At 49.9% G+C, this 234,102-nt stretch overlaps 8 protein-coding genes, 3 long non-coding RNA genes and 1 pseudogene across 19 annotated transcripts; 8 read left to right on the top strand and 4 right to left on the bottom strand.

The window, feature by feature from the left end:
• Window positions 1-10,493: 10,493 nt before the first annotated feature.
• RBM44 (RNA binding motif protein 44) lies at window positions 10,494-34,019 on the top strand (the record flags this gene model as incomplete). Its single annotated transcript, XM_084893109.1, has 15 exons — window positions 10,494-10,566; window positions 15,002-16,575; window positions 16,842-16,900; window positions 18,710-18,886; window positions 19,377-19,560; window positions 19,654-19,676; window positions 19,794-19,878; window positions 21,684-21,798; window positions 23,173-23,301; window positions 27,154-27,233; window positions 27,342-27,412; window positions 28,247-28,532; window positions 30,650-30,795; window positions 30,935-31,076; window positions 33,942-34,019. 14 exons carry the CDS (start codon window positions 10,494-10,496, stop codon window positions 31,056-31,058), a joined length of 3,126 nt encoding a protein of 1,041 aa, XP_084749235.1. The 3' UTR covers window positions 31,059-31,076; window positions 33,942-34,019.
• A 3,304-nt stretch (window positions 34,020-37,323) lies between these two features.
• RAMP1 (receptor activity modifying protein 1) lies at window positions 37,324-67,911 on the top strand. Its single transcript, XM_084892782.1, has 3 exons — window positions 37,324-37,603; window positions 48,767-48,905; window positions 67,311-67,911. The coding sequence occupies exons 1-3, from the start codon at window positions 37,552-37,554 to the stop codon at window positions 67,564-67,566; spliced, it is 447 nt and encodes a 148-aa protein (XP_084748908.1). The 5' UTR covers window positions 37,324-37,551; the 3' UTR covers window positions 67,567-67,911.
• A 14,470-nt stretch (window positions 67,912-82,381) lies between these two features.
• LOC311626846 lies at window positions 82,382-83,915 on the bottom strand. The gene is made up of 3 exons (XR_014795780.1): window positions 83,778-83,915; window positions 82,705-82,786; window positions 82,382-82,582 (listed from the first exon to the last, which is right to left on the bottom strand). It is a non-coding gene; the product is annotated as an uncharacterized lncRNA (long non-coding RNA).
• A 175-nt stretch (window positions 83,916-84,090) lies between these two features.
• UBE2F (ubiquitin conjugating enzyme E2 F (putative)) lies at window positions 84,091-114,218 on the top strand. Its single transcript, XM_084892776.1, has 10 exons — window positions 84,091-84,343; window positions 89,002-89,134; window positions 96,042-96,071; window positions 96,952-97,017; window positions 101,749-101,816; window positions 104,079-104,149; window positions 105,523-105,580; window positions 108,172-108,204; window positions 110,513-110,575; window positions 113,015-114,218. Exons 2-10 carry the CDS (start codon window positions 89,017-89,019, stop codon window positions 113,063-113,065), a joined length of 558 nt encoding a protein of 185 aa, XP_084748902.1. The 5' UTR covers window positions 84,091-84,343; window positions 89,002-89,016; the 3' UTR covers window positions 113,066-114,218.
• A 1,972-nt stretch (window positions 114,219-116,190) lies between these two features.
• Window positions 116,191-137,827, top strand: SCLY (selenocysteine lyase). 2 transcript variants are annotated; one of them, XM_084892772.1, is made up of 12 exons: window positions 116,191-116,404; window positions 120,462-120,574; window positions 123,461-123,561; window positions 125,202-125,382; window positions 129,182-129,309; window positions 129,752-129,916; window positions 130,729-130,835; window positions 131,707-131,743; window positions 133,323-133,406; window positions 133,825-133,927; window positions 135,159-135,234; window positions 136,508-137,827. In XM_084892772.1, exons 1-12 carry the CDS (start codon window positions 116,316-116,318, stop codon window positions 136,659-136,661), a joined length of 1,338 nt encoding a protein of 445 aa, XP_084748898.1. In that variant the 5' UTR covers window positions 116,191-116,315; the 3' UTR covers window positions 136,662-137,827. The 2 variants fall into 2 exon arrangements, with proteins under 2 accessions (XP_084748898.1, XP_084748899.1); XM_084892773.1 differs by lacking the exon at window positions 116,191-116,404 and adding an exon at window positions 116,705-116,839.
• A 1,223-nt stretch (window positions 137,828-139,050) lies between these two features.
• On the top strand, window positions 139,051-159,359 carry ESPNL (espin like). Its single transcript, XM_084892759.1, has 9 exons — window positions 139,051-139,359; window positions 140,497-140,687; window positions 141,726-141,912; window positions 144,309-144,491; window positions 147,908-148,039; window positions 153,979-154,090; window positions 154,981-155,093; window positions 155,865-156,059; window positions 157,508-159,359. Exons 1-9 carry the CDS (start codon window positions 139,066-139,068, stop codon window positions 159,116-159,118), a joined length of 3,018 nt encoding a protein of 1,005 aa, XP_084748885.1. The 5' UTR covers window positions 139,051-139,065; the 3' UTR covers window positions 159,119-159,359.
• Window positions 145,711-149,509, bottom strand: LOC311626847. Its single transcript, XR_014795781.1, has 3 exons — window positions 148,832-149,509; window positions 147,600-147,842; window positions 145,711-147,416 (listed from the first exon to the last, which is right to left on the bottom strand). It is a non-coding gene; the product is annotated as an uncharacterized lncRNA (long non-coding RNA).
• Window positions 159,360-161,553: 2,194 nt separating the features above from the next.
• Window positions 161,554-164,154, bottom strand: LOC311627006. Its single transcript, XR_014795807.1, has 3 exons — window positions 164,003-164,154; window positions 162,519-162,661; window positions 161,554-162,212 (listed from the first exon to the last, which is right to left on the bottom strand). It is a non-coding gene; the product is annotated as an uncharacterized lncRNA (long non-coding RNA).
• Window positions 164,155-164,243: 89 nt separating this feature from the next.
• KLHL30 (kelch like family member 30) lies at window positions 164,244-175,420 on the top strand. 2 transcript variants are annotated; one of them, XM_084893082.1, is made up of 8 exons: window positions 164,244-164,299; window positions 165,884-166,697; window positions 167,732-167,867; window positions 169,604-169,690; window positions 170,343-170,498; window positions 170,991-171,179; window positions 172,148-172,293; window positions 173,759-175,420. In XM_084893082.1, exons 2-8 carry the CDS (start codon window positions 165,924-165,926, stop codon window positions 174,008-174,010), a joined length of 1,740 nt encoding a protein of 579 aa, XP_084749208.1. In that variant the 5' UTR covers window positions 164,244-164,299; window positions 165,884-165,923; the 3' UTR covers window positions 174,011-175,420. The 2 variants fall into 2 exon arrangements, with proteins under 2 accessions (XP_084749208.1, XP_084749207.1); XM_084893081.1 differs by having other exon boundaries at window positions 170,972-171,179.
• Window positions 175,421-184,427: 9,007 nt separating this feature from the next.
• Window positions 184,428-185,905, top strand: LOC311627019 (sororin-like; annotated as a pseudogene). The gene is made up of 2 exons: window positions 184,428-184,451; window positions 184,738-185,905. The product of its transcript is annotated as a sororin-like (transcript).
• Window positions 185,906-192,191: 6,286 nt separating this feature from the next.
• On the top strand, window positions 192,192-204,038 carry ERFE (erythroferrone). Of its 2 annotated transcripts, XM_084892775.1 has the most exons (8): window positions 192,201-194,396; window positions 196,556-196,660; window positions 197,192-197,279; window positions 198,628-198,833; window positions 198,909-199,017; window positions 199,125-199,215; window positions 199,893-199,971; window positions 201,121-204,038. In XM_084892775.1, the coding sequence occupies exons 1-8, from the start codon at window positions 194,217-194,219 to the stop codon at window positions 201,217-201,219; spliced, it is 957 nt and encodes a 318-aa protein (XP_084748901.1). In that variant the 5' UTR covers window positions 192,201-194,216; the 3' UTR covers window positions 201,220-204,038. The 2 variants fall into 2 exon arrangements, with proteins under 2 accessions (XP_084748900.1, XP_084748901.1); XM_084892774.1 differs by having other exon boundaries at window positions 192,192-194,396; window positions 198,628-199,017.
• A 120-nt stretch (window positions 204,039-204,158) lies between these two features.
• Window positions 204,159-233,556, bottom strand: ILKAP (ILK associated serine/threonine phosphatase). 5 transcript variants are annotated; one of them, XM_084892769.1, is made up of 13 exons: window positions 233,328-233,475; window positions 224,152-224,217; window positions 224,008-224,054; window positions 223,646-223,702; window positions 219,313-219,432; window positions 217,899-218,025; window positions 216,833-216,939; window positions 215,685-215,778; window positions 215,306-215,393; window positions 213,815-213,936; window positions 206,603-206,722; window positions 204,637-204,718; window positions 204,159-204,420 (listed from the first exon to the last, which is right to left on the bottom strand). In XM_084892769.1, exons 3-13 carry the CDS (start codon window positions 224,015-224,017, stop codon window positions 204,280-204,282), a joined length of 1,068 nt encoding a protein of 355 aa, XP_084748895.1. In that variant the 5' UTR covers window positions 224,018-224,054; window positions 224,152-224,217; window positions 233,328-233,475; the 3' UTR covers window positions 204,159-204,279. The 5 variants fall into 5 exon arrangements, with proteins under 5 accessions (XP_084748895.1, XP_084748893.1, XP_084748896.1 ...); XM_084892767.1 differs by lacking the exon at window positions 224,008-224,054 and having other exon boundaries at window positions 233,328-233,556; XM_084892770.1 differs by lacking the exon at window positions 224,008-224,054 and having other exon boundaries at window positions 224,129-224,217; window positions 233,328-233,472.
• Between the last annotated feature and the right edge of the window lie 546 nt (window positions 233,557-234,102).

The following is a 234,102-nucleotide window of genomic DNA, read 5'->3' as shown; positions in this document are numbered from 1 at the left end:
TTTTTAAATAAAAATTTTTAAAAAAGAATAGTGTACCTATAACAATCAGTGTTCTTAGGATAAAAAGTAAACAGAAGAAGTCATAGACCAGAGTGGAGATAAGTATAATATCTTCAAGGATGAAAGTAGAGAAAGTGTGGCTACTTGTTGATTTTTAGTGACTCTTCATATATGTTGTTTTTCAAACAAAACTGGTTAAGTAGGACAGCTTGTCAGAATATTAACAAGTACAAACCAAGAAGTACATACCATCCAACTGTATCTAGTGTTGGCGCTTGGAGAACCCTGGGTAGGGGACATGAACTGGATGTACAAAGTTGAGAATACGCTCACGATGTAGTGCTAGAGAACACCTGGGTGCATCCCCAGCACCCATTATGTGAATCCGTGATACAGGCTCCTTGCAGCTAGGTGGGAGAGAAGTTGTGTCTCCTTATGCCAAAGACACTTGTCAGTTCAGATCTCCTTCTTCTTGGTATTCTATAGGTAAAATCACCCAATCACTAATACACATCAGTACCCACAGACCCCCTATAGCTACTACATAGTCAAAACCAATGCTTTTACACAGAAATTTACTCTTCACTGCTCCCATGGAAACCGCAATTCTCCACAACAGTGTGGTTTTATATTTACCTGTGATTTGTCAGAGCAGATCTTACAATGATTGGCTTCAAAAGATTTCCAAGTTTGGCCCTAGCCAATTTGGTTCAGTGATTAGAGTATCTGCCCTCAGATGAAGGGTCACAGATAGGATTCCAATCAAGGGCACGTACCTCCATTGCAGGTTCAAAGCAACCAATCTTCAATGTCTTTCACATCAATGTTTCTGTGTGTGTGTGTGTCTCCCCCACCCTTCCACTCTCTAAAAAAAAAATCAATGGAGAAGAATATCCTCTGGTGAGGATTAACAACGACAAAAAAAGATTTCTAAATCTGAAATTCTACACAATGAACATTATGCATTCCAAGTTCTTTCAAGAATACATTGGATTTAGTTAGGATTCTGCCCCAAAACAGAAACCTCCTCATAATTTGAACAGGGGATGTAACATAAAGAATGACTGACCTCTAATAGGGGGTTAACTAAGAATGAAAAGGGGAGAAGATCCAAGGAAGGGACAAACTATGATTGAGATCTGATTGGAGGCGCTGCCCAATGGGGGTGCCAGGGGCTGACGCCAGCAGGCAGGAGCCCTGCGCCAGGATGGGAGCAAATGTGGCTGGAAGTGGGCACCACCACACTGCACACCACAGGTGCCAAGTGAACAAGGAAGAAGGAACCAGTAAGGGGGCCCTGCTCCCTGCGGTCCCTGCAGCGCCCCCTCTGACCACATTGGGTCAGCATGTAAAGTAACCCACTCAAAAGGAGAGGGAGATGTCTACTTCACTGTCTTATCCTTACAGGTCCTTCCACAATATCTTCATATAAACAAGTTGAACCAGGAAAACATCCACATAGCTCACAGAGAATACTGTTAACAGCAAACACTTTTATAGCACTTGCCATGCCTGGCAGCTAGACTCTTATGTTTTCACTCACTTGATTTCCATGAACATGGTAAGAGGTAAATGCTGCTTTCAAATCCATGCAGCAGGTGAGGAACCAGAGCGGGGAAGTGAACTGCCCCAAGTCCCACAGCTGCAGAATCACCACTTATGCTTGTCTCACCAGCCTGGGAAGGCAGCCTTTCTTTCCCAAGCTGGTGGCTCTGAAGAAGTCAAACCTCCAGTCTCTACCTCATACCAGTCCTTACAGAAACAGCGAATCCGTTACACACCCAACTTTTCCATTTATTTTGCAATAAAACTTTCCCTACAGATGTAGCTATTGGAAACTTGTTGCTGGCTTTTTTATCCCTGAAACCCAGCTTTTCTCAACCTCATGCTACTAACCTCCTGGGCCAGGTCATTCTTGGTTGCTGGGCGGCTGTCCTGTGCCTCTCGGGGTGTTGAGTGGCATCCCTGGTCTCTACCCACCAAATGCCAGTGGCTGCCACCCCATGTTATGACAAAAGTGTCTCCAAACATTGCCAGATGTCCACGTGGAGATGGGGCTGGGGTGTGGAAGCACCCCCAGTGTGAACCACTGCTCAATCCTGAATTAGAAGAATGAGAAGAAAAGTGGTTGGAACCCAGACCAGGGTAACTGTTACCTGTTCCCGATTGTGTGTGTGTGTGTGTGTGTGTGTGTGTGTGTGTGTGTATAGATAGATAGATAGATAGATAGATATAGATATATAGATATATAGATATATATATTATTGATTTTTCACAGAGAGGAAGAGAGAGGGATAGAGAGTAAGAAACAACGATGAGAGAGACACATCGATCAGCTGTCTCCTGCACACCCGCCACTGGGGATGTGCCCGCAACCAAGGTACATGCCCTTGATCGGAATCGAACCCGGGACTCCTCAGTCCGCAGGCCGACGCTCTATCCACTGAGCTAAACCAGTTCTGGCAATTGTTTTTATTTTTAGAAACAAATAGCATTTAGAACATAAAACAACCCACTCAAAAGGCATCACAAATGGATGCTAAGAATTGCAATGAGATGATATTTTCCATTGTGTTTTAGATTTCCTATTTTAATAGTCCAAAATATAAACTAAAAAAAGTCAAAGCTACTGTTGACATTATTAAATGTATAGGTTATTCGTTGGTGTCAATAGCTTTCTGCTCTGGCAGCGCTGAGCTCTCAGGGAATACCAGCTGAATGCCTGCTCTGGGGGCTGTGGTTCTGTGGACCAGAACGGCCACACACAGGCAGTGAGGCGTGGGGGTGGGGAAGCACCAGCTATCAGCCAGGTGGAGCCAGCCAGTTTTAAATTTTCAAACTGGGTGCAAGCATCTGTTTCTCCAGAGGGCCCAGGTGGGATGTGGCACATGTGTACATGTGCCTGTCTGGGTATTTGAAGGTGACAGAGCTGCTATTTATCTGCTGGCTCCTTGCACCTGCAGCCACGGGCAAGGAACACTTGATCCCCACCCTGGCATGGGAGATACTTGGGGATTTAGAGGACCCCACCCAGCTCAGTGGTCGGGTGTTCTGCCCTGCTCCCAGAATTCCAGGATTAGATTTCCACCCAGCTCCCAATCTTTCAGGGATCCCACAGTTAGCTCCAAACCCCAGGCCCACTCTTGTCACTTGGATGACACTGCCTGTCCTCTGGTTGGTGTGTACCTCTGTATGGCTGGTCCCCGACTCCCCCTGCTTGCTCATCTCCCCTCTCTGCCAGAGGAGCCCCATCATCACTTGCCAGGGGCTCCTACCTGGACCCCAAGGGCATTAAATGCTAAGCAGGCCCCACTCATCCTGAGTGGAATTCCACTGACCATGGTTGGGTTTGTCTCCCTTTACAATTGCCCGTCCCCATGGATGGCATGGGAATAAGAATGCAAAGAGTCTTCAACTAGAAATATTTGAATTTTACATTAATACTCCCTAAATACCAAGAGGTTCCAATCCCATATTTAGGATAATGAGGAAAGAGGGGGTCTTTAGGTCTGTGTTCATCCCTCACTGCTGGCCTTCTGGGTCCACCGCCACCCCTGGCACTCACTGAGTCCCACCAGCCCTGCCTTCCCAGGACAGCGCCCATGTACGGCTCTCTGCGGCTTGAATAAGTCGTATTCCCATTCCCAAATCAGGTATGCTGATTTCCTACTGCAGGAGCTTTTTCCTTGTAATTAAACAACCACATGGCAGTGGTCGGCAAACTCATTAGTCAACAGAGCCAAATATCAACAGTACAACGATAGAAATTTCTTTGGAGAGCCAAATTTTTTTAACTTAAACTATATAGGTAGGTACATTGTTGTTAACTTAATTAGGGTACTCCTAAGCTGGCCTTTGCTAAAAACTCAAGGGGCCAAATTGCCACATGTGGCTGGTGAGCCGCAGTTTGCTGACCACTGGCCCAGGGCAAGGTCACCTTTGCTCCCTGCGTGGATTTCCTTCACCTGCCTCAGACAGCATGGCATTTTGTGGATACTTAAGAACAGTTGTTCTTCACCCACCACGATTTTGCTAAATGTGGTTAAGATAGTGTGGCTTAATATTTCCATTATCAAAAGCGTTTAATCCACTCTCTTAACAACCTACCCTGTTTCCCCGAAAATAAGACAGTGTCTTATATTAATTTTTGTTCCCAAAGATGTGCTAGGTCTTATTTTCAGGGGATGTCTTATTTTTCCATGAAGAAGAATACGGTACACATTTATTGTTAAATGAAAATAAAGGAAATTTATTACCTGTATATGGTACGGTAGTATGGTAGTTGTCAACACAAACCAGACAAACTGAGAATCCTACAGTATCAAGAATTTACTCATTTATTCAATGACAATCATGTCGTCATCTTCTGGAACATCATCATAACAATTCAATTCCTGAATATCCTGGTGAATTTCTTGTGACTCCATTTCTTTCAGAATCAGTGGCGACCTTGCCCTGGGCCAGTGGACCAAATCTCTCATGTTTAGCCTGGGGGGGGGGGGGGGCTTATATGGGGGGGATGCCTTATATTTCACTCAGAAGGAAACCTGTAAGTAGGTCTTATTTTCTGAGGATGTCTTATTTTCGGGAAACACTGTAGGTCTAATTTGATTCAGATGCTGTAAAAGAATAAGACAATTGCTGCTTCCTCCTCTGGTGGACAGTGTGGGCCATCTAGGAGAGTGAAAAGAGGTGTCTGGCTTCTGTATAAATAAGAGATCACAGCCAGAAAAAAAAAATTGCCTGAAAATCAAGATGTAGCACAGTGAAACTGTGTATTTACACTTGCCTTCTCCCGAGTTTCACTTAGAGATTTAACAAAGTGAAACTCGGGAGAAGACAAGTGTAAATACATTAACATCACAGCAGTAAGAGCAAGTGTAAAGACAAAATTTGAGGGGAAAGCTGACTTAGTCCTGCTACATCTCATCTCAGAAAAGGGAGCTGCTGTGGCAGCAACAGCTCCAATGCTGAGGCAAGAAAACATGTAATTGCCCAAGCAGGCTTCTCATACCTGGAAGCCTCTTCCGTGTTAGAAGCAGATGCCTGCTTCTTTTATTAATTTCAAATTCAAATTTAAAAAGTACATTTAATACTGTTTTTACCCTGAGCATCTAGTGTGTGTGTATGCTTGTGTGTTTCCATAATTTTATCAAGAACTACTTTGCGAGCTTTCTGGAAGATGACCTCTCTGCAGTTTATAATTCACTGAACATCGATCCAGGACTTACTCAAGCACTGGGGATGCATCGGTCCTATTCCAATGAAGAATGGAGACAATAAACCTGTAAATAACATTCCAGACCATAACAATGATGAAACCAAGTAATGGAAGAGAGTGAGTGTGAGTATGGTCAGGTGTGTATAAGTGTGGGAGATTGCTGCTTGAGCCGGGTGGTCAGAGAAGGCTTCATGGAAGAGGTGACATTTAAACTGAAACCTGAAGAATGAAAACGTCCTGACCATTTGACTATCGAGAGTATCACTGTCCAATAGAAACATAATATGAGCCACATACATAACTTAAATTTTTTGCCTTCTATTTTGAAGAGTTTCAAGCACTCACCAGGGATTCATCACCTTTACTAGTACATCTGTGTAGGTGTAGGGAACGGTTATAAGGGTTAAGCCTCAGACTGACCTGCTGGCAAAAATCGCAAACAAGTCCTAGTTTAGAGGGCACAGTCCTCTTAGCATAATTGAGCTTGAGCTTGTGACTACTCCCTATGTCTTTCCTGGATAGCTAATGGGCTGTGGGGAAGGCAGCAAGTGCTGCCAAAACAAGTGAAACTTACAAGAACATTGTAAGTTACCTTGTTTGCCCCTGACTATAAATATAGCATCAGCTTTGCAGTCTGGATCTGTTCTGTGGCCTGAGCAAGGCACGGAAGATCCACCTTAGACCCAGCTTATTCTCTTGTCTTTTTCTTCATCCTTCACCGCCCTCCCTCAGGCTCGCCAACCTTGGCTGTGCTGGCATGGTTCATGTAGGAATGATTTTAACAATGATTTTTTCCTTGTTGTGATTACTACTATAACATCAGGCCATGACTGTGCCACACTCTGGCACATCTCAGCTTGTTCCACATCTTAGCCTCTGGTGACTTCTGTCGGATGCAGCAGTTCTGGACTTTCTTGGATAAGAACTGCCTTAAGTTTTGTGCTCCATGGCCTGCCTGGTACACAGCAGGTCCTCAGCAGCTGTTGTTTGTCCGGAGCTCCTGAATAGAGAGGTCAATAAGCGAAAGGCAGCAAAATCCACGTGGGAGAAGATCCCAATGGTATCTCTCCATTCAGCTTCCCTCAAACACACAAAGCGAGGCTCTGTGCCAAGTAGCATAGAGGGGAGTTCTGTTTCCTCCTTTACATTTTTCTGTATTTTCTATATTAAACACGTTACTTCAATAATGTTAAAATATGTTATTTTTAAACAAAATGACCATCTGAGCAAAAATCAATGCAACAAAATTTTTGCAATAAAAAAACATACACGTTTATATTATATTGATTTCATAGAGGAAGGGAGAGGGAGAAATAGAAATATCAACGATGAGAGATCATTGATTAGCTACCTCCTGCACGCCCCACACTGGGGATGGAGCCTGCAACCTGCAACCCAGCATGTGCACTGACCTGGGATCGTCAAACAGTGACATACCGATTCATAAGTAGATGCTCAATAACTGTGCCACTAGGGGCAGGGGACCATACACATTTCAAGACAGGATAACAGTGCCTTGTGGAGCCTGGGACAAAGGGAAAATTAGGAGTACTGACTTGGACATTTTGTTCATCTTGGACTTTCATTGCTTTTGGTTTTTTAAACGACTGCATTAAGATATTATTTATCTTGATAAGTTAGTGTTGTTGGGTTGTTGTTGTTGTTGTTTTTTGTTCTCCTTAAATTTTGCACTGAGGCAAATAAGTGCATCGCTGTCTCACCCTAGCCCTGGCCCAAATAGCAATATTTTAAAGGAGGGTGGACACAAAGAAGGGACACATAGCGGAAATCAGGGTGCAGCCAGGCCACTGAGAGGCCACTGTGTGCAGCCAGACTCCAGAGGGCGCCGGGCCCAATCTAGGGGCAGCACCACCCAGCTCTCTCACCCGGTGGCTTTGCAGGGAAGGCAGAAAGGGTTTCCTTCCAGGGCCGCTCAGCCCACAGAGGCCATCTTGCGGAACGGTGTTCCCGCTGCAGGTCGCACTGGCGCAATCGCAGTGCATGATCGCAATTACATTGGTGCCTGCACGCCCGGCCAATTACGCTGCGGCCCTATTTGCGTCAGCCAATGGGAGCGCGCCGAACGTCAGAAAGTGGGCGGGCCTCCAGCGGCTGTTACCCATAGGGCTGCGCGGCTGCACGCGGAGTGGCCGAGGAAGTGATCGAAAGCCTCGCGCGGAGCCGGAGCGGGTGGGCCAGCGGCGAAGGCGACGGCGCGGCTCTGAGGCTCTCTGAGGTGCAACGGGCGGGGCGGACCTTGGTTGGGCGAGGGTGAGGGGGACGGTGCAGTGAGCGCGGTCGCAGCGGTCCGGGTGGTCAGGGCCGCAGTGGGCGGTGATGGGAAGGAGGCTTTCGAGGCCTTCTCCGTGGTCCCGGACAGGGAGGCAGGCCAGGTTGGGGGTGGGGTGGCCCCCAGGGTTTGCGCCTTCGCCAGGTGGCCTGGGCGGTCCAGAACCCCCACGTAGGTGCCTTTATATTCGGTGCCAAGTGGATCTCCCATTCTGGCTGCAGAGGCACCAGGCAGACTAGCACCCCACAAAAGTCCTTTAGAGCGGTTTGGGGGCCTGTCCCCTACTAAAGGTGGAGTTCCACTCGTGAGTCTATAGTAAGGTAACCAGACGTCCCGCTTTTGGCGGGACACGTCGTCCCAATTTTTAACAATTTGTCCCGCATCCCGCGGCTTTTTTAAAAAGTCCCGATTTTTGGAAAGATTCTTAGCTAATTACCTAAATGTGTCCTGAATGCACAGGTGTGGGGGGGCGTTCAGTGGACAGGAAGGTTTTCTTAGGAAAGGGGAATTGGGGTGAGATCTGAGGTTGAGCAGAAATTACAAGTGGTTAGGGGCAGGGCGTGGGCAAGAGGACACAGCTGGCCAAAGTTACCACGGAGCTCAGGCCTTCGGAGCGCTTTGTAGGCTGTGCTGTGATTTTAATCTTGATCCAAAGGATAGACTCATTGTTGCTGAGTTTTAAGCAATGGCGTGCAGTGATGAGGTTTGCATTTTGGAAAGATGACTCTGGCCAGGTGGGAGGTTATTGCTCTGATCCGTGTGTGAGTCAGGGCTAAGATGGACAAGAGGTGCTGAGGGTGAGGGAGGGAGTGTCCCATGGGCTGGTTCTGGGATTGACAGCACAGCAGGGAATCATTTGGTAAACAAGAACCGGGAGAACACAATGAAAGTGGGTGCATACCTGGGAGTGGAATTGCAGGGTCCTTTGATCAGCCCCTGTCTAACCGTTAGACTGTTTTTCCAAAGTGGAAACAGCATTTTTTACCTTCCCCAGCAATGTGTGAGGGTTCCAGTGTCTCCACATAGAGCCAACCTTTATTTTCCATGTTTGTTTATGTTTTTATAACCATCCTAGTGGTGTAAAGGTTATCTCATTGTGTTTTGCATTTCACTGAAGAATAACGTGATCTTGTGTGTATCTTCTTTGGAGAATTGTTTATTCAATTTTCCAAAGAATTGAATAAACAATTCACAGCTGGCTCTGGGCACATAGTGGAAGAAGGTAGATTTCCTTCCTCCTCATCCCCCCTCTACTGTGAGCACAGATGTTTCTTTCTTTATGACGGTACTAGAGGCCCAGTGCATGGAATTTGTGACTGTGGGGTGGAGGGTTTCCCTCAGCCCAGCCTGCACCTTTCCAATCTGGGACCCCTTGGGGCAGCGTTTTTCACCCGCTGTTCCGCGGCACACTAGTGTGCCGTAGGTGCAGACAAGACAAGAATTTTATAATTTTTCACTATTTTGTTTACTTAATATTTCATAATAAAGTAATTATAAAATACTTTCTTTGTGTTTATTTGATTCCTATTCAAGAGAATTACTTTATATATAGTCAATATAGGCACAGAGTTAAATTTTTTAACATTTTCTAATGGTGGTGTGCCTCGTGATTTTTTTCATGAAACAAGTGTGCCTTTGCCCAAAAAAGGTTGAAAAACACTGCCTTGGGGGATGTCCGACTGCCGGTTTAGGCCAGACCCTCTCACAATCCAGGACTGCTGGTTTCTAACAACTTGCCTGCCTGATTGACACCTAACTGCTCCCCTGCCAGCCCTATTGCCCCCAAATACCCTCCTCTGCCGGCACGATGGCCCCCGACTGCCCTCCCCTGCCAGCCATCTTGTGACAACATGGGGCAGCCATCTTTTGAGGGCATGAGGGTCAATTTGCATATTACCTCTTTATTATATAGGATAGGATCACCCGCTCCCCCACATCCTCTGTCCAGTTGCCCTAGTCTTGGATCTGCTTCCTCAGAGCAGCCATGGCTGAACTCCTGGGACCGGAAGCGGGGCCTGACAGGCCTATGCCTCACAGCTCTCACCAAGACGCCCACTGACAGAAGGGCCAGGATGGTGCTTCGGGGTCGGGGTGATGCCTACAGACACTTCACCAGGAGCAGCATGTTCCCACAGGCTCTGCCCAGGTGCCCTCTAGGGTGGGACCAGGAAGGTCTTTGAGTGATGGAGGGAAAGGGTTTTTTAAACACTTGCACTCTTGATGCCTCCCTGTCCCAGCCTAGGCCTCTGTCCACCACCTGAGCAGGGCGTCACTGGCCTTGCTCAGCAGCACTGGCCCCCAGGGGAGGCTGCTGAGAGCACCAGGCCCAGCTCAAGTGGCTAGCTTAGGCTTTCTCGTATGGCAGCTGGATTCAAGGAGCTACTGTCCATAATTTTTTTAAACACCTGTAGGAAGTATAGTTTATTTCAAATGTACAAGTCAGTGATTTTAATGATGCAACCATCAAATTTTTTGGAACGTTTTTTATTCTTCAAGATCCCTTATGCTCATTTACAGCTAACTCTCTTCCTATACCCTACCTTAAAGGACAGACACTAATCTGCTTTCTGTCTATAAATTTGCTTTTTCTGAACATTCATTTATATGGAATCATAAAGTATGTGATCTCCTGTCTTATTTCTTTCTGTTTTAGAGATTAATCTACAGGGTTTCATGGGTCAGTAGTTTGTTACTTTTAATTGCTGAAAGATTATATGAATATACCATGCCATTGGTTTTTAATAAGTCTACAATTGGTTTTGGAAACATTTTTTTGTTGGCCTAGTACATTGTTTTTTAGTGTTCCTTAGAAATTTTGAAAGAATGTCTTGGGTATTTAGTTTATTACCCCTATTACATTAGAATCTTTGACTATAATTGTCACTTTGTCAAATTCTTGTTTTTCTAAACTATTTTAAATGTAATTCAGAATATAATAATAGTTCAATATTTATACCCTTCTAGTATATACATCCTTGAGATATGCAGGCCACTGCAGTGGTAAAGACAGCTGCTAACAAGAAGTGCCACAATAATGGAGGAAACATCCAGAAAGGTAAGGGTCAGACCAGTTGGCTTTATTCTGGGTAGAGAGAGATGCTAAATATAATTGGGCTAGATTGTTCCCACTCCAGTGTTGCTACTTTTTAAACTTTCCTCCCAGTGATGTAAAATTCAGCAAGTTTTACCTTGGTAACCTCACTCCAGTGATTTTTAGAGAATATGGGCAGCCCCCTGTCAGGGAAATGGAAGATTTAGGGAACAGAGGTGAACCAGAAGACAGCCTTTCCATCCAGCCAGGCCTTTGGGAACTGCTGATAGGTTCACTTGTCTTAAGTGGAAAGTGGCGAGGCTGATCTGTGCTACCCAAGTTGAATGTGATTTGACTTCACACAAATCTAAAATTTCTTTTTCTCTGGTAATGGTAAGAGAGAAAATAAGCAATGGCAAGAGCATAAAAAGCAAGATAACTAAACTTTATGTGCTTAGGATTGTACGTGGTTTTAACTATTAAAAAGGACTGCAGAAAAAAAATTTAATGCTATTTTAAGTCTGAATAAAAGTAATGAATTATTCAGCAAAGGAATTAACATAATAATCCACTTTGGAAACAAATTAGATTCCTACCTTATGCTAGAGAGAAAAAAATCTACATAGTGTAGAAGGACTGTGTTGTACACATGTAGAATAAATTATAAAAGAATGTTATTTTCTTTTTAGAAGAATACTTTTATAATCATGCGGTAGGAAAGGCCACAGAGACAAAACCCAGAAGTCAGAGAAGAAAGGACTGATCCATTTAATTAAATAACCTTAATAACCATAGTATGACATTATTTATACTAATAGAGTAATATGCTAATTAGGGCAGACATCTTTCGGACGTCCATTGGTATTTCCACCAGACAAAGCCACAGCAGCTGCGAGGCCCGGGGCTCAAGGCAGCCGTGGGCTCACAGCAGCCGTGGGCTCACAGCAGCCGTGGGCTCACAGCAGCCGTGGGCTCACAGCAGCCATGGGCTCAGGCTCCTGTGAGCACCGGCAGCTGCGAGGCTCCAGGCTCAGGCCTCGCACCCATGGTGGCCAGCAGTGGCAGCAGCAGAGGGGTGATGGAGGCAGCGCCTTCCCCTGATTAGCCTGGTCATCTTCTGCAGAGGGAGGCCAGAGGCGGCAGCAGAATGGGGTAATGAGGGTGGCAGGTAAGCTGTCAGTAGGACATCCCCTGAGGGCTCCCGGACTTGAGAGGGGGCAGACCAGGCTGAGGGACCCCACTCCAGTGCACAAATTTTTGTGCATCGGGCCTCTAGTAAAAAGATAAGCAATAAACTAGGGAAAAGTCCCTTAGACATAAGAAAAAAGAAAGAATTATTATCCAGAATATATAATGAACATATATACAAATCTCTTAAGAAAAATGCAATCAATCTATCTATATATATATATAAAAAAAAAAAAAAAAAAAAAACAGTGACCATAACAGCCATAACGATCTTAATGACCAGTTGCTATGACACCCACTGTGGCCAGCTAACTGGCCTGATTGAACTCTTCCACCCCAACCCCTAGTCAAGAGCGGGGCAGCAGGCCAAATGCCCCTTCCCTTCCCCCCTGCCAGCCCTGCCCCCATCAACCCACCCCACCATGATAGGCCAGCCTGCCCCTGATTGCACCCCTCACCCAATAGGGGGCGAGGTTGGCTGGCCAACCTCCTGCAACCCCTCCCCCCTGGCCACACCCCTGATGAGCCCACAGCCTCTTCCCCTGGCCAGACCTGCCCATGATTCCCCCCACCCCAATAGGGGCAGGGCCGGCCAGCCAATATCCTGCAACCCCTCCTTCCGCCCAACCCCACATCAGTCCCCCCACCCTAATCAGCAGCAGGGCTGGCTGGCCAACGACCCATGGCCCCCCCCCAGGCCACTGGCCCTAGACTGGCACCCACCCACAGCCCATCCCTATGGCTGCCCCTAACCCCGATTAGGGGTAGGGCCCTTAAGCCAGTTGCTGTTGCCCCTTCTCCCAGCCAGCCCAACCCTGATCAGGTGGGCCGGCAGGCCAACCTCCCACCATCTCCTACTCCCAATAGGCCCAGCCCTGATCTGCTCCAATTGAGGCCGGACTAGCCAGACCCCACCTGTGCATGAATTCATGCACTGGATCTCTAGAGAGTTTAAAAGTAAAGCTAACACCACTTTATTTAGCTCCAACCCTGTATTTGTAACAGCCTATTAAACCAGCAATTTTCAACCTTTTTCACATAAGTTACCGTATTTTTCGGACCATAAGACGCACCAGTTTTTAGAGAAGGGAAATGAAGAAAAAAAGATTCTGAAACAAATAGTGTCCTAAAATATTTTATGTGCATTAAAACCCAACATCACAGTCATAAACACATGTAATCAAAGTAAACAGCAGCATTTAGAACCATTTTAGAGCCGGGCAAGCACACAGAACCACACAGAGCCGGGCAAGTAAAAAACTTTTTTTTTACAGTATATGTGTAGGCTATATTTGGACCATAAGACACAGGGACTTTTCCCCCCCACTTCTGGGGGGAAAAAAGTGCGTCTTATGGTCCGAAAAATACGGTAATATTTTTTGCCAATCTGACAAAAAAATAGATAATTTTGATTGACCTACTTAAAAAATAATAATAGTTATTACCTACCCTTTTTGCTCCATAGTGAGTTTTATTAAAAATCAAGTGCCTATACTTGCATATAAGGATTTCTGGTACCAAGAATTAACCAGTCAGTCACCATCTTGTGTGATGTGACCAGTAAGATGCAACTCTATTATATGACCTATATTTTTATGGTTCGAGACAGGGCATTCACACTGGATGGCTATTATTGTGTTGGCTGTTGTTACTTTTTTATTTGCCAATCTAAGTGTAAAGAGGTCAGTATCCCTGACTAAATAATTAAGTATTATATGTTTTAAAAATTCTTGCAACTCACTGGTTGCAAATTGCCATCTTAGACATTTGAATCTGAGTGTTTTATTGCTGACCTCAAACTCCAAAGGCCTGGAAATGAACTCATTATATTCTCCTCCTCCTTCCCCCCAACTTTGCTTTTCTTCTTCATCTTCTAAATCAGCTATTCTCTAGCTCCAAAAATTCCCATTCAACTGCAATACCAAGTCTTAAACCTTATTATTTTAGAGCAATATTTAAGCAGGTGGTGGCCAATTAGTGAGTCATGAAATCAGCTTAGTTGATTGAAGTCAGCTTTTTAAAAAATAAAACAAAATAGATCAGAAAATACATTAGACATAGTTACTGTTTTGTAAAATGTTTGTTTTACTTATTCACATATGTATTGTCTACTGGATCTTGATATAAATGTGTTTCTGATTGTGTTCTTGGGCAGTAAATATATATTTGAAAGCCACTAATCTCTCTCTACCTCATGTACCATTCCTAATCAAACACCAAGTCTTGTCAATTGTGGAACTTTTATATCAGCCCCACATCTGCATTCTTGGTCTATCTGGCTCCAGTCTGGCCCTTCAAGTCTTCTTTCTTATTGTTACTTAAGGTGTCTAAACTCAATTTCATTCACATGACTACCCTTTTCAGAAGCTTTCAGTTGTCCTATGTAGCCTTAGAATAAGAGCCAATCTCCTTAGAACATATAAAAGGCTTTTTTTCTGTTGACAGCTCAAATCATTCCAGTAGAGCTATTTCACTCCAAAGTGGCTTAATCTTTCCTGAAAATGCCATAATATTTTACATTGCTTTATAGGTGCTGTTCAATTTGCCTAAGGTAACTAATGTGTTTCAAAAAATACTTTTTAAATATAAAGTTTTCTCTGAAATTGGCTTCACTTTTCTTCTTTAGAATTTACCTGCTCATCATCACAGCTCTGTCACCACTTATTATATCTGTATTTCATTTATGTGTGCTTTTCTTATTTGTGACCCTATGAAAGCCATAAGTATTTGGATACATGTCTTTTTTGTTACCACCAGGATCTTGACCACTATCTTAGCTGGGACTACCATAACAAAATACCATAGACTGGGTGGTTTAACCAACGAAGATACTTATTTTCACAGTTCTGGAGGCTGAAAGTTCAAATCAGGATACCAGTATGGTCAGGTTTTGGTAAGGGCTCTCTTTCTGGTTTGTTAATAGCTGCCTTCTTGCAGTGTCCTCCACACATGGTGGAGAGAAAGAGCAAGCTCTCTGGCACTCATCAAATCTTAAGGAACCCATCCTCATGACCTCATCTAGTCCCGATTACCTCCTAAGGCCCCATTTCCAGTTACTGTCACAATGGGAATTCAGGCTTTAATGTACAAATTTTGAGGGAGACACAATTTAGTCCATAGTGACAACCACGGGGGATACTTGTCATAGATAATGTAAAAGTATTCCTACATTGGGAAGAACTTGGATCACATCTGAGTTACTTTCTACTGTTAAGTTTCTGTTATGTCCCTGTTATTAACATTTTATCCTTTTTTTTTTTTTTTTAATCAGATGAGCCTTCTAATCCTAAGAGAGAAAATTTGTCATCTTCCAGTGGTTGTAATGAAGCCAAAGTGACTTTTAGTGATGATGACTGGGATTCCTTGGCACTAGAACAAAGAGCTAATGACAAAGAAATCGGCAATATTGACAAAGTAGATTTACTGGAATCATCTTTTATTTCAAGTTCAGATACTAACAGAGAGAGTACTCGCTGTCAGTCAAGGGAATTTGAAGACAGTATTGACTATGTTTTCTTAAATGAAACATACTCTATACTTTATTCAGAGTCAAAACTAAAGAATGAAAGTCTTACTCTTTTAAATTCAGAATTAGGTTCTAAAATACAGAAAAGAGAGGAGGTGTTTTTTGATATTTTAGAACACAAACTTAATAAGATTATTGACTTAGAAAGAATCAAGATTTCAGATGATGATTATGAAGAAACTCCTGAAGATGTTCAGAAGTACGATACAGATGAAGACTCACAGCAGGAATATCATAGTGCAGAAGAACAAGAATATCTGAGTAACCATTTATCTCTTGATCAAACAAAAACTTTAAATATATCTAATTTGGAAGTTGTTGGATTAAGAAATTCAGGTTATGAAGTTGAACATGCTGGCAATCTAGAAGTTAATCACATTAAGTTGGAAAGTTCTAGCATCTCTTTAGATTCAATTGATGATTATGGACAAGGAGATTCACCTCATGTGTCCAAATATCAGAATTCTGTTATGTTAGGAGAATATCATAAACCAAAGCATGAAAAGTGTAAGGATCAAGAGACTAGTTTATTGTATCACACAGTATTTGATGAAATTATACTAGGGAATAGTCCTGAAAGCCAGGAATCTCAGTCTAAGAGTGTTTTTTTTAACCTTCAACAAGCATTGAAAACCAACATTTATACAGGCAAAATTAAATCTCAAGTAACTGAAAGGAAAGATTTTTGTGGAAATGCAACTGTTGAGAACAAAATGTTACACTTTGAAAATCCTAGCACGTTACTACAACCCTTTAACGATTGTCAAACTTCCTGCACCTCTATTTGTGGTGATTCGGTAATTTCTGCTTGTGGACATTCACATTATAAAAGCCTGCCGAGCATTCCCAACTCAGTCCTAGATATTTCTCTTACTCCATCAAGGATTGGAGCCAAAGATAAGCAGGCAGTAAAAGAAGATAGCTCCCTAAAAGTTACTAATGGCAGTGCCATTAATAAAACATTCTTTCATAGTATAGAAGAAACTTGTCCCAAATTTACGACAGAGGCAGGTAAGTGCACTGTCACGGTTAATCAGACAGTGGATGTTAGCACTGATTTCAGGGCTTGTTTCACAAACAGCAGAGGAACAAGTGCAAGACCTTCCATAGTATCTACATCCAGCAACACAGACATAACGATGATGAATAAAAAACGGCCTGGTGAATGGCAAAGGGGAAAACAAAGAAGTGTGGGTTGTAATACAGATTGGTCATACAGTCAAGACAATGAAGATACTCCAATGGCTATGACAAAAGGATCGCTGGGAAAATCCCTCTCAGTCAACAGTTTAAAACCTAATGGAAATTTCTTAAATAAGGTAAAACCAATATAATAATAGAATTTTATTTGACTTTATAAAGAGGCAGTGTGTGCTAATGTAAATTGAAGTTTAATAGAAAATACTGATGCTTTTGTAAAAAAAAAAATAAATAAATAAGGGAACAAGTAGATAGAATGCCACCAAGCCTTTTCTGTTGGCTGCTATTGCCACAGAGTAATTGGGTTTTACATTTTACCAGTTTGGAGCCTCAGAAGGTATTGTTTGGCAGATAGTTCTAATAAGATTTAAAATCATGTTTGTAGGATTCCCTGGAGTCAAGAAAAACAACTGATATTGCAAACTTAAAGGAACATCCTGAGAGGTAAGTTAGATATATAAACTTGCAGATACACATGGGGGGAAATCAAAATAGTAATTTGCTTTTTGTAAGGTACTCAACTATCTATCTGTATATATAAAAGCCTAAGTGACTGTTCAGCTAGCCAACCAGTAGCTATGATGCACACTGACCACCAGGGGACAGGAGCTTCCCAATTGTGGTTCTCGGGTGCCACACCTGGAACCAGAAAGGAAAGGACCCAATTCCAGGTGCATCACCTGAGAACTGTCCTCTCCAGTCTTGCAATCTAGGACTCCTTGGGGGATGTCAGAGAGCTGGTTTCGGTCTGATCCCCACAGGCCAGGGCGAGGGACACCCACCAGTGCACAAATCTGTGCACTGGGCCTTTAGTATAGAATAATAGCTTAAAGGAACTTGAGATCATCTGCTTCAGCCATTTGCCTTCATACAAAAAACTCTTCTATAATAAAAGGGTAATATGCTAATTAGACCAAGACAGCCAAACGATCTCTGGACCTCATTCTGGACATCCTTTCGAAAAAAGCTGCCACAGCGGGGACCGAGACAGAGGCCGTTAGGGGTGATCAGGAAGGTAGGCAAGCAGTTAGTTGTAATCAGGCAAATATGTAGAGTGGTTAGGGTTGATCAGACAGGCAGGCAGGCAGGCAGGCGAGCAGTTAGGAATTAGCCGTCCTGGATTGCGAGAGGAATGTCTGACTGCTGGTTTAGCGGGATCAGGCCTAAACCAGCAGTCAGACATCCCCCAGGGGGTCCCAGATTGTGAGAGGTTGCAGGCTAGGCTGAGTGACCCACCCATCCTATGCATGAATTTTGTGCACTAGCCCTCTAGTACTAGGATAATATACTAGAATGTGAAAGTTTTTTTCACTTACTGAGATTTCAGTCTCAATAATTTCTTTAGAAAATCATGGCATCTTTATTCAACCTAAATCCATACTGATTTAGTTACTCAATTTTCTTTCATTTGATTTCCTGTAGACCAAAACAAAATAGTGCCTTTGGAAAATGTCATATATAAGAAAAAAGAAATAGCTATGTTTACTTGGATGCTTTAATCTTGATTTTAATTCATTGTATAATTAACTTTGCACTTATTAGATACCCTTATCATTCAGAACACTGGTGAACTAGGAAGTGGGAATAGAGGAAAGGAAAGTCTCTGAGAAGCCAAATTAGTTTTCATGCTCTGAATGAAGTCATTTACTTTTTACTTCATTCTTCTGAGTTTAATTCGGTAATCAGTCCTATAAAATTAAATAACAGAGTTGGTTTCCTGACACAGGAGTGTTGAGAAAAGCTAGAAATGGCAACTAGTAGCAAGAACTGTTATCATTCAGAAAATGTAGTACTTTGGGGCTTTTTTATAAAATAACACAAAATATTTGCTTATAATAATGACAATTATTAAGAAAAATGTCTGCTATGTCTGTTTTCTATTAAAAAAGGTAACACATTTAAGAACAGTTTCCATCCAGAATGCTTATAACTTTAAAATGTTGGCCAAAGCTTGATTTAAGTTGAAAAACCTATTGATTCTGGATAAAGTCAGTACTTTACTGTGGAATTCTTTTTCATAAAAGGAAGTATGAATGTGAGAATTATTTCCTTGAGTTCTAGAAAGAATATATTTAGCTTTGACTTTTGATATTTCTCCTTTTAGTGGTTGTAATGTATTCCTGTAGCCTTTCCATGTCTGGTAGAAATTGCTTTAAACTTGATAGGGAAATGTAAGGACTTAAAAACTGTATCTAGTGGCACATAACAGAAAAATATTGGAGATCGTACCTAACCTAGTCTTTTATTTTAAAGGGAACCTCAACTTTGGAAAGAGATGGAGAAGAATTTGCCATCAAAATGCTGTCAGAAAACAATGCAGAGAGCCATCAAAGCAGAGTTGCACCTTTTAAATATTCACTATCAGTTGTGTCATCGCCATTGTAGTGATATCTACAAACTTGTAATGGAAAATAAGGATGGATTAAATAGGTGATTGTTAAATTTAAATCTGTGTCATCTTAGAAATTTATCACTAGCTTTAAATTCTAGAAAATTTCTTTAATTTCATTTTTGAAGGGCAAAAGCAGGAGTAGATTTTAAAACATAGTACATTTGAACTTCATAAAGAGACAACAGTACATGTTGGGATGAGGAATACAGTAAAAGGAACTTGAGAGATCATCTGCTTCAATAAATTATTTTTGTTGCTTAGATTTTAGGTTTTTTATGAAGTCCAAGTACGGACGAAGTAAGTTGCAGGGTTTCACATTACATTCCATCACATTCTCTCTGGCTTACATAATGGGGATTGCTGGTACTGCTTCTATTTTATATTCTGTGGTTCATTTTGCTTTATTAAACATTTAAAAGAAAATATTTTAAAGATCTGATAGAATTAGAACTAAGTATATAATACAATATTAGTGTTAAATGGATGACTTCAGCCTAAATCAGTTTTGTGAACTTACCTTTTGAACAGGAATTTATCCACTAATTCTACTAAAAAGGAACTAGGATCAGCACTACTGTCTATTTTGGGAGACTTAAAAGTTAAATATGTAAACTTGAAAGAAAAAGTAAACAAGGGCATACCACTGGAAGAGCTGCCCCCTCTGTCAGTAGAATCAAAGTTATTATCTACCTTCTCTACTTTTGCTTCCAGGGTATGTATTTATGTCTTAGGAATACAATTTTTACTTTATTTAGACAAAAGATTTTAAACTAAAAGATTTTTCTTTCCTTTTATGTCTTTCCAGCTGATGAAAAAAGAATCACATGTGTAAGTTAAGGTTTGATTTTATCTTAAAAATTGCTTAATTTCGTTAATTTTAAGTTTTCTATTTTGGTCCTTAATTAGGACATTGATAAATCTTTAATGAAATGTTGATCTGTTTAGCTTTTCAGGAGCAGATTCTGAACTAGATAATCAAAGTACACATGATGTTGATGTTTCTTCAGGCCTAAAAAAGACACTTGCACAAGTGAGGGTTTTTGTTTTTTGTTTTTTGTTTGTTTGTATTTTAGTTCATCAGTGTAAATCTGTGATTTTATGGCTTAAGTGAAGTAAACTATAATTGGCAGAAGTTCTCACATTCTTCTTTTCATTTAACTGGCTTACTTGCTGTGTACTGCTATTTGAAGGATATCACTGATTAGAAGGAACATATGTCCTAATCAAACAGATGTCAATAGTATATGTTGAGAGGATGACCATATAATTTATCATTATACCAGGAGATTTGAGGATGAAACATAATGATGTTCATATGTCAAGATACAAACCTAGACTGTCTCGGGCAAACCATCATGTTGACCCAGTGTGATAAAAACTAATATCTTAGAGAATTTGTTTATTGAGGTAGAGTAAAATAATATGTCATTCATTTTACACAGGGCAAAGTTTTCATTCCTTTATTGGAATGGATATAATTTTTAATATGCTCCTCATAGGTTTTCTTGACCTCGTTTGGTCCCAAGGAAATGTTGTGAAGTGCTATAGAATCATAAATTAGATTCCATTATTAAGTGAGTCACCGTGGTAGGGTAGCTGACTTTTTTACTTTCTGACTTTGGTTTTAACCCTGAGATTATATTCTATGGGTAGTCTTATATAATAAGATGCATTCTAAAGCCAAAAGTGAATACTTAATTGATTTATATTCCTTTCTATTAACATAAGTGATTAAAAGTAAATTACTTTAGCAATTTATTCCACCGTTGTAGTACTCAAACCCATTATACCAAAGAACAGATCTAAAAACAGATTTTGATATTCTCATATTTCTTATGTATTGTAGTTTACTCAACTTGCTTATTTCATGATATAAAATGTTCTGGAGAGATTTTGTTTCATCATTTGTAATGGTAGCAGTGGTATAACCTCATTTGGGGAAGAACAATAAATTATTTTTAAAACTATAAGATGTAGATAGACATATTTTTTTATAATCTAAGCTTTGGCTCAAAGAGTATCTTTAAAAAATGTTTTTATTTTTTATTTTATAGAGGGATAGAGAGAGAGAAGTATCAGTCAGCTGCCTCCTGCATGCCTCCTACTGGGGGTTGAACCAGAAAACGGGGTATGCGCCCTGGCTGGGAATCACGCCTGTAAACTCCAACCTGTGAACTCTTGGTCATGGGTCGATGCTCAACCACTGAGCCACACCAACCGGGCAATAAAACAATATTTTAAGTTGTGATCATATTTTAATATCTGTCTCATTAAATTGACAGGTTATGTCTGAAAGCCAGTGTAGTTTAATGTGTCTAAATTTTAGTTACTTATATACCATCTTCACAATTCTCCATTGCTGTATATTGCCTGTAATATTACTTGCTTTGTGTTCTTCTTTAAACAGTTCTCCTTTTTAGATAAAATATGTAAAGAGTAACTGATTTACTATTATTTTTGGGAAAGAAACATTACTTCCCATAGATATAAGCCACATTAAATACATAATTTAAGTGTTAATATGGAAAATATTTATATGTATACCTTCAAAAATCATCTGAATTACATTGAGAATGCATATGCCACACTTTGCTAAATAATGGTAGTGTTAGCATATAGTTTCTACACACAGACTGCGGTCATTCAAGTCCTAATTCTCATTAACTGTATGACGTTCAGTTTGCTCAGCTGCAAATGTAAGTGGAGAATGATTTTGCTTTCAGAGCCTTCATTGTTGTGAGGGCTAAGGCCAGTAAAGAGTACCACCACATAGTAAGAGCACCATAACTATTAGTTCTTACTTATTTTCATTGTTTTTATTATTTTAATCCTCAGGTGTCTTTATTATCTGACAATAGTCATCCTAAACAAGGTACATCACCCAAGGAAGATGGTTTAAAAAATGGTGATATAGATGGATACTTTAGTCAACTGAAACTTGATGATAAAAGTCAGTATAAAAATGTATTGTCTTGTGTCATTGCTGGAAAAAAAATAAGGTTTAAAATGTCCTTAGTGCCCATTCATTAAATCAAAATAAATATTCTTAATTGAATGGTATCATCCTGATTACGAATGGTAAGTCTATTCTTTTTGCATATACTTGGCATCTTTATGGTTACTTAATACCATCTATAATAATAAAAGTGTAATATGCTAATTAGACTGAATGTCATTCCGGATGACCTTCCAGATAAAGCCATGGTGGTGGAGGCTGAGGCTGAGGCAGAGGCAGCTGCTGTGGTGGCGACCAAGCAAGCCCCTTGCACAAATTTCGAGCATTGGGCCTCTAGTATCTGATAATGCCAAATAATGATATTGACTTTTATTCTTCTGGTTCATGTCTTACAATCTAAATATTTTTCTGTCCAATTTCTATTCCTGCAAATTGTGTAATATTTTTTATTTTGTTTTCTATGAAAAAAATATGATCATTCCAAAAAGAACACTAATTTGATTTTAAAGAAATAAAGAGCTGCAGTACTGTTTAATATCTTTTTAAAGACATTTATTGTTAGTCTGTGGAGAGAGATGATACAAATATCTTTAATAAAGAATAATTTAAAAATCTGAAAAACAAGACTAGAGATTGGTATTAATGAAAGGAAAACTGGGAAGCAAATCACTCAGACTGAAAGTACTTTTTATTTAGGGACTACTGAAAATCCTTCTCAGAGAATGCCCCCCACCTCCATCCTCATCTGAGAATATGCTTCCATTGATTCTAGAGCGGGGGAGAGAGAAACATCAATCTGTGGCCCCCTACACACCTCAACTGGGGATTGAACTGGAAACCTGCTTATGTGCCCTGAGAATCAAACTCACAACCTTTTGGTGTATAGAACAATGCTCCAACCACTTGAGCCACCCAGCCAGGCCCTTCTCAGAGAATCTTTATGCTTGGTTCTCCTGTGTTGTTGTTGTTTTTCATATATATATATATATATATATATATATATATATATATATATATATATATATATATAATATTGATTTTTCACAGAGAGGAAGAGAGGTATAGAGAGCTAGAAACATCGATGAGAGAGAAACATCAATCAGCTGCCTCATGCACACCCCCTGCTGGGAATGTGCCTGCAACCAAGGTACATGCCCTTGACCAGAATCGAAACTGGGACCCTTTGGTTCACAGGTCAGTGTTCTATCCACTGAGCCAAACCGGTTTCGGCTGTTCTCCTATTTTTATAATATTTATTTTTATACTTTAATAATAGTTGTCATGCTGGTTTATTCTGAGAAGCTTTTAGGTAACTTCTCAGAAGACAAAACCTACATCATTCATAGCTATTTGTGTTCAATTTCTCAGATTCCAAACATTATCAAGAAACAAGTGAAGACTGGTTTGATGCTAAAGAGAGCCTGACAGGAGGCAATTGCCCAGGAATACAAGATAATCAAATAGAACAAGACAAATGGGATCCAAAGTTTACATCTGGTTGGTTCTTAACAGTTTACTAAGAAATCCTAACCTAGCTCATTTTTATTTACTTAATCTTTATTGTTAAAGTATTATATATGTCCCTTTTTTCCCCCCATTGACCCTCTCCAACACCCCCATCCCCCAGGCCTTCACCACCCCATTATCTGTGTCCATGGGCCATGCATATATCCGTACAAGTTAACCTAGCTCATTTTTAAAATGGTACTTACTGTCTTCTGTTATTGGGGGGGACTAAGCTGTTTTAAAATTTTAATCCACTTTGTGAATTTTCTTAATAAATATAAAAAGAAAATTAGCCATTTGGAGGTCATTACCCTTTCAGAATACTGTCTGCTGAAAGCTTACATCATCCCTGGACAGTGTTTCTCAGTGGTTGGAGCGTCAGCTCATGAACTGATGTGTTGAGGGTTTGATTTCTGGTCAAGGGCATATACCTCAGTTGCAGATTCAGTTCCCAGCCCCTGTTGGGACATGTGTGGGAGGCAACCAGTTGATATGTGTCTCACATCAATGTTTCTCTCTCCCTCCTTCCCTGACTCCAGCTCTTCTTCTCCCACTTCCCTTCTCCTTCCATCCCTTCCACTCTCTCTAAAAAAAAAAAAAAAAGCAATGGAAAAAATACCTTCTAGTGAAGATTAAAAAAAAAAATTTAAGTAATATATCAATAAGTGAACAACAAACCAATCTTTCTCTCAAAAAAATAAGTAAACATTTTTTTAAGTATGAGAAAATTTAAATTACTTGAAGTATCTCTAACCTACAATAATCACTATTAATATTCTTTACCATTCGTTTATGTATTTTATGCATATATTTAATACACATATATAGTTTTAAATAAAATGGCATTATATAATCTAGATTTATTATAATTACTTTTTTTCTTGCATTTTTCTCCATATCACTTACCACATACTATATTCTTCTTACTTAATATATTGACTACCTTCCCACACTCACACATGAAGCCAAGAATTGTTTATGCTTTGTTCACTGCCTAACCTGAGTGCCCATGGGGTATCTAGTAGATATATTGTATTACTCGTACAAGGGGAGGTGATGGGTATGATGTACGTCTCCTGATTCCTATTCACTTACCTTTTCTATTGTGCTCCCTTCTCACCCTAATGTAAAAGTCTATAATAATAATAGTCTAGGTCAGTGGTCGGCAAACTCATTAGTCAACAGAGCCAAATATCAACAGTACAATGATTGAAATTTCTTTTGAGAGCCAGATTTTTTAAACTTAAACTTCTAACACCAATTCTTCAAAATAGACTCGCCCAGGCCGTGGTATTTTGTAGAAGAGCCACATTGAAGGGGCCAAAGAGCCACATATGGCTCGTTTGCCGACCACGGGCCTAGGTGGTTGTCACACCCTCATGCATCACGCCTTAACGTTGTCATAAGATGGCTGTCACAAGATGGCCACATGCACAGCAGAGGCGGGGCCTGGTGGTGGCGGCAGGGGAGGGCAGTTGGGGGGCAATCAGGCCAGCAAGGGAGCGGTTAGGGGGTGATCAGGCTGGCAGGCAAAAGCAGTTAGGGGCAATTAAGGAGGCAGGCAGGCGTTTAGGAGCCAGCGGTGTCCCAGATTGTGAGGGATATCTGACCAGTAGTCAGACATCCCCCAAGGGGTCTCATGTTGGAGAGGGTACAGGTCGGGCTGAGGGACCCCCCCACCCCGGTCCTCTTCCTGCTTCCTTTCCCCCTTCCCCCCCCCCCCCGCACGAATTTCATGCACCAAGCCTCCAGTATAAATTATAAAGGTAAATAATTAGTTTCACTATTTTCTCTATACAGCAGATTATAAACCAAAGAAATTATCAAGTTAAGTTAATGAAGAAGAGTAGGTATTATTGCCAGAGAGGAAGGATTCTACCTGAATTCTAGCACCACCACTGGCTAGATTTGTGACCTAAACTTCAAAAACTTCAGTAACCTCATCTAGAAAATGGAAATAACAGTTGTACCTCTCAAGGTGGTTGGAGCATTACATGAAATGATACATAGAAAATACTTGGCATAGTACCTGAATATGAGAAACACTTGATAAGGGTTAGACTTATTATATAATGAAGAAAATAAAAATTGTAATTATCCCATTATAAAAAATTATAATACATGAATAAAAACTACTTTAAGAATTCATTCAACAGACAGGGCCAGTTTGGCTCAGTGGTAGAGCGTCGGTCTGCGGACTGAAAGGTCCCAGGTTCGATTCCGGTCAAGGACATGTACCTTGGTTGCAGGCACATCCCTGGTGGGGGGTGTGCAAGAGGCATCTGGTCGATGTTTCTCTCTCATCAACGTTTCTGGCTCTCTATCTCTCTCCCTTTCTCTCTGTTAAAAATCAATAAAATGTATTAAAAAAAAAAAAAAGAATTCAACAAATATTGTGTACCTCTCTATGTTCCAAGTATACGTTTTGGTAGTAGCTTGAAAGAATCTCAATTTAGTGAATTCTTTTTTATTTCAGACCAGGTTCTCTAAAAATACAAACTGAAAATGCAATCTAAGACTTTTGAATAATCTATAATCCTAGTATTTATGGTTTCTAAAATAGTGCTATCTAAAGCAAGTTCTTTGACACACACATACACCCCATTCTTATGTGCTATTACTATTACCTCAGCTATATACCAGCTGTTGGTATTGTCTGACTTAAAGGTTTTCTTGGTGTGTTTTCCCCAGCAAAGTCATGTGAGTCAGGAAAGCCCTGGCCAGCATTAGGGTGGGCTAGGATCCTGTGTGCATTCCACCTCTTAGCACTTCTCTGAGCAGAGACAAGTGAAGACACTGTGTTCATTCTGGTGTAATTAATTACTGTTAACTTATTGATCCATTTTTGAGCTACAAGAGACTTAATGAATCTAGTCTCTTTATTTTTAAGATGATAGGATTAATGCCCAGAAATGTTAAAACTTTTCTCCAGGCTCTTGGTCTTCAGTCTAGTGCTGATATTTGCTAATTATGACTTTACTAGAGGCCCAGTACATGAAATTTGTCCCTTACCCTGGCCTGCACCCTTTCCAATTTGGGATCTCTCGGGGGATGTCCGACTGCCAGGATCAGGCCTAAACTGGCAGTTTGACATCCCTCTCGCAATTCGGGACTGCTGGCTCCTAATTGCTCACCTGCCTGCCTGATTGCCCTTAACTCCTCTGCCTGCCTGCCTGATTGCCCCCCTTAGCTTGCCCTCCTGCTGGCCTGATCCCCCTAACTTGCTCCCCTACCAGCCTGATCACCCCTAACCACCTCTGCTCAGCCCCCAGCCTAAGCAGCAGTCTGGCCTCCCTCTGTGGAAGGCAATCTGGTGGATCAGGAAAAGGCGCCTCCCTCATTGCTCCTGCCACTGCCAGCCTGAGCCTGGGCCCTTCACAGCTGCACCTCAGCCTTTCGCAGCTGCCCGAGTTTCAGCCCTCACAGCGGCTGCAGCTGTCCAGAAAATGTCCGTCCTAATTAGCATATTACCCTTTTATTAGTGTAGATAATAAGTGTTATGATAATCTATATATATAAAAGCCTAGGTGACTGGCCTACCAGTAGTTATGACTACCAGGGGGCAAGCGCTCAACGCAGGAACTGCGATTCTCAGGTGATGCACCCGGTACCAGAGAGGAGGGAGCCAATTCAGGGTGTGTCACCTGAGAACTGCCCTCACAATCCAGGGGCCCATGGGGGATGTCAGAAAACCAGTTCCGGCCAGGGTGAGGGACCCCATCAGTGCATGAATTTGTGTACCGGGCCTCTAGTTAAAAAAAATATTTAAAAACAATTTTCACTTAAAAATATCAACATAATAATGTTTATCTTCTGTTTTGCGTTATGTTTTTCTATAAGCAGAAATTAAGAATGCTGAACCCTTACAAAGAGATAAAGGTTATTTGATACATGTTGGCGGTCTCTGCCCTTCAGTATCTGAGGTATGCTAGGATTTATTTTTTGAGCTTTATTTTCAAATTTATTAGGTGTTCATATTTTGATTATTGTTGTTTTCTACCTTTCACAAACTTTTATTTTTCTTCTTTTAGGCTGATTTAAGGTCTCATTTTCAGAAATATCAAGTTTCTGAAATTTCAATTTATGATTCTTCTAATTACAGGTATATTTTCTAAATTCAGTAAGTGTGCATTTGCTAAGTGTCTGCTGTGTGCCAGAGGCTCTGTACTAGACATTAACCAAGTGGTGATAGTCAGGGCCATCCCGGTAGAGCTTCCCCAACTCCAGTAACGGGACCCACATGGACAAGCAGGTGCAGTCATTAACTGGTGCTGCTCTTCATCAGGTCTTTTTCATGGTACTTTTCACCTTGTTTTAACACAAAGCAGTTACTGGATGTGTGCACTTGATCTTATTTCACAGTGGCAGTGGAGTGCTTTAGTCAAGAGAGAGGGCTCCACAGCTCTGTGGCTGGGTTCAGTTCCCAGCTCCATCAATACTTCCTGCATAAATTTGGACAAATTATTTAATATTCCTGTACCCCAGGCTCCTTATAAAGTAAGAATAATAACTCCAGTACCTTCATTGCTCTGAAACTGTTTTTAGTTAAATAAATAAAATAGTAAGAATAAAGCATGGCATGTAGCAGGTGCTCAGAAAACTGTACCTTTATTATTTTTATTATAATCCTTAGTATTTTTATATTTTTATGTAGGTAACTATACCATGTGCATATAACCACATATATGTATGTTGCCACTTTCTGTTTTGTGACATTGCCAGAACAAAGTATCAAATACTAATGCTGAGAGTCAATAGAAATACCTTTACTGTCTTATCACTAAACATGATAGCTCTTCATTTAAGACATTAAAACTTTATCAATTAAGAAAGGATCCTATTTGTAGTCGAGGTTGAAATTTATTAAATATAGGTGTTTAATTTTGTCTAAATGGAGTCACTTAAGACATGCTTCTTTCCTGCTTTTATATTTTAGATATGCATCTCTTGCTTTAAAAACAAACAATAATGCAAAGTCTGCTGCGAAAGAAATGAATGGGATAGAAATAAATGGGAAACCAGTTAAGGTGCGACTTGTTAAAAGTCCTGGAGAATGTACATTGCCACTGTCCTCCAAAAGTGGAAGGAGAATTAGTTTGAATAATTTGGAGAAAAGCACCAACAAAGAAATCAACTCAGCTTCCTCTGCTCCCAGATTGCCCAGAACTAGGCCAAGGCAGCTGGGATCTGAGCAAGACAGTGAATTTTTCCATTTTGACCAAGAGGTTAGTTTTAATGGTCTTTGTGTGTACCACATTGAAGTGGCTGTATAGAACAAATGACCTTAAAAGTGTCCATCTTAAAGTGGGAATCAGAAAGTCAGTCTGAATGATTTTTAACTGTGGATCCACCCTAACCTGCTTTTATACAATTCCAGTTCCCCTGAGGGAAAATGTAGATCTTTGTTGACCTAACTAGGTTCATTGACAGTGCTTTTCAGTCTTTTATCTCTTTATTTGTGGACCATACGACATCATTCTTTTTAACACAGCTAACCTTATCTCATATTTCTTAGAACCATATAATGCAATCATTTAATTATATATGCCCTCACACTATGTAATCATATCATTATATATGCCCTCATCTTTAAACATTACATGGGAAGTGATCAAGTTGCCTCAGTCATTCTTCTTTCTCCCAAACAAGTAGTTTATATACAATGTCTTGATTTCTTTGTTTCTCTTCATCTGACTTTAGCAAAATGCCTGGCATCACTTAGGCATTCCATTGTTTTTTGTTTGTTTTGTTTTTTATTTTACATACAGTAAAATCAATTTTATTTGGTATCTGTGTGTTTGCACAATTGCATATAGACATGGTGATTTCATGTCTATTGTATTTGTGCAAACACACAGACATCAAACAAGATATTCAAGATATAGAATAGTCCATTCCAAAACACTCTCTTGTGCTTCTTTCTATTTCCTCTTGCTATGTTTTTGCCTTTTCCAGAATGCCATACCAATGGAATACTATGTAGCCTTATTAGTTTGGCTTCTTCCACTTACCTTAGTGCATTTTTGAGATAGATGTATGTTATGTATCAGCAGTTCATTCCTGCTCATATTTTGACCATTTTTATTGGATTGTTTATTATTATTAAGTTCTGATTTTTTTTTAATATTCTGAATATAAATTTTTTATCAGCTGGATATGTGACTTGCAAATACTTCATCTGTACTTTGTCTTTTCATTTGTTTAATAGTAATCTTTCTTTATCAGAACAAGAGTTTTTAATTTTGATGAAGTACCATTTATCTGGTTTTTTCTTTATTCATTTGTGCTTTTTGTATTGGATTTAAGAAACCCATCTCAGAAAGAATTTGAGTGAATTTTTATTTAATGTGTAAGATGAATTGAGGTCATTTTTTCTTTGTTTTTGTTTTACATATGGAAGTGTTCTAGCATCATTGTTGAAAAAGGCTATCCTATTTCCATTGAATTATCTTTACACTTTTGTTAAAAATCAGTTGATCATACCTGTATGGGTCTATTTTTAGACTGACTGTTCTCTTCCATGGATCTGTTTTTCTGTCTTCACCAATACTTCACTATCTTGATGATTATAGCTTTATTGTAAGCCTTGATATCAAGTAGAATGCGTCTTCTAGCTTTGTTCGTTTTCAAAATTGTTTTGCCTATTCTAGTCTCTGAACTTCTGTATAAATTTCATAATTCAACTTGTCAGTATCCACCAAAAACTTCTTTTATTTTTACTAAGATTATATGGAGTCTATAGATCAGAGCAGAACCCTTTCTAGTAAGTGGATGAAATACTTGTTGGATAAGACAAAGGCATCTCTTCTAACTGTGACCTTTATTCCATCCTTTCCATAACCCATTCTTGGAGTTATCCCAATTCTTTCCTGTAGTACTATTAGTGATTCCATCTCCTCTTGCAGACTTTTCTTGCTACTTAAGAGTCATCCAGAATGCTTCCTTTCCTGGCAAAATTTTCACTTGACTTTTTATTCTTTTGAAGTTACCCTTCCTATTTGTCCTTTGTTTTTACTACCAAACTGGGATGAGGAATCCCAGTTGAGAAAGACTGGTTAGACATAGCTTCAGATACTTGATCACTGCTATAAGAAGGGCTTGCCATTTTTTTAATACTATGGCCCTGAGCACAGCTCAAGAAAATCTACTTAGTATAAATAATCCCAAATCAAAGTAAGTCTCTTAAAATTTTTTATTTTTATAATTCAAAATTATTATCATTACTGTTTTAATTTTACTATTTTAATTATAATTTTAAATTTTGTTTTAATTAAGTAATCTGGATTATCTCTATGTAATGGTTACTGGTTGTAAGAAAATGTTTAAAATGCTTATTTAGGGTGTCAAGAAGAATTGTAAACAGATTGAATCTACTAAATTATTACCTGATACACCTATTCAATTCATACCTCCAAATACATTGAACCTGCGTAGCTTTACCAAGATCATGAAGAGACTTGCTGAACTACATCCAGACGTTAGCAGGTAATGACTACAATTATATTTTGACTGGCTGTAAAACTTGAATGTAAAAATGTAGTTTATTTCAATAACTTAGCTGTATTTGGAATGCACAAATGCTCTGGAAATGACAAATGCTCGTGTATATTTTCCTTTTACACAGAGACCATATTATAGATGCTCTTCAGGAAGTACGAATAAATCATAAAGGTTTCCTGAATGGCTTATCTATTAATACTATTGTGGATATGACTTCGTCTGTTTTGAAAAATTCTGCTTCCAGTTAGAAATAAAAGAAGCAAAAGGTAAGTCAATCATATCTTTTATATTTTAAAGTAATATTATTAAATAAAAATATACTATATTAGCATTATATATTTTTTTCATGTATTAGCATTCTTTTTTCTTTTTTTTTTTAATATATTTTATTGATTTTTTACAGAGCAGAAGAGAGAGGGATAGAGAGTTAGAAACATCGATGAGAGAGGATCATCGATCAGCTGCCTCTTGCACACCTCCCACCAGGGATGTGCCTGCAACCCAGGTACATGCCCTCGACCAGAATTGAACCTGGACCTTTCAGTCCGCAGGCCAACGCTCTATCCACTGAGCCAAACCGGTCTCGGCGTATTAGCATTATTAATGCAAAACCAGTTACCCCAAAGTTCAGTGACTTAATGTTTATCATCTCATTATTTGCAAATCAGGATTCAGAAGTGGCGTGGCTGGGTGGTTTTAGCGTAGGGACACTCCTGAGTTGCAGTCATGATGCTGGTCTGGACTCAATCATCTGGAGGCTTGACAGACACTGTAGGATCTGCTCACTTGCATAGCTGTTGAGGAATCCCCTATACCACCCGCTAGGCTCGGTGATTCACTAGTAGGATAACTCACATTATTCAGTACATACTTATAGTCAAGGCTGTGATTTATGACAGTGAAAGATACAAAGCTAAATACATGAAGGGGGAAGAGCTGATAGGGAAATGTCTGGAGGAAACCAGGCACAAGCTTCCAAGAATTCTTTCCCAGTGGAGTCACACAGATGTGCTTGTTTCCTCCAGTGGGAGTTAGGACAGCACACACGCAGTGTCCACCAGGAAAGCTCACTGAAGACTCAGTGCTCAGTCTTGTTATTGGGGGCTCGTCACATAGGTACCCACTGCTTGGCATGTACCAGAGCTCTAGACTGAGAAGGAAAGTATAAACCACGTTGCTTATACAGTGCTGGCATGGTGGGCCACTCCCTTCCGGGATCAATGGGAGCCCTCTTCAAATCCAAGTTCCTAGACACCAGCCAGTGGCCAACCTTGCAAGCAGGTCTTTCTGAGGGACAGCAGTCTCAGGCCCACTGTGTTACCTCTCTTTCACGTATGTACCAGTTGTTAAGTACAAAGGCATGTAATCTTTGGGATAATTAATTTAAAAGAACAATTTTAAAAAGCATAAAAAATTACGTTGAGCCTCCCACTCCAAGCTCTTCCCAGGTTTCACTGTGAGTTCTCTGTCCCTTTGACTTTCCTATCTATTTATACATAAAGTTCACCCACAAAATGTCATTTTTTCAATAGAATCATGAATTACCCCAGCAATTAAACCCAGTTAGCGTTTGTGGGGCCGTTGAGAGCTAGGAGCTATTAGTCAGTGTGAAAATGCGCAGGCGCCCCAGAAAGAGAGCCCCTCCTTCCCCATCCCAGCATGCACAGTGGAAACAGGAAGCAGCACTTGCGAGGCAGGGGGCCCCAACCAATGCTGGCCTCGCTCATGAAGCTCATTTGAGCTGCTGTCCCAGCAGCCTTGGGTGAGAAGCCTGCTGGTAGCACTGGCTGGAAGGTATATCCCAGCTCCCTGCTCACCTGGGGGGCAGGGCCAGCCCCCAAAGTGCCCATTCAGGCCTCCAGTCCCTATTCAGGGAAGAGCGTGTCTGCAGAGTTTTCATTAGCCTCTGCTGCCTCTGGCCTGGGCTTAAGTCACCCAGAGTGGCAAGGGCGGGCAGGGCTGGGACAGGGCAAAGAAAAAAAGGATGTTGGGTCTTCACATACAAAACTTAACTCAAAATGGGTCAAGACCTAAATATAAAGAGCTAAAACTATAAAAGTCTTAGAAGAAAACAGAGCAAAAACAACCCAGTTAAAAATGGTCAAAGAATTTAAATAGATATTTCTCCAAAGAATATATGCAAATGGCCAATAAGTACAAGAAAATGTACTTGTCACTAATCATTAGGAAAATGCAATCAAAACTGCAATGGTAACATTTCACACTCTTTAGTTATTATTTTTTTAAAAAAGTATTGGTCAGGATCTGGAGAAATTGAAAACTGCATTGCCAGTTGGAATATAAAATAGTGTAGCCACTGGGGAAAATGAAATGGCCATTTGTCACATTAAACAGAATTACTATATGATTTAGCATTTCCACTTCTGAGTACATACCCAGAAGAACTGAGGATGCAGAGATTCAGATGTTTGTATACCTAAGTAGCTAAAAAAAAAAGTAGTTGTAGATAATTATTCCACTTATATGAGGTATCTAGAGTAGTCAAATTAATAGAGATAGAAAGTAGAATGGTGGATGCCAGGAGTTGGGGGGAGGGTGAGAATGGAGTATTTTTTTAATGGGTATTTTTATAAATTATCTATCTGATAAAGGTTAATATCCAGAATTACACAAATAATTTCACTGTAGGAAAGTGAAAAAGTTTTGGAAATGGTGATGATGATTGTACAACTTAAGTGATTTTCTGTGGAAGACATTGCTACATTTTTGCCACACTGGCAATCCAGAGTCTGAATAGTTCTCTTTAGATATATCTGATGCCCTATTTCTGTTATTGATCTAGTAAAGAGAATTTAGTGATATAGAATCAAAGTATAGAATTTAATGGTAAATGAGTATGTGTGTGTGTGTGTGTGTACCTATATATGTGTGTGTATGTATACAATATATATGTATACATACATAAACACAAACACATATATGATAAATTTAATGACACTTTGGTTTAGTAATAGAGTGTACTAATAACTGTACACTCTCTGCCTAAAAAACTAAAAAAGAAATAAAAATTAAAAAAAAAAAGAAAAGAATAACTATACACTTGTCTGGATGTTGGATTTGGCATCATCAACACATTTTATGGTTGATTTTTCTTTTTTCTTGACCTATAGAATTTCCTTGGAAAGCATGAGTTCCCTCCTACAGAAAATGTTCTACAGCACTTAAGAAAAAATTGTGATAATATTAAGAAGATTTGATTAAATAGGCTTGATAAGTGGACTTTGGAATATGTGTATTTTTAAGCTTCCAAAATAATTACTGATGATACATGTAGTACATTTTTATGACTTCATTGTAAAACATTTAGATTTATTTTCCCTGTTTTCACCAGGAAGAGTGAACCTATGCATGCTTTGGTAATAAGTTCTTCCCTGTTAGGTTAGAGTGTAAATTAAAACCATTTTCAAAGTCCAGTTGTCTTGTTTTATAATAGAAACTTCTTAAATTTCTTTTTTAAAGTAGCATACTGTTCAAAGTTGCAGTTTTACTAATAATAAGATGGACATTTAAATATGTGTTTTCTTCAAATGTTTAAAATATTTAGAGCATTTGGTATCATTTGATTAAAGTTACCCATTTAACATTTATGTTTGATGTATGTACATTTAATAAAAGCTAAGTTTACAGTACCACTGCACCTGTAATAATTCCTGCAAGTTTGATGGCATTTTCCAAGTATACTAGTAAATAACCTACCAGTGTTTATGTGGAACATACATGGATGGTATTTCAAAATTTTCCTTTCTACCGGGATTTTTGTTGTTTTGTTTCATATATTAATTTGTCTTTAGTTATTACCAGATCCATCCTAAATTTCTATCAAGAATTGAGTTCTATAATGTAAAAAAATAATTTTAGCCCTGGCCGATGTGGCTCAGTTGGCATCAAAAGGTCACCAGTTTGATTCCTGGTCAGGGCACATGCCCAGCTTGCAGGCTCAATGGGAGGCAACCAATTGATGTATCTCTCTCACATCAACATTTCTCTCTCCCCCTCTCTCTTCTCTCTAAAACCAATAAAAACATATTTTAGGGGGGGGGGGGTTAAAACTATTAAATGAAACTTGAGTCTCATTGATTTCAACCATACATCAAATTAATAGAATCCTAGAATTCTAGGCATTTTCCAAGTATATTTAACATGTAGGAGATTCCTACATGTAGGATATTAAAAGGCTACATTCAGAGTTAGCATTGAATAAAGTTGAAACATGGACTAAGACATTATTTTCTACATGGACTAGTGAAGTTCCAGGTAATTTTAACATTATTGCCACAGTGTGTGTACCCCCATTTTGGCATTCCCAAGAGAGTTTTGAACTTCTCTCAGACTGTATTATTGGAACATCAAAGAGCACTTTAGCTATATCAACTGGAATATACACATAATTATGTTTAGAAATAACTAGAGACCTAGAACTAAGACTATCACACACACACAAAAAGTGAAACTAAAAATTTCCATTTTGCCTGATGCCAGTGTTAATTCTGGTCAAAGGAGATAATATGTGTAACCGAGATGCTCAGTACAACAGGTTAGTTTCTTAAATAGTTCTACAGCCAGTGTTCCACTATTAGGAAAGAAAGCACCATAGTGTGTGTATAAGAGAGTTGTGAACTTCAAAAGCACATGAACTTGAGAAACACCCTTTATCTTGTTTGTGTAAGAGAAACAGGAGAAATGGCAAAGGCTTCCCATACCAACCTTGCCTCTTTGTGGTTGAGCTTCAAAGAGAAAATGTTGCAAATGGCTCCTGCTGAGAGTCCAGCAGCCCCCAGGTGCCATGGGTGATGAGGATAGACCCACCTCTGAGGAGATGAGAGGCCCACAGCCATGTGGGTGGAGGAAGAGTCTGAGCAAAGAGAAGCATGCTCTTATAGTCTAGGAATCCTAGTACAGGATACACAGTGGAACTGGCCCAGGGTTGGGCCCCACTCACCTTCCCTAACCACCATGCCCTTCTCACATGGCATGGTCCCTGCACTGCCCCTTTGCTCTGGCCTGCAGTCCTCTTACACCTTCTTCCCAGCTCTCAAGACTTACACCATAGCCCGGCTGGCATGCCCAGTGGTTGTCAACCTGTGAGCCAGGATGTCACAGTTCAATTCCCAGTTATGGCACATGCCCAGGTTGTGGGTTTGACCCCTGGTGTGAAGCTTGCAGGAGGCAGCCAACCAATGATTCTGGAATCATTGATGTTTCTATCTCCCTTTCTCTCTCAAATCATTAAAAACATTTTTTTAAGACACTACAGCTGAGTCAGGTGTGTGTGTGTGTGGTCCCTGTATCAGGACATGCATGTTATCACTTGAGATTTGGAGAGGTTGTGCCACTAGCTTCACCAACTGAAAGGCGGGACCTGCATTGTCTGCTGACCACATAGTAAGGATTCAAGTGTCTGTTGAATACAGCGGGAGGCCAGGCCACACAATGGTGGCAAGAGGGACTAATCAAGTCAAGAGAGCATGTGCCACCCCCCACCATCTGATGCAGACCCTCCCTCAGTACAGTTGGGGTCGCTAGGCCATAGACGTGCTGGCTTGCCCCAGTGCCCTAGCTCTTGTGTGGAGCAGATGGATGATCAGCTGCCTCCTGTTCTCTAAACTGACAGCAGGTGGCTCTGTTCCCTTTCATTTAGCACAAGAAAATGCTCTTTCACTCCACACCACTGTGCTTCAGGCTCCATCCTTTTCAGCCAGAAAAGTAACCACCGCACCAAGGGCAGTGGTTGGTTGGTTGATTAGCGCAAGCATAAATTTACTCACTTGCTCAAAGGTCTTGGAATAGGCTGTTACAAGAACCATTGTGAGGGGAGACCCAGCCACCTGAGACTCGGCTGCCCAGGCCTAAGTTTAGGTGTCCCTGTCCAACCTGCATCAGGAAACCTCCTCCCCCAGGCTTCCCCTGGGATGTGTGTCACCCCAGGGAGCCCTTCTCTGCTCACTCTGCTTGCAAGGCAAATATAATGCTGTCATCTTTCTCATAAGTTCAGAATCAGAACTTGACCTGAGGCCCTAGCAGTCTCCAGGCCTCTCACCACCCATCCTTACTAGCAAGTCCATCGCGGGCCACCTTTCAGCCCAGGCAAAGAGCCATTCCTCTGGCCCCAGGACCTTTGTGCGAGCCTGCTGCCTCCTCCTCCCTGGGCCATGCTGTTCCTCATCCCATACTAGGTCCCAGTATTCACTCCAGTTCCTCATTGATCCTGTGTCCTTTTTTGATTCCTGTGAATCTCCCCAAGCGCCAAGCTTGTCCCCACGAGATACTCAGGTACTGCACCTTGGGGGCGGGGTGGGAAGACTGGTACTGTCGCCCTACTTTTTCGTTTGTGTATTCGTTCTGGTTCTGGGAACATTTCAGGAGCCCGCTGCATCGCTGCATCGGTTGCAGGGCCCGGCCTCCCCCGGAGGCCTAGAGTGCATCTCCCCGCGCGGGTCTGGCAGACGCCTCGCGACACGCCCCTGGGGCGTAGCCCTCCCCTGGCCGGGCCCGCACTCCCTCACCCCGGTCCCTCGCTGCTGCAGTCGCCTCCGAACGCCCCGGCTGCAGGTGTTGGCCGCCCGGCTCCCCTCTCGGTGGCGCTCACCGCCGTCCCGCCCGCCGGGCTTCCGCCCCCCGGGACCTCCCACGGATCCGATCCCGATCCCGCCCCTGGAGCTGCGACGACTCAAGACCTCGGCGGGTCTCGCGGCTGGCGGACTCGGCTCCGTAGCACGCGTCATGGCCCCGGCCCTGCGCAGCCTCCAGCGGCGCAGCCTCTGGCTGCTCCTGGGTGAGTAGGGCTGGGTCCCGGCTGCCCCAACACCCCGGCAGGCAACCCCCATCCCCCCTGCCGTGCCCAACTCGCCCGCCCCGCGCCCTCGAAGGGAGGCGAGTGCCGAGAGCTCACTGGTTGCAACTGGCTGGCTGTCTGGGAGCCGAGGTCCCCGGGCTTGGACTGGGGTCCGAGCAGGGCTATGACACCCTCTGGGGGCCGGGACAGCTTGGGGCGTTGCAGAGGGAGGCGGGGGGGGGGGGGGCCGCAGGGAGTTCTGAAAGGCACAGGGCAATTCTCCCGCACCCTGGGACCCACTGATTTTCAGGAGTAAAACTGCAATGTGTGGCCCCCTGCCCCCACCTCTGTGCCCGCTGGGCTTCCTTAGGCAGCCGTGTGGGGGAGCAGACACCGGGCAGTATTTAGAAATCAGAACCACAGCCCTTCATCTAGAAATTAGTGAAAACTGAAAGCCTGACTAACACACAGCAGTTGCTGACTTGCAGGGATGTCTTTGCAGAAGCGGGCCAGCTGACTTGGGGGTTTCCACAGCTCCTTTTCGCTGGGTACTTCAGGCTAATCCAAATTCCAAGAGGGACTCTGGGGGAGCTGGCAGAGGGCGCTGGCTCCCTCTCCAGGGGGGTATTCTAAGCTGAAACCCAGGGAGGACAGGCACCAGACTTGGAAAATGTAGCAAGAAATTGTCGTCTTCACTTCCCTGTCCACAGTTTCATCAAATAGAAACTTTTTAAAAACAGCTTTAGCTATTTGACTCAATTTGTGTTTAGGTACCATTTATTTATTTATTCCTCTCCCGAGGGTATGTTTGTATTGATTTTTAGAGAGAGGAAAAGGGAGAGTGTGGGGAGGGGGGGGGCATCAATGTGACCCATGTAGATCCATTGGCTCTCTTACTAGTATATGCTGGACTGGGGATAGAACCCGCAATCTCTCCATGCACAGGACAATGCTCCAACCAACTGAGCCTCAGGGCTATTTAGGTACCTTTCAATAAAACTAATTAAGTAGATCATTTAAGTGGAAGAATCCAGTGGCCCCCAGAAGGGCCCCTCCTCCCGGCAGCCATTACTGTGGGGGGGGGGGGTTGTTTGTTTTTTTGCCTTTTCCAGAAAGGGCAGTGTGATCAGATGGTGCTATTTTTGCAGCTGGGGGAGCAATGTGGCTTACCCTGAGATGGCCCAAGCACTGGGGGAGATGGGCTGCAGACTCCCCAGGCGCTGTGCCATCCCACCTCGCTATTCATAAACCTTACAAGGAGGGTCAGATCCGCAGGAAACCCATAGCATCAATAGAATATCATCTGAAAACCGATCTTGCCACGTCAGTATTTTGGCTGATGTTATGTAAAAAGCAAACTCTTAAAATAATATTATCCTCTTCTCTTGTGTTCGGATTCATTTGGCTTGACATGGAACTTACTGTTTTGGTTTCCTGAGAAATGCACATTTCTCTTTAGCAGGGTTGTGTTCTTTTTAAGAAAAATCATAAATAAACGTTCTCTGCTGATGTGCCAGAGCTGCCCCCTCTAAAGCGTGTGTAAATAAAACACCGCGTGATCCCATACGAAGGCCTATCCTTGTTTACCAAGAAGGTGATAAAGTGTTCTGGTGAAAATCCATAGTCCTGTAATCTTAAATTATTCTTCCAGGGCTGGCTAATATTGTATCTTAAAAAGCAAACAAACACAACTTTCTGAGGTTATTAGTAAATGCATGTCACTGGAGCCCGGCAGCAGTTAGAATATGGAGCACAGAGTGTTTTCTTCCCATATAAAATAATTAATATTATTTTAATGTGGCTTTAGCCAGATCTCCTTGGAGATGAAAACTTTACTACCCAGAATGGCATTGTGGATTTTTTTTTTTCCCCAAGGATGCTCGTTGTTAGGTTCTAGAACTCATCTGCAACAGTTTTACAATCAAGCTACTTTTCTTATTCAATCCCCTTGCTTTCTACACATGATACTTGACATCTCACTATTCTGGTTGGACCACATGCATTTCAGAAGTTTGTATGTAGCCACTGGAAAGCTTTTCATCCATCAGAAAAGAGGGCATTTCCAGACAACCATTCTGTGTGCGGTATAAGCTCCTGATGGAGAGCGGGCCCACTCGGACTTGTGGGAACTCCTCTGACATCTGTCCTGGGAAACATGTACCTGGGGTCATGCTGGGGGCTGCGGGGTTCTCTCTGCAAGGCTGCTATGCTCATTGAGATATCTGACTTTGTACATGCACAAGTGTAGCCGTAGCTTTCAGGACCATCCCAGTAAGTATAACCCATGAGGCTGCTTCAGATGAAATCCGAAGGCACTTTAGTCCTAGAGCCCAGACCTGAAGGATCTTACTTGCTAATCAGCTCGGTGTGTCTGTTCACGCTCCCTGCAGGGAGAAGCTTCTGGATTCTGTCTCTGTTCCACAGGCACACGTGGTCAGTTCCAGGCCAAGCCTGTTGAGAAATGGTCCTGTCCACACAGATGTGGTAATCAGCAACACATCAAGGAAATGTTGAGTTAGAATCCTTTCTTCAGGCAAATAGCTCATTGAGAAAATTTCCTCCTCCTTATTTTTCCCCAGAATGAACCAATTTCACAGCTTCTACCCCATTCATACCTCATCCAGTGTAACACGGGGGCCTGTGTGGATAGATTCCAGCCCTTGAGAGTGGAGCCTGGTGGGCAGGCTGCCAGCATCCCCTCCTTCAGGAGCAGAGCGTCTTTCCTGAGGCCCACCTGGCTCACCTGGCGTGGTGCGTTCCCCTCAGTGGGCCCGGGCTGCCCCGTTTGTCTCAGGAGGGGATAGGACCCAGGCTGCACAGCTTGTTTCCTGCTGGAACTCATTCCTCTGGGTGGGGGCCACGGAGGGGTGGGGACACCTGTCCATCCTGTGAACCAAGGAGGGGTTTGGGCACCTGCCTGTGACCTGAGAGAGCTCTCCTGACACATTTCCAGCCCCTAGGTTAAGGCCATGGGGTAGGCTTTTCAGCCCTGTTACCCTATCCCGTGTGAGCTGGGTGTGCCCTTGCAGGACAGTGCCTGGTGGTGGCAGGTGCTCGGAGGGGTCTGAGAAAGGCACGCCATCCTGCCCATGAGCCTCTTGTTCACTGGGGACTCCGGGAGTGCCTCCTGAAGGAGGAGGTGCTTTAGCAGAAAAGGGTAAGCAGGAGCTGGGATGGGGGACAAGAGAAGGTGGCCAGGGTGGCTGCTGTGGCTTTAGCGTCCATGCTAGGCCTGAGCCACCTAACTCTGCCCTGCAGCTGCTTCCTGGCGAGTGAAGAGATGCCCATGATGCTGACAGGACTCTGCCCTGTCCACAGCGCCACATCAGGGCTGCCTTTGAGCCCTCACTTCCTCCCAAACCCCCCAGAGAGATGTCCTGGTCACCAGCCCTCCCTCCCTCCAGGGCAGGACTGGGTAAGGTTTCTGGAGAACTCATCTGTTCTCTGCGAGGAGGGTTATGTCAACACAGCAGGACAGGAGGGCTCCAACCTAAACAGGCACTCAATTCATTTTAACATAATGAAGTTATTGTCCATTGAAAGCTTTTCTTTCCTAAGACTGTCTTATTTTACTGTTGTTTTTGACAGCAAAAGACATCACTCCCATCACCGTTTACGGCGCAGATCGTAAGCGGCTCTGTTGGAGCAGGGCCCACGGAGACACACTAACAAAGACTCCGCCGTGGACCTGGAGCCTGGGCCTGAGCCTCCCAGCCAGGCTTCTTTATTCTTATGAGGCCTCACAGGGTCTCCTTTGTTTAACTCCCTGATGGCTCCCTCCCTCTCTCCCTTGTGGGTTCCCACAGTGGATTCTGTGGAACCAGAGGCCAGAACCCCAGCCATCCTCATCTCCCACCTGGCCCACATACCCTCTGCTCACAGGCCCTGCCAGGCCACACCCCCTCCACCCCTCCCAGGTGACCACCCACACCAGGAAGCCTCCTCTGGCCACCCCATGCACCACCCTGGGGTGGTGACCCTCTCCTGTGCCCCTGCAGGCCCCCTCAAAGCCTCCATCACACCACAGTGGCAGTGCCCCCACATGTGCCAGGCTTGAACCCCAGATCAGCCCACCTCTGGGACCCTCCTGTCGGCAGCTTCTGAGTGAGCACAGAGTTTGCAGATAACCAAGGGGCAGGAAGCAGTGACCCACCCACGGCCTAGGCAGTGCCCACCCTGCTCCTCAGGGCTCTGCACCGCACGCCCTCGAGGCTCACCAGGAACAGCACACTTGAGAAGGCAAAAGGCAGCGAATGACAAGCAAATAATTGAATGCTAACGCCTGCCACTGGTCTCATGTCAACGGGAATAAAAGCAGTTTGCGCATCACATCACGGGGAAGGGGTCTAGAAAGCATAGTCACTTAAACAGGAAGGCAGTGATGTTAACACCGGGTTGGCTCGCTCCCTGTGTGCCTTTACTGCCTCTGGAAGGTTCCATGGGTCTGTTTGTAAGACGAAAGGGCTGCCGGCTGGGTGGATGGCCAGGTAAAGGGCTCCGGGGAAGCACTAAGCCATTTCTCCTAGAAACCTCTCTCTGTCCCACACAAGTGGTCACAATGTCATCTCCAGGAGGGAGTTCTGGAAAGTAGAATCCCGGGCAGTGCCCATAGGAAGAATGGCCCCGCGGGGTCCGAGAAGCCCCGCTCCATGTAAACAGGTACATAATGGTGCTGCTTATGCAGAAGGAAGAAGCCTAGGGCAGAGAGCTGGAGGTGGGGGCTGATCAGAGCCCCGGGGAGCTTGGGAAGCCTCCAGACCCAGGGCTGTTATGCAAAGGCCCTGATTCGGACAAGCATTTGACCCGAGGCTGGGCTGGAGGACTCATCCTCTGGGCCAAGGTAGACGGCTCAGATTTCATTCCAAGGGCAAAGAGGGAACCTGCAGGATATTAAAGGGGGTGATGAGAGTTGGTTTAAAAGCCTTGGGCTAGCTGAAACCGGTTTGGCTCAGTGGTAGAGCATCGGTCTGCGGACTGAAGGGTCCCAGGTTCAATTCTGGTCAAGGGCATGTGCGTTGGTTGTGGGCACATCCCCGGTGGGGGGTGTGCAAGAGGCTGCTGGCCGATGTTTCTCTCTCATCGACGTTTCTGGCACTCTATCTCTCTCCCTTCCTCTCTGTAAAAAATCAATAAAATATATATTTTTTAAAAAGCCTTGGACTACTTCGCAGTGTGGGCTCGGGTGGGAGTGCAGGCCCAGGGACCATGGAGGGAGGCTGGGTGGGGTGAGGACAGAGGATTGAGATGGAACGAGTGGAGATTCCAGAGGTGAAACTGATGATCGGGCCATGGGCTTGGGCCTGGGCAGTGAGGAAGAGAGTGGGGGTGGGGGTCAGCCAGGCTCCTGGCCCAAGTGGAGGGTGGGAGCTAAGACTTCAGGGTTAGACCCAGGGTCCCAGTCAAATTCAGATTGCAGATCAATGACAAATTGTTCCAGTTTACATATGTCTCACGCAACTGGAGAATACTTGTACTAAAAATATCATTGTTTATCTGACATTCAAATTTAACTGGGCGTCTTGTATTTTTGCTCACTAAAGCTGGCAGCCCCATCCACAGCGGCCACATCCCCTTAGACACTCAGGGACCATGGCAGGTAGGCAGGTGTACCAGACACAGAAGAGGGGTGTGCTCGGAGAGTCTGCAGTTAGAGCCCCGGATGGGAGTGATGGTCCCAATGTTAAATAATTTTTCCTCGCGTTGTAAACACATTTGATGCATCTGGGATGCCCCTGGTTTTTTTTTTTTTTTTTAGCTAAATGTCTCTTGGGATTTGGACGGTTATTGCACTGACCTATTAATTGATGGGGAGGATGAATATCAAGACCGCTCCGCTGCCTTTATGGACCTACAGATTACTGGTTCAATGTCTAGGAATCTTGTGCGGTTTTGGCTGCTACTGAGAGTGGGATCTTTTCCCAGTCTATTTTCTAACTTGCTGTTGCCAGAAGAGAAGAAAGCTCCTTTTTTGTACATTTGTTCTCTGGTTGGCCTTCTCCCTGTACTCAGTTTCCCACAGAGCTTGCTTCTTACTTTCTTTTTCTTCTTCCCCACTCTTGGCTTTTCCCCACTCAGGCCTTCCTTACAGGTGACCTGTCTCCCCAGCCCCTCCCAATTTTAACTCTGTCTGTCTTCTGACTCTGCTGAGTTCCTGCGTGCTCTGTGCGGGAATCCACACATGTGATCCCTGCCGGCATGTTCCCATAGTGAGCTGTTATAGTGGACTCAGTGCTTTTTAAAATTGTCATAAAATACACATAACATAAAATTTACCATCTTAACCATTTTAAGTAAACAGTTCAGTGGCATTAAGTACCTTCGCATTGTTGTCTCACCATCACCATCTTCCCAAACTAAAGCTCTGTCCCCTTTAAACACCCACTCCACATCCCCTCCCCCACCCTTCTACTTCCTGTCTCTGACTCTGGCTACTGTAGGGACCTCATGTAAGTGGGACCATACAGAATTTGTTCTTTCGGGACTGGCTTATTTCACTCAGCAACAATGTCCTCAAGGTTCGTTCATGTGACAGGATTTTCTCCTTTTTTAAAAAAAAACAAAACATGTTTTTTATTGATTTTTAGAGAAAAAGGAAGGGAGTGGTAGAGAGAGATAGAAACATCAATGAGAAACATCATTGATAAGCTGCCTCCTGCACTCCTCGCCAATCACTGGGGACCAAGACAGCAACCTGGGTCTGTGCCCTGACCAGGATTCAAACCCAAGACCTGGGTCAACTTGGTTCCTGGGTCAACACTCAACTGCTGAGCCACACCAACCGAACAGGATTTTCTCCTTTTTAAAGCTGAATAATATTCCATTGTATGTATGGACTATACTTTATTCTTCTGTTGCTGGTCACCTGGATTGCTCCTATCTTTTGACTATTGTGAATGATTCTGCTATGAACATGTGTGTGTGAATATCTATTTTAGGCCCTGCTTGCAGTTCTTTGGAGATATATATCCACAAGTGGAATTGCTAGGTCATATGATAACTCCGTGTTTAACTTGTTCACAGCAGACTCTTCTCACAGCAAATGCACCGTTTCCATTCCCACCAGCAGTGCACAGGGGTCCACTTTCTCCGTGTCCTCTCTCTTTGTTCTGGTAGCTTCCTGGTGGGCACGAGGCTGCCCTCGGGGTTCGTCGAGTGGGAATTAACCTTGTCAGGGACAGTAGTGTGGTTTATCGGTTTCAGGCTGACATCATCTGACTCCACTGCTCACCTGTTGGATGCCAATTCTTTTTTTTTAAACCTGACTTAGCATCCCATTTTCTTGTGGATTCAGGGGACATATTAACAGGTCCCCCACATCCAGCACAGAGCAGGAACCTCAAGGAGGGGAAGGGAGGGATACAGCATCTCTAGGCCAGAGCCAGGGACCGTGGCTGAAACGGACCAGGAGGACCAAAAACAGGTGATGGCCGGGAAACTTGGCTCGGGCCTACGTGGGCTAAGGAAGGTTTGCAACATGCGTGACGCTGACCGCCAGAGAGCGGGGCGGAGGAAATGGGGGTTGACCAGGCCTTGACCGTTAAGTAAGAGTTTTTACCGCATGTGGTGTTTTTTGTTTTTTTCAGTTTGTCATTATCTTGGTTTTGGTTTTCCTTTTTCAGAGCAGGCGGAGGAAGATTGAGGGCAACATGTTCAAACAGAGTTCTGTTTACATCACTCTCTGGGGCCCTCAGTAACAGGCAGGCATGTGGCTTCCTGGGGATTTGGCTGCTTGGGGGGGTGGCAGGAACCAGGGGGTGTTAGAAGTGGTGGATCTCACCCTGAGGACCTGGCAGGGTGAGCGGAAAATGATTCTCAGCTGAGCCAGAACTTCCGAGCAAGGCTTTCTCCGAAGGGTTAGGGGAATTGTGCACAGAATACAGAGTAGTTTATACAGTGTATGTTTTTTAACTTGTGGACAATGTTGGGGAACAAAAGGCAGGAGATAAAGATCACCCATATGACACCACTCAGAGATAGCCCACTCTTGGTATTTCCTTCACGATCATTGTTAAACAGCTTCATTGAGGTATTTGACATGGAAAAACTGAATATATTAGCGTGTACAATCTGGGGGGGGTCTGACACACGGGTACACATGTGTGGATTCAAGACGGCGCGAATCTATATCCGCCACCTTTGAAAGTGTCCTGCGAACTTTGTCACCTTCCCTTCCTCCCCTGTCCCCAGCACCCTCCCCCTTGTCCCTGCTGGACCCCAGGGGCCCGAATGTTCTGTGAGTTGCTGAGGGTGGCTCACACTGAAACCTCACAGGGATGGGCCGCTCATTTTTAGGCAGGATCCCTAAACTAAATCCTCTGGAAAGCAGCCCTGTAAGTTCACGGGCGGGGGCCAGGGGTGGGGTGTGAAGAGAAGTGGGGGCAGCTGTCTCACTTCTCCCAATAAAGAAACTGTGACCAAGCGGGGAACAGGCCTGCAGGAGCCTGTGTGGCCTCCTCTGCAGCCTGGAAGGTCAGGGGTGTGTGGGTCCCTGCAGGCACCTGGGCTGCTCCCCATCCCAGTTCACGTACCAAAGGGGAGGCCCTATTTTTAGCCCCCAGACTGGTCACTCTGACCAGCGGGCCTCCCAGTGGAGAGCCCTTCTCCCAGCTCCTCCCGCACTGTCCCCAGGCTCCCCCAGTCTAGGAGAAGGACCATGGGAGTTCTATGCTTCTCTCTGCAAACGTGGAGTCAGCCTCAGCGGGACAGCCCTCCTGCCACCTGTGCGGACAGATGGGGTGGCTTAAAGGGAGGCCCACTCGGTTCGCACTGCTGGCCAGTGACAGGACCATTGCCCTGGTCCCCATGGTCCCCATGTTTCTCCTTAGAAACCCCGATGTGCAAGGTCTCCATGCAGCTGTCCTTCGGCCTGGGGCCCCGTGGACCTGGGGGAGCAGGCAGTCCTTCCTGTCACTGTGCCAAGGGATCCCCCTGCCTTCCTCCGCCCGTGTCCTCATCTCAGGGGCGGTTTCCTGCTGAGGACAGAGGGGCCTGTCTCTGAATTCCCGATGGTGCATGTGCCCGACAGCTCCTGTCCTGACTCCCGGAATGAGTGCGTCTGCTCACGGCCTTCGAAGCCATGATGAAGGAAGCAATGTGCAGTCTCACAGGAATGGAATCCAAACAGTTGGCTTTAAAACTCTGGGCAATTTTATTCACCTTTAACCTGCAGTACTGTCCCTCTTTCTGGAGGAAGAAGCTGCATCAGGCTGGTTAAGGGAAGTGAGCTGCTCTCCTGCACCTAAACCACTATGGTTTCAGGCTCCCCAGCCGCCAGCCAGCCTCACCCACAGCAAGGCCATTCTGGCTCGCCCAAGGCAGGGAGGGAAGTGGGGTCTCCATCCCCAGAGAGCAGGGCCCACCCTGGAGAGGCAGAGGTGAGAGATGCAGCATTCAGGGGGACCAGCTCAGAACCCTGCCAGGATCAAGGCCAGGGACTGGGGAGGGGCGGGTCCTGCTCTAGGGTGAGCACTGAGGCTGCCAGACAGGGCAGGCCCGTGGGGTAGGGGCAGGGCTGTGCTCTGTGGCCCAGAGGTCGCAGGGAGAAATTGACCAGAATGCACTGGGAGGGACTGGGGACAGGTGGAAGGGACAGGAGCACTCCTGGCCCTCAACACCAGCACTCCCTGATGGTGACCAGTAGAGGTGCCCCGCCCTGCCCTGGCGGCTGGCTCTGCCCTTCTAGGAACTTGGGAGCCACAAGCATCCTTGTGACGGGTCTGTCCAATGTCGTGTCCGCCGAATGGTTGTTCCGTGCTGCACAGAGCCCTAGCTGAGATGTGTGGTCGCCTTCATTCTCCCTAAAACCAGCCCTTCCAGACAGGGGGGCCTCTGAGCTCCGGGCCTCTGTGGGTCAGTCGCAGGCGCTGCCTCACGCCCACACAGAATGAGTTGGGTGTTGCCATCTTGTTCTTTTGACACATATTAACATGCAGAGCTGCTGGGAGGACATATGTATATCAGAAATGAGTGGGAGGTGACAGGGTAGCACAAAAGGGCCTCAGAAAATAAGGAAATGTTCTACCACCCAAATGAGGCACTGAGGAAGTGGGCTGGGCTGGGAGACCTGGGAGGGGGAGGGAGAGGAGATGGAGGAGGAGGAAGGAGGGGGGAGGAGGGGCAGGGAAGGGGGATCTTTGGGTCTGGGGTTTGCAGGGAAAAGCGACCTGGTAGGGAGACAGGGCGGGTCCTGGGGCAGTGAGGGGGTAGGACCATCAGAGAGGCTGTCCTCAGATGAGGCTTCCTGAATTCGGTGTCTGAGCCTCTGAGCTGCCCAGGAGGCCTGTGGGCTTCCTTAGGGAGAGGACCAGCACAGCCTGGGGGCAGCACTAAGGCTGCATCAGGCTGGTTAAGGGAAGTGTCCTGCTGGGCCAATCCCTTAGCACAGAGGAATCTGGGAAGGACACCGCCTGCCTGCCCCACAGAGAGGGGACAAACAGCCCTTGGGCCTGAGGAGGAAGAGGAGGCCTAGGGTGGGCCCCGGGGTCCCTGGCGGGCCTGCCCTGCCTCCACCTAAGCAGCCTCCAGTGGATTCAGTCAGCAGTGCGCTGTCTGACCAACAGTTCCCATTTCTGATCACATGTCCATCAAGGCAGGAGGGTAGGGCACGTCATGCCACAGTTGTCAGCTTATTTATAACGGGTAAAAATCAGACACGGGGCCTGAGCCCGGGCTCCAGGGGTGGCGAGCCAGTCTGGGCTGGCGGTGCAGCCAGGTCCCCACCCGCCCTGGGACAGCACCCTGTCCTGCTGTGCCCCCACCACCACCACCACCACAGGCAATTCCCCCTCCTCCTCACTCAGTGGACAGGCCTGGTGGCATCGTGGCATCATGGGTGAGCAGCCTGGGTCCAGCCCCAGGAATCATTCTCGCTGCCTCAGTTTCCACATCTGTGAAGTGGAGGCACTGGGAACACGTCAGGAGCTGAGTGAGGATGAAAGGGTGCATGCGTGCCAGACCCTGTGCCCCGTACCCCTGCACTTCGCACTCTCAGGACAAGTGAGACCCCATGGCAGCTCCCCAGGTGCCTCTGGGAAGGGAGCCCTAGATAGCCGTGTATGTGTCAGACGGAAGAGCCCGGGCCTGCAGGGAAGGCGGGTGGAAGTGCAGGGGAGGGCGGCGGGGACGAGGCCGGAGGGTGACAGTCCCCTCACTCTGTCCTTGCAGTGCATCACCTCTTCGTGGCCACCGCCTGCCGGGACGTTGACCACGATGCCATCCTGCAGGAGGCCTGCCTCGCCCCGTTCCAGGTGGACATGGAGGCCATCGGTAGGACGCTGTGGTGTGACTGGGGCAAGACCATCGAGTGAGTCAAGTGTGTGTACTGGCGGGAGGGGCATGGCTGGGGGGCCTTGGGACCACAGGGCTTGGTGAGGGTTCTTCACCACAGTCCAGGGTGATGAACAGGCTGTGGTTATGGATGAGGGACAGATGCAGGGGGAGAAGGGGCCAGTGACAGGTAAGTGCAGACAACGAGGGCCAGGAGGTCCGTGGTGAGCTGGGATCCTGCACAGGCGTCCTCCAGGCAGCAGGAGACGGAGCCGTGTCCAGCCGCAGATTCCCGTAGCCCATCCAGGTGTAGGTGTCTGGGGACCATGGAGAGCTCGGCCCCGTGCCCAGGGGCCTCGTGACCGAGTTTGGCAGGCGCCAGGTTGCAGGGATGTCCCTACTGGTTCCCCTGGTCCCCATGGTCAGGCCAAGGCTGTCCTTCCGCCAGTTCATGGCTAGGAGCCCCGTAGGGAGGGGCTAGGAGTCACAGGGAGGCTGTCCTTGGAGGGGTGGCCCTGGCACCCACAGAGGACAGCAGGCACCGAGCCTTCCCTTTCGTGGCTCAGTCCTTCTACCCAAACGCCCCTCTTCCCACCTCGTGGGGTGCATCCACTGCCCCCCTCTCCCCTCAAAGAGGTCGGGGCTTCTCTGCTCCTGGGCCAGAGTCTCTGGAGCCTGAGCAGGACTTGGCGTGAAGAGGCAGGAGCCCTGGGGACGGTGGGGTTCCCTCATTCTTGTCCTTCTAGGCCTCATTTTCTAAACTGAAAAGTTAACCACCGGTGAGAAATTGGGGGCAGGGCAGAGTGTGAAAAATCAGAACCACTGTTCTTTAGGCAGATGGGCCTGTGCCTGGGCTGAGTGACTTGTTTAGTTTAAGTCAAAGGTTGTCTAACGCTGTGATCCACAGAGAGGCGGTCCAAGTTGCGGTCCAACATGTTGCTGCAGGAAGGCTGTACCAGCAGCCGGGGGCGGGGGGGTGGGCGGCTGGTTCCCACAGCCTCACTGAGACTGGGCTCCCATACCTCTGAACTGTCACCGTCTGATGAAGGAGAAATGGCCTCTCAGTGGTGCGTTCATTTGCTTCTCTCTGATTTATGAGTGGGTCTGAACAGCTTCCATACGCTAAGGGCCACACATATGTTTTTGAGACTTGATTGTGCCTGTCTTTCTCATTTCCATCCGTTTTCTGGCCCTTTTTAAAGAGTTCATGTTGGAGGCTTCTGGCCTTTGGCCGCAGCATGTGTTACATATTTTCTCCCCGTTAGTCAGTTGTTTTTCAACTCTTAGGTATTTCCGTTGCCACATTATTTTGTTCACCCGTCCTGTGCCTCAATCTCCCGTCACCTCTGGATTGGAGTCATAGTTGAAAGGCCTTTCTCTACACCCAGGTCCAAGAGGAAGCCACCCACATTTTCTTCTCGAGCTTGTGCGGTTTCGGTGTCCCAGCGAGTCCTGGGCCTGCCGGGAGCTTATTCTGCGGTGCAGTGGGAACTCTGAGGCAGTCGGTCTTTCCCCAGAGGCCGCGCCCACTTGTCCTGTTTATTCAAAAGCCCATCATGCCCCGTTTTTTGTTTCCGAGTCCATCTTTGTTCTGCACTGCACTTCCCTGAGCGCCTTTACACACAGTCCCTTTCAGACTTCCTCATGTTCCCTGCTTCTGCAACGTGGCTTTCTCCTCTGGAACCTGCATTGGGTCTGCACCGCCTACTCGGTTTACTTAGTTACCGCTCACCTCATTCCATGACAGTCATTTTGCAAAGCTGGCATTTACTGAGCACGTACCATGTGCAGGGCATAAGCTCTGGACATACGTTACCTCCTTTAAGTACGAGGCAGCCTCAGGAGGAGTCAGAACTATCGTCACCCCCACTTCATCTGCCCAGGGCCACAGCGGGTTAGGGATTTTTGAATCCGAAGTCCCAGCTCTGACACTCCCCAAAGGTGAGAGGTGGTTCCCCTGACTCTCCGGAGGCGTGGGGATGCCCTGTCTTTAATCAGTGTGGCTCTCTGCGAAGCGGATGCTGCCTGAGCCCCTGCCAAGGACCACCAGCTGGTGAGGTCCACTTGCCTTGGGATACAAAGCCTGCCTGGCACTGGAGCCCTGGGCTAACTGGGGGGAGGAGGGATAGGATGGTCCAAATGACTGGAAGGAAGAAGAAGAGGCCCGAAAGGAGGCCCAGTGGGGGGTGGAAGAGCCGTGTGAATGAGCAGGAGGGCGTGGCCATGTTAGGAGCACAGTGTCCAACAGGGGAGCAGGGCCCCTAAGTGGGGGACGGACAGGCAGAGAGCCAGACAGTGGGGCTGGAGGACTGTGAGGCAGGCAGATACCGGACAAAGGGCGCAGGTGCTGGGAAAGACCCTGCCGGAGCCAAGTGGAGGTAAGGCTGTTGGGGGTGGAAGGCCGCAGCCCAGCGAGCAAACTTGGACAGCTGTTAAGACCTGGGGTTCAGGACAGGCTGAGGGTGAGGGCAGGACCTCCAAAACCAGGGCCACCCAGTGCCTGCTGCCTGAGGTCGTAGCTGTCCCAGGGCTGGGCTGGGCTGCAGTGGCCCGGGAAATGCCAGGGGGAAGCTTCTGGTTTGACAACAGCTGCCCGTCAGAGGAGACACCTTCCACTAAGTGGCACGGATGAATGTGAGCCAGGTGGCTTCTGCAGGGGCATGGGGAGGGAGAAGCTCCCCTGTGGGGCATGGAGGGGCTGCTGGGGCCGCCCGCTCTGTGCACCAGGCAAGTCATCATGTCCGGGTGAGCTCATTCACTGCAGCCCGGGTTCGCTGGTGGAAATTTAATGTAATTGAAGGTATTAACTGGGCATACAATCTAATTTGGGGAGCTGTGGAGGTTAAGGAACAATGTGTCATCCAGACTCTCATTTCCAGAAGCCTCCCTGTGGGCGTCAGGAGGAGAGAAAGAGCAGAACAAGGAAAGAGAAGAATAAAAAAAAACACACACACAAAAAAACAGGGAACTCAGCTGGAAGATGGTTGGTTTTAAAGGGACCACATACCGGGTTTTCTCCCCAAGACAGGAAATGTGGGTGGTTTAGAGATGGGAGGCCCAGCGGCTCCTCCTCTTCCTGCCCAGCTGCGGGCTCCAAGGCGCCACCTCGGGCAGGAACCCTGTCAGAGGCAGCCCAGCCATCAGAGCTCAGTGAGCCCCAGAGAACCCACCTCTACCCTCGCGCCTTCCCGGTGCCCCTCTTCTCTCGGCCCTGAAGCTCCCGGGCTTGTCAATGCTGCGGCATGGCCTCGGCTCCCGAAGCTTTGGTCACACTGCAGGGTGCCCGGGCCCAGGTCTCCACGGCCTGCTCCCTGGGCATGGCCTCCTCCCTGCTCACCCCAAGCTGGGCCATGCAGAGCCCTCCCACCTGGCCTGAGCAACGACCAGTTATGAGGCGGTGTGTCTGTACAGGGAGCTTATGGAAGGACCCAGAACCAAAGTGCAGCGTGCTGGCTCCAGAGCAGCTACCTCTGCCATGGGCCCCAAGCCTGCGCCGTTTCCAGCCGCCTGTTCACTGGAGCGGGGTCTCGGTGTTCTTTGTGTCCCTGTCAGGAGTCAAGCCCGAAAACTGGCCGGAACTCGGCAGCATCTTTGCATCAGCTGCTTTTGTTCGAATTCCGACAGGAACTGAGGGAGATGCATCTTCTTCAGCCACGGTGGTCTCCCTGGGGCAGTGGCTGTCACACACAAACACACACACACACACACACACACACACACACACACACACACCAGGTCTCAGCATGGGCTAGGACCAGTGCTCAGCAGTGTCAGAATGTAAAAGGTCAGAAGCCAGTGACACTAAGCAGATGCTGGCACGAGTAGAAGGAAGAGCAGGCAGGTGGACCGCATCCTGGTGACGAGGGGGACGGTTTGGGGGAGGCTCTGCACAGCGCCTTCTGCTCCCAGCTGCCTCGTGGACACACTGCTTCCATCCTGCCCCCAGCAGCATGGAAACCCCAGAGCTGTCCAGGCGACGCACACGGGACTTCCCTGTCCAGGGAGGCAGGTCAGGCGTGCTCACTTGTCGAAGTTTGCCCTCCTGGGACTATCCCAGGGAAAGGGCAGGGCAGCGGGTGGTGGCACAGAAGGCAGTGGTGATGAAGGTGTGCTCTGGTGTGTTGTGGTTTGTGTGCGGTGGGGTCAGCCAGGTAGGGGACGAGAGCAGATGCCCCTCCTAAGGCTGACCTTCGGCCCAGCACTCCTTCTGCCCAATGAGGCCGTTACCGCATCTCCCAGGACCCTTCCTTCCATTGGTGACCCTCTCCCAAGCACACGGGCCCAGGGGCACTCTCGTCCTCTGTGAGGGAGCCTTCCCCATGCAAACTGCGGGCACTTTCCCCCCAGGGTCTTAGGAGACTTAAGCCTGGGCACTGTGCACAGCTCCTGGACCAGGTGTGTCTTAGGTCTGAGCTCCCTCTTCTCCAGGCTTCTTGTCTCAGTGAAAACATGGAGAACACACACCTTACAAATACACTCCTATGGGTAGCAAGGCAGGGTGAGTTTGCCTTCACAGCTGGGGCCAGGAGAGGACAGCCAGCTCTCCAGCAGGAAGGCCATGGAAGGGGTCCTGATTTCTCAGTCCTACTCACGTTCAGCCCCTCCCAGGTTTTGCCATTGCAAATGAACTGCAGTGCATGTAGCTGACTGCTGTTTTGGACTCTTTATTGAAGAATTCTTGCCAAGGGACCTACATAGCACAGGCCATGACCATCCCAGGGTTCTTAGAGGTTTTGCCCAGTTGCCCTTTCGAAGAATTTTACTAAGTTTAATGACCAGAAACCCATGAAAATGAGTCATTCGTTCGTGGGTCCATGAGCACTGAGTTTGTCGAGATGGTGTTCTTGCAGGCTGCAATGAGAGTTCCTGTTTTGTCCTCATCTGCCCGCCTTTGGCTGTTAGGAAGGTCGAACTGCTTTCTCCTGCAGCTGTTGGAACTTGTTTTTTCTGAATGGCAGATCACCTGCTCATAACCTTTGCTCTCTGTCTCCTGAGTCATTTGGGGGCATTTTTCATCTTCTTTTACAAACTCTTAAATATTGTAGAGATGAGTCATTTGTCATGTGGTTCCGTCTTCTCTTTGTGTCTGTTTTGGTGGTGCTTGTTTTTCGTGTTTTAGCTCCTTAGTGATTCGGTTTTGGCGCGCTGCCTCCTCACTCTTCAGGTCTGTGATTTGGTCACAGGGCTGTCTGCTCCACAGATTCAGTAGCTGCAGTTGTGAGAGTCATATGGCCACAATATTATGTTCTGTTCCTACTCTGTTGCCCTGTGTTTTAGAATAATGCTTATCTCCTTAACACTGTGCGTAGTTACATTAAGACAAGAATTAGAATTTATTTCCTCCCTACTTCAATTACCCTAACATATGTTAAATGATATTTCCTACGTTCATTGTCATGTTATGCTTAGTTTAACACTTAATGCATTACAGTCTATTTCTATTTATTTTTAATTTCCACCGAAACAACATGCATTCCACTGTGTGTTACTCAGCTCATTTTTGTGTTCCCAGGTTTTTGTGTACTCAATAATGGGCTATTAGATTCTCTAATTCTAATTATATTCTTACTAGTGGACCAATGCACGAATTTGTGCACATTGAAAGGAAATTAATTAGAATAAATATTTTAATATCGATATTCGCCCTTTCTCTTTAATAGAAGTGTCAGAGATGAAAGAAAATTAGTAAAGTGTACGTGAAAATAATATGTAAATTGATTAATAAATAAACAATAACAACATGATATAGTAACAAATGTTTTCCATGAAATTTTTACTGTCAGGATCTTCGTTTATCATTAATTTTTTAAATATGCCAGGTATTCTGGAAAATGTATACCATTTGGACAAACTTTGCCTTTGTTACAACATCGAGTAAATTTTCCATCAGATGGTTTTTCATCAGAGAAATTTAGGGATAGGCAAAATTGACATGTAATAGTCATTCCACCACAAAAACTGCGACCTCATTTACCTCATTTTTGCTGTGAAGGCAGTTCCTACCAGTATTGGTAGTACTTGTCAATGACTATTCTTCAGACATATTCTGTCGACATCACTTTTTTTCTGCTTCAGAGGTATGTTGCAATAGTTGGTCTTCAGGCATATTCTGTTGACAATTTTGGCTTCGAATGTCAACAAAAACATGATGTCATTACCCAGCATCCACAGCTACTGTTTCCAGGCTGGGCTGGGCTGGGCTGTGGGCCACATTTTGCACCATGGCGTCTTGGCAGTGTTGGCTACGATTTTGTGGGGTGTTGCTCTGGGGTGGTGGTGGGGCCTGTTCCCACTTGGGGGAAGCCAAGTGTTGATTTTGGGCACCAGGTTTAGCTCCTATGTTGAGCATCAGCCCCCTGGTGGTCAGTGCACATTATAGCAACTGGTTGGATGATCGGACACTTAGCATATTAGTCTTTTATATATAATTTCTAGTATCTTTTTCCAACAGGTTGTTACGTATATGTATTTTGCTGTTTTTATAGCATTTAGATTCCATGTTATGCTGCCGCTATCAACTATGAAATATCATTAAATGTCTCCTTAATCACGTTTAATATTTTTGTTTTGTTTTTCTTTACTTCATATTAATATTGCAATCCCAAGTATATACTTGAAGTTAACCCTTAATTCTTTTGAATCTTCCCAGGTAATTCTGTGTTAATTATCTCTCTCAGAAACCACTTACGTTGTTTTATTGTTTCATCTGGAGAGTGTTGCGCCTTGTAACAAAGGAAATTATATTGTATTTGTTCTTTATTTTCCATCTTCAGGCCTTCCGTTTGGGAGCTTGATTTTTATCGTTCCACCCAATTTCCCCCCTCTTTTCTCCCTCCTGTTAAAACATGATGTGTTTGCCTTTATCTTTTAAATGAGGTTAACATAGTGGCTCACTCTTTTCACTCACTCACCCTGAAATGTGAAACACGGGTGTTCTGACTCCTGTGTTGGTTTTCTTACACCGTGAAACCACAAGCTTGGCCCTCGATGAAAGAGCAGGACTGTCTCTCTCACCCCCCGTCCCCACCCCATCTCCTCACTGATTGTAGTTCAAGTTCTAAACCCTGCTCTTCCTTCTGTCGCCTATTTTGGTTTATTTCTTACACCAAGCTGTCCTGGTTTGTATCAGTAACAACCCTTGGGCCCTTAGGGCTCAGTCACTTATCTTCGCAAATAGGCTGTTAACTCAAGTTCCTCTTATTATTGTTACCATCATCTTTCCCTTTGACATGTAGCTTTTAAATTCATGCAACTATTCTGAAGTAGAACCTAGAAATAAGCCAGGCAATTAATGCCTTCCCAGAATTCAGACATTTTTACAGAGCTTTTCACTGCCTTTGTAGCTGAGTGACAGCTCAGCAGGATGCTAAGTACATTGAGTGGCCAGATTATTATGCTCTGTGTGTGTGTGTGTGTGTGTGTGTGTGTGTGTGTGTATTAGAGGCCCAGTGCATGAATTCGTGCATGAGTGGGGCCCTGCCAGCCTGGCCAGCGGGAGAGAACATGGGTGGTTGGCTGGCATGCCTGCTGGTTGAACTCCTGGTGAGAGGACAATTTGCATATTAGCCTTTTATTATATAGGATATACACTGAGTGGCCAGATTATTATGCATTTAGAGATCATAATAATCTGGCCACTCAGTGTATATGCTGAACAACCTCGATTTCTGGAGTTTGTGTGGCTGTTGTTCAATTATCTGAGTTTTTATTATGCTATCAGGGACCAGAGGAGACTTACTTATTTTGTAAATATGACCTCCTCCTTACTGGTGTGGTTGATTGCAGGTTGCTAGAGCCAGGGGACTGGAAAGGGACTGGGAGATGAAGGTGTGGGGCAGGCAGGACCTGGCCGTGACTGTGACTGGGGTGGGGGCAGAGGGTGTTTCCTGTGGGCAACTCTCAAGACACATGTCCTCAGACCCTGGGCAGCCAAGACCTTCTGGTACTGACTGTTGCCTCACACCCCCTCCAGTTTGTCCCAGCAGGGGGCGTCCTGGAAGCCAGTTTTATCTGAGGCTCGGCAGGGTCCCTGTGACACTTAATTTCTCTGTGTCTTCACCATCCTGATGCACTGGGGCTGCTCCCCGATCCAGGCTTGAGTCCCAGGATGGTTTTGAATCACAGAGAAACCCCCACGGATGTCAGGAAGGTTCTCCCTTACTTCATGGACAGGTGTTCACAGGAAGGGCATGGGTGTGGGGGAGGGTGGCCTGCTCCTGCCACTATCTTGGCCGTGGTCCTTCTCCCTTGGAAAGTTTAGTGAGGGCACCTTGGCACCTCGAAGGAGTTCAGAACCAGATTTAACTTTGGCTCAGCAGCTGCTGCCTGAGGATTTAATTGGTGCCGGGCCAGTGGTGTGACTGCTGAGGAGCCCCTCGTGTTCCTGGGGGTGAGTCCCAACAGTGGGTGAGGATCGGCTCCCAGCTCCAGCCCTCCACCTGCTGTCAGGGCTGCCCCTCAGGAACCGGGTGAGAGACTGCCGATTGGCTGGCATGACCTTCTGCTCAGGGGAAGCTGTTGGGCACAGCAAAGCCAGCCACTGTCCCCTCTCCAGGTAACATAGTGAAATGCCCTGGGAAAGTGCCACTCTGCCCAGAGGTCACCTTCATGGGTTTCAGGCTGCCCACTGTGCCAGCGTGGCCAGCAACCTCACAGCCTCCACTGCCTCAGGAGGGCCCCAGGGGCCCCTGGGGAATCCAATGGGATTGGGAAGGCAGGGTGCCGGGCAGGGCGGCGGAGAGCAGTGGCCTGATGGTGGGACTGAGGGTGCTCTGCAGAAAAAAGCCCTCCTTCCAGCCCCCAGGGTGGCTTGTTGGGGTAGTGTCCCCAGGGTGTTAGTGTCCAAATATAGTGCCCTGGCTGTCATGCCCAATGACACTTGTACACATGTGCACACACATGTCCAGGTGAGGGTGGGGGCCCTGGGCCCAGGGGGAGCCCTAGGGGGAGCCCAGGGGGATGTTTTCACAGGGCTTTGTGGCCAGGCCAGCCCACAGTGGGCGCAGCTGGGTGATCAGCCATGGTTCTCTGTCATCTCAGAACCCAGGGCTACACAGACCCCCACCTGCCAGGCACTCGGAGGACAACCCGTGTCCGTTTTCTGTCGTCCAAAAGTGGCAGTGTTTTGTCCAAGAGTGGTCTCCCCAGTCGAGAGCTCCGTGAGAAGCTGCTCTCTCCTCCCCAGCAGTGACACACCAGCCCTGTCACTGGCCTTCCTCCTCTCACCTCTGACCTCTCTGCTTTAGCCTGTTCTTCCTTTTCAGAGAGAGAGAGAGAGAGAGAGAGAGAGAGACAGAGACAGAGAGGGACCACCTTGCTCAGCCAGAGCCCCCTGGTCCAATACAGTGGAGGCAGGGAGCTGGTTGCAAAGCCCTGGGTGGAATGTGCCCGCGCCACCCAGCTGGTGTACCTGAGGCCCGCTGTGTTGTTGGGCATTTATTGGTGCACATGGCATGCTGGGATCCCACAGATAGAGTGGAGCCCGCAGTCCCCCTGTGCTTTTTATTTTCTTGCAAAGATGTCAGAAGTTCCTGTTCTTTCACTTAAGGAGATGAGCTGCAGAGGGAACGTTGGAGAAACCTTAAAGTACGCATTTCTGGGCACGCACTCCAATGGCAGAGATGCAAACGGCTCCTTCCTCGGTCTCACCAGATCTCCAGCTTGATCAGATCTCCCGGTCCTGCGGTTTAGGGAGGGCTTGATTGCACAATATCCACCCCCCACGCACACACTCCCGCTGCAAGTCCAGGGATGAGGAATGAGTCCCAGGTGCACAGCGGCTGGTATCCTCTCCCAGGCCTGGGGCAATGTCCCAGACTGAGTGTTTTTAATCGGTTAGCAAGACTTCCTTTTACATTCCCTGAGGTGTCAACAACAAAAGCTGCCCTGTCCGGCGGCAGCTCACACAGGCGAGCTGAGTGGGAAATGGCAACCACTCGCAGGGCTGGCTGCTCAGAGGCCCCCCGGGGAGGTTGGGTGGCCTGGCACACTCACTCTTAGTCCCATGCAGGCCAGGCCACCACGTGGCCTTCTGTCACCAGAGGAAGTGGCCGGGTGAGCAGACTGCCCCGCCCTGCTTTGGAAAAGCTCCTCTGTGACTATTTTGGGAGGCCTGCTTGGGAGGCCTGACACCAAAGTCAGAAATCAGGTGATAGGGCCCAAGGGGGAGGGGGGCTGGGGGGGGGGGGATGAGCTCGTTGTTTGTTTACACGATGTGTGCGGAAAAGGAGACCAATAAAGTTTATTCTGGAAACAAACCAAAGAAAAGAAAAGAAAAGAAAAGAAAAGAGAAGAGAAGAGAAGAGAAGAGAAGAGAAGAGAAGAGAAAGAAAAGAAAAGAAAAGAAAAGAAAAGAAAAGAAAAGAAAAGAAAAGAAAAGAAAAGAAAAGAAAAGAAAAGAAATCAGGTGGTAGAAGACAGACCTGGACACCTGGACATTAACTGAGCAGATCCCTGGCTGTAATGAAGATGCCCCTAGGGCTCCAGGAATAAAGTTGGTGTTTGCAATTGGTTTGAGGGATTTTTGTCACATTAAGAACTTCTTCCTGATTTACAAAGTTGTTTCTTTTCTTAAAATATATTTTATTGATTTTTTTACAGAGAGGAAGGGAGAGGGACAGAGAGTTAGAAACATCAATGGGAGAGAAACATCGATCAGCTGCCTCCTGCATACCTCCCACTGGAGATGTGCCAGCAACCAAGGTACATGCCCTTGACCGGAATCGAACCTGGGACCTTTTAGTCTGCAGGCCGACGCTCTATCCACTGAGCCAAACCAGTTAGGGCAAGGTTGTTTCTTTTTTATCAGAGATGTTGAATTTTATCAAATGGCTTCTCAACCTGTATTGAAATGATTGTGTGTTTTTTGCTTTGACACGATGAAATGGGCTTTGACAGTCACAGGCTTAGGGCATTCCTGAAATAAACCTACTTTTAAAGTGTTCTGCACGGAGAGCTGGAGTTTGCTAACAATTTTCATAGGACATTTGTGTCTATTTTAAGTGTCCATTTTTAAATACATCTGTTACTCTGAGGCACGTGGGCATGCTGTCTTCAGAGGTGTGGAATCTGGTTTTGCTTAACTTTTGTAAAAATTGATGAGAGAGAGAGAGAGAGAGAGAGAGAGAGAAATATCAATTTGTTGTTGAACTTATTTATGCATTCATTGATAGATTCTTGTATGTGCCCTGACTGGGGATTGAACCCACAACCTTGATGTATCGGGACAACACGCTAATCACCTGAGCTACCTGGCCAGGGCTTGGTTAACTTTTTAAAAAAACTGGGAAACTCATTTCCCCCCCTATAATCCTAAGAATTGGAAAGAACTGCCTGGATCTGCTGCCTTTTGAGATTGTAATTTTTAAATAGCATTTCCCTTTTTTTCTTCTTCAGATTTTCTGCTTTTTAAGTCAATACTTAATAGTTTATATTGATAGTTTCCCCAAAAGTATCCCAATTCAAACATTTTCCAATTTTTAACATAAAATTTTTGTATATTAACCTCTCATACTTGCTCTCATTTCCTATCTGTGGTTTTGTATATTGATGTTTTCTGTGTTTTTTCTAGATTAAACTCTCCAGAAATGTGTCCATTTCAGCATACCTATTTTTCTAAAGAATCTGCTATTGAATTTACTTATTCTCCTGTTTTTTTAAAATAAAATCAATAAATATTAGTTTTTAATCCTTTTAAAATAATTATTGTTGAAAGTATAATATATGTCCCCCTTTGCCCCCCAATAACTCCCTTTTAATCATTATTAATGCATTTAGATTAGTTGCCTTTTGGAGAGATTTATCTTTTTTTTAAGTCTTGGTTTGGATATTTATTTTTTTTCTTCTTGTGTTTGTATAGTAATAAGATAATTTAATTTTGCACTGTTCAGCTCTAATCCATTAATTTTTACATACAGTATCACCATTATTGTTTTCTTATTAACCTGTAACTGAATTTTTAAATTCTTTTAATTCCCAAATTTAATTATTTAAGTCTCACAATTCCCAAAATTATGAGTTATCTTTCATTTCTACAAATTCAATATTTTAAAATATGTCTTTTTCTCACTATTTTCTAGTTTTTGGTGTGTTTTTTTTAATATATTTTTATTGATTTTTTACAGAGGAAGCAAGAGGGATAGAGAGTTAGAAACACTGATGAGAGAGAATCATCGATCAGCTGCCTCTTGCACACCTCCCACTGGGGATGTGCACTCAACCAAGGCACATGCCCTTGACCAGAATCGAACCTGGGACCCTTCAGTCCTCAGGCCAACACTTTATCCACTGAGCCAAACCAGTTTCGGCTAATTTCTAGTTTTTAATACTGCAGCCAAAGAATATTGACTTACAGTTTCCACTTTGGGAATTTATTGAGTCTTGTTTGCTGCCTAAATAATAGGATACTGGGATTGCTAAAAAGATGGTTGATTTTCTGTAAAACAGAAACACTGCAGATAGTCCCTGAATCCAGTTTACTAACTTTATTTTTCACACGCCTTCATTCTAGTTTGTATCTACTGAGCCTTGAGAGGTGGAGGTGTAACTGGTCAGATGTTAGAGGTGGGGCTGCCTGTGTCCTGTAGGCTGTGGTGACACTTTTCTCGGTGTGGAATGGCCCTCTTGCCCCATGTATTGCACTTGGCATGGGATTGAGCCCCTGGCCCACACACACTCGGTGCAGGAAGTGGAAACTGGTGATAGAAAAATGCCTTGTGATAGCCCACCGCCAGGAGTCACTTCTGCCTGCTCCTGGGCACAGGGACAGGGCCACATAAGGGAAGGGACACCCTGGAAGGGACAGGCCCAAGGAGATGGGAATGGGATGGGGCAACCTGTGTGTGTGTTGACAGCCCAATGTAGGCAGGACCAAGCTTCAGATAGGGGCAGGTGTGTCATCGGTATCAGGGGTATCAGATGTCCCAGTTGCTGGCTGAGGAGGGAAGGAGCCTGCAGAGTGCGGATGCCCCTCCCGGAGAGGGAAGGGTGTGGGGAGCCTCCGTGAGGAGATGGACAGGCTGCTGATGGAGGGGGAAGGTTCCTGGACACACAAGGGGGTTCCTGGTGGGGGATCAACTACCAGGGGAAAGTTGGGAGAGAGGAAGGGAATCCCTGGGGATGGATGGACCTAGGAGAGGGGGCCCCTGGAGAGGGGCGCCATCTGGTGTCCGGGCCCTTTCTGCAAGGAGGCGGTGGAGTAGGGAGGAGGAATCCTGGAGGGTGTGGTGGGTGTGAAGAGAAACTTGGGCGCCTGGGACTGGGTACAAGGGGGAGGGGGGGGGCGGGGGATCCTGTCCTCGGGGCCCAGCCCCACCCTCCTTGCTCCTGGTCCTGAATCCCCTTGGGGACTGGCCGTCTGCCCGCAGCATCCCAACAGACCACAGTGTCGCCCATCCACTTCTGCAGAGGAGACATGAGAGGTTAAGTCCCTGTCCCAGCTGGCTTCGGGGTGAATGAGAGTAATGGAGGAAGCCAACCGCCTGCTCTGGCCCTGGGAGGCTGCCAGCCAAGTGCCCCCAGGTCCAGGGAGGGAGTCCATGGTGGCCAGGGGAGAGCCTGCTCTGCTGGGGGAAGCAGAGGGCAGGGAGGGGGTGTCCTGCTCCTGGGACAGGGTTTACCTGGCCCAGCTAGGGGCAGAGATAAGCCGGGTGAAGGAAGGTGAAACAAGGAATGCAGCCTGCTGGCTGGGCTCAAAGAGGCATGGGGTCTGCAGGCTCCCTGGGGAGGCAGGGCCCCAGCAGGCCCCTGAGCCCCAGGCTTGCCAACAAGGGGAGGCCTGCCAGGCAGCAAGGGCTGTTAGCCCCCACAAGCCTCTCTCTTCCTGTCTGGCATTCAGCACCCACCTGCGGGGATGGTCCAGAATAGCCCATGGGGTCCCTTGGAGGGAAGGTCTCCTACTGTCACAGAAATGAGGAAGTGAGCCCTCCGTGGCTGCAAATGCAGGGACATCAGTGTCCCGTTGGCCACAGGCCTCTTTGCAGATAGGATTTTTTATATGTGATTGTAAAATAGTGTATGCTCACTGTAGAAAACTCACGAAGTCCCCAGAAGGGGTAGAGATGGGAGAACAAAAGTCCCTCATATCACAGCCCTGGGGTGGCCCTCCCAGCATTCTGGAATGGTCCCCTCCTCTGGGGGCATTTTATGCTGAAACCACAATATTTACACACCAGGTCTCATATGCTTTCTTCTGCCCAACACTGTAACATAAATATTTCCCCACCTCTTACACAGTTCTTCATACTTAGCAGTTTTGTGTTATTAATCCTCACCTGAGGAGCTTTGCTTTTCATTGATTTTTAGAGAGTGGAAGGCAGGGGGAGAGTCACACAGAGAAATGTCGACGTGAGAGAGACACATCATGCTCTCTGACTGGGGCTGGGGATAGAACCTGTAATCAAGGTAGTCGACCTTGACTGGAATCGAACCCTAGACCCTTCATCTGAGACTTAGGCTCTAACCACTGAGAAAACCAGCGAGGGCTCTATATATCATTTTAATAGCTATATTCAAATAGCTTATCAGTAATTTTTTTCATTGCTATCTTATAGTTTACAGTTTTTCATAATTATAGGTTTGCAGTGACCCTCCCCACCCCCCACCCCCCCTTCTTACCTTACTTTTGTCTGCATTTCATGTTATTAACTTACGGCAATTCTTAGAAACAGAATTACTGGGTCAAAGGGTATCCATGATTTTGAGTTTATTGATATATATTGCCAAGTTGCTTTTCAGAAAAATTTTACTAGTTTACCTTGTATTAGTAGTGATAGGAGTGCCTGCCTCATTTTACTACACTTACCAGCGTTGAGTAGAATCCAACTTGTATTTCCAGAACTACTTAGCCAAAGGCACCATGGGTATTTCTGTGCTTGCACCCACCTCACCCCTCTCTGTCTATCTGACAACTCACTCCCCATGTCAGTCTGGCACTTTGACAGACTCTGCAGGCCAGCCTCAATGGGTCACTTCTACCTTCGCCTGTCCCACGGCCAGGACACCAGGTAGCGCCACCTGCCCCACCCCAGCAGCTAGCTAAAGCTGCTGGAAGCCACAGCTTGTGAGTTCTCCCAGGTAAACAGCCAGGAGTGATCAGATAAAGGGAATCAGAATCCTAGAGTGGTTTGTCCTCAAGTTTTTGAGGGCTTAGATACACATTGGTGGATTTATAGAATGAGAAATGTATCCTAGCCCAGCTGGCGTGGCTCAGTGGTTGAGTGTCGACCTATGAACCAGGAGGTCACTGTTCCATTCCCAGTCATCGCACATGCCCGGGTTTCGGGCTTGTTCCCCAGTAGGGTGTGTGCAGGAGGCAGCCAATCAATGATTATCTCTCATCATTGATGTTTCTCTCTCTCTGTCTCCCTCTCCTTTCCTCCCTATCTATAATAAAAAGAAGGAAGGAAGGAAGGAAGGAAGGAAGGAAGGAAGGAAGGAAGGAAGGAAGGAAGGAAGGAAGGAAGGAAGGAATCCTGTTTCAGGCTCACAGCAGTTGTCAGGAAGAGACAGTGAGAAATGTCCACCTATTGGGCATCCGCTGTATTTTCGGCCATTTGATCCCCTTTAGCTAGATGTGCCCAGTAACCCCGTTAGGTGGGCACCTGGGCCTTCATTTGGATATAAGGAGACCAAGACTGAAATAGGTGAGATGAGGCTCTCAGCATCACTTGGATAAGAGGTGGGCCTGGGATTTGAACCAGGTGGGTGGGGTGGCAGGTCCCAATCTCATATTCCACAGCAAGACCATTCAGAGCTATTTTGAGGACAACAGCAACCATGAGGGTCCCCAGAGCTTGTGGGCATCAGTGGACACTTTTTTGTCAAAACCGAGCAACCATGAGTTGTGGTGCTGGAGTCGTGACGGGGGCCCTGGACAGACTGGAAACACCCACCATCACCGTCATTTTCAGGAACATTACCAGCAAAGTTTTCCTGGGGGCCCAGAATAGAGAGTTCTGGCCTAAAAAGGGTAACTATGCAGAGCGGGCTAAATGAAAATGTTTTCCAGAGTTATTTCGGGCCCTTAGTCAGTACTACGTTCTTTTGACAGAAGACTGCTCTGAAGGGGTTCTTTTATCACAGTCTTGCTGACAGAGTTCACAATATTTATTGAACGTTTCAGCTGTCACTTCTGTATAAATAAACAGGATGAAGAGGCCCGGCTGTATGTGGAGCTATTTTTAGGAGGGGGTGGCTTTGTAGACTGGAAGGATAGTATTTCAGGGAGAGAGTCCTTATCCTAGAATATCCCCCACAGCACAGGTCAGCCTCCAGTGGCCTCAGCCGGGGGGGGGGGGGCGGGGGTAATGGTCTGAGGGTCACAGCATCCTGGGTCAGGGGCTCCTTCCCATGCAGAGATGGCCACACATCCTTCTAAGGACATCCCAGCTCCACCCTTCAAGCACAGAGGATGGGAGGACAACATTTATGGTCAACTGTCACTGGGTCCGCAGAAAAACTCAGCACTACCTGCTGGTTTGGTGGGGAGAAGACAGTCATTCACGCCAGTATTTGTAACACGTAGCCATGTGGTTGATCAACAGCCACGCAAAGGGCTGGACATGGTTTTCAACAATCCCGGACACATTTAGCACGTACATGTGCCAGGCACTGACCTGTTCTAACTCATTCTCTTTTCACAATGAGATCCAACCTGTCAGGGGTTCCATGGCTTCTTCCACTTGTGTTTTATACTCGAAATATGAGTCCTTGTTCACATGAGAGAACCACATACCCAGTGGGCACAGGTCCTGCGCAGCCTCTGTGGTCTCTGCCCACCCTTCTCCTCCCAGACTCCTGCACTTTGCCCACTCACATGGTCTGGGGGAGGCTCCCTGCGCCCTAGCACTTCAGGTAAAGTCCCAGAGAGCAGCCAGGCAGACAAAATAGTGACCAAGCAACTTGGAGACCATAAGATTACAGCTGGAGGCAGGGGCCTATGAAAGCCTCCCTCCGTCTCCCCAAATTGCTGGATGGCTTCCGCTCCATTTAATCACGTTCTGGATGAAAAACAAGGAAGTGTCTTTTAAATGTCTTCATTTTGCCTGGCCGGCATGACTCAGTGGTTGAGCAATTACCTATGAACCAGGAAGTCAGGGATCGATTCCAGGTCAGGGCACATGCCCAGGTTGCAGGCTCGGTCCCCAGTAAAGGGTGTGCAGGAGGCAGCCGATCGATGATTCTTTCTCATCACTGATGTTTCTATCTCTCCCTCACCCTTCCTCTCTGAAATCAATAAAAACATATATTTTTAAAAAAATAAAAGTAAATAAATATCTTCATTTTACCAGTTAAGAAGCTCTTCATTTCTTTGTGTGGGTTCAAAATTCTGTTCTCTTCTTTTTACTGGAGGGTTTTAACATTTCTTGTAGCACAATGAATTCTCCCAGCTCTTTTTTCCTCTGAAAAGGTCTTTATTTCAACATCATATTTGAAAAATATTTATATATTTTTTTAATATATTTTATTGATATTTCACAGAGAGGAGGAAAGGAGAGAGATAGAGAGCTAGAAACGTCGATGAGAGAGAAACATCAACCAGCTGCCTCTTGCACACTCCCTACCGGGGATGTGCCCGCAACCAATATACATGCCCTTGACCGGAATCGAACCTGGGACCTTTCAGTCCACAGACCAACGCTCTACCACTGAGCCAAACGGCTTCAGCTGAAAAATATTTTTAACTAGGTGTACGATTCTGGGCAGACAGTTCCCCCGTGTCTACCACCAGTAATTTAAAGATACCCCCATCATCTTTGGGCTTGCATAGTCTCTGGTGGGAAGTCAGCTGTGACTCATATCATTGTTCCCTGGAGGTGTCTTTTCTCTGACTCCAAGATTTATTTTTTTCTCTCTTTATCTTGGTTTTCAGAGTTTGGCTTTGACACGTCTGTGTAGCTATTTGTTGTTGCTTTGGTTTTTCTGTCCTGTTTGGGGTAATTTAACCTTCTTGGGTTTGTGAATTGATGTCTCATGTTTTGGAAAATTCTCAGTCAATATCTCTTCAAATATTCCTTCTTCCCCATTCCCTCTTCTCCTCCTGGAACTCAGATTACAAGTTGGGATTGATATCATTGAGAGTGTTGTGAATTTACTGCAGCTCTTTTCTTCTTGTGTTCCATTTTGAGTCATTTCTACAGACCTGTCTTCACATTCACTAAATTATTCCTCAGAATGGGCTGCAGATTTGCCCACTGGAAGGCTCATTGCCCTGAGCTGACATTCCACCTCTAGTCTGCCCTCAATGTGGAGAGCCCCTAGCTCAGGTCTCCCCTTAGTCGCTGCCTATCCAGGGATGACCACCTGTGGGGGTTTTTTGTTTGTTTGTTTGTTTGTTTGTTTGTTTGTTTTTTACCTTGTTTGAAACTAGCCCACAGACTACAAGCATGGTGAGGCCAGCGTCAGTATTCCTTTTCCTCCTGACCACCTGCTTTTCTACCTGCAGGAGCTACGGAGAGCTCCAAGACTGCACCAAGTACGTGATGGATAGGCTGAACTGCTACTGGCCAAACGCCGCGGTCAACAAGTTCTTCATCTCCGTCCACCAGCGCTACTTCAGAAGCTGCCCTGTCCCTGGCCGGGCCCTGCAGGACCCACCCATCAGCATCCTCTGCCCCTTCATCGTGGTGCCCATCCTGATGACCCTGCTCATGACTGGGCTGGTGGTCTGGAGAAGCAAGCGCACCGAGGGCGTTGTGTAGGCCGTGGCCCGGGAGCTGCCCCATGCTGAGTCTGCGGGCAGGCAGGGAGGCCGGCAAGCTCTGGGCCTGGCCTGGGAGTGGCTTCCTGGCCCTGACAGCAGAGCAGGCCCCAAGTCCCCTCGTCCCACCTGAGATCGGCTATCAGGATTTCGGAGCAGCGGTGGTGCAGGATTAACCTGGAAGCCCCCAGCGGGAGGTGAAAGCCGCCCTAGGAAGGGGGCTGGTGCTAGGAGGGAGCAGAACATTGCGGTCATTATTTCTGGGGAGTCTCCAATGTGTTTGCTCTCACCTCTAGCCAGACTGTGGATGAGGAGTTTGTGATTAAAAGGATGTCCTTGGATTTGGGGAGCGTCAGTATTTCTGGCTGTGGGTCACAGTGGAAGCCGGGGAGAAACACTAGATGCTTCAGACTCTGTCTTCCCCTGCAGGCGGTGGGCAGGGACCGATGGCAGTGAGGCCTGGGTGGGCTGAAGGTGCTCCACAGGACCCCGAGGCCCCGCCCCTCCACAGGGCCTGGAACCACTGGCTCAGAGGATTGTGCACAGGCATGCCGAGGCCAGGCTTGCTCAGTTTCGCTGAGCACCCTGCCCCCCAACTCCCCAAGAACACCCCCAACCCCCAGGTCCAGGCTCCCACCACTCTGTCCTTGAGGGTTTCACCTATTTCCTCGGACCGTCCCTGCATCCAACACAGCTCTGCTTCCCCATTCAGGATTCTTCCCACACCTCCATGTGTAAACAGGCTTCTAGAAGGCTCTGGATCCCCTAAGGGAGCTCCCACACTGTCCCTCCCAAATCTTCTCTGAGCTGAGCAACCCCTGAGGTGCCTGCAGCCCCCAGCTTGCCCCGCCCTCCAGCACCCTCTAGCCCAGGACCTGCCCCTTCTCACCCTGAGCAGCAGCCTCTCTGCCTCCGGTCAGCTGGCCAAAGCCATTACGTCTGGACTCTTCCGCGCTAGCACACCACAGCCACGGGGCCCCCCATCCCACTGGTCAGGAAAGGGCACGGGTGTGGCCTCAGGGAACATGGGTTTCTGGAGTCCTCAGCACAGGACCAGGGAAGGGCTGTGAGCTACCTGCTAGACCGCAGCCTCCTCTGCCCTCAGCTGTTGGAATCGGGGCTGTGAGAGCTGGAAGGAACGAGGGCAATTGTCTCCCGTTAATCCCGCTTCTCCCCAGGAAGCTGATGGCACAGGTGAGTCACGATTTGGGCTCAGGGACCGGAACCAGGTGGAGGAAGCTTCTGGTTGAGGCCCTGGTGTCCCTAGTTTTGGGGATTCAGGAGGCTTCAGAAGCAGGGAGTGGCAGGAAGCAGCTGGAGGGCCTCACACTGCACCTGAGGACAAAGGTGTCGACAGGTAAGGACAGCCCCCACCTGGCCGTGGTGGTCATCCCTCCTGTAAAGAGCTGCAGAGCCCCTGCTTCCTGCACCTCACCGCCTCCTATGTGCTTGCCTGCGTGTGTGTGTGTGTGTGTGTGTGTGTGTGTGTGTGTGTGTGTGTGGTTTTGGTATTATTAATATTATTGAAACTTTATAAAAACAATTAACTTTCTAAAATAACTCAAAGTTTAGTTTCCTTGAGCTGTGGTAACAAATTAGCACAAACCAGGCAGCCTAAAACAGATTTTATTCTCTCAGTTTCCAGAGACAGGAAGTCCCAATCATGGCTCTGGTGGGCCAGGCCCTCTGAAGCTCCCCAAAGGACCCCTCCCTCCTCTTCCTGCCTCGGGTCTCTGTCGGCACTCCCAGGCAGTCCTTGGCTTGTGGCTGCAACACACCAATCTCACAATCTCACTGTCTTCCCTGTGTGTGCTGTGTCTCCTCTTCCTCGGACACCAGCCATACTAGATTTAGGGCCCACCCTGCCAGTGGGACCTCATTTTAGCTTAACTCATTCCCTCTGCAGAGACTCCATTTCCAAAGAAGGTCTTATCTGAACTTCCAGTGAACATGAATTTGGGGGACAACTTAGCAAACGCAAGAGCTGGTGACGCCTCGGTTCTCCCCTTTGTCAGGCCGTGACAGGGACAAGGCTGGGAACTGCTAATGACCTGGGGCAGAAGCGGTTTCCAAAACCCAGCCAATCGGGTGACAGAACGAGGCCAGGAGCCCAGAAGTTCCTGATGTAAATGCCTTGTCCCGGATGCTGGGAGGTGTGGCCCTGTCCAGGACCAGTTCTGGGTGGTAGCTGCCCTCAGCCCAGCCTGTGGGGGCCTTGAGTGGGCAGTTGACTTTTAGGAAAGTGAGTCCCTCCCTTCCTTCCTTCCTTCCTTCCTTCCTTCCTTCCTTCCTTCCTTCCTTCCTTCCTTCCTTCCTCTCTCTCCTCACCAGAGGACATGCTTAGAGAGAGGAAGTGGGTGCAGGGAGAGAGAGAAACAGGTAGCCTTCTGTATGTGCCCCGACCAGGCATCCAACCTGCAGCCTTTCGGTGCACAGATGACACCCCACCACCTGAGCCACTCCGGCCAAGCAGAAAATGAGTTTCTCAGATGCCTTGAGAACTGCTCCCGGAATCACTCTTCTGAGCAGGGCATTCTCCGGGCAGACAGCGAGAGGGCCACAGGGTATCTGGTTGGTGCTGCCACAAGAATGAGCACCTGCCAAGATCACAGGGAATGATGCTGGTGCCCTGGCTGCCTCAGAGAGCAGAGGCCGAGGTCAGTGGGGGAGCAGTGGGGTCCACGCTGGGGGTGGAGGAGAAGCAGGAACTGCAGGTGCTCCCCACCGAGGGGCACTGCTCGGGCCTAGTGCGCCCCTCCTGAGCTCTGTCTGCCCTTTCCCCTGAGCCTGTCCCAGGGGCTCCCTGGGAGTACAGGAGGGGCGGTGGTGGGTCAAACCAGTCACACACGACCACCCTCCCTGTCCCAACCCTTTCCTACCCGCCTTGAAGCATCTGCCACCCTGAGGGCCACCCAAGCAGGGGAGACCCGGCTGATGGAAGCAGCTGTCCTTCGGGGCCTCCTCTGACAGTCCAGGGACAGGGCCTGCAGGGACAGCTGGGAGCCGCTGGGCTGGCCGGGGAAGCTGACGACAGCTTTCATTTAACAAGTAAGATTGACCAGCTGGGAAAACGGCCCTCTCTCAAGAGCTTTGTCCTGGAAATCCAAAGAAAAAAAATGTTCGAAGTCAAAGAACCCAACAAATGAAGGGAAAGGTCTTGGGAAGTGGGATTGGCCAAGGACATGTTGTTCCCGAAGCCGCTCCTATCAGCAGCTCCCGGATAAAACTGCCCCGGAGACAGGGCATCATCCTCTGAGCCTGAGGCAGCTCTGAGCTGAGCTCATCTTCACAGAAAGGAGTCCCTGCTGGGCCGCAGCTGGAGCCGCAGCTGGGGAGGACACATTGGGGGAGGGAGGGAGGGAGGGCTGGAATCCAGCAGGGCACAGGGCATTCCTTCCCAGAACTCCCACCACCACCCAACCGAGATAAACCCCTGGGACGAGATAAACCCCTGGGACGAAACTTCCTCCTCAAATTAGAAAGATGGACCCAAAGTCTGCGAATGTGTATTCCCAGTGATTCCCCTCCCAGGAATTCATCCCAAGGGTGTGATTAGAGACGGACAAGAGGCCTCGTGTGGGCTGCTCTGCACCAGGACCACTCACAGAGCAGACAAGTGGAGACATCCTCCGGCCACAGGAAAGGACCGTCACGTCAGATTAAATCCAGATGACGGGAAGCAGTTTCCTAAAATTACGTACATGGAGTTTTTTCTCAGGCCATAGAGTTAATTGGAAAAGGCAGATTACAAAATAGGAAAGCGAAGTGATCTCAGTTTAAGGGTCTGTGTGTGTGTGTGTGTGTGTGTGTGTGTATCTGTGTGTGTGTGTGTGTGTGTATCTGTGTGTGTGTGTGTGTGTGTGTGTGTGTGTGTGTGTCCTGGAAATCCAAAGAAAAAAATCTGTTAGAAGTCAAAGAACCCAACAAATGAAGGGAAAAGGAGTGTACGTGTGAGTTTGTAAGTATGTTAGTGTGAGTAAATGTGAGTGTGTGTGTGTGTGTGTGTGTATGAGTGAGTGTGAACGCACACCCCCAGGCTATATCAAACTGAGGGACGATCATATAATGTGACTCATAGAAACAATCACAACACACTACAGTGTGGATCTAGCTGCCGAGTCACAACTGCTGGGACGCCACTTCCCAGTAATGAAGGCCCCACAACATGGTGGTTAGGAGTCCCGGTGCTAGACTCGAACTTGCTCAGCCCTGGCTGGACCCCTTCCCACCTGTGACTTTAGCAGCTTGCTCATCTCTGCTAATTGATGTTCTTGGAGGGATGGCCTAGCGTCAGTCATGTGCTCCATCCCCAGGATGGTGTGGTGTCCAAGCTCCAGTGAGAGGCTACTTGCCAGAGGATCAGTGTTTGGAGGTTAGGGATGGAGGGGAGCTGTAGAGGACCATGCAGGAGGCTGGGGGTTTTGAGATGGTGAGGGGAAAGTGTGCTTCATAATTTTATAAATGCTTTTCCATTTTTGAACATAACTGCCCTTATGGAACAAATTCAGGAAAGACCCACAATACTTTTCAAGGCTATTTTCGGAGGTGAACTTGGATCTGACTTTGGTTTCTTCTTCATGGGATTGTGCTGAGATGGCCCAGGAGGTTTCCTGTCTTTACTCGGGTTCCATCACCGTGCCATGGAGATCAAGAACACCAGCTTAAGGGCAGCTTAAAAAAACAGTTTTCTGCCCTTCCCTCAAAGTCATTCCTCCCCGCTAACCCCACCCCAGCCCCAGTCCCAGGGCTGGGAGAGTCACCCAGGGATTCTCTCCCTCTGCTGGGTCCCTTTCCCAACAGACATTTGCCCACAAGCTGGGGCAGTTTGCTCCCCGAGTTTCTGGGGTGGGAGGCAGGCAGGGGTGCCTGGAGGTCAGTGACGATGGCCATTTGTCTTCCCATGGTGTCCCCCTGTGTATGTCTGTGTATTAATCACCAGGCCTATGGGATTAGGGCCCACCCCAGTCACCTGATTGACCTCTTCAAAGATCCTGTCTCTAAATGCAATCACATTCTGAGTGCCTGTGTTGTACCGTGATTCCGTGTTCCCCAAAGACCACAAGGGAGCCAAGTTCGATGCAATTAACAAGAGAGCCTCTTCCATGTTAACATGGGCTCTGTCCCACTCATGCGGAACTTCGCCAAGCCCCGGGGTTCTACACCGGTGGTGATGTCACTGCTTTGGCTGACCCTGATTGGTTGGGTGAGGGCTAGGGGTCCAGTTACACAAAATGGAGGATAACTCCGCCCTGTCCCACAGTGGAGTCCGGAGTTTATCCTCACCCTGCCCTGCCCTCTCACCTGGGGGTTGAGATTTCAACATATGAATGAGGGGCGGGGGTGGGCAAAGCTCAGCCCTAATCAGAGCCCACCTCCCCAACCATCCAACTCCACCTGGTGGCAGTTGGCTCTGCAGCCAATGGAAGCTGTGCTGGAGCTAAAGGTTTGCAATTTGCCATGAGCACTCATGGAAAACCGGGCTGTAGCCAGGCAATTGCCACAGAAACATCACAGGCTGAATAAAACCCTGCTTCGATACGCGTCGCACGCTCCTGTTGGGGGAAGCAAGCCTAGAGGAGCCAGGGGGAAATCGTGGTGTCGGTTTGACGACACAGACTTTTCATCTGGTTTCGTGTTTTGAAAAATGGACTATTCTCTTCTCCCCTGAAGTCGGTGTTCCTCACTGATTTTCTTTCTTTTTTCTTTTCTTCTTTTTTGGTGCAGAAAGGTAACAAAGAAATGAAGGGCTGAGGAAAGATGAAGAGAAACATATTTGTCTTGAGTTAACTGGGTCAACCATTGGGAGGGCAGGGAAAGAGGGAGAGGATTAGGGCGTGTTGGAGAGATGCCTACCCAATCAGCCTGCCCTGCGCAGCTGGAAGTAGGCGAGGGAGGCGGGCCTGGGCCTGTATCCAGGACATGCGATTGGCCAGCCACGCAGAGAGCACCAGGCCCAGGAGAAAACAAGGAAAGAAGTTTTTTACTCACTCCTGCTCTCCCAGCCTTCCCCAGCCAGGGAGTTATGTCCATTTTGCAGATAAGGAGACTGAGGCACAGAGAAGCAACCACGCATGCCACGATGTCCTCGAAATGGGTGCTGTGCCAGGGTTTGAAGCTGGGGGCCCTCCTCTCCCCAGACCCCAGTATGTCACTCACCTGTGCTGGCTCCCCTGGTCCAGGAAAGTGGAGAACAGGAACTTGGGTTCGAGGAGGGAGCTATGGTCACCTCCTGCTGTGTGTGCAGCAGCAGGTCACACTGGGGTTTGCAGGTTCAAGTGGGCTTCCCTCTATAGGACTCCTCCCCTCCACCCAAGCCCTCCTGGGCCACCTCTGTCCCTAGGGGGCGCCCCCAGCACAGCGGCTTCATGACCAATCCCTTTGGGAAGCCATGGGGTAGAGCTCACCTCGGGGAGCCTTCCCTCCTCGCCCCCTTCCAGGTTGCTGCAGCCCCATAAAGTGTTCTGGTTCTCTCAGCCAACCAGCTTCAAGGACAGCTCTATTGGAGCTTGGGAGAAGCAATGAGGGGGGTCCTATCATTCTTCTACTCCCCTTATCTCCAGAGCTGACTGCAAGGCCTCCTGTGCCCCCAAGAAGGCTGAGATCTGGCCCCCAACCAGGACAAGCTGTGCTGAAACTTTGGGGACACACCTGAGGGAGGAATTTGCATGTGTATCAGGAGTAAGACTCACAGACAGCATCACAGCCCCTCTCAGGTCCTCCCACAGCCCCCTGCTCCCCAGCTGTCTTGCTCATCTCCCACATCCTAATGGCCTGCAGCCCCTCATCCTAACCCAAGGCTGCCAACAGCAACTGCCCTTCCATGGCCCTTATTTCTCCCAACCCCCTAACTTGCAAGTTAAAAGTGATTTCCAAAACTGGTGTCAATAGAACAGTGAGCCAAAACCGGTTTGGCTCAGTGGATAGAGCGCCGGCCTTCAGACTGAAAGGTCCCAGGTTCTATTCCGGTCAAGGGCATGTACCTTAGCTGCGGGCACATTCCCAGTGGGGAGTGTGCAGGAGGCAGCTGATTGATGATTCTCTCTCATCAATGTTTCTAACTCTCTATCCCTCTCTCTTCCTCTCTGTAAAAAAATAAAAATAAAATAGAACCGTGAATTCCTGTTGCTGGGTTTGTTGTTTCCTTCCTCGGGATTTTAAAAAGATAACTGCTTTCTAGTTTTCAAGTCCTGGCCCCATAGATCCTGCACAGCTGGAAATGGTTTTATGGCCCAGGAAACAGGCTAGGCAGGCATTCACCCAAGCTGTTCCCTGGGCTTGGCCTGGCTTTCCTGCCCCCCTCGTCGGCCTAGAGGACACCTGGATGCCGCCGGCTAGATCCAAACTTGGTTCGCTGGAGGGCAGTAGGATCTCAGATTTCTCAGCTCCACCAGGGCCCCACCCCCCTGGTCCAGCTGGCAGACTGGGGAAAAAGCCCTTACTGGGTGCTCGGCTGTCCGCTAGGTGCGCAAGTGAGTCAAAGGCCACCAAGAGGGACCCAAGGCAAGAGGCAACTCCATCAACCCCTTACAGAGCCTGCCACCTGCCCAGCAAAAGACCCATCCTTCCTTCCTCACTAACTCAGCCCCCTTCTTTTTCACAAAGGCATATACATGTGCAAGCGCAGAAAGACCAGAGAAATTCCTAGTGCTTATAACAGGGACAGGCACATGGTAGATCCTCAAAAGCATTTAATGAATTTATTCATTGTAATTAATAACAGTGAAATACAACTTCAGCAAGTCCTCTGCGGTTAGACATTTATTAATATTTCACTTGTTAGCAGTTTTCCTCTACTTCTTATTGCCATGCCAGATACTATTTTAAAATATCCTCTTTGTTATAGAATTAACGATATAAAAATACAGGTAAACGAAACAAAATAAATTAAAAGTTTTCATTGTCACCATTCAGGTAGTTTTTAGCATACATTTTGGCAGGTAGTCTCCAAACTTTGCAGGGGAGGGGGAGTGGCTGCTAACAGGTACAGGGTCCTTCTTGGGATGATGATGAAAATGTTCTCAAATCAGACAGTGGTGATGACAAAGTTGGGAATGAATACACTAAAAACAACTGGATTGGGTACTTCAAAATGGTGAATTCTATGTTAAAGGAATTTATATCAGTTTTTTAATTAACAACAAAAAAGACAACTAATGGTAAAGTAAAAGGAAAAATTCAATGTCGGGCATCCAAGCGAAAATTGTCAGGTATGCAAAGAAACAGGAAAACTTGACTGGGGATGAGGACAGAAACCAATCGATTGAAACTGATGTACAGTTGACACAGATGTTAGAATTATAGAAAGTTATTATTACTGATGATAGTAATAAATTTATTGCTTCTCAGCTCCAGATTAGCCCTTTAACTTGAGCTCTGTGGTTTTGGGGGCTTTTAAAAAATATATTTTTATTGATTTCAGAAAGGAAGGGAGAGTGGAGAGAGAGAGAAACATCAGTGATGAGAGAGAATCATTGATCGGCTGCCTCTTGCACACCCCACACTGGGGATCCAGCCTGTACCCCGGCATGTACCGACTGGGAAATGAACCGTTACTTCCTGGTTCATAGGTCGACACTCAACCACTGAGCCATACCAACTGGGCAGACATTTATATATTTCTAAGAATTTGTCCATTTCTCCTAGGTTGTTGAATTTGGTGGCATATAGTATTTCATAGTATCCTTGTGTGATCCTTTGTATTTCTGTGGTGTCCATTGTAACCACTCTTTCATTTCTGATTTTTTTAGTCTTTTCTCTTTTTTTTATTAGTGAGCCTAGCCAGAGGTTTGTCAACTTTATTAATCTTTTCAAAGAGAAGATTAATTAATTAATCTTTTTGTTGCATTATAATTTTGTATAGTCTTTCTGTTCTCTATTTCATTTAATTCTGTTCTAATTTTCATTTTTTCCTTCTGACTTTGGGCTGCATTTGTCTTATATATAAGTTATATCATAGTTTTATATATAAAACTATAAGAATAAGGTGATTTTGATGGAAGGATAAATAACTCAATAAAAAATGGGCAAAGGATATAAAGAAGCCATTCCCTGCCCTAACTGTTTTGGCTCAGTGGATAAAGTGTCGGCCTGCAGACTGAAGGGTCCCGGATTCGATTCCAGTCAAGGGCATGTACCTTGGTTGCAAGCATATCCCCAGTGGGGGTGTGCAGGAGGCGGCTGATCGATGTTTCTAACTCTCTATTCTTCTTCCTTCCTCTCTGTAAAATATCAATAACATATATATATATATATATATATATATATATATATATATATATATATATATATATTTTTTTTTTTTTTAAGAGGCCATTCCCAGAAGGGATGCACAAATTCAGGGGAATTACAAGTTAATGCATTCAGAGAAATGCAAATTAGACCCACAATCGGAGACCATTTCATACCCAATACCAGGAGGTAACTAGACATTCAAACTGCTACACACTGCTTATTGGCATGGTAAATAGTACAACCACCTAGAAGACCAACCTGGTGATTTTAGCAAAGTTAAAAATGTGTCTGCTCCACCAACCAGCACTTCCTCCTCTGGGGGCAGGCCCCAGAGAAACCCCTCACCTGTACCCTGGATTGCTTTTGCCAGAGTGTTTACTGCAGCTCTGTAACAGCAAATGATTGGAAGCAACCTATATGTCCAGCAATGGGAAACTGGATAAATAATGTGAAATACTCTTATATATGAATAATCTATGCACCTATTAAAGTCAACACTATGGATCTCTACATAGTGGTATGCATACATTTCAAAACATGGTATGAAGCCCAGCCGGTGTGGCTCAGTGGTTGAGGATCAACCTATGAACCAGGAGGTCACAGTTTGATTCCAGGTCAGGGCACATGCCCAGGTTGTGGGCTCCATCCCTAGTGTGGGTTTGCAGGAGGCAGCCAATCAGTGATTCTCTCTCATTATTGATATTTTTCTCTCTCCCTCTCCCTATTCTCTGAAGTGAATAAAAAATATTAAAAAAAAAAAAAAAAAAACATGATATGAAGCTAAAAATACGCAAGTTGTGCCCTGGCAGGTGTGGCTCAGTTGGTTGATCACCACCGCATGCACCAAAGGATCACTGGTTAAATTCTCAGTCAGGGCAGGTGCCTGGGTTGAAGGCTTGATCCCCAGTGGGGAGCGGGCAGGAGGCAGCTGACTGATGTTACTCTCTTATATCGATGTTTTTCTCTCTTGCTCTCTCTTGTTCTCCCTCTCTCTCTCTAAAGTCAATAAAAACATATTTTAGAAAACATAAGTTGTGGAAACACATTTTAGAAAACAATCCAGGGTAAATATGTATATTTACACCCAGAGTTGGACCATATTTGTTCATTTTTAGGAGACAGCGCCAACTCCCAGAAGCCAATGCACCATGCTCACTGCCCTCAGTGGTCTGAGAGTTGCCAGTGCCCCATACCCTGGCCGTCGCTGGGCATTTCCCATTCTTACCATTTAAGCTATTCTGATGTGCGTGAAGGGATGTCAGGTTGTGGTTCCTCTGGCCTTTCCCTGATGATATCGAGGAAGTGCATGTTTCATTGTTGCTTGCCCTTTGAATCACCTCTTTGGTGCACAGCCGGTCCGGCTGGTGCTAGACTCTCTTTTGGGAATTTCTACCTTTTCTTGTTGATGAAGGTCTTTATAGGTTCAGGATATGAATTATTCATGGGATATATGTATTGCAAATATCTTCTTCCACTCTATGGCTTGTCTTTTTAATGGTGTCACTTGAAGAGAAATTCTAAATTTTAATGTAATCCAATGTATCCCTTTTGTCCTTTATGGTCAGTGCTTTGGTGTTCTGTTTAAGGAATTTTTGCCTTCACTGGGGAAAGTACTCTGTGAGTTCTTCTACAAGGTACTGCATCTTTAGTATTTACTTTTGAGTCCTTTATGGCGCCGGCTCTGCTCACACTGTGATCTAGGGCTTTCAGCCTCCAGAGCTATGAGACAATACATTTCTTTTGTTTCCAGTGTTTCCCAAAGTGTGGTACACATAGCCCCAGGGGTACGGGAAGAGTTTGGTGGGGGTACGCGTTGCACCAGAGTTTGGTGGGGATATGCACTGCACCGTGCTTAGCTGCACCTAATTCTACGTTCTCATGAGTACAAGGGGTACTCAGCATTACGAAAATTATAGAAGGGGTACACATATGTCAAAAATTTAAGCCACTCCAGTTACTGTACTTTTTTCAGTCAGCTCTGGCCAACTAATACAATATACTGGTAAATATTTTCTGATAGTTTGGGAACTTGTCTCTATCTAAACATACTATTTTATACAAATGCCATTGTACTACTCATGTCACCTTGCCACTCATTTTTCCATTGGGCACTGTGAAGATTAATAAAAAGAAACCATACCAAAATGAAGTCAGAAGGCCAGAAGGGGGAGCTCTCACCCAATCTGTCATGTCAGTTACAGAAAGAGTTGTCAAAGATCCCAGTAGAATTGTTCACAGGAAAGAAGCATCAGTTATAGACCCCACAGGAAAAGATGGATGTTGTGTCTGATACAAGACATCAGATGCCCCAGCAACTCAGCCAGTGAAAAACTGTTTTCTCCCTGAACTATCGGCTGTCTCCACTGGACTTTTATTCAACCTCTCCCAACTTTCTCCTTTTTTCCATAAAATAACGTTCCTCTCTTTTGTTTATTGGACTTGGCTTACAGCTTTTGCTATAGTTTGCTTGTTCTGAATTGCAATTCTTTGCTGTTCCCAAGTAAACCTATTATGCCGGCAAAACAACTGACCTTTAGTTTTAAGGTTAACAGCACTTCTTCGTGCCTGGAGATCTGACAAAACTCTGTGAGCCCCATCCTTTATTCCCCTAGGACAGTGGTCGGCAAACTCATTAGTCAACAGAGCCAAATATCAACGATTGAAATTTCTTTTGAGAGCCAAATTTTTAAACTTAAAAAACATATAGGTAGGTACATTGTTATTAACTTAATTAGGGTACTTCTAAGCTGGCCGTTACTAAAAACTCAAGGGGCCAAAGAGCCGCATGTGGCTCGAGAGCAGCAGTTTGCCGACCACTGTCCCAGGGCCCTGCGGTGAAGATTTAAGTGGCTTCCAAGCTGTCACTGCTAAAAATGCAGGAAGGGTGACATTTTCACCTGTTCCCCACCTGACATCCCATATGGCCTCTGAGCCATCCTCAAGAGGCTAGCTGGGGCCTTCCCAGGCCTCAGATCCTACTCTCCCGTCAGCTGGGTCTTGGCTGGTTCCTTCATGAGATGTGAGATCTAATGTATATCTGCCATGTACATTTTGAGAGACATAAAATTTGCAAAACTTTTTATCCTGTTTTTTAATTTTTTTAAAAAATATCCTGTTTTGCCAAAACCGGTTTGGCTCAGCGGTAGAGCATCGGTCTGCAGACTGAAAGGACCCAGGTTCGATTCCGGCCAAGGGCATGTACATTGGTTGCGGGCACATCCCCGGTAGGGGGTGTGCAAGAGGCAGCTGATCGATGTTTCTCTCTCATCCATGTTTCCAGCTCTCTCTCTCTCCTTTCCTCTCTGTAAGAAAATCAATAAAATATATTTTTAAAAAATATCCTGTTTTTTTTTAAAATCAACTGAATAAATTGAAGATCTAATTGGCTTTATTAAATTATTTATAAGCCAGGCAGCATCTCATCTAGCAAGCAGAGAGAAACTCTGAGGAGAGAAACACCTGAGGAGTTATACAAAATGGAAGGCTTTTATAGAAAGGAACATGAGGCAAGGATCTCATAAAAGTTCTTTAAAAAAAAAAAGAGTTCAGGGTGATGATGGTTTCTCATTGGCTGAGCTGTGGTGTTTTCCATTGGCTGGGCTTGTTGCTGGGCAAGGAGAAACTCTCCCTTCCTCCTGCAGAGAAGGTAGATAGCCCACCTCCCTGTTGGAGATGCCAGGCCCACTTTTTTCATGTTTGGAGTGATAAGGAATGATAGAGTGAGTCTTCCAAATTAAGGATCAATTGTGTTTAAAAGAGACCGTTGTATTGTGCTACTATGAAAATAACATATAAATGACAGTTTTTAAAAAGAGAGGAAAACTTATAAGCCTACCACCTGGACACAATTTTTCCTTTTTGTTTGTTTACTTCTAGTTTCTGCCCATATGTTTTTTTCCAGAGTTGCAGTCATGGTATTTAAACAATTTAAATGTTACTTATTTCACTTATTGTTTGTGGTTTTACATAATCTGCGTAATGATCAAGCTTAATGGCTGTGTAATGTTTCTGTAAGTAAATGAGCAGTAATTTAGTTAACCATTCTCCTGATGCTGAGCCTGAGGTTGCTTCCAAGTTCTATAACACAATGGAAATTTTTGTGCCAGAGCTCTTTCTGTTCTTGGCTGACTTCCTCAGGCCAATCCCTAGAGTGAAATTACTGGGTCAAAAGATTCGAAGGCTTTCAGGACTTTTACTGCATCATGTGCCAAGTCACCTGATGCCAGCAGAGCAAGCAGTGGTCCAGGTGAATTCTGAAGGGTGACTCCTTTTCACAGATAGATGTCATAGCATCGTTGCACAGAGTTCTGTTGTGGGATTTTAGCCATGACTTGGGAAAGGAATCCCCAGAATGGTGGTCCCTTTCCCCAGTGTACAGGGAGAGAGCTGTGGCTGCAAGTGGAGGGACTCTACCTGGAGGTGGCACTGCCTTGACATGCCAGGTGACTGCTTTGGGTGATGCCAGTGTGGTCTCGAGGGTTGCAGCCCAAGATGCAGATCAACCCTCGAGACCACACTGGCATCACCCAAAGCAGTCACCTGGCACAGACACCACTCTGGACATTACAAATGCTCAGTACATGGTATAGTTGCTCCAGATCGTTCCTGCCTTGTTCACTCCAGTGTTCACATAACTAATGGATATACCTTCCTGTGGAAACCCCTTTTACATCCCAAATGGTTCAGGGTTCGGGTTCTGGAGAAGGCCGCACACAAATGAAAGAGACTAGAAAAGTATTAATTTGGGAATATTGGGGGCCAGGCGGGAGCCCAAGAGAGGACTACACCCCGCTCTGGCCTTGCTATCCCTTTTAATTTTATTTTTTAATATACTTTATTGATTTTTAAAAATATATTTTATTGATTTTTTACAGAGAGGAAGGGAGAGGGATAGTGTTAGAAACCTTGATCAGCTGCCTCCTGCACACCCCCTACTGGGGATGTACTGGCAATCAAGGTACATGCCCTTGACCAGAATCTGGATCCTTCAGTCTGCAGGCAAAGCTCTATTCACTGAGCCAAACCAGTTTGGCACTATCCCTTTTTATTAAGACTATGGGATACACCCATAGCCTTTAGGTAGGAAATTCCAATTACAGAAATTTACATCAGACAAACAGATAGAGGCTGCTTCAGCTAACAATGTTTCAATTAAACAGTGAATGATTCAACTAAACAGTGAGTGATTAGCTCTGACCTTTCAGAGCAATTAAGGCTGTTGACCAGCCTTCCCAGGTTTCCTGTCCACATCTTTCTATTAGTGAGACAAAGATCCGTTTCCTTTCAACTGTGTGGGTGTTTTTTAAAGTTTTTTTTAAGGGAAAACTGTTTTGTGGCATTTTGCCCACAGCACTCACTGGAGTGTTCTGATACCTACCGTGTTTCCCCGAAAATAAGACATCCTCCAAAAATAAGACCTAGCGCATGGAAAGATAAAACATCCCCTGAAAATAAGACCTAGTGCAACTTTGGGAGAAAAAATTAATATAAGACACTGTCTTATTTTCGGGGAAACAGCGTAGTATAACAGAAAGTATAGGCATTACACAAAAAAATTGCTGCCACAGTGGGTTCAGCATCCAGAGTGTGCCACAAGGAGCCCTGTGTTGAAGGAACCTGTCTGGACCCTCAGCAAGACTTCCTAAAGGCCCAGACCCTAGGCCGCCCCTGCGCTGTCAGCAACCGTCCTGAGAATGCTTCCTGGAGATGACAGGTGCATTTCTTGGAGGGCTGCTTCTATCCTGTGCGATGTTCTCCCAGGGCTTTGCTGGCTCCGGGGCCCCAGCCTGGAAAGGGAAAGAATCACAGACGTGCAGCTGCAGGAAAAGACAGTGGGACCTAAGGAACAGATTGCACACGATCTCTCCAAGCTGGAGAAAATGAGGAGTTAGCTGGGTGAAGGAGGAACCTGTTCCAAACAGAAGGACTACCATGAGCCGTGCTCTTCGCTGGTCTTCCTGGCTCTGGTCTCCTCTCTGCCTGGCTCCCCTCTGTTAACGAAAAAAACCATTGAAACCTGTAAAGAATTTTTTTGTGAGTTTATTTGAGCCTAACTGTCGAATGGTAGGTTACATTTCTATATTTATACATTGCAATCAAAGGAAAGGGACGTAAGTTAGTTACATGAAATTCATTGGTGATAGATTAGGGAGGTGGGACAAAGCCAAGCCTGGAAACCTCTGGGATAGGGTAAAAGGTTAAATAATGGACATGAGCTTCGTTTACAGAGATGGATACAGGATACTCTAACGTAATTAACAGTTGACAATTAACTTGATAACAATAACGAGGGAATGTCTCCGGCCATTTGTTGTGCCCTGAGGGATCCGGGGTAAAAGGAAGTTACAAGTTACCCAGACATCTCACAGATATGTTATCTCAGATGCCTGAAGGCAGATGGGCTCCGTAAAAGATCAAAGTTGATCTTTGTCAGGTGAAATATCTGGGACATGACTACCTACTATAACCTGTTAGATATTTAATTTTCAAACCATCTTTTGTGGTCTCTGGGTTTGCAAGACTGCCATGCAGGCCTTCCCTGAGCTTTTCAGGTTAGCATGTGGCTCTTTTCTTTCACACCTCCCACCAGCTCACTCAGAGCCAGAGACTTTTTTTTTTTTTTTTTATAAAGAAAGTCACTCCACTGTTTCAAACCTTTCAACGGGGCTTCTGGAAATACAATTCCAACTCCTTGGCTCTTTCCTCCCGGTGTATGTGGTGAATCTCATCTTTCAGAAGACCCATTCCCTCCAGGAGCCTGGCCTGAGCGCTGCTCCCCCAATCCCAACCCCGCCCCTTAACACCAATCACACAAATGGACGTGAGAAGAGTTTGTACAATTTGAAAGCCTTTTAAAGTACTTTACAAAACTGTAAAAGATAAAAGAAGGACTATAACCCATTAAGACAAGCACAGGAAAGGCCCCAGCCACTCCTCTGCAGAGCCTCAGCCAAGGCACATCTCACCGCCCCGCCTTCTCACCCCCTCCACTGCAGGCTGTGGGGTCGGCCGGGTCCTCTGCATCCTGGGCACTGCGCTGGGCACACAGCGGGGACGTGCACCGAGACGGTCAGTTCCGGCGCCGCGCGGGTGTCTCTGAGACGCAGAGAGCAGGCCTAATTCAGGGCGAAATGAATGGACGCAGAAACCAGGCGCAAAGGCCCGGGCGCTCAGAAGCGCAGGCTCCGAAGCAGACTGGAAGATCCTCCCCCAGCCGCCACTGGCCAATCAGCGAGGACCAAGAGATCCTCCTCCCGCCCCCGGCCGCACCCTCTGCCAATGAGCGAGGCCCAGCCGCCTTCAGCGCACGCAGTTGTTCACATCTTGTGCTCCAAATAAAGTTCTTCAGGGCTTTGAATTTTTTTTTTAAAGCGCCCGCCGCAGTCCCAGCAGCCGCGGTCGAGAGTGGTCGAGTCTCCGCCCCGCCACTTCCGGTCCCGCCGCCCGGAGCCGGTGCGGCTGTGAGGGGCCGCGTTTCGCCGCCGCCGCCGGCCGGCCGGGCATGGTGTTGGGCGCCGGGCCCGCCTCGCCTGTCTCGAGGTGCCCAGGTGAGGAGCGCGCGGCCCCGCGGCGGGCGAGGGGTGGTCGCGGGCCTGCAGGCGGCTCGGCTCCCCTCCCGCGGCGCTGCTGCAGCAGGCGGACCGAGGGCGGGCGGCGCCGGGGCCGCCTCAGGCCGCGCGGCTGCTCCCGGGCGGGCGGCGTGAATGGGACCGGCCGGGGCCGGGGCGCTGGCCGGGCTGGAGGGGCCTCCCGCAGGAGCACCCACCGGGCCGGGCACACACATGGCCGCCGTCGCGGGGGTGCTGCTGGCCGCATTGTCCGGAGGAAACGGGGCGCCGGGCGCCGGTCCAAGGTCACTGGCCCGACGTGGCGGTGGGAGCGGGACTCGGACGCGGCAGTCCGACTGCGACCGCCATGGAGTCGGCCCGGGACCTGACGCCGTTGGGGGCGGCCGCGGCGAGCTGGGGAAGCTGTTCCCGGGGGCGGAGGAGAGGACAAGGGAGGCCGGAGGACATCTTGGAACGATCGGTGCAGCTGGTCCCGGGTCCAGACCCGGTGCCGCCGGGGTGTGAGCTTGGGCGTGTCCCTGCCCTCGGCGGGGCTCAGTTTCCTCCGCCGGCCCCCGAGGAGGCCGGGCCCGCCCCTGCCCGCATTCCTCCGGCGCGACCGCGGCCGGGAAGGCTTCGCGGAGAAGCTGGAATCTGGGTGGGAATGTGTTCTTCCTGTGCGAGGAGTAGGATTGGGTGGTGAAGGGAAGGAGGGCATTCCGGGCCTGGGTATTTCAGTGAACAGAAGCTCCCAGAAATGACTTGCGGGTGTTGTTGGGGAACGGGGAGGAGGCAGGCCTGCCCTGTGCAGAGGACTTGTGGTTGGGATGAGGGAGGGGCAGGAGGGTACAGGGGTGGGGGGGTGGGGGGGAAGGGGTTCAGAGACAAGTCACCACCAGGCTAGCTGTCGGGGGACTTGAGGGCCTCCATCTAGACATACCTGCCTTTCATTTCAGGTAGGAGGGTGCAGGAAGGGGCAGGTTTACTGCTGAAGATTGGACTCCAAAGGCTGATCAACCAAACCCCAGTAACTCCGTTTGCCTGCTGGGAGGTTCCTGGGCCCTGGCTTTCTGTCGGAGGAGAGTGGGGTGTGGACTTTTTTGGGTCCAGATCTGGGCCTCTTTGGCTGGAAAAGCTGGTGTGGTTGTTCCCTAATGACTTGCATTCAGTTCCATCTTTTACACTTAGTCGGATTTTTCATGGCAGGAAGAATTGTAAACCAGGAGTTCCCCACCATGAGCTGACTGGCCCCAGTGTCCCTGCACAGGTGACAGGGTCTGAGTTTGCCAGTACACGCAGGTAGGCTGAGTCAATCTTACTTGGTGGTGAAACTAGTAAATAGCACATATGGATCTTTGAACAGCCTGAAAGCGACCCCAGAGGAACTTAAATGTGTGGAATTTAGAGAGACGGAGCATGCTAAATGCTGATGTTTCCAAAAATGCTGCCTTAGTCAGAGTTATTTGCAGTAAAGGGAAGTTTAGTTTTAAACCAGGTTTTCAGTGTATGAAGCATACTGAAGAAGGAAAAGGATCTGAATCAACTGGAGCTGGTTGGCAAATCTCTTGGCAAGTTTGAATATTTTTCCTTCAAATCTCTTTGTTTAATGTTAATTTAGCATCTAATGGATACATTTCCAAATTAGGCCTTTTATCCCTAAGGTATAAAAAGTATAGGTGGTAGAGAAATAGATGGTCATTATATACTTAAATTTCTTAGAATGCTAGGGAAATAAGTCTTGTATTATCTAATGTAGAAGAGGAAACACCAGTGTTATTTTCTTTTATATGTTGCATGGTCAATGCCCAGTATATTTTATCAAGGACCACAAACTTGAAGATCTCAAGCCAGGAAGTTAAGTGGAATTGAGTGTGGGCTTATCCCAGAGGGGAATTGAGTGTGGGGCAATAGGGTTATGAAAGAACTAAGCAGAGTCCTTCGACTGCGGAGGCACAGAAGAGTGCTGGTGAGTCTTGCCAGGGCCCTCTGAGTGGCTCCCTCGGTAGGCCCACCCAGGAAGCTGGGTGTGGACCAGGCATGTGCCCATGCCCTGACTTTTCCACAGGGCTCTTTCTCGTGACTTTCCTTGTGTGCTGCCTGCTGAACTCCAAACGTGCTGTGCTTTTATTTTTTGCCATATTTCATTCCAAGGCCAGGTAGAGGATAAAAATCAAGTGCTTCCAGTCAAGTGACAGATGCCTGTTTTGGCCGTCGTCCTCAGGTGGCCCTGATGATGTGGTAGGACTGATGTGTTCATTCCTGGTGCATGGCAGTGGGCTTGTCTGGGAGGCAAGCCTTGCTTTATGGTCCAGATCACCTTAAGGGTGCTTGATGGATCATTCTGGGGGGGGGCTAATGCAGCACCAAAAGGTATTTCCCAGTGCCCCCCCCCCCCCTCAACTCTTGTGAAGTTACTTTATAAACTGAACTGGGAACCCCTGCTCTGGGTAAACCTGAAAAGGCGTGCTCCTTGATTGTGCTCCATGCCTCTACATAGACCCACATGAAAAGATGACATGATAGGTGGGAATGAAAAAGCTAGTGTTGGTGCGTTTTCACCTTTTTTCAACTTTCTTGAGGTGTAATTGAAGTACACTAATTACACATGTTTTAAAGTACTAGTATCCAAATTGCTGGATGGATGTATATACCTTTGGAACCATTCACCTCAAGGTAAAAATGTTCCCATCCATTATCTCCAGAAGGGAAACTAGTATTTCTGTGGTTACTGCTTCTGGCAACCGAGTGACCTCAGACAAGCTAGTCACCAGGTCCCCATGGCCTGCGGTTCCACGTCTGTAAAAAGTGCGAAGAGTAGAAGGCCTTCCCAGACTTGAAATTCTCATAGCTTATGAACCCTAATGTGTAGTTGAACTATCTTCTGAAGCATTTAAACCAGTGATTCTTTTTCTTTTTAAACATATTTTATTGATTTTTTACAGAGAGAAAGAGAGAAGGAATAGAAAGTTAGAAACATCAATGAGAGAGAAACATCGATCAGCTGCCTCCTGCGCACCCCCTACTGGGGATGTGCCCACAAACAAGGTACATGCCCTTGACTGGAATCGAACCTGGGACCTTTCAGTCCACAGGCCGACGCTCTATCCACTGAGCCAAACCAGTTTCGGCTAGACCAGTGATTCTTTTAAGGGGCCAGAGATGTTAATGTGTGTGCATGCACATGTGTGTGTTGCATACGTGTATGTGCAGAGGTCACAATTCAGAAGATACTTAATATGTTGTTTTCATGGTACAAATAATAGAAAATAAAATCTTACAATCTGGGGGGATATAGAAGATGGTGTGAGAAGCTATGTAACTGACTTGGGTTAAAATTGTAAAAAATACCCAGGAGGAGGGGTAGGGTACCCTTATACCTATTTTGCCTTTAAAGATCTTAGCCTCAAACTAACAGTTCTGTGCTTAGATCAAGTTTTCCTCTGGAAGTTTATTTTTATTTTTATTTATGTATTATATACCTCTATTGATTTCAGAGAGGAAGGGAGAGAGAGATAGAAACATCAATAATGAAAGAGAATCATTGATAGGCTGCCTCCTGTGCCCCCTGCTGGGGATCGAGTGGGCAATCCAGAATCGAATCGAATCCAGAACCCTTCATTCTTCAGACCGGCTCTCTATCCACTGAGCCAAACCAGCTAGGGCCCTCTGGAAGTTTTAGATCATTTTCACTTGAAAATAATCAGAGTGGTATTGAAAGAAATTGATGTTAAGGTAATGCAGGAAATTATGGAAATATTGGGCTGGTGACCAATTTGTGTCCATAGTCAGAAGAAGCTCGAGTCCCTTTCCAACTGTGTCAAAGCAAGTAAGAACTAGGAGGCATGATTCTAGAGCAGCGGTCACCAATGAGGTCCAGATGGTTGGCGACTGCTGTTCTAAAAGAGTGATACCTGTACAGATCTAGTGACATTTCTTGAGCCCTTTCTTTCAAGCAGTCAGGTACATCACCCGTGTTGGTCTTTATTATTCTTACCTGTGAGCTCTCTGTGGGAATCTGAAACACAGATGGGTTGGAAGCAGCCAGCAAAGAGAATCTATTTGGGGGGGGGGGGGCATTGGTTATAACTTAAACTTGATGTTGATATTGCCTAAAAATGTAAATAAAAAACAATAAATGTGAAGGTGCTTATTAAGGTTCTAGCCCCACCTTTCTTAAAGGAAGAAGAAAAGCAAAGCATCACTGTCCTCTCCTCACCAGAGGCTGAGAACCCCCTAGTCTGCCATGTGCCCAGCATGCGGGGCACACACAGGTGCATGTCCCTGCAGTGGGGAAGGGCAGACTTACATGGACAGTGGTGAGCCCAACAGGAAGCTGTCAGTGGAGGCTCCCCTAGACTGTGAGCTCTGGAGCTCTGTCCCCACCGTACCCCAGGGCCTGGCACCCAGTGGGTATTAAATCCATTTTTAAAATTTAAGCTCCCTTTTTAAAATTTTAACTCATACTTTTAAAATTTGACTTATAGAGCGGGTGTAGAGATTACCCAAATTTATTATGAAGGAATCCAGTCTTCATGTAGCTAATATGCTAATTTTTTCTGTAACTAAAGAAAAAAGTGAAAACCACTTACATCATTGTGGACAGTATTCAGCTGCTGTCTAGAGATTTGTCCTTAACTGAGCTTCCATCTGTCTTTCAGGTAAAGGCAGCAGTAATGCTGACCCTGGCGAGCAAACTGAAGCGGGATGACGGTCTCAAAGGGTCCCGGACATCAGCCACAGCCTCTGACTCCACTCGCAGGGTGTCTGTGAGAGACAGACTGCTCGTTAAAGGTCTGAGCTCTTTATATTCCACAACAATCGAGGAGGCTGGCTGGGGGCTCTGTTGGAGTGTGAAGCAGCTTGTTTGAAAATGTTAAAGCGTAACCGCTTATTACTTACAACCTGTGTGCTGTGGGAGTGCTGCTGGTGAGGAAGTGCATTAGAAACTGGTGTGTCTTATGTACTTGGAGTATTCTCTGTGGGGCTGCCAGCACACTGGCAGGAGTAAAGTCCTGAGAGTGAGCAGGTCTACCACTCTGGTCTCAGGGCTGTCATTGTTGACTCTTGGGAGAGGGGTCTGTTTCTTCTGGACCCCTCAGCACCAAGGGAGGGAGTGGAATTGGGTAATCTCTTAGGATTCTTCTCCATTTAGTCAAGTCAAAGCCCGAGGAGAGCCTGTGCAAACTTAGTTCCCCTTGCAGAATTAACAGCACGTCGTCCCGGAGCTGTGGGTCACATGTGTTTGTGTGCAGCTTCTGTGTGACTCATTGCACAGACATACAGCACTCAGGTGCATAGGCAGTTTCTTAGGGTCGAGGACTACAGAGTTGAGGGAGAAACAGCCCTGCCTTGAAAGAGCTTATGACGTGTGTTTTCATTTCTTAAGTGTGAGGAGCTAGGAAGCACTTGGTATGTGAGTATGTGAGTAGTTTGTTAGAACTGTCTGTGTTCGTGTTCTTCTAGGCAGTCACGGTGGGGGTGACTGGTATTTGATATCCTGATACTTTTTGTGGCAGGGAAGCCATGCGTATGTACGAGCTATGTATACACGTGCTGTGTCGGGCCTTCTCAGAAACAAAGCAGTGCTCAGCTTGGGAAGGAACGGGAACAGGAAGGCCTCAGGTTCAGGGGCACATGCTTCCTTGTTCTGCTGCCCCCGAACGTTGACTCAGCTCTGGCTTATGCCTCCTGGTAGAGTAAGAATTGTTCTATACATTTTGGCATTGCCTGTTCTGTTGGGGAGAGCGCTGGATTGTAGTGGGTTTGCTAAGCAGCTTTATCCTGTGGGGTCAGAGAGTGCCGTGGTGGTACCACCTCACTTGGGTGGGCTCTTTAGCACCTGAGTCTCTTCCGGGTGCTGGCTCAAGGGTTCCATCTACAACGGAAGCAGGAGCCAGGCAGTACCTGGAAAAGGGTTTGATGCATGTTGTGGTCCTTGGAGTAGAGGGTGTTTTGGTTGCTGGGGAGTTACAGTGAGGATGGTCCAGACCTTTGCTAAGGAGGAACAGGTGGGAAGCTGGCAGGTGTACTATGCAATCTGGTTGACCATACCCCCATAATGTTTATAGCAGCTTTGTACACTAAGCTCTCGGGCCTGGCCCTCTGTTGGCCACTTTCTAGTGCAAATCTAGTCTGACCTTTGCTAATCTTGCTGGAGGGTGGTTTATTTTGAAGCTGGACATAGGGGATTGAGAAACTTGCTGGAGGCAGCTTTAGTGCAGGAGGACAGCTGGACCCACATATTGGGGTAGGGCAGGCTCTCAGGGGCAGGCCCAGCAAGCAGAAACAAAGGAGCAGGAAAGAGTACAAGGGCAGAGAAGAGAGGCTCCCACACACATCTAACCCTGACATAGCTGGGTAGCCCACTGGGGCTCGTCATGCTGGACTTTGCCCCTTCTCTAAGGGCAGGAGTGTCTTCCAGGACCTGCAAGGTCCTGTTCTGAAGGGCAGCAGAAGGCTGGAGTCAGTTCTCCTTGGATACACCAGAACCTGTCTCAGAGCAGCGAGCACCCAGGAAAGAGACTAGGTCCTAAAGGGCCCAGCCATGCCCACCCTCTACCATACTGACACCTTCACCACACCAGCATTTGATTTGAACCCCCAGGATGGTTCTCAAGGATGTCCTCCTGGCCAGAAATGGGGAGTGTAGAACAATCCAGTGAATGGTCTGGGCCAGGATTGAGGGCCACTGCCTGCTCTGAACCCTGTGAGCTGGGGACACTGGGGAGAGGGTGTCAGATCTGTGCATTTCCTGTTGGCCCCAACTCAGGTCAGCCTGACTGGGGAGCTAGTGCTTTCAGCCAAAGGGCAGTTAGTGCTACGCTCATGCCTTACCTTTGTGGGCTGTTGACGGTGTTTCCGCCTCCCCAAAATGCCCTCAGGCAGAATTGCTGACTTCTTGTCTTTCACAAGGTGGCCCTTTTCATGCAGTGGGAGTATGTCTGTCCCTGTTTTTCACTTGTCCACCCAGCAAACTTAGTGCCTGCTTGCTATCATTCTACTGATTCTGACCCCCAAAGACCTCAAGGGGTCCAGGCAGGCTGGTGGGCACTTTTTGCCTGTTAGTCTTTGTTAAGTGTGGACATCTGGAATCAGCGGCTCTAAAGGGACTGAATCTATGTGCAGCCTTTGTCCCCAGCTATCCCAGGAGAAAGGCTCTTCACGCCTCAGGACATCCACTACCATCTTGCCAACAAGTGTGCTTGTTTGTCAAGCACTTTCTGAGTACCCTGTGTGTGCCAGGCTCAGGACCAGGTACTGTCCCAGGGCTGGGCAAGTCTGTTCATTCTCTGCCATGGAGAGAGTGCAGGTTCATCTGATCTTCCTGTGCAGTCATGCTTTGAGTGGGCTCTGTGGTTTGATCTTTAGTTAGAAAGGAAAAGAGTCTCATTTCTCAGAAGGAAGTTGTGCAGCCACGGAATTGTGCAAGGTGCCAGGTGCCTCCCAGAAAGGCTGGGCCAGTGTGCAGTGGATGTGTTAGCATCTTGGGACAGGTGAAACCTTAAGCAGGGTAAAATATCTGAATTTGTTGTTACGGAACAGGTGGGGGGTCGTGTCCTTTGGCACTAAGGTAATGCAGGAAAGGGTGGCTGCTTTTCCAAGAGGCTTCAAGCATGTAAAGCAGTCCACTTGTTTCTTTGGTCAGACTCTTAGTGGTAACTATTGATGTTAATGAATAGCATTTGCCATCATTGCAGATGTAGAGAAACTATTGATGTTGAGTAGTATTTGCCATCATTGCAGATGTAGAGAAACTATTGGTGTTAATGAATAGTACTTGCCATCAGTGCAGATGTAGAGAAACTATTGATGTTAATGAGTAGTATTTGCCATCATTGGAGATGTAGAGAAACTATTGGTGTTAATGAGTAGTATTTGCCATCATTGGAGATGTAGAGAAACTGTTGTCATTTGTGACAGCTCTCTGAGAGCAACACTGTGTGAGCTTCTGTGGCTCGTTTTGTCTTGTATAGTGGCTGAATTAGAGTACCTGGCATCTTTATTGAAGTCTTTGTGCCCCCAGAATGCTATTCCTTGCTGCACTGGCTGTTGGACCAGAAGCCTACAGATATCCTGCCTCTGGTTGGGTCATTGCTGGACTGGGTCTGAGGGCTCTTCCCGGCCCTGTCCACCTTCCTTGAGTGAGTCACACTGATCGTGGAAATGCAAGCATAGTGCTCATCAGGAATTTAAGTCTAGACTCCTGGTCAGCAAACTGTAGCTCACAAGCCACATGCGGCTCTTTGGCTCCTTGAGTGTGGCTCTTCCACAAAATTAGGAGTACCCTAATTAAGTTAATAACAATGTACCTACCTACTCATTAGTCAACAGAGCCAAATATCAACTGTACAATGATTGAAATTTCTTTTGAGAGCCAAATTTTTAAAACTTAAACTTCTTCTAATGCCACTTCCTCAAAATAGACTTGCCCAGGCCATGGTATTTTGTGCAAGAACCACATTCAAGGGGCCAAAGAGCCGCATGTGGCTTATGAGCCACAGTTTGCCAACCACAGGTCTAGACTATAGTATGAAGTTGTTAAGTCTGTGTAACCAGCTGTGTATAAATATAGCTTGGCACAACAGCTGACAGCAATTTCCTGTACCTGGGGAGAGTAGCAACTCAGAGGCCTGAGCCCCACCTAGAACTTCTGGTGTATTGCCTGGCAGGGCTGCTGAGGGGGCAGGGTTTGCTCTGCAGGTTCTAGGTCAGGGGTGGAAACCATTTTTCTGCCAAGGGCCATTTGTATATCTATAAAATAAAAAATTATCAACTTAAAAATTGGCCTGCTGTATTTGGTCAGACATTTAATTAACTCACCTCTAATACCTTGGCAGGGCCAGACCAAATGATTTCTTGGGGCTTATATGGCCCTCTGGCCAGACATTCCCCATCCTGTTCTAGATTGTGACAATGGAAGCACAGCTCCAGATTTTACTAAAAATAATTGAATCATACACATAAGTAGGTCTTTTTAGTATATAAATTGTACTCGCTAAAGCTGTAAAGGTCAGGAAAAATCTCCCCAGGTGATTGGCATTGCTGCAGGTTAGAGAACCCCTGTCCTAGAGTGAGGCGTCCTCCGCCTGTGCCAGCGGTGTGGGGCTGCTTCTGTGGCCCTGTCATCATCATGCCTGCCTGGTCAGCACTCCCCGCCACCCTGGCTCCAGACCTCCTCTCTTCCCTTAGCACTAGAATGTCTTCTCAAACATTTTACTTCTGTTAGGTGGCCCTCCCCCAAATCCTCTGGGCACATTTCACTGGGCTTTTGTAAAGGTGGGCGAGCAGAGCTCTCTCTCCTGACTGTGGATGGCATAGGCCCCCAGAGAAAGCCTGGTTCCTGTGGCCAGCATCTATCTCAAAAGAAGGGCCTCAAGGACTGTTTCTTGCAAATTCTTATCAATAAATATTTAAATAATAGTATAATAAAATATGTAAATAGGATCTGCCTTAAAAACATAGTTAAATTATATGGATAACTTTTAAAGTTGTTAATATGAATGATTCATTTATAAAATGTCTGCTTTTCTGAAACAATGAAATCCTGTGTGAGCTGTTGGAGCAGAGCAAGGCCCTTGCTCCTTCCTATCAGAGTGGATGCCTCGGAGTGCAGAATGCTGTGGTCCTCTACACCCCACTTTCTTTCATGAGCACCCTGCTCTAGGGTAGGGCAATAGTAAGCCAGTCAGGAGGCCAAAAACTGAAGATCACTGTGGTCGTTATGAGAGTAATGATATTGCACTTCTCACGGGCTCTCCATGATGTTAAGTGGATATGTTTGAATGTACAACATAACACTACCAAGAAGGGAGACTCCCGGGCTTGCATTTCACCACAAAACCTGGTCCTTTTCCAGAGGATGATTAGGGTTATTGCTCTCCCCATGCCCAGCTCTGCCGATTGGCTATAACACCCTGAACTGTGTTCCCTGGCTCCTCTGCCCCACTCCACTTTCTAGATGCAATTCCAAACACCTGGATCCCCAGCAGATACATTTTGTAGGCCTGTCTCTACCAGATTCTTAGTCAGCTGAAGTCAAAGGCCTGAGGGATTCCCAAATCTTAGCCTGAGAACAGAACAGCCCCAGTCTTCCCACTAACGCACTTAGCACTCAGTTTTGCAAACCGGTGGCCTCTGCCCTCCTCTTCCCACTCCTCTTCACATCACTTGAAGAAATCTTCATAACTGTAGCATTTATATTTTGACCACTCATTTGATTTTTAGTTTTTTAAATCTGGTTTTCATCTTTCCACTTGCCTTCCTGCTGTTTTGAATGTCCTCAGCTAGGTCCATCACACCCATTGGCTATGCCTTGGGCCTCATTCCCCTTGGACCAGCCTGTCCTCTCTTTAATGAATCACCACATTTCCCCATAGTTTTCCACCTGTTTCTTACTCTTAACTTTCCTGGCTTCTTGTGCTCTGCTTTCTGCTGAGGTTTTTCTCACCAGTCTCCCCACTTTTGTTGGTCTCATGACCTCAGGTGGCATCACTCTGCAGGGGCTCCTCAACCCTAACTTGATCATGCACCCAGACTTCAGCTTATTTCTCCCAGGGCTGCCCCAGCCCTGTGCTCCATCTTGGACGCCTCTCGCCCCACACAGCTGGCAGCTCCTTCCATGCTCTGCCCTCAAGCACCCTGCCTCTCCCTGCCTCTGCCAGGCCCTTGCTGCCTACCCGAGTGCCCAGCTCACAGGTCACCTGGCCTTCGCTGTGCCCTTCCTAAAGTGGTTCTCTTGAGACAAGCTTAGGAACTTTGGTTCAGAGATCTTCCTTGGCTGCTGTTGCTGCAGAATATAGTTTAGAATTCTGAGCCGTGCTCTTGGGACCTCTACGATCCTGGCCTCCTTTCCTGTTGCTCCACACTCCTCTAGCTTCGGTGCCTGTTACGTGTTCTATGGTTTTGCACATCACTAACCTCCACCTCTACTGGACTAAATTCTATTTTTTCTTTGGAGCCCACTCAAATCCCCCTTCCCCCCTTTAGTCTCCACAGCTGAAGGGAATCCCAGCACATTCTATTTTATGCCTGAGGCAGAGAGCACTTGCTTGCCCAGTTATTTCTGGGTGTGTCCCTCCCATCCCCCCAGATCAGTTGTGTAGTAGTAGGGTGGCTGGGGTTTTGTAGCTCTGTGCTGGCAGTGGGTGCTGGGCATCAGTGCTGTAGTGACTGATAGTACAGGCACTGGAGGAGAGCATTGGGGCAAGGAATGCAGCTCCAAGGGCATGGGCATGGGCACAGGCACAGGTGAGGCCCCAGGGGGCTAGTTCTCTCACTGAAAAGAGCAGCACGCTAGGTGAGCCATCATGGGAAGGCAGGTCTGAGAAGCTGGAATAGATACAGGTATATAAGTAAATCAATTTTGAGAGAAGGAGCTTTTATACTTGGGGAGAACAAGGTTTTAGAAAACAGTCCGTGACTGTTTACCTACAGGTAATTTCTGTGTTAATGTTAAGGTTTTCATTTTGAAAGTAAACTCTCAAGGGCCCTTGACTGTATTTGATGGCATCCTACGTGTCACTTTGTATATTTGAAAGCAACTTCATGGCTTAAAGTCTAAACTTGAGGCCAAGTGTAGGGTTTGGGTCGTTCAGTTTACTTATTTTTTCCTCAGTTCTGGCAGAAATTTGAATTTAGAGTTGGTAATTTCATGTGGAGTAGTTGAGTGATATTAACAATAATCTCTTTGTTTCTACAGAGGTTGCAGAACTTGAAGCTAACTTACCTTGTAAGTATAGCTCCCCATCCAACATTAGTTCTGAAAAGTAATTGCATGGAGAAACTTGTGATTTTAATAACCTGAATTTCATGTATGGTAGGAATACGCTTTAATTTCTGTGCAGACAAGGAACAGACCATTTTCAAGGCTGTAAGAGGAGGAGATGAGTCTTTCGGACCGTAGTAGGCCGTGTCTCTCTCCTCACTGTAGCAGAGGTGCGTTCGGCTAGGTTTCCTATCTGCCACGTCCTCTTTGAGTGAAATGGTCTATAAATCAATAATGGACAGCCCTAGTTTTGTTAGTGATGATGCACCATTTTGGTCCAGAAAGTGCTCGTTTATCATTCTGCGCATGAGGTAGGATGGCTATACTGGCTGATGTCGCCAGGTCCCCACCCCTGCTTGGTTCTCGCACTCAGACCATGTGCAGCCCTCACTCCTGAGTATGCTTGCTATCCAGGCAGTGAACCTGTGATATGTGGCAATGTTCCTTTCTTAAGGCCTTCAAAGTCTGAAAGCTTTCACCATTTAAATGTTTTTTGAATTAGAACTTTTTCTTGTCACACTTGGTTAAAAATTTGTTCTGATACTGAGGATGTGGGTGATGTGGGTGAAATATTTTACAAGTGCGTCTCCCAGTCTGGGCGAAGGCTACAGAGTGCCCATCTGACTGGGGAGAGCGGGGGCCCATTTCCACCTGAAGCTGGAAAGATTATTGTGGGGCACATCCTTCAGTAATCATGAAATCAGTTTCTAAAGGTAAGTTCGTATTTTTTAAAGCATTTTTAATAGATATATAGTATTTATGGGTAAAAATAGTGGGCTGTGATATGAACTGTTTCTTATTTGGGTCCCAGTAAAAACTTCCTGACATGCTATTTCTCTTGCAGGTACATGTAAAGTGCATTTTCCTGATCCAAACAAGCTTCATTGCTTTCAGCTAACTGTGACCCCAGGTAATATTTTTATATACTTCTTACACAGCAAATTTTAAAGGCTGCCCAAATAATCCTTGTCCTCTAATTTTTTGAGTTTATGACAGTAATGACCTTTCCGTATGACAACAAAATATATACTTTATGGTCAAATAGAGCCTAATGCTGTGAATCTGAGGCATTCATTCCAATAACTAGGACAGACCAGGCCACAGTGTACAAGGACAGGTTGCTGGTGTGTGGTGAGGAGTGTGCACTCTGGTTCAGATCCTGCTCTGTCGGTAGCAGCTGTGGGACCATGAAATTACTTCCTGACCTCTCAGCCACGGCCCACTGCATGGAGTGGGATGGAACGGGCCTATCTCCCAGGGGGGTTGTGAGGCTTACGCAGATGGCTGAGTGCAGCACAGGTGGACAGAGCAGGGCGCCAGCTGTCCTCCTTGGGACTGATAAGTGTCTCAGCTGTAGGTGCCCGTCTCTTCCCTGGTCACACTGGGCAACGGGAGGGAAGACTGGTTTTCTGTTCACAGTGCAGCTCCAAGGGATCCAGGTTCCAGCACAGGGCCAGCATTACCTTGGGCAGTGGGCGTGGTGCCAGTGGGAGGGAGAGAGAGAAGGAGAGGAGCAAGGGAATTAAATAGAGGGAAAGGAACGTTGTGGAGGAAGTGAGGGTGCTGTATGTGGAGGATAGAGGGAATGAGAAGCAGACTCAGGAGTCACTAGCTAATTTAAAAGTGAAAGAATGCAGAATTTCAGTAGGTGATAATGACCCCACAAATAAGCCCTGAAATTGTCTTCCTAAAGGTAGAGAGAGAGAGAGAGAGAGTGTGTGTGTGTGTGTGTGTGTGTGAGTGTGTGTGTGTGTGTTTCCTGTAAGATTTTTTTTTAGAATAACAGGAGAAATCCCATTTTCAAAATGTGTTTGGAAAGTTTTAAAATTTTATTGAATCTATATGGTGGTCTATAAGCTGCTCTGGGACATGAACATAAATTCAGCCTGGTACCATTTCCACTAAGATGAGTGGCACTAGGATAGAGTTAAACCTGAATGGGCTGTTGTATATGCCTGACGCCCAGAGATAACCAGACTCAGGACTGCAAGTTGAAAGGCGAAATGGTGACCACTCTTGGTCACCTTCATAAAACCACTGCATGCTCTGCTGGTTTTATTGAAGGGCACCGAGCACTTTGTGTTTCCTGGTGACTCAGATCACCAGTGCAGGGTATTTTCAGAAATTGTTGTGGGGATGAAGACTGGTTCTTTGATGAGTAAGCTCTCAGAGTTGTGTATTTGTAGTAAAAACATTGCTCTCTGCCTTTCTGGGCATTGTCGGTGGCTCTCAGGGACGATGTGGTTGTGTCCTGCCCAAGCGCGGCTTTGTGTCCTTCTCAGCCACCGTTGGACTTTGCTATGCTTGTCACTATTTTCCTGGAGTGGGTTTGTGTCAAACCTCTAGTTAAGTGTTTCTTCTTTTCTTTTTTTTTAAATTGCATTCCCCCTTCCTCTGCCCCCCCCCCCCCCCCATCACAACGATTATGTATATGACACTGTCTTTCATGTTCTTTCTGTTGTTCTTGAAAACAGAGCTCAATTGTATGGTTTTGGTATCCTCTGTTGGATCAGGTTAAAAGGAACTTGTGTTTCTGTGCCTGTAACTGAGTATTTAGGATTTCTGTTTGTGATGTGTGCACGTCAGGGACACAATTGTCGCCTGGAACTGTGTGCCCAGCGTGCTCCTCACATACTGAGTCAGAGAGCCTGTGGCTCCTGCCCTCAGTTAAGTGAAGCAGGGCTGCTATCTGCCAGCCCTGAACACTGGCCCGATAGCCTGGTTTTTAAAAGACTTTCTGGAGTCACACTCCTTTTAGTATTGAAAAAACTGACATGTGCCTAAGAAGTAGAGTTTTAAGGATGGATGAAGCAGATGGTGTAGACACTGGATCATTTGCAGCCAGTAATCTTGGGGCCGGGTCTGAAAGCCCAGGAATGAATGTGTGACATCTCGGCACTGGGTGCTCAGGGTGGAGGAGCTGCTTCTGCATTTGAAGCTCAAAGCTCTTCGACTGGCTTCAGGCAACTTGATGACATTTTCGTTTTGGTGGTTTTTGGAGTGTCCCTCATGCTTGGAAATAAATATGCTCTTCAGAGAAAAGATGGAACTGAAATTTGGTGACAGAAGAAAAGAAATGAATTTAGGAGAAAACAAAAAATATTAGCAAGTGAAACAAAACAAAGCAAAACCCCAAACACTGGCTCATCTCTCCCCCAGAGCCTCCTGTGAGGTTTGACACACTGGGCCCTCCAGGTCACAGTTGCCCAGCTGGTCTGTGGAGGTCCCTCAGCCTGCCCCACTGTGGTATGGAGGCTTTTAGGCAGAGGGGGCTGTGGACATAAAGAACAATTATTATTTTAATTTTAGTTTTTCCTTTGTAAGTACATTTATTGGGGTATAAAATTACAAACAATAAAATGTACTAATTTTTTTTAAATATATATATATTTTTATTTCAGAGAGGGTTCAGAGAGATAGAAACATCAATGATGATAGAGAATCCCAGTCAGGCCATATGCCTGGGTTGAAGGTTTGATCCCCAGTGTGGGGCATACAAGAGGCAGGCAGGCAGTGATTCTCATTTTCTCTCATCTGATGTTTCTATCTCTCCCTCTCCCTTCCTCTCTGAAACCAATAAAAAATAATAATAATAATTTAAAAAAATTGAAATATCTGAGTCATGGGAAAGATATATTTAATTATTTTTAAGAAACTTTCTAAAGTGGTTGTGCCATATACCAACTAGCAATATGTGACAATTTCCGACTCTCCTACTCTCTTACATACTTATGAGGGTGTGAAATTGTATCTCACCGTGGATTTAATTTTTAGTGAGACTGTGTTGACACTATACATCAGCCCAACAAGAAGTGAATCACAATATTGAGTATTCCAATCCAAGAGCATGCTGAACATCTGCATCTACTTAAGCCTTCTTTACTTTCTCTTGGCAGTATTTTGTAGTGTTGGTGTGTATAAAGGTCCTGCAAGCACTTTGTTAAATATGTCACTAAGGATTCCATGCTTTTTGAAGTTGTTGTAAATGATATTTTAAAATTTTCTATTTTACTTGTTATTAGTATATAAAAATGCAGTTGATAATTAAAAAAAAATTTTTTTTGTTAATTTCAGAGAAGGGAGAGAAAGAGAAACATCAATGATAAGAGAGAATAATTTTTTGTTGCCTCCTGTACGCCCCTTCCTGGGGATATGCCCTGACTGGAAATTGAACTGTTACCTCCTGGTTCATAGGTTGACACTCAATCACTGAGCCACATTGGCCAAGTAATGCATTTGATTTTTTAAAATATATTGATCATGTGTCTTGTTACCTTGCTAAATTCATTTATTAAATTCTGGTATCATTTTTTGTTGTTAATCCTCACCTGAGGATATTTTTCCATTGATTTTAGATAGAGTTGAAGGGAGGGAGGGAAACAGAAAGAGAGAGAGAGAGAGAGAGAGAGAGAGAGAGAGAGAGAGACAGACAGACAGAGACAGAAACATCGATGTGAGAGAGATATACATCAATTGGTTCCTTCCCACAAACGCCCCCACGAGGGCCAGGGATTGAACCTGCAACCCAGGTAAGAGCCCTTGACTGGGAATCGAACTCATGACCCTTCAGTTCAAGCACTAAGGTTCTAACCAGTGAAAAAAACCAGCCAGAGCTTGGAAAGACCTTTTAAGCGTAATACCAAAGAAAGAAACCACAGAAAGACTGGCTTAAAAATGAAAGCTAGTTGGACAACAAAATCAAAACCAAATGCAAGCAGCAGATATTAAATGTTTATTTTGTGTAAACAGCTGAGGGAAGTGGTAAGATGTAGTATTGCTGATTTGTTCCTGATGAGAAATAGTTTGGGGGAAGTTAAACCTTTGTTTTAACTTAAAGATGGGTTAATTTTGTCAAATTCATGCCCGGCGCCCTCTGCTGGTGGCAGCTCGCAGCGTTTACATCCAGGAACCTGCCTCACCTGCACATGGACTCTAGAAGAGTGTCTGGTGGCACAGTTAAGGACATTGGCACAGTGCTGTAGGGTCTGCAGACCTGGGGAATGGCATGGAGGTACCACTGCAAATCTGGGCCTCCTGCATGCCCACCCCCCAGCTGTTGACCAGGCACATTAGCGAGGCAGCAATTTTGTCTGGTTCAAGGATGTGTCCCCAGGGCTTGGAGCAGTGCCCTGCACAGGGTCTGTCCTAGTAAACCTTTGTTAAGCAGCCAAAAGCCATGTGCCAGGCACTGGGGGTTCATCAGTCACCACTAGTCCCTTACTCCACGGACCTGACGTTCATGTGGGGAGACCAGCAGCAAACAGGTGACCACGCAACTTAAATAGGGTGTTACCTGTCGAGATGTGATGAGGGGACATGCTGGGTGCTGCGGGGCAGAATAGGTAGGCCTGGGGGAGAGCAGGCTGCTTAGGTCAGGGTTCTGGAGACTGAAGAGGAAGAGCCAGTCTTCAGAAGGGAGGAGGACATTGGGTCAGGGAGGAGGCCAAGAGCAGGCAGGCGTAGTGGAGAGGTGTTTGAACCAGTTCGGGCAGGATCTGGTAGCCTGACAAAGGACCCTGAGTCCTCTTATGAGCTCTTTCTCCTCTGTGTTTGCCATATCCTAACATGGTGTTTGCTTTTGTTTTCCTTTTTTTTTTTTAATTTAAAGGATTTTTTGTTTTGTTTTGTGTTTTTTTGATAGATGAGGGTTACTACCAGGGTGGAAAATTTCAGTTTGAAACAGAAGTTCCTGATGCATACAACATGGTGGTGAGTAGCCTGTGCCTGAGCCCCCGTTTCCCCTTCGCATGGCTGGGTGGCCATAAAGGCCCGGCACTCCCTGAACTGTGTCCCCTGTTACCCACCCAGTCCGGGGACTGAGCATGAAATCCCTGATGTTTTGTGGGTAGTGTCACTCAGCAGCAGTATCTAGAGTCCTAGCAGAGAGATGTCTTTTGTGAACAATTGCTTGTGAGGACTGCTGGGCAGTCTGCCATGGGACCACAGCCCCGCCCCTCCAGAGACCTTGAGCCAATTGGCAGCTTCACCGTTAGTGCTTGAATATCCCCTTTTCCTAAACTCATCAAGATGGCATATTTTTATTATTTTTTTCCTTTTTGCCATTTTGGAGGAAATAAATGTTTTCTAATTGTCATTTGAACTTTCATAAGTAGGATATTAAATAGTTTTCTACTTATTAGCTATTCATGTTTTTTTATGAGCTGTTTTGTGCTTAGCCCTTTGATCCATTGGGTATTTGTTTTTCTTACACAGAAAGTATGCGAAACTATTTTTAGTTTTCTTAGCTGTGCTGTAAATATTTTCCTTGTTTTTTCCCGTCTCCTGTTGTTGTTCTGTAAAAGTTCGTTTTTTGTCTCATCATTGCAGTCAAGTCTACTTTTCTTTCATGAGTTTTTCATGTTATGAAATGCTTTAAAGAGGCCTAGACCCAATAGCTCATCTCCACTTCCTCCAGTGCTCTGTGGCTCTCACCTGTGTGTTTCCTGCATCAGGACGGAGTTCTGAGTGGGACTCTCATGAGTTCTAATGCCTAACCGCTTGTCCACTGAAGAATCCCTTTCCCTGCAGTGGCCGTCATTTATTACACTCTTAGCCCTGGGATGTATGGATGCAGTGCCAGCCACTGGGGTGGGTGGTTGGACTATTTCCTGTTTATCTCATTTTGAGGGTGGCAGGGTCTACAAGAACAGTTCTGTTTGGAAAGTGTCTGAATCTGGGTCCATGGTTCTCATGCAGAGGTTTCAGTTAAGAGGGCCATTGACAATAGAGGTGTCTGTGCAAGGAACAAGGAGAAAAGGGGGCAGAAGCAGACAGATACACATGGGGTGACCATGTGCAGGCCAGGACTCCATGAAAGGGAGGGAGAGAGGGAGAGAGATTGGTTCCTTCAGGTGCTGAGCCGGCCAGTGATCCAGTCTGCCCACAGTGTTAACAATAGTCAGGTACCCCTACTAGTTAATTATATTGTTACTCAATAGTTCACTATATTCAATTGCCCATTAGAGAGAGTTATACAGCCTGGCCTCCCTTTTTCAGCCTGCAGGCCTCATTGGAGTGTAGGCTATCATAGCATCTCCCTGTCAAATGCACTCTCATTCATTTGCCGAAAAGCAGATGAGCATATTAAACTTACTCTGGACCTAAATCTGTAATCCTTAGACACCTATATTTGCATAGTTGGACGAATCATTTTTTAAAAGTCTCATGATATCTTGGGGGTTTTTTTGTTTTGTTTTTTTAATCAAGAAGAAAATTCATGATGGTGCTGAGAATGTTTGCTTTTTAATATTTTTAAGTTGATTTTTAGAGAAAAGACAGGAAAGGGAGAGAGAAACATGATGTGAGAGTGAAATATCAATCGGCTGCCTCATACACAGCCCCTATTGGGGTGAGCCCGCAACCTGGGCATGTGCCATGACCAGGAATCGAACTGTCCTCCTGGTTCAACCCCTGAGCCACACTGGCCAGGCTGCTTTTATAGTTTTAAAAGAACAACTTGATTCAACATACACATCATAAACATTGTTGAAGTGCCTTATTTCCCAGTACTCGTTTCATTCTCCCTGCTGTGAGTGTAAATGGATCAGATTTCCATCTAGGAAGATGGCAGTGGCATCTTCAGGAACACACATAGAGAATGGCACCACTTCGGGAGCAGTGACTTCAGACACCACAGCTCAGCAGCTCCACCAGAGGAAATCTGTGGGGTCCTATTGGCACTGGGCAAGAGTGTTGCAGACGCCCCCTGGAGTGCATGTGGGCTCCTCCTCACAGCGGGCCCAGTCACCATCAGGCCCCAGGGCTTGTAAAGGGTTTGGTTGGGGGCACGGCAGGCTTTACCAGCAAGACTAGCACATGTGGGTACAGGGTGACAACACAGTCCCGCATGGGTGATGTGAGCCAGTATTGAGGTTGAATGCCTAGTGAGGAGAACGAGGGACTGGGTGAGCACGTGGTGAGCTGTGGTCTGTGACATGTTTGGAGGGCCTGTGACCTCTCTCTGCATTGCAGCCACCCAAAGTGAGATGCTTGACCAGGATCTGGCACCCCAACATCACAGAGACGGGCGAGATATGTCTGAGGTGAGTCCTCTTCTGTCTGTCTTCCACATTGCTGAGCACTGTGTGTGAGCCTTGGGGTTCTAGAAGGAAGATTTTGAAGCTTGGCCAGATTGGGAGGGTTGGGAGACCTCCCTCGTGGCTTGTGGCTGCACTCCATGCCTGGCTGCTGCCTCCAGACCGGAGGCCTCCTACGCCCTTTGCTAGACAAGGCTGTGCAGTGTCATTTGCCCTCTAGGAGCCTTTGCCCTTTTCCAGTCCTGTTTTCATGAAGCCACATTCCCTCCATGTGGCTGATTTTAGCTAAGAGGGGAAAATGTCACTAATGAAATCCGGGAAGAAAATGTTCTCCTTTCACTAACACTATCACCTTTGAAAGGCAGTGTGCAGCCTGTGACTGCTCCCAGCTGCACGGACAGCGGATTCCTCGTCCTTTCTTACAAGTGCAGTTAGCACCCATTTTCCCACCTCATATGTGGTGCCTCCTCTTCATATCAGCCTCCTCTTCTTAAAAGTTAAGAGTACATTTTATAAGAGTACCTGTTTAGAAGGCATCTTCCCTCTGAAGTGTCTGTCCTGTAAGTATTGAAACTTCCAACCTGTGCCATTTTCAATTTCAAGTGATAAGTGGCATCTGGTCCAGCTTTCTCCCTGGGCTCTCACCTGTGCTCATGTCCCCTTCCTCACTCAGAACTAGATCTGCAGCAGGAATTCCTCTTGTCACTTTTGCTGACTTCTGAGAAATCAAATTATTAGCAGAGTATGACTGGAATTTAGCAGATGCTAGCTACAGAAGCCATAAACATTGATAGGTTAAGATTAAAAATATAAAAACAGAAAGTCCAAAAGCGAAGAGCAACTGGATTACATTGTTTGTGAAAGTCCTTACCAGTCAATATGAAAAAGGTGGACACCCTACTCTGGCCAGGTGTCTCGGAGCATCATCTGTGCACCAAAAGGTTATGGGCCTGCTCCTGGTCAGGGCACCTATATCGGGCTGCGGGTTTGACCCCTGGTCGAGATGTGTACAGGAGGTGGCTGATGGGTAATTCTCTCTAACATGGATCTCTCTTCCTCTCCCTCTAAAATCAACAAAAATATATCCTCAGGTGAGGATTTAAAAAAATGTTTAAAAAAGAAAAAAGTGGGCATGCCCATGCCCATGGGGACAGTGGCATCAGCTGTAAACTAGTGGTGGCACAGGAGAGAAGCAGGGCAGGAAGCACTGAGGGTGCTCCGTCTCCTTGGAGCTATTGGGTTCTGGTCAAGCAGCAGCATGATGTAATTTGGCAATGCCAAACTAATTTTTCACCAGAAGGAACCTTGGTAATAAATTTTCAAAATATGGAGAGTTCATTTTTGTGAGGATTCGCTGACCACTCAGCTTTCTGTTCCAGTTTACTGAGGGAACATTCGATCGACGGCACTGGCTGGGCTCCCACAAGGACATTAAAGGTAGGTGCCTTTGACCACAGCCGTGCCCGGAAACCTCTCCCTCAGTAACAGTCACCTGTAAGAACAGCCATGTCCTCTCTGTCCGATGCACACAGGAGGCCAGGCACACCCTGCCCTTCCTCTCCCCAGTACCCACTACCGCCAGGGGCTGCTAGCCATGCACTCGCCCAGTCAGTTCCTCTGTCCCCATTCTCTACGATGCAGGGAGCGTATCGGGTCATCTGCTCTGCCTTTGCCCTTTACCATCTTGCTTCATATGCAGGTTTTTTTTCTATCCTCCTACCCCCCACCCTAGTCTTGTATAGTGTCTCACCCTTAAAGGTGAGGAGAGTTGCCAGGAGTGGGTAGAAGGGGAGGTGTGACTTTTGTGTGTCCCTTCTGAGCTACCCGGAGGTACAGTGCACAGAGGAGGGGCGGCAGGACAGCGGCCGGGTCTGCTTTGGGGAGGGTTGTAGAGAAGGGAGCCACGGGGACTAAATAAATGACCCATTTGCTTCCACATCATAGGCTTGAGTTGCTTTCAGAGCTGAAGTCATGGTGCCTGTGTGAGCCACCATCTGTAGCCTCCCCTCAAGGCGTTTTTGCAATGGTACCCAGAGGACACCTAGGGCTTCTTCCTGTGGCCTGTTCACTCTCAGAAGTAGTCAGGTTTGGGCCAGTGTTCACTTGCTAGTGAACAGCTACCTATCACCATCCTTTTTGACTAATGGAAACAGTTCCAAACCATTGTCACCTTTGCCCTGTCTGTGTTGGGTTGACACTGCCCAGGAGAGTGCCTGCCCCATGCTGGTGTGGGCAGCTTGGTTCCCAGCTCACTTTGCCCCAGACTCAGCACAAAGCTGTGGTCACCTGGGCCATGCTATCTTCCCTGGTGACTCCTCCCTGAGGCCGACAGTCTTAGCCCGGCAGTGTGAAAGGGCTGTGGATGTCAAGCCAGCCTGTTTGCAAGGCTCTGAGAGCTGGCTGTGCACTGCACATGCTGCCCTCTCTCAAAAGCAGTGTCCTCCCCACATGACACCTTTAGTTCGGTTGTGCATGGATTATAAAAGTTGCAACAACTAAAACTACTTGAGTCTTAAGTTTGGGCCAGATGCACGAAGATGCTGCTGGGCGCCATACCTTGTGTCGAAAGGGTGACGCTGAGCAGGATAGGACAGTCCTGGGCCTTCCCCTGTGGGTGCTGGGCTGCTTTTCCCACAATGCTTCACAGACTAACTTTTAGGCCCCGCCTTCTAAAATAATGCGCAGAAACCTGACTGTATCCATCATATGCTGACTGAGTGGTTGGTCTCTGGGACCCTCCTCATTCCTGTTCCTCGGCTCTCGGAAGAGGACAGTAGGCGCATTGCAGTGGCACTGTTCTTAGAGGACACAGGCCCAGAGACACGTGTGGGTCAGAGGGGCCTGGCAGGAGACTGGACCTGACCACACCTCTCGGTAGACAGCTGCAGACTCGTGTGCAGACCACTCTGTGGCCAGAAGGGACTGGCAGGTGTTGTGGATTACTGAGTAGGCACTTTGGGGGAAGAAGAACACAGGGAAGCCTTTGGGGCCCTGTCCCAGAGTCGGGACAGTGCCGACTTCCTGTGGTCATGACCGTGGCTCCTCATGAGGTGTGGTCTCTACTGCCTTGGGCAGCCTAGCCTGGCCTTTTCTCACCACACCCTGGGCGTGCCCTGCCCTCTTGGGACTTAGCTTCTGTACAGGCAGTCCCTCAACTTGGCAGGTGCTCCCTCCTGCCATCCCTCTTCCTGGCAGCACCTCACATCCTCTCCCAGATGAGTTCTCTGTGGGAACTCGCCTGTGGAAGCTCCTTCAGCCTGAGAGCTGGTGTTCACCCCCAGCTCTGGCCTTAGGCCTGCCTCACACCAGAAGGATGGATGGACCGACGGAGGAGTGGTGTGGGGATAGACGAGAGGGCAATTAAAATAGTACTAGCAGTGTATCGGAGGAGAACGAGAGTAGGCCTGAAACAGACAAGCCCCTTTGTGCTGGTGAAAGGAAGCCCAGGAGAGAGCCTAATGAGAGTCCCCCATCACAATCAGTCCAGAGAGAGAGTGGGTTTCTGTCATTTTAGTTAAAATTTCTGATTTTTGAATTTTAAAAAAAATGTCTCTTGATTTTTGAAGTAACTAGAGCAAAATTATTAAGATTCAGTGGGATGGTGGGTGATCTGGTTCCCAAGAGGCAACAAGATATATAAGGATGGTGGGTGATCTGGTCCCCAAGAAGCAACAGATACCAAAACAGCAGAGTTTATCTTAAAGGTGGGTGGACTCTGCCTGGGAGTGACAGGTGAGCGGTCCTGTGAGGTCAGGGTGTCCTGTGCAGAAGCTGCCTAAGGGCTGTTATCACCCAGTATTGGACTCGTCGACCTGGGAGGACAGTTTCTGTTCTCTGATTTTACACTCACTGTCTGTGACGGCTCACTTCTGAATTTCCCAGTCTGAGAGAAGTTGTTTTAATTTTATGGCTTGGGGAAAACAAAGCCTGATAAGATGAATTTTGATATGGTCCAGTACATATTTCTTATGGGTTTGAAAGGCTGTACATAGGAGCCTGAAACTTGTTTTCTTTTTTCCTCATTCCAGGATGTTGTTTGGGGATTAAACTCTTTGTTTACGGTAAGTATATTGACCAAAATCCCAAGCTTCTCTGGTTCCCCTGTTGTTAGCCCATAAGAATAACTCTGGGATTAAAGACAGCACCATGTCCATACTGACCCCTTTCCTGTCACTTTTGTGAGACTGGCCCTGAGGTGGTTTGCAGTGACATGTGGGAGGGGCCTGGTGGCACAGCATCCCCATCCCCCAAGCCAGGTCGGTGGCTTCAGTCTCCTCACGTGGGGGTGGGTCCTCTGGCAGCCCCCTCCGTCTGCTCTCACAGCAGCCCCGCCCATAGCCCTATTCACTCCCACGTGTCCTAGAGTGAGTGAAGGAGGATGTGCTCATCCCTCTTGAGGCTTTACACAAACCCAGAACCTCTGAGTCATTCTCGTATTAGTGACGAGCTGCCAGCAGAGTTCACTGTCTTCAGAAAACAGCTCGTCATGGCAGGGCTGTAGGGCAGAAGGGGGCATGGGAAAAAGCTAAGACAGGCACAGCTGAAAGCTGGAGTTTAGATTTTTATATATTGTTATGTGTTCCTTGGAGTTTTTGATCAAAAAAGAAATTAACCTCTTTGGAGGAAAGAAAGAAGTTGTGCTGCTGTTGGTAAAACCTACATGAAAATGAGGCTGTCCAGGACAGCCCACAGGACAGTGGCTGTTGGAGGGACAGCTTCCTGGCTCAGAGTGGATGGACCTTGAGGTGGTGCTGCTGTCCTCAACCTGTCAGAGGCCACAGGCTTCTTATTCTTGGATTCAGCAAAAAACAAAGCCTCACAATTGGACTCCAGGTCCCCATCTTCCTTGCCTTCTGACGTGATGTCATTTGGCAGCACCTGGAACACAACCAACGCTTGCTGATTTCAGACCTCCCTTAGTCTCCATGGGAAGGTAATACTAAGGGGAACGAGCATCTGGACGATTTTCTGCTGGGCCCAGTCGTTTCGCTGTGATTCTGTTTTTGACTTTCATATAAGAGAATGGTTATTTCTGGAGCAGCACTGCCTGAGCGTGGTTCACACTCTGCCTGGCAGCCAGGCCTCTATCAGCTGGAGAGCACAGGGGCCGATGCTCATTGCCATTCTCCACCACAGCAGAACAGACCCGAAACCCATCCTGCTTCCTCCAGGTGCCTTGGTTCCGAATCGGAAATGATTGTGACTAGCAACTCGCAAGGGAATTAAAGGGAGGAAATAGTGGTGGCTCCTTGGAATTTTCTTCTTTCTCTTAAAGAAATCTGGTATAATCTTCACCCCTCCAAGTGTTCCAAACCTCCCAAATTCTAATGAGCCAATCCAGATTGCTAATTAAATCTCTAATGGTTATTCCAACCAGTATAGTCATTTTAGGTCAAAGGTGTGTGTGTGGTAAAGAAGATAAGGAATTCTGTGCGTCTGGTGTGGTCTTTGTACACACTGTGTGTCTTGTCTGATATGTACTTTGTTTTTACCTGTTTCCAGGTCTTAGAGTTTAATCCATAAATGACCATAGAGATTTATAGTTTTTCTTTGTTATATTTTCTTTCTTTGTCAATACTTATTTTCAAATCAGGAATACAGTCCGCAAATTTAGCACTTGCCCTGGAGGAATATGGTTGTCTACGATGGTCCTTCTGTGGCTTTGGAAAGCTGGGGTTCATTATAAAACCAAACTTACGGCCTGGGTAGAGGAGGAACACTCAGCATAGATCAGACATGGCCCGTCTGAAATCCCTGGTGTTGTTTGAGGGAGGGGGAGTAGCCATCCCAGGGCTTTCCTAAGGTAGAAGAGGGCTGGTGCCCCCCACCCCGCAAGGACCTGGGACACCCACCTAAGGTACCATCCTGCATTCACCTGGGTTACAGGCCTGAGTGATACTTGGGAAGGCGGGTTTGAAGATCAAAGGGAACTGCAGTTAAGGTCAAATAGAAACCACAGACTTAACAAAGGCAAAGTTGTTAATGACAAAATGAAGGAGGGGAATTAATTTTGAAAGAAAAAAGAATAATGGGACTTTAACTTGGAAAGCTCATAATGACTGGTTTTTCATTCTCCAGTTACCAATAGCATTAGAAATTAATGTGATTGCTCTTGCCCCCATTTTCATCAATTTAGGACAGTTACATCTAAACATGACCTCCCCTCCCCCTTCTTTAGCTCTTCATCACCATGTAGAACCAAGTACAAGTTGAGTGCTCTGTAGCTTCATAGTGGATTCCTCCTCAGCTCCCCGGGCTTCATTCTGCAGTGTGCTGGTCGGTTTCAGTTGCCTAGTTCTTAACATGAAGATGTATCACAGCAGAGAAACAGAGTCTTTCCCTTGTTTATGTTATGTTTCTATCTTTAAGGATCTTCTGAACTTTGATGACCCACTGAATATCGAGGCTGCAGAGCATCACCTGAGGGACAAGGTAGGCGGGGATAGGAAGCTCCTGGCTGGTGTGCTTGGTAACTAGATAAGCGCAAAGTTGAGAATGGAGGGATCCAGGACTGGAATTTAAAGCATTTTATAATGGCATGTCACAATGCCATTATAAAATGCTTTCAGTAAAGTGTTTGAACCCCAGGTCAGACACGTGTTTTATTGGGAGAGAATTCGTAGTAGAATCTGGTATACTATTTTTTTACCTTTAGCAGCATCAGAACATAGAAGGGACCGTGGGTGGCGTGATTCCCTAAGTGCCCTTTGGGCCCCCAGCAGCCTCCTCACCTTCCACACCTTTCCCAGAGCTGTGACTGTGTAATGAATGGGGTCATATTCATTACTCCAGTCTCAGTCCCTTTTAACCTTTTCTCTCCAAGTCAATGCATGAAGTGTCACTCTTCTACTTTCAGAACCCTTCAATGTCTCATAAGCAGCTCTACATACTTACTCAGCCATTCTCTTACTGGTGGGCACTTGGTTTTTCCCACTGTTTTTTTCCCCCCTACTACAATAGTAATGTAGTAAATATCCTTGTATACATGTCCTTACAAAGCATGTGGCAGGGTCTGGGATCTGCACAGGGGCCTAGGAGCCGGCTGTGGGACTGGGAGGAAGCTAGCAGCTTGTTGAGCCTTGCAGGGGCCACCTGATTCCTTGGAGTGCCCAGCATGTGTTCCATGCAGACTCAGGAAGCCAGTGATAGGCACTTTGGGGAGCAGTGGGTTCTACTGTGGAACTGAAGGGTCAGGCAGAGGAGGGTCGTTTGGCAGGCGACCTGAGAGGAGGCTGGGGCAGCACAGGCCTCCAGGACAGGTGGAGGGTGTGAGATGGCTCTGCCCCTGCCATCTCCGGGCCACCCTGGCTGGGGGTTGCCCAGCAACACCCCAGTTAGTCCACTGCTGACTAGCTTCGCAGGCTGTTCCTGGGCCCAGAGCCTTTCAGGAGGCTTCCTTCATGTTGTACTCACTCCACTTGTCACTACTGCTGACAGGGACCAATCAGCGTGCAATTATTCCAGCCCTTTGGACTCCACCTTGTCAAGGGCAGACTGGAGCTGTGAGAAAGCTCATACAGTGGCTCTGGTTCTATCTTTCTTGGAAGGCTGCTTCCTATTCTTTGTATGATATAAGGGCAGGTTTGCAATTAATAAACTTCTCCCAGTTAGATGGTGCTAAAATCGGTCAAACAGTGATGCCTCCACATGAACTCTTAGATGTGCCCAGACCAACCTGCATCCTGATGTCGAGTCACGATCATGTTGTCTCTGTGCTCACTTTCTCTTGTAGTCATTTTCATCCCAAGGTTGACCGCTTAAGTACCAGATGAGATGCTCAGTGCTCAGGGGGATCAGTAAACAGACAGTCTCTGTCCCCGTGCAGTGTGCATTCTAGTGGGAGGAGGCAGAGCAGAGATAAGCCATCAACATGGAAGAGGGGAGTGGGGAGGGGGGGGGTTGCACTTTACGGAGGATGTTCAGAGAAGGCCTTTCCGATTAGATGTGACTATAGATGTGAAAGGAGCCAGGTGGATCTCAGGGAACAGTATTCCAGAGACTGACAGCAGTGCAAAGGCCCCAAGGTGGCAACGTGCTTCAGGTGTTCGGGGCAGAGCACAGGGGCCATGTTACTTGAGCAGGAGGGCAGTGGTGAATCGACAGTATCAGCAACCCTGAGTGGCCCTCCCAGGTGCCAGGCATTGTCCCATACTCCTCCCAGAGTACATTTGTTCTCCTGACTCCGGGAGGGAGGGCCTCTTATTAGCCCTTATTCTCTGCTGAGAGACTCACCAGGAAGGGGCAGAGCCCCAGATGTGAACACAGGGGGTCTGGCTGCATGGCCACAGGGGGATAAAGAGAGATGTGGGAGGCATAGCGGCCTGAGCACACAGGGCCTTCTGAAGATGTGGACTCCAGGCTTTGTCCTGGGTGAGATGATGAGAGCAAAGGATATTAGGGTTAAGCAGAGGCACCTTTGGGTGGAGGGTGCCTTGGGGCCTTCACTTCACATCCATTGAGCCTGGGCTGTAGTTCCTTAGGAGCTGGGAGTATTGTTGGCTTCTGGGCACTGTGGTAGTGACTTGATGAGAGTTTGTAGGGGCTGTGGAGTCTCTTGAGTGCAATACCATCCGTGGACAAGTGCGGGTGCCCTGACCTTGACCATACTTGTGGGCCTCACTCTCCCCATCTGCAATATGAAAGGTCTTGGGATCTCCTCCAGCTGCTGTTTGTACTCCCTGCCCTCATAACCCTGGTACAGTGTCTTGCACACAGTGGGCACCCACAGGGAACCAGCCCCACAGGCCTCTGGTGGCCCTGCCACCTTGACTTCGGAAGGCTGAACTCTCAGTGGGCCCTTGGTTCGGTAGCTCCCACTTCTTCCTTAGTTGTCACTCACCCTCACTAACTTGCTCTTCCCATATTCCACAGGAGGACTTCCGGAACAAAGTGGAAGACTACATTAAGCGGTACGCCAGATGATTGATAGGAGGGGCGCTGCAGCACGGTCTGTGCTAGAGGGTCGTCTCCAGCTCTCGAGGGGGCCTCCATCCCAGTCTTCGCTTCCCGCAGGCCCTGGCTCTGCTGGGTCCTGTGACATGTCCTACGGAGGAACCTCTTCACGACTGCCCATTGTAGACAGTTCCACATAAATACAGCAAGAAAATGCGTTTGGGCTCTCAAGAGTTGTCTGCTTACCTTAACATGTTTACTTTGTGAAACTGTACTGTATAGGCTGAGGAAATGCTTGAGAAGTTGTAATGAACTCAGAATCGGAGCTTGCTTCTTACCTTCCCCCAAATCACTTCCCTGCACAGCAATGCCAATGACCTGCCAGGAGCTGGCAGGTGGGCGGTCCCGAGCACGCTGCAAACTGTGATTGGATGAGCAGTCTCTTATCTCCTCCCATGAATGTCAGCCCTGCCTCAGTGTCTGAGGCTTCCCAGAATGCAGTCATTCACTGTAGATCTCTTACTGAAATGCGTATTTTATTTAATGTAAGTATATTTTGGAAAAGATTTGTAATTTGTACAATTTAATGCTTTAATTATTTTTTTCTATTCTTTAGTTTGTATTTTCATTGTATAGAGCAGACAGATGTTGGGTCAAGCAATTATTGAAGAGAAATACAAAGGAAATATGAAAGACATCCATTCTGTCCAAATGCAATGAGAATTTGGGTCTTAAAAACCAGCTCTTGCTTTCAGGTCTGGGTGGGGCAAAGAAACTTGAGAACCCTGTGAGGCTAGAGCTGGATGATTTTTTGAGGGGAAAGGCAGGGAGTCCTTTGTCGCATTTGGCCCAGAGGAACTGGCTGGAGTGGGGCTGGGGTTTCTGAGGGTCATGTGCTTAGGAACTAATATGCAGGGATCAGAGCTACTTATCAGAGACCCATACCCTTGCTCCTGAGGGACAGGAGAAACCTCGGGAAATAGCCAAACAATGTCTGATGCCACTGACATTACACCTGTGGCCTCAGTCTGCTGTGGTTCCTGGCCTGAGGAGGTGGCCTCCCAGGCAGTGGAGGGCGGGAATCAGAACAGCATACAGCCATGCTCAGTCAGGTCTGCACACTCAGGAGACCCCTGGACCCATGATGTCATATGCAAATAAATATCTGTATGGTTTTGTCCACCGCCTGCCTGGCACTCTCCAGTTTGACTGACAGCCTCCTTGCCTCTGGGTTTCCCACCTACCTACCGGTAGGCTGATCTTTGCTTTTCTTGATTCACAGTGTCAAGTGTCATCTGATCTGGAGGTCAGCAGGGGAGGAATGTAGGCCATACTTCCTGTTTGTGACCAGGAATTGTACCCATTAGACTTGGGGGTGGCCTCTGCTTGTGGGCAACCTCTGGTACAAAGGGGGGGAAGGGTCAGGCTGGATAAAGGGCATGGTAGCATCTGAGTGGTGCGGTCCTATCGGGGAGGCACAGTAGTCCCCATTCCTAGGCCAAGCAGAGGCACCGCAGATCCTGCAAGTCCCCATCCCTAGGCCAAGCAGAGGCACCGCAGATCCTGCAGTTGTCACTGGAGCTTGTCAGTGCCCCTGGAACTCACTGGCAGGGCACTAGGCATCCTGGGTCAGGAGGTCAGCAACAGGCCCGCCCACACACTTTATTTCTGCCCTTTGACCCTGGGCACGAGTTCCCTGCCAGGGTCCTGGCACATTCATGGGTGCCAGTGCAGGGGAAGGGTGTCAGCGCCTGTGGTTAAATTCTGACTTCAAAATATTTGACATAAAAAAATGCTCTATCAGGGATCAAGTTTTTTAAAAATGACATTTCCACAGCACTGGACCTTCCCTTTCTGTCCAGGGAAACCCCATTTTGTTAAGCAGCACACCCAGCTCATCCCACTGCCATAAGCACCTACCTAGTCTTTGCCCTCTAATTCAGTGGCGTGGGACCCTGACTTCCAGGCCTTGTGGCTTCTTGGGGTCCTCACACTCAGGGCATAGTCACCATTCTGCTTCCTGTCTGTGTGCCCCATCAACCTGGTGATTGTTGATTTCTGATCTCCCAGGATTGGGACATCGAGCTTCCAGCCAAAAAGGCCAGTCTTGAGCAAGTCGTTGAAAAGCCCAATTAAAATTCAACTTCTTGATTTCTTTGGCGTGTGGCCCGAATTCAAATTCTGGCTCTATCACGACCTATGTGAACTTGGGCAAGCTGCTTTTCTGTACCTTAATTTCCTATATAAAATGGGGATAGCTACCTCCTTAATGAGGGTGTCATTGAGATTAGTTTGAATACATGAAAAGTGCTTAAAACAGTGCCTTGCACATGTGGGGTCCGCAAATAAACTTGGAGACAGTTATGCAAAGGGTGGCCAGTGCATGGCTTCACTCGAGTTCAAGAACCTGGACCTTTGCCCTTAACACTTTCACAACTGACATGGTTTACTGGGTCCACGAATGTTGGCATTTCCACTTGACTGTCCAACAACTCATCCAAAACAGGTTTCATTCCTGTCCAGATGAAGGCGCTGTCTTCTGAGTCACTTCGTTACCCCTGGCCTCCGCCCTCCCTCCTGCCCCACATCCAGCTCTCCCCCCTTTCCTGTCCCGGCCTGAACCTACCTTGAATCCACCTTCCCTGCGTCTCCACGCCCACTGCTCAGTGCTCATTTCTCGCCTATACTCCGGACCCTCGAGTCCATACGCAGTTGAAGGAGCCCTAATTCCACTCTGCAGAGGAACCTGCGGCTGGGTCCGTGGACGCATGTTTTAGGAGATCCCGGGCACGAGGATGCAGAAGCGTGGCCCGCCGGCCTCCGCACCCGGCCCTACTCCGAACCCCGCGTGCCGTGTGTGCAATCCTCACCCCGCACACGCCGCCCTGGTGTCGGGCGCCGCCTCGCTGATTCGGCGGACTCGCGAAGGGGCCTGGAGGGTGAGAAGCCGGAGAGACGCCCCCAACCCGCGACAAGTGAGACTGGGACTCGCGGGAGTTCCCGCCAGGAGTTAGCTACCGGGACCACGCCCTCCGTGACGGGACGGCGCCCCGCCCCAGGGCCGTCACCTGACCGCGCGCAGCCAATCAGTGTTTCATCCTCTCCCAGCCGCCGCAGTGTGGGCCCGGCGTACGCAGCTCAGCCAATCGGGACGCGCCCCGGCCTCGCGGTCCCGTTTCCCCTCGCGAAGCCCAGAGCTGACAGTTCGGGCTTCAGTGGCTGGGGGGTGTGGGCTGCGCCTGGGCCCGGTGAGCGGGAGCCGGGTCGCGGCGGGATCGGGATGGAGGCGGCCGCGGCACCGAGCAGGCATGCACGGGGGCGTGTGGCGAGTCGGCCCGGCGGCAGCGAAGAGAAGAGCCCGCCGGAGAGGTGCGCGCTGTGAGGGGGAAGGCGAGGGAAATCGCCGGCTCCCTCCCCCGGGAAGTTCTCCAGGCGCCGCGGTGCTAGGGGTTGGCCTGTCCCGCCCAGGGAGGTCAGAAGCGGGGAGAGGGGGGTGATGGTCACCTGCGGGGAGGAGCCCCACGCGGGGTTGCAGTGCTGGCCGGCTGGCCACGGGGGAAGCCTGGGTTAGGGATGAGAGCTGGAGGGCGAGCTGATGCGAGGCGTGGTGTGGGGAGGGCCCGGGAGCCCGCCGCGCCGGTCCGGGCACGCTCCGCGCGGGGAGAGGGAACGGCAGGTTAAAGGCCCCGAGCGCACCAACGAGCCTGGCCGGGGCCGGCGGGAGCGCGTCGGAGCAGTCGGCGGCGCGTGGCCCGGCGGCGCCTCAGAGCCCAGGAAGCACTTTGGGACGTATTTATTCTAAAGGTGTGGCGGAGCTTGGAGGTTTGAGCCCGGGAGTGATGCAATTTAATTTTATTGTATCCTGGCTGCCTTGTGGAGAATAGGAATGGGGGTGGGGCAGGGAAGGAAGCAAGGAAAGCGACTGGGTCTCTATAATGACCTAGGAGGGAAGAAGTGATGGCAGAAGCGAATGAACTGAGACAAAATCCGCTAGACCCGCTGATGCATTGGTGTTGGAGAGGAGGGATAAGAAGGATGCCTCCCCCGCCACTGGCCTGAGCACCTGGGGAAGTAGGGATGAACTCAGGGAGAGTAGCGCGTCGGTCTGTGGGGGTGAGGGTGAAAGTGGCATTTTCTTGTTTGTGAATCTTGGCCCTCCTATTCAGTTATGTGTTAAATACTTTTTGTTTTGGGTAATCCTCTTTACCTGAATATGAAGAATAAATCAGACCAGCTCTTTCATTAGTCATTCTACTCTAGTTGGGAGAGAACGAATGGGAGCTGGGAAGATGTCCGCTAGGACAGCGGGGGCCAGCCTTTCGGACCTCACGGACCACCAGTGGTTGGGGACTGCTGCCCTAGGGAGACCGAGTGGAGGGGAGATTCAGGGTGCCTTTTTGCCTGTTTAAACAGAGTTTACCTTGTCCATACTATTGATAGCACTTTAAGGAAGTAGCAGGTAATGGAGCAGAGTAACCTGCAAAGTGTTCCTCTGAAATTCAAGCCATAAATGAGCCAAGCAGCAGGTTGAAAAGCCACAGTCACTCAGCTGACACTAGTAGCTTGAGGGGCTCTGGGTCACTTACTTATAGGAAGTGAGAGCCAAGCTGGGGCGCTGGCAGCTTTACATCACAGCAGGACTGGGAGTGTCCTAAAACTGGAACATCCAAGGATGGCTGGTCAAACTGCCCAAAGCCCCGGTGCCCTGTACCTATCAGGAAACTCTGAACAATTTTTAGACAAGATGCTGCATTAAAACATTCATGGTTAAAAACAAAAACAAAACCAGGCTGTCAGACCAGCGGTTTACTAGGAGTTGTAAATGCTGCGTTTTGCTGTCTCTGGGTTTGGGCCTGACTTGTGTCGGTGGGAAAAGAAACAGCCTGGTTGTGCTACAGCCAGGGTTGCGATGTCGAGACCAGTCCTGACCATGCTCCCACACACCATCCAGGTGTTCCAGTCTCTCAGGATGTGTTAAGGACTTGGTCTTGTTGTAAGAGAACAACTGATTTTTTTCTAAGCATTGTAGGCTTTACAAATAGTAGACATAATTATGAAAAGCCACCTTAGCCAGTCAAACTTTAAGACTACTGAGAAGAAAGAACTGTCTGAATTGATACTCAAATTCCAGGAGAACATCATTCAAGCCCCTAAACTAGCAGAACCCATAAGAGGCCAACCCCCGACAAATCTACGGTATAACAAATTTGGAATTAAAAGTCTCTGCCTCCTGCCGGGCCAAGGTCGCTCCGTGATTGAGTGTTGACCAGTGAACCAGGAAGTTGGCTTCGATTCCCAATCAGGGCAAATGCCCAAGTTTCCGGCTTGATCCCCAATGGCGGGCATGCAGGAGGCAGCTGATCATTGATTCTTTCTCATCATTGATGTTTCCCTCTCCCTTCCTCTCTGAAATCAATAAAAATATATAGATATATTTAAAAAGCCAAAGTCTCTTTATCTTTTTGTGCCACCTATTTTTCTTTTGAGTTACCTAAAATTGATTATTCGTTTCTCCTCACTAATAGAAGTGTAGTGTGTCCCATACTTGAAGAAGCTGGAAATTAGCTCATGCATAGTTATAGTAGTTCTTAGTATAATATTATGATAAGCAGAGAAATATAAAGTAACATTTGTTCACATCTCTTTCTATTGTTTCACAGTTAGTAAGGCAAAATGGAATATCAAATTTTTAATTAGTTTTTTCATGAGTCTGTGTTCCTATAGATTTTCCTTAAAAATCTTTAAGGAAAAAATGCTTTGCAGTGTTTTTGCATTCAGAGCAGTTACTTTCTGTAGGATTAATTCTGAGATGTAGTAAGTAGTTAAAAAGGAATATATGCATTGATTAACAAATTGGAATTTGTTTGCAACTAATTGAAATAAAAAATTATATCAGTATCTATGTTACTTGCCAAACAGTATTATTTAAGAGTATAGGAAAAATTACAAATAAGACTTTAGATGTATGAATTAGGTTAAAAATAACTATAAGACTAAGCAATAATGTTAAACATCTCTTTCCTGATTATAAAGTCTTGGTATGGTGTTATGGCTAAATTGTATCTGAATTATAGCTTACACCCTCTTAAAATTTTGAATTATGTATAAAGAGAACTAAGTATATAATTGGCTTCCATGATGGTAAAATATATTTATAAAATTATATATTAAAAGGCTTAATGGAAATACATTAGAGTTTCAGAAGATTAAATATTTAAGCTTTGCTTCATGACAACTACCTATTGCATGTTACATAAAATAGCTTCATTGTTTTATAAGGTGCTCTTAGTTTTCATGAACAGTTTGACAATTCTAGATGATAAAACATTGATTAAATATTGTACTTTATTAAGGAGGGATCACAGAATTAGATTGTTTATGTTAACTGAACCCATAAAAGATGGGTTACTTTTTTTTCACATAGTGCAGAGCTCATGAAGAAAAGGACAAATGTCATGAAGGGCCAAACCTCTGACAGAATTGAATAAGTTTGGGCATGAATTATGCTTACATAGATTAAGATGATTTCCTAAAAACAAAAACAAAGTAACTGTCTAATAGCCATGGTTAGTAACTATGTTTGAATCTTCATGTGGCTTGGTTTAAACACTGTTATTGACTTAAAAATCAGGTAAAATAATTTCTACTATCAGGCTGGTTACCTAATGTATATAGTTAGGAAAATTTCTGAAGGTTTTTGATATGAGTAAGAAGAAACACAGGTAAATTCTACTGATGAGGATCTTTCTGAGAACATGCCCTTCCTGTGACATTTTACTTTGTGATCTTATGAACGGAGCCCCTGCTGTGTCCCAGCCATTGTTCTCGGTGCTGGCCTCCAAGCAGTGAGAGGAACTGGCAGAGCCCTTGCAGCTGACATCCTATTACTCTCCATTGATGCAGACAGGAATCAAGGGACAGGTCTAGGGAGAAACTGCTGGGAAGGAGGGGGTGGGGGGCTGCCGAGAGCCTCACCAGAAGGTCAAATTAGAGCAAAGATCAGAAAGAATAAGTCGGGGAGCAATGGTCATTCTAGAAGGCAAAGAAACCCGCAAGTTCAAGGGGGAGAGCAGCAGGCCTGCCCCAGGGTCGACCTGCCCCCTGAGGGAGACGAAGAGGGAGAGAGTGGGAAGAATGGGTGCAGGGCTCACCCCGGCCTCAGCCTTCACAGAGAACTGGTGAAGCTATCAGAGCAAGCGGGGAAGAAGGGGCCTTTGGGACGCACCGCTCCCCAGGCCAGCATGGGCCTGACCCTTACAGCGGCTGGTGGGCGGTCCAGGCCGCGGACCGGACCACCAGTCCTTCTCAGGGGGGAACGCGTGTAGGCTGAGGGCTCGCTGCCCTTGCTTTATTATTTATTAGCTCCTGTGATGTGATAGACCTGGTGCACCTGTAATCCCACTCCCATCGCCTTTCTTTCCTCCAGGAGGGTTTACATGGACTACAACGCAACCACCCCCCTGGAGCCAGAGGTTGTCCAGGCCGTGACCGAGGCCATGCGGGAAGCCTGGGGAAATCCCAGCAGCCCTTACCCGGCAGGTAATTCTAGGAGATGCGCACAGATGGCAGATAGGCGGCAGAGGCATCAGGGAAACGACACCACGCGGAGCGCTTGGTTTTGAATAGATTTTCTGTGCACTGCAAGTCTAGCTTCATTCTTGGCAAGTTTTTTTTTTCTTCGAGAAGTCCAACTTGGTATGTTGACTCTTGTTGTACCATAGTTTTTAATCTTTAACATACATTCCTGTCTCCCTTTCCAAGATGAACAGGATGTCTTAAGAGTTATAGCAGTGCCTCGAGCCCTGTAACGTATCTGTCTCTGTTGATCCTTATAAAGTTTGCAAAATAAAATTTTTAAATCATCAGGATCGAATATAATCCTGGCCTTTTAAAAAAAGAAAAGAAAATCACTTTTAAATTCTTTAATTATAAATATTCTTATTTCTCATTTACTCTCATTTTAATGTAGAGTAATGCTTTTCAACCCTTTTCATCTAATGGCACATCTAAACTAATTATTAAAATTCTGTGGCACACCAAAAAATGCATTTTTTGCCCATCTGATTAAAAAATAGGTATAATTTTGATTGGTTTACAATAATAATAATAGTAATTACTTACCCTTTTTACTCCAAAGTGACTTGTTAAAAAATCAGATGCCTATACTTGTGTATAAGGATTTCTGGTACCAAGAATTAACCAATCAGCTGAAACCTTTATATGTGTTGTGACCAATAAGATGCATCTCTATTATATGACCTATATATTTATGGTTCAAGATAGGCATTCCCCCAGTTTGCTACTGTGTGTTGGCTGTTGTCATTTTTTTATTTGACAATCTAACGGAAAGAGGTCAATACCCCTGGTTAAATAGTCATGTATTGCACATTTTTAAAAATTCTTGCAGCACACTGGTTGAAAATCACTGATGTAGAGCATTAAATTGGAGGTTTTGGAAAACAACTTAAAATCACTAGTTCCACAGCAGAGTTACATGATGTTTTTCAGCTGGTGAGCAAAATCGTACCCTTCTGATCTAATGTTTATTGGGGATAATAAAGATAAACTATCTTAACTGGGTTACAGTGACCGAAGATAACATTCAAACCGACTACTGTCCTGGGATTTTGTAATATCTGGGTACAATTTCACAGGCTATAGTGGACTTTCTTATCCATTTACTTTTGTAATTCCATAGCAACTTGATAACGAAAAGCATTTTTAAAAGCTGGTACTAGTCATCGTTAGCATATTTGTTGGTTTATTTGGTGCATGTTTCTGGCTAAACTATACATTTCCTTGTCCCTAATATTTCCTCTAGTAAAATTGAGCTTTATGATACACTAAATGTGAGAATATGGAGAACAGTTAAATGCCAATAAAAAGCAATTAATATGAAGAAGTTTGGGAACAACCCCTCCAGGAGAAATAATGTTCTTGGCCCCATGAAGGTCGTCAGTGGATTCTCAGTCCTTGTTTCCACAAATTAAGAGCCACAACTAAAAAAATGCATCACAGTTCACTTTCTGTTGGTATTCAGTAGGAATTCATAAACATAAAGGAAAACCACCTTTATGACAGAATGACTTTATTATGGGGTTGGCAGTTCCCCCGGGCCTGTCCAGTGGCATCTTCTGACAGTATTGAGGCCGGCCTGGCCTCATGTTAGAGACCTGGACTCACCTCCAAGGACCCAAGTCCTGCTCCACGACACACAAAATGAGACTTCTGTGAGCTTTTTAACGGAGTCGTTCGTCCAGCGTGCTTCACCTGCGCTTGCTCTGTGCCTGGTGGGTACAGCAGCAACAGCACAAAGTCCCTGCCCTCACGAGGCTTCCGTTCTAGTGAGGGGGCAGACCGGGAGCCGACAAATGTGTGTGTTAGGTGAACAGGCTGTGGGGCCTGAGAGACAGGATGCCGGGCCCTGCTGGGTGGGGAGGAGGGCACTGCCTCTGTGGCCGGACCTCTGAGGTTTAGGCATTCGCACGGAGGCGAACAGGACGCACTGCAGCTACAGGGAGAAACGGGTGACAGGCGGGTGTAGGCGGGTGGGCCTGGCTCCCACCTGACGGAGATGGCGAGTGCCTGGAGGGTTCTGAGCAGAGAAGAGACAGCATTAACCCAGCTGTTAGGACAATTTTGAAAATGAAATTATTTTAATAAACACTGCCTTTATGGGATCTCATTTTGAGGGACACTATATCTGTTCAAGTTTTATTTGTTTGTTCTTCCCAATAGGACTGAATAGTCAAAAAAGTTTGGAGACTGCTGGCCGTAGGCTACTTAAGTAAGCATGGCCATTGCGGTTTTTAGAATTCCCCTCCTGGAGCCTTCCTTTCCGTGCCTCCTGACGTTTGGTCCTGGTTTCCTGGAGCCAGTGAGCCTGGGAGGCGGCTGGGCTGCGTGCCCCTGTGTGAAAGCAGGTGCTGCCCTGAGGCAGGGACCTCCTCGTTACCGGGGGGCCTGCGCGGGGAGGCAGGGCATTGGACTTGGTGCTGAGGGGTGATGAGTTCCAGTTCTGCTTGTTTTTGTTGTTTTGCAGCGTGGCCTTAGGCTTTCCCGTTCTTTCATTCTCCTGTCGGGAAGAGCGGGAGGCAAAGCGATGGCCACAGCCTCCCTGTCCTCCAGCACCCTGTGAGGCGAAAAGCTTGAGCAGGGACCTTCCCCTCCAGGCTTCCCCCAGATTTGTTCCTGGCCCTCACTAGCTTCCGGGGATCTCAGCTCTGGTCCCTGAGTCACTAATACCTCACTGCGGCCCTTGCCCCGGGTTACTTCTAGGTGTTACTGTGATTACGCCGGCGGGCCATGTTTCCTGTTAGAATTACCCACTCAGACCTCTCGCTCCTTCGTGGCTAGTCATTCTTTAAACGTGTCAATTGCACTTGATGAAGTGACATTAATGAATGTCCATTTTGGTCCCTCAAGGTAGGAAGGCCAAGGATATTATCGATGCAGCTCGGGAGAACCTTGCGAAAATGATAGGCGGGAAGGCCCAAGACATCATCTTCACTTCCGGGGGCACTGAGGTAAGGTTTCTAAAGTCTCATCCTTTCAGCTGTAGTTTTTTGGCTTGTTTGTTTATTTATTTATTTATTTATTATTGATTTTAGAGAGAGGGAGAGAGAGATAGAAACATCAGTGATGAGCCGGGACCGGTTTGGCTCAATGGATAGAGCGTCGGCTTGGGGACTGAAGGGTCCTGGGTTCGATTCCGGTCAAGGGCATGTACCTTGGTTGCGGGCATATCCCCAGTAGGGGGTATGCAAGAGGCAGCTGATCGATGACTCTCTCTCATCGATGTTTCTAACTCTCTATCTCTCTCCCTTCCTCTCTGTATAAAATCAATAAAATATATTTAAAAAAAAAAAAAGAAAAAGAAAAGAAAAAGAAAGAAACATCAGTGATGAGAGAAAATCATCCATCAGCTGCTTCCGACTGGGAATCAAGCCCGCAACCTGGGCATGTGCCCCAACCAGGAATCCTGCCTTTATGGGATTTCTGGTTTAGTTTTAACAAGAAACAGAAGGGTGCCTGGCTGGTGTAGCTCAGTGGTTGAACATCAGCCTGTGAACCAGGAGGTTACCCGTTCGATTCCCGGTCAGGGCACAAGCCCACCACACTCCCCTGTTGTCCACTTCTTTCTCTAGGAGACCGACGCTGTTAGCTTCGTGTCCTCCAGAGGTAACCTGTGGGTAAAATGCCAATAGACGTGTGGGTTTATATCGTCTTTTCTCCTTCCTTCTGTACCTGCTCAGGGATCTTGGTGCACATACAAGCAAATGTGTATACACCTCGCCTTTCTGTGAAGGGTGTGGGACACTGTGTGTAACGTCAGCTGCCTCTACATTTAGCAAGTGTGCGCTCTTTTGGTGTCAGCCACAGAGCGCCCCTTGGTGTTTTTACATCTGCTCGTGCTCCGCTGAATAATGTTGCATCATTTATTTAACAAGCCCCGTCACTGATACGCATGGAAGAGCTCTCCAGGCGTTCCCTGTTACAGCGCTGCAGTCAGTAGTCTCCTACGTCCGTCACCTTGCTTCTGTGCAAGGGCAGCCGTCGGACCAAGTCCCTGATAGACTCTGAGTCAGACTTTGCTGATGGAGCTGCCAGAGCGCCCTGAGTAGAGGGGCTCCACCAGCAACGGGCCTGGGAAAGGTAGTGTTTTTTGACGGATTTTTAAGTTTGTTTTTTTAAAATATATTTTATTGATTTTTTTTACAGAGAGGAAGGGAGAGGGATAGAGAGCTAGAAACATTGATGAGAGAGAAACATCGACCAGCTGCCTCCTGCACAGCCCCCACCGGGGATGTGCCCGCAACCAAGGTACATGCCCTTGACCAGAATCTTCTAGTCCGCATGCTGACGTTCTATCCACTGAGCCAAACCGGTTCCGGCAAGATTTTTAAGTTTTAAAAGTGCATAAGTTGCTTATGCAGACATCATCATGCAAAGCAGGTATAACTGACCAGAAATTAGTTCTGAGGTTTTTGAAAGTTTGAAACCTTCAGGTCTTTGCCGTTGGGCCTTTCAAAGGGCACAGTTCAGGAATTGGCTTTTTCTTTCTGTCTTAGATGTTAGCCACGAGGAAGTCCCAATGGGAGAGGTTGCTGTCCCCACTCTCCCCTCGGGGCAGTTTCTGTCAGTGGCTGTTTGCATGTCTCTGCAGTCCAATAATTTGGTGATCCACTCGGTGGTGAGGCAGTTCCAAACCATCCACACCTCCAGGGGGGACACAGCCAAGCGGCCCAGCCCAGCGGAGGGGGCCACCCCCCATATCATCACCTGCACTGTGGAGCACGACTCCATCCGCCTGCCTCTGGAGCACCTGGTGGAGGAGCGAGTGGCCGGTGAGTGCCTGCCGAGACTGCAGCAGGGACGGCGCTGCCGACCACCTGGCTGATCCGGTGGGGGGGCCCCGGGGACAGGGTGAGCCATCGCCCTCCTGCGCTCGGGCTTCCTGGCTGTCCTCATGTAGGGGACACAGCCTGACCCTCCTGGCTGCCCCCTGGGTGTCAGTAGATGCCATGAGGTTTTCTCTTAAAAAAGTGGCAACCAGGTGTGTGCAGATGATGTTTCGGGCTCTTGTATACAATATTTAAATGGCATCTCTATAATGCCTATAAAATGCTAAATGGTGCTTTTCATTGTTTGATTTTAATAATTAAATTTTGGCTTCTACTCCTAATAGGAAGAAGAATCAAATAGGCATCCCCTTCAGGGGGTCAGCATCAGGGGCTCTTGGGGAGGCTGGGCAGGTTGGCCGGCCTCCCCCAGAGCAGTGCCCGGCGGCCCGAGGGAGGAGTCGGGCTTACCTGAGTGACGATGGCCCTGACATCGTCACACAGGAGGATCCGGTCCTTCTTTCACTTTTCCTGAGATTCCAGGTTAAGACCACTGACTTGAAACTGTAAGAGCCTCCCCAGCCCCCGCCCAAGACAGCCATGGTTAAGTCTCCTTTACATAAATTATTCCTTCTGGTCGTCAGCTTTCCTACTGAATCTGCCTGGGACCTGAAGGCGGACCTGGGAAAGCAGTTTTATCGCAGAGATGAAGGGCTGTAACAGAACTGCTGGGGTAGGCCAGGTGTTGGTTTTCCTGTGTGAAGACTGGAAAGGTTTTCCGCCTCCTGGTCTTTCTGCTCTTGCCTGAGTGCACCAGTCTCATGAAGGGGGGAGAGGAAGGAAGCTCAGCTCTAACCTTCCTATTAGGTTGCAGTTGCTCACATCCCTGCTGCCTCTTTTCTGTCTTACACGGGAAAGGCAACTTAGTATACAGTGTTATCAGTTCCTGTTGCCTTTTCCCTCTTAGTTAAAGTTACAGAAACGTTTACAAAGTATAAACATACTCATGATAGAAACAATGGAAACGTTATAGAAAGGTATCAAGTACAAAGTAAAGTGGCCCCCAGTCCTGTCCTACTCAAGCCCACCTGGAGTTTCTCTTATGGTTCACATTTCATTTTAACTACTTCCAACTTAATACATAATCACTTACAAACGTAATCTCCGCTTCAGCTCAAGCATCTGTTTGCTGATACTCCCACCCCCATATAAAACGATGACTTTGACCGTTTCACACCCCTTCCACCTCTCCCAATTGCTTTCTTTAAATAAATATATATTGGTTGCTTTCAGAGAGGAAAGGAGAGGGAGAGAGATAGAAACACCAATGATGAGAGAGAATCATTGATCGGCTGCCTCCTGCACGCCCCACACTGGGATTGAGCCCGAAACCCCTTCATGTGCCCCGACAGGGGAATTGAACTGTGACCCCCTGGTTCGTAGGCCGATGCTCAACCACTGAGCCACGACAGCCAGGCCAATTGCTTTCTTTATAAATCAGCTTTCTGGAGATGTCATTTACATGCTGCAGAGGCCATTAGGCTCCCTGATCTGGACTTCCATAGAAATGGAATCATGTAATAATGCATGATCTTTTGTGCCTGGCTTCTCTCAGCATAATGTTTTCAGGTTCATCCATACTGTAACTTGTGCCAGCACTTAATTTCTTTATGTGGATGAGTAAATCTCATTTCATGTGAATAATATTCTCATTTTATTCATCCATTCATCAGTTAAAGAGCATTTGTCATTATGATAATGCCAGTACGAGCATTTGTCTGTAAGTGTATTTGTGTGTTTGTGGGCACCTTTTCATTCTCTTGGTTTTATACCTAGGAGTGGGTTAGCTGGGTCTTTGCTAACGGTGTTTAGCCTTAACCTTTGTTTCCAAAGTACCTGCACCATTTTGCATTCCCACCAGTAGTCATAAGGGTTTCAGTTTCTCTATATCCTCACCAACATTTATTAATGTCTGTATTATTTTTTTATATATTTATTTTTTAGCGAGAGGAAGGGAGAGGGAGAGACAGAGAGGAATATAGATGTGAGAGCAAAATATCAATTGGCTGCCTCCCGCACACCCCCTACTGAGGATCGAGCCCACAACCTAGGCATGTGCCCTCACCAGGAATCAAACTGGCAACCTTTCAGCGTATGGGACCATGCCCAACCAACTAAGCCACACCAGCAAGGGCTTTATTATTTACGAGAGGCCCGGTGCACAAAATTTGTGCAAGAGTAGACCTTCCTTTCCCCGGCTTCTAGTACCAGCTTCCCTCCCGCACCTGGGACCTTGGCTCCCCTCCGGCTGCCAGCAGGCACCCGGGACCCGGGCTTCCCTCGCAGCCCCAGCTTCATCTGGAAGGATGGAAGGACGTCTGGGAGGCTGTATGGTCTAATTAGCATATTGTGCTTTTATTATTATAGATTATAGCCATCTTAGTGGATGTGAAGTGGAATCTCATTGTGGGTTTGACTTGCATTTCCCTGTGGCTATTGATATTGAGCATCTTCTTCATGAAAAGACAGTTCTGGCCAGGCTGCCCTCCCTTTGCCTCTTGTCCGTATCCTGCAGCGGATGTGTGAGTTCTTCCCCTTCTCCTGGGCCCTCCCTGTCCTGGAGCCCCTGGGCCTGCCCCTTCTGGCTTGGGCATGTGATGCCACCCACTTGCTGGGTGCAAGGCAGGGGTGTTCAGACACCAGAACCAGTCCTCTGCCTGCCTCGGTCATCAGCCCCACCCTGCTCTCCACACTGTGCACCCTGAACTTGGATGGCCACCGGATCTATTCAGACATTAATGTTCTGAGTTTGCTTATCCTATTTCTATTAATCAAATGCCACTCTTTCTGAGGATTCCTCAGCTTCCCTTATCTATAGGGTACACCTCTTAGAAATAGATCTGTTCTCTTGTTTCTGAGGGACCTTGAGGGGCAAAAGGGTGTGTTTGTCTTTTGTTTTGTTTTGTTTTTAATCAGTATTATGTTCTCAATGTCCAGATGGCCCAGGTTCCTTCTAGCTACATTCTGAGAGAGAACAGATGAGTTACCATAGCCCTGGGGCAGTGCTATAAACGCCTCCTATTGTCCCCTCGGTGAATGCCAAGGGTCTCTGATCCTTTTTTCTGACATGGGTGGGGAAATCACTTCCCAGATTCCCAGATCAGTGCTCCTCTACCTGAGGCCTGGTCGGTCTGCTTTAGCAAAGACACCACGTCTGGAAGAGCAGCCTTAAGTAAGAGCTTATAACATGGAATGTGTGGGGTCTACTGTCCTCTTCTGTGATCATCCTTGCCTGTGTTGGGCCCTCGCTCCGCTGTGTGCAGCCTTGATTGGTTTACTGTCTTGGCTGCAGGGGCGGGCGGTGTCTGAGGCTTCCTCGCGCTTGTCTCCACTACCCGAGCTCTCACCCGGGAAGCCAAGGCACCAACTACTAAGTGTTCCCAGGTGTGTTCATGTTTGTGTTTGCTTTTGAACCCAAACCCTCTATTTAGTCACCCCACTGTTTTCCCTGTGCAGTGAGTGCCGGGAACGAGCACTGGCTCAGCGCCGGGTGTGTGGAGGTCAAGTTCGTGGGCCCCTGAGATGCAGAAAGGAGAGCGTTCCACAAAGTGAACCCACCAGCTGAGGCTTCATTAAAGAAGCATTCAAGTCGATCATTTCTGGTGGGATGGCAATTCCTTTTTTGTAGTTTTCAGAATGTTTACAATAAATTACGTTTGTAATCGTGGAAAATGCGTTTGTGGAGCTGTGTCTTAAGTGAATCGTCAAGGAGGGTCCTCACCTCGGTACTTTGTTCCATGCTCAGAGGTCACCTTCGTCCCTGTGTCCACGGTGAACGGGCAGGCGGAGGCTGACGACGTCCTGGTGGCCGTCCGCCCGGCCACATGCCTGGTGACCATCATGCTGGCGAATAACGAGACCGGCGTCGTCATGGCGAGTCGCTCTTTCCTTTTTCGCAGACCCGGTGGGAAGGGGGTGGTCAGCCCTGCCAGTATGTCCATCCTCTCAGCTGGGCCTCTTCCTCTTCTTTTATGTTTTTTAATTTTAATTTTTTTAAATGTACTTTATTGATTTTTACAGAGAGGAAGGGAGAGGGATACAAAGTTAGAAACATCAATGAGAGAGAATCAGTGATCAGCTGCCTCCTGCACACTCCCTACTGGGGATGTGCCCACAACCAAGGTACATGCCCTTGACTGGAATCGAACCTGGGACCCTTCAGTCCGCAGGTCGATGCTCTATCCACTGAGCCAAACTCTTCCTCTGGCTTTTAATTCTGTAGTGTTTTTGGTCTGTCCCAATTAGTGTCTCCTTCTTTCATTCGGTTTTCATCAAATCCAAGCAACATACCAACCCTTGATTTTTCCCTCTTCAGCCCATCCCTGAGATCAGCCGGCAAGTTAAAGCCCTGAACCAGGAGCGGGCGGCTTCCGGGCTGCCTGCCGTTCTCCTGCACACGGATGCCGCGCAGGCCCTGGGGAAGAGGCGCGTGGACGTGGAGGACCTGGGCGTGGACTTCCTGACGATCGTGGGGCACAAGGTGCGCACCCAGAGGCCTGCTTCCCTCCCAGGGGAACATGGCTCCATGACTGGATGCTCGCCGTTTACCATCACCTGTCACCTCGGGCACCTGCGGGCCCACTGAGAGCTGGACCCTGGGATCCAGTGACAGCAACTCCCTGCTCGGAGGAGCTTACAGAAGGGGGCCAGCGACAGCTAGTGTGTCATGTGACGAGTGCCATAGCTGGGATAATGGGGCACCCAACCCATAGGGGCGGGAGGGGGCAGCCAGGAAAGCAGTGGGAGGGCACTAAGGGTCAGGGGAGGTAGACGCAGGTGGGCTAGCCAGGTGGTGTGTGTGCCCTGCAGCAGGGAGTGGCAGTCCGCTCAGCCCTCCCGCGAGGACGGAGATGCGGGCTTCAGGAAAGTGCTGCTTTCTCTCACGGGGTTTAAAGTGGGGCTCCTGAATGTAAGGGTTTAGTTCTGTGGCGCAGCTTTAAGGTGGAGAGAGGGCTGGTTCACGTGAAGACCTTGGCAGTGCAGGGGGCCTGGGCCTCTGGTGCTTGGTTCTGCAGCTCAGGGCTTGCTGGGCTCCAGAGGCCAAGCGACTGGCCTGGCATCGCGGCACCTAAAGCCCTTGTGGGATTTCTGTGTGAAAATGTGGACTCACACCCAGACACAGCCCTCGTCCAGCCTGCCCGCCTTCCGAAGGCTCCCGTGACTCCAGCATGTGCGGGGCAGTGACCAGGCACAGCTGTGGGCCGGCCCGCACGGTGCAGTGTCTCTGTGCCTCAGCGATCAGTTTTCATCCTGGGAAGCTCCTTGCTTATAACGACTGCCTTCTCCTTTCAGTTCTATGGCCCCAGGATTGGAGCCCTGTACGTCCGAGGGCTCGGGGAACTGACCCCTCTGCACCCCATGCTGTTCGGAGGCGGACAAGAACGGAATTTCAGGCCAGGGTAAGGTGGAGGTTAACGAGGCTCTGGCTGCTGGCTGGGGTGTGCCCCCAGGGCTGGCTCTCTCTGTCTCCGGCCACACATGGACCGCACAGCCCCTCACTGCTGAGCCAGCCCGGCTCTCCCTCCGAGCCCCCACTCAGCACTCACAGACCCACAGGTTTTTGGAGATGAAGGACATCTCTGTGTCTTTAAGTGTTTTAAAGTGTTGGTCTGTACCCTGGCCAGCATTGCTCAGTGGTTGGAGCATCAACCACACGCTTAAGGGTTGCAGGTTCAATTCCCAGTCAAGGGCATGTATTTGGCTTTCAGGTTTGACCCCTACCCCCAATCAATGTGTCTCTCTCACATTGATTTCTCTCTCCCATCCCACCCATCCCACACCTTACCCAGCATGACCTCAGAACAGAGCCTGGACTTATGTAAAATACAAAGCTGACACTTTGCGGGGAAACAAAAAACGGAAAAAATTGCCCGGGCCTAGGACTTGGCAGTGCCTTCTCTGCCCCAAACCTCTAGTGACGGTTCATCCGTCCATGGTGGAGAGGCACTGCTGGGCCTGTGGACGGAACAGGGAGGGAGAGCTCTCTGACCCCGCCCGTTGTAGTGGGGACCAAAGAGGCGGCTGAGGGTCTGCAGCGGGAGGGTGGTGTCCCTGGTCCGGGCAGATCTGTCATCGAGGACCGGGAGGGGAAAGGGGGGCCTGCCAGCTGCCACTGGGCAGACAGTAGACTGCAGGAGGGCTGGGGGCCTGTGTGGCACATGTGTAGAAAGGGTGTTGGTGTGATTTTTGTCTTGTACATAAATGGGATTCCTTCCTGGGACATCTGTCAGTTGGTTTGCATACAAATAGGATTGACTCCCTGTCTTACAGGACGGAGAACACCCCGATGATCGCCGGCCTCGGGAAGGTAAGCCTGTGACCCTGGGCAGGTGGTGGGAAACAGCCTTTCTCTCGCGGCTGCCATACTCACCGCGCTCGGACCCAGCGGTTCTCTGTGACCCCGCTGGCTGTCCCGAGTGTGACTCAGTTCTGACGCCGCCTGGAGGCAGCTGTCCCAAGAGATCCCACACTTTAGACTCTAGTCCCAAGTCCAGGTTGTCACCCGGGCTTCTGAGTGACGGGCTAAAATTGGAGGTCCCCTTAGCCCCCCACCATTCAATTAATTTGCTGAGGGGCTCACAGAACTCAGATCCCTGGTCTCATAAAAGGATGTGATGCAGGGGAACCTCCCTGTGGAAGAGATGCAGAGGAAGGCCGGGGCTGCCACGCTCTGGGTGCCACCCCCAGAGCCCCACGTATCGATCCACCCTGAAGCTCCCTCTACCCTGTACTTGGGTTTTTATGGGTTTCAATGGGTCCTTAATTCCATATCCAGCCAGTCCTCTCTGGAGAATGGGGGTGGGGCTGAAAATCCCAGGCTCCTGAGATGGCCTGGACTTTTGGCAACCAGTCCCCCACTCAGCAGCCACCCAGTGAGGCCTCATTAGAACAAAAGGTACTCCTGTCACCAGGGGAATTCCAAGGGTCCACGATGTATCCCACTCTCCCCTCCATCATCCCCCTCTCCCTGTGGGGCCGCCCACCATCCACGCCCTCACTTCTGGAATCTAGGAGGTGCCCTTGACCTTGCTCTTATTCCCATGCTTGACGTAGCAGCCAGGTCTGTCTGTCTGTCTCCACAGTAATAGTGAGGATCTGCCTCTTGTCGGTTTCCATGGCCACCGCCACCTAACCAGGTCATCCCCATCCTTTGCTGACACCTGCCAGCCTCTTCCCTTCTCCACACACGGAATGGTGGGTGACCGTGCAGGTCGGATCCCCTTCCCAGAATCCTTTGTCCTGTGATTTAGGCTCAGGTCCCACTCACCTCGGTGGCTGCCCCTTCCCGACTCTGCGTGCCATCGCCACACCCCTCCCCTGCGTGCCCGTGTCCCTGCAGATCATCCACCCAGGCAGTGTGAAGCGCCCACCTGTCCCCGTGTGTGTGTCCGTCCATCCCTCCGTCCCTGGAACAGTAGGACGTGCTTTGAGGGCTGACATCCTTTTTTTTTTTTTTTTTTTTAATATTTTATTGAATTTTTTCAGAGACAAAGGGAGAGGGATAGAGAGTTAGAAACATCCATGAGAGAATCATCTATCAGCTGCCTCTTGCATACTCCCTGCTGGGGATATGCCCGCAACCAAGGTACATACCCTTGACCGGAATCAAACCTGGGACCTTTCAGTCCACAGACCGACGCTCTATCCACTGAGCCAAACCGGTTTTGGCAAGGGCTGACATTCTTCCTGCCCTTATGGGCTGTGGCAGCTCTGATACGTGGCAGTTTCAGGAGATGCCTGGTCAAGTACATTCCTGTGGACCTAGTGCAGTGACACTCCAGGCACTTAGCTCAACCGCCAGTCAGTCACCAGGAATTGCCGCCCCTGCTCCGTGAAGCTTTGTGGTCCTTGGCTTTACAACACGTGGACGCCCTCCGTGTCCCTAGGCTGCTGAGCTGGTGGCAGAGAACTGCGAGGCTTACGAGGCCCACATGAGGGACGTGCGCGACTACCTGGAGGAGAGGCTGGTGGTGAGCGCCCCGTCAGCCCCAGGGGAACGGGTGTCTTTGGGGCCTCATCTCCTTCTGCCAGTGGGCACTGAGGGCGGGGACTCAGCCAGCTGGGCATGAGACAGGAGCCAGAGTCAGAACCCAGAGAGCGACCCCAGCAGTGGGTTGCTTTCCAGACTCCAGACAGAGATGCACCAGAGACGGTGCCTTAGTGATCAGTGTAGATTCGTGTGTCAGGATCTCATCTCCTTGTTGGCTTTGCTTCCACAGCCAGTCTAGATAGGTGCTTCCCAGTGGGAATTAGTTCATGTGTTGAGGTTGAGGTTTTGTTTCCCAGGAAAGTCTGAAGGTGAAGAAAATGGGCGGGAGGGGGAGGGGAGAGGGCGGGGCGGGACTTTGGAGCCCTCACGGACCAACTGGACATTTCATCCATCTTCAGGCTGAATTCGGTAAGAAGAAAATCCACCTGAACAGCCAGTTTCCGGGGACTGAGCGGCTCCCCAACACCTGTAACTTCTCCTTCCGGGGACCCCAGCTCCAAGGTGATGACGGTCTCCTGGTCTCCGGGCGTGGGGCGGGCTGGGCGGGGCTGTGGGTCGCCTGCTAAGGCCCAGCGGCTGCCCTGTCCCAGGTGGCCTGGGCTGTTGCAGGCCTGCCTCTCCCACTGCTCGGCGCCCAGGCCCAGGAGGAGGGCGTGCTCAGCGGTCCTCCCGCCCAGCTGAAAGCGGTTCAGGAAGGAGATAAAATGAACTACGTTTTAGGCTAGTTAATCCTTTTTTTCCCTTCTTTTTAAATATATTTTATTGATTTTTTTTTACAGAGAGGAAGGGAGAGGGATAGAGAGTTAGAAACATCAATGAGAGAGAAACATTGATCATCTGCCTCCTGCACACCCCCTACTGGGGATGTGCCCTTGACCGGAATCAAATCCGGGACCCCTCAGTCTGCAAGCCGGCGCTCTATCCACTGAGCCAAACTGGTAGGGCTAGTTGATCCTTATTTCCAGCAAATCTTACAATATATTTTATGAAAGTTAGGGAAAGTAGATCAACTGAAAACTGGCTGTGAGGAGGGAAGAGTGCAAATCTAGGGGTTTCCCGGTTGCTGAGACACTGCTCCCATCAGGGAAGAGAGCTGTCCGGAGTCCTGGGCCAGTCCAGGGGTGACCTGCCGTGTTTCACTGGGAGGTGGAGTGAGCCGCAGCTCAGGGCACACTCGCTGCTTCGTCCTGGGTGACGGAGGACGGGCAGCATCGCGGCTGCCTTTCTGAGGCCCTGGGCTGCGCTGCCTTCTCAGCGGAACCGGGCAGATGGGCGTGTGGCTGCGTCTCCAGGCGTGGTCACTGTGGGAACCCAAGTTCCTGTCCTTTCCCTCTTCCCGGGGCAGACTCTGTGTCACTGACAGCCTGTGTTAATGTGAACGGGGCCGAGATGCTTGTTACTGTTGTCGTCTCCGCCTGGAAGAAGAGGGAGGCCTCTGGCTTCACGAGGGCAGCTGCCTAGTGTCCTGCCTTTAGAAAAGTCTAACTTACTGCCAGGACAACACTTACTAAGTGTGGCCGCTAATCAGAATTCCACCCTTACTAGACAGTGGTGGGAAACGACATTTCTGAGGACAGTTTTGTGAGCAGAACAGTGCCTGCTTCTCCACAGCCAGGGAGAGGAAGCCTGCTCCCAGCCCCCTGTGGTTTCTCTCACTCTGCTGGGTGGGCGGGGGGCACAGGGAGGGGCCCCCCAGGACTCTCCGCCTCAGGGGGCTGTGCTCTCTCCTCAGGCCGCTCGGTGCTGGCTCAGTGCAGGACGTTGCTGGCCAGCGTGGGGGCCGCGTGCCACTCGGACCAGGGGGACTGGTGAGTGCTCTCCAGGACGCAGCCCAGAGCTGTGCCGCCCGGTGGGGACATCGAAAGTGACCCTGTGCAGGCCTCTGGACCTCCGGACCAGCAGCTCTCACATCTGGCAGGGGTGGGGAGGGGCAGGCATTAGGCCCAGGAGCCCGGTGTGGCAACCAGACTTCAGGTCAGGAGCAGCGAGGGCAGGTCACCCGGATCCAGAAAAGGTCCCATGGGCATGTCCCTCACCGAGCTTTCAGGAGCCGTCGCTCAGGGAATGCTCACCATGATGCTCGGGATGATCTGAGTAGCCCATTTCTAAGCTGAGGAAACTGAGACAGAGAGGTCAAGATGGCAGTTGCAGTCGGCAATCTTAACAGCCACAGAGGTGGGGTGGAGGGGACGAGGAGGGGCTGACAGCACAGCTCAGGAGGCACAGGTGTCCCGTGTGGCCCCTGAGTGGGTGGGAGGGGGAGAGCGTGGAGGCAGGTGTCCACTGCCCTGTGGGTGGAGGCGGAACCCTGTGGCGGTGCCTCCTGTAACAGAAGTGAGGTCTCCCAGCCAGGAAGAGCTGTGCTGTCACTGCCCAGCACAGTCCTCCTCTCAGCGGTGACAGGGTCAGCCGCAGATCGGCCCTAAGCTGAGTGACAGAGGTGATGAAATCCCCTGCTGCCTGGCCCGTACACGATGGCCTGGATCCTGGGGTTTCAGGTGCTGAAGTCCAGCAGCCCACGCTGCCTTGCTGTTGAGCCCCTGGCCTGTAGGTGGCCTGTGAAGGCAGAGCCTGCTCGGGGATTTGAGGATCCCCACAAGCTGCACACACCCAGCTTCAGAAGTGGCTCCATTCATAACATATAGGCTGGACCCATGTGCAAAAAGCCTTGTGCTGTGTGCTGTGAAAACCCAAACACTTGGTACGCCACAGCCTCAAACACTGGATGCAAAACACTCCACCGTGTGTGTGTGTGTGTGTGTGTGTGTGTGTGTGTGTGCGCGTGCGCGCGCGCATGCACCTGTCTCTCTGTCTGCATGTCTCCGAGCCCTGGAAACCCCTGCGTGTTAGGACTGGAGGCTGAGGCTCTGTGCTGGGAGAGCCAGAGGACTGACTGTGCGGGACTTTCCGGCACAGGAGGCCCGGGGTCTGGAGAACCAGGGAGGCTTTGGAGCTGGCCTGGGAAGTCCGGTGGCCGGGGGATGCCTGCAGAGGGGGTGGGGAGCTGGCCAAGAGCACAGGGGCCAGGGCCTTCCCTGTCTTTTCTCTGTGACAGCTAATGCTGGCCTCTCGCCCCTCCAGGCCGTCCCCGGTGCTGCTGAGCTGTGGCATCCCCTTCGACGTGGCCAGGAACGCGCTCCGGCTGAGCGTGGGCCGCAGCACCACCCGGGCCGAGGTGGACCTCGTGGTGCAGGACCTGAAGCAGGCCGTGGCCCGGCTGGAGGGCCAGGCCTAGTGTCGAGGCCACCTCACAGGAAGCCTTCCCTACAGAGTCAGTGGGCGGCAGCTCCCTCTCTGTACGTGGGTCAGTGTGGAGCGGGTCCCCCGAGCACAAAGGCCCGGGACACACACATCTGAATGGGCCTATCGCTGTCACTGCTGCCCAGTGGCCCAGGTTGAAGTGGAGACACTTTGGCTGTGCCCACACTCCCCCTAGGAAGTGATTGCCCCCTTCATGGAAGGTGGCATTTTTATCAGGAAGATGAAATCCTAGTATTTATAATTGACTAGAGGACCGGTGCACAAAATTTTGTACACTCGGGGGGAGTCCCTCAGCCTGGCCTGTGCCTTCTTGCAGTCCAGGATCCCTCGGTCCTTACCACCCATCTGCAGTGGAGGCAGGAGAGGCTCCTGCCACTGCCACCACCGCTACACTCACCAGCTGTGAGCCCAGCTTCTGGCTGAGCGGTGCTCCCCCTGTGGAACACACTGACCACCAGGGGGCAGCTCCTGCATTGAACATCCGCCCCCCGGTGGTCAGTGCACATCATAGCGACCTGTCCTTCTGCCATTCAGTCAATTTGCATATTAGGATTTTATTACATAGGATTGTTGCTATCATGGAAATAGGAAAGGAAACCTGGTCTTTGCTACAATCACAGCCACTCTGTACGTGTTTGCAGAGCGGTCAGTCTGCCTGTGCACCCACCCCTCCGGCCCTTGTCAAGCCCTTTCCAGGTGGCCAGGCCCAGGTCCCCCCATTCCCAGCCCTGCCCGTCCCTCAGGACTCGGGCCTCCCCACCCGGAGTCCTCAGGGCCCTCCTGTCTTTCCCCTCAATCGCTTACTCAGGGTCTCAGCTCACAGGGCACTGAATTGGGGGCCGCCAGGCCCATGTGACTGGGTTGTTCCCAAGGTGGAAACCAGTTCCTCCCTCGCTCAGCTTTTACCTGATTTTACCTGCAGAAGGATTCTTCTATCCTCCCAAATGCTTTGTGGGGTTCTGGAACACTTCAAATGCCATGTCCACACAGACTTTACATAGGAACAACTTTTTAATTCACACTTTTAATGTGCAATTTTAAGGCTCAAAGAACTAAAAAACAAAACAAAACAAAAAGAACTCAATGACATTGAGGATACAATTGTTAAAAAACTAATAAAATAAAAAAACTAATAAAATATTCCATTGCGTGCATTGGGTGTATTCTGAGTGGGCGCTCCTCTCGGGGCTCCGGAGTGTGAGCTGCTTGTGCGGAAACCCCAGCTCATCACCGCGCAGTCTCCCTTCAGCTTAGACATTCACCTGGAGCCTGGCTGGCGTGGCTTAGTGGTTGAGTGTTGACCTATGAACCAGGAGGTCACAAGTTGATTCCCGGGCTCCATCTCCAGGGTGGGGCATACAGGAGGCAGTCGATCGATGATTCTCATCATGGGTGATTCTATATCTCCCTCTCCCTTATTCTCTGAAATCAATTTAAAAAATTAAAATTAAAATAAAAACACAGTCACCTGATACTGTCTGGAAGCCCTGGGAAGGCAGGTGCCTGATGTGCAGTGTCCCCTCCAGGGAGGCTGTGGCTGCCCAGCTCCAGGTCTGGGAAGTGCACCTTGTGGCTCTGAAATATGCACCTGAGACCGTTCTCTGCAGCCCCTCAGACTCTCACTGGTTGGTGGGTTGGCTGAGGTGGTGCCTTCAAACCCTCAGTCTCCCTTGGGGACTTCCTATCCAGGGCCCACCCTGTGCCCAAGGCTGGCCCTGCACAGCCAGCTGAGGCCAGGACCCAGCACAGGTTTCCAGGTGGGAAGGCTCCTTGTATGGCGATAGAGCCAAAGCATTTAGACCCCAACACACCTGGTGGTAAGTTCCCCGGAATGGCTCCATTGTAGGTGGGTCTGCCCTCCTGTGACTAATCTCCCAAGTGGCTTTCTCAGGCCAGCACGGGCTCAGGGCTGCTGCCACGCTGGGGGAGCAGGCGCTGGGGGCCTGCCGCCCTCTTGAGAGGATCTTGTAACTAAGTTCCAGCTTTATGTGGGAAGTTCATGCCAGACTGAGACATTTCCTCGACCCTCGCCCCCTTCTCTCCCCCCCACACCCCCGGGAGGAAGAGGCATGGCCCAACAAGATGCAGTTCCACTGGCCGGTGCCCAGCCCCTGATCTTAACACAGCGTGAGCCCTTCCCCTGTACCCTGTGCCCTCTCCCCACCAGGACTCTGAGCACAGCAGGAGTGGCTCAGGCAGGGCTTGTGGCCCAATCCCCAAGGCCTGCCCCCCTCCCACCCCCCCGCACCCTGCCGCCTCCCATCTGCCCTGCGGGCTGCTTATCGGGTAACCAGAGCTGGGAGCTGCGTCCACGCCTGAAACAGGAAGCCCGGGCCTGTGCGTGAGCCCTGAGAGCCTGCAGGTGCCTGGGCAGGAGGATGGAGGAGCAGCGGGCGCTCGTGGCCGCCAAGGACGGGGACCTGGCCACCTTGGAGCAGCTGCTGGAGGCTGGCGCCCTGGGCCCAGGCATCGTGGACGCCCTGGGGGCTGGCCTGGTGCACCACGCCACCCGGGCCGGCCACTTGGCCTGCGTCAAGTTCCTGGTGCAGCGGGCCAAGCTGCCCGGCAACCAGCGGGCCCACAACGGGGCCACCCCGGTGCACGACGCAGCTGCCACCGGCAGCCTGGCCGAGCTGTGCTGGCTGGTGCGTGAAGGGGGCTGCGGTCTGCAGGTGAGCACGGCTACAGGGAGGCAGTGTCCCTGTGAACAGAGGGGGGATGAGCTGTGAGCTAGAAGGTCCTCTGCCCTGGGCTGGCGCTCTCGCTCTCTCTCTCTCTCTCTCTCTCTCTCTCTCTCTCTCTCTCTTTCTCTCTCTCGGACTCACCATGAAAACCCCACAGCTCAGTCTGTGCAATCTGTCTCTGCCTGCCCCCACCCCCCACCCCTTCAACAACACAAAGCCCTTGCAAGCCAAGGTCACCTCCTAAACCACCTCGCATCCCCGTCGCCCCACCTCCCCGCACAGGAGCGCCTGGCCTTGCCGGTGGGGGTCCTGCCAGTTCTCATCAGCCTGGTCCTGGGGCCTGACTCTCAGGATCTAGAAAGGGCCCACAGGCACGCGCAATGGGCACTTGGGCTCAGGAGCTAGAGCCCGGTGGGTGACTGAGGCCCTGATGCTAGAGAGAGGTCTCCAGGGTTCAGGGACGAGCTTGTGGGGGAATTTCCACCAGGGCCTGTCCTCCCCCTGTTCCTGTCCGATTCCCCTTTGTGAGGAAAGACTGTGAGCAAGTTCCGACAGAGCCGCGTGGGCATCGGGGGCCCACCGGGTCCCAGGAGAGGGAAGACTCACTGGTCACAGCCTGAGGCTGCCACCAGGCGGGAGGGAGTGCTCCTGTCCTGCTGTGCCTGGGAGAAGGCCCCAGGCTGCGGCTCCGCAGTGGAAATGCTCCGGCCAGGACCTGTGCTGGGGTGGGCACTCAGTGGCCGGGGGTGGGGGGTGGGGGTGGGGTTGGTAAGGCCAGGAGGCCGCCAAGCCTGGCACTGCACTGGCGGGGGGCACTGGAGGGCCAGCGGAAGCCTTTCTGACCGCTCGCAGAGATTGGGAAGGGGCACGACTGTGCTCTGACTGCACGTGGCAGGTCACAGATTTTGACCCAGACCTGGACTTGAGCCCTTTCCATGAGCAGGTCACCTCGGAAGAAAGGGCCTCCCTGGCCTTGGAAGGAGCAGGGGGAGAGGAGGGAGCAGAAGCTTCCAGCAGGCGGAGTCCCTGGCAGTGTGGACCCCAGGCTGGCTCTGGCCACGGGTTCTGCCCAGCGGGGTGAGTCCGGACCTGCCACCCATTTCCCACCTGCCTGTGCCCCGTTAGGATCAAGACGCCTCGGGTGTCTCCCCACTACACCTGGCCGCCCGCTTCGCCCACCCGGTGCTGGTGGAGTGGCTGCTCCGAGAGGGCCATGCAGCCACGCTGGAGACGCTGGAGGGCGCCCTGCCGCTGCACCACGCCGCTGTCAGCGGGGACCTGACCTGCCTGAAGCTCCTGGCAGCTGCCCACCGCAGGTGAGGGGCTGGAGCGCCTCCTGTCGGCAGTCTGGGGGCCTGGCCCCCGGGGAGGCTGCACCAGGGGCCAGAGAACAGCTGGTGAGCAGGCACACAGGGACAGGACACAGGGACGGGCAAGCCTGGCTGTCCTCATGGCCTCATGTGTTCCCAAGACCTTGCATCTGAGCAGTGGAGCAGCGTTCTTACTCCTGGACCCCATCCCCGCTGCTTGGCGAAGGCCTTCGGGACTTGCTTTGCGGATCTTCCTCAGAGAGTTCACGTTGGCCATGGAGTCTCTTAGAACCACAGTTTTAAAGTATTTTCTGCCTTTGAAAACTGGGATACTTCACATTAAAATATACGCACACACATATGTGCACTCATGCACACACACACACACACACACACACACACACACAGGGGAAGGACTGTGCCCCAGAGGCCAACATTCCCACTTGGCACCACTGCAGGAGCCAGAGGTGAAGTCTGTGTCACCAGGGGACAGGGGTCAGCCTTGGGTAGGGGATGGCCTCTCCCTGCAGTCACTGGCCCTGCAGCAGGTGGAGGCGGAGGGGATTCGGGAAATCCCAGGACCTGCTCCAGTCCATTCACACCGGCCCCAAATGCCAGACCCGAGTGCCCATGGATGGGATGGATGTCTGGTGGCTCACAATGTCCCCTTTTGCAGAGGAGGCTCAGCTCTGAGTTCACTGACCTGCCCACTGCAGGTCCCTGGGCTAGTCGACCTGAAGCGCCCCCTGCTGGCCAAGCCCAGGAGCGCACACCTTGATGAGGAATGGGCGGAGCTGGATTCCAGCAGCCAGAGTCCTCATCCCCACTTTCCGGCCTCAGCTGGTTCCCTTGGGCTTGGGCAATGGGGAAACCTGTGCAAGCCTACAGGTGGCTGGCTGGGATCCCTCAGCGGGTAAGGGAGCTGGAGCTGGCCAGTGCCGGGCCTCCCCTCCCCTCGGTCTGGGTCTTTAGCTGGATCAGTCCCCACCCCCACCCCGTGACCCTTGGCCAAGCGCCCTCTGAACCTCGCCCTCCCCCCTGCAGCAGCGTGAACCGGCGGACCCGCAGCGGCGCCTCCCCGCTGTACCTGGCCTGCCAGGAGGGCCACCTGCACCTCGCCCAGTTCCTGGTGAAGGACTGCGGCGCCGACGTGCACCTGCGCGCCCTGGACGGCATGAGCGCGCTGCACGCCGCTGCCGCCCGCGGACACTACTCGCTAGTCGTCTGGCTGGTAAGGGGGACCGGGTGGGGACTGGGGAGTCCCCGGAAGGCTGGCCCCCGCTCCTGCCTACTCCCCAGAGTCCCTCCCAGTAAGCAGGGCCTGGCTGCGGTGGGGGCCCACCCCCTGAATCCCCGCAGAACCCGGGATTCACAGGGTTGTGGGGATGGGACTTGCCCACCCATCGCTCCCAGCAGCGTGGGCAGCAGGGTCAGGCAGGGCCCAGGATGCAGCCTCGAGTCCACAGCTCCAGGCTGAGGCTGAGAACCCGGCATCAGCAGCCCTTCCCCACTCGCCCAGGGGCCTCCTCCTCGGCCCTTCCAGCAAGCCAGCCTCACTCCCAGGGCCCTTTGCATGTGCGGCCCCCTCTGCCTGGCAGCAGCTCCCCAGGACCCCTCCACTGCCTGCCTGCCCACCTGGCTAGGATGGCAGCCACCCTGTGCCCAGCCCTCTGTTCTCCTGCCGTCTTTCCTCCATGGCACCAACACCTGACACATTGTAATTCTGACTTCTTTATCTTGGTGGTTGTCTGTCCCCGCCCTGGGAGGCAGGGTCTCCGTCCAGCGGCTGTGTCTCAGGGCCTGGCATGCAGCCAGGGCTCTGGAGATGTGCAGTGAGCAAATGAATGAGGTCCTCAGGATGAGGTTCCGCTGCTCACCCGGGCCTTAGAGGTGGCCAGTGGTCACCGCCAGCCTCCCTTTTCTGGGCCCTCCCTAACCCTCCCCCCAGGAACTCAGCGCAGACCAGGTCTCCCTCCTCCTGGGGTCCTCCTGCCAAGTGGGCCCTCCCCCGGAGAAAGCCTGAGGCCCTCCAGTTGTCACCCCCTGACAGCCTGGGGCGTGTCCTCACATCCCCTCCCCTGTAGGTGTGAGCCTCCCCTCCCCTGTGACTGTGAGCCCACCCATTTCAGACCTGCCTCCCTCACCCGGAGGGACTCCTGGGCCCAGGTGGGTCCTGGCCGTCTCTGGGAGCAGGGCCGTGCATAGCAGGCGCTTCACATACGAAGTGAGCCAGCAGGCTGTGTGGTGCCCAGGACAGGTGGGTAGGAGGGCAGAGGGACCTCTGAGCCCCCCAGAGTCCCCCAGAGGCTCACCCCAGGGAGAGCAGGTGGGGCCATGGGGTCCCAGGACCAGAAAGGCCTTTCCAGATGGACTCCCCGCCCCCCGCCCTGTAGAATGGCCGAGGGGGAGGGCAGCCACCATCCAGCCTGGCCCACCCACAGCCAGGACTGGGCACCCTTGCCCTCGGGGTGCTGGCTGGTGGGAGGCCTCTGTCCCTCACAGACACGCTGAGTGTGGGGTGAGCCAGCAGAGCTTTGGGCCGCAGGTGGCATGTGGACCGAACAACCGAAGCCCTATCCTCCCCCAGAAGGAGCAGGAGGCCGTTGACAGTGGCTCAACCCCGTGGGCACGTCTCCGCTGTTCCCCTGGCCTTGCCCTCAGGGTGAAAGTTGGCCACATTCAAGGCAGGAAGAGGGAGAAAAGGGGCACCCACATCCGCCAGCCCCTTCCCTCAGGAAGGCAGGGTTTTCCTGGAAGAGGCCCTTAGCGTCTTGTTGGCAGACTAGGTGATGACTGCCCCGAGGCCACAGGTCGGTGTGCCCATAGACGTGGGTGGGCAACCCTCAGGGTCTGCCCCTCACATCCCCCGACGCCCAGCCGGGTGCTCTGGACCAGAGGCCCCTGGTGCCCTCACAGAGGTGGGTTGCCAGCAGGACAGGGCCCTAGCCACAGGATGACCAGGGCCGGAGTCCAGTGCCCTGAGAGGCCTGCCAGGACCCGCTTCTGCATCTGTGCGGGGGGAGCCGAGGCTGTAAGCGTGGCTTGTGGTCTCCCAGGTGCCCTCGAGGTGTTTTGCTCATTGGATGTGTGAAACCAGCCCCTGGAGGTGTTCTGCTTAAGATTTGGGCTGGGGCCGAAACCAGTTTGGCTCAGTGGATAGAGCATCGGCCTATGGACTGAAAGGTCTGGGGTTCAATTCCGGTCAAGGGCATGTACCTTGGTTGCGGGCACATCCCCAGTGGGGGGTGTGCAAGAGGCAGCTGATCGATGTTTCTCTATCATTGATATTTCTAACTCTCTTCCTCTCTGTAAAAAATCAATAAAATGTTTTTTGAAAAGAAAAAAGATTTGGGCGGGGGCAGATGTGGGGACTGGAGGCGCCCAGTAAAACCAGATCTCACCCCCAACACACTGTTCTGGAGGTGCCAGGCCCTGGGATGATGGCAGGCTGGGTGTGAGGGGCCAGCTCTGTCCCCGGACTTCCTGGGGAGTGGTGCCCCTGCTCCCACGGTCATCTCCCAGAGCTCCACGGTCATCTCCCAGAGCTCCATGTCCTCCTCCTGGTGGCCGCCCCCAGGAGTGGTCCCCCATGCAGCCTCACCGGGCCCCTCTCCCCGCTGCCTCCAGGTCACCTTCACTGACATCGGCCTGACGGCACGGGACAACGAGGGGGCCACAGCCCTCCACTTTGCAGCTCGAGGCGGCCACACACCCATCCTGGACCGGCTGCTGCTGATGGGCGCCCCCATCATGAGAGACTCCTGGGGCGGGACCCCCCTGCATGACGCCGCAGAGAACGGACAGATGGAGGTAAGGCAGCGCCGGGGGCTACGGTTTAACTCATTCGTCAGTGAGGAAGCTGGGAATTCAAAGCGACTGTGTATCCACACACACACTTACCCCCAACGGGGGAGGGATGAGGAGGCGAATATACAGACAGACAGATGCGACCCGGTCGGTATGGCAGGCAGGGGATCGGCTGATTGTACTCCATCTGACACAGGCATTTTGCCTTTCTCTGGACAAGAATCGTTTGTGGTACAGTTTTTTGCACCCTTCAGGAACTGCCTCAAAGGCAGTGAATGAGAGGCAGGGGCAGCGCAGAAGGTGTGTAATGACTCTTTTACCCATTAGGTGCCTTTATGGTCTTCCCTGATATGCCCATTGTACTGCGTCCTCTGTTTCCTTGCACCTGAGCATTTGCAGTAAGATGCACACTTATTACATTGCATCTTGTTCTCTTCACCTGTGTGTTAGTGTTGGAGGGGAGTATGAATTATTTTAAAAGTATGTGTGCAGTCCGGCCAGTGTGGCCCAGTGGTTGAGCGTCAACCTATGAACCAGAAGGTCATGGTTTGATTCCCGATCAGGGCACATGCCCAGGTTGCAAGCTTGATCTCCAGTGTGGGGCGTGCAGGAGGCTGCCAATCAATGACACTCTCATCATCATTGATGTTTCTGTCTCCCCCTCTCCCTTCCTCTCTAAAATCAATGCAAATATATTTTTAAAAAGTAAAAAATATGTGAGCAGGTAAATGATAGCATGTATGGAGCTCTCTTTAGAATACTGAATGAGGTGTCAGGAAATATTTGTGATAAAAAGGGCGCACTGGGACTGACGTTAGGAATGGGGGGCCTTGGACTAACTCATGCTCAAGGTGCCTTCTGGCTGCTCGGTCTGGGGTGATGGTGAAGGTCATGGGCTCTGAGATCCATTGCTCTGCACCCAGGCTGCCCGCTTCCTGGTGTCTGAACGTGTGAGGCCTCCTATCCTTCCTGGTGCCTTCTTTCGCCTTGTGTAATACGGGCCTCTTAGGCCCCACAGGGTGGGGGAGCTGTGAGGAGTGGCCCAGGTGTCCACCCAAAATGGTGTCCGGCACTGTGAGGGACCATGGGAAGGCCTCACTGCCCCATCTCTGGGACAAGCTACCTCCTAGGGGTGAGCATGATGGTCCCCACAGTCCCAGCTGTGAAAGAGCTGGTGGGAGGTGGGCGGTGGAGGAAAAGGCCAGAAAAGGTTGCTGTTTTTAATGTGTTTTATTTCTACAGTTTTCAAAAAACTATATGACTTTATTATTTTTTATTTAGTACATGAATAAAAACATATGCAAACACACTCACAGGTTTACCCCCTTTTCCTCTCAGGCCCATTCCTTCTGGCAATTTGGGACCCCACATGGAATTCCTTTCCCTCGGTCTGAGAGAATGTTTTAGATGGTCCCTCAGACTGGGTTTGCTTCTTGTTCCTTTCGTTTGTCTGGAAACATCTTTATTTTGTCATCAGCACATTCTTGCTGGGTAGAGAACTGTAGCTTGGCAGTTTTTACATATTGGTGCTTTGAAAATGTCATTCATCACTTTCTGGCTTCCACCAAGAGGCCTGCGGGGGGAGTCACTGTTTGAAGATCATATTTTCCCCTCTAACTGCTTTACTAGTAAGATGCCCTTCGTGTCTAGTCTTCCGCAGTTTCACTGTGATAGGACCAGGGTGGAAGGCTCTTACTCAGGACTAGTTGGACTTCTTGAGCTTGTGCTTGGTGTTTCTGCCTGTCGGTTAAATTCTCAGCCGTTCTCTCTTCAGACACACCCTCTGCATCCACTCTGCTGTCCCTCATTCTGCATTTTAGTTCTGGCTATCGCTGCTGGTTTTCTGTCTTCATCTTTCTGTCCAGCCGTGCTGTATTCTGGATTGCTTCTTCAGGCCCATTTTCTGTTTACCAGTTCTTCAGCTTCAGTCCTTAACTTGGTTATTATTTTTATTAGAGGCCTGGTGAATTTGTGCACGGGTGGGGTCTGCCTGCGCATTGAGGCAGATCCGGCCAGGCTGGCTGTGGGGAGGGGGTGACGGGCCGGCCAGCCCTGCCCCCTGGTTGAACTCCCAGTCGAACTCCCATTTGAGGAGATAATTTGCATATTAGCCTTTTATTATATAGGATGTTCTCCACCTCAGAATTAGTCATTTTCCAAATCTGCATGTGTCTGTTTTAATGATTTATCATTCCATGCCTGGCTTTATTTCTTTGAAAGTCGTAAGCCCGGTTGTATCGCAGTCGGTAGCCTGTTTCTGCAGGTCTGTTTGCTTGTGTCCTGGCCTCCTTCCTGGTGCTCCTGGCCTTGTGGGCTGTCCGATGCACATTACATGTGAGAAATGATTTGCAGGAGTCAACTGAGGCCCGGGATGTTGTCTTGGTTGCCTCTGCCTGTTAGCATGTGTGGGACTTGAGAGTCCAGAACCATCTGAGTCCACATTCCTGGTGTGAGGCTCCCTGGAGCCCCTGCAGGGGGAGCTGCGGGCTGGCTGGCTGGCTCTGATGCACTTTCCTCTGAGCCCTCAGCCTGCAGCGGCAGGTGGTGGATCAGAGCTCACCTTCGGAGGCCCTGGCTTTTGCTGGTCCCCCTCCTCCCAGGCGGCTGCAAGGACCCCCAGGTCATGACCTTCTCCTGCATCAGCGCTCTGAGTGCTGGGCTCATCCCTCCGACGCTTGTCTTCTGGCTTGGCCTGGTGGTTCCTCGCTTGCTTGTTGCCTCTTCTGTGCTTCAGGAAGGGGACTTTCATGTCTCATCCATTTTCTGTGTCACTGGGAGGGGATGGGTCTGACCCACTCGCTCCTCTACTTGCTGACCTCCGCCCACCTGTTTGTGCTGCTGGCACAGCCACCTCACAGGCGTCCAGACTTCGGTCTGGCACAAGTCCCAGCTTCTTCATGTGAACACGGCACAGCCCTCTGAGAGTCGCTGTAAAAATGGAAACTGGTTCTGTAGTTGCAGCCCAGGACAAGGGCTGCAAGGGCAAGGGGCAAGGTCGGGGTCAGGCTCCGAGCAGGGAGGACCCCAGCCATGCCGCTTTCTTACCACCTGAGCCCTCAGCGAGTTCTTTACCTCGTACCTGGGTTGCCATGCAGGACGGGGTGCTGGTACCTGCAGGGCTTGGTGCCAGGCTGTGCGGCTGTGGGTGCAGAGGACGCTGGGATTCTCAGGTGGGTTCCTCAGATGTTGGCAGCCTCAGCACCCCACCTGGGAGCGGGGGGTATGGTGCCAGCCCTCCGTGGCGCCTGTGAGTGCTGTGGGACTGGGCCCAGGGACAGTCCTCCCTCGGCCACTGCTGGCCACGGTCCCGGGCAGCTCAGGCGCTCTGGGGACACACCGGTGCCCTGGCTTGTCCTGACGTTATAGTTTCAGAAGTAAGAACTACAGGTCTGCCGTGGTCACATGTGCCCTCCCTGCAGTGCTGCCAGACCCTGGTCTCCCACCACGTGGACCCCTCCCTGCGGGATGAAGATGGCTACACGGCGGCAGACCTGGCGGAGTACCACGGGCACCAGGACTGCGCCCAGTACCTGCGGGAGACGGCCCGGCCGGTGAGTCTCAGGGTCCCCAGCCATCCTAGCTGGGGTGAGGGTGACAGCCCTATGCCCTCCCTCCCGCCCTCCCCTGACAGACCAGTTAGCTAGAAAGTTCCATGCATTTGCAGGAAAAAGGTTCTGGGCCAGGGCTGAGCCAGCCCCACAGCTCAGCTGGCTGGGCGCTGGGACTAGGGATGAGCCAGCAGCCATGAATGGGCAATGACCAGTCCTGTGACGGGGCTGTGACGGGGCTGTGACAGGGCTGCCATCTACTGGACCCTCCCGGCCAGTGCTCCCAGGGGTGACGCTGTGCCAGACTGAGGTTTCCCACGGGTGGGAGCAAGACGTTGAGTTCTAGGTGAGGTGACCCTCATGAGGCCCAGCCAGCCCTTTGCAGCCCATGAGGCAGCAGCTGCCAGTCCCCCCTCCGGCCTTGGCTTGTGACCTTGACCCTCCCTGAGCCACTTTGCAGTCTGTGAGGACAGGGGTCTCATTCCCAGCACATGACAGGCCACAGTGTTTGTGGAACAAACAGGAGCAGACTGGTGGGTGAGCAAATGGATGATATAAGGGTGGGGATGGACAGACCAATGGGTGGGGATGGACAGATATGATGGTGGATGGACAGACCAATGGGTGGGGGTGGACGATATGTGGGTGGAGTCAGCAGTTTAGTCAGCGTGGAGTCTAGCTACCCCCATTCCAATCTGCCCTTCTCCTTAGTGGGCACCCCGGGATGACTGGACCCCATTTCAGCTGACAGCCCTGAGGCCCAGAGAGCTGCCATGCCCCTGTGCCACGTCTCACAGCTGTGCCTCCTCGTCCTCCAGGGCGTCAGGACTGGGGTGGGCAGGGCTGCAGTCTTCCTCGGGCCTGGGCCCAGGGACAGTCCTCCCTCGGCCACTGCCGGCCACGGTCCTGGGGCAGCTCAGGCGCTCGGGGGCACGCTGGGTCCTGGCTTGTCCTGACGTTATAGTTTCGGAAGCAAGAACTACAGGTCTGCTGCAGTAATTTACTCCCTAACCATTTCACTGAACATCCGATGTTTGGTTAGAGGCTGTGTCCCTGGCTTGGGCTGGAGGCGTTGGGGACCTCAGCGAGCTGCTGGTGTGGTGGGCGGAGCCTCACTGCCCATCCGCCAGGGGTGCCCGGCCCCCGGGGTCCTGCCCGGCCCCGGTGTGGTCGCTGGGTCGGCCTGGCGGCTGAGATGAGGAGGCAGGGTGGGGGCTGCTTGGCTGCCAGGGAGCAGGTCCCATCCCAGGTCCCTTGCCCGGCCCCCACCCGGCCACGCTGCCATGCCCATGGCCAGGGCTCGTCCATGCAGGGTCTCTGCCCCGCCCCCCAGTCCCAGGCTCCTCCGCCCCGCGCCCCACTCCACCGGGGGGACGGGGCTGAGGGTGCTCTCCGGACCCCTGGGATGTGGGGAGTGGCCCACCGCAGGTTACCTGGTGGTTCTCCGGGTCCTGGCTGGCTTCTTGGTGACACCACGGGATCCAAGGCAGAGATGCCCCAGACCAGTCTGGGCTGCGTGTGCAGGCCCCCACCCACTGCAGGCCAGGGGCCCCCCCCCGCCCATCCACACGCCCCCCTGTGACGGTGGAGAGCGGGTGGGCTTGTCCGCCTCCTTCCACCTCCCCCAGCCCCTCGGCCTGCATCTGGGCTGATGGCGGGCACGGCGCGTTCAAACACAGACCCTCGGCTTTGGGGGTTCTCAGGAGCCCATTGGGGTCTCAGGGTTGGACCTGCGGCCTCTCTCTTCTCCCTCAGCGAGCACTGGGGCAGCAGGGGGTGCCAGCCACTCGCCACTGGCTGGCCTGTTCCCCCGCAGGACTCCGGCCCCACACTCCCAGGCGCGGGCGCGGCCCTGCGGGCGGGAGGGCGGCCGGCAGCTGGGGGCCGCGGCCCGGGAGGCTGCGCGCCTGATACAATATTGATGGAAACGCAATATCCAGAGGTCACCGCGCTGTCCTCTTCCCGTGTCAGGCTCGGAGGAGGTGGTGAAAGCCACAGCCACGGCTCCCCAGAGAGGCAGCCTGGGGCCTGGGGCTGGGCCTGTGGAGACAAGACTTGCCCGGTGGGAGGTGCCCCCTCCGTGGTCTGCAGGGCAGTGGGGGTCTGCATGCCGCTGGGGAAGTGCAGGCCCTGCTCGACCTCTCCACCTGGACTTTAGCTGAGTCCTTTTGCTCCCTGGGCAGCCCCTCTGCGCACAGGGGAATGGGGGAAGGGGGGAGGAACAGGGGCAGAGGGGTCCCCTGCACCCGGACTCCCTCTTCTGAGGCCGGTGTGAGTGAGGTCCTGGTGGCAGCAGTTCGGAGCCGCAGCCCAGGGTAGCAAGCCAGGTCCCCACATCTCCATGGCATCCACTGTCCTGCTTGCCCCTGCCCCATCCCCATTACCACCAGGATTGGGGCGGCTCTGCCCGGCAGGTGGTGAGTATCTCTGAGCCTCAGTTTTCTCATCTGTAAAATGGGATTGAGGAGCCTCGTTGCAGGGTAAAGGAGACACCCATTGACCACCCAGAACTACCCCAGTACCCCCCCAGGTGCAGAAGGGTCCTGAAACCCCTTCGTTTTACAAATGGGGAAACTGAGGCCCAGAGAGGGCAAGGCCTCCCCCCGAGGCCTCCTCCCTAAGGGAGGGCAGGCCTGGCTGAATCTCAGCGTGGCGACCGGTGTCCAGCCCAGCTGCGGGTCATGATTTGGCCGGCCGGGTGGCATTACAGGCCTGTAACCCGGCTGTCCTCAATGTATAATGCATGGTCGGCTCAGCGCTGCTCAAATCTCACCAAAAACACAGCAAAGACTGCAGGCCGTGGGAAAGGCGCCAGCCTTGGGGCAGTTGCCCAGTTTGGGGGTAACGCGCCCGCAGTCGGGAGCCCACAGGTCGGGACCGCCGGCCGCTTCGACTGGTCCCTGTGGATGTGGTTCCTGTCCAGCCTCAGTGGGGAACGCAGGGGTGTGGGACGCCCATTGCCAGGGGAACACGGCAGCAGACCCCTGTCCTAGCTAAAATGCAGAGGTCACAGGGACACCGCAGGGACGAGGCCTGTGCCAAGGTACCAGCCCTGCCAGGCTCTCTCCTTAACTCCCAACACCTGCAGCGTTCTTCCAGGAAGCCGAGGCCCAGGGCACCTCCCAGAGCTGCTCCTGGGAGCGGTGAGAAGACTCAGCCCCGGGGACAGGTGGCACAGGCCTCCCAGCTGCACGGAGGCCCAAGCTCCCTACCTCTCCCACGCCCCCTGGGTCCCCGAGCAAGTCCCAGCTCCTGCCTCTCCCACTCTCCCCCCATGAAGGGCAGCTGCCACCCGGGGAGGGGAGGCTCTTGCCCCTCCCCCGAGCAGATTCCATGGGCTCCCAGGTGGCCGGGAGCAGGGCCCGCAGGCAAGCCCTCAGCCCTGTCCTGGCTGAGTGGGGCCCGGCATGGGAGTGGCCCTTTGGGGAGGGCCCTGCTCAGCCCTCCTCTGTCCACCAGCCTGTCACCGCCAGCTTCTATAGCTGTGCCTCGGGGCCCCGTTTGCAGCTCCTAAGCCAGGCTGTGTCCGCCTCATGGACGCTGGGAGAAGACACGAGACTCCTGGGTCTGAGGCACAGGGTGAAGGGTCTTGTTGGGTCCCTTTGCCCCCCAAGCCCCAGGGTTGTGTGATAAAGGCCCAGGTGGCTGCTCTGCACCCAGGACGTTTGCGTCACAGCTGAGGACCCCAGAGCCTGGGCAGCCCCGTTTCATAGCAGTAAGCAGCCTGCGCCTCTGTCTGGGTCCCCGCTGCACACGTGGCCCTGAGAAACGCCAGAAGAGCAGCCAGGACGGGGCACCCTTAGTAGATGGAGAGGCCCACCGCCTGCCTCTCCCTCCACTGCGGGTGCCCTGGGCCCGATCCCAGCGCACTGATTCGAGGGGCTCCCGTCCTGGCAGGCGTAAGGACTGGGGTCCCCGCGTCGCCTCGTCCCAGCTGCTGGGCCTTGAGAAAGCCCCTTGCCCCTGTGCCCGGGGCTGTCCTGGGGGTGCAGGTACCGTCCTGAGGGATCCCGCTGGGCGGTCTCTCCCTCCCATGTGCCCGGGATCTCGGGTCCCTGGAGGGTCGGCCTCCCCGGGCCCTGCCCTGTGGAGGGTTAAGGTGCCTGGTAAGGGATCCCACATGCGGCCCCAGCCCGCCTGGCCACCTGACACCTCTGCCTTCAAATATTCATGCGATGCCTCCCATCCCTGGGGGAAGCAGCTGTGACAGCCCCGACAGCCCAGGACACCACAGCGCCCCGCGCTCCCAGCCCAGCCCCGACTCCACAGGTCCGCTGGGCTCCGGGCAGACCACCCTGCGCCTGCCGAAGCCCCCCAGCTGCTGTGCTCTGGGGCTCCCGGATTCCTGCAAGGAGCGAGGTGTGAGGTGGGTGGTGGCGGGCAGACGGGGTCTCGGGCTGTGTTCCCGTCCGGTGGCCATGGTGGACGGAGAGGCCTGGACAGGACTGTGCCGTGGAGCCGGAGGCAGTGGGTGAAGACCTGTGGCGAGGGCTCCCCCATGCAAGGCTCTGTGTGAAGCGAAAACGCAGGCCCCCCCGCCTTCTGAGCGAGGAAGAATTTCAAGGCAGAGCTGGCAGCGCGTCACACTGAGCTGCGGCGTGGGCCCCGGCCCGGCCACCCATCCCGCACGGGCCCATTGAACCAGGTTCTGGTCCTCTGGCTCTCTCCAGTACCACCCAGGGGCCCCCGGGAGGGAGGGGTGCGGAGCTGCGGTCTGCTGGCCGGGGCAGGGTGCTTGGGTCGGGAGAAGGCAGCGTACAGCCCGACTAGCTAAGCCGGAATGGGGCAGCCTCATGCCAGGCGGCACCGAGGCACCCGGCCCGGCCAAGACCCCGGGCGTCCACCAGCTGAGAGATGGGGCCGGACAGCCTTCAGCTTTAAACCAAAAGGCTCTGGTCTGGGGTCCTGGAGGACAGCTCAGGAGTCTTCCTGGGGAATTTCTGTGCCACCTACGTGGGACAGGCAGCGGCGGGCAGTGAGCACAGTCCTGCTGCTGGCAACACCTGCTGTCAGGGCAGCCTGCACGCCTGGGGCCCGGCTCAGCCAGCCCCGGAGCCCACCCGGCCAGGAGTCTTGGCTCCCGGCGGTCAGTGCCAAAGCTGGGGCTGAGCTGGGGGAGCGCCTCCAGGCCAAGGCTCTTTCCAGCTGCTCGCCCGTCAGTGCTTGGGGCAGAGAGGTGGCCGAGGACAGGATTGTGCCCTGCCTCAGACAGGGGCAGGTTGTGGGGTAAATGGGGGGTGATCCAGTCACCCCAGCGTGGATTCCCAGACCCCACGCTCCCAGGGCCAGTCTTGGTGTCTGATTCCAGGCAGCCCAGGGAGGGCAGCCGGGACCCTGCGTGATAGGTCTTGGGCACAGTACCCCGCCCTGAGGTGTGGTCGGCCCATGGCCCCTGCTTGTGGCTAAGAAGAGTTTCAAGTTCCTTGTGGTTTTCCCCTAAGCCTAGGGGCCAGGCCCCTGCTCTCCTCGGAGGGGACACTCCAGGTGGTTCGTCTCAGCACAGATGTCGGGGCAGTCTGGGAGGGTGTGTGCGCGCACATCTCTTGTAAGGCCCAAGAGAGGTGAGCGCAAGCTGGACACCAGGTCCTAAGCCAGCACCTGGAGCTGCCGAGTTAAGCTGCCTCTAGAGGGAGCCCATGAGCTCGGCCTTGAGATAGGGATTCCCTGGTGGTGGTGATGGTGGTGGTGGTGGTGGTGGTGGTGGTGGTGGTATCAGCGGCATTGGGGGGGCACAGTGAGTGGTGGCACTCAGACAAGTGCGTGGGTGTTTGGGAGCCCTGGTCACCCGGTGTGGAGGGAGTAGAGAGACATGGGGGACAGAACCGGGAGGGATACTTGACCGCCTCCAGGCCTGTTCTAAGATGCATGAAATGGGCCAGGCTAGCCTGGACACCCCTCACCTTCACCCGGGCCTCCCGCTGACCAGGCCTGTCCACCCCCAGGTGCCGCTCCTGATGACACCCCCACCCCCACCATTCCCCCCTCCTCCACTGTCGGCTGCGAGGCGCTCCCCAGAGGATGGAAGAGGGGGCTCAGGTCTCAGGAGCCCCACCGGTGAGTACGCTTCTCCAGGGAGGACGGGCCTGGGCCATGGGTGCCAGGAGTGGGCACTGTTGGCCTCACCCCCGAGGTCCTTTGAGGGGGTGGGGTAGTTGACTCCAGGCAACTGTGCTCAGGATGCTCAGGACCTGGTTGAGGTCACCCCCTCCCACTGCCCAACCCCCAGCTTCTTCCAGGTTTCCTTTGTTGTCTTCGTTGTTTTAAAGGGAGACCAGTTAAACAGCCTCCTGCCCTGGCAGGGTCACTCTGTGAGCTCTGAGCCGCTGGGGCCTGGCTCCCCGCCTGTGTGATGATGGGCAGCCCCCTCCCTTTCTGGCCCCCCAGTCCAGAGGGGAAAACCCCTACAGACACAGCGGGGGCAGGGACACAGTCCGTAAACTGCAGGTCACCACCGGCCCTGCGTTTATGAGGATGGAACGGAGCAGCTGAGAAATGTTCGCAGTGAGGGCAGCAGCCGTTCATGGGGCACATGGTCGTCATGTAGGACCGTGTGGGCTGGGGGTGATGCAGAATGTGTTTCTCATCAGTGGGCCTTGGTGTGGGCATCTGTATGGGGTTCAGGGGCACGGAGGGTGGTACAGGACAGGCTTTGTGGCCCAATGGGCTGCTTCAGGTCCCCAGACCACTGCGGTAGCAGGACTGGGGAGAGGAGAAATGGCCGTGGAATGGGGTGATCACAATAAAACGCAGGCTCTCTCTCCAGCCAGCCTCTGGGGCCCTGAGCACACCCCCGGGTGCTTCTGAGAGACGGGGGCCAGCTGGGTCTTTGGCTCCAAACCCAATGTCCTTCAGGGAGGCTGGCTCTACCCCAGGTCCCGGGGCTTCTGCTCCCCAGCCCCCTGCCCAGAAGCCCTTCTGATTCCAGTTCCCCTTCCGCCCAGCAGCAGCATCGCTCAGCCCCTCCTGGCCCGGCCAGCCCGACCAGCCTCCTCCGCGGGAGCCGATGACCCACGCGGTCCCCCTGGGGGTCAGCACCTGTGCCGTGGCCGTCGCTACGGTGCGTCCTCGCCGTCCACGTCTCCGTCTGCCACGGCCCCCAGCCCAGCCGCAGGGCCCAGCCAGCGTTCTGTGATGGGAGCCCAGGCCAGGCCGCTGGGCAGCCTGAACTCAGGGATGCTGCTGTCATGATATAGAGAAGCAGCATCCATGGAGAGGGTGGCCTGGTGCCCACTGCCCTCGGCCTTGGAGCTGTCAGCCAGCCCAGGACCCGTGGGGGGAGGGGGAACCCACTTCCTTTCTGTCCTCTTTCTGGGCATGAGGCCCCCACAAATCCTGCCCCCCGTTTCTTGAATGGGTCCTGGGCACTCTCAGCGGCCGAGGTGTCCTGTGCAGGTTTGGGAAACGCTGCAGTGCTCTCCCTCTTGGAGAGTTATGGGGGCCGGGGGGGCGGGGGGAGGAGCTCCTTAAAGGCCCTGACAAGCCCTGCAGTCCAGAATTGGCCACCAGACCCTGTCTATGCAACTGTTCTGCAAACTTGTTTGCCCATCTGCATGGCATACTCTGAGCAACTCCTTCCCGGCCAGATACGGCAGAGCAGGAGGAATCTCTCCTTGCCTCCCACCCAGCAATCCCCGCCCCTTCCCTCCCCCTCCACGCCCCCTGCCTCGATACCACAGGGGACACTGCTGTCCTGGGTCTCCCCACCCTCCCTGGCCAGCCCCACCGCCCCTCCTCCCTGGGCTGCGCTGGCCCCAGGTGGCCCTCCCTTCCTCTCCCTGGCAGGGCGCCCGCCCGAGGGGCCCCGGATTACCTGCTCTTGTTGGCACAGGGGGCAGAGACGGCGGCGGGGGATACCCCCCAGGGCCTGGCCGCACTGCAGCTGGATGGACTGCCCTCTGGCGACCTCGATGGGCTGGTGCCCACGCGTGACGAGCGCGGCCGGCCCATCCCCGAGTGGAAGCGGCAGGTGATGGTGCGGAAGCTGCAGGCACGCCTGGGCGCTGACCCTGCCCGGGAAGCTCAGGTGGGGCTGGGCCAGTGGGATGGGGAGAGAGGGGCGGGGCCCGGCGGGAGGGGTGGAGCCAGAGGATAGAGGACGGGGTGGGGGGCGAGGGGGAGGTGGGAGGGGGGCGGGACCTTCGTCCTGGCAGGTGGACATGGAAGGTGGGGTCCTGAGGCAGAATGGGTTGGCCCAAGGGAGGACCAGGAGGAGGCAGGAGTGGAGTGAATGAGGGACAGTGGGCAGAGGTGAGGTCAGAGAAGGGACAGGCAGAATATTGCAGGACCTCTCGCTGCAAGGCCTCTGGGGAGCCTTTGAAAGTCTGAGCAGAGCCCTGGCTGGTTGCTCAATGGTTAGAGCATCCACCCGAGGACCCAAGGGCCATGGGTTCATTCCAAGGGTCCATAGAGGGCACATACTTCGGTTGTGGTTGCATGTTCGATCTCTGGCCCTTATCGGGTTTAGTTTAGTGTGTCACTCTCACATCGATGTTTCTCTCTCCGTGTCTCCTCCCTCCCTCCCACTCTGAAAATCAATGGAAAAAATATCCTCCGGAGAGGATTTAAAAAACAAACAAACACCTGAGCAGAGAAAGGGCTGTGGTTTGAGGTGGACTTTGCCAGGCCCCCCCTGCCTGCCGTGTGGACAGCAGTCCTAGAGACCTACCCTTGAGGGACACGGTTTTGTCTGAATGAGGTGCTCTGCACCCCTTGCCGTAGAGCAGTCCCTGCAGAACAATAATACCCGTCACATGAGGCTGTTTAAGTTCATGAACAGGAAATAAACGTCAAAGCCCCTCCTGGAACAGCGGCCACTCCCTGCCCACGGGCTCCTGAGCTAAATACCCACTGACTCGCTCTCAGAGCTCAGTGCAGAGCGTGCCTGGCACCAGACAGTTTAGGCCTCTTGGCAACCAGGCAGCAGGTAGCTCGCCTGTGAAATGGGCGCCTCCTCCAGGGGTTCTGAGAGGTAATCAAGAGCCCCGGGGCCTGGACCCAGAGGGAGCCCAGCTCAGGGTCCCTCCGTGTCTGTCTCTGAGCACTGGGGCAGAGCTGTGTCTGGTGTGGGGGCGGGGAGGGGGAAGAAGGGGTTCTGGGGTGAGCCATCGGGAGAACCCAGAGCACAGTGGTTGAGGCTGCCGTCCTCCAAGGTCGCCTTCCGGCACAGAAGGCTCTGGAGTGGGGCAGGAGGGGCAGGAGGGGCAGGAGGGGCAGGAGGGGCAGGAGGGCTCTGAGGAGAGAGATCCTATGCATTGAACATCGGGGAGATGAGAGGGAAAGATTAGGCAGAGCAGACACCCCAGCTTCTTCGAAGGGAATTGTCCTGAGCTTTAGTCTCTAAGTCCAGGCAAGAGCCAGAGGGTGTCCAGGGTCTCCAGCGGCACCGGGTGCCGGACACCTCGGGGAGCTCGAGTCCAGCAGGAAGGAGCATGTCCTCCCAGCCACCCCGCTGACCGGCCCTTCTCTGCCCAGGAGGACAGCGGGAGGAGCGCGGGCCCCACGGAGCAGGCGGCCTGGCGGTACTCGCAGACCCACCAGGCCATCCTGGGCCCCTTCGGGGAGCTGCTGACGGAGGACGACCTGGTGTACCTGGAGAAGCAGATCGCCGACCTGCAGCTGCGAAGACGCTGCCAGGAGTACGAGAGCCAGCTGGGCCAGCTGGCGGCCGAGCTGCAGGCCCTGCTGCCGGAGCCCCTGGTTAGCATCACCGTCAACAGCCACTTCCTGCCCCGGGCGCCAGGGCTGGAGGGCGAGGAGGCCCCCTGCCCGGCGCCCGAGCCCTCGGGCCCCGAGGTGGCCACGGAGGCCGTGCCTGGCGGGCAGCCCCTGCCCTTCTGGTGCAGCCACGTCGCCCGGCTGGTGCGCAGCATGTCGCTGCTGCTGAAGGGCATGAACGGGCTGGTGCAGGGGGAGGAGAAGCCGGCTGGGCAGCCCCCGCAGGAGGCCGGCAGGGAGGCCCCGGCCGGCCCCCCGCAGAGCGAGGCCCAGCGTGAGATCCAGGAGTGCGGGGTGTCCGTGCGGACGCTGCGTGGCAACTTCGAGTCGGCCCCCTGCCTTCCCTGCATCCCAAACCTAGGACCCCCCTGCGAGGCAGGGGCCCAACCCGGGCAGTGCCCCCGCGGCTGCTGGCCCGCCCCACCGCAGCCCCGGGCCGGCCCGATGGGAGGGGAGCCCGGGCCGGGCGACACCGAGGAGGCCAGCGACTCGGGCATCAGCTGTGAGGAGGCCCCGTCGGAGGCGGGCGCCGGGCACGGCCCCGACCTGGCCAACCTGCGGAAGGAGCGCATCGTCATGCTGTTCCTCAGCCACTGGAAGAAGTCGGCCTACACGCCCGCGCTCAAGACGGCCGCCTGCCGGACCCTGGAGGCCCGCCGCGCGGGGACCCTGGTGGCCAGGGTTCCCCCGCCGCCCGCGCCCCCGCCCAGCGAGGGCCCCCGGCTGGGCCACCTGTGGCAGCAGCGGACCATCATCGCCCACCTGCTGGGCAACTGGAAGGCCATCATGGCGCACGTGCCCGCCCGGCAGCTGCGGCGGCTGAGCCGGCGGCCCCAGGGCCTCCTGTCCCCCGAGCAGTTCCTGCCCCACGTGGACGGGGCGCCCGTGCCCTACGGCAGCCTCACGCTGGACCTCTTCATGCTGGGCTACTTCCAGCTGCTGGAGTGCGACCTGCCCGCCGAGGAGAGGAAGATGCGCCACCTGCTCTGCTTCGAGGTCTTCGAGCACCTGGGCGCCCACGGCTGGGAGGCCGCGCGGGCCTTCCACAAGGCCGTGACCGACGAGGTGGCCGCCGGCCGCCGGGCCTGGACCGACGGCTTCGAGGACATCAAGGCCCGCTTCTTTGGCGCCCAGCGCGGTGCCGCCTGGGACGCCGAGCCCGGCCGCACGGCGGGCCTGACCCCGCTTGGGCCCCCGCCCCACACCGCCGGCCCCGGCCCCAGCGGCGGCCCCGAGCCCGCAGCTCAGCCACTGGGGTCCGCCTCTCAGGGGGGCAGCTTCAACAGCGAGGACATCTGCGGCTACATCGACCGCAGCTTCGCCTTCTGGAAGGAGAAAGAGGCTGAGATGTTCAGCTTCGGAGACTGAGGCGGGCGGGCAGCCCCTTCCGGAGGGGCCTTGGGGGTGGTTCTCTCTCCTCTTGTCCTTTTGCATCCACCTGGTGGCCGGGGGAGCCCCCGGCCAGGCGGGCAGACACTCGCGTTCTAGTGTCCTCCGGTCCTGCCCTTGACAGAGCTTCCTCCTCAGCTCTGGGCTCAGCCTCAGAATCCTTCTCACCCCTCAACCCAAGGAGCCCCTCTCTCAGCTCTCCCTCGGCCCTGAAGTGGACAAAGGGCTGTCCCAGCTGCAGGCCCCTCTGCCCGACTGTCCCCTGGCATGTGGGTGCCAGCCCGTGCTCTCCGTGGGTCTCCTCCTGGTGCCTGGGGGTCCTGCTCCTCAGTTTCTCTGGGGCTGGTGGTCCAGACCTGTGTGCCCTGCAGGGGTTCTGCCTCGGTTTCTCCTGCGGGCCTCAGGCCTGCCCCTCCACGGCCTCTGGCCTCTCTTTCCCTATCTGGGGGAACAGGAGTCTGTGGCAGAGGCCTCCTGTCAGACAGAACTGCCCTCCGAATTCTCCGGGTCAGGGAGGTGCTTCACACCGGTGCATCCTGCTCGCCCACGGCCACCGCTGACAGGGGCCCACCCCAGGACTTACAGGGGATCCGGGTCCCTGTGGGGCTCCTGCCCTCAGTTTGACAGCCCTGCCCACGCCACATGGCCCGGGCCACAGGGACAGCTGAGACAGGCAGTGTGGGGGCGGGGCCTCAGGAACTTCCTCTGGCTGCCACCTCCCTGTGGCCAGGCCCCCTGACTGACAAGGGCAGCATGCGAGTGGGATGGGCCAGCCCACCTGGGGTTCCACAGGGGGAGACACATGGGAGCTGTAGAGTAGGGAGCGTGGGCGGCCAAGGCTGCCAGGCCCGGAGAGGAGGGCGTGAATTTGCTAAATAAAGACTCCGTTCCTGGCCAGTCTTCACGCTGTGCTTGCTGCCCCTGGGAGAGCTGCCTGTGCCCAGAGCGGGTCCCGGCACTGGGTGGGCACCGAGACCGAGTCCTCACCTCAGCGTCACCGTCCTTAGCCCCGCAGAGCCTCCACTTCCTCGTCTGCCCTCCCAGGGTCATGGTCAGGGCAGACTGAGGTCCTGTATGGGGGCCTCTGTCCTGAGACCACGGCGACACCGGCCCACCTGCGGTCATTATTCAAGGAGCAGGTTCCAGTGAGCAGAGCGCCCACCCTGGCTCCCACAGACACCCCCACGCTGTTCCCCAGCTCTTGGCCCCAAAGCGTGACTGATGGAGCCAGACTGGAGCTGCCTGGGCTGCGTGAGCCCCGGGGCCGGGCGGGGGGCGGGGGGGCATCAGAAAAGGTGGGCATTCGATGTCTCCATCCCTGTGCTGCCTTCAGGATCTTGTTCTAAGGGCCGGGCAACAGAGGGGGGCAGGATGGGGGAGAGGTGGACAAGGCCTGGCCTCAGAGGTGGTCTTCTGGCTGGGGTGCTCAGGAGAGCACTGGGGCCAGGACACCTTATGGGACATCCCTGCACATTCGCTATGGCCAGGGGCGAGTCCCTCAGCCTCTGGACCGGAGTTTCCCAGCAGGGGGTTTGGACCAAGGCCAGCAGGGGGTGCCTCCCAAGCAACCTGGGTCCTGGGAGGACATGGGGTTGGGGTGGGCTGCCAGGAGAGGGGCGAGGTGGACTCTCACACCCAGGTTTGAGGCCTGGAAGGAGGAAGAAAGCACCTCAGGAGACACCCTGCTTCCTGGGGGGTCTTATATAAACTCGAGGTTCTGGGCAGCCCCACCCTTCTGGGCCCCTCGGCTCGGCCGGTGCTGGGAGAGCTGGTACTTTTCACGACGCTCCAGGTGATTCTGATGCTCAGCAGCCTGAACCCCGGCCCTCTAGCTCTTGTGTGGGGAGCAGGGTCCCCTGCAGTAGATGCTGGCCCGTAAGGCCCGTCCGAGGACCCCAGAGCCCCTGCCCACACGGCAGACTTCAGTGAGGTGACCAGGCCCGGAACAAGGTGAACCCCAGGGCTTCCCGACGAGTTAGAAACGCACTGGAGAGAGGGAGCCCTGTGCTCTCCCAAGAAGGCCCAGCTGCCCTGGCCGGGTAGCTCGGTTGGTGAGTGTGTCATCCTAATACACCAAGGAGGTGGCAGACTTGGTCCCTGGCCAGGCCACATGGGAGAATCAACCAAGGGTCCTGCTAGCCTGGCTTGGTGGTTGAACACCAACCTATGGACCAGGAGGTCACAGTTCGATTCCTGGTCAGGACAGAAGTGATCTTCCAGGTCTTGGTATCAAGCAGGTACCACGCCTCCCACCTTCACTGCTCCCACCTCCGGGGATGCCGCGGCCATGCTGGACGCGGCCCTGTGCAGGGGCCCGTGTGAGAGGAGCAGAGGCCGCCTGCCCGGGCCAGCCTGCAGAGCCTCCTCGGTGCCAGCGAAGAGATCCTGAAGAAGAGCCACCCAGAAACTGGGAGAGATCATTCATGTTTGCTGTTGTCAGACACTAGACGGTGGGGCCATTTGTTATGCCTCAGCCGCAAACACATACAACAGATGAGAACATTTCAGATGGGAAGAGATCATGGTTGTGGAGCAATCATCCATCCAACCAGCTGGTTCTGATCCCAGAAAACGGTCACTCGGATCCACAGGCCAGAAAGGTGAGACACCTCCCCCAGAGAGCTCTGCCCTGAGGCCCATATGCTACATACAGCATGATCTCAGGGAAGAAGGAATTGTCCATAATAGTCTCAAGGACATTGTCAACGAATGAAGGGAGAGGACCTCATGGCCCCGTGCCCCAAATAAATCCTAGGTGGAATAAGATACCCTGAGCAAGTAAGGCCATAAGACACCGGCAGAGGGGGTGGGAGGGCTGGGCGTGCAGGCGCCAGGCAAGTGCAGGGACAGCGACACCTCCCTACAGAGACAGTGCGTCACTCGCCCGAGCTGGACGACTCTGGGCTGCAAGATGACAGCGCTTTAACGTGGTGATTTCGCTTTCCGCATCTACCTGGGGACATAATCAGAGTGGCACTATATTCCTTATCATTGTCCCGAGCCACTCCCAATCGAGTGTCTGTCATAGAGGTGACTGGGCAGCACCTCCAACTTCCTGAGCTGTGGCGGATCCCTGTTAGGATAAGATTTAAAGTCATGCTCTCCAGACACCACGCAAACCAGCCGCGCTCGGATGTAAGTGACAAAGCAGGACCAGCCCCTCCCGCAGGCCCTCTAACCACTGTGTGAACGGGGTTGTCTTACTGGCTGCGTTTTCTGCTTTACACTTTTCTGTGTTTTCCAAATTCTCCACAATGAGCACGTGTGGCTTTTGTAATAAAAAGAAACCAGCAGCGCACTTTACAAAACGGCACCCCCGAGCGGCGATCTGCTGATGAAGATCCGGTTTGAGCCCTGGTATTGAGTTCCCCAAACCGACCTGTCATTCAAGGCGCTGGGCCTCCGATCCACGTGTCCCCGGAAGGCCTCCGTGCGGTGCCCACGCTGGGCAGCTCTGGTGACAGCAGCGTCTCGTCAGAACCCCTGTCCTCGCTTCCTCCAGCGTCAACCCTGGGGTTCTGCCTGCAAATGGGGGGAGGTGAGGGGTGGTGCAGGCACACACGGAGTCCTCTGTTCCCGATCCACCACCCTTCCCTTCCACGCCAATGCCCAAGGCTCGGGGAGTCCTGAAACTGTCCAGGGCTTAGGGCTGGGCTGGGCTGGGCTGGGCGGGGTTGGGCTGAGGAGGGCAGCATAGATCCAGAAGACCTGTGAGTGAGCAGTCTGGAAGCGCCCGAACATGTGATTCGCAATCACTCCCCGCAGTCCTTGTGGAGCAGCTGTGCCGCCCACTGGAATCCACGCATGCTGAGAGCTCACCGCCACCTCCTCAGCAGGGAGCAGGGCCAGCAGCCCGGCCCAAGCTGTCATGCCCTGCTCCCCTTGAGAAATTACCTAACATTGCCAGGCATGAGGGCTGTCACCCTGGGGTCCACCCAAGCCCCTCGGCACTCGAAGAGCATCATGCCTGGTGTGGCTCGGTGGTTGGGTGTCGACCCATAAACCAAGTGGTCGCCGGTTCAGTTCCTGGTCAGGGCACATTCCCAGATTGCGGTCTTGATCCCCAGTGTGGGAGACAGCCCATCGATGTTTCTCATTGATGTTTCCCCCCCCCCCCTCTCTCTCTCTCTCTCTCTCTCTCTCTCATCAATAAAAGCATATTTTTAAAAAAGAGCATCAGCCAGTCCCTAGTGGACATTGGGAGGCCCTGTCGGACTTGGCCCCGCTGGTGCGGCCCACACACCGGGAAGAGGGTGTCAGTAAGGCCTTTGGGAAGGAAGGGGGGCTGCCGGGTGGAAGCTCCCACCTGCCCCCCCCCCGGGGGGGGCTCCTCTCAGAAGCTCTGCTCTGAGATTTCGGAGACGCCTCTCGGTGCCCCAGCGCAGAACGCGGCGGCCTCGGACGCGAGGGCCCGGTGACATGTGCCCAGCACTGCCCGGAGGCCCTGCTGCTGGATTTCAGACGACCCATCCCTCGGCCCTCTTCGGCTCTCACACTAACACAGACTCCACGGCAGCCCGAGGCCACGGCCAGGATACCCTGGGGTCAAGGTCTCAGGATGCCGCGTCCTGCCACCAGCCTGGAGGGGACTCGGGGTGCTCCTCAGCCCTCGCCACCGGGGACCCCGTGTGGAGGCCTCTGCTGACCACCTGCCTGTGTTTGTGGTCAGCACGCGTCCCCCGTGGCCGAGAACAAGAGGCACGTAGATAGATGCCCGTCAGTAACCGGGAGAAGCGAGCGCCGTCAGCTGAGCTGGTGCCCCCGAATTCCCAGCACAGACTCCCCGTCCCATCTCCCGGACGAGGAAGAAGGAGGGAGCGGCCCCTCCGTCAGCCCACGGGGAGGAGTGAAGCCCAGACTCACCCCCTGCTGGAATGTCCGGCTCTCTGTCCCGGCCCCGGGTCCCAGAGGCCTCGGCCTTCCTGCCGCGATGCGGCTCGTTTGGGCTTTCGGAGTGGACAGCCCCGGGGGAGACCACACCAATCTCCTCCCACACCGCCTGCGCCCCCGCCCTCCGCCCGATACAGACAGAGGCTAAAAATACCCCTTCGGCCCCACGTGGCCACGCCGCCCGGCAGGCCCTCCGTGCGCCTCGGCCAGCTGGCCAGTCTGTTCTCCGGCCGGAGTCCTCAGCAACGGGGCGCAGGGGCCCACGGAGAGGTAGGTCAGGGGGCTCTGGAGCGGGCAGACGGGAGGGGGAGGGAGGCTGGGAGACAGTGGATCACCGTGGCGACGCCCGTGGGCTTGGTGACCACAGTGCCGGACACCTCCACGGTCAGAGCGGGCCGTGGCCCCCCAGGACACCGGATTCGAGATCGTGGTCAAGCCCAGCCCTCAGCGTGGGGTGGGGACTCAGACTTCCCTCTGTGCCCAGCAAGGGGGAGGCTGGACCGCACCCCAACTGCAGCCCGGGCCACAGCGCCCGGCATCCGGCTGGAGCTGGATTAAGGCCCTTCCTTTGCTGCCCTGCCTGCTCAGCCCACCTCTCCCCCGGCCCAGACAGGCACTGGGTGAGGCTCTGGGACCCTCCAGCAGCCCCACCCTGGGCTGTTACTGCAGGGTGGCAGGTGGCAGCAGACAAGCCTGTAGCCCCGCAGGAATGTGGTTGGGCACTCCGGCCGCTGGGGCCCGTCACGGTAGCAGTGGGCCAAAGGGACCCAGCAATGACGGGAATGCGAGGTCTGGGGACAGTGGCTGCCCGCTAATCTGCTAACCTCCCTTCGGAGAGCAGAGCTGCCATCACCAGCCAGAGGCCTGGGGGAGTGAGGGGGAGGCAGGTATCAGCCAGGGCCTGCTGACCCGTCCTCTCCTGGCGTGAGCCTGAGAAGGTGCTCAGGACCCCAGGTGGGTTCCCTGGGTCCGCGCCTGCTCTGCAGGATGGGGATGGGCACCAGCAGGAGGGGAGGGACCGTCAGCTCGGCGAGGCCTCCCACCCCAGGGGCCTGCGCAGTTCACCGCTTGTTTCGGGGGCTCCGTCCCCAGGGACGGCGGCTGCGGAAGGCGCTCCCTGGTGGACAGACTGTTTCTCTGGCTGCAGCTCCTTGCAGCTGTGGGGAAGGCCAGGCCAAAGCCTCCAGGCAAACTGCTTCCTTCTCTGGGGAGGCCTCCTTAGAGTGAAATTTCAGAAGAACACAAATCAGCATGCGCGTAACTAAGTAAGCCCAGAGGTGCACTTGCTGACTCGGATGAAATGAGCCCTGGGCTGTGAAATCAGAAAGTTTACCTTGGTTTGTCCTTACCAACCTGTACCCAGAGACGACGGGAACCGGGGGGTTCCGCAGGGGCTTCCCAGTCTGGCTCCCCCGCTTCCTGCGGCGTGACCCTAAGCAAGTGCTGCTTTGTGCCTCAGTTTCCTCACCTGTAAAAGGGACGCGAAGAGCCCGCAAGGCTGTGGGGTGAGGGCGTGAGCCACCCTTGGGATGTGGCCAAGCACACGGGAGCCTCAGCGAGAGCTGCTGCAGAGACGCGGTCACACGGCCCCTTCACAGTCAGCTCTCAGTCTGCAGATGAGGAAACCGGACCGGAGCGGCCGCAGCTCCCCCAGGACACATAGCAGACCAAGGCTCCGGGGGACCAGGGGCAGTGGGGCAGGCAGCCTCTCCAACGTCCCCAACGCCCTCCCCGGCCACGGCGGGTCGGGGAGCAGGGGAGGCCACTGGGTGCTCTGCAGAGGCCTGTGGGTGGGGGAGGACCGATGAGAACGAGACCACGAGCCCCAGCTGACCTGCTTCCCTCTCGCCCCAGGAGCTTCTTCCCGGGGGCTGGCCGTGTCGGCTCCGCAGCCATGGTTCGGAACGTGGACGACCTGGACTTCCACCTGCCCTCGCACGCCCAGGACATGCTGGACGGGCTGCAGAGGCTGCGCGCACAGCCCAAGCTGGCTGACGTCACGCTGCTGGTGGGCGGCCGGGAGCTGCCCTGCCACCGCGGCCTCCTGGCGCTCAGCAGCCCCTACTTCCACGCCATGTTCGCAGGCGACTTTGCCGAGAGCTTCTCGGCGCGCGTGGAGCTGTGGGACGTGGAGGCGGCCGTGGTGGGGCAGCTGGTGGACTTCGTGTACACGGGCCGGCTGACCATCACCCAGGCCAACGTGGAGGCCCTGACCCGCACGGCCGCGCGCCTCCACTTCCCCGCCGTGCAGAAGGTGTGCGGCCGGTACCTGCAGCAGCAGCTGGATGCCACCAACTGCCTGGGCATCTGTGAGTTCGGGGAGCAGCAGGGGCTGCTGGGCGTGGTGGCCAAGGCCTGGGCCTTCCTGCGGGAGAACTTCGAGGCGGTGGCGCGGGAGGACGAGTTCCTGCAGCTGTCCCAGGACCGGCTGGCCGCCTGCCTGGCCAGCGACCTGCTGCAGGCGCAGCCGGAACAGAGCCGGCTGGAGGCCCTGCTGCGCTGGGTGCGCCACGACCCCCAGGCCCGGGCCGCCCGCCTGCCTGAGCTGCTCGGCTTGGTGCGCCTGGACGCCGTGCCCAGGCCCTGCGTGCAGCGGCTGCTGGCCACAGAGCCGCTCATCCTGGAGTCGGAGGCGTGTCAAGCAGCCCTGTCCCAGGGCCAAGATGGGGTGAGTGGGGAAGGGGGGCCGGGGAGGGGGCAGCTCAGGTACTCCACCTGCAAGGGGATGGAGAGGGCACCGTTCACCCCCAGGTGCAGATGGTGCTCGGGCGTGTCAAATGTGAGGAGGAGGGGACAGGAGCGCAGACAGGCGTGGCGGCCGCTGCCACCTGCCCCTTAGGAGGCTGGAGCTCTAACGGGTGCAGTTTCCTCTCTGCTGGCAGCGGGCCCGGCGGGCAGGGCAGGCCCTGATGAAGTGACAGGCCAGGGTGTGGCTGGGACAGGGAGCCGGCAGGTCCACCTGCTGCTTGCTCAGGGCCTTGCTCCGGAGGATGTCTCAGCAACCAAGTCCAGAGACAAAACCGTGCTCAGGCCAGGGACGAGGTGCAAGGTGGCCCTGCACCGCCAGGCGCAGAGGGCCAGCTCGAGGCAGAGCCAGCTGGGGCCCCGCCCCGTGAGGGAGTCACCTTGTATTATAATTGCTGGTGGAGGGAGTGCAGGCATCCATGGGAGGGGCCAGAGGGCCAGTGGAACCCCTGGGTCCTGGGAGCTCTGGACAGTGGCTGCTTACCAGCTAGGGTGGGACCAGGTCAGCATTTCCCGCCTGCCAGGGCCATCCGAGTCGGGAGCAGGAATCCGGGTGCAGGGGGAGGCTTATGGGGGGCGTGGGGACAGCGTCTGGGGTCACTTCCAAAAGGGGGTGCAGGAACGCCTGGGCAGGCACGTGGTGGCCACTGGAAGGAGGGAGAGCTGCTCTCACACTCAGGGCACAGGGCAGCTGCCCTACCTCTCGCTGTTCCGTGCTTTGATGCAGTCACCACACATATGGGCACATGTACACACATGGGCACATACATGCACATGCATGGGCATACACACTGAACCTTACCCACCCACACATGTGCACCAACACGGAAGCACCCAAAGCTGTCCCCGAATGTCAAGGCTACTTACCACCCGCCTCAGAGAACACCGCCAAGGCCTGCGAGCGCTGGGCCCTGGGCGCGGACACCCTTCCCTCTGACCGCAGCCCCTGGCCCACAGGCGCCGCCGGCCCTGCCGCAGCAGCTGGAGGAGGTCCTGGTGGTGGTGGGCGGCCGGGCCCTGGAGGAGGCCGAGGAGGGCGCCGAGGAGCCCGCACCCCATCTCGAGAACTTCGCCTTCTACAACGCCAAAGCCAGTGAGTAGCCGGCACCGAGCTCCGCCTGCCGCCGGACAGGAGCCCCTGTGAGGAGCTCAGAGAACAGGCCCATCCTGGGTGTGCCCGGGCCTCAGGGGGCGGTGGGCGAGACGGGGGGAGGGGATGCGGACGGCAGGGGGCACCGCAGGCCCCTCTCCCTTCACCCAAAGCCCTCGGTATTGTCTTTTAGGCCGTGGGGCCCCAATAAGAGGTTCTGCTGCCCAGACCACACGGTGTGGGATGGGTGACCTGGCAGCTGCTTCCTCTTGGTGCCCTGTGCCCTGAGTGCCCCTATGGCCTCAGGGTGGGGTGCAGCCCCAATGGGATTCTAATTGCAGCCTCGGAGCAGGTCACTTTACCTCCCTGAGCCTCAGTTTCCTCACCTGTGAAATGGGCTCCTTCGCACAGTTGAAATGTGGAGCCAACAGGCAGGGGCCTGCCCTGCCCTCTGAAGCGCCTCTCCTGCGGGGGATGGGGAGGGCACGCTGGCCCAGGCAGCCTTTGGGCTGCACTGATGCAGGCTGCTGGTGTCCTGGGGCTGCGGGGCAGGTGGCCAGCCACCCCCATGGCATCAGGGGCTGGTGGGCTTGGGGCGGGCCGTCCCAGGTCAGGGGATTTCGGGCCTGACATCAGAAAATGAGCTCAGCTGACTCAGTGCGGAAGCAGCTGTCCCTCGGATCCCACTGGGAGGGGGGCGAGGGGGGAGGTGCTGGCAGGCAAAGGCCTGGTGACTGACTACTGGGCACTCCCCATGGGGTGGCACAGACATGAGTCAGGAGGGCACACAGCCCCTGCCCAGCAAGGCCCCAAGTTCTGCGTGTTCTGAAAACTGTTGTCAACAACAAGCAGACTTTTCCAAGGGACGTCCCCAAGGCTGTGCCCCTCCCACAGCCTTCCATAAAACCCCAAATGTGTCGGCTTACAGGACGTAACTGTGCCCACTTTTATTGTCTCGTTTCTATGTCCTCAACGCGTCTTCTCAGCACTCCTTCCTCCGCTCACCTCACGCAGCTCCATGAAGGCAGGTCTGACTTGGGTGCCTTCCTCTGTCCTAGAAGCCACCTCTGCTGAGCAGTCGCTGTGTGACAGACACACGCCACCCCGTGTAGTCCCCACACATCCCTGGGAGGTGGGAGTCATCCCCATTTCAAGAGGAAGGACCTGTGGCCAGGGCTTCCCCCGGCCGCACAGCTGGTGCTGAGAGCTGGTGTGGACCACTCTGCCATCCAGTCCACATCTGGCCCCCGCATGCCCCCGGCCCACGTGAGCACAGAAGGGGCTCAGGGCAAATGCGTGAGGGATTCGGGAAGGAGTGATGCTTCTGTTATAACCCACTAGCGACTAGAGACCAGGCCCTTTAACCCATCACCCCTCTGGCTGAGGTGGGACCAGGCCAAAAGGCCCATTCGGGGTCAGTGGGATCAACCGCAGGGTCATGTGGGAGCAGCCTCTGGGGCCTGGCCGCCCTCGGCTCACCCTGGGCTGTGCTGTGTCCAGTCCGGGTGCCAGGCTCCAGGGGGTCACCAGGAGCCGGGCTTGGCAATGCACATGGAGCACCAGGGGCGCCTCGGATCCCCTTGCCCCCACTGGGGTGGCCCCCACTCCTGCGGCAGCTGAGTGGCCCCTTACCCTTTTGCGGTGAGGGGACGTCTCTGCACCACTGAGCAGAGGGGGTTTGGGGGTGCAGGCCCCAGCAGGGAGCTCTGATGCTGACCCTGCCTCTCTCCTCCTGCCAGAGAGGTGGACGCCGCTCCCCGACTTCCCCGACTTCCACAAGTGGGGCTTCTCCCTGGCCGCGCTGAACAACAGCGTCTACGTCACAGGTGGGCAGACGGGGCCCCCCTGCGCTTAGGGGGACCCACAGTTTAGTCAAGACTCCTGCAGAGCTTTTCAGGGTGTGAAACGAGGAAATTTTAGGGCCACACGGGGCCACCCGGAGCCACATGGGGGTGCAGGGAACAGTCCCTGCCTGACGTGGCCGCCAGGTGGCCTTGCCACGCTCCTGCAGCCCGGTCCTCCCAAGACGGAACTGTGTGATGGGGGAGGGGTCATTCTTTTTTTAAATATATTTTATTGAATTTTTTACAGAGAGGAAAGGAGAAGGATAGAGAGTTAGAAACATCGATGAGAGAGAAACATTGATCAGCTGCCTCCTGCACATCCTCTATTGGGGATGTGCCCGAAACCAAGGTACATGCCCTTGACCGGAATCGAACCTGGGACCTTTCAGTCCACAGGCTGACGCTCTAGCCACTGAGCCAAACCGGTTAGGGCCACGGGTGGGCTTTTAAACCACTGATCTTGTGCCCGTTATTTGTGGAGGAGCAGGCCACCCTGCTAGACGGAGCCACTGTGGTCCCCCCGGCCTGGTGTCCGGCAGCACGGAGGCCTGGCCTGGGGAGAAGGGGGCAGGGCTCTTGATGCCCAGAGACCCCAGACTGATGGGCATCTTAGGGACAGAACCTCTCCTGGCAGGTGGCTCTCGGGGCACCAAGACGGACACCTGGTCAACCACCCAAGCCTGGTGCTTTCCAATGAAGGAGGCGGCCTGGAGGCCGGTGGCACCCATGCTGAAGGCCCGCACAAACCATGCCAGCTCCGCGCTCAACGGGGAGATCTATGTCATCGGCGGTAAGGCTGCCCCCTCCGCCGTCCCCAGGCTGCCTGCTGCTCCTCAGAGGCCCCCTCCACCTCTCTGCAGCCTGGGGGCCTCGCAATCCTGCAACAACGGCTCCCCGCCCCCACCCCCTCACTGGGGACCAGAGAGCCCCCATGCTGGCCCCAGGGCCGACAGGGCACTGCCCCCATCCTGCCTTTGGAGCTCACTGTCTGGGGTAAACAGGACCCACGCCAGGGCTTCCGGGCAGGCTGGGCAGCGGAATTCCCATCTGGACAGTGCCACCTGGACATCCAGGGACACAGGAAACAGGACGAGTCAGTCCCCAGAAGGAGACCCTTGAGGGGCTGGCCTCCAGCTGCCAGCAGAGGGCTACTCCCATCCCAGAACCTCAGCTCGGGGTCCCCTCCTCAGGGAAGTCCCTGGGGTATGGAGATCCACAGTGGGTCCCTTTGCTGTCACCCTTGCCCCACCATGCCCCCTGCAGCCCTGTCCCGCCCCTACAGGCACCACCCTGGACGTGGTGGAGGTGGAGAGCTACGACCCCTACACAGACACCTGGACGCCGGTCAGCCCCGCCCTGAAGTACGTCAGCAATTTCTCCGCGGCCAGCTGCCAGGGCCGGCTCTACCTGGTGGGCTCCAGCGCCTGCAAGTACAACGCACTGGCCCTGCAGTGCTACAACCCCATCACAGGTGGGAAACCCCGCGGACACGTGGGGCCCAGGGGGGAAACGAGGGGTCACTGCACAGAGCAACAGCCCCCACCCGACTAGCGGTCATGGGGGCTGGGGCAGAGTGGCCCAGGGCGGGTGACAGGGAAGCCCAGCCCCAGATCTGGGACGCTGGCTGGCTGCTGTATGTGCCTGGAACTGGCCGCATGGGCCCGGAGTGGTGGCCTGGACCCACAGGGCCCAGTGGCAGCAGCTCGGTCTCTGCGCTTGGGACAGAGTTTGGCTCCAGCTGGGCTGCTCTGGCTCGGTGGCTCTTCCAGCCCCATCTCTCACCCTCTGTTCTGTCCCCTGGACAGTGGACATGATACTGGGACCCACTTTGCAGGATGGGTGTGAGGATCCCACAGGAGGCCAGCTGGGCCCAGGGTCAGGTGGGGCCCCAGGTTAGCAGACCAAGGGGACAGGGCAAGAAGGAGGCAGAGGCCGAAACCGGTTTGGCTCAGTGGAAAGAGCGTTGGCCTGTGGACTGAAGGGTCCCGGGTTCGATTCCGGTCAAGGGCATGTACCTTGGTTGCGGGTACATCCCAATTGGGGAATGTGCAAGAGGCAGCTGATCGATGATTCTCTCTCATCGATGTTCCTAACTCTCTATCCCTCTCTCTTCCTCTCTGTAAAAAAATCAATAAAATTTTTTTAAAAAGAATTAAAAAAAAAAAAAAAAAAAAAAAGGAGGCAGAGGCCCAGGGTGCTGGTGAGGGTGGGGTGGCCCCCACCCCAAGGCCCTGCTCAGGACCTGAGGATGAGGCTCTGAGGGCCTCCTGCCCCTGAGCCCCTTCCGCAAGCCCCCCAGGCCCCCTCCGCCTGTCCAGAGACCGTGGGGGGCGAGCAGTGGGCTCGGGTCTGTGGGCCCCTCCCTCCCGGGCCAGGGCTCCCTCCCAGCTCAGCAGGGGGTGCTGTCCTGGAGGAGCCTCAGACCCTGTGTCCCCGCAGAAGCGTGGAGTATGATCGCCTCGCCCTTCCTCCCCAAGTACCTGTCCTCGCCGCGCTGTGCGGCTCTGCAGGGGGCGCTCTACCTGGTCGGCGACAACACCAAGAAGGTCTACGTGTACGACCCCGGGGCCAACCTGTGGCAGAAGGTGGGCCTCAGCCTCGCCTCCCAGTGTGACTCCCACCCCCGGAGCCCTGACTCCACACAGAGCAGGCCTGTGGGCAGCGGGGCCTGGGGTGTCCCCACAGGGAGGACAGTGAAGGGGAGATGAGGGCCCAGCGTGAGGATGAAGGAGCCAAGGACGGGGGGTACTGGTCACTGAGTGCTCTGTCCCCAGCATGGGACCGCCGTCCTCCTTGATGGGCACAAAAGCAGGCTCAGCCAGAGGTGCTTCCCCACAGCTGAGGGCCAGGCCCAGAGGGAGGGAGTCTTCCGTCCGCAGAGTAGTCAAGCCAGGGTGCAGATTCCTGAGCTGGGGGTGAGGTGGGGGCAGCCAGCTTCTTAGCACCTCCTTCTCCTCTAGCCGCTGGCCCAGGGCAGGGAGCAGGAAGTGGGCATTTTGAGACTCGCCCTCGGGGGCACCAGAGCCCTGATCCTTCTCCGGTGTCTCCTGGAGAAGGAGGGCAGTGCCCAGAGCCCTCAATGCCTCAGCACTGGTCAGTGCTGGGCCCTCCCCACCTGCCCTGAGATCCTCAGTCCTGGAGCCCCAGAAGGTGGCTCTGCTTCCTGCAGCTGCCCCAGGGCCTGGCCACACAGGGCCTCCGAGATCCCACTGCCCACAGCTGTCCTTGGGCGTCAGTGCTCAGCTGACCAGTGCCCCATTACGGTGGCACAGCAGGTGCAGGGCACACGCTGCCAGGCGGGGCTTTCTTCCCGGACCATCTCAACTGGGCCTCGGCTCACGCTACTGCTCTGGGCAGGGTCCCAGCCATGTAGCTGCACTTGCCCCCTCCAGGCCCGAGGCGGGTAGTGGGGTGTGTAGGGGGCGGGGGCACCCATTACTGCCTTCGGGTGCAGGCCACAGACAAACCTCTCCTTACTGCTATCCGGGCTCTTCCAGAAGCACCCACATCTCTCTCGGGCCTTAGGCGGCTGCTGGCCCTGACCCCCACCCCCACCCAGGACACTCCTGAAGCCATGAGCCAAGGCCAGGGGTGTTGAAGCAGCTGGGGAGGGGGAAAGCCTGGCCCCCAGCTGAGAGAAGGGCCCATGGAGCAAGTGGCCCCACAGATGTGTCTGCTGCTGAGGCCACATCTGTCCCCTTTAAGAGAGCAGCTGAGAATCAGAGGCCCAGCCCAGACCTCACCTGGGAGGCAGCTCCAGGCTCAGGCCTCCTGCCCCCTCACTCCAGCTTCCCGGAATGAGCAGATCTGGGCCCTGGGGAACACGAGGGGGCTGAAACATCGTCCTGGGCTGGGGGCCGGAGCAGGGGGGTGCTGTGGGGCCTCCCCACAGGAGGAGCTGGAGGGGAAAGAGAGTCACAGGGAGCCAGAGTGACATCCCAGGTCCCAGGTGTGCTGGTGCCCTGGGTGGGACGTTCCTCTCTGCATGTCCCCTTGTCACCACACTCCGGCCACCACCGGACACTGACCACTGCCCACTGCCCGCCACAGGTGCAGTCCCTGCACAGCCTGCACGAGAACGGCGCGCTGGTGCCGCTGGGCAACGCGCTGTACCTGACGGGCGGCCGCTGGCAGGGCATGGAGGGCGACTACCACGTGGAGATGGAGGCCTACGACCCCAGAAGGGACGCCTGGGTCCGCCACGGCGCCCTGCCCCGCCTCTGGCTCTACCACTGCGCCTCCACCGTCTTCCTGGACGTCTCCAAGTGGACCCAGCGCTTCAGCCCCGTCCAGGAGCACTGAGGGCTCCCGCACACCCGGGGCAGCCAGCCGGCCCCCCACGGGAGCACCCGTTTAGTTTTGCTTGTTTGTTCACTGGGCGGGGGCCGGACCCAGGGCACCAGGGACATCAGAGGGACATGGTTTTGGTCTCCGCGGCCACCACACCAACTCTGAGCTAACCAGCCGCAAGGGCTAGGATTCTGACGCCCAAATAGACGGTGAACAGCTCCCTAGCCCACAGGGGAGTCTGAGACCTCAGAGGAAGGAGCGAGGAGTGAGAACCCAATGGGCCGGAGAGGAAGATGTGCAAATGAGGGGTGACTGAAGCTGCTGGGGAGGGGGCAGCCTGGCCCCCAGCAGCGTGCCCACGGCCAGCAGCCACCCTCTCTGGGACTCCAGCTCCAGCTCCAGGGCCCACTGGCAGCTCAGGTGGCTGCTGACTCGCCCCTCCTTCTCGACCTCTGCTTATTGGAGCCCGTTTCCCTAAGGCCGCTTCTGGGGACAAAGGAGGACCACGCTCAGCTTTGCTGTGCCACGCCCCTTGGAGGGCAGCACCCACTCGGACGGGAGGAAGGAGCCGTGTGTGGTGGACAGGAGAGAGGGTCCTTCCACCTGCACAGGGGCTCTGAGGGTGGGGGGTGAGCAGGAGGGCTGCTCTCGGCCAGGGTTTCTGTTTCTTGGGGTGGTTTGCGTACAAAGGTTCTTCATCAGGAAGTCCCCAGCGGGAGGCCATGTGGGGTGGGATGCAGGGAGTGGGGACGGGGGCAGGGATCATTAGGGACTTCTGGCACGTTGTGGCCTGTTGCCAGGCAGCCTCCTGGGCAAGGGCTCCTCCTGCCAGCACATAGCAGAACACAGGTGGTCAGGCTCCCTGCTCCTTCTTACTCATCCCGAACGAGGTCTGTCACCAGGGGACAATGGAGGGCTCTCACTGGGTGCTGAGGAGCCTCCAGCTTTGTTACTGACTCTGTCAGGGTCACAGGCCCACAGCTTGGCTTCAGTCCCATACAGCCTAGCCGAGGCCCTGGTAGTTCCAGTATCTCTCCCTCTGGCCTGCGGATCCTCTCCAGGGCCACCCCATGGGCTCCTCCTTGAACCCCACCAGGGACCAGAGGTGCCTCCAGCACCCTGGTTCCGAGGGAGGGTTCCTGGGCCCCCAGCTTCATGGATCAGACCCACTTTGCTCCCAGACCTGACTCCTCAAGCCCATTTCTTGTGGAGAATGAGTTTGCCTCAGGCCCCAGGTGCCGAGGGGCCTCCTGGGAACACCAGCCCCAGACCCAGGCCCCTATTCAGCTGGTGGAGCGGATAAAAATGAGGGTGAAGGTTCCTGGGACCCTTGAATCTCTCTGTACGAAAATTCTGTGAAACATTTAAGTTATTGAAGGTGCTCAGCCAAGAGCTGTTTCAAAACAAAGACTCAGAGGTTGAAATGGACTCACTTTGATCACAAACGGGTGTTTGAAGGGCTGGTGTCCTGGGATTGGACTTGCTTTCTGCTCTTGCACATCCTCAGCAATGGGGGGCAATACCCAGGATGGGAGCCCCTCTTCTGACTGGCTGAGCTGCCCTTATTTGGGGAGCCTGGATCAGACCAATTATTGCCTTCAGGAAGAGGGTTAATGAAGGGCCATTTCCCAGGTGTGGGCAAAGCCTCCCAGGGCTAGCGGAGCTGTCACCACCCCTCTGCCCCAGGGACAAGGGGCGGAGCAGATGCAGACTCCAGAGCTGGGCAGAGAGGGCTGCCAAGGAGCTGGGCCTTTGCTAAAGGAACACAGCCACTGCCCACTGCCACCTGCAACCCAGCGGGGAGGAGGTGGCAAAATAGGGACCCAACCCCACTCTCATTTTTGCCCCGCAGTCTCTCCATAGTGCTTCCCCCACAAACCCAACCAGAATCAGAGGGAAGACAGGCCATTGCCACTGTGCATAGTGGCCAGCCTGAGGGGGCAGACAGCAGGCGGGGAAGGGTGGACAGGGTGCCACGGGCCCATGGAAGCTTTGTAGCATACCACCGCACACTCACAAGGTATAACAGGACAGGTGTAACTCACTCAAGGAACATCCACAGAACAAGCCAAGCCATCCTCTTCCCCTTATCAAAGTCCCAGGGAAACAAGGACTCTTTAGAAGGTTTGGGGCTACTGTGGACTTCCAGAAAGGGGGGTGGACAACCTTGGGACATGTGCAGAAGCCCACCAAATTCTCAGGCCCATGAGAGTGAGGGCGGGAAACCATCTCCTCAGCACCAGGGTGCTCTGTCTGCCAGGTAGGTGTGGGCTGTCTTTCCCATAGACAATGTTGGGTAAACTGAGGTACCACCACCTTACCCAGCAGACCCCAGTCTTCAGTGACCACACAATGTCCTCCGAAGCCAGGCTCAGCCTAGCCAACTTGTGCTCAGCTCCCTTAAGGTTCCAGGTGAGTCAGGGTCTGGAGATATTTCCAACCACTTCCATCTGACTTGCGTTTTCTAGGATATCCCAGACAGGATCCTTTTATTGTTGAACATCTTCCCTGGACTAGGGACAGTGATTGCTAGTATCAGGCAGTTGACACTCCCATGAAAATGTGTGTAATTAAAGGAACTGGTCACATGACAATTCACTGTAGTTAATTTCAAGCACTGTTCCACTTGGTAGGTCAACCAGTTGGCCCAGTAAAAACTAACTACAACAGTTTATTTAAAAGAAACAAATTCTTTTTATTAATTTCAGAGAAGAATGGAGGGAGAGAGAGAGAGAGAGAGAGAGAGAGAGAGAGAGAGAGAGAGAATCAATAGTGACGAGAGAGAATCACAGATCAGCTGCCTCCTGCACACTCCCTACTGGGGACCAAGCTGCAATCAGGGCATATACCCTGACTGGGAATCAAACCATGATCTCCTGGTTCATAGGTCACCACTCAACCACTGAGCCACACCAATCAGGCAGCAGGTTTTGAATAACGTTGTTTCATTCAACATCATTCCATTACAATGCTGATGAGATGCCATACGAACTTGACTCTTGTCTCTATTAGTTATCCTATGGTAAAATTGGTTTTCTATATGCTCTGGTTGTGCTTAAAGTCCTGGAACCCATCGAAGATGTTAGGTGAGGAATCACTGTACTGACCTGGAATCTGAGAGTGACTCACGGAGTGGGTGGTCAGATCCACAAACGAGGTGAGGATGCTCACTCTCCCTGGGTTCCAGTGTGAGACTCAGCCTGAAGCAAAGCGTGGTTGCCGTTGAGTCTCCTGAGCCCTCAGCACCAGCATGGAAGGCGGCCAGGCATGCCGCTGACGAGTGAAGCATGACATGGACTGTGATGAGCCCTTCGTGGAGGAAGTTCTTCCCTGGGTGGAACGAACGCCCGGGAGCCCACATGACTTCCTCAAAGTTGGCAGACTGTCCCAAGGCTTCTCAGGACCAGGGGCTGGAGTGATATTGGTCACAGCCAACTTGGACTCAGCTCCCTTTGGTTCCCAGGAGAGCCACCATCACATTTAAGAATTTTATTCTTGCCGAAACCGGTTTGGCTCAGTGGATAGAGCGTTGGCCTGCGGACTCAAGAGTCCCGGGTCCGATTCCAGTCAAGGGCATGTACCTTGGTTGCAGTCACATCCCCAGTGGGAGGTGTGCAGGAGGCACCTGATCGATGTTTCTAACTCTCTATCCCTCTCCCTACCTCTCTGTGTAAAAAATCAATAAAATATATTTAAAAAAAAAAAAAAAAGAATTTTATTTTTGTCCAGCTGGTGTGGTTCATTGGTTGAGCATCAACCTATGAACTGGGAAGTCATGGTTTGATTCCCAGTCAGGACACATGCCTGGGTTTCTGGCTCAATCCTGTAAGGGGCGTAGGCAGCAAATCAGTGATTCTTTTTTTTTAAAAAAATCAATCTTTATTGTTCATATTATTACAAAAGTTCCTCATTTTTCCCCCAAATCGGTGATTCTTTCTCATTTTCTCTCCCTCTCTCTCTCTCTCTCTCTCTCTCTCTCTCTCTCCCTCCCTCCCTCCCTCCCTCCCTCTTTGAAATCAATAAAAAGTATTTTTAAAATATTACTCATTCTCTGGTATTTTTTAAAAAATTGATTCTTGACAAAATGGCAAATATAGTAATGGATATCTACCCTTTTTGCATTCTATTGAAAGTTGAACTAAAGTGTAATTTTTAAAAATTATCTATTAGAAGCATGATGTTACCGGTAAGACGATGATACCTCGTTTCCTGTCTTAAAGGAAAGAATTCAGTCAAGAGACAAAGTGCAGCAAAGGAAGGAAGGATTTATTGCCGCAGCAAACACACACTTAAGGTGGAACGTTTGTGAAAGCTGGGGACAGTGAGCCAAGGACAGGTCTAGCACAGAAGAAGCAATAAGAAAGCCTAGGCTGGGCTGCTTTGGCTCCTGGGAAGTCAGAGGAAAGAGGGCCTTGGAGACAGATTGGGGATAATCCTGGGATGAGCTGCCAATGCCCAACGCTCCCCTGGTTGCAGGTCTCATGGGGTCCCTTAGAGCAGTGTTTCCCAACCTTCTCTCATGATGAGAATCACCTGGTGGAGTTGTTAAAACACAGATTCCTGAATCCCAACTAAGAAGTGCTAAACTAGAATTTTTGAGAACATATAGGTAAAATTGCATACCTAACTTAGTGCTCTGTATATAAAATCTGTCTTAGAGCACTAGTTAAGTATACAATTTTACCTATGTGTTCCCAAAAATTCTAGTTTAGCACTTCTTAGTTGGGATTCAGGAATCTGTGTTTTAACAACTCCACCAGGTGATTCTCATCATGAGAGAAGGTTGGGAAACACTGCCTTAGAGGGAAGAAGGGGGGAGGGAAAGGCCTGGGTATGCTCCCCTGGGGGAGAGCATGTGCTGGGTCCTCTGCTCAGAGGGTAGTCATCTCTCTTGCATGTGGGTATCTTAGGGAAGGCCTCAGGGGAGCTCTTAATAGAATATTCATCAGCTTTCCATGTGTGTCTTTTCAAGGTCATGGTCTCCTCTGATTGATCAGCCCCCAGGGCAGGAAGTCATTAGTCAATGCAGCTGGTCCTGAGGCAGCCAAGACGTAGCTTGTCTGGTTTCGTTGCTTTTCCAGGCCTGGAGTTGAAATACACCTGAGGCCTAGATGTTATCCTTAGGGAGGAAAGGGTCAAGGGTCTAAATTGCACAACCAGCGATATGAGAGATCAGGGGGTCTACACCACATGACCAGCGATATGCTAGGGGAGGGAAGGTTACCTGAGGGTGAGGTTCTTGTTTTCCCAGTGTTGTCCCTTGTGACCGTCTCAGTCCATTGTCCTTACTCACTTCATGTCCATCTGACTGCCTATCACAATAACACTTGCAGAAAATAACCCAAGGGACCCTCTAGGCAGACGTGAAAAAGGTAAGATTGCCCAAGGACCTGCCCACGAGGGGCTGACTCCTAGCAGCTGACCTTGCACCTGACAACAGTGGGAACTGAGTCAAGGTGTGCTGACTGAAGCAGAGTCTGTGGATTCTTCCGAGATACCGACCTCCCTCAAGATGAGGGAGTCAGACCTGGATGAGGTTTCATTTGGTGGCGTTGTGAGCTTGGGCCAGTCCTAAGACTTGTGCCTCGGTGTCCTCCTCTGAGCCAGGGGGACAATCACATGATTTGAGAGTTAGATGACTACACCACTTGCGGGAAGGGCTCTACTCTAGCAAACAGCAATGGTCGCCTGCCTGGACGCCAGGAGGGAGGCCAAGAGCATGTCGACTTCACGCTCCCATCGTCTTGGGGGGCAAAGGGAGCTTTTATTCCCATGACTTCACCCGCAGAGGTCCTTCCCTTGGAGGAAGAGAGGAGAGCGGAACAGCTTGACTGCGTCAGACTGCGGGGCCGGCAGGGCTGAGGCCGTGACATGAGGGCCCAAGAATGAGGATTAGGTTTCAGCCAGGCACGGAGGCGTGGGGGGGAGGCCACCCTGTGCTCCGCCAGGTCCTCACGGCGGCCCCTCGCTCTGCACCTCCACCTTGGGATCTGTTCATCCCCCGTGGGCTGCTGTGGGAGGGGCCTCTAGTGCCATTGGCACCCTGTTTCTGGGGTCGTCTGCTTGGTGATTCTTTGCTAAGCCCCCGCCTCCTCTGACAGGCGTGGTTTGGGATATGTGACCCCAGAAACACCTGGGGCCCACCTGCAGGCCCCCACCCTCCGAACCCTCCTGCCCGGGCCAGGCTGTGTCGTCACCTCAGATAGTGTTACAGGCGCTGCCCAGCACCGGAACCAATTTGATTTGGGTCCTCGGTAGGCCTGTGACATCACCAGGATTGTTCACTGTTTGGGAAAATCTCTGTTTTCACATGGCAACGGCTCCGGTCCTCCCTGCATCTCTGAAATAAATAAAAATATATTTTAAAATAAAAAATGAATACCTTCGAGCTGATCCTAGAGCTCCTATCTCACACAGCTAGAATAGGAAGGGCCCTCATGGCAGACCGTGTGTCTGTGAAGGTGTGGCCGAGCCTCATGGGCAAGAGTGCCTGGCCTTGGCCTGAGCCCAGGCCGTGTGCCCGCACCTCCCTGGGCTCATCCCTGGGCTGTGAGAAGGGATGAGGCGCTGGGTGTGGCCCTTCCCAGAGCAGCATCTCCTGGGCGAAGGAGCCCCCGTCTCCGGGCCCATCACAGGCTTCAGCCCAGAGCACCCCTTCCTCGGCGTCCTCTGGTCTCAGATGAAGTCTCCCCAAACGAAGGAAAGGGAACAAAATGTTAATACTCAGCACACGCCCCAGCACACACAAACACGACACTCCAAGTCCAGGGCCAGGCCTCCAACAGACTTCTCGTGGGGCCAGAAACAGAAGCCACCAAGGCATTCTTCCTTCTCGAAGGGCTTCCCAGCGACAGGCTCCGGAGGCCTGGGGGCACATGTCCTTAGTTGTCATAAAACTGCCGAATGTTTGCAGACGAAGCGAGTGCATATACTGTGCTAAGTCACGTTTCTCGTGGGCATTGCGATTGTTTTCATTCCGCGGGTAATTTTTCCACTGCTAAACAAAGGCAGAACTCTGCCGTCCGAATTTGCTGTGAAAGACATCCTCAGAGAGTAGCGCGGCCCAGGGCTCCTGGGGACAAACCTTTTCAGGCAGACAGGGTATGTTTTTCTTTAAACACCCCACCCCAAAAACTCTATCAGCATCCCCACATCCTACAGGTAGAGGGTTGGGATCACAAGGAACAATTAGCACCTAAAACCAGGCTTTTTCTACAGGGAGGGCATTTCCTGTTTGCCCGTCTGGGACAGGAAGCCACCCCTGGGGCAGGGCGTGAGGGGCTCAGCGACAGAGACTGTGGGTGAGGCAGGGTTCCCCGCGGACGCAGCGTCGCCCGAGGCTCCTGCCCCAGGCTGTAGAGCAGGGCCACCAGAGAGCCCAGCGTGCGGCCCTCGTGCCATTAACTTGGGAGAGGGACAGACGGGCAGTGGGCATTGTGGACATAAAGGGGCCACATAGCCAAAACTGGTTTGGCTCAGCGGTAGAGCGTCAATCTGCGGACTGAAAGGTCCCAGGTTCGATTCCGGTCAAGGGCGTGTACATTGGTTGGGGGCACATCCCCAGTGGGGGTGTGTGCAGGAGGCAGCTGGTCGATGATTCTCTCTCATCGACGTTTCTGACTCTCTATCCCTCTCCCTTCCTCTCTGTAAAAAATCAATAAAATATATTTAAAAAAAAAAAGGGGGGGTGGCCACATCCTAAACCTGACAAGCTCAAGGGAGGCCAGCATGGCATCCCTACAACCTCAGAGGCCAGAGGCCGAAAGTAACCACAGAGGATGGTCTGACCTAAGAGAAGTCAAGGCCACAGTCACGTCCTAGGCGGTGGCTTCCTAGACAAAGGTCGCTCTTTACTTGAACTGAGCCCATCTATTATCTTTTTGCATCTAAGATGATATATCTTTGAGATAACAGAGTAATCTTTTGCCAGGCCCCTCAGAGCACAACTTCCCAGCTGAGCAAGAGACACACAGTTCTTCATTGTTTCCGCATAGTCTCCAGGTGCTGTAAAAGGGGATCGTTAACTATCCTGCACCCACCCCTCACGCAAAAGAATTCTGTCTCTCTGTTTTACTTTCCCCAGTCCCAGAGATTTCCCCGCTTTGCTTTCTCCCATCCCTTAATTTACCTTTAATGGAGTTAATGTGACCCTCTTTAGGGCTTCTCCTTTAATTCTAATGCATAAAATAAGCTGTAAAACTGCCCCCCCCCCCCCCCCGAGAATTTCCTCAAACTGTTGAGATCTTGCTTCCCAGCAGCTGTCATCATTTGGACTCAAATAAACTCATAAAAGTTATCCACAGGTTTGGATGTTTCTTACATCAACACAAAGTAGTTGCCAAAATTCCACAGAAGCCCACCGAGGACCACCCTGTGGACCCATTGGGCCCCACCTGCTCCCTGCTTGCATTGGGTGAACCATCAATGATGAGAGAGAACCATTGATTGGCTGCCTCCTGCACACCCCATACTAGGGATCAAGCCCACAGCCCAGGCATGTGCCCTTGACTGGAATCATACCCATGACTCCTAGATGCTCTATCCACTGAGCCAAACCAGCTAGGGCCTGTGTGAGTTTTTCTTGGAATTCTGAACCTCCTTGTTTTAAGGTAGGAGGCCCTGGGCTAGTCTTAAGGACAGAAGGAGAAAAATAAAGGTGGCTGGCTGTTTTTGTTTTGTTTTGTTTTTAATTTTGGCTTTTCAATTGGAATTGCTTACTGAGAGGTCTGAACAAAACCCTTGAGTAGATAAATGAGAATCTGAGTGTGTTCAGCTCCAAAAATAAGGGGCATTTTCTCCCTCCAGTTTGAATTTTGGGTATTCTTAGGTGACTAAGAATCTATGTGGAGGGGACAGAAGGTACCTCGGGATGAGCAGGACCCAGAAGGGAAACAGGCTGAAGAAGCTCCAGAGGAAGAACGAGCTGCTGCTCTAGGACACCTTCCCTACAAACGTTCTTCCTGTTCCGTGAAAATAACAAAAACATAGAGATCATCATAGACCTAAGGCTACTACAGTCAACAACCAGACTCGGTAGCCAAAGGGCTTCCTCCCCGCGTGACTACCAGCTCTGCTGTAGACATGTTACGTAAACAAAGAGAAGAGATAGTTATGAGCTCCCCTTAGTGAAGTTCCGCTGGCTGAATCTCTACCGAACGCCCATTACACTCAGATTCCTGAGTTAGCTGTCTGGCTTCGTACGAAGTTCTCCCCTCTCTGCACCTAATAGTACTTTAACTCGATGTAACAGTTTTAACCCAGCAATGTCACTACCTTCTTTGCAGGATGAGCATCCGCTATTGTATTTTGCTTATTAACTACCTTCTTGCTTTGGAACGGTGTTCAGGAAACTCCTATGGATAATGCTGACTTAATTTGGTTACCGATGGAGCTTTGAAAGGTGGGCAGGGGTGTCACTGAGCTGGATATGCAATAACTTCCACGAGCACATAATAGAAGGTTCTTATTTACTTGAATGAGATCTGCCCAGCAAGCTGAATTAATTGGTCTAACTTAGGCTTGTTAATTGGCCAAATAAATAGCCAATATTGACACTGATGGTACCTATGCCTTTGCTGTAGCTTATGACTTTGGAATATTGTGGAAACAGTGAGGGTCCTTATCTTTCTCAGGTCAGCCTATAAAGAATGGAAGACGGCTTACAGAATTATTAGACGTCATACAGCAAATGAGGAGGTTGGCAATTATTCAAAATGGCAGGACTTTCTGAAGCTGCCACCATGGAATCGAAAGGAAATCATGCAACTAGACACACAGCATTGAACAGATAAGTTACCCAGTCCTGAGAATGCTTCTTACTTACTGCCTGTCAAATAAGCGAAAGGCTCTTTTACAGTCAACAGTCGACTGCAGAAGAAAGAAAGAGGACATGGCAACAAAAAGGGGGAAACTTTGAGCCAGACAAACAGATATGGTTTGAACCCAGTCAGAAAACAATCTTACCTATTGGGGCCCAACTCCCTATACCTCAACATGTGCCTAAGCTAATGCATTGATGATTTCATGGAATAAATAATATTACTGGAAACCTCCCACTGTAGCTCATAAAGTGTATAGCAAATGTTCCATCTGTCAAACCCGCAGGTGCCAAGGACATTTCCCACTTCCCTGTGAGGTATGATAATTGGATTTTATCCAAAAGCCACCACTTCAGTGATACACATATGCATTAGTTATGATTTGCATTTTTTTTCTGCGTTAAGGCATTCCCTTGCAGGAGAGCAACAATCCTAACAGTAGATAAATTGCTATTAAAAAAAAATTTTTTTTTCCATTGGGGGAATTCCCTCTGAGTTACACTGACTGAAGGGACCCATTCACTGGGCAGCCCACCGGTACCATTTGGCCTATTCTTCGGCATTTTCACTGTGCCTATCTCCCTGGTCCTCTGGATTAGTGGAATGTACCGATGGTACAATTACAATTCAGCGAGGTACATTTTCAGACACTTTTAATCTCCCTCGGCCAAAAAGCGCTCTTTACCATGCACCTCAACCTGATATCTACCACTTTTGGTAAACATACACTTTCTCCTTGTAAAACAGTTACTGTTGCTTATGCATCTACATGAAGGGCACATGAACCAACCTTATTAAAAAGAGACATTCGGCCCTGACCAGTTTGGCTCAGTGGATAGAGCGTCGGCCTGCGGACTGAAGGGTCCCAGGTTCGATTCTGGTCAAGGGCATGTACCTTGGTTGTAGGCACATACCCAATAGGGAGGTGTGCAGGAGGCAGCTGATGGATGTTTCTCTCTCATCGATGTTTCTAACTCTATCCCTCTCCCTTCCTCTCTGTTTCTGCTTCAAAGGAGCCTTGGGGTTGGTGTGAGCCCCACCATCCGCAGTGGTAGTGGTGGTGAAGGTCTAGACTCTAGACCAAGACATTTCCAAGAGGCAACATGGTCCGGCTGGGCCGCCCAGGGCTCCAGGCCAAGGGCCTCCCCTCCTACTCAGTCTCCACGGAGGTCTCAGGGGAAATCAGGCTCTGATCTTCCCAACGTCCTCCCTGAAATCTGGCTGAAGGCGCCTCATGGGACTCCAGTCAGAAAGCCCATGGTCTTGAAGATGATCGTGGCTCATGCTGTGAAGATCCCGTCTGTGCACTCGCCTCGAAGGAGCCCCAGGATTGCGTTTTCCTTGGAAAAAGAAAACAATCCTGCTACCAAGGAGCCCACTAAGGAGGACCTCATCAAAAAATGTAGTGTCCCGGCCACCCCTGCGCACAGCCCAGATGTTGAATCAAACTCCAGTGACGGAGGCCTGGACCAGAGGCTTGGACATGTCCAAGACAGTCAGGCGATCCTACAGCCTCTGGACCCCCTTCACCGTGCCTCCACCTCCACCTCCACCCCAGGCCGCCCATCCAGCTTTAGCTTCGAGAGGCTGCTGGGGACAGAAGACCTGACTGGAGTCTCACCTTTGGTGTGTTCAAAGTTTACTGGGGTCCCCAGGATCCCTGGGAATCCTTGGGTCCCAGATACGACTCTCCCTGGAATTTCCCCACCCGTTAAAGGAAAAAAAAAAAGAAGGTGCCAGAGATCCTGAAATCAAAACTGGATGAGTGGGCTGCAGACATGAATGCTGAGTTTGAAGCTGCTGAGCAGTTTGATCTCCTGGTTGAATGAGGTGAAACAGGGGTACTCCTAGCCAGACTTCCTTCCTCCTGTACATAGCTTCTTCTTCCTGTGCAAGACACTTGGGGTCCCCTTCCCTGGCCTCGCTACCTGTGCGTGTGCTGCTGTTGCACGTGAGGTCTGCACATGAGTGTCTGTGCGGTGGCAGCTGTAGGAAATAGGGTTCACCTGGCCCGTGTCCTGCTGCAGTCAGTGTCCCGCCATCATCTCCTCCCTCCTTCCCGCAGTGTCCTGGCCAGTCTCCAGTTGGGCTACAGACTCTGTGGGTGGCTTGGTTCCATCTAAGTACAAAGGCTTGGGTTTTCTTAGATTCTGTAGATGGTCCAGGAGAGCGTTTGTGGACTCAGGACAGTTCTGTCTGTGAGGAAGAAGCTGGACGCTCAGGCAGTAGAACTGGGTCTAGAAGGAGAGTGGGAAAGCCTTCGTTGGCTTCCGACCATAGGCGTTTACTCCTTAGAAGCTGTGTTTCATATTTCTGTGTCCTGCTGTTGAGGTATTTGGTTAAAAACAAGGCCGATGGAGTGCTGGCGCGGAGGGCAAAGGGCGAATTTGGGGGTATGGCACCAGGTACCACAGGTTCCAGCCTCTATAGAACCTGAGGCCTGGCTGGGGAGGGGCCTGTGGCAGGAGGTGACCCCTCTCGTCATGCACATCTGTTTCTTACAAACTAACGTTGACAGTCTACTCAACTCTAGAACAAAAACATATGTTAAGCAGTCCTAGTCCCACTGCATTTTGCAGCTACACATGTAAAGTTCTAGGAAGCTTTTCTCACATTCCAGAAGGGTGAAGGGTCAGGTCGATAGCAGTGTTAACCTTTAGCTTCCTTAGTGCCCTGTCACAGGAGGACACGGCCTGAGGCGGGTGCTAGGAGTTGAGCTAGGGGGCAGAGAAAGGTCATCTTCCTGTCTTCAAGGAACCCACTCCCACCGTTTCTCTTCTCACTGCTGGTTCAAGGGGTGCTTTCAAAGGCTGCCCAACCACACTTTGCTCCATCCCCCACGTGTTGGCATGTACAGGGTTGTGGAAGTAGAAGCTAGTGAATAGCAGAGTGTCAGGGAAGATGGGCGTGGTTCAGCCACCTGCATGGCACTGATGAAGCTCTTCACGGGGCCTGGGAGTCCCCGCCTACCTGTTCCACGCTTCGTGCTTTGTCAGATCTTACAAGCAAGCCCCTTTGTCAGGTGGGCCAGATGGGCCAGATGTCCTTGAGCTGGACCACACCTGAAGAATCCTTCTCCTCACTGGCTGGTGGACAGGACTCCTGAGAATTGTTTTAGTCCTCCAGAATCAGGAGTAGCCAGATGATGTTGAGCTGATGTCATTGCTGCAAACTTCTCTCCCTGAAAAACTAAGATTGTGGAACTTAAGGCTTTTTTTTTTTTTTTTTTTTTAAATAAACCTGGTTGAAGAATTGAGAGAGAGAGAGAGAGAGAGAGAGAGAGAGAGAGAGAGAGAGAGAGAGATTCGCCCTCGCTGGTTTGGCTCAGTGGATAGAGCGTGTGGACTGAGAGTCCTGGGTTTGATTCCAGTCATGGGCACATGACTCAATCCCCAGTGGTGTGGGGGCGGGAGAGAGTGCAGGAGGTGGCTGACCAATGATTCTCTCTCATCATTGGTGTTTCTCTCTCTCTCTCCCTCTCCCTCTCTGAAATCAATAAAAATAAAAATATTAAAAAAAAGAAAGAAAAAATAAAAAAAGGCATTCTGGCCTGACTGCTGAGGCTCAGTGGTTGAGCACTGACCTATGAACCAGGAGGTCACAGTTCGTTCGATTCAGGGAAAGGGCACATGCCAGGGTTGCAGGCTCAGTCCCCAGTAGGGGGCATGCAGGAGGCAGCCAATCAATGATTCTTTCTCATCATTGATGTTTCTATTTCCCTCTCCCTTTCTCCCTGAAATCAATTTAAAAAAATTTAAAAGAGATATTCTGCATTATTGTCAAGGATTTATTAACTAGCTTAAAGAAATTGATACATTGGTAAGGGATTCATTTCATAGTGTGTTCCCAGGAGACAAAGACTTCAAAGACCATAACGTACAACCAGGAGATCTTGTCTCTTGGAAAGATATCAACCTCAAATGGACATCTACCCTTGTCTCTGATACACCTCCTCTTATAGCAGATCAAAGACTTCTCAAGTATTAGCTGGTTTGGCTCAGTGGAGCATAGGCCTGCTGACTGAAGGGTCCCAGGTTCAATTCCAGTCAAGGGCACAGGTCTGGGTTGCAGGTTTCTCTCTCTCTCCTCTCTCTCTCTCTCCTCCCTTCCTCTCTGAAATCAATAAAAAATAAAAGATAAAAAATGACGAGTCACTGACATCAGAGATAGCTATTCAAAGACATCAGCAACACCTAGATATCTAAAAATTGATGTTGATCATAAAAAAATATTCATTTGATTGTCTTCACCTGCCCACTAATAAGATTGGTCATTATAATAGTTATCCTTGTTCTCTGGGCTTTTCTCAAACCTTGTATATGTAGCCCAACTGTTAATAATTGCTGAAGGTGTACAAGATAATGTTTGTATTATTGATAGTATTTTTTTTTATGGTTTCTCTTTGGAAAATTTAGAAGGAATGTTATTGCAGAAGTAGGAAAAGGGATGTGTATGTTTTTGAGATTAAAATGAAGTAGCTTGTTATTCTTTATTATTTCTGAATGAGTAAAAAGAGAAACTAAGAAAGACAAGAACAGTTGTAGAAGACTAGTGGAAAAGGAATCTTGAGAAAGGAATTCTGTGTGTAAATGTGTGACAAAATGGGACCACATAACAAGTTCAGGGGAGGCCTGCATGGCAGCCTTACAAACTCAGAAACTCAAAGAAACCACTTAGGATGGTTTGAAATTTAAACTTCCTCACTAGCTCTAGCCACTTTGGCTTAGTGGATAGAGCATCAGCCCGTGGACTAAAATGTTCCAGGTTTGTTTCTGGTCAAGAGGCAACCAATCGATTGATGTGTCTCTCTAACATCAAAATTTCTTTCTCACCCCAGCTGGTTTGGCTCAGTGGATAGAGCATTGGACTGTGGACTGAAAGGTTTCAGGTTCGATTCCAGTCAAGGGCACATGCCTAGATTGGGGCTTTGATCCGCAGTAGGGGGAGTGCAGGAGGCAGTTAATCAATTAGGCTCTCTCATCATTGATGTTTCTGTCTGTTTTTCCCTCTCTCTTCCTCTCTGAGATCAATATATATGTATTTAAAAACGATTTCTTGCTGAAACCGGTTTGGCTCAGTGGATAGAGCATCGGCCTGCGGACTGAAAGGTCCCAGGTTCGATTCCGGTCAAGGGCATGTACCTTGGATGCGGGCACATCCCCAGTATGGGGTGTGCAAGAGGCAGCTGATTGATGATTCTCTCTCATCGATGTTTCTAACTCTCTATCCCTCTCTCTTCCTCTACGTAAAACAATCAATAAAATAGCCGAAACCGGTTTGGCTCAATGGATAGAGCGTAGGCTTGGGGACTAAAAGGTCCCGGGTTCGATTCCAGTCAAGGGCATGTACCTTGGTTGCGGGCATATCCCCAGTAGGGGGTGTGCAAGAGGCAGCTGATCGATGACTCTCTCTCATCGATGTTTCTAACTCTCTATCTCAGCGTTTTTCAACCGCTGTTCCGCGGCACACTAGTGTGCCACGAGATGTTGTCTGGTGTGCCGTAGGTGCAGACAAGACAAGAATTTTATAATTTTTCACTATTTTGTTTACTTAATATTTCATAATAAAGTAATTATAAAATACTTTCTTTGTGTTTATTTGATTCCTATTCAAGAGAATTACTTTATATATAGTCAATGTAGGCACAGAGTTAAATTTTTTAACATTTTCTAATGGTGGTGTGCCTCGTGATTTTTTTCATGAAACAAGTGTGCCTTTGCCCAAAAAAGGTTGAAAAACACTGCTCTATCTCTCTCCCTTCCTCTCTGTACAAAAATCAATAAAATATATTTTTAAAAATGATTTCTTTCTCTGTGTTTGCCCCCTCCTTTCCATTCTCTCTGAGAAATCCTTGGGTGAAGATTAAACAAACAAAAAGCAAAAAAACCTTCATAACCAAAGGTGAGTCAGTGCAAGGAGTCATGCAGGTAGTCACGTCCTAGGCCAGTATCCTCTCTGACGAAGGTCATTCTCTACCTCCCTGGCTGGTGTGGCTCAGTTAGTTGAGCATTGCCCCATGAACTAAAAGGTCACCAGTTCAATTCCCGCTCAGGGCACAGCCTCCTAAGATCACGAGTTAGATTCCCCCTCAGGGCACATGCCCCGTGGGGAGTGTGCAGGGGCAGCCTGTCAATGTTTCTCTATCACATTGATGTTTCTCCCTCTCCCTTCCTCTCCCTCTAAAGTCAATAAAAATAGATTTTTTTTATAAGTCAATCTTTACCTTAACTGAGCCTACCTGTTGTCTTTTGCATCGAGGATGACATACATTTGAAATGTCCGAGTTATTTCCTTTTCCAGACTCTTCAGGGCATAACCTTCCACCAGGGCAGGAGACACAGAATTCCTCATTGTTATCTTATTCTCGAATATACCATCTCCGTGTGCTATCAATGTTGATAGCTAACTATCCTGTACCCACCAATGTGAAAGAACTATGTGCCCCTCCATTTTGCCTTATTATCCAATCCCAGGGATTCCCCCACTTTGCCTTCTCCCCCCTCACCAGTCTATCACCATTGGATTTCATGTAGCCCCCCTTACAGATTCCTCCTTTGATGTAATCTATAAAACAAGGTGCAAAACTGCCACTATCCAGAGCATTTTCTCAATCCCTTGAGATTTTACTTCCCAAGAATTGTCATTAGTTTGGCTCAAATAGACTCATAAAAATTATCCACAGGTTTGGATTTTTCTTCCATTGACAAATGCTAGAACCCAATTGTGGGAAGATGCTTACTCCCTAACCCAACAAAAATTACTAGCTATATTAATTCATATGGAAGCTGAAGTGGTTATAAAAACATGGTCCTCTATAATGCTGCTAAGACACAGGAAATGTACATATGAAACTCTTACTGTCTTCCTAGACTCTGGGAAATTTTAAATGGTAATAATAATTTACATAATTTTAGATGGTAATAATAATTTACAGCCTTGGTCCTGATTAAACCTTAAAGTTATAGTCCCCAATTGTACAACCAGCAGGAATCAGATTAATAATGATGATGACAGTTGGGTGCTTCCAATGGGAAGTAGATACGACATATTAAAATAAGAACAACAAAACAATACCCATCTCATGGTTAGATTGTAAAAACAAAAGAGATGCATGGTGTGCCCTCAAACTCTAAGTAAATGTTATACTAGGTGCAAAATACAGGAAAGTGAGATGGCAGCAAAACTTAAATCACAGCTTTTAGGTTAGAAATGACCCAGATGGCTTGTTTCTTTTCTCTTTTTAAAAATTTTATTTTGTTAATCCTTACCGGAGGATATTTTTCCATTGATTTTTTAGAGAGAGTGGAAGAGAGAGGGAAAGACAGAGAGCAACATCGATGTGAGAGAAACACATAGACTGGTTGTCTCCTGCATAAGCCCTGACCAGGGCCTGGGCCAGGGAGAGCCTGCAACCAAGGTACATGTAGCCCCCTTACAGATTCCTCCTTGACCAGAATCAAACCCTTTGGTCCACAGGCTGGCACTCTATCCACTGAATCAAACTGGCTAGGGCCAGAAGACTTGTATGTATGTGTATGTGTGTGTGTATATATATATATATATATATATATATATATATTTATTTATTTATTTATTTTTTAAATACCTTTTTATTATTTCAGAGAGGAAGGGAGAGCGAGAGATAGAAACATCAATGAGAAAGATCATCGATTGACTGCCTCCCGCATGCCCCTACTGGGGATCAAATCCACAATCCAGGCATGTGCCTTAACTAGAAATTGAACCAGTGACCTCTTGGTTCATGAGTCGATGTTCAACCACTGAGCTATACTGGCTGGGCATGAGGACTTAGTCTTAAAAAAAAAAAATATATATATATATATATATATATATATATATATATATATACAATATATATATATATATATATATATATATATATATATATATATATATATATATATATATAATTGATTTCAAAGAGGAAGAGAGAATCATCAATGATGAGAGAGAATCATTGATCGACTGCCTCCTGCATGCCCCCTACTGAGGATCAATCCCTCAACCAGGGCATGTGCCCTTGACCAGAATAAAACCTGGGACCCTTCAGTCGACAGGCTGATGCTCTATTCACTGGGCCAAACCAGCTAGGGCACGAGGGCTTTTCTCTTAATGAAGGCCCATAACACCTGACTGCCTCCCATTTATTTGCCTTTCCCTTTTGAGAAAATTTTGGCGTTGACTTCCATCAAGTTTATAGTCTTGCCGCATCCCCAGGGGTCCATTGTTCAGCAAGACAAATGGTGACACTAAGACTTCCTAGGAATGAGCCTTCCTAGCACCCTGGGAACACATTATCCAACCAAGTGGTTGGTCACCAGTGCATCCTTTGGATTGATTTATGACCTAAAGAAGGAAGTGTGGGTGAAAAGGGGATTACATACTAAACCTGACAAACTTTAGAGGAGACCTGCATGGTGGGCCCTACAAACTCAGAGTCCAAAGTAACAGGTAGTCTGAACATTAAAATTCCTAATTAAGAGTGGGTCATAGCAGTGGTCATAACCTAGGCCTGTAGCATCTCCCTTGACAAAGGCCCATCTTTACATCCACTGAGCCTGCGTATTGTTTTTTTTTTGCATCTAAAGTCACACACCCTTGGAATGTCAGAGTAATCTTTTCCAGACCACCCCGGGCACACCTACTGCACCAGAGCACCAGACACGAAACGCCTCATTGTGTTTTCTTCCCTGTGTGCTGTAACTGATGTTAGCAACCCTGGATCTACCGATGCGGAAGAAGTGTGTGTCTCTCTGTTTTACTCCTTATCCAATCCCAGAGATTCCCAGAATTTACTTTCTCCTGCCCCTTTAATCTACCACCAGTGGATTTCATGCAACCCCTCTTCCGTCTCCTTCTTTGATTCAAATGTATAAAATAAATTGTAGAACCATCATTCTCTGATGCATTGTTGTCCATTTGTTGAGATTTTATCTTTCTGGCAATTTTCATCATTTTGGCTCAAATAAACTCATAAAAATTCTCTACAGGCCCCAACATTTCTTACCTGGACAGTATGTAATGAAACAAAGAGCCCAAGTTGGCTGAGGGGGAGAGGGGAGACTTGCTCTTCTCAGGGATGGATCTGAAGTTTATGCTGGAGGGTCTGCTTCACCTGTCCAGCAGGGAGTCCTGCACTGATCCAGAGGGCAGAGGGTAGCCTGGTCCTTGGTGGGGCCTGTCCCTACACCCTGCTAAGTCACCATAGGGCTCAGGACTCCAAGCCCAGTCTTGTTCATGCCCATCAGTGCAGGGCAGTTGTCTCTGGCAACGGATTCTCTCTGGGTGCCACCTTTCCAGGTCCCTGCAGGTGCTCCCGAGTGAGTTGAGAAGAACTGGGCATCCCGGCGCTGGGTGGGTAGCTCGGTTGGTTAGAGCATAGTCCTGATAGGACTAGGTTATAGATTCCATCCCTGTGTATAGGGTACATACAAGAAGCAACCAATGAGCCGGGTGGTGTGGCTCAGTGGTTGAGTGTTGACCTATGAACCAAGAGATCACGGTTTGATTCCCGGTCAGGACACATGCCTGGGTTGTGGGCTGGATCCCAATGGGGGTTGTGCAGAAGGCAACCAATGAAAGATTCTCTCTCATAATTGATGTTTCTATCTCTTCCTCTCTGAAATCAATTTTTTTTTAAAAAAAATCAACCAATAAATGCATAAATAAGTGGAACAACAAATTGCTTCTCTCTTGCTCTCTCTCTAAAAGAAATAAAATAAAAATAAAAAATTAAGTGAAAGAGGAAAGGAAGGAAGAGAGAGAGAGACAGAGACATAGAGACAGGGAAGGGAGGGAAGAAGGGAGGCAGGGATGGAGGGAAGGGACAGAGAGAAAACCGTGCACCCCTGTGCTTAGGGCACCGCAGCCATGGGAAGAAGGCAACTCCAGCAAGGAGAGCGCCCTTCTGGGAAAGGTGCCCGAGTGTCTTCCCACTCCACGTGCTCAACTGCCAATGAGGCGCTTGGGAGAAAGAATGGCTGGGGAGGAGGCAGGCGCCCCGGTTTCTTTCAGGGGAAAGTAAGTCGAAAGGGCTGAGGGTTCTAGATGGGGAGAAGGGGCTCCGCAAAGCAGGAAGTGCTGGACTGTGCGCAGGGAGGGACCCCGAAGCCTGCACTGGAGCGGGGGCACCACAAGGGAGTGCTCCCGACGCCTCCCGGGAGCCCAGGAGGCCCTCGGCCACGCTCCCTCCTGGTGCTGCCCACAGCTCCTTCCCAAACTCCCGCTGCAGCGCACGCCGCGGCCGGGAGGGGGCGCCGGGCAGCGACGTGGGCGGGGTGAGGCGGGGGATTCAAGCTTCCAGCCTGTTATAAGGCGCGGAGCCTGAGAGCGATTCATTCCGAGACGCCGAGCTCGGTCCGCAGGTGCCCTCCGCCTCAATGGCCTCCGCCGGAGCCCGCCTGCTGCTCTGCTTCGCCGGCCTGCTGGCCGTCACCGCGGCTGCCGCCTCGGACCTCGAGGCCGGGGATGCCGCTGCGCCCCCGGGAAGCCGCGTCCGCAGGGAGCTGCCCGCCGATGCTGCGGGTGTCCGCTTGAGGCGTGCCACCACCCGCCGGCCGGTAAGACTCGCACCTCCGAGCCTCAGTTTCCCCTGAGGCCCGGGACACACCAAGGGAGGAGGGCGCTAGCTCCCGGGCCTCGCAAGCAGCGACCTGACTGACTTCCGGTGTCCCCCTTTCTAATGTGGGGACCAAGCTTGCCGGGATCCAGGGAGCAGAAGGGTTCTGGACGCCAACCCTCTGCATAGCTGGGTATTATAAAAACCTTGACCTTGGCTTTTGGGTAGTTTTCGTTGACATTAAAGCAACATTCTATTAGGCCAAGGGAATATGCCGTTTATTTGGGGTCAGAAGGTAGTTGGGAAATACCTGGAAATAACTTGATGTTCATGGGATTGGAAAGAAACGTGAGCTGATCCCCTCCCGCAATCTACTTGGTGAAATTCCCAATAAAAAAAACGGAACTACTTTTCCCCTGGGAGAAGGTCTGGGGGAAGGAGGTGTGAGGGCTGCAGAAGCCCAGTGAGGTGTGACTTCTGGATGTGCAGGAGTCACCCCTAGCTCTGCCCTGCTCCTTCTCTCCCCGCTGGGGCGAGGGGAATCAGGATGGGTAGGAGGGTGTTGGGAGAGCCCTCAGTGTGGTCGGGTCTTTCAGACAGGAAGGTGATTGGAGTCCCTGCATTCTCAAGATGCTTATCGGCCTTGCAAAGGATAGAGAAACAGTGGTGGCCTCAGGCCGGAGCTTCTGCTCTCAGCATCACACTTGGGATCACCAAGGGCAAGGACATCCCTTCCTGTGGAAGCAGCCAGCCCTTCTGGCTCCCTGGGAGGGTCCTCCCTGAAATCCAGTCTCCACCTCAGCTACTTCCCAGGGATTGAAGGCAGACCCCTCCCAGGCAGTCAACCACACCCTTGAGGGGCAGGGGATACATTGCCAGGAAGCAGATAAGGAGCTGTGGTGCTTCCAGGCAGGGTTCTGGCCTTGGACCCTTTTTGGGAGTCAAGGTGGCACCAGAGATTCCCCAGCTCCTTTCTGAGAGTCCCTGAGGCTGGAGACCTCCATCAGCCAGGGCAGCTACTGGACACCCACTCACACCACGGCCCATCTCCCAGGTCTCCAGACCAACATGGCTCCAACTCTTTCTGCTCTCCCCATACCAAACTGGGTCCGATCTGGTGCATGCACAGGACACTGGACCAGCTGGGAGGGCCAGCTCGGCATGCTCAAGCAGCCCTCGTGGAATCCTGCCATGTTTCTTCCGAGGGCAGTTGGAGGCTGCAAGTGGCATCACAGATCCTTGTGTTCAGTGAGCAGCCAGCAGGTTGGCATCTCGCAGGGCCCACCGTCCACTAAGACATGGGAAAGCTGGAGACAAGGCCCTGGACACTTGGAGGCTCCTCCCACAGAAGCCCCCACATCCTCACCACTGCAGTGGTTCCCGAAGAAAGCCCAGGGATGGGAGACCAGCAGATCTGTCTCTGATGAAAGGACCTCACCAGCTCTAAAACGCTGGGCCCTCCCATTGGCCCTGGAGTCGGTGCCCATGACCTCATCTAAGCCCTCTTGGGCCAGTTTCTATCCTAGCTGGCAGCCTTGCCTGGAGCCCAGATACTCTGAGGCCTGCTGTCCAAAGGGCTACAGACCTCTCCCTGGGAGGTACCTGCTGAGAACTTTCCTACCTGTCATGACTGGTCAGAATGCAGTAGGCAGGGGAATGGACATTTCTGGACCGGCCACTGTCCTTGCTCGGGTCAAATGTCCTGTAAGTCCTGAGGAGGATGGGCAGTGTCACGCCCCGTACACAGGCCTTAAAATCCTGACATCTCAGTGCTGGACCACCCAGACCCCCTAACTGCCCTGGACTGAGGGCTGAAATCGGGTTCTCTGGAACTTCAGAAGATGGGGGTGGGATGGGAGGCCAGCTGATCAGTCGCCTGTGGGTGTCAGTGGTCGGAGCCTTCCAGGAACTCTGATGGAGGGAGCTGGAAGAGGCCTGGTGGTGCAGCCAGGCGGGAGAGCTCTGCACCTGTCTTCCTCTCCCACAATGTCCAGATCATGGTGTGGCCCATTCCCTGTGGTCCTCCCCAGGGGCTGTGCGTCAAGGGCACCACTGAGGGCCAGTCCTATATATGACCTCCTGAAAAGTGTCCTGTCTAGTCTGCTCGGTGGACATCCACTGTGAGGGACAGGGTGTGGGAACCAACCTGATGCTTTCCAGGAGTCCACCACCGAGAGAACAGCCATGCTGGACAGTTGGGAGGCCTGGAAAGCTCTACTCAGGAACAATGCTAAGGCCAAGAAGAGCAAAGGCCGGAAGCTGGAGGTGAGCAAGGCCAGCCAGGATGTGTGTGCAAGGAGCCTACAGTTGTGGGCCCTCCATGAACCCCCAGCCCACCACATCCCCCATCGGCCCCCAATGGCACACCCTGAGCACTTCATCAAGCAGACTCTTACCTTTGGCCTGGGGTCAGAGAGCACAGAAAGCGTCCAGCCAGAGGCTCAGGTGGCTCTGGGGCCTGCTTCTACCATTTAACCTGAACCCCTGGAATGCCAGGCAGCTTCATCAACTCTCCTCCTCCTCCATCCTGCTATAGACCTGGGCTGGCAGCTTTCAAAGCATGGAACCTTACTGCCTTCTTAGCAGTCTGAGACCCCAGAGGCTGACCTTAGAGGTCAGAGGTTAAAGTGGGAGCCCCTTTTGCCCGTTAGTGGCAGGAATTTGCAGAGCAGGTTGACTGGGTTGAGCCTTAAATCTCCCAGGTGTCACTGGGGGAATCAGAGGAGCACTGTGAACTATGGGCATAGTTCACAGCCTGTCCATTCAGATGTCTTCACTGCCAAGTTTCCCTTCCAGTCATGCCCCAAAATCCTTGCCCTCCTGGACAACTCAAGGCCCGTCAACTCATCAGAACTGGTGAAGGAGCTCCGGCGGCTGATCGAAGGTAGTAGATGCACACCATGTGGGGATATGCTCCTAGTGTGAGTGGGGCTGGGGAAGGTCTCCCAGAGGAGCCAGTCAGGCTAGGCCACAGCATGCCTGCAGCACCCAATAAGGCCCCTGCACTGTGCCAGGCTCAGGGTGAGGAGCTGGGGGTGGGAGTGTGGTAAGGAGGACACTGCAGAGGAAAGTGGACTTAACCACTTGGTGCCCAGTAGGTGCTTGGGGACCAGCACCCACACCCAACCTGGGAAGTCAGGTGAGTCCAGGAAAGACCAGGAGATCTGAACCCATACCCCCTCAAGTGAGGAGTGCCAGGGAGGGGGCCAGTGCTCTCTAAGCTTTCACAGTGCTCCTCTGATTCCCCCAGTGACACCTGGGAGATTTAAGGCTCAACCCAGTCAACAGGCCCCAACTTCGAACCCCAACTTCTTCCCCTCTATCACCTCTGCCCCCTCTCGACAGATCTCAGCTGCTGGCAGAGCCCCTTGGGAGGCTGCCTGATGGGGCGGGAGGACCGTGTACAGGGCAGCACAGGGCTAGCATTACCAGGTCACCATCTGACCCAGGCTGGGCAGCTGAGATGAAAGGCATAGAGTAGGGGTTCTCAACCTTTATAATGCCGTGACCCTTTAATACAGTTCCTCATGTTGTGGTGACCCTCAACCATAAAATTATGTTCGTTGCTATGACCCACAGGTTGAGAACTGCTGCTGTAGAGCCTAAGACCATTGGAAAACACAGATATTTACATTATGATTCATAACAGTAGCAACGAAAATAGTTTTATGGTTGGGGTCACCATATGAGGAACTGTATTTGCGGCATTAGAAAGGTTGAGAACCAGTGGCATAGAGGGAGACAGCAGAGCTGAGCTAAGGGGCTGGGGGATGTCTCTGCACTGTGGATGGAGGAAATGGGTAGCTCACATTATTTACTAGATTAACTTTATTATGAAGAACCTAGTGACCTTTCCCCCACTTTAATTCAATATAGTGGTCAGTTACATACAGCTTCAGAGGCTGAAGAACTACATGTTATTTCCAGTATAGTTGCAATGCTGTTCATGTATACCCAGCTTCCTTCCAAAGTTGACCAGAGCTGGTTCGCTGATACAGTAAAACCATAAACAGAAGGGGGAAATGCGGGTAGGATAAGGAGGTAAGGCAGAGAAAAAGGCACTGGGTGTGAATCTGCCATAAGCTTCCGGGTAGCCAGTGTGAAGGGAAACAGGAGCAGCGGCAGGGTCAAGAGGCAAAGCTTCTGCCTGCCGGGCAGGTTGCAGTCTCTGGGAGGGGTCTGAGGGGGGGGGCATGGAAAGAAGGGCTCAGCCTCCACTTGCTCTGTGCCAGAATATGTGCCACTGCGAGAGCGCATGGTGCTGGGCCTTGCCTCACATGATGCAGAGAAGGCAACAGGGAACAGGGACAGCGTGGACGAGCTGGCAGAGGCCCTGGTCACGAGCCCACAGATCGTGGGGGGCGCCTTCCACTGCCGCCTGCGCCAGAAATTGTCGGTGGAGCGACGCACGCTGCATGAACTTGGTGGCTACTACCTGGTGAGTCCTGGCCTGGGGGGGCGGCAGCAAGGAGAGGGTGTGGTGGGCCCAGGTGACCCTGTCTGCACTCCACAGCCTGAATCCGAGGGCGCTTTCTTTCGTGGCCTGGGCCTGAACCTGACCAGTGGCCAGTACAGAGCGCCAGTAGGGGGCTTCTACGCTCTTGCTGCCACGCTGCACGTGGGTGAGACTTAGTGCCAGTGTGTGTGTGTGTGTGGGGGGGGGGGGGGGAGGAGAGGCTGGGAAGAGACCTTCAGCTCCATCCACTGACTACTCTCTCCTTCCCCTAAGCCCTTCCTCAGCATAGGAAGCCAGAGCAGCGGCACCCTCGGGACCGCCTGCGCCTGCTCATCTGCATCGAGTCCCAGTGCCAGAATCACACGTGAGTGGGCGCGTGGGTGGGGGCGGGGAGTGCAGGCAGTTTGGGGCACTGGACCTGGACCCTGTCCTCCATCCTCACTGCCACCCTAACCTGGGCGACCCCAATGCTCTCGTCCCAGCAGCAGGAGCTAACTGGGCTTCCTGGGCATCCCCCTTCACCTCAACCATTCCCAGACCCCTCTGTGACCCTTCCCCATTAACTCTCCCACCAGCTCCTGTAAACTTCCTTCACTGCCTTGACCATGCCCACCTTCCAACTGCACGTGGTCACTGAGGGCAGGGGTTCCTCCCTCTGTCCCCCCGACCCAGAACAGATCCAGACCCAGGTAGATGCTGGCAATAGCTGAAGACAGGAATAAATGAAGTTCAAAACTTCTGATTCTCGTTTTGAAAGCCCTCCACACTGGCCTGGCCCTCCCACCTAAGCTGCAGCAGCCAGTGCAGTGGGGTTCCTCACAGAGCTGCCTCTAGCTGCAGCCAGGCTTGCCTTTCCTGGCACCTGCAGCACAGCTGGTCCTGTGGAGACTGGCCTCCTTTTGGGAGCCCCGTTCAGAAGTTGCCTCCACCAGAAGATCCAAGATAGCCGTCCCCTTGGCACTTTGCTGGGTCTTGTGTCGGTAACATTGGCAGGGTCTGGGGTGGAGGCTCTGAGTGATCCTCTTTCTGCTTTGGCCACAGATCCCTGGAGGCTGTCATAGGTCTGCAGAGCGGCAGTGAGCTCTTCACCATCTCCGTGAACGGTGTTCTGTATCTGCAGGTACAGGGGCAGGGTTGGGCACGTGGAGGGAGGTGAAGGAGGGGCTTACCACCTGGTTTGTGGCCATGAGGGTGACCTGGCAGGGAGGGGTGCTGGTGGGCACTAAGGGGCTCTGGGTGCAGCACCCCAACTCCAGGCCTGGGAGAGGCTGGGGCCCCGCCACAGCCCTCAGACTAGTGCAGGCGAAGCTGGGCCATGTCTGTTTCCTTTTCCTGAATCTCACTCTGCCCACCGGGCCACTGGCTCTCAGCAGCAGCATTGAGACCTCCCAAGTCTCACACTGAGGGCTGGTGCTCCTAGTGATCGAACCCAGGCTGACTCCCTCATGACACCTGAGCCCACTGCCATTGCAGGAAGCAGGGCATGCAGTTATTTTCTTTCTGGCACTGAGGATTGGGGCATGTAGTCAAGGAATTGATGCAAAGGTGAGATTCACTAAAAAAGAAAAGCTGTCAGTGTGGCTGTGTGAACAACAGCTCACATTTAAATAGCACTATGCAGGCCCCATTCTAAATGCGTTGCAAAAATGACCCATTTCATTGTCACAGCACTTTGAGGTGGGTACTACTATTATTCCCATTTTACAAACGGGAACAGAGCACAGAACGGTTAAATAACTTGCCCAAGCTCACACAGCAGCCAGGATTGGAGGCCCAGCTGCTGAAAGGCATTTTTAGTGGTCTGGTCTGGTCCCAGGCACCAAACACGTGGGAAAAGCCAAATGGCTTATGGTGCACCTGGAGTCCTAAAATGCAGGAGGGGGAGGAGGGTCCCTGATGTCTACAGTTTTGGGAGTTCCCAGGGGATGGGATCCTGCTGGTGTGTGGACACCTGGAGCAGCCATGCCAGAGTACTGATCATTCCCATGATAGCCCTGCCCAACGGATCAGACACCAGGCCTGTGGGACGGGGCCACCCTCATACACAAGGTTAGAGCCTTACAGGCTCCATATGCAGCATAGAAGCCTGTTGGACTCTTGACCCCCTGCTGGCCTTGAGCAGAGATTCCCTCTCATACATGTGAACTGCAGGAGCCCATAAGCACAGGGACCAATGGAGCTGGAAAGAAAGCACTAGAACGAGGCAGAGGTGCTGTGTTTTGAGGGTGTGTGGCTGCTAGTGCCCAGACTGACTCTGCCCTTCTCACAGATGGGGCAGTACACCTCTGTCTTCCTGGACAACGCCAGCGGCTCCCTCGTCACTGTGCAAGGCGGCTCCCAGTTCAGCGCTCTCCTCCTTGGCATCTGAGCAGTATCGAGCTGGGTCCCAACAATCTCTGGGCCGTGTTAGTGACAGAGGCCACATGCAGGAGAAAGTCCATCCAACTGCCCACAGTGGTCCTTGCAGTTCAGCCCAGAGATGGCCACTCCAGGCAGCCTGGGGAGGTGACAAGCAAACCTGCTGCCCAGAACCAGAAAGGACTTTAAGATCCAGCTTTACCAGGGTTCAGCGCACCCAGGCCTGGGGCCCCCACCTGGCCTACAGACTTGTCTAAAATCTCAGCTCCACCTGGCCTGCATGGCTCAGTGGTTGGGCATCAACCCATGAACCAGGAGGTCAGTTTCATTCCTGGTCTGGGCACATGCCCCGGTGTGGGACATGCAGGAGCCAGCCAATCAATTGTTCTTTCTCATCATTGATCTTTCTTTCTTCCTCTCGGAAATAAATAAAAATATATTTAAAAAATAAATAAAACCTCAGCTTCTTCACTGTGGCTAAGCCCCGCCCTTTCTATCTTTCTTAGTGTTGAGAATGCTGGCATAGGGGAATGGCCGGCCTGCCCGCTAGGGTGTCCTGTGTAGAGGGGCAAGGCAGTCTGTGCAGGGCCCCCTAGGGTACATGAGCTGCTGGAGGGCTGGCTTTTAGCAGCAGCCTTCTCACTGTGCCCATCTCCACCTGGGGCTCCATCCCAACCACGCCTTTGGCCTGTACTGATCACAGGATCTGACTCTCTTTGTGGCCCCTTGGTGCAGCAGCCTTGGACATCGGACAGACACTGGACAGGGCTAATGGGGTGCAGAGCAGGGAGTCTGGGCCCAGCTTCCAGGAGCTCCTTTCACTTATTAACATGTACAAGCTAACGGGCATGCTCAACTTGCAGACAGATGATTTATCAAAGAGGAGCAGTAAACCTTTTCATAGACAAGGTCCTTTCCCATCCCTTCTGAGGCTGACTCACTGCTAGGATCCACCAGCCATGTGGAAGAATGAGAACATGCTTGAAGGCCCGCCCACCACCTGACCAGGCAGAACAGAGGCTTCCCAGGAGCTAGCAGCCCTTGGTCCCCACCCCAGCCTAGCAGGGTCCATGGGTTCTGGGGCTCTTCAAGGCATCCACTCCAGTTAGGTGAAAAGAGGCTACAAGCTCAGACAGGTGGAGATGGAGACCATATGGAGAAAGAGCTGGTCTTGAGAGGGCTGGGTACCACCAAGTCCCGTGCTGTTGCTGCAGTGATAGCATCTACATAGTTGTCAGCCTACAGTACATTCCATCTAAGGAGCAAGAATGTCCCAGAGCAGGTGGTCCTTCTGAAGTTACCCCAACACCCATCCATTCACACAATGGGCTCACATGAAATCTGGTACCAGAGGATATTGTGGGGACAATGGCTTAATCTCTTAGCTGGCCTAAGGATGACTTCCCCAGGAGCCTACACAGAAGTAAACATCTCACTCCCAGCTGGCTCCCAATATGAAACCCTGTCCCCCTTGCCAGGCCTGGCACAGGCACAATTCTCAGTAGGACCCGCCCTACTAAGAAGTGCCAGCTGGCCTGGTCCTGTGTCCCTCTCTCTCTGATAAGGGTTGGTGTAGCCACAGATATTTTAGGAAAGCTATCTTCTACCCTTGAAAAAGCCACAGATCTCTTTCACTTTCTCCACTTAAGTATTATAGCCATTTATTAGAGTATTTATTGTTAGTATTGCCAGGTGAAATATATTTATATAACTAAATTTATGAATTGATCAAGTACCTAAGAACTGTTACGTGACAATACAAAAATAAAGTATAGACCTTAAAATATAGGATCTTAATCATTTTAGGCTAAGTGCCCTGAGGATGGGGAGGAGTGACCTCTTTGAGGTGAGGTGGGGGATGACCCCCAGCGGGGGAGGAGGCTTGAACTCCACGAAGAAGGTGGGGAAAGGGACTTGCTAGGGAAGCCACAGTGGCAAGCCTGAGACGGCTGGGAATTAGGGGCATGTGAGTCACATGCTGACACCTAGTTTGCTATAGGAGGATGTTTATTGAACCAATTATTTTTTTCCCAATTTGAGCTTTTGAGGCGCTTTCCTTCAATGATGCCAGTTCCTCAGCAGCAATGGAACCTGGCATGTAACTCTCTGGGGAAGGGTGTGCTCAAAATGTTCCCCTGAGGTACTTGTAAGCAGGGACACCAATCCCACCAACTGAATGGGTGATAAGACCATGTGTGTATGCTGGGCAGAGGCCAGAGAACATTACAAAACAGCTTCCTGAATGGCAAGTTTTTAAAATCTTACATCATCCTGAGGCAAGCATTTGCCCAAAAAGACCTTAGAGCTGCTTTCCTAGAAATTAATTATATCAATACCGATTATTTGTTTTACATAGAAATAAGAGCTTGAAAAGTATTTTCTAATCTTCCTGGTAGGCTGATCATGAATGCATTTTCCCTTTGAACATCCTTAACAGAAGGGCACCCTGTAGAGTGTTACTGGAAGATGGACTCAGCCCGGCAGAGCTCACAGAACGCACATTCTTACAATGCAGTTGGCTCTCAGAAGCCACACTCCACAGGAGCTTGACTGCTCCATCCGGGAAGTACATTTCACACCCAGGGGATCTTGATGGGAGACCTGGTAAAGCCAGTCCTCCAGAGCCCTTCCTCCAGACTGTGCTGTTCTCACAGGAATTAGAAACAAGCTATACCACCATGCTGCTTCGGAGAGCTCACCAGAGGCACACCACTCTAGAATAGATAACTTTGTGTACCAGTCTACTGTCCTGGCTAAGCCTGGATCGAGTACAAAATGTTCTGTAAGCTTATTTTTGTGCGGAAATCTAAAAGAAGCTGGAGTGCTCCATTAGCCCTGAGGTTGGGACCCATCTGTCCTAACAAGAAGACCAGAGTATATTCAAAAGCAAACAGAAGGGTCTGTTAGCCTCTGAAGGGTACAAGTTTCTCAAAATGTAATGATATAAGATTAGAAAAAAAAGAGAAACTTTTATTTACAACCATGGGAATCCCGCAGGAGTACACAAAACACACATAATGTGTACACACACACGCACATGAACCTTTGAAGCCAGTGGCACGCCGCACCCTCAGTGCCCTATCCGCACCAACATCACCGTGACGTTGTCTGCCGAACCCCGCTGCACTGCCTTGTTGGCCAGCCTATTGCAGGCTGCTTCGTAGCGTGCATCCACAGCGGGCTTCCCTTCCCGGCTCTGGATCTTCTCATCCTACCGGGCAGAAAAAGGGGCTGGTGACTAGGAGAATCCTGCACCCCCCCACTCTCCTGAGACAGCATCACCATAAGGCAGGACCAACTAACCAGTCTCCCGGACATTAAAAATGCACACAAAGGAAATCCCTGACAATGGGGATGTAGGAGAGAAATGGGTGTCAGTAAGGTACAGCTGGATAACTGGCACTCACTCCCTTGTGCAATTTCTTACCTCGAGGCAGGACAAGATGAAGTTCACAGCTTCTTCTGGGGTAAAGACCTTGAAGAGGCCGTCGCAGGCCAGCAAAATGAACCTACAATACGAGGGAGAAATATCAATGGGTTTTAACAGCAAACTCTATAAAATGGCCAGTAACAGAGGAAAAGGAAACAATTTGTCCAACTACAAAAAAGCTAAGAATTTTTAAAAAGTAATTTGACTTCTATGAGACAAAGATTAAAACTATTTAAAAATAATTGTATATAAGTACAATCAATGGACACAAAACTTTGGGGAGGGCATGAATGGGAGGAGGGGCAATGGTATATGTACACAGATAATAATATAAAAAAATAAATAAATAAATAAAAATAATTGTAGACGGGACAAGCCTTCTGTTCACCAATATTGCAAATATGAATCCAAACATTAGGTAGATACTGAACTTTCTTATATAAACGCAAAAGGTGTATCACTGAATAAAAACATCAGCTGTTATGGTAAATAAACACAGAACTTTTATCGCCACCTGCCTTGAGCCATTTCCTGAAGATATAAAACTAGTGGTTAGACCTAAATGGAACATCCTGGAAGCCATGCTGAGTCCAAGGCTCCAGGAGGACAACCATACACTTTCACTGTCTGGTTAATCCAAAACAGGATTATTTCCCTATAAAACCCCCATCCACTGGGCTTCCCTCTGAACAATGGTGGCTCAGATATAAAGATTTTAGTTTTCCAAGCACCAAGGAATGTTCCCCATGGCTCTACCCACCTCTCTTTTCTCACTGTCATACCCAGGTCTTAGTTCTCCCCTTTTGACTGGGCATTCATTCAACAGGTATTTACCAGCACCTAGTCTGTGCCTGGGACAGTGGGGCACAAGTCCCAGAAGGCTCCTGTCCCTTCCAGTGAGGTGACAACCACCCAGAGTGGAGGGGGCTAGCATATCAGATGAGATCGGGCGCGTTCAGGGTGGTATGGCCGTAGACGAGGGGGCTAGCATATCACACACAGGGGCCTGGTCTGGGGACAGGCAGACAAGACTTTGGGGGCATCACTCAGAAAAACAGAAGAGGGGTTGGTGGAAACACATCCCAAGACCCTAGGGTCAGCAAGAGCATGGCATGCTGAAGGCAGGCATGGAGAACAGGGAGGCTGAGCAGGGAAGATCAGAGTAGGGCTCCTCACCTGCAGCTGAGACCAGGGCTCAGAGCTCTGCTCCAGAAGAGCTCCTACCCCCACGGCTGCAGCTTGATCAATGAGCCTTTCTCACCTCCCTCATCACTCAGTCTGTGAGCCCCTGGTTCTGAGCTCTTTCCTTTCTCCGCTGCACCACTGCCTTAGTTCAGCCAGGGCCACCACTAGATCGTAATGAGCCCCTGGGCTCCATCCTGCTCCAAACCCCAACAATTAGGGCTTCCTGCCGCCAGGCAGCCAGGCAGTGTAGTACCTCATCTCCAGGTAGCTGAGAATGGCAATGGACAACTGAACAGACCGTCTTTCTCAACCTAGCTTGGTCTGCCTAAAAATCGCCCATGACCCTCCATCATGAGAAGCTAAAATTCACACTCCTCAGCATGAAACTCAGTCAGTCCCCATCATCTCTTTCACCCACATCCCCTGCCACCATTCACCTATCAATCTGTCACTGGCAGCAGCCTGGCGCCCTTTCATGCTGTCCCATTTTAATGCCATTGTTTTGTGTTTCATCTACTAGAAAACCCTCTTGTTCCTCCAACAGGGACTCTCCCCACTCCCCACTGCCAGGCTCCCAGAGCAGCCCACACTCCTAGGACATGAGTGCCCCCTACCAGGCTGTGTGGCCCATTAGAGCAGAACCGTAGAACTGTATTTTATCTCTCTACACCTCCAGAGCCTAACACAGTACCCAAGATACGGCTCCTTACAAGCCAGAAGAGTCGGGGATAGATAGACCACATGTGTGCATGCCCATGCCTCTAGTGGGCACTTTTACCTGTCATTGGGGGTCAGCTGGCAACGTCTGATGTCTGGCACAGAAGTGACCCCGCAGCGCTTGTACTGCCCATCCCCAATGGATCGGGACACCTCCAGCACACCTAAGACACGCCCGTCCCTAAATAAAAGAAAAACAATTCAGACTCCATCTGCCAAATCATAAGGCCACAGTACTTACAATCTGATAGTAAACTCAGAAAAAAAGGACAGAGTGAAAGATGTAGCCTGCAAAGGTCACATTAAACAGCATCATGCCCTAGCCGGTTTGGCTCAGTGGATAGAGAGTCGGCCTGTGGACTTAAGGCTCCCGGGTTTGATTCCAGTCAAGGGTACATGCCTGGGTTTTAGGCTCAATCCCCAGTAGGGGGGTATGCAGAAGACAGCGATCAATGATTCTCTCTCATCATTGAAATTTCTCTCTTTCTCCCTTCCTCTGAAATCAATAAAAATATGAAACAAACAAAACCCCAGCATCATCTCCTGACCTCAAATAATACACAGGAGATGTGATAAGTCTCCACTGCTGTAGGTCAAGCATGCCAAATTCTCAGCCCACAACGAATATTTTTGCGGCCCAGCCAATATAACGGTAAGAAACCTTTTAATAAGAATTTTGTAACTTAATTTTTACAATATCCTATTATACATAATTATTAATAATGAACCACAAAGTTCTAATGACCAATTACTATAATAGTGTTGCATTCACTTCCCTTACATGAATATGCAACATTTCTCTCCATTAATACTAGCAGCAAATATTTTAGCAGCCAATGGCCACATAATTAGTTTTGGACTGACTTGTTTGGTGTTGCAAAAGGAAATATTTCACTTTCGGAAAAAAAGAAAAATAGGTTTATTTGCATTACTTATTAATTTGGGCAGTTATTCAGTGTCTGGTAAGTATGTTCAAGGAAAAATATTTTTATTAAAATGTTCCATTATTTTGTTAGCGATTAATCATTTATTTCAGTCCTTTGAATTCAGCATGTCTCTATTGAAATAAACCTATGTTTCTATGAAAATTGAAGCTTTTGTTCTTTTTGCAGCCCATATAAACTTAAACCTTATTTGGCCTGTGTTAGCCTTTGAGTTTGACATGCTTACTCTAGGTCATTAATATTTGTGGCCCTTGGTGCCTCAGCCAGGCTGCATATTAGAGGGAACAGTGCCCCCTCTGGCTGCACTTATGTGGTCACAATGGTCTATTAATTTGCCCAAAGCTGGGAGTGAACTTAACTGGACTGAGTAGGGACTTGGCTTTGTTTTTCTGTTGATCTTAAAGCTCCTTAGGTGATTTGAGCATGCATGCAGGTTAAGAAAAGGTGGAACAGAGGACTATTTTGCATTTAAATTTAATTAGGTTTGGAAAATACTCAAAGTGACCATTCCCAGACTCTGCAGCACCTTTTCTTTCCATCAAGTATGGGTATGATTAACTTACATCAATCGATAACACACTGCATAGCATTACACTTTTATCCATTCTATTTTTAGGTAAAGGATACAAAGATGGTAAGGTGACCCATATGTGGGACATGCTATGAAACAGGGAATAACAGTACTTGACTCAAGGCCCCCAAAAACAATTCTGGTGGTGCTACCACTGTGTGACCTCAGGCAGTTGCTACTGGGGGGTCCTCAGACCCTCACGTATACAGCCAGAGCAGAAACCATACTGGAGAAGATGTAAGTAAGCGCTCGGCAAACACCAAAGCTGGGCCTGGAGGTACTGTGTGAATGGAGGCACATGGCAGAATATCCTCGCCTGGGCCGGACCGCTGCCTCAAAGTCAGAGTTCAGCCTGGCCCGTCACCCTCCCAGTGGGAACAGCTGAGTGATCAGCAATAGACTTGACCTGGCACGTGAGAGAAGTCAAGCAGTCTCCCCATACAATTACTAGAGTGAACAGCAGGGGGCGAGCTACACAGGAGCAGACGTGAAGATGAACAGAGGAGGGTTAGGAGAGTCCCTCAGCCCTGAGAGTCCCATTAAGGAAGCAGCTCAAAGCATAAGAATCCAACCAAGTGCTTCTTCAGAGAACAAGTGGCCAGGTTCCTGGTGTGGACACCCCTCCGCCACATCATGAATACAGCTCGTCTGAAGACCGAGTGTCATGATCTGGGCACTGGGCTGGACCATGCTCAGACAAGTTCATCAGAACTACACGCTTTTTCACTACCCTCAGAGTTCCCCAGACCACCGTGCTGAGGAGTGAGGGGCTCTGAGGTCTCAACCCATGAATCCTGGGACCACCTTCCTTGGCGCATTCCCCACTTTTGCTCAGAATTGTGTTAGTTCCCATCTCTTTCCCACCTGCCCATGAATCATAGCTTCATGCTTCCTCAGCCAAACAACTATTTTCTTGCTAGTTATACAGACAAAAGCCCTGATCTCTGTGATCTTTGCTGGTCCTTTCTCTTCTGGTTTCCCTTTCATAATGAGAGAGAGGCACTGAGATGGTTGCCCTGGTGGCCAGGAGAAGCGGACACTGCTCTAACGTCAGCTCCTCTAGCATATCAGCAAAAGCAGGCCACAGTCGATAGTGATGCTTTTGCATCCTCTTCTGACCCAGGTGCCCAAGTCCTGTGTCTTAACCATGATGGATGCTTATCGAGATAACTGAAAGTGGATTCCAGAATATCTATTTTTCGACATCAGAGACCTACATGTGACCTGGTTCCAGACACATGCACTGCATATTTGTTTATTTAATATATTTTTATTGATTTTTTTTTTAAGAGGGATAGAGCTAGAGACATTGATGAGAGAAACACGTATCAGCTGCCTCCTGCATGCCCCCTACAGGGGATAGAGCTCACAACCAAGAAACATGCCCAGGACAAGACTCAAACCCCCGGGACCATTCAGTCAGAGGGATAATGCTCTCCATTGAGCCAAAACGGTTAGGGCTGTACTGCATATTTACATCTAAATGCTATACATGCAAGCCTGCGTCATCTGTCCTGTCCAGTTGCCTTCCTCATAAAATAAAAATAAAACTGCACCTTCTCAGAGAAGTCCACCATGATAGTGTGACACATTGTTGCACACATTATGCTACCTTTGGTAGTAGAAAGTAGAAAAAATAAGAGTATGTATACAGATTTCCTTCTTTCTATAAGAAACATTGGAGAGAATCCAAAACTGTGAGTGAAGGGAACAGGCACAGAATCTATAATAAGCCTTTTTATTTAACCATGTAAATGTGGGATTTTTTAAATTAGAATAAAAATATACAAAAAAATAAGATTTACCTTTATTTTTAATGTACAGTTGAGTGACATTACCTGAGTACACACTATTGTGCAGCCATCATCACCATCATCTCCAGAATTCTCTTCATCTTCTCAAACTGAACCTCTGTTGAATACTCACTCTTCCTCTAGTGACCCCCATTTCACTTCCTGGCTCTATGAATGGCTCATTTCACTCAGCAGCATGTCCTCAAGGTACATTGAATGCTGTAGCCAGTGAGAGGATCTCCTTTTTTTTTATAAAGCTGAATAGTATCCACTACATGGATGGACCACATTTGTTTATTGCTTCATCTACTGATGGACACTAAGATTGCTTCCACTGGCTGGCTGTTGTCAATAATATTACTATTGTGAAAGAAAAGAGCCACATGCTAACCTGACAAGCTCAGGGAAGGCCTGCGTGGCAATCTTGTAAACCCAGAGACCTAAAATAACCACAAAAGATGGTTTGAAAATTAAATATTTTAAGTACAAACAGGTTATAGTGGGTAGTCATTTCCTAAGCCAAAGATCAACTTTGATCTTTACTGAGCCCATTTGCCTTCCTGCCTCTAAGATAACATATCTATGGGATGTCTGGGTAACTTGTAACTTCCCTTTTTCTGAAGCCCCTGGGGCACAACCAGATGTGGTGGGCGCCAGGACAGATGCCTCAAATTTCTTCCTTATCATGTTAATTGTTCCTGCACTCACCTAAGTACTCTCCATCATTTTATCCAATCCCAGGGGTTTCCCACCATCATGCTTTCTCCCGCCTCCTTACTCCATCACCAATGAATTTCATGAAACCCACCTATGTCCCTCCTTTGATTGCAATGCATAAATAGAGAAATGTAACCTGCCCAGTTTGGCTCAAATAAACTCACAAAAATTCTTTACAGGTTTCAATGGTTTTTTCGTTAACACTATAAACATAGATGTGCACACACCCATCCAAATCCTTGCTTGCAATTATTTTGTGGAATTGCTAGATCACATGGTAATTCTATTTTTAATATTAGAGGAACCTCCATACTCTTTTCCACTACAGCTGCACCATTTTACATCCCCAACAACAGTGCACAAGGTTTCAATTTCACCACATAAATGACTTATAATATAGGGTGAAAAGCCCTAAAATCTAAGACAAATTGAAACTAGTGATCATAATGACCAAGTGGTAACACAAGCAATTAAAGCAATTATTCTAGCTTTACAAATATGTCCTTCATGAGAAATAGTTCAATGACAAAAGAACTACACTATAAGGAACTCAAACTTTGTAATAGTGATAATACAAATAAATGTAATGTTATTAGGAACCAAGATTTTCAGCAAAAAGGACAGATTTATGACTACTGAGTCACAGAGGTTAAGAGAAAGCCCTGTACTGTTAAATTTGAATAACAAATAGCAGCCTTCACTCACCATCTAAAGAGTGCTGAACAGACTTAGAATTAGCGACATTACAGGTGAAACAAGAGTTCCCAGCACAGGGAGCTAGGTTTTAAAGATGAATGGAAGAGTCAGCTCAAAAGCACTCCCTTTCACTGGCCACACAGGGGGTAATGTGGGCAGGAAACTAACTCCTCAAGACCCTATGACTAGCATCAGCACTGAAAGCACACCCCTGACAAATGGTGGTTCAGAACAAGGAGAAAAGAGAAAGGGAGAGAAGCAGAGTGAAAAGAAAAACCACTAGGCCTTGGCTGGGTGGCTCAGTTGGTTACAGCATTATTCTGCTAGGCCAAGGTTGCAGTGTCAATCCCATCAGGGCACATATAAGAATCAACCAATGAATTCATAAATACGTTAAATCACTTTCTTTTCCCCACCGTCTCCCCTGTCTCTAAACATCAATTTAAAAAAAATAAATAAATAAGGGGAAAACTCCACTAATTTCCATAAGTGCAGGTGGCCATCTACTTTGCAAATTGATAATGAAAGAATTGAACATTGATTCTGCTTTCTGGGAAGCAAGTATGGTTCATTCATACCCTACGGATGAAGGAAAGCCTCTCCTTGTAGGATGCCTGTTAATTCCAGGAATTCCAGGAGCAGGAAATCATCTTTGTTATTCCTATGAAATACTGATTCAGACAAGAATCACTAAGGAATCTACCACCATGAGATGAAAGACTGATGAAAACAGAATGTTCCCCAGGTGCTAAAGCCCATCTCCCCAAATCACTTGCTGATCACACAGAGAAACCTGTCCCTTTCCCTGCGGGGACTTGTTACCGCCAAAGTCCAGTGCTGGGAACTCAGCAACAGTGACCTTATGTGGCCACTAAAGTGAGAGATTATCAAATATAGGCCACCCTCCAACAAATATTTTTCTAAAAATGTTTAATCTGAATCTAAAGAAGACTTTAGACCTAATTTCCAGTTTCTAGGAAAAACATGCAAACAACTGAAATGATACCATGAAAACACAGGCAAACTCAGAACATGCCCCTATATAACCACTGGCTGAGGAAGAGTGGAGACCATGCTACACTGAACAATGTGAATCCAAGGTGAGCATGAGCGCTGGCTGGACTCTGCTTTCAAACCAAGACACTTTGGGGATAACTTGGAGAAATATGAATACAGAACTACAGGTAACCTAAAGAATTATTTTAAGTGTTAGGTCTGTAACTAACTTACAGTTAATTCTGCCTAGCATACCCATACATGAAGCAAATATGGCAAAATGTTAATTACTAAATCTAGATGGTAGATATTGAAATATTTACTCTAATTTTATAAAATGTTTCATAATTTTAATAATCAAAGTGGGAAGGGTAGAGGGAAAGAAATGCCCACCAGTCCTGGACTCGGGCAGATGGGATCACAGCCTGGCTCTGCTGCTGAGGAGCAAGGTCACTGCCACCTGAGCCTCCAAGGTGAACCCTCTTAAGTGCAGGGTTCACCTTGAGCACACTGTCAAATGGGCTCTCTAAGGCATCTGCACACCGCTCACAGTGAATGGGTACTGGGAAAAAGGAAGAACCTGCAACAGAGCTGATCATCCGCCCATAGGATTGTCAATGTCAAAAGCCTTTCCAAGAGTTCAGGCAAAGCAGAATTTTAAAGTTATAAGGGCAGAAAAGATGATGCTGACATTAACACTGGGGTCACATTCTCAAGCATTAACTTCTGCAGCAGCCATGGTGGGAAAATGGAGAACATGCCACTGCCCAAAGTCTAGAACCATGCCCACAGTCCCATCAGTGCTAAGATGGCCACACTATGACCAAGGCCATCCCTTATTAACATTCCAGCAATTTTGAACCAACTCGTAGAGTGCTGCCTCCTCTCCAGACCTCTCTGCACTGCTGGCTAGAATCACCCTGGAGTAAAACTTGTCTAAGGACAAGTGATTGCAGCCTTATATCACTGTTACTTCTCTCTCATCTCCAACAAAAATGTAAGACGAATGGTCAAACAGTAAAATGAACCAGAAAACACTTCTGGTCAAATCCATAACACCATGTCCCAGGATTGGAATCCTCGTTAAGTGTAGAAAGAATGAAGCCTTGGAGATGAATGGAGGTGCTGTGGGCAGAACCAGGGCAGAGAGCCCCGGCCAGGGGAGCTCTCCCCAGGAAACCCAGAGACCATCAGCCTGACATACTTCCTGTCAAAATACTTTAGATGTTCTCTCTGAGGAACTCCCCTAAACTAACTTATTCAGTTGTGACAAATGGTAGTATTTATTAAAGTTCTAGGACCAGAGAACTGTTACAAGTGGTGACCCTGAATTTGAGGCAGGTTTCCTCTCTTTGCAAATGTAGAAAGGCATGTTTCTTGTACACATTTTGCTCCCACTTGGACATAGTGAAATCCTACAACATTCACTCACCTACCGCACAGGTCAGACCTCAGTGTCATCACACCAAAGACTGCACGACAAAGCAAGTTCTCCCCTGGGAGGACTCATGGCCATTCCTCCCTCCCTCCCTAGAGTTCCCTCAGTCCCTGGTTACCTGACGTTTCCTCCAGCCTTCTGTATTCTCATTCGTTCTTCATACTGGGTTGGGTTATGCTCCTTGCTGAGGCTTAAGGCTGCATGTTTTTGACTCTCCTCATTATAACGACACAGGATTGCCTGGGAAGATGGAGATTACAACAGCGATAAATTCAAGAGTCCAGTGCCCAGAGTTACTAGTTGAAGATAAAGGTCAACCATGGAGTTTCAGTCAGCCTCCTGCCGATGAACATAAGTTCAAAGCAGAGCCCACGTGGCAAAGCAGTGTCACAGTAACACTAGCCAGGGAGAGAGGCCCCGGTGTGGGCCTCTGTTGGTGACTAGAGCGGGCACTCATCCTAAGATGTTGTCCTCTCACGGGTGACTTGGAAAGGAGGCAATTAATAAGCACCTAAGCCCTCTTTGGGCCCAGTTACTAGTTCCCAAGTCTACACGAGGCAAAGATGAGGGCAGAATTGGGCATGCTGACCAAGTGCTTCTCCATGTACACCTGACACCACATTTACCAAGTAATGACTTCCAGATAAACCTAGATTTTACAGAGGAGGGAGCGAGGCCTGGAGGATAGGTATCATGTCTAAAGTCACATACAGGATTCAAATTTGACTCCAAATCCGGTCCCCACTTTTTTTTGTCTTGGTCCAATTTTATCATGCTATTATAAGTCACTTGGTCAAAACACTTATGTACTGGAGATAGCCTACTAAGAGGTCTCCAGGATATAAACTCTCTAGGCAGAGACTGTCATGTGTAATGTTCACTGTAGCATCCCTACTGTTTATTTCTTCAGAAAATAAATTACCCCAAAAGCTACAGGGGCTGGGGGCAGCTGTCTTCAGGTCTGCAGATGGTGCTTATAGAAGGGAAGAGTCACTCTGTCACTGTGACTCCAAAGAAACACGGACACGGAGGCTGGCTGAAAAAGCTATTGATGGAAGGCGGGGGGGCTGAACCCACCTTGCAGAAGGCCAGCCTCTAGCTTTAAGTTGTTTCCCATCACAGGCTGTCAGCAGTGGAAATGCCTGGCTTTTCTCCCTTAGCCTTGTGAACTGGGCTCCTTGCATGAATGGCACATCACCTAGCACTTTCCTAGCTGCAGCTTTTGAGTTATTCTAACGTCACAATGATTTTGAGAGGCAAGGGCCTGTGGTCAGAGATAGGAAGTTAAATAATATTTGTAACTGCACACCAATTAAATTCCAACTTATAGCACTACCTGACAGAGTACACACACAAAGGAAACATAGAAAACAAAAAGAATGTATTTGGGTTTTAAAGCAGAAGAGGTCTACTGCAGGATGTCAAAGTGACGCAAGCTCAGGTGTTGCTCCCCACCCAGAATCTACTCTCTGCACTGGAGCCCCTGCAGCAATCACACAGGACATTCCAACCAGCCTTGGTCTTTTTAATCTTAGCCAATAAGCGCCTGCTGCCACTCTTCCCCACAGAACATGGTGTGAGCTAAGTGGGTGGCTCCAGAGCCACATACCCGACTATCTCCGAGGTTGGCAATATAAAGAGTGTTGTCTACAGCCAGAACACACGTGGCAGTGGACCCATCTTTCCAGGCAGGTTTCCTGGGGGGAAAGACATCAGAAATACAGTCACCACCAACATGCTAGCACTTCAAAACTTTTCCAGACTTGAATGGGAAGTGGTGTAAACTTTAAAATGAAGACTTTCCTTAATACTTGCTTTTTTATCCGTTTCAGATTTAGTTAACAATTACAAGAACTTACTTGGTGCCAGATACTTTTCAGACAGTGAGTGTTAGTATGAAACAGAATCAGAAGACCTGAAATGCATTCAGAAAAAGAACACATACACACACACACTCCATTCATTCGTTTTCATGTGGTTTCACTTACTGGCTGGAAGCTTGTTTAAGAAACTCTTCATCAGTATGCTTAAAAGTGTCCAAAAGGCATCTCTTCACAGTTTTCTCCACACTGATTACATCTCCTATTACAGAAAAAACAAAAGATAAACTCTTAAGGAGGAAAGGTTACCCTCCTTCCACTGTAATTGTTTCTGAACTATAAACAAGAACTATCTGCACAGCTGGCTGAGCATTGAACTATGAACTAGGAGGTGATGCTTCAATTCCTGGTCAAGGCACAGGCCTGGGTTGCATGTGTCTTGACCAGGAATTGGTCCCCAGCAGGGGGAGTGCAGGAAGCAACCAATCAATGATTCTCATCAATTATGTTTCTCTCTCTCCCATATCCTTCCTCTCGCTGAAATCAACAAAAACTTTAAAAAAAAATATATTTTATTGATTTCTTACAGAGAGGAAGGGAGAGGGATAGAGAGTTAGAAACATCGAGGAGAGAGAATCATCGATCAGCTGCCTCTTGCACACCCCCTACTCGGGATGTGCCCACAACCAAGGTACATGTCCTTGACTGGAATTGAACCCGGGACCTTTCAGTCCGTAGGCCAATGCTCTATCCACTGAGCCAAACCGGTTTCGGCAACAAAAACTTTTTTAAAAAAAATAAAAACTATTTCCTCACCTACAGGACAGTGCCACTTGCACTGGTGGTAGTAGACTGCCAAGTATAAAGGCAAGACACACACTTGTACCACAGACATTCCAGGAGAGGTGCCCATCACTCATAGACATGAGGGGCTCTACGAGGTACACCTGCTCACCTCAGAGCCCACTCCTCTCAGGCTTGCTCTTTTACTTATTTATTTATTATTTTGAAATATATTATTATTGATTTCAGAGAGGAAGGGGAGAAAGAGAGGTAGAGTATCAATGATGAAAGAGAATCATTGCCTCCTGCACACCTGCTACTAGGGCTTGAGCCACAACCTGGGCATGTGCCTGACCAGGAATCAAACTGTGACCTCCTGGTTCATGGGTTGATATGCAATCACTGAGACACTCGGCTGGGGTCAGCTCCACTTTTAATTGTCATGACTTTTGCAAAAGCTAAAACAATATCTCAGTGAGTCACACAAACAGCAAACACCAAGATGAACATGAATTGATTTATTTCTATCTCACCTTTAGGAAATTTCCTGATTAAGTTCTGATGTAAATTCTGTGCAGCAAATTTTGAAGCTCGGATTCCTCCATGTCCATCAAAAACGGCAAAATATGAAACCCGGGTACTAGGAGAATAATTGAGAGTCAATGGGATTCCTACAGCAAATATTACTCCTCTCCATTCATGCTTTCCCACCTTATTTCAAACAGTGAACTTCGACACAACAGAGGAAGTCCCACCGGTAAGATATTAGTCACACCGTCATGAATGGAAAACAGGTGGACACTGAGATAAATGTATAAGTAAATTTCATAGTATTTCAAAATTAAACAAACATGCTTTAAAAATCATGATTTTTCACTGAAGGTGAAACTAAAATTCAGGATTTTTTCCTATTTAAACTAGATTTGGTTTTAAACACCAAGACACAGATAAACAGTTACTGACCAAGAATCAAAAATATCTGTAAGGGCAGGGGGTAGTTTCAGGGTTGTTACTCAAACTTTGACAGATATCTAAATCTTAAAGCTTACCTTACCAGACTTATTCCTATCCCCCTCTCAAGTTTTACCAGAAAACTCACATATATATGGAATAAGTGGCATTTATAAAGGGTTTCAAGAAAAAAAAGATCCTTATGAGAAAGAACATTTTTACTGAGGAGCTGCTTTTACCAAACATTTTTGCAACATCTTTTCACTTGGGACATCATGAGCCACAGGAAAAATAAACTTTATCAGATACAGAATTCAAAACTCTTGCAGCATGTTATCTACCAGGTATGGGTTAGTGTTTCCCACGAAGGGCATTGCTCCCTGGGGGCTCTCTACAAGTATGTATCCTGGCTTTAAAAGCAGCTCAGTATGTCAGTAGCATAAGCTTCCACTGTAACAACAAAAAATGTCAAAGGGAGGGGGGCTAAAATCAACCGAGGTGAGAATTCCTACTGTTGAACCAAGCAGCTCAAGTGTTATGTGTCAATCTTTCTAATAACTACAAAGTGGACAAAGTCCAAAACTGAAATCAGAGCTTGGTCCAGAGACTTTAATGCTCCACCAGGCTTGCCAAAGCAGGGACACTCACATGAGGGATGATAGGGGCCTACACTCCTCCGTGATGTCATTCAGGATGACGTGGGCATCCTGCATCTCCTCCCGCTCGCCCTTCCGCTCAGCCACGTAGCCTTTCAAACCAAAAATCACTGAAGAGTCTAAGGAAAAGAGAACAAAAAGCCAATACAAAACTGTGCCCTGCCCTCCAGAGGCCCTAGTCCCAGAGCAAACAGGAGGGAACTCTGGCTATTTTATTCGGCAGTCTTAACAGGCAAACAAGCTCTTCTCATCAAGGCATCTCCCCCTACAAGTCTGTTACTGAAATCAGACCATTGTTGGTCAGAGCTGGTCTCTGCAAGGCTAAACAGTGGAGAGGAGACAGGCAGCTGACAGCAAGTTAGTACAGGACAACTCCAGTTAAGGCATTAAAGCAAAATATCAGAGTTAAGAAATGTACTATCATTTGAATGGGGGGAGGAGAGGTTCCAATAAATCTAATCTTGTCAAGAATTTAATGAGGACAGAAAAATTCCTACTCTAGAGAAATGCAAGTAGAGTTTATCCCAAAGGTCCTGGTGGACATATGAAAATATGTTATTATCATGCCTGAGGCTTGGTGAAGAATTTGAACAACTGGTAAGATCAGCTGCTTTTACTCTGAGGGAGAAAAAGATAAAGGGGAGGCACAGATACCTCCTTCTATTGAAAGAAGCTCATCTTTTGACCCCTAGGCCTAGGGCATGCAAATAAAGCAACCACTTTCTGAAGAGCAGCTGCAGGTGGGCAGAGCTCTTTAGGCTAGGGTGCTGAAAACTCAGCTGAAGACCAGCAGAGCAAAGTAGGTCCTCTCACATACCTCCAAAGTGCACCTTGCAGCTTCAAGGTGCTTTGTGGTGAAAAAAACAAAACAAAACAAAAAAACACCCCAAAAAAACAAAACAACAAAGGAGATGGGACAATGAATAAATCTACCACTATTTCTCTTTAATAGATACTTTTCATTTCCCCCACTCTGTGACAAATTACAAATCTGACTACAATTTTAGATAGCCTTCCCCAGCCTTGGGCTCCCTCTTAGGGAAGTTGCCTACTGAGTTAACCACAGAATCAAAAGGCCAACCATCAGGCTGTAACAAAGACAGGGAATCTGAGAGAAATGGGTGGTCTGCAGGCTACCTGATCACTAGAAAGGGTAAGTGAAAACTTTGTGATGTTTAAACTGTAGGTTTCCTACCTGACCCATGGCAGGGTCACAGGCAGAGATGTCCATGGAAAGTAAAGAGAGAGAAGGCAGGAGTAAACTTCAGGAGTCTGTCTGCAAAAAGGGAGCCCTACCCAATTCTTAAATACAGACACAGAGAGGAAGCAGTATCATCAGAAAGCTGAGCTCTGGGTTGCTTTAAATTATGAAGTCTAATACATTTGTTTTCAAACTGTCTGAAAACCTTTACAAACTTTCTTTTCCACAAGCTCTTCACTGCCATTCTCCTCTTCTTCAGAGGGTTTTCTCTTTGCTCCTTTCCCTTCATTCTTTACCATCTGGGATATGGAGGTGTCCAGAGAACCTGGAAATAAAGTAAAAGCCAGACAGAAACAGCTGTAGACTTACAAAAAGACTCCTGCAGATCAGGCTCCACCCCAGCCCTCAAAGACAAAATGCCATGTCCAACAGTCATAGCTCTGACTCCAAGGGCCAGGCCAGTGTGCCTGGGCACTCACAGTGGGAGACCACACCAACCGTGAGAGGATCTGCAAGAGAGGCTTCTCAGTGGTAAAAAGAGACATCCGTACTCTGGGGCTGTAGCACATGCATGGTGTTGTGCATCCACAGGCCCTTATTTATAATTAGGGAAGTTTCCAAAATCTGCAAAGTGACACATACTGAACAAGTTAAAAACACACACACACACACACACACACACACACGTACCAAAAAAGGCTAAAAATGAGATAAAAGTCAGGCTTTAAGAACTGCTGCTGAAGCCATTCCTGGTGGCAGAGGGATGAATCTGTGTTCAAAGCCAGAGCTAAGGGGCTGGTGTGGTGGTGGTTGGTGATGGTGGTGGTGGTGGGTATTTAGAAAGGTCTAACTTCAAATCCTGGTTCTGCCACTCACAAGAGGGTTGCCCTTAAGGCAAGTTACTTAGCTTCCAGCCCCAGTTTCTTCTGAAACTTGGGAAGAATATGATAAATTCAGAGGGTTGTTTGAAAACTGATGAGGGCAAGTTATGTATAGCATTTATCACAGCACTTCGTTCATCAAGTATCCAACAAATGGCAGCTGCTGTCATGATAAATGGCCCTAAGTATTCTTAGCAGTTAGGTATAAAAGCATGCAACTCTTTATCAACTACTCTTTGCCAGACATTTCTGAGTACTGAGGAAAAAGAAGAGGTCTGCATTTTACAATCTGATCTTTTGCAAGAATTGACTCTTTTTCATACAACAGTATAACACAGCACACAAACCCCACCCCATATAATATGGTAAATTAGCAAAAAATTTCCTGGGTGTTTCCAACAGAATCTCCCATCGGTCTCTTTATTAGTCTCCTGTCACTTACTACTTGTGTTCCTTTTTCCCAATGTGTATGTAAAAGAATCTTTCTTGTTTTCAAATTGGAAAACAGAATATTTTAAAGCTTTGTTTTTGAGTTCTAACAGAAGTCAAGAGAATGTGGTCTATCTTCTTGGGATTTACTTTATTTCCTAGAATGTAGTAATTAATTTTTGTAAATGTTTCTTGCCTGCTTGAGAAGAATATCTTTTCAAGAAATCCAAAATACCTAGCTGGTGTGGCTCAGTGGTTGAGTGTCAACCTATGAACCAGGAGGTCATGGTACAATTCCTAGTCAGGGCATATGCCCAGGTTGCAGAATTGATCCCCAGTGTGGGGTGTGCAGGAGGCAGCCGATCAACAATTCTCCCTCATTGCTGATTTGTCTATATCTCTCTCCCTCTCCTTTCCTCTCTGAAATAAAAATATATATTTGAAAAAAAAAAAAAAAAGAAATCCAAAATACTGGATGCAAGATTGGGTTCTATATACAAAAAAAAACACATCAAAACTTGTTAAGAGTAATGTTGAAATCTTCTCAGTTGTTACCAATTTACTGTCTTTTGCCCTATGGTCAACTAAGCCATAGCTATGCTGAACCTTCCTTAGTTTTATTTTGTTAATGTTTTTCTTTTTTAATATATTTTACTGATTTTTTTATAGAGAGGAAGGGAGAGAGATAGAGAGCTAGAAACGTCGAAGAGAGAGAAACATCGACCAGCTACTTCTTGCACACCCCCTACCAGGGATGTGCCCGCAACCAATGTACATGCCCCTGACCAGAATCGAACCTGGGATCTTTCAGTCCGCAGACTGACGCTCTACCATTGAGCCAAAACGGTTTCGGCTTCCTTAGTTTTATTAAATCTGTTTAAGAGCCCTGCTTGCACACAACATTCATTATAATTAAAAGTACTATCTTCATTGGGAAAATCTTTATTAGGCTAAGTTGTATGAGTATGCTATAATTTTTGGTATAGATATGTAAGATGATTATAATGTTTTTTTTAAATAAAGAAACTATAATAACTTAATCCATATTTTCTAGACTAATTCCAATGACTTTATGGTAATGAATTAATAATACAAAAAGAGAAGTGCGCTTGGCTTCCAGGGAGCACACTTATGCCATTCCCTTTCTCTCCCCCACCCCCCCAGCATGTATCCCCTAACCCAGGGGTCTTCAAACTACGGCCCGCGGGCCACATGCAGCCCCCAGGGGAGTCTGATCCTGCCCGCCAGGTTTTTTGGGCAGTGAGCGCAGCCAAGGTGTTACAGTAGGAATTAGTAGTTCATATAGTCCGGCCCTCCAGCTCTCTGAGCGACCGTGATCTGGCCCCCACTTTAAAAAGTTTGAGGACCCCTGCAACCTCTAAGGTAGGGGTGTCGAACTCAATCAGAGAAGGGGCCAAAATCTAAAATCCAGCCTAAATCGCGGGCCGAATGGTTTACTGAACAGTCATAAACTGACAATGTCATAAACTGACAGCGGAGTGCAGTGATGACAGCGCGGTGCGGGCCACATTGCAAGGCCTGGCGGGCTGGATTTGGCCCGCGGGCCCTGTGTTTGACACATGTGCTCTAAGGGATCCTATGAGACTTGCAACAGGGGAGCAACGGGCAGCAGTAGCTGGTCTCAGGCTAACTCCCTGAATGTCTCCAAGACCCCTTCCTCTCCTTATCTCTGACTTCCCAGTGAGCCAAAGCAGCCTAGCCCAGGCTCTCCTGTTGCTTCTTCTAGTCCCTTCTTTGTTTTACTGCCCTAAAGTATGTTTTTGCTGCAGTTAATAAATTCTTATTTGCTTTTCTACAAAAGAGAGAGAGAGAGAGAGAGAGAGAGAGAGAGAGAGAGAGAGAGAGAGACTTGAAAAGCAAGTGTTGTTTTTTGTTTTTTGTTTTTACAACAGACAGAAGGTCTTCGTATCAGAAGACAATTAATTGCATTTGAAAAAGACTGCATTCCCAATTGTTTCCAGGCCACTATACCTTCCCTTTCCCAGGGGAATTCCATGTTAGAAGTTCTCAGTGTGACATAGTAACAGATTCCTCATTATGGTAACCTAGAGGAATCCGCTTTATTCTTACCTGCCACTAAATTGGGACAGGAAAACAAGGTAAATATTTACAGAAGAGGCAGAGCCAGCGTTAATAGGCTTGACAAAAATAAAATTAAACCAATAAACAGAATCTTAAGAACATATGAATTGACTGGAAAATAATTAACTTAGGTCTTGAATTTCAAGACAATTCCTGCACAGGGTCTGTACCAAACACTAAACCAATGTCATTCAGACCTCATTTTTTCTTCTTCTTCTTTTAAAAAATATACTTTTATTGATTTCAGCAAGGAAGAGAGGGAAATAGAGAGAGAACATCAATGATGAGAATACTGATCAGCAGCCTCTTGCACACTCCACACTGGGGGTCGAGTCTACAACCCATCATGTGACCTGACCGGGAATTGATTCATAGGTCGTAGGTGCTCTTGGTTCATACTAGGTCGAAGCTCAACCACTGAGTCATGCCCTCAGGCCAGAACTCATTTTCTTAAATCAAAATTCTTTTTAGTATAAGTGGCAGAAAACAGAAGACCTATGTATCAGTATTATTGGTTCAGGGACACTAAATACACACACACATTTATTTCAGAGAGGAAGGAAGAGGGAGAGAAACATCAATGATGAGAGAGAATTGCTGATTGCCTCTGGCACGCCCCACACTGGGGACTGAAACTGAAATCAGGGCATGCTGCCTCAAAGGGAATCCAACCGTGACCTCCTGGTTCACAAGTTGACACTCAACTACTGAGCCACGCTGGCCAGGTGACACTAAATATTTTAACTCTATTTCATATCTTCAGATACTTTCGCTGGATACATTTGGGTCAGGAACATAAGGCAAACCAGAATGACAGGTAGAGATTTTTAAATTAAAAACATTAATAACAAAGTGCAAAGTAAATTACTAAACTCTTAATTCTTAGTCAGTTATAAGAGCCTGAATTCAAAGGGAGAAAAAAAAAAATCACCAAAAAGTGATGTTATATACCTAGCTAATCTTTTTCCTTCCATCTGATGATGCCTACTTAATGTTGAATAAATCTTATGCTAAACTATAATTTAATGCCATCCTAAACTTTGTTAAGAGCTATAAATAAACTTTACGTAAGAGTAAAATATGTATTATTTCCACTAGCACATTGCATTTTTCCCTACTACTTACCTGACTCGCCACTGCTGGCTGGTGGGAGGTCATCAAAAAGCAAAGGTCCGCCTGGTCCTGAAACACAGCAGGACACTCAGTGAGCCCACAAAACCTAGGTAAGGCTTACGTGTCAGAATCCATCCCACCAGGACGCCTATGCAGGTCACTGACATAAACTCAAAACTCTGTGTCAATCCAGTGGCAACTCATAGTGCGGTAAATAACATCTTTTAAAGTCCTATCATTGAAAGGAAACAGAAACCTGCCTTAAGGAGTTACATCTTATTTCAGCTACAATAGTCTCAAATGAACCAGAGAAAACTGCTCAACATTTCAGGCAGTTTCTCAGAGCTAGCGACTAGTGGATTTTTCTGCCTTACCTGATGCCATGGATTCAAAACTTAAGACAGTCCAACACCTAAAACATCTGTGTGTTGAAAATGGGGGAAAGGGAAAAAGATTGAGACAACTACAATCCCAGGATGACACGTTGACACACACCTGGGAGAGCCTGAAGACTGTACCTGAGTCAGTACTGCTGGCCGGAGGGAGGTCGTCAAAGAGCAGAGATCCTTTCTGAGCTTCTTTCCCTAGGACATGGAACACCTGCTTAGACTGCGCTTGGACATCGGCCAGGATGGCTATTCAAAGGGGGGGACTTTGACATAGGTTTGCTACTAAGTTCAAATTTTCTCCTCCCATGGGAAAAAAAATTATTTTAAAAATATTTTCTTCACTGCTATTTAATATGGACACTTGTTTCCAACAGTTACAATCAACAACAACAAAAGCAATGAAAAATGACCCAACAGGCATTTTAAGGGCCAATGGGTATTTTGAGAAAAACATTTTTCTTGATACCGTAATTTCATGACTGAAAGCAACCAACATTAAAAAACAAACATACACATTTTGATTAATTTCAGTGAGGAAGAGAAGAGGAAGAGAGACAGAAACAGTGATGATGAAAGAGAATCACAGATCAGGAGCCTCCTGCATGTCTCCTACTGGGGATCAAACCATGACTTCCTAGTTCATAGGTCGATGCTCAACCACTGACCCACACCAGTTGGCCAGTAATCAACATTTAAAAATAAAAATTTTCAAATCAACCCTGGGAAGACAAAAACTGATTTTAGAGTAAGAAAATAATGTATACCTCAAGATATAAATTCAGTGTCCTAATAGGTTTGTCTCAGTGGATAAAATGTCAGCCTGCGGATCGAAGAGTCTCAGTTCAATTATAGTCAAGGGTATGTACCTTGGTTGCAGGCTCCTCCCTGCCGTGGCCCTGATCAGGGCTCATGCAGGAGGCAACCAATCAATGTGTTTCTCTCTGTCTTTCCCTCTCTCTTCCATTCTCCCTAAAAATCAGTGGAAAAATATCCTCAGGCGAGAATTAACCTGCCCCCCCCCCCAAAAAAAAAAAAATTAATTAAGCGATAGAGGGATTCTCCAAAAATCTATAGGTCTTAAAAATGCCCATTTCAATAATATTCTGAATTAACCACAAAGTAAAATCTCAACGCACAGAGATAAGAGGCTGAGGGAACCCCATATCTTAACTCGGTGCCTCCAGCCCAGTACCCAATTCAATACAAATACATGGAAAAGATAAGAAATTTCAAAAACTCCAAGATAAACTCAGGAGCAAGCCAGGCTAAGTTTTAAATTTAAAGATCTGAATGATAACACATCAGAGTACTTGTTTTAAATGTTTTATACTCAATTTTCCCTTTCCACACAAAATTTAACTACGTACAATTCTTCTCCAGCTTTCTCTCAAATTGGCTCTGTCCTATTGCTCAGAGTTCTAGGACAGAAATGTGCTAACTGAAAATCCAAAACATCCATACTGCCTTTTTGCTTCTATATAGAAATGAACTGGGTACAATTTTATTCTTTTAAAAACAAAAATTTTAATTAAAATTTATAAACTCCAAGGTAGGAAATTTCTTCAGGAGTCTTTAAGTCAGAAATACCTTAAATACCTGATAAATTCCTGACTTAATAAAAAATAACTCTTCTGCTTTATACAACTAACTCAAATGGAAAATAACTACTAATTAAAACATATCCTAGCCGGGACCGGTTTGGCTCAATGGATAGAGCATAGGCTTGGGGACTGAAGGGTCCCGGGTTCAATCCCGGTCAGGGGCATGTACCTTGGTTGCGGGCACATCCCCGGTGGGGGGTGTGCAAGAGGCAGCTGATCGATGACTCTCTCTCATCGATGTTTCTAGCTCTCTATCTCTCTCCCTTCCGCTCTGTACAAAATCAATAAAATATATTTAAAAAAAAAACCAAACAAAACATATCCTAATTCCTCAGTATTACCCTTAACATATTAAGTAGTTGCAAATATTTTAATTTTTCTCAAAAGCAATATAAAGATTCTGGGAAGTAACCAAAAGCAGCATTAGAAGGCCATTAAAAGGCATTTAGTGTAACCAACCGCTTACTCACAAGGACGAGGAGAGTACAGGAGAAGGGCAACCTGAAAAACAGCAAAGCCTTCCTTCCACCTGTGTCAAGTCAGATATTAAGTTCTGAATTAAGCGTCTCAGCTAAATCAGATCTTTTCACTGCAGTGTCCAATGCAGGAAGTTCTCTTTTACCAAGGTAACACATTTTCAGTCTTGCAAGAATTAATTCCTCACAAGAGTTTCCTGCTTGAGAATTAGCCTGACTTTTCTTCTTTGGTTACACCAGTATTCAATATGTGCACCGCAAGAACTTTTAAAGCATGCAATACCTGACTACTTAGTCAGAGGCACTGATCTCTTTTTCCTTAGATTGTCAAATAAAAAATGACGGCCAACACAATAGTTGTTCGGTATGAATGAATCAAAATTCTACCTATTTTTGGTTCAGATTGGTAAAAAACATTTTTGGCCTACCACAGAATTTTGGTAACAAGTTTATGTGTGCCATTACATGAAAAAGGTTGAAAATCGTTGGACTGAGATAGTATCCCAAACTGGACATCACTCCAGAGACGGCCTATCTCCTACTGCTAATGAATTGAGCCTCTCCTCTCCCCATCTTTCTCACTCTGGAATACTGAGTGGTATTTTCATTAAAAACATGAGATTACCTCACATTTTTGTTGGCCGCAACTGAGAATAACTTAGAAAAATGATAATTAACATTTACTGCCTTCCAGGCACTGTTGTAGTGCTCTTCATATTTTAATACATTTAATTCTTGTAATACTCTTAGATACTATTGTTACCTACTGATAGTGAAGTCATTTAAGATAACTGCCCAAAAGAGCCAGTGAGGAGTGAGGACTCAAAGTCTGTTTTTCCTAATCCATGCTCTTGGTAAGGCGCTACATTACCTCCACACATAGGCACTGTTCCAGGAACTACTGCAAGGTTAAAGGACCATCTCATTTAACCTTACAACAATCCCATAAAAATAATCCCAAGGCTCTGTAAAATTGCTGGAATATCTCCTGCATCAATAAAAGGATCAAACTTAGTAATACCTTGCACCTGGATTCTTAAAATAAATAAATAAATCCATAAGTCTTAGATGCCAAAGGTTGCTATCCTATATCCATGGTTGGCAAACTGCAGCTCATGAGCCACATGTGGCTCTTTGGCCCCTTGAGTGTGGCTCTTCCACAAAATACCACAGCCTGGGCTGGGCAAGTCTATTTTGAAGAAGTGGTGTTAGAAGAAGTTTAAGTTTTAAAAAATTTGGCTCTCAAAAGAAATTTTAATCGTTGTACTGTTGATATTTGGATCTGTTGACTAATGAGTTGGCCGACCACTGTCCTATATAATAAAAGGCCATTATACAAATATTGTAGAACAGTGGAACAACTGGAACAAACAGTCGCTATGACATGCGCTGACCCCCAGGGGGCATATGCGGAAGATGACCGGCGTTGGCCATCGCAGGATCGTGGAGCAGGTGAGTGGGGGCACCAGACCAAGGCAGGGCACTCCTGGTCACTGTCATTGGGGTGAGCCTCTGGTGGTTACTGAAAATTCTTTGCTCCCATGCTACAGTCCTGCCCAGTGCTCGCACCTGCTGTCAATTTTAAAAACATCAAGTCAGCACTTTTAGAACTATGATATAGCTGAGAAGTTATTTCTGTCTTATGTCAACAAACATACTTCCTCTTTTGGTAAACTATACACACAACATACGTTTGAACTATGCATGTCCCCTTACACACAGATATTTTTAGTTAACAGGTCAAGAGTCACCTCTGCAGTTGGGAGTCCATACACACAGAGAGCAGACTGTAGTCATATATGTAGTTACAGAAATTTCATTGAGTAGGAGATTGGTGCCCCTGACCTCTGTACTGTTTCAACTGTTTCAACAATTTAAATCTGATTCAGCAATCAAATCTATAAATACTGGGACAAAAAATACTAATTTAGCACAAAATCTGATAAAATTTATAAGCACACCTTGCTTTACTGTGCTCCCCTTCATTAGGCTTCACAGATGTTACCTTTTTTACCAAATGAAGGCAAGACCCTCCACCTGCAAAAAGATTACTGACTCACTTTATCCAGATGGTCTGGTATCTCCAAGGTATGCCTATGATGTGTTCTTTCTACATTTTTTTTTTCAAGCCATAAAAAATTAAGAAGCTTAAGGTGTGATGTTTAAAACAAAAATCATAGAGCTAAAAAAAATACAGTTGATGAATCTGAGCAGTGTGATATTTCCTCCAATTGGACTCAGTGTTTCCACAAAGTCCAGTAAGAGTGCATGTTTTCCCCTTTTAAATAGCTGTTAAAAGTTAACAGCTTACACACTACACCTACTGAGCACGTGCGGCACCCTGTGCTAAGCCAGGAGAGGTAGTGCTCTCCTACCCGACAGAAGCAGGAGCAGCCACAGAAAGCAGTTAATAAAAACAGAGTTGGGATGTGAAACTAGTCAGATCACCTGTCCTAAACAATTCTTGTTTCCTGGAATAGCTCAGAAATGTGTGATCCCACACACCACGTGTGAGGGTCGCTATAGTGCATGCAGTTCAGCCCATCCTTCCATCCACTTTATGATAACAACATTTTCTGTTCACTTACTCTGTTCATTACATTTTTAATTTTATCAGTCAATACTACACTTTCTCAAACAAAATGTGGCACCTTGTTGGTTTAACTAACTGCCTGACAAGAGAACTGTGATCCCAATTCTGTCTCTCACTTTTAGTACTTACCCCTCTCAGCTTCCCATCATCTACAAACATACACACCTTCTTTGTTTAAAAAGCTGTTTTAAAAAATACATACAGCCAAGCAGGGCCAGTGAATGTCAGTGCCCTTCTGGAAGGCAGGGAGACTTCACTAATCCATTCCAGGGAAGGGGGGTTTTGAATACCATGCAGCCCTCTGGCACCTCAGCCAGAGTTGGAGATGCCCCTCTCCCCCACTTTAGCTGGTCACAGGCTAACAACTTGTAAGCCAGTGTGGTGAAAAACAGCCCAGCCGACATAGTTCAGTGGCTGGGCATCAGCCTATGAACCAGGAGGTCACGATTAGATTTCCAGTCAGGGTGCATGCCCGTGTGTGGGGTGCAAGCTTCATCCCCAGTTGGGGGCATGCAGGAGGGAGCTGATCAATGATTCTCTCTCATCATTGATGTTTCTCTCCCTCTCCCTTCCTCTCTAAAATCAATGAAAGTATATATTTTTAAATCAATCAATATATAAAAACTTATTTTAAAAAGTTGTTAGGATTTTCACCAGAATGTAAAGTACAACATAGGGAATCTATCCTAGCTAATAAAATAATATGTAAATTGACCATACCTCTGCCACACCCACAAGCCATACCCACCAGCCAATCAGGAGTGTGTATGCAAATTAACCCAACCAAGATGGCTGCAGCCACAGAGCAAGCAGAAGGCTTGGGTTTCCCAAACAATGGAGGAAGCCAATCTTCCAACACACCATGGCTGACCATGGACTCCACTCAAGGCTACAAAGTGTCAATTATAGAAGATAAATCCCAACAAAAATGGTGGCAGCCACAGAGCTGGAGAGAGCAGGAGGCTTGAGTTGGCCCCGGCAATGGGGGAAGCCAAGTTTCCACAGCCCTGACCTTCCCTGGTCTCCACTCACAGCTACAAAGTTTCACTTATAGAAGATAAATAAATTTCAACAAAAATGGCTGTGGCCAAGGAGCAAACAGGAGGCTTGGATTCAGAGGAAATCAAGTTCCTGGCCCGCCCAGGCCTCCACTGAAGGTAACAAAGTTTCAATTATAGAAGATAAATAAATCCCAGATACCAGGGCCTCCACGGGGCATGGCCAGCCTGCAAACCACCACAGGCCCCTCACCCAGGCCGCCCCACGCCCCAAGATCCAGGACATCACTCCAACATACAAGATGGCTGCCCCCATGCGGTCAAAGATGGCTAACCCCATGTGGACACCAAATGGCCACCACACCAGCAGGGGAGGGCAGTTGGGAAGGCTCAGGCCAGCAGGGGAAGGCAGTTGTGAGTGTTCAGGCCAGCAGGGGAGGGCAGTTGGGAGGGACCAGGCCTGCAGAGGAGGGAAGTTGGGGACAACTGGGCCTGCAGGGAAGGGCAGTTTGGAGGTACCCAGGCTGGCAGGAGAGGGCAGGTGGGGGCAACCAGGCCTGCAAGGGAGAGCAGTTAGGGGCAATTGGACTGGCAGGGGAGCAGTTAGGCATCAATCAGGCTGGCAGGGGAGTGGTTAGGGGGTGATCAAGCTGGCAGGCAGAAGCTGTTAGAGGCAATCAGGAAGGCAGGCAGACAAGCAGTTGGGAGCCAGCAATCCTGGATTGTGAGAAGGATCCCAGATTAGAGAGGGTGCAGGTTGGGCTGAAGGACACACCACTCCTGTGCACGAACTTCGTGCACCGGGCCTCTAGAGTGTGTGGTGTGTTGTGTGTGTGTGTGTGTGTGTGTATAAATATATATATATATATATATATATATATATATATATATATATATATATTCCTAACATGCAAATAGACTGAATGGAGGAACAACCGAACAACCAGTCGCCATGATGTCCACGGGCTGCATGGTATGGGGGTGAGCAAGGGTGCCAGACTAAGGTGAGGCGCTGGTTGCTGTCATTGGAGCAAGCCTCTGGTGGTTATTAAAAATTCTTTGCTCCCACATGCCACAGCCCTGCCTGGCACTTGCACCCACTGCCAGTGCTAGAGCCACTGCTTGCACCCATTGCTGGTGCCAGCCCCACTCAAATATGTTGCTGGCCCTGATCACCCCTAATGGCTTCTCCACCTTCCCCTGCTCCTGAGGGGCGCCGTCAGCCTATGGGAGCAGTGCCAGCAGGACTGGGGGCCACAGCTGGGAGCCCAGAGGATGGGCCAAGACCCACCCCTGTGCCACCGCAGCCTCACAGCCCACAGTTCCTTTCAAGGTGCACAAATTTGTGCACTGGGTCCCTAGTCTACACTGATAAAAGAGAAAGATGCAAACTGACCGTACCTTTGTGATACCCACCAGCCAATCAGGAGTGAGTATGCAAATTAACCCAACAAAGGTGGGTTGGTTAATTTGCATGCATATGCGCTGAGTGGCCAGGAACAGGACGGGATGCTTGCATCATCGCCATGGCGAGGATGCAGGAGTTCCTCTTGCCCCAGACACACAGGGCCTCTGGGCAGCATGGGATGGCAGGACTGGAGTGAAAAGGCAGTGACGGCAGCCAGGAAAAGGAACAAATCTTTGTGCATCGGGCTTCTACTATAGAAATAAAAGGCTAACATGCAAAGTGTCCCTTTGGAGGTTTGACCGGGAGACCAGAAATTCAATCACTCACTATGACATGCGATGACCACCAGGGGGCGTCATGGAATGAAGGAAGACACCTGCGAGTAGCCAGAAGACCCTGATTGCCCGACAGGCCTAGGGACCCTCCCTGTGCACAAATTTCATGTACCAGGTCTCTAGTATAGTCAATAATTTTGTAATAATTATGCTATGCATTGTGCCAGATGGGCACTAAATCTATGGGGGAATCATTTTCAAGTTATTTAAATGTCTGATCACTATGTTGTACACCTAGAAACTAATATAATATTGTTTATCAACTGTAATCGAAAAAATTATTTTTTATTTTTTAAAAATGTTGTTTGGTGGTTGTATCATCTCAAGGATGCCTTTCTCTAAGCAGGCCCAAATTGACTGCTGGTAAAAAGCTATGATTTTTTTTTTTTTTTAACGAAAAGCTTATAGGCACATCCCCAAATATAGTCAGATACAACTTATACTCCAACAACAAAGTAAAAAGAACTGCATACACAAAGCCAGTGTTTATGCTCAACTAGAACAATTTAAAAAACGAATGGCCAAGTTGAGAACTTAAATGCTCTGTACCAGCCATTACAGGGAATGGCAGAGACTGGCCAGGCTGTTCCCACGTGACAGCCAGCATCCAGGCCACGGGAAGGACAGAACCACCCCCCCACCCCCGTTCCAGTGCCCCAAGTTGCAGTACTCCTCCACACTGGTCAGCTGAGAGCTAATATTCTCCCTTTGCGCATATTGTAGCCAACCTGGAATCTCTGCAAATCACAAGTCTACCCATCTTTACTAACAGAGGCCCAACCAATTCCAGCACCTCTTTCTTTCCTTCCTACTCTCTCCTCCAACACTCAGCAGTTCCCACGGTCCTTCACTTCCGCCAGTTATCATTGCAATCACTTGTATTCAGAACTAAGCTCTTAGAAAGCAAAGGCTGGCTCTTATTCACTCTTGTGGCCCCTGCAGTAGTAGTTCTGAACCCTCCGGGTGAGCACGCTCGGCAAAATCCCCTGGGGGCTTATTAACAGACTCAGGGCCCAGCCCCAAACTCTCCGATTTAGTGGGGATGAGCCTGGAAATCTGTATGTGTTTTTCAAGTGTTCCAGGTTTTCTGCCAACAAGTCGGGTTTGGGAAGTTAAGATCTCACCTGCAAATGCAGCATGGAAACGTCAGCAGGATTTGTCCCATTAAAACCCGGACACACAGCAATAACAAAGACGCTGGTCTCCTAAGGCTAATGCGTGGGGCTCAAACCGCAGCCTGCAGGAACTCACCCCCGTGGTCAGAGGCGGGCCGATGGGGATGGACCTGGGCTGGTGCTCCTGACTCTGGGGAGAGGAGACTTCCGGTGACCCGGGAAACTACTATCAACCAGAAAATCAAGAGAAGCACAGAAGATGATTCAAAAACACGAACGATAACGCTGGCGATTCCTTTTATCTCTGGGGTAAAAAAACACACACACACACAAAAAAAAACCCACCAAAACAAAAGCCTGAACTTGTACACACACGCGCGGAAAAAAACGTTGCTCAAGCAATCCAGACCCAGGCAGGAGGGCTGCGGGCTAGAGGGCCCGACACTGCTCCACGTGCGAAGGCGGAGGGAGGGACTCTGCGCCGGGCTGACGCGGAGCTACCCGGCGCGTGGGGGCCGCACACAAAGGCCGCGGGGGCCGGCGCTGTCCCCGGCCCGCGTCTCCAGTAAGAGCCCTTTCTTCCTACGCAGCGAACATGGCGGAGCGCTCCGGGGCTCCGGAGCTGCAGTGCGCACGCCGGGGCTGGGGCCGGGCCGGAGGCGGACGCGCTTGCCCGCCCTCTCCTCCCGCCGACCACCTCAGGCGCCGCGGCCTCCAGGCCGCCACCAGCCCGCCCGCCTGCCCCCTTCTCCTCGCCGGCAGGGCAGCCCCTCACTCACCGGCAGCCGGCGAGCGCTCGGGCTCCGGCAGGTCTCCGAACAGGTCCATGGCAGAAGCTGATCGGCGGAGGCGGACACGCAGCCCGCGAGCGGCGGCGGCGGCGGCGGCCTGCACCCTCGGTGATGGCAACAGCGGCTGCTGGGCGGTGGCGGTCAGGGCGCTGTCAGTCACCCGAGGGCGGGCCCGGAACGCCACCAATTGGCGCGCGACGTGGCTTGGCCGCCCCAGAATCCTACGCGCGGGCGAAGCAGGGTGGCGAGGGGGCGGGGCCGGGCGCACGCGCACTGGACTCCAGGACCGCGGACCGGATGCTGAGGCCGCCATGTTTCCTGGGGAGTCCTGGCCTCTTCTGCTGAGCTGTAGCCCAGACATCCGTTCCAAGATGGCCTGTGCACATCGGAATGTCTAAGTTCAAGGGCAACTATAGTGAGCCCTGATGTCTGGGAAAGCTCCATGGAGCTTTTCACAGGCGTCTGCCCCGTCGCCCGCACACCCCCACTGGGAGGCGGATGTCCGTGCCTAGATCAGTGTTTCCCAACCTTCTCTCATGATGAGAATCACCTGGTGGAGTTGTTAAAACACAGATTCCTGAATCCCAACTAAGAAGTGCTAAACTAGAATTTTTGAGAACATATAGGTAAAATTGCATACCTAACTTAGTGCTCTGTATATAAAATCTGTCTTAGAGCACTAGTTAAGTATACAATTTTACCTATATGTTCCCAAAAATTCTAGTTTAGCACTTCTTAGTTGGGATTCAGGAATCTGTGTTTT

The sequence above is a fragment of the Pipistrellus hanaki genome (genome assembly GCF_964339955.1).
Source record: "Pipistrellus hanaki genome assembly, chromosome: 8".
NCBI classification, from domain to species: Eukaryota; Metazoa; Chordata; class Mammalia; order Chiroptera; family Vespertilionidae; genus Pipistrellus; species Pipistrellus hanaki.
This window is presented reverse-complemented; position numbering and strand designations above follow the sequence as displayed.

Coding starts and splice junctions, on each gene's coding strand:
- ILKAP (XM_084892767.1), bottom strand. CDS start 233,376: ATGGACCTGTTCGGAGACCTGCCGGAGCCCGAGCGCTCGCCGGCTGCC. Junction 219,433..223,645: donor AGCCAGCAGTGGCGAGTCAG/GTAAGTAGTAGG, acceptor CTTTATTTCCAG/GTTCTCTGGACACCTCCATA. Junction 215,394..215,684: donor CTTAAACAAGCTTCCAGCCA/GTAAGTGAAACC, acceptor CTTTCCCCCCAG/GAAACCTGCCTGGAAAGATG.
- UBE2F (XM_084892776.1), top strand. CDS start 89,017: ATGCTGACCCTGGCGAGCAAACTGAAGCGGGATGACGGTCTCAAAGGG. Junction 89,135..96,041: donor AGACAGACTGCTCGTTAAAG/GTCTGAGCTCTT, acceptor TTGTTTCTACAG/AGGTTGCAGAACTTGAAGCT. Junction 104,150..105,522: donor ACGGGCGAGATATGTCTGAG/GTGAGTCCTCTT, acceptor TTTCTGTTCCAG/TTTACTGAGGGAACATTCGA.
- KLHL30 (XM_084893081.1), top strand. CDS start 165,924: ATGGTTCGGAACGTGGACGACCTGGACTTCCACCTGCCCTCGCACGCC. Junction 170,499..170,971: donor GGAGATCTATGTCATCGGCG/GTAAGGCTGCCC, acceptor TGCCCCCTGCAG/CCCTGTCCCGCCCCTACAGG. Junction 171,180..172,147: donor GTGCTACAACCCCATCACAG/GTGGGAAACCCC, acceptor GTGTCCCCGCAG/AAGCGTGGAGTATGATCGCC.
- ERFE (XM_084892774.1), top strand. CDS start 194,217: ATGGCCTCCGCCGGAGCCCGCCTGCTGCTCTGCTTCGCCGGCCTGCTG. Junction 196,661..197,191: donor GCAAAGGCCGGAAGCTGGAG/GTGAGCAAGGCC, acceptor TTTCCCTTCCAG/TCATGCCCCAAAATCCTTGC. Junction 199,216..199,892: donor TCCCAGTGCCAGAATCACAC/GTGAGTGGGCGC, acceptor CTTTGGCCACAG/ATCCCTGGAGGCTGTCATAG.
- RAMP1 (XM_084892782.1), top strand. CDS start 37,552: ATGGCCCCGGCCCTGCGCAGCCTCCAGCGGCGCAGCCTCTGGCTGCTC. Junction 37,604..48,766: donor CAGCCTCTGGCTGCTCCTGG/GTGAGTAGGGCT, acceptor CTGTCCTTGCAG/TGCATCACCTCTTCGTGGCC. Junction 48,906..67,310: donor GACTGGGGCAAGACCATCGA/GTGAGTCAAGTG, acceptor TTCTACCTGCAG/GAGCTACGGAGAGCTCCAAG.
- ESPNL (XM_084892759.1), top strand. CDS start 139,066: ATGGAGGAGCAGCGGGCGCTCGTGGCCGCCAAGGACGGGGACCTGGCC. Junction 139,360..140,496: donor AAGGGGGCTGCGGTCTGCAG/GTGAGCACGGCT, acceptor GTGCCCCGTTAG/GATCAAGACGCCTCGGGTGT. Junction 156,060..157,507: donor ACCCTGCCCGGGAAGCTCAG/GTGGGGCTGGGC, acceptor TTCTCTGCCCAG/GAGGACAGCGGGAGGAGCGC.
- SCLY (XM_084892772.1), top strand. CDS start 116,316: ATGGAGGCGGCCGCGGCACCGAGCAGGCATGCACGGGGGCGTGTGGCG. Junction 120,575..123,460: donor CAGCAGCCCTTACCCGGCAG/GTAATTCTAGGA, acceptor TGGTCCCTCAAG/GTAGGAAGGCCAAGGATATT. Junction 125,383..129,181: donor GGTGGAGGAGCGAGTGGCCG/GTGAGTGCCTGC, acceptor TTCCATGCTCAG/AGGTCACCTTCGTCCCTGTG.